This window comes from Sus scrofa, chromosome 8 (assembly GCF_000003025.6).
Source record: "Sus scrofa isolate TJ Tabasco breed Duroc chromosome 8, Sscrofa11.1, whole genome shotgun sequence".
NCBI classification, from domain to species: domain Eukaryota; kingdom Metazoa; phylum Chordata; class Mammalia; order Artiodactyla; family Suidae; genus Sus; species Sus scrofa.
Window position 1 is genome coordinate 101,719,778 of NC_010450.4, and position 288,358 is coordinate 102,008,135.

Below are 288,358 nucleotides of genomic sequence, written 5' to 3' on the forward strand. Positions count from 1 at the left end.
CCATGGGTGCAGCCCTAAAAAGCCAAAAAAATAAAATGAAATTCAGTTCAATTAAAGAAATAGAAAAAATGTATTTTCCTTGTGATGAGAACTCTTAGGATTTACTCTAGGATTTACTCTCTTAACAACTTTGGTAGGCAACGAACAGTAGTTTTAATTGTATTTATCATCTTGTACATTACATTCTTAGTGTTTGTTTTGTAACTGGAGGTTTCTTTTGACTGCCTTCATCCAGTCCCCCCACCCGCCGGCCCACTTTTGGCAACCATGAGTCTGGTCTCTTTTTCTATGAGTTTGTTTTTGAAGTATAATTGACCTCTGTCATTTTGCTTCTGTCTCATAACATAGTGATTTGATACTTCTGCACATTTCAAAATGATTACCGGGATAAATCTAGTTATAGCCTGTCACCATATGAAGACATTGTGTAGTTATTGACTATATTCCCCACACTATATATTCATACCTGTGAATCATTTATTGTGCAGCTGGAAGTTTTTACTTCTTAATCTCCTTCATATTTCTTTCCACTCCCTGGACTCCTTCCCATCTGGTAATTACCTGTTTGTTCTCAAGTATCTATAACTCTTTGTTGGGCTGCATCCCACAGACCTGCAAGCCTTGTAGTTGCCTAGCCTTAAGATTGAAGAAAGAGCCCAGAGACAGTGATAGAGACATCAGTGGTTTATTGGATAGAGGATCTTACATGTGGAAGCAAGGAGGTCCTGGAGTAACATCCCATTGAGTACCGCAGACAGCAGGCAAGTCACAGCAGCAGTCTTCCTTACTGAGGGAAGGGGGAATTGACATCAGGTTGGCTCATTGATTACAAGGGAAACCAGCAGAGGGGCTAGTCCCTCAGAGTCCCTTTGGTAAACTAGCAGGGTGGAACTGTTCTGATCTAAAGATTAGATCAGTCACTAGCTGAAACTAGGGGTAGGGTGGGAAGCATGTAGGCAGTTACTGATTAGAGTCCGATTATGAAAAAAGTCATTTATTTTGAGTAACTAAAGCAGGTACTGATCGGTTGAGCAAAGGATGTACAGAGAGCAAAAGAACTGCCATCTTAAATGGGCTGGATGTACATTCTTTTTTCTGTTTTCTTATGTTTATTTTGTTTTTTAGATTCCATATGAGAAAAATCATGTATTTTCTTTCTCTACCTGACTTATTTCAATTAGCATAATATTCTCTTCATCCATGTTGTCACAAATGATTTTATTTTTTTTTCTGGCCGAGTCGTATTCCATTATGTGTATGTCTGTATGCATGTGTGTGAATACATATTTGGACTATATATATATATATATATATATATGTATATATGTACCGCATCTTTATCTTTTCATCTATTGATGGGCATTTAGGTTTCATCCATATCTTAGCTTTTATAAATGATACTGCTGTGAACATATGTCTTTCTTTGGGCAAATACTCAGGAGTGAAATTACTGGATTCTGTGGAAGTTCCATTTTTAATTTTTCGAGGAATATTCTTACTGTTTTTGTAGTGGCTGCATGAATTTGCATTCCTACCGACAATGTGTGAAGGTTTCCTTTTCCACATCCTTGCCAATATTTGTTACTTGTTTTTTTTTTTTTGATTATAGCCATTCTGATAGGTGTGAGGTGATATTTCATTATGGTTTTGATTTGTATTTATTTGATAATTAATGGTGTTGAGTAGCTTTTCACTTGCTTTTTGGCCATCTGTATGTCTTCTTTGGAAAAATGTCTACTTAGGTCCTTTGTCGGTTTTTGATAGGGTTGTTGGTTTTTTGGTTTTTTTTTTGACATTGACATGAATGAGTTATCTTATATTTTGGAGCTCAACCACCTATCAGATATGTCATTTGCAAATATCTTCTCCCATTCAATATATGGCCTTTCATTTTGTTGATAGTTTTCTTTGCTGTGCAAAAGCTCTTTAGTTTGATGTAGTCCCATTTGTTTATTTTTGCTTTTGAGGCTCTTGCCTGAGGATACATATCCAAAAGAATATTACTAACACTGATGTCAAAGAACTTACTGTGTATGGTTCTAATCTTAGATTTAAGTTTTCAATACATTATATATATATATATATATATATATATATAATTTGTTTGTTTTGTTTTTGCATGTTGAGAGAGTAGTCAAGTTTGATTCTTTGATATGTAGCTGTACAGTTTTCCCAAGACCATTTATTGAAGAAGCTGTCTTTTCTCACTTTTATATTATTACCTCCTTTGTTGTAGATTCATTGCCTATGTAAGTGTATTCGTTTCTGGGTTCTTTAGTCTGTTTCATTAATCCATGTGTCTGTTTATGTTCCAATACCATGCTGTTGACAGCACTTTTATGGTATAGTTGGAAATCAGGGAACATGATACCAGCTTTGTTATTTCTTAAGATTGTTTTGGCTATTCAGGGTTTTTTGTTTCCATATAAATTTTGAAATTATTTAATTCTGTGAAAAATAGCATTGGTATTTTGGTAGGGTTTTCTTTGAATCTGTAGATTCCCTTGGGTAGCATGGTCATTTTAGCAGTATTAATTCTTCCAATCCATGTACATGGTATCTTTGTCCATCTGTTTCTGATTGTTGTCTCTGTTAATTTGTTATACCAGAGTCTTATAATGTTCTGAATACAGGTCTTTTGTTAGATTTATTCCTAGGTATTTTATTCTTTTTGATGTGACTATAAATGATGTGATTGTTAATTTGTCTTTCTGATAGTTCATTATTAGTGTCTATAAAGGCACTGTATTCATGTTAACGTCATATCATGCAATTGTTATTGATATGTTCTAGTTTTTTGATGTTATCTTGAGTATTTTCTATGTATTTCTATGTAGTCTATCATCTGCACACAGTGATAGTTTTATTTCTTCATTTCCAATTTGAAGTGCTTTTATTTCTTTTCCTTTTCTCATTGCTATGGCTAGGATTTCCAAAACTATGTTGAAAAAAGTGGTGAGAGTGGTCATCTTTGTCTTGTTCCTTATCTTAAAGAAAATGCATTGAACTTTTTACCATTGGATATGATGTGAGCTGTGGGCTTGTCATATATGGCCTTTATTATGTTAATGTATGTTTCCTCTATACCCATTTTGTTGGAAGTTATTTTTATTATAAATGAATGTTGAATTTTGAAAAGGGTTTTTTTGCAGCTGTTGACATGATCATATGATTAAAAAGTTTTTTTAATTTACTTTCTTTTTTGTATTTTCTTTTCTTTTTGGGCAGCACCTGTGGGCGTATGGAAGTTCCCAGGCTAGGGTTCCAGTTGGAGCTACAGCTAAGGGCCTATACCACAGCCACAGCAACACCAGATCTGAGCCATGTCTGCAATCTATACCATAGCTCACGGCAACACCGGCTCCTTAACCCACTGAGCAAAGCCAGGGATCGAACCTGCAACCTCATGGTTCCTAGTTGGATTCATTTCTGCTGCACCATGACGGGAACTCTGATCATATGATTTTTATCCCTTAATTTGTCAATGTGGTGTATCACACTGATTTATTTGCAGATATTGAACCATCCCCACTCCCCTGGTAAAATTCCAGTCGATCATGGTGTGATTCTTTTAATGTTTGTTGAATTAGCTTTGTTAATATTCTATTGCGGATTTTTGCTTCTTTGTTCACTAGGCTTGTAGTTTACTTTTTTGGTTATCTCTTTTGGTATCAGATAATATCTCATAGAATGAGTTTGAAAGTGTTCCTTCCTCTGCAATTTTTTGAAATAATTTGAGAAGTATAGATGGTACGTCTTCTCTAAATGTTTAGTAGAATTCACTTCTGAAGCCATCTGGTCCTGTGCTTTTCTTTGGAGTTTTAAAATTACTGATTCAATTTTATTACTGGTAATTGGTCTTTTCATATTTTCTTTTTATTCCTGGCTCATTCATGGGAGATTATAGTAATTTTTCTGTTTCTTCTGGGTTGTCCATTTTATTGGTATAAAATTGTTATAGCAATATCTTATGATCCTTTATATTTCTGTGGTGTCATCTGTAGCTGTATAGTCTCTTTTATTTGTTTCTCTTCTGGTCTTTGTTATTTCCTTCCTTTTGGGCTTCTTGGAGCTGGATGTCCACTTATTTCCCTAAGTTAGAGAAATTTGCAACCATGTTTTTTTCAAATAAGTTTTCTGTCCCTTTCTCTTTCTTTTTTCCTTCTGGGACTCCTATAATGCAGATTGGTCCACTTCTTTCCCTAAGTTAGAGAAATTTGGGCTTCTTGGAGCTGGATGTCCACTTATTTCCCTAAGTTAGAGAAATTTGCAACCATGTTTTTTTCAAATAAGTTTTCTGTCCCTTTCTCTTTCTTTTTTCCTTCTGGGACTCCTATAATGCAGATTGGTCCACTTGATGTTGTCCTGTAAGTCACTTAAGCAATCTTCACCCTTTTCATTCTTTTTTTTTGTTTTGTTTCTGCTGCTCTGACTAGGTGAATCCCACTGCCCTGTCTTCAGGGAGAGGTTGACTGATTTTTTTTGTGCTGATTTCTGTTGTATGATGAACCCTCTATTGTATTTTTCAGTTCACTTTTTGTATTCTTCAGCTCTGATTTCTATTCAGTACTTTATTATGTGTTCTTTGTTAAAATTCTCACATTTTAAATCTATTCTTCTGAGCTTGAAACTGCAGAACGCATTTGAGGACATAGTAGAGTATAGGTTCTTCTGTCTCAATGCAGAAAGTATTCAGCAAGAGGCAGAGTGACAGGCAAGGAAAGAGAGGTGCTTGTGAGGGAGACTAGTGGGCAGGGATAGGAGTGCTGCCCTAAGAACTTAGTGGGCTATGATTTTATAACCAAAGAAAAAGTGGGGAGGGGAAGAAGACCACTTTTCTTTCTCATTCTTGAGTAGACATCAGAATTCTATCATCACCTCCTCCTCCAGGTTGGGCAGAATAATTTTCTTGTCCCTACATGGTCGAGATTGTTATAATGTGGTATCATATACTGAAATATGATAAATCATCTCAGATTTTGTTCCTGCTCAAAGGTTCTTTGTCTCATCACAAAAGGAATTCAGAAATGAGATGGAAATTGAGAAAGTAAAGTGAGGATTTATTTAAGTAAGGATTTATTTAAGTGAGAGATATGCCTCCAGAGGGGAAGGTGGGCAGACAGGTGAGCATCTGGCTTGTGTTTATTTGGCCTGTTATGAAGGGCATACTAATGAATAGACAGAATATTCACTGAGAAGGAGGCGTTGGGTGGGGGGGAGGGTCACATTCCCTGATTTTCATTTTAGTTTCCCTTTCCCGAAGGGAGGAAGGATTTTTCTTCTTATTTGGCCTTGAGTGGAAGTGTCATGTTGTCAGTGCATGATGGGAACTTCTTATCTACAAGACTGGTTTTATTGTGATGAGGGTTTAATGAGTAATAGATTGCTTCAGAAGCTTGAGATTGGTGCCTTTTCCCACCTTTCTTTGTCTGCTTCCAGGACACTTATTACCCCAAAATGGTAGTTTTCCATCAGTCTGGAGGTTCCTAGTTTTCTTTGGCTGCCTATGGACCCCTCATTGTGTACAAAACGCCTGGTTTCTTGCCACCTGGCCTATGCCCGCCTTTCTCTCCTCATACCTAGCCATCTGCCCACTATGACAGTTTCAGTATAATGTTACCTTCCTCTGTATTTTTGTTTTCAGTGCATACAGAGGAGCATGTCCTAGGAATCATTAACTTACTGGCAGGATGCAGGTCTCATTTCACCATTGTTTTGTTGTTTGGGGGCATGTCTTGTGCTTCTGTTGCATGTTTTTGTTGTTAAGCAATCCTGCGTTCTTGAGTTATCATTAACTTACAGACCTCTCCCACGCTTTTTTCTATTTACGACTGTTATTTTGTATTGCATATCAGATAAATCACTTATCTTCATTTTATTAAGAACTTTTTTTAAGGTTTTCTTTTGTTCTTTAAAACATATCCTTTTGTTTCTTCATTTTTCTTGACTCTGATTTCTGTGCATTAGAAAGAACAGCTACATGTCTTGAAGTGTTGGCCTCATGTAGCAGATAAACCTTATTGTTCAACCCTGCCCTACCTCTTGGTTATCTCTCAGACCTTTGTGGTTGTCTAAGTAGTCTGTGCTTTTCTTAGTGCATCCACGTAGTTGAGGGTGTGCCAAGATCTTTCAGTGTCCAAAAAGGGGAAGATTTCAGTCATTACTTACATCCAGACTGATTGGAAGTCAGACCAGGCAGCAGCTTTTAAAGAATGCAGATATACTTCTTTCAGGGGAAGATTCAGCAATGGGCTTTTTTTTGGTCTTTTTGAGTTTTCTTGAGCCACTCCCGAGGCATATGGAGGTTCCCAGGTTAGGGGTCTAGTCGGAGCTGTAGCTGCAACCTACACCACAGCTCACAGCAACGCCAGATCCTTAACAAGGCCAGGGATCGAACTTGCAACCTCATGGTTCCTAGTTGGATTTGTTAACCACTACGCCACAATGGGAACTCCAGCAATGGGCATTTTTATATGTTCCCTCTGCATTGGGTCCTGGGGTGATAGCCATTTAAGAACTCTTTCTTTATTTGTCACCGTCCCATTTACCCCTTGAGCCCAACCCTCACTAGCCACCAGCGTCAGGCTATCAAAAAGATGGGTCCTCTGGGTGGCATCTACAAAAGCTGGAGTGCAAGACATGTATGCAACTCCTTTTTAAAAGAGACACTGGTGGCATGGTGTAGGGTAGAGGCAAGACATGACGATAGCATTACCAGACTGTCTGGTCTCTGGAGAGGTTTGCAGTGGTCCCTTACATGTGTGTTTAGGAAGAAGCCTTCCCCTTGGCCTCAGGTATGAAGATAAACTAATAGGCTTCTTTCTGAGAAAGATTGGGCGTTTCAGTCTGCTGCTTCTCTACCATGCCCCGGGGAATAGCCAATTAAAAATTCTGTTACAAACCTGTAGGACCTGTGAACATAAGTTCTTCTCTCCACCAGAGCCAGGTAATAAAGGAGTGCCCCCTGGGTGGTATGCACAAAAACTGGGGACACCAGACATGTGCACAAATTCTTTTCTGGGAGAAACTCATGACCTAGAGTGAGGGAGGGGGAGAATAGAAAGGTGGTGCCTGAAGGCCTCTGTGATCTTTGGCGAGGAGGTCCCTAGACTGTGTTAAATTAAATACCTGTCCATTAGTCTAAATCTATAAGATAAGAAAGTAGACATCTTTTGCAGAAAGACTGGGTATTTCAGTTGGCCCTCTCAGTGCTGGGCCCTGGATGTCCTCAGAACTGTTAGTTCACTATCGCCTTGTGTGTTTTGTGGATGCAAGCCCTATTGGCGCCCATAGCTGGATTTTGGGGGGCTCATCTTTGAGGTGCAGGTCTTAAAAGTTTCCAGATGTGGAGATCAAACCCTTTGTTCCTCAGTAGAAGCTTGGAGTTGGAAGTTTCCTACAGATTGTAGGTCACCACGCTAGGGGTGGGGTTTACGGCGAGATCATGTCTCAGCCTCCCCTACCTGTTTTGATGTGGGGTTTTTTGGTTGCCTGTTGCGTAGGAGATGCTCAGTTAGTTTTGTGGTTTCTTTCAGAGGAAATTGTTCTGTATGTAGCTGTATATTTGGTATGTCTGTGGGAGGAGGTTGAGTTTGGGATCTTCCTTCTTCACCATCTTGAACCAGAATTTCTACTGTGGTGTTCTACTGGCAATTTGCTATTTTCCTCATTCCTTTTATGTTTATTATTTGGAATTCATTGTAGGAAAAATTTATCCCCCTCCCTGACATGTACTCGATCATTTATACCAATGTGGATTCATTGGTATTTATTTTATTATTTGGGGGTAATCCCATACTGTCATTATTTTGTTGCTCAAATCATTCCAGCATTGGGTGCTGTTTCATTGGTGCCTCCTCTGCCCTTTTGATATCTTCCCATTTTTATAAAAGCATTTCCTTATTTTCTGAGACTATAAGATACTTGTATTTTCCATGCCCTGGATCTAAAACTTACCCTTTCTCCAGGAAGCCCTGGTTATTTTTTCTGGATAATGGTAAGGAGAAACTAAGATCTTGGAGCAAGTTGTACTTGTTGCTGTTGAAGTGTCATTGCTTCTGTGCCTACACAGAGAACAGAGCTAGTAAGAATATTTATGTATACTAATTGATACATACAGACACATTTGTATTTTGGTATCTGCACATAAAGATGAATTTGTATTTATCCCTTTGTCTGTAATGAAATACCACAGCATTCATTCTAGCTTTCCTCTTTGCTTATGTGTGACTTCTTTCTCTGACAGTGAGAAATCTGGCTAAGTGTATAATTTATTTGTTCAGCGTATAAAGTATTTGCACATTTGTTAACTGTATCACTGGGGAAACAACTTACCAGCTAGAGCACAGTGCCTCTTTTTTTTTCCCCCTGTAGTCTTATATTATCTGGTCAAAACAGTTTTCCAAAGTTAAAGTCAGTTGTTTACCACTCCCTTCAGTGAGATCATGTCATAGTTTTATAACACAGTTATATTTATTTGTTACAGTCTGCACTTCATCCTAGGATTCCCTGACATCCCTGTTGGTTTTTTATTTTATTTTATTTTTTTTGTCTTTTGTCTTTTTGTTGTTGTTGTTGTTGCTATTTCTTGGGCCGCTCCCGCGGCATATGGAGGTTCCCAGGCTAGGGGTTGAATCGGAGCTGCAGCTGCCGGCCTACGCCAGAGCCACAGCAACGCGGGATCCGAGCCGCGTCTGCAACCTACACCACAGCTCACGGCAACGCCGGATCGTTAACCCACTGAGCAAGGGCAGGGACCGAACCCGCAACCTCATGGTTCCTAGTCGGATTCGTTAACCACTGCGCCACGACGGGAACTCCCCTGTTGGTTTTTTAAATTAAGTTTACTTTTGGCAAATACAGTTCTATGATTCTTGACAAATACATAGTTGTATATTTACCATCTCAGCTCTACACAGAATGGTTTCATCACCATAAAATGTCCACATGTGGCCCTTTTGTAGTAATTTCCTCTTCTTTCCTTTTACTCCAGGCAATCCGTGGCCTGTTTTCAGTATAGTTTTTTCCTTTTCTGTAGTGCCATACAATACATAACCTTTTGAATCTGGCTTCTCTTACTTAGAAAAGCACATTTAAGATTCACCTATGTGAATATTTAGCTTATTCCTTTTTGTTGCAGAGTAGCATTCCATTGTATGGATATAACACTGTTCACCTATCGAAGGACATTTTGGTTATTTCTAGTTTTGGGTAATTACGAATATAGCTACTAATTCTAAGTAGGATTCTGGGTCATACAGTTAGTGTCTTAGTCTGTTTGGGCTGCTATAACAAAAATGCCATAGGCTAGATGACTTAAACAACAAATATTTATTATAGTTCTGGAGGCTTGTAAGTCCAAGGTCAAGTGCTGGCAGATTCCGTGTCTGGTGTGAGCCTGCTTCTTGATTCATAGGTGGCCATCTTCTTTCTGTGTCTTCACTTGGCAGCAGTAGCAAGAAAGCCATCTGGAGTTTCTTTTATAAGGGCATCATCCCATTTCCAAGGGCTCTTTATCTAATCACCTCCCAGAGGCCCCACCAGTTATCCTCACATTGGGAATTAGATGTCAACATACGAGTTTTAGGGAGACACAAACCTTCAGTCCATAGCAGTCCATACTTAAATTTAGAAAAAACTGCTAGAACTTGCCAGAGTAACTTACATTTTGGCATTCTCAGCAACAATAAATGATACTTTCTGTTGCTTTTCATTCTTACCAGCATTTGGTATTGTTAGTTTTTTAACTTTTATTTTAGCCATTATAGTAGGTATATAGTGGTATCTAATTGTGGTTTTAATATGTATTTCCCTAATGACTAATGACATTGAGTATTTTTTTCATATATCTTTGCCATTCCTTAATTGTCTGTTGAAGTCCTTTGCCTATTTTCTAATTGGAAATTTTCCTCTCTTATTAAGTTTGAAGAGTATTCTTTATATAAATCCTTCATTGGATATGTGGTTTGCAAATACGTTCTCCAAGTCTGTGGCTGAGTATTTATTCTCTTAACAGTGTCTTTGTAGACCAGAAGTTTTTAAGTTTGATAAAGTCTAACTTACAAGCATACCTCAGAGATATTGTAGGTTTGTTTATTAACTGCTGAAATAAAGCAGATATTACAGTAAAGTGAGATACACAATTACTTTGTTTCACAGTGGTTATGAAAGTTACATTTACAGTGTACTAAAGTCTGTTAGGTGTGCAATAGCATTTTGTCTTTAAAAATGTACATATCTCAATTTAAAAATACTTTTTTTGAAAAAAAATACTTTATTGGTGAAGATGTATGAATGGCCAGTAGGCACATGAAAAAATGTTCAACATCACTAATTGTTAGAGAAATGCAAATCAAAACTATGATGAGTTACCACCTCACACCAGTCAGAATGGCCATCATTATTAAATCTTGTTACAAATAACAGATGCTGGAGAGGGTATGGAGAAAAGGGAACCCTCCTATCTTGTTGGAGGGAATGTTAATTGGTAAAATCACTATGGCAAACAGTATGGAGGTTCCTCAGAAAACTAAATATAAAACTACCATATGATCCAGCAGTCCCACACCTGGGCATATATCTGGAAGAAACTGTAATTCAAAAAGGCACCCCAGTGTTCATTGCAGCACTATTCACAACAGCCAAGATGTGGGAATAACCTAAATGTCCATCAACTGATGAATGGATTAAGAAGATGTGGTGCATATATTAAGTAGAATACTAGTCAGCCATAAAAAAGAACAAAATAACGCCATTTGCCACAACATGCTTGCAACTAGAGAGTCTCAATTCAGAAAGAGGCAAATACCATATCATATCACTTATATGTGGAATTTAAAATATGGCACATGGAGTTCCCGTCATGGCGCAGTGATTAACAAATCCGACTAGGAACCATGAGGTTGCGGGTTCGATCCCTGCCCTTGCTCAGTGGGTTGGGGATCCACTGTTGCCATGAGCTGTGGTGTAGGTCGCAGACGCGGCTCGGATTCCGCATTGCTGTGGCTCTGGTATAGGCCGGCAGCTACAGCTCCGATTGGACTCCTAGCCTGGGAACCTCGATATGCTGCAGGAGCGGCCCTAGAAAAGGCAAAAAGACAAAAAATAAATAAATAAAATAGGCACAAATGAACCTATTTACAAAACAGAAACAGACTCACAGATGTAGAGAGCAGACTTGTGGTTGCCAAGGGGATGGGAGGAGAAGTGGGATGGACAGGGAGTTTGGCATTAGTAGATGCAAACTATTACAATTAGAATGTGTAAGTGATGAGGTCCTACTGAATAGCCCAGGGAACTATATCCAGTTTTTTGGGATAGAACATGATGGACGATAATATAAGAAAAGGAATGTATGAAAGTATATGTATGACTGGTCACTTTGCTGTACAGCAGAAATTGGCACAACATTGTCAATCAACTGTACTTGAATTAAAAAATAAAAAAATACTTTTTTGGTGAAAAATTCTGACAATCGTCTGACAATGCAGGGTTGCCATAAATATTTGAATTTGTTACAGGAAAAAAACCCTCAGTATATGTGAAGCACAATAAAGCAAAGTAAAGCAGGGTATTGTTTTTTTTAATGGATCATGCTATTGACATTGTATCTAGAAACTCATCACAAACCCAGCGTCACATATTTACCCATATGTTTTCTTCCAGACCAATTTTATAATTTTAATTTTTACATTAGGTGTATGATGTATTTTTCCACTTTGGGTTAATTTTTTGCATAAGGTGTTAGGATTGTGTTGAAATGACTTTTTTATGGTTTTTTGTTGTTGTTGTTGGCCTGTGAACAGCCATTCCAGCACCATTTGAGAAGGCTATTTTTTCTCTATTGAGTTGCTTTTGCACCTTTGTCAAAAACATAATTTGGCGTATTTATGTGAAGACTCTTTTTCCGTAAAACACAGGTTAGAACTTCCAGTATGGTATGCTCCCTTTGAGCTGTGAAACATTGCCTTGTTCTGGATTTTGAAGAGAAAGACCTCATTGTCTCACCATTAAGTATGCTGTTAGCTCTAGGTTTTTTATAGATAGCCCTTTTTAAGCTTAAGAAATTCTCCTCTGTTTCTAATTTGATGAAGATTTTTTAAAATCATTAATGGTTGTTGAATTTTGTTGTTTTCTTTTTTGTACCTTTTGAGATCTTTTAAAATTTAGTTTGTTAATTCAATTAACTATGTTTATTGATTTTTAATTGCTGAACCATCCTTTTGAATTTCTGGAGGTGAGCTTCACTTGGGTGTTATGTATTAGCCTTTTAATATGTTGCTGAGTTCATACTGTTTTGTTGAGGATTTTTGCATCTGTGCTCCTGAGGAATATTGGACTATAGTGTTCCTTTCTTGTAATGTCTTTGGTTTAGTATTAGGATAATTACTCATACAGTTAGTTGGGAAGTGTTCAGTATTCTGCTTTCAGAGAGATTAGGTAGAATTGATCTTATTTCTTCCTTAAATGTTTTATATTTTCCAGCAAATTTTTCAGGATTTTCTCAGTAAAACTGTCTGGGCCAGGAGGTTTTTTGGTTTGTTTGTTTTGGAAGGTTTAAGTTCAATTTCTTTAATCAATATAGAACTCTATGTTATCTATCTCTAAGATGACTTTTGGTATTTTGTACCTTTTAAGAGTCTGTTTCATCCAAGTTTTGTGTAATTGTGATTGTGTCAAATATATGCCCGTATAAGTTTTTGGGGTTTTTTTGTTTGTTTTTTGTTTGTTTTTTCCTGGGCTGCAGTTGCAGCATATGGAAGTTCCCAGGCTAGGGGTCAAATAGGACCTACAGCTGCTGGCCTATAACCACAGCCACAGCACCCTACACCACAGTTCAGGGTGGCACCAGATCCTTAACCCCCTGAGCGAGGCCAGGGTTCAAACCTGCACCCTCGTGGATACTAGTCGGGTTTGTTTCCACTGAGCCACAACAGCAACTCCTTTTTTAATTAATGTCTGTGGGATAAGTAGTGATACATCCTCTCTTAGTTCTAATATTGGTAATTTGTGTCTTCTTCAGCCAGACTAGAGGTTAGTAAATTTTGTTGATATTTTCAAAGAAGCAGCTTTTGGTTTTATGGATTTTTTTCTGTTATTTTTCTGTTTGAAATTTATTCCTGCTCTAATCTTTATGATGCCTTGCCTTCTTCTTGCTTTGGAGTTAATTTGCTATTCTAACTTCTTTAGTTTCAAGCATAGTTTACTGTTTTCAGATTTCTTCTAATTATTTTCATTAAGTTTCCCTCTAAGTACTGCTTTAGCTGCATCCTACAAATTTTGCTACATTATATTTTCATTTAGTTTAAAATATTTTATAATTTCCCTTGGAACTTTCTCTTTGATTCATGGCTTACTTAGAAGTGTGTTGTTTAACTTTGAAATGTTTCAGAATTTTTCTGATATCTGGTTTAATTCTATTATGGTTGAGACTATATACATAGTATGATTTCAGTTTTTCTAACTTTTAATTCTTTAAACTTTTACTTATTTGGCTGCATCCATGACATGCATAAGTTTCCAGGCCAACAACTTGCACCACAGCAGGAACCTGAGCTACTGCAGTGATGCCAGATCCTTAACCTGCTGTGCCACAAGAGAACACCTTTGATTTCTATTTTAGATTTGTTAAGGTTTGTCTTAGGGCTGAGTATGTCTGTCCTGGTGAACATTCCAGTCGAACTTGGGAAGAATCTATTCTCTGTTGTTTGGAAGACTGTTTTATAAATACCCATTAGGTCAGGTTGGCTTTTAGTGTTATTTAACTCATCCATATTTTTATTGATCTTCCTTCTCCCTCCAATCTGTTTTGTTAATTACCAAGAGAAGCATGTTGATATCTCCAACTATAATTGTGGATATATCTATCTTTTATTTTCGTTTTTGTCTCATGTATTTTTTTTTTGTCTTTTCTAGGGCTGCACCCATTGCATACGGAGGTTCCCAGGCTAGTGGTCTTTTCGGAGCTGTAGCCGCCGGCCTATGCCAGACCCACAGCAACGTGGGATCTGAGCCGCATCTGCGACCTACACCACAGCTCAAGGCAATGCCAGATTCTTAACCCACTCAGCGAGGCCAGGGATGGAACCCCCAACCCCATGGTTCCTAATCGGATTCGTTAACCACTGTACCACAATGGGAACTCCAGCCTAATGTATTTTGAAGTGTAGGTGTAGTGTAACTTTACGGAGTTAATGATCTTTTACAACAATTAGAAACAAAAAAGATATTTGTTACCCTCATTTACATTGTTTATTTAGATCCAGATTTCTGATTGTATCAAATTCATTCATAAGTGTTTCTGCCCCTTTTTCAGATGTAGTGTTTGGGCTGCTTTTCCCAGCAGAACTTTTTCTCATTTTATTCTCTTCCAGCTTCAGTGGGTTTCCACCAGTTTCCTCAGGCTAATAATTTTGTTGCCTTTCGCTCTGCGGATTAGATTTGTATTCCTTAGGAGATACGAAGGACATGGGGCTGGGCAGAGGTTCAGTGGTGGCTGTTCTCAGTCTCTAGCCAGCACTATGGGGGAAGCTTTTCCAGGATTCACCTTGATTTTACCCTGTGAACATCTTGTGGGATTCCTGGAGAGAAAGCTTGCAGGAAGGCACAAAATTCCTCTAAGTCTGCAAAGGCCTCAAAATGTTATTCAAGCCTATGCTCAGCCTGTACAATTATTTACAAATTATTAGCTGAATCTTATTAGCTTATATGGCATTTGTTAGAGCATTTGACCTGAGTAAGCAAATGCTCAGGTCCTGTTTGTCCTTATGCCTGTCTCCTCAAATTTTGTGTTGGTTGTTTACACTGTGACCTCAGTTTTATGATGGGTTCAAGAAAAATCATTCTTTTCTGTTCTAAGGGTGAGCACAATGCCTTTTTCCAGGTCTCTGCTTCTCTAAGGTTGAAATTTTAAGTTCTCTGATTATGTTTTTTTTTTTTTTGTCTTTTTGCCATTTCTTGGGCCGCTCCCACGGCATATGGAGGTTCCCAGGCTAGGGGTCTTATTGGAGCTGTAGCCACCGGCCTACGCCAGAGCCATAGCAACGTGGGATCTGAGCCGCGTCTGTGACCTACACCACAGCTCATGGCAACGCCGGATCGTTAACCCACTGAGCAAGGGCAGGGATCAAACCTGCCACCTCATGGTTCCTAGTCGGATTCGTTAACCACTGCGCCACGATGGGAACTCCAGATTATGTATTTTTAAATGAGTAATTTTGAGCCTTGAACTCCTAGTATATATCTTGGATACATTTTAAAAGAGTGCTGTAACACCCAACTATGCTGATTCTGGCCCTGCTGCAAGTTAGAAAGGGAATGACCATTTTATAATTACCAAAGTTTACTCAGTTTGCCAAATACCTGTTGGCATTTTTTCTTTCAGCCAAAATCAGCATGTTTAGCATTTGACCATATAGAGATACACCGTGGTGTTTTAAGCTCTGTTATATTTTTAAGTGATTAAAATTTTGACACAGCCAGAGGTAAATTAGGTCCTAATTTAGGCTCAGGGGCATATTACACACATAATATGCATAAAATTCCCAAAGAATTATACAGTTAAATATAAAGTTTAAGTAATTTAGTGTTTAAGAAATTTCAGTGTAAATGATGTTATCTTTCAAAACTATATGGGTGTTGCTTATGTATTGATTTTTATTAAACTGCCTCAGAATTTTTTTTTTAGGGCTGTACCTGTGGCATATGGAATTTGCCAGGCTAGGGGTCCAATCAGAGCTGCAGGCACTGGCCTGCGCCACAGCCACAGCAATGCGGGATCCTAGCCGAGTCTGCAACCTACACCACAGCTCACGGCAACACCGGATCCTTAACCCACTGAGTGAGGCCAGGGATCATACCCACATCCTTGTGGATACTAGCGGGATTCCTTACCACTGAGCCACAATGGGAACTCCCCTTCGTCATTTTAATAGCTCTTGCTTAATTGTCCTCCATGGGAATTGTGTCAGTTTACATTCTTACCACCATGGCACAAATGTGGTTTTTTCATTTTCATAGCTTTGTTCAGTAAAGCCACCTAAATTTTGAACATTTAACAGATTTATTTTAAATTGCCCTTTTCTTTTTATAGCATATCACAATGTGTCAGAAGTAGTTAAGTTTATACCTATGTCATTTTTTGGTCATATCTTATATCAGTAATATTTAAAGCCATAGGAAATTTTTAACAATTAGAATGTACTAGCACACTGTTTCTTTGAAGCAGAGAATTAATACCTGAGTTACAACTCAAGGAATTAATTTAAGTTTTTAGTTATTTTGTTTTATGAAGTAACTATCTTAGCTATTTCTCTGGTAAGTGACTAACAGAAATAATGTACATATAGCTCCCAATTGTAGGGATGACTAGGCAGGGGGATACAGAGACCAGGCAGATGATGGATAAGATGGTCTAGCAGAATACAAAATTATGACTAGGGTTTTAGGTTTAGTTTTAATTTGTATAACTGAATTGTTTTGTGACTACATAGCTAGCAATTGTTAATTCTCCTACCCAAATTTACTTTACACACACACCCTTGGCTAAGTATCTTGATCTTGAATTGTTTTTAATCTGTCAGAGATCATAAGTGCAAAAGTTTGCACCAGAGGCTTTCTTGAGGTGTTTTCTAGCTCATGGTTCTTTAGTTCTGTTTCACCCACCTTTAAACTGTTTTGACTTGGCTAGATTTCAGACCTGAGTTGTGATTTAACAGTATTATAGCTACCTTTGAATATTATTTTAGATTTTCTTATTCTTCAAAAAATTTTAATTTATTTACAGTTTGCATATACTCAAAGAATATAGTGTAATAAAACAGAGCTGTGTTCTCACCAGTAGCTTAAGAAATAGAACAGTACCTGGAGTTCCTGTCGTGGCACAGTGGTTAACGAATCCAACTAGGAACCATGAGGTGGTGGGTTCGGTCCCTGGCCTTGCTCAGTGGGTTAAGGATCCGGCGTTGCCGTGAGCTGTGATGTAGGGTGCAGACGCGGCTCGGATCCCGCGTTGCTGTGGCTGTGGCATAGGCTGGTGCCTGCAGCTCTGATTGGACCCCTAGCCTGGGAACCTCCATATGCCGCAGGAAGCAGCCCTGGAAAAGGCAGGAGGACAAATAAATAAATAAATAAATAAATAGAACAGTACCTAATATTTCTGAAACCTCTGCTATGCTTCTGACTATATCCTCCTTGAGCTAATTTTTATAAAAATGATTTTCTATGGAAAGAGTGTGACACTGGATAGGCATTTACTAAGGCATTTAGTAATTATAAAAATAAGCTAGTAAAGGAAGAAAAGTCTCAAATACAGAATGAAACCAATTATTCTTTATTACAATAGTTACAGGTAATACTTTAGTGGTATTTATTCATATCACAGTTACTCAGACTATATACAAATAGGTATTTATACAAGTCTGTGTTTTAAAAAAGCATTTAATGACCAAAGAAAATCACATTATCAACAAGATTTTTTTCTAAAAGTTATGGCCAGTAACAAAGAAAATTCACAGTTATTCTGAAAATATTTTAAAGATGCAGGAATCATATTGCACATAATACAATTATAAACTCTACTGAACAGATCTGTATATTTTAATCTAGTTTTTCACAAAATTTACATCATCATGCAATACTTCACTGTATACAGAATGGTGGAACTAGAATAAACAGGTTAACTTATAAACTTATAATGGCCACAAAATTAGAATTTTTTAAAGTTATATTTAAAATAATTTTACTATACAAAAACCCCAACACTCCAGTGTAATAAAGCTTAACGGACAGAATCAAAATTTGTTCACAGATGAAGTTACTTTTTTTAGTGTTCTTCTTTGTCTTTTCCTTTCTTTTCCTTTTCATCCTGTAGTGCAGTACCAAGTTTTTTGATAAGAACTGACAGAACCTTGTCCAGTGGGTCCATGACTCCTCTTTGAAGCCATTTAGGAATAGTAGTCCTGGCATGATGAAAGCCCAATTTTTGAAGAATATAATCAACACCTACTGGATCAATCTTTCTTCCAGTCCAAGAAATTAATCTAAAATAATTATAAATTATTATTATTAAGGAGTTCAGCGCCCTAGCACAGTCCTGAAGGTGGGTTCAGAACATCACTAAGCCTCCATAATATGCACAAGACAAAATCTTTTCAGTATGTGCAACTGATTAACCCTGCAGTTCCTAGATTCACTGTAGGAGCACTCAAGAGATGTGTAAGCCTACACAGCAATGGGGTTTAATGAATTTTACCAGGATTTATTTATTTTAGGCCTCAAGTTATATGGTCATTTTAAAGTTTTAAAGGACATCTGGTTCATTCTGAAAGATGTTAATTAGCTTGATGGGGGAATCCTTTCAAAATGCAGGCATATATTATTAAATCATGACATTGTACACTTAAAGTATCTGTTTTGTCAGTTACACCTCAATAAAGCTGCAGAAAAAAAGGCTAAAATTTACTAAATGTTTGCTATGTGCTAAACATGTCTGAAGGAAGAGCTACTTTATCTCCCTTCCTTCCATATAGAGGAACAGCATTAGTGAAACACTCCTTGTCTTTCTCTGCACCCTTACTTATAACTTATCTGATTGGCAAATTAACAGAGGGACTGACTAATGTAGTTGGTACTCTCCTCCCTTCCAGCTCTTAGGAGTCACTATTTTGAACTATTCCTCCAAGCCATAGTTTTACAAGGACAGGTCCCTAAATAGGTTAGCCTAGGACTGTTCATGGCTGCCTGTAACTAGGTGAGTACACAGGACTGCTGACTGTGCAACTTCAACACCCCATTGCACCCCAGCCCCTTGAGTTCTGCATCACTGAATCCCTGTAGGTATGTCAAAACCTGGACTTTGTAGTAGAAAGACATTGTTGCCTAACATCAAACCACATTCTCTGTTAACAGCTATCAGTATCGAAGCTGTCATTTTGATTTCCAGCTGCCTCACTTCCTATTTCAATTGATCCTGATCTTATGTAGAGAAAAAAGGAGCATTAAGCACTGGTCTATGAAAACTCTTAATAGTTATAAGCATGTTGCACTAATTAACTCATGTAACCAATATAGCAAACCTAGAAAATACTATTTTCCAAATTTTTCATATGAGGCAGCTGAGGCAGAGAGCAGTTAGGTCCTTTAGCCAAGGTCACTGAGCTACTGAGTAAGAAAGCTGGGCTTAGAGCCAGAGCTCTTAACCATGTTCTTCTCCACTACCATATGTATTACTTTAATCTCTTGGTAGTTTTCTTAAGAAAAAGCAACAGATTTATGGCAAATGTAACTATTTTTACCCCTTTTTTTTTTTTTTTTGTCTTTTTTCTTTTCTAGGGCTGCTTCCACGGCATATAGAGGTTCCCAGGCTAGGGGTCTAATCAGAGCTGTAGCTGCTGGCCTAGGCCACAACCACAGCAACATGGGATCCGAGCCACGTCTGTGACCTATACCACAGCTCTCAGCAACGCCGGATCCTTAACCCACTGAGCAAGGGCAGGGATCGAACCCGCAACCTCATGGTTCCTAGTCGGATTCGTTAACCACTGCGCCACAACGGGAACTCCTATCCTCGTTTTAAATTAAAAGATACTTAGTCAGTTTCATTACATTTATTTAGATTTACAAATACTAAGTTTTCTGCATTAAGACCTTTGCAGGATTTTAATTTTGTTCCTGAGTATTGACACTCAGGATTGTCAATCAGTGACTGAAGTCTTAGTAGTATTAATATACTTGTGTAATGGTACTGTTAATGCCAAAGTGTTTTGCTGATTGGGTTACAACAAATTTTATTAAATACATATTACTAACAAAAAGTTAATACTTTCTGCTTATACAGGAGTCCACTGAATAATGGAAACTTAGTTTGGAATGACTTTCTGGCATAAATATATCTGAATAATAATAATAATAACCTTATCTAAGTGAAGTATGTATCATTCTGCAGAATGTTGTGCTTAACTGTGATGGACTTTTTTTTGACACTGTTGCATGATTTTGGACAGTTATAATTTGACTAACAAAACAGCTGTGAAGAAAGGGGAAAAATAATTGGAAGATTTGTGAGGGTTAAATCATATAGAAGGCCAATACAAAGCAAGTACTACCAGTTATGGGAGAAATGTAATGTAATTAAAACTAAGAAAATACTTCAGAAATTTTGATATGAAAACAAGTTGGGATCATGACTGAAGAACATGACATGGTAAAGGAACCTGACAATTAAGTCTGACATTTCAGGATGGTTTTATATCACTTAGTAAGCAGACAGAAAGCTACTCTGACACTGTAGGTTCTATTACGATATCATGACATACGTGAGAAATTATAACAGTTTCTTAATGATGATGTATGATTTCTGCATCTTCCCAAAGTGACAAAAACAGTTTACTGCAGCTACCTCAAACATCTGAAAATAACATCCTGCTGAGATGATGAAAAAATAACAGCAACTGTGAAAGTGGAGTTATTCTCATGTTTTACTGATTAACTGGCAGAATGTCACACAGTGGACAGCTGATCAGTGGCTGTGCTATTCTTATATTTGTACTTGTTTTGCCTTGCCTAGAAGCACTTATAAAAGCAGAAAGGTGCAACACAAATATCAGTCACAAGCTGTAGAGGTTGTACATGATTAACATAAAAATATTTTTTGGTAAACCATACTTAACCTGCAGCCTTATTTATAACCTTTTTCTCTTAATAATCTCATAGGAAGTAGGTAAATATATACACCCACCACCTACCTAAGTGTGGGTTCTAGATGCCATGTGTTGCACATAAAATCTCTCCAGTCCACAGTCGTGTAAGTGATACTGTCTTCCCTGTCTTTGTCAGAGGAATTTTCATCATGAATTATAACTGGACTCTTTTGTCCTGGTCGAGTAGATAAAATCCGAGGTGGAAAAATGGCTGTAATGAAAATTATAGATTAACACTGCAAATATATATATATATATATATATATATATAATAAATTTATTTTAAATCACCATACAAAGTAATGGGCTCTATTTATTTTATTTATGAACTGGCCAAAGCCTCTATAAATTACATTTCAAGTAATATTTAAACATGAAAGCCATAAACATACATGCCCATTATTGTCTTGGAGAAAGACAGACAGTATCAAAGTTATTTTATTCTTTTACAATTAGAAATAATGTCATCATATATTTTTGAATAATAGCATATGATTTATATATATACGTCTATGCCTAAAACTAATGGTGAAGAATGCTGAGATTTGAGGTTTCCTTGTGATGCAGCAGGTTAAGGATCCAGCTGTTGTCACTACAGGGACTCAGGTTGCCACTGTGGCACATGTTTGATCCCTGGCCTGGAACATGGATGGCCAAAGGGGGAAAAAAAAAAAAAAAAAAGAATGCTGCTGAGATTTATTTGATAGCAGGCATAGAGTGCTGAAATTGATAGATGTGGGGTTTCTAAAAAAAAAAAGTGCTTGTAGGTAGATGACTTTTGAACAGCTTATCGAGATACAATTCATTTAAAGTGTACAACTCAGTGGTTTTAATATGTTATTGGCTATATATATTTGAACAGTGGTACTAAGGAGCTTTTTCACTCTTCATAGTTGAGTAAATGTTTTATGAAAAATGAGGTCTTTTAAATTGGCAATCATAAATGATATATTTAAAATCAAATCTGAGACAAAGGTGGTGTTCATATGATCTTTAATAAATACAGCATTTCTATAAGGTACAGGTTTTCAAGACAAATTGATCATAAAATGATTAGGTAATATGATATGACTTATGTAGCTTTGGTATAACTTTGTTAATGAGCAGTGGGATAATATTTTGATTGGGAATGAACCTAGGAATGATGCTGTACTATCAACCACATCAGCACAGATGTCTTCAGTAACTACCTGCTTTGTTGCTCTGCTTCTGTTTATTATTGATCACCATCAATACAGTGCTGTATCTTTTTATTTTTTTATTTTCCCACTGTACAGCAAGGGGATCAAGTTATCCTTACATGTATACATTACAATTACATTTTTTCCCCCACCCTTTGTTCTGTTGCAACATGAGTATCTAGACAAAGTTCTCAATGCTACTCAGCAGGATCTCCTTGTAAATCTATTCTAAGTTGTGTCTGATAAGCCCAAGCTCCCCATCCCTCCCACTCCCTCCCCCTCCCATCAGGCAGTGCTATATCTTGATGTTCTAGAAATATATTGATTCTGCTCTAGTCTTACATGCTGTTAAGAATTTTGAGGCATGTTTATATTTATTTTGGCTAAAACTACTTTTAGTTTTTGAAAAGAAAATATACTTATAGCTATTAAAATATTTTTATTTATAATTAAAATCCCATAGGAATTCCCATCATGGCTCAGTGGTAATGAACCCTACTAGTATCCATGAGGATGCAGGTTCGATTCCTGCCTCCCTCAGTGGGTTAAAAATGTGGCGTTGCCCTGAGCTGGGGTCTAGGTTGCAGACGCAGCTACGGTTGCTGTGGCATTTGCCGGCAGCTGCAGCTCTGATTTGACCCCAACCTGGGGAACTTCCATATGCCGCAGATGAGGCCCTAAAAAAGCAAATAAAATAAAATCCCTATAGATAATAATTTTATTATTTTAGGTTCAATAATCAAGTCTCTATTTCCTCTTTTCCCATTGAAATAAAGTTTTAAAACAATTTCTATAAAAATATATATATATTTTAAGAAACATAGTTCAAGGAGGACCAACACAGTGTTTCCATAAAATGATAAAGGTTTCACATAATACCTGAGAGAAAGAAATCTGGCAGGCATTCATGTCTAGGTAGATAAGAAAAGAATTCTGAACTTCATAGGTTTATCTAGAATTAAGTTTAAATACTAAGGCAGAGAGAAAGACAAGAGGATTAACAGTAACTAATATATGTTGTTGCTCTATGGGAAGACTAGATCTATGTATATTATACATAATCTTTCCTATTATATGCTTTCAATCATTTTACTTGAATGTCTCATAGATTCTCCCAGCCATCACTGATTTCACTTTCACTGAATTTTTGCCACTTCTACATTGAATAGTAATAGAAGAGCAATTCAATTTATGTAGGCTACTTCTGTACTCTTTCCACTTTATCTTTTGGTAATCTTTTTCTTCACTTAAGCATTCCTCATAAGGGCATTTTGAAATATTTACAAATTGTTTTTCTTCATGAAAAAAAAAAAAGCATGATTATAGTGTGACCTGAACAAATTACCTCTATTCCAAGCATTTTTTTTTTAAAAGCACATCTGTTGTTTTACCATTGTATATTCATATAGGTGTACAATAAGTGAATAAAGGCCATGTATTTGGAGAGCAATCATGAAATTTCAAAATATCTCTCTTTTAAATACAGTGTATTCCATTTCATTATATGACTATACCATAATATATTCAACCAATTCCATATGGATATTAGGATCACTGTATGTTTCTTACTGGGCAAACATTTAAGTTTGCAGTGAGTAAACTAATGTTAGGTACTTCATAAAAACAAAACACCATTACTGGGGTCTAAATATTTATAAAAAAATGTTCTGTGCATTCCAAACAGATTTATCTTCTTATTTAAATTCATTTCCCAATTATGTATATAACTCCTACCAGTAACTTTATTATGTAGTCGTTTTTTAGTCATTTCACTTTGACTAGCAATATTTCTTCAGAGGTTTTCTTTTCCAACTTTCTGAGAGTACCCTACAAGACCTAATGTACATAACATATATGAAAACATTTTGTTAAGTATAAAACACAATTCAGTTTGAAGTACAGTTAGAAAAAAAATGCCGTGTACCTAGCAGATACTCCGAGAATCTATCACATAGTCTTACTGTTATATTATTTATTGATATTTGTAAGTTATACCATTTTATCAATAGACCATAAAACCCTTATAGATGGTAGTGAGAGCTGCCTTTCCTGAAGCTTTAATGAAAAAATAATAATATTTTACCCACCTTTTTCTTTTTCTTTAAGATAAGCTGACACTAAATCATGAAGAAACATGATGAGCTCAGCATCCATTGTCACACAGATGTGGTCAGTGAACTCTGTCACCACACTGCATTCTACCTTTGGCTTCAGGCTGGCATCTGCAATGGCAAAGTTTGTTTGTTTGTTTGTTGTTTTTTTTATAGTAGAAGAGTTACTGAAATAAGTCTCTTCCTCTTCCTGTTAACAATGTATTTACATAGATCCCTGTAAATGAATCTACTTAAATGCAGCTATTGAGAAATGAGTAGTTTTTTGTATGTGATTCACAGAATGATGACGACAGTTTACTAAGCACTTTCCAAACATATGACATTTGTTCCTCATAGAAACCTAATGAAGTCCTATTAGCCCCATTTGAGTAAAAATAGATACAACTGGATTAAATTAGTTGCTAGAGGTCGTATAATTGGTAAGAAAATCAATAAATTTGACCTAGAAAATCAATTTCATCATATTATATTACAAAAATAACCTGGGAGGGGGAGTGTGAAAATCTTTTAGAATTTTATCAGTAACTTTAGAAACTAAAAGTTGTTTTTCCACATACCCTGTAATGAAGGTTCTTGTGGTTCCTGAACATGAATGGATTTAAAGTCAAGCTGCATCCTTGGTAGTGCAAAGATAGTCTCTGTTTCATGATTGTAGCTAGAACCTCCTCTGAAGCCACTCAGCAAACTAGAATTCTTCACTGTAGTGCTATTCTCAGTGTTATTAGCATCAACATTCCGAAGCAGGTTTAGCTCTACATGCATTATAATAAAGACAGTAAGAATCAAATAAACCAACAGGCACTGATAAGCATATAGCATTCATGACACTGATACACGAAACCTTTATTTCAAAAGCTAGAAAATGAAAACATTAAAAAAAAAAATCAAGCCATACTAAAGCTTTGGTTTTGAGATTAGTTATATACCTATTTACCTGTGTAGATATGGACAAAGATATATTTATACATATATATATATATATATATATATATATATATATATAAAATCACTGTTTTCAATACTGAAGATTTATAACATGATTTTGGATAAATCAAATAGTTTGGTTTTTTCTTGAACTTTAAAATGAATACTATTTTCAACTGAATCAATATCTGAATTTAAGAGTTTCATTAAGCTCAAAGTTTTTCATAGACTGAATACTTCACTCTTAATAGAATTTATGATTAAATATGATCCTGACCTTGAAACCTGGTAGAAGTCCTGATTTTCCCCAGCATATGTGCTATGGTTACATGGAAGTTGTTTTATAAAAATTAGCATTTTTCTAGGTACACAGGTAGCAGTTCAGTATCCAGGTCGGAAAGAATTCCCTTCCCCACAGTCTCCAATTGCAAAGTAGAATAATCAATATGTGAAAAATTTTCTAACTTATTTCCTTATCCTCCTCTGTTCTCAAAACATTTTTTTTCTTTTTAAAAAGGCCACACCTGTGGCATATGGAAATTCCCAGGCTAGGGGTCGAATTAGAGCTGCACCTGCCAGCCTATGCCATAGCCACAGCAATGCCAGATCCAAGCCACTTCTGTGGCCTTCGGTGTAGCTTGCAGCAGTACCAGATACTTAACCCACTGAGCGAGGCCAAGGATCCAGCCCTCATCCTCATGGATACTAGTAGGGTTCTTAACCTACTGAGCCATGACAGGAACTCCTCAGAACATTTTTAACTGTCTCTGATCCCTGGGGTTGCCTATGCATAGCAACTATTTTCCATGAGGCCCAAGCCATCTTGGAAAGGAGATCATTTTTAAGTAAAACACTCAAGTCTTAACATATCTCCATTTAGTCAGCTTTCTAATACAAATGAAATGATTGGTAAAAGCAGTAATGTGAACTTTTTCATCTAACACAGAAACAACCACAGAATAAGAATTTTTATGACTGCATTACTACCAGGCTGGTGAATCTAATAATCAAATGAAAAAATTCATCAAAAGCACTCTCTTTAAACTTATGACTTCATAGGAATAATTCTTATTTTCATTTTATTCCAGCCATCTTGAACCTTAAGTTTGTGGCATTATATTACTTAGTTGTGTACTAACTTTCCCAAACCTTCAATGTTAACCAAGTATATTTTTCCAGTTATAACATAAACTTAATTTCATTTATTTAAACCAATTTTATTTTGAATGTTTTCAGTTACGTCTAAAAAAATTTTAGTCCATAAGGTATTGCACTAGTAGGATGGTGAGTCATGTACTGATATTACTACTTATGGCAGCTGGAATAAAATGAAACTTGTTTTTAGACATGGAAATTCTCACTCCACTTAAATTCTAAACACAGTAAACAGAGCCCCAAAGTCAGAAAAACAAAACAAGAAATCTAAGAATCAAACTTTTAACCTTCATTCCTTGTGGCTGTAACATAATTGAACCATTCTTTCACACTTGCTACTCCATGGGGTGGATTTTCATGGCGACGCCTTGTTATCTTGGTTATTGTTGCCATAGGACTTTCCAGAGCACCACATGGTTTTGTAACCATGGTGTTATGGCCTAGATGAAAATCCAGTGTTTGCACAATATATGTAGAATGATCACTAGAGCCTAGAGGGAAAAAAGTTTCTTAATGTAACAAACTGTATTTAGGTGCAACAAGAGTGTGGCCTTGTAGCAATAGATGTGAGAAAAAAAAAAATCACAAATACCTTTTCTTTTAGTTACAACTATATTTATCCCCAGGAAGATGAAGAAAGAACATCAGCCATTTTTTTTTTTTCCCTTCATCATTAAGAAACAACTTAGTAGAAAATTAAAGCTAAAAGAAACTACAAAGCACAACCTTGCCAATAAAAATTTTGTAAAATAGTTCTGACTGCCAAGTTATTTCCTTAACTGCCACTGTGTGTCTTCTCTTCATGTTTTTATTTTTATTTTTTGATTCATTTTTTTATCTTGATTACCTGTTTATTTTTTATTTATTTTTTTGTCTTTTTGCCTTTTCCAGGACTGCTCCCTCGGCATATGGAGGTTCCCAGGCTAGGGGTCTAATCGGAGCTGCAGCTGCCGGCCTACGCCAGAGCCTCAGCAATGTGGGATCTGAGCCGCATCTGTGACCTACACCACAGCTCACGGCAATGCTGGATCCTTAACCCACTGAGTGAGGCCAGGGATCGAACCTGCAACCTCATAGTCCCTAGTCGGATTCGTTAACCACTGCGCCATGACGGGAACTCCTCTTTTCATGTTTTTATAAGAAATACTTGTAACTATGACTATGGTCAGCCACAGCAGCAGAAACTTTAATTGCCTAAGTAAAACAATAAGATGGGAAGTTCAGCAGTAAGTCCTTTAACATGTCCCAGACTTCATAGATATTGACTCATTGGCAGTTAACTCCTTGACATGTCAGGTACTTGGTAATAAATATATATGGACTTCAGAAATGTAAGAAAAACAAAATATGTAAGAAAAGAAAATTACTCTGTCATATATAATCATACAAGAAGATGGGGAAACGTGAAAGCTGAAAACATGTCAGTTTACCATCTTCCCAGATCTTCTGGGCTTCGGTCCAAAAAGCAATATTTGGTTCTTCTAAGTGAAAAAGGGCCCATGATTTTGAACGGAAATTTGGACCATGAAAACAAGCTAGCGTCATGTGATTTCCATGTAAGCTCATTGATCCTCCAAACTGCATTCCATCTTCTGGTAATGGAATCTGAAATAAGGATATGTGGCATCCCGATACCACCTTCAACACTCCGGGCCAATGTCGATGATGAGCTGCATCGAGCACTGCAAGAAAACCAAAAAAGTGTCTCATGAGTGGTACGTGGGAAGACACAGGTGGCTTTCAACTTTCTACAGTTGAAGTGACTTAGCTAAGAGATGAAAACAATAATTTAGCACCTGGTTAACATTAAGCAGAACAGTCTGGGAAAAGATGCTGTGTAAGATGGAGAGAACTAAGGAAAGTAGCAACTTGCTAAAATGACAACTAGCACTTCTATAATGACTGATGATTTACAAAGTGCTTGTATGAAATTTTATGCTATTCTCACAGTAACTTTGTAAACTAGTTATTTCATCGTCAAGTGAAACAGAAGAGGGGTTAAGTGAACCAGTGATAAAAAGACCTAGAAATCAAAGGCAGATCCCAATTTTAAATACTTAAACCCAAAAACTCTTTTAGATGCTTACTACTAAAAAGTGAGGCCTGCGAACCAGCATCACCTGGGAGCTTATTAGAAATTCACTCTTATGTCTACCCCTCCATATCTACTATATCAGAATCTTCATTTTAATAAGATCTCCAGATGTTTGAGATGCACATTAAATTTCAAGAGGAACTAATCAGATATATATCTGACCACTGAACAAAGTGGTGATTAAGGACGCAGACCTTCCACACAGTCAGAAACCCACATATAACTTATAGTTGGCGCTCTGTATCTACCATAGATCCAGGATTCAACCAATCATAGATCGTGTAGTACCATAGTATTTGTTACTGTTGAAAAAAATCTGCATGTGGACCTGCACAGTACAAACTTTTGTTTTTTGAGGGTCAGCTGTACAATTCATATATTTCACTTATTCCAATAATATCCTGTTGGGTGTTTTCCACAATTCTTATTCTGGATCTAACTAGGGATCATGCATTGTATTTAGTTGACATATCTCTCTAGTTTCCTTTAATCTGAAACAATTCCCTAAGCTTGTTTGTTTTCCATGGCAAGGACTTTTTGGAAGAATCCAGGCCAGGCACTTTGGGGAACATCCCTTTAATTATATATGTCTGATACCAATTCTAGTTTAAAGAAAATACAGGGGCTAGGGAAACATGATAAATGAAATCACAAGTAAATAAAAAAGACCCAGAAGGTAGGACATTCTGCAGGTCATCTGGCCAAGTCTCTTACAAATGAGGTCACTAAAAAAAAAGGACTATACTGAGTTGAAAAAGAGTAAAGGAACGTAACCATATTTAACTGGTATAAAGGTAATTTTAAATCAGCTGTGGACTTTGGTGAGAAGGACAGAGGAGATAATCAGCAAAATAGAAAGTTGGAGGTTGTTGACTGGGAAAGGTTCCAAAACAATATGAATAATATTTTGGTAAAAATTACACACATATATATACATAGAAAAGTATCTGAAAGAATTGCTCTAAAGTGTTCAAAATAATTTCTGGGTAGAATGTGATTTTTTTTTTTTTTTTGCTTGTATGTTTTCTAATTTTTTTCCCAATCCACACGTACTGCTTCTGTGATAATAAATTGTTAAAAATAATCTTGATTCTGATTACTTTTCACTTTTACCTCCATTATTCTAGTTAAAGCCAGCAGCCACTGTTACCTGGACTCTTGAAATGTCCTCCTTACAATGGTAATGTAAGTGTGTAACAATGATAAGGGTAATTTTTGCAGTGGTTTTCTTACTTTCATTCCTAAACCACCTTGGTTACTGCTCTCCACACAGTAACCAGGGTGATGCTTTTAAAAGGATTATTATTTTTTTTAAACAGTAAATCAAATAATATCAAATCTGTTCAAAACTCTCCAAAAGCTGCTAATCACATTAAAAATCTTATCTGTGGCCTCTCTGAATTCATGTCCAGTATTTTCCTGCTTGCTCACTCTGTTCCACCACAGTGGGCCACCTTACTGATCCTCAAACAATCAAGTTTACTCCGGACTGTAGGAGCTTTGCACCTTTTAGGAGCCCACTTTGCACAGAAGTCTCTTCCCCCAGATTTTAGCATAGCTCTTTCACTTCAGAAAGGTTTCCCTGACCATTCTTTCTTAAATAGCTATCCTCACACACCATCCTTCACCACATCCTTCCCTCTGCTTTGTTCTTTTTCTCAGCATCTTTCTCTACATGAAATTATCTTACAGATTTACTTAGTGAATTAGTTATGGTCTTGTCTCTCCCATTACAATGTAAGCTTCATGAAAACATCTGACCACTAATACATCTTGTATGTCTAAAACAGTGCTTAAGAACGTGGTTGATATATAATACATATTTGAGTTACTGAATGAAAATAATAATCTACCTAACATGACACAGCTAATAAATCCAAACTCAGACACGTTCATTCTGTAGCTTATGCTTTAAACCAAAACAGGGTATTATCATAATTAGTCTTCAAGAGCACAGAGTAGTGTATGTATTAACAGTCAAATGAATATGAATAATGTAATGGGAAATACAATATAAACAACTCAAAATATATTTAATCACTAGTTGTAATTTGTAACTATAGTAATGTAAGAAAATAATCTGTAATATAGTAATATAATTTGTAATAATGGTATGATTGTAGATGAGTTGTGGCAGGGGTAGAGATAGTAAATGAATACTTCCCAAATGATGGCCTCTAATTCCAGTAGGAAATTGGGTACTCTGCTGAGTAAGTTAACAAGCACATGGACCACTTTCTAAGTATGGTATATAGATATTATTTTAAATTAAGAGTGTAACATATGAGAGTTCCCGTCATGGCTCAGCGGTTAACGAACCTGACTAGTATCCACGAGGATGCAGGTTCGATCCCTGGCCTTGCTCAGTGGGTTAAAGATCCAGCATTTACATCTCTGATTGGACCCCTAGCCTGGAAACCTCCATGTGCTATGGGTGCGGCCATAAAAAAGCCAAAAAAAAGCCAAAAAAAAAAAAAAGTGTAGCACATATTTAGTAAAAGATAAAAGCATATCTAAAGTCTTAGTCTTTTAACTCTTACATTGTTCTTGTGAACTTTTCTCTAGGTTATTAGTCACTGTCTTAGGTGGAAGATAAGGAACTGGTCCCCAGGTAGACAGAGCTCGTTTGCTGGTGTCAAACTGTTGAGTGAAAAATTCCTGCAGCTTCATTCCTATTTTTATCAGGTCTGGCGTGGTTGATCTTGATATCATTACTTGAAAAATATCCCACTTCAGATCTCCATGGACAAATATTTCACTAGAGCATAAAACAGAGTCTTTATCATATATCTTATAGAAGATAGTTTAAAAGCACAAGGAAAATTCTCTTCCCCATCAGCTTTTCATTCATATTAATTTACATGATATAAAATCATTTTGCAGGAAAAATGGTTATGTCTTTGTCAATAGATGATAGAAAGTGTTAAGAGTAGCCATGTAAAGTATTGAGAAAGTAATATTTTACTAAGTACCTTTTATCAGTCATGCTTGAATCCAGTGTATTATACAGATTTACTTTCCATTCATCCTGAAGCTTGAGATCAGCATTACTGAAGATACCCATGAGAATACTTGAGCCCATGTAATCAACACGAGCTTCAGTGGAACCCATAGTAATCTGGATTTTGTGACTGGGTTGCTGATTTGGATGTTCAGAAATATGAGCTAAAACAGAAACAATAAGTACTTTTCACAAAACTGCCTAAAGGGAAAATGCATCAAAATCAGGATTCACATACTTTTTTTCAATATATCTTTCTGTTGTAAAATTTCAACATACCAACCATCTCCAAAGCATTGACATCTATAGTCCCTCCAACCACTCCTCCTTTAGAATCTAACTGTGATCTTCCCAGACCAACAGACATGCTTATCTCTCGATCTCGGTTACTTCCTACTGACAGACGGCCCTGGCTCTTCAAACCACTAGTTGTCCAACTAGAAACGAAAAAAAGAGTTATTAATTAGGCATATGGCTTCCAATGTCATCAATTAAAGCAGGAGTTAGATAATTTCAAAAAAGCTGGGCAAAAATTTGGACATTTTAAAAATGTGATAAACATTTGATTACTAACATTAATGATGAAGTTTTCTTAGCTAGAAAATTATGCTATTTTCCATATTTTATTTTAGAAAACATATTTCATGCTGTTTTATATTACAATATCTTTAAGGTTAAACTCTTCTTAGGATAAAGCAATTTATAATCTTTTATCTACTCGTCTTTACCGTCTCAAACATTTTAACATTAAAAAATGTTTTTTCTTCCTTTACTACAATGTGTGAAAAATTACAACTAATGATTAAATATATTTTCTTTGTATCTGATAGCTTACGTTGTATTTCCCATTACATTACTCATATTCATTTGAACGTTTAATTGCTTCAAGTTGATAGCAAACACGACAAGTGTTTCCCATGGGGTCCCTTGTTGGCTTGCTGCTTTGTTTGATTTGTTAAAAGGAGTTGATGTTTTTGAAAGTGAATCTAAAAATAGAAAAATCAAATGTACATTCACTCACATAGATGCTCAGCCAATTACAAAGCAAAACCTATTATCACTATAATCTAAAAAGTAAAATTATGATATTCTTATGTTAAAACCTAACATTTAATAGCTGTCATATTACATCTAAAGTAAGTTATCATTTACTGAATATTCAGTAAGGGTTCCCAGCCTTCTTGAAAACTCATAAAGTTCTGTATGATCTCCATTTATATGAGGAGACTCTAAGGCACAGGTCATTCGCCACCCTAGGATTTCCCTAACAAACGAGAAAATCATAAGTTGCTGCTGCCAAAAAAAACCTGAAGGCAGTTACTCTTCTGAAATGCAGAGGCTGGCTGGTGTGCCTATTCTCTCTGTTCTTTGGACTCAGTATTTATCAGGAATCCTGCATTTACTCATTGTACCCTAATCTTACCTTGTGATATGAACTACACCATTTTTATATATACTTAAACACAGGCAGAATACTCCGCACATAAGAGTTCAAAAAATACTGGATGAATAAAAGAATGACTGAATGAAAAAACTGATTTTTTTCAACATCAAATATCTTTTACAACACTGTAGATTGTTTTACTTCTTAAAAATAACTGTACCATATGGAACGTGCCAACAGATATGCACATTCCTCTCTCCCTATTCCTTTTCAAAGCTACTACCCATCTCCTTTCTCCTCTGCTGGCAAATACTGTGAGGTATTTGTTGTTTGCTTAGGGTCCCCCCAACCTTCCATTAAAAACCTGCCAAGAGAATATTTTCCTGCACTTTGGACAGAAATATGGGAGTAACTCATTAAGACTTTCATCTTGGGAGCACTGGAGGGTGAATGATAATAAAGAGAGCAGTGTTACCTCTTCGGGGAACTGAAGAATCAGACACACTTCTTGATCTTACGGAAGCTGGGGATTTGAGGCTCTGTGCTGCTGCCCCTGGTGACATAGTACTATTTGTCACATGCTCATTGAACACATTAGGTGACTGAGGCATGTGGGTGAATGAGGCTGACTGACTGGGCTGCTCCCAAGTCCTGCAGTAAGCTTTTCTTGATGACTCAGGGGAAAGATGTTGGCTTACACCTTCGATAGAATCAGGTGTCCCAGGGCCAGATGCTAATAGAAAAGGAGAAAACAAACACGAAATAAAAAGGGTGAAATCACCATGTTGTAAAATAATAAACTGAACCACTTCACCATTTCTAGTCATATCATGTATTCCTTACAGTTCTCTGACAGGTGTACAATGTAAAGTTTCCAAAACACATTCCAGCATGTTATTTTACTGAATTCTCACAGAAACTCTAGAAGGGCAGGACACACCTGTTCCCATTTGAAAAATGAGGGAATATATCCAGACCCAGATTTCTGCTATTTTCTACTGTATCATGCTAACTCTTTTATTTATGATATAATACTACAACAATATCCAAGTCCAAGAGAAAAAATCCAATATGGGAGCACGTCCCCAATATTTTTCTTTTTTTCCATGGGTAATTAACCATGATTAACTTGGCTAAATGTATTTCTGCATTTCCAGGTCACAGAATAAATATCAGCTGAACTTAATCCCTAAGAGGGCAAATATTTTGTGACCTCCAATGCTAGTGAATTCCTAGGGATTATTAGCATATTAAGGGGGCTCAATAGATGTTTGTTGAATGAGTGAAAGAACTGCATGGTACAACATCATGGATCTTGCTACTGTTATAACCAAAATTAAAAGCAACATAAGTATAATTTACAATTACAGAACAAGCTTACTTGGCAAATTTATAGTTTGGTCTCCAAGGAATAGGCGTCTTGCAATACTCCTCCTGTACCAGGCTCTTGGAAATGCCAGAATTTCACTGAGGCGGCGCATATCATATTTAAAGGAAGCAGACCCTATATCACAAACAGCTGATACACAAATGAAATTTGTAAGAACAGATTCCAAGCTTTTAATATTTTCACACTATAGGTGTACTATGACATGATATCACACAAATTATAATTCTGCTACAATTCATGAAATACCAAAATAAGTATGATTAGTAAGTGATAATGTGTTCCTTCCACAAAAGATAAAAATAGCACATTATAGCACTATCAGTTCTACTTCCATTTTTTGAGGTGAGGGCAGACTGGAATTCCATTATAGACAGCACCAGCTTTAACAAAGAGACCTTCTCAAATATAGGAAATGACCCACAGGATGAGTTAGAATACAAACTTCCTCAAGAGCAGCTGCAAACCAAATAACTTCAATGGCAAGAACTAATATTTTACTTTTAGACAAAAAGTGACTTGTCAACCTGAAAGCATTCTGATGACTGTCTTCTGAGGCTCTGCTCTGGGCACTCCACTGCTCCTGCTTTATATGCTCTTCTATTCTTCCACCATACCTTCTGTGACATTCACCTGCCAATGTCTCCCAAACCTAAAGTTTCTGTTTCAGCCCGAGCCCATTTCCACACAGCCCATTAGCCAACTGCCTGCAAGATTCTTTAACCTCATTGTCCTTTAGGCACTTTCTTCTTTATTTTCTAAGTTAGTGACTTCACTGTTCCTTTAATCACTAAAGCTAAAAGTTTGAGGTATCCTCGTCTCCTTTCTCCACATACAACTTGTTCTTAAGCTTGTGGATACTCTTAACATTTCTCTTGAAACCACTCCCCCCCTTAACTGTCACAATTTAGGCCTTCATCCCATATTGCTTAGTCTACTTGAACAGCCTCAAGCATCTTTCCACTCTTTATTTTTCATTCAATCATCAATTCTCTTTCTAAAATACCAATTTGAAGTACCATTACTTTTTTAAAATGTGAACATATTATCATATAATCCATATACAATTTATTTGTTTTTTTGGTAAGAACACAATGTGAAAATTTACTCTCTCAACAATTTTTTTTAAGTGTACAATACAGTATTGCCATCTTTAGGGACAATGTTGTCATACCATTTCTTAAAAATCTCTCATGGCTTCTAACTGCCCAAAGGATCAGAACTCTATTGTTTATCCTGGCATAAGAGTCCTCTGCCTCCCCCCCACTATCATGTCCTGGTCTGTTTTACCAGTTTTACCTCTAGCGAACTCCCCTCCCCCCTTACTTTGTACAACTAACTAAATGTTCAGTTATACCTAGGTTTCAGCCTCAGTGAATCAAAGTATGATCCAAAATCATGTTTTTGATGCTTCTATAGCATTAAATACCATGTTGCTACAGCCAAGAATATTCCTACATAATTTTGAAGATCTGGTCCAAACATCATTTCCTTTGTGAGGCCTTCTCTGATCTCTCATATAAACAATTTAATTGTTTCCTCCTCTTTAAGTAAACCTCCAATATAGGACTTATCACAGTGCAGTATAATTTATTTGTTTACTCATAAGACTGAATTATTCATGCCTGCAGAATATTTGAGTATCTAGAAGAGTACCTGACACAAGTTAATTGTAAAATACAGACTCAATATGTTTGCTGAATGACCAAACATATATTGTGTTGAGTGTGTTAAGTGTGTGTTCAATGAATAATTTTTAAAATGTTTAGTACTGTAAATTCTTCAAAATATTCTATGTGATTTAATTTTAAATACTCAAATCACAATGTAAAAAAATGAGCAAGTGATTTGCCCATACTTATATAACTAGTTATAAAGCTAGTGATGCACATGCACACAACTTAAGATATTAAAATTTTTTTCAATACTTAACCCTTAGTGTTTTAAAAATTTATAATTAAAAATTGTATCAACAAAAAGTCAAACTGCACTGTTTTACTAATTCATGGTATAGAAGTGAAGAAGCACATCTAGTTTGATGGCCACAACTAGAAACAAGAAAATTATGAATGGGAAAGCTCACCAGTAAAGGCAAACACACAGGAAAGGTAGGAAATCATCCACACACAAATGTGACATCAAAACCAGTAATCATGAGAAGAGGAGATTACAAATGCATAATATTGGAAAGGCATTTGAAATTGCAAATGGGAAAATTTAAACAACTTTCTAAGTTTATAAACTGCTATTTCAAAACCTCATTTAACAGCAAACCAAAAATCTACAATAGATAAAGAAAAAGCAAGAAATTAAAACACTGAAGATAGTTACCAAATTACAAAAGAAAAGAAAAAAAGAGGAAGGGAGGGAAAAAACCTATAAAACAAATCCAAAACAGCTAAGAAAATGGTAATAAGAACATGCATATCTACAATTACCTTGAATATAAATAGATGAAATGCTCTAAGTGAAAGACATAGACTAGTGAAGTGGATGCAAAACAAGACCTGTACATATGTTGTCTAAAAGAGATCCACTTCAGATCTAGGAACACATAGACTGAAAGTGAAAGAATGGAAAAGGGTATTACAGACAAATGGAATAAAAATAGCTGGAGTAGCAATACTCACATCAGACAAAATAGACTTTAAAGACTCTTAAAAGAGATAAAGAAGGATACTTACATAATTGACAAAGGATCAATCCAAAAAAGAAGTTATAGCAATTATAAATAAATATGCACCTAACATAGGAACACCTCAATATATAAGGCAAATGCTAATAGCTAAAAAAGGAGAAACCAACAGTACACAATGACAGTGGGGCATTTTAATAACCCATTATCATCAATGAATTTATGTCAGTAAACAGATGATCTAGACAGAAAATCAATTAGGAAATAGGCCTTAAATGACACACTAGACCAGAAGTATGTAATTGATATTTATAGAACATTCTACAAAAGCAGCACAATACACAGCCCAAATGCCCATGGAACATTCTCCAGGATTATTATGTCCTGGGCCACAAAGCAAGCCTCAATAAATGTAAGAAATGTGAAATCATATCAAGCATCTTTTCTTTTTTTTGTCTTTTGTCTTTTTACGGCTGCGCCCACAGCATATGGAGGTTCCCAGGCTAGGAGTCTAATTGGAGCTGTTGCTGCCGGCCTACACGAGAGCCACAGCAATGCCAGATCCGAGCCGTGTCTGCGACCTACCCACAGCTCACAGCAACACCAGATCCTTAACCCACTGAGTCAAGCCAGGGATCGAACCCGCAACCTCATGGTTTCCTGTCAGATTCATTTCCACTGCGCCATGATGGGAACTCCTCAAGCATCTTTTCTGACCTCAACATTGTAAGAGCATAAATCAACTAAAGGAAAAAAAGTTTAAAAAAACACAAACATGTGGAGGCTAAACAGTATGCTACTAAACAACCAATAGTTCACTGAAGAAAGCAGAGGAAATTCCTAGACACAAATGAAAATACAATGATCCAAAACCTATGGAACACAGTAAAAGAAATTCTAAGCAATTGCTGGAAATTCCAGCAATACAACCTTATCTCAGCAAACAAGAAAAATCCCAAATAAAAAACCTAACCTTACACCTAAAGCAACTAGAGAAAGAACAAACAAAAGCCAAAATGAGTAGAAGAAATCATAAAGATCAGAGAATAAATGAAATAGAAAGAAAACTACAAAAAATGAAACTAAATGGTGCTTCTTTGAAAAGATAAACCAAATTGATGAACCTTTAGCCAGACTCATCAAGAAAAAAAGGGAGAGGGCTGAAATCAATAAATTAGAAATGAAAAGAATCACAAGTGACACCATAGAAATACAGGGGGTCTTAAAACACTACTACAGGCAAAACTATATACCAATAAAATGGACAACCTAGAAGAAATGGACAAATTCTTAGAAAGATTCAACCTTGCAAGACTGAATCAGGAAGAAATAGAAAAGATCAATAGGCCAATCACAAGTACTGACATTGAAACTGTGATTAAAAAATTTCTGACAAACAAAAGTCCAGGACCAGATGGCTTCACAGATAATTTAACTCTTTTCTAAATTTCTGACAGAATTTAACACTTATCCTTCTGAAACTTCCAAAAACCTGCAGAGGAAGGAACACTCCCAAACTCATTCTATGAGGTCACTATCACTCTGATACCAAGACTAGACAAAGATACCACACACATATATTATAGGCCACTATCACTAATGAACATAGATGCAACAATACTCAACAAAATCCTAGCAAACTGACCCCAACAATACATTAAAAGGCTCATACACCATGACCCAGTAGTATTTATCTCAGCGATGTAAAGTTTTTCAGTATCCAGAAATCAGTGTGATACCCACATTAACAAAACAGAGAATAAAAACCATATGATCATCTCAAGAGACGCAGAAAAATCTTTTGAAAAAATTCAACACCCATTTATGATAAAAATTTTCCAGAAAGTGAGCAAAGAGGGGACCTAATTCAACATAATAAAGGCTGTATATAGCAAACCTGCAGCTATATTCAATGGTGAAAAGTTGAAAGCACTTTTTCTAAGATAAGGAACAAGAGAAGGATGTCTACTTTTGCTACTTTTATTCAACACAATTTTGCAAGTCCTAGCCATAGCAATCAGAAAATATCAAAGGAATTCAAACTTGAAAAAAAGTGAAACTGTTACTGTTTGCAGATTACATGAGACTATAGATACAAAATCCTAAAGATGCTACCAGTAAACTACCAGAACTCATCAATGAATCCAGTTGCAGGATACAAAATTAATACACAAAAATCTCTTGCATTTCTGTACACTAACAATGAAACATCAGAAATTAGGGAAACAATTTGATTACCATTAGTTCAAAAAATAATATACTTAGTAGTAAACCTCCCTAAGGAGGCAAAAGAGCTTAGAAACTGTAAGATACTGATGAAAGAAACTGATGACACAAACAGATGAAACGATATACCATGCTCTTGGATTTGAAGAATCAGTATTGTCAAAATTACTATATTACCCAAGGCAACCTACAGATTTAATACAATCCCTATCAAATTACCAATGGCATTTTTCACAGAACTAGAACAAAAAAAAAATTTAATTTGTATGGAAGCACGAAAGACCCCAAATAGCCAAATTCCTGAAAAAGAAAAACAGCAGCTAGACGAATCAGACTCCCTGACTTCAGACTATACTACAAAGCTACAGTCATCAAAACAGCATGGTACTGGCCTGAAGACTTATAAAAGCAATGGAATAGGATAGAAAGCCCTGAAATAAACCCATGTACCTATGGTCAATTAATCTTTGAAAAAGGAGGCATGAATATACAGTGGAAAAAAGACAGTCTCTCCATTAAGTGGTGCTAGGAAAGCTGGACAGCTGTGTGTAAAAGAGTAAAATTAGAACACTCCCTAACACCATACACAAAAAATACTCAAAATGGATTAAAGACCTAAATGTAAGGCCGGATACTATAAAAATCTTAGAGGAAAACATAAGCAGAACACTCTTTGACATAATTCACAGCAGTATCTTTTTGATCCACCTCCTAGAGTAATGAAAATAAAAACTAAACAAATGGGAACTAATTAAACATAAAAGATTTTGCAGAGCAGAGGAAACCATAAACGAAAAGCCAACCCACAGGATGGGAGAAAAATCTTTGCAAATCAAGCAACCAAAAGGGATTAATCTCCAAAATATACCAACAATTTATGCAGCTTAATGTAAAAACAAACAACCCAATCAAAAAAATGGCCAGAAGATCTAAATAAACATTTCTCCAAAGAAGACATACGGCTGGCCAAAAAGCATGTCAAAAGATGTTCAATTGCTAATTATTAGAGAAATGCAAATCAAACTAAAATGAAGAATCACCTCACACTGGTCATCTTGGCCATCATCAAAAAATCTACAAACAGTAAATGCTAGAGAGAGTATGGAGAAAAGGGAACCCTCCTAAACTGTTAAGGGGAACATAAATTCATACAACCACTATGGAGAACAGTATGGAGTTTCCTTAAAAGACTAAAAATAAAACTACCATATAATCCAGCAATCTCACTTTTGAGCAACTATCTGGAGAAACCCTAATTTGAAAAGGTACTTGTACCACAATGTTCACTGCAGCACCATTTACAATATCCAAGACATGGAAGCAACCTAAATGGCAGAGGAATGGATAAAGAAGATATGGTACAGATTTTGGAGATTAATCCCTTGTCAGATGCTTCATTTGCAAATATTTTCTCCCATTCTATGGGCTGTCTTTTTGTTTAGGGTTTCCTACTGTGCAGAAACTTTTAGTTTAATTAAGTCCCATTTGTTTATTTTTGTTTTTATTGTCATTACTCTAGGTGGTGGATCTGAGAAGACACTGCTATAGTTTATATTGGAGAGTGTTGAGCCTGTTTTCCTCTAAGAATTTTATAGTATCTGGTCTTATATTTAGGTCTTTAATCCATTTTGATTTTGTCCATTGACAAGGGAGTGGATAAAGATGTGGTACATATACACAATGGAATATTACTCAGCCATTGAAAGGAAAGAAATAACGGCATTTGCAGCAACATGGATGGACCTAGAAATTATCATGTTAAGTGAAGTCAGTCAGGCAATGAGTCACAAACATCATATGCTATCACTTACATGTGGAATCTAAAAAAAGAATGTAATGAATTTCTTTGCAGAACAGATAATGACTCAGACTTTGAAAAACTTATGGTTTCCAAATAAGACAGGTTGTGAGGTGGGGGGATGACCTGGGGGTTTGTGATGATTGTTGTACAACTATAAATGTAATAAAATTCATTGAGTAATAAAAAAATAAACAAAAAAAAAGACATGGTACATATACACAACAGAATATTACTCAGCCATAAAAAATGAAATAATGCCATATGCAACAACATGGATGGACCTGAAGTTTATCATACTAAGCGAGGTAAATTAAAGGCAAATATCATGTGATATCATTAATATATAGAATGTAAAAAATTATATAAATGAAACTATTTACAAAACAGAAATAGATTCACAAATTTAGAAAACAAATTATGGTTCCCAAAGGAGGAAGAGGGGACAGGGAGAAATTAGGAGGTTGGGATTAATATTCACACACTACTGTATATAAAATAATCAACAAGAACCTACTGCATATCACAGGGAACTCTACTCAATATTCTATAATAATCTATATGGAAAAAGAATCTGAAAGGAATGGATATATGCATATGTATAACCGAATTACTTTGCCATACACCTAAAACATTTTGAATCAAATATACTTTGATATAAAATAAAAATTAAGTTCAAAAGAACTAAACCTTAAGAAAAGGTAGTAGTTTTCAGTTATTCAATTAGGCATATTTTGGCCTTTGGGTGATATTTCTACATATTTATCTAGAAATCTTATTTATAAGATTGATTACCTGCACTGAGCTAGTACTTGGTTGAGTTGTTAAATCAATTTGTCACTAAATGCTTAATATTACTAAATATATTTAATATTTAAACACTTAAAAAGGAGGCTCTTATTTAATTCTGGAAAACAGTATTTTAATTTAAAAGCAATAAAGCTGAATACCGGATATATTTATTAGTGTAGTGTCCATTTTGCTTGCAGACTTGCTTACAGACTGACTTTCAAAAAATGAGGCACCTCCTGAACGTCTTATCCGAGACAAACTCACTTTTACAAACTCGAGATTTATACTGAGTGAGTCTTTTCGACCAGTGACTGAAGTGGGTTCTTCATCCACATTCCCTTTAAAAAAACACATACAAATGAACACATTTTATATATATATACACACATCTATTATCTACTAGACTAGAATATGCCATCTATCAAAGTCACTTAAGTGAGGTAAAAATTTAAGCAGAATGACCTAGTGATCACTAGGCATTCCTAATAATGCCTAATGGTCAGGTTGTTAAATAGGTCCAAGTCCATGAACATAATTGATGATTTTTATGTCTCTCAAACAAAAACTAGAACTGGCATGGAGTATGTGTGTCCTCATTATTTGTCTAAATAAGTCAAGAGACATTCACTGATAACAACATCTTAACCATTTTTAGTGGTAAATTTGCACTTCAATGCCAGTGGAATTTAAGTCCACTAGATTAAAACTAATAAAGAGTCTCACTTTAAATGAACAAAAATGATATACACACTTGAAAATTTTACTATTATGGAATATAATTTTTGATACATAGAGATTTGGTTAAACATGTAAGTAATGTAAGTAACCTCATATCCAAAGAGGCTGCACAGTGTATAACTTTTAAAATATTCTGAGTTTTAGAATAATTGTTTTATATGCATTACTTAACTCATATTTCTAATTATAGAGATGGGATAGATATTATCAAGAAGAAAAATAAAGTTTCTGATCTTGTTTTATATCCTTTGTTAAAGATGTCATGATATCCCAAAAGATCCAAGCTCGAAAAGATGTGATAAATTTGAAAAAGACACAAATATGCTAAGTACCTAATCCTCCTGATCCAGGTGTGAGGCCAGAAACAGCAGTTTTTTGTTTTCCTGCTCCGTATGGATGAAATACATAAAGGGAAAAGTCAGACATGCAGGCAGTGAAGCTCAACCCAGATGAGCTGCTGCTGGAACTGGTCAGGTCTGACTGACTACTGCTGTGTCGACTTCTGCCAAGAGGGCTGCCCAATCCCGACGAACCTATAGGGAATGCAAGAAATCTAGCATGTTTATAAGCCACGGAAGATTTTTAAATACCATCACTAATATATTCTCAAGAACTAAACATGACTTGAAAATAAAAATAATCAAACATTAATCAATGGATTTAAATCCTTGAAGTTACTAAAATGAGGAGTTAGATGTACTTTCCAATTAATTTACTCTGTAAACCAGGGCTGTATATTCTGTTCATCTATGAAATAATTACTTATACATAGGACTGGCCAATTCCACGGTTTCTTGTTTTTCTCCTTTGTTCTACTGGAGGCAGGCAGTGGAAGAGGTACAAAATAGCTGGGTTTTAAGCAAAGGGGAAGGAAAACAAACTGTAAAAAGTCCAAATCATACATCTGAAGCCCACATTTTCATAGAAACAGTGGAAATAGAGCAAGGTACACAAAAGCAGAATGTTAAAGATCTCTCTGTCTTAAGCAACCATGTGTCTTCACTGGCAACATTTACCATGGGTGCACAGGCTAATTCCAAATATGCTTCAAACATAAAAAAGATGAGACCATCTGAATAGAGTATTATATGATTTTGCCAATCCAGACTTCCTTTGGATTCATATATTGCATTCATGGATTTGCTATCTCACTAGAATGGATCACAGGAATTTAAAGCTTACCATGTCTGAAAGTGCACTCTTGACCTTCCCTCCCAATCTGCTTTTCTTCCAGTACTTCCCAACTCCAGGAACACTTCCATGCAAATAGCTCACCAGAAACCTGAGAGTTATTTGCCATCCTTCCCACTCTAACTTCCTATCATGCAAAGTATCCCCATGTCATTTCTATGTCTAACAACATATACCAACTCTATCCATTTCCCTCCATCTTGCTATTGCTATTCCAGCCTAAGCAATTATCTGTTCTAGGCTGCAGAAATGGCCAACTGCTCTTCCTGCTTCCTTCCACTCATGTTCTCCAATCAGCTCCCACCCTGCAGGCTGGACTACTGTTCTAGAAGTGTAAACCATAGTCACGTCCACATCCCTGCTTAACCTTTCAGTGGCTTCCCTACATGACCTGGTTCTTTGCTATCTATCTACATCTTGCTCATGCCAGTATGACCTTTATTCACCATGCTACCCTTATACTAATTTTATTCTTTTATTTTTCAAAGTTGTCAAATTCTTTCCTACTTTTGCATTTTGTATTCTGTAACCTAGAGTGTTTATTCCCCAATTCTCTGCTTGGCTAACTCATACTAACCTACTTCATGTTTCCTCTCAAAATATGCCTGTTTGCTTATTATCTGTTTTTCCAAATTCAATTTATGTTCCACATTAGCAGGGACTATGTCTTTTAGCTAAGTTCACAAGAGTATATACAACTCCTAGCACTGACCCAGAAATCCATAAAGTTCAATAAAGATCCTTTAAAAGAATGGATACTGTCATAACCTATACTTCTTATATATTTATTTATTCTCATCAGCATTCCTTCTTGCATGTTTTATGATGATAAAATGTGAGGTCCTATTTCATTTTTTTATTTTCTAAAATAAATGTGGACATAAAATAGCTGTTCATTTTATATTCCTTTATGTATTCCTAGCATAATGCTTATATACTGCTATAATTATGTTAATAATTTGTAACATTTTGTCATCAAGAAAAAAGTGAATATCCCAATGAGAAATGGACATGGGCATATTTATTTCCTTCCTTCAAATAGCCAATAAAGTAACAATATAGATTAAAATAATAAAATACCATTTTAGTCCATCATATTGGTAATGATTGAAAATACATTTAAAGCACAATGGGAAGAATACAGTGAACTTGGTGTCCAAACACATCTGATGAAGACACAGAAAACTTACAGTTTTACTAGAGAGTTAAAGATAACAAACACTTTAAAAATGTTCACTCTCTCTGATGAATTCCTGAATAAACTTTATTTATTTATTTATTTATTTATTTTTTTAGGGCTGCACCCCAGGCTAGGGGTCAAATCAGAGCTATAGCTGCTGGCCTACACCAGAGCCACAGCAATGCAGGATCCAAGCCGTGTATGTGACCTACACCATAGCTCACGGCAACGCCAGATCCTTAACCCACTGAATTAGGTTATGGATTGAACCTACATCCTCATGGATACTCGTTGGATTCGTTTCCTCTGAGCCATGACAGGACCGCCTTAAGTATATTTTTAAATAAATGTAAAGAATTTATCCTAAGAATGTTTAAAAATATTTATATAAAAAGATATTTATCTCAATATTATTTACAAAATAAAAACCAAAAAGCTCAGAGTTTCAAATACATGATTAAAATAATTGAATATCAAGAGTTCCCATCATGGCGCAGCAGAAGTGAATCCAACGAGTATCCATGGGATGCAGGTTCAACCCCTGGCCTCACTCAGTGGGTCAGGGATCTGGTGTTGCTGTGGGCTGTGGTGTTCATCAGAGACATGGCTCATATCCATACTGCTGTGGCTATGGCCTTAAAAAACAAAAACAAACAACAACAAAAAAAGGTAAATACTTAATAATTTGGGAAAACCTGTATTTAAAAATTCTGAAAAGCAGAAGAGACTATTCCAATTATGCTTGAGAAAAAGATTATATATACACAAAAATGCTGGAGAGTAGGCAGAACTGATAACATTCGTTATCTATGATAAAGGGATATTATTTTCATTTTTAGTACTTTTATGTTTTCAATAATGAAAAATGAATTAATTTTATAATCAGAAAAATATAGTTTCAAAAACCAACGCTGCCACTCCATTATGTTGTTGACCACAGCACATTCCTTAGCAATATTTTGTAGCTAAGGACAACAGTGGCTGATGGCATTAGCAAAAACTTTATTTCTGAAATATCAACTTTTTGTTTTCCAATTTTTTTTGTGAAAACGTTTAGAAATTCACACAGCAAAGGAATTGTTTTGCTTTAGCCATTTTTCCACATTACCAAATATTCCCTGGGGGCAGAATCAACCCTGGATAGGAACCACTGTTTTAACATTAGTTCTCTTATAAGTTCTCTCTTCAATTTTCATTCATTTTAGTCTCTCTTTAAAAAAAATGTTCTGACAAAATCTTTATTATTTGCATTTGTGAGCTCTAAATAGGATTTTTAGGACAGAAATGACACTATTAAAATGAGTTTTAATATAGTAAAGAGTGACTATCTCATCAGGAAATTATCACTTCTGTTTTTAAAACTGAACCTTTCGTGCGACAGGGATATAAGTAAGGTAACAAAATTTACCATAAAAAATATTTATAGACACACACACACACAATTTGATATACTTTAAATTCAGTGTGATATGAAATCCTCGATATAATATGACATCTCCTATTTATCATTTGCAACAATGATTACTCATAATGTAAAAACATAGCATAAAAAACTTTAAGAAGTACTTGAACACATTATCATTCATACTGAAGAGTGCTTGCAATATGCACATGCGAGCCAACAACAAAATACACTCAAAACTTTGACCTACTATAGACCTTCCCTATAAATACGCTAATTCTCAAATACTTTCCTTTTGCAAATTTAATATATATAATTACCATAAAGTAGTACTTGGCATTATGCCATTGGAATAAAAGAATGTTCTCACACCTGGTATTCCAGTTTTGCTTGCAGAGGTCTTTGATCCACTCTGAGGAGCATTACCTCCAGGGGATAAAGTCTCTGCAGGATATGTAGTCCCTAAAGTCTCTAGTTCTCCTCGGTTTGAAGAAAACACCAAGTCCAGGGATGGCAGCTTTAGCATGCATTCTACTCTTGATACTGGTAGGCAGCTAAACTTGATCTGTGAGGGCTGAAAAGTGCAGAAAGAAAAAAAAAAGTTTCTAGGAACTAGATGATTCAAAATTCTAAAAATTACATTTATTTTCCATTTCAGTCTACATATACCAAATTTATTATCTGACACTGAAAAAGAATTTTAATAGTCCTATCTTTTTCAAACAGACATATGATACACTAACCAAAATGTATTAACAAAATGGTATCATTTTTAAAACTAATCATGTGAGGAACTCTGTCTAAGCAGTAAATGTGTAGATATTTAGGTAATTCCGAACGTTAAGGATGTTTATGTTCATATTGTCTATAATCAAGTATTTTAAAGGAAGTAATTTCCTTTATACTGAAATTTTAAAAGGCTGTTGCATTAATGACTGAAGTTACATAAACTCTCAAGCCCTCATACATTACATGTTTTCTCAGCCCTTCAAAAAAGCTAGCGCATAACTCCAGAAGATCAGAATAAAGCTCTTGATGCTAATGTAACATACCTTGTTTTATTTTGCTTTGCAGATCTTCAGTTTTTTACAAAGTGGAGGTATATGGCAACTCTACCTTGAACATGTCTAAGGGTGCCATATTTCCAATGACATCATTTTTTTAATTAAGGTAGGTACATTATTTTTTAAGATGTAATGCTACTGCATACTTAATAGACTACAGTATAGTGTAAATATGATTTTTACAGGCATGAGGAAGTAAAAACAGTCATGTGACTTGCTTCATTGCAATATTTGCTTTATTACAGTGGTGGTCTGGAACTGAAAGCACAGTATCTCTTGAGGTATGCTCCTGAAGGCCTATACATAGGACTGAATTTTAGAGTAAAATTCTCAATAGGTATTATATAACTCTTAGGAAAACCTAACAAAGGTACTATTATGGCTTTATATCTCAATTTCTCTTTTTATCTACCCCAAAGTGACCATGATGACAAGAAACAAAGGTGCCATATTACACCATAAAAGGCATAAAATCCTAAAAAAAAGGGTTTTAACTTATATACTTTCACATTTGCCACAAAAGTATGATATCTCAACTTTGACAACTCAAAGATCTATGAACCTTTTCAGTAGAAAAGTAAATATACACATAAAATTGTATATATAATTCCCAAAGGTTCAAGCACCCTCTAAGCCATCATAGACATACTAAAGACAAAGACAACTTTAAAGGGAAATAATATTGTAAATGTTCAAATAAACTTTAGGGGGGAAAAAAAACTTCTTTAAAACAAAAATAAATAAATGAGGTATATCACCTGAACTCGTACATAAACCACAACATCTACAGGGAAGGAAGAGTATGCAGATGTTGAAGATGATACTAGAGATGTTGTTGATTCTTCCATAGGATCTGGTATCTCAAAATGTCCCATATCTTCATCTTGTGAGCTGACAGCTGTTAAAATATTTAAAGTTTTACTATTAGGACAAGGGCAACTATTTACTTGTTTAAAAAATGTTTTTTTTTTGCATTTTAGGGCCGCACCCCCAGCATATGGAAGTTCCCAGGCTAGGGGCTGAACTGGAGCTATAGCTGCCAGCCTACACCACAGCCACAACAATGCAGGATCCAAGCCATGTCTGATGTTTACACCACAGATCATGGGCAACACCAGATCCCTGACTCACTGATGAAGGCCAGGGATGGAACCTGCATCCTCATGGATACTAGTCGGATTCATTTCCACTGTGCCACGATGGGAACTCCAAGGGCAACTATTTATTAAAAGATCCTTTTCTATTATGCTAGTACTGAGGTCAAGGGTATGAACACAGGCAAACACTGGCTTCTGTAGACTATCTATCTAGCTATCTATATATCTTTCCCTATTCAAACCTCTTACTCATTCCTCTAAACTCTGATTCCTTGGTGCTATATTAAACAATGTACAAATTAAACAGCAATCAATGCCTTTGCCCTCAAAGAGTTTCCAGTCCAAGAAACACACTAACACAGGACCTAAGGATGTGTCATTGACTAACCGTGGCCATGGAAGAATCATAAAACCTCACTAGGACATAGTTTCTTTATTTGTAAATGTGGACTGGATGGTCTCTCAAGTTCTTTTATAGTTCTATAATCCTTTCACATTTATCACTGAATATATTCTGTAATAATATATAATAGCATTAAGAAATCCTTCTAGGTAACAAGACCCCAAAACATGTGTGTTGTGCAAGTAAGTGTACAAAGAAGACACTCACTTGTATAATTCCTTTCAACTGGTGTGATTGGAATAGTTTCCAGAGCCTTTTCCAGAAAGTCTAACAGGCAGGGACTAATAACCATTTCTTCTGGCAATGACTGAAGTGCAACCCAGGCATATAACTTGGCTGTTTTTACTCCTCCGCTTCCTTTTCCTTTGGCTAGAACATTTACAAATGTGAGGTGAATTTAATAAATAGTTTCCATAAAACATACAATAATTTTGTGAGAAATCAGAATTATATGAAAGATTTTTAATCAGGTGAAGCACCTTATACTTAAAACCATACAAGAATGCAATAAAAATGGGCTGATAGAAATCATATATTACTGTTAGAATACAAAGATGATCAATAATGTATATTTAACACAACAGTTATTCCTACTTGCTCTAGGTCACAAATTTTGGTTCAACTTTTCAAGTTTATACTTTGCTAACTCTCTCATTAGTGTTACTTCAGAATTTAGTGTCTTATTTAGTATTATTTGATCCACTTAATAAGTAAGATATAGAGAACTCTAAAAATATTTTGTGGCAAGTGAGCAAAAACATTGTTTTTTAGGCCTTCTTATGTTCTTGCTGTTCTTACCTTGTACCTATTTATAATGCCTCCTTGCACAGGCTGCATTTCTCTTTCCTTCTACCTGACTGAATACGTTCTCATCACTAGAATGATTATAACAGCTAACTAAGATTTAGCTAACTTTAGCTTAGGTTTTCAACCCCAAAATGTATTAGAGTTTGTAAACCTAGGAAATAAATTCAACTTTTTGAGCTTTAACTTTCTTCACATATAAAATGGGGATTATATTTGGCCTCCACTTAATGGACACAGATGTGTCTTGTCAATTTTAAAGTAATATAAAAATGTTAGACATTCTTATCATGATTACTGGCTACTTTAAAAGATCTATGTATCAAATTCTATAAAAAAAAAAAACTTTTTCAGATACTTCTTGTCTAGTCCAGTGTTCCCTTTTTTGGAAATTCTATTACACACACACACACACACACACACACGGTATTATTGATGTGGTATAGTAGCCAGATTCCAAAATAACTTTTAATAGCCCTAGCCTCCTGGTCTTCATGCTCTTGGGCAGTTCCCTCCCACACTGAATAAGGCTGGCCAGTATGATCAATAAGATATTGTGGAAGTGATGGTATGTGACCTCTGAGACTAACCCATAAAAGATACTGCAGCTTCAGCCATGTTCTCTTTTGGATCACTCCTTCCCAGGGATCATCAGCTGCCCTGTCATGAGAACACTCAGGCAGCCCACAGAGAGACCCATGAGGGGAGAAACTAAAGCCTCAGCTTGCCAGACATGTGAATGGGATTATGATGGAAGCACATTTTCCAAACCCAGTCAAGCATCTGGATGATGCAGTTCTAGCCAGCATCTTTACTGCAACTTCATAAAAGATTGTAAAGTTAGATGCACCCAGCCAAAACTGCTCCTGAATTTCTGATTTACAGAAATTGTGTTTGAGATAAGCACCAAGTTTTGGATAATGTGTTATGCAATAATAGATAATAAATGTGGTTAAGTCCAATATACTCAGTCTTAATGTCTAAGTTTGATGATTTCTAGATCATAAGTTCCCAAATCTAAACTGTAAGACTTTTCCTAAATGTACACAGATCTAAAAAATTAAGCAAGTTATTCAGTATATTGTTTATTTATTTTAAATTTTTTAAATTTTTTTGTCTTTTGTCACTTTCAGCGCCACACCCACGGCATATGGAGGTTCCCAGGCTAGGGGTCTAATCAGCGCTGTAGTCTCATTGGCCTACGCCAGAGCCACAGCAACACAGGATCTGAGTTGCATCTGCGACCTGTACCACAGCTCACGGCAACACTGGATCCTTAACCCATCGAGCAAGGCCTGGGATCGAACCCGTAACCTCATGGTTCCTGGTAGGATTTGTTAACCACTGAGCCACGATGGGAACTCCTATTAAGTTTATTTTAGCAACTGATATTCTAAGGTAATATCAACTTGAGAACCAGCCCAAACTAGTTAGCCCACACTTTCACATACGAATTTTGTACAGTCATTGTTGACAATTCTAAGTCCTTTTTCCCTAAACATGTGAATTTGAAAGAAAGTCTCAATAGAGCAAGTAGGTAATGACTAAAAATTTATGACAAAAAGTAAAAATACAGTATATTTTCCTTAAATACCTGAGGGAAGAGGTGGGGGTTGGGGAGGAAGTAAGGTGTTAGTCTTGCTCTGGACAGTGCAAGGTAAAGGAGGAGAAGGAGGAGATGTTGCACTATCTTTCATACCATACAGCTTGGACTCTTTAGAAAGTGTTCTTGGCAAGGAGGATCCTCTGGAGGCATTAGGTGATTCAGTCTTTAGAGTCTTGGAGTTGTAATGCAACTGTATCAAAACAAATAAACTTTCAAAATTAAAATTGTGCAGATGAGGAAAACCAAGAAGTGCACACAAATGTGGTAGGAGCCAGAAGACTTTACAAGTTAGCTCTGTGACCCCAGCAAGTTCTGTACTGGTTTTTCATTTTTAAAATTAAAAACGTTATCCAAGATACTTTAAATTCTAAACATTCTAGGATTGTATAATTCCAGAATCTAAAAATGCTGTACTAGCAAAGATTTAGTGAATACGTTATGACTCAATGCACAAAAAAGAAAATTAACTTCTGTCAAAAAAAGGGGGAAACCTGCAGGTTAGAAGGTCTCATGTATAGAATATAGCTCTATTAGAAGTCTCATTTTAATGTAATTGGTGAAGAAAAAATATATATGATAGAAAATAAACATGGCTACTAATAATCTAATCCCTTATCCTATACATTTAGGCTTTTACCTTTACATCAACTCCAGGAATATAAAATACTGTTGTTTCTAAGTCACTAGGCTTTGTTTGTAGAGATGATGGCACTTTCTTGCCAGTCATTAAATGGGTGGTGGAAGCATAATTAGTTTGAAACTTCTTCTTTTTTGAAGGAGACTCTTGATCTAAACTCCTGGAACTTCTATCATAACTCCTATAAATGGAAAAAAAAATGTTTATCTTTTTGTAACACATTTATCTCCTATTTTGTTTAAAATCAAACTTTTATTTATACAGTAAGTGGAATGTAATTCTTCATTAATAAAGTTGAAAAAGTGAAACTCATCAAGGTCTCTAGCTAAACTGGCTTAATCATTCCTGCCATGGATGAGGTTTATGTTGTATGTTCCATAACTACAAGGGCAGTTACCTTTATTTTTTCCTGAGGTTACAGTTGTTTCACATGAACACATTAGGCTGAACCAAATGAAACTGCCTTTTACATAGTTGAAAACAGCTGAGTATTGGTTTATTACAGTTGAACCAAAAATAAATTAACATTCTTGTTTATCATCACTATTACATTTGTAAAAACTTATAAATGTTTAGAGTAACTTTATTTTTTTGTCTTTTTGTCTTTTTTAGGGCCACACCTGCGGCATATGGAGGTTCCCAGGGTAGGAGTCTAACCCGAGCTGTAGTAGCTGGCCTACGCCACAGCCACAGCCACGCCGGATCTGAGCGTCTGTGACCTACACCACAGCTCACAGCAACGCCAGATCCTTAACCCACTGAGCAAGGCCAGGGATCGAAACCACTACCTCATGGTTCCTAGTTGGATTCGTTTCTGCTGTACCATGATGGTAACTCCATATACATAGCATATACACAGTATTTCTAGCAAATTAAGTTACATGTGACCTTTTCTGACCAATGTCTTACCTTCTCAAGCTTATATCATCATGTTCTTGAAGAAGAGTGGTTGGGTGGAGCACACATTTTCCACTATCAATTTCAACTCGTATATCAAGTTCAAAGTCAATATTTCTCTCTGTAGCCGTGCCACTCAGACTTCTATTGACTGGTGCTGTTGGCCAGTGTTCGGTAAATAGCTGGTGAACAGCAGCAAAGCCTGTTGCTTTTTTACGAGATGCATGTCTAAAGAAAGAACAACTGGTCACTACATCGTAGTAAAATGGGAAGAGTTTTCAACGAACTATTTCCAACATGTTATGTGAGCAATAGTCTGTAAATAAATTTTACTATTGGATAAATTCACACAAATTACCCAACCAGCTCCTAACGAGTTCAAGTTTTCCTAAGTTTAATGGAGTCATATTTTATTCACAACTATGTACTGAGTAACTGTTATGTGCCAGGCAGTGTGCTAAGTACTCAGGATACAGGAACAATCACTATTAAGGAGTCTCTAAATTTAAGTGCATAAACTACATTCTATATTTTGAAGGAGGTTTTATTTCTGTAAATTGTAAAATTTAAATGCTACTTTCTAGATTTTATTTAAAGACAGAAAAACAGAGAAAGAAAAAAAAAATAATGCCATATGAAGCTAAATTATATTAGTAAACCATGGATATGTCTCTTAGTCTTACTTTGGCTTCCTAGGCACATTAAGAATTTTTTCTGTAAAAATTAACAGTTATGTATAATGCTTTAAGCTCAGTTCTAGATTCTAAAATACTACTAAAGGATCTTAAAATGAAAAAGGCTACTCACGAGGGTTTCCTGTAAATATAAAATCTTTCCCTTTCATGGTCTTCATCCTTTTCATCCTTTTCAGAATCATCGCTGGTAGAAGACAAACTGTCATCCCGTCGGCCCTCTTCAGGTTGGAAAGAAATGCCTGGTGAAAAGCCTCCTGGAGTTTTGGGAGAACTGAACACGGAATATGATCCTTCACTATTTGATGAGTAATGGGATGAACCCTCAATGGTTACTGACAAAAGGTCTAGTTCTGTCTCCTCTGGAAACTGTCAAGAAAGAAAAATATGAATCAGGTTTGTACTACAATCTTCTTTCCAGTTTTTTTAAAAAATACGTTTAATTATTTAAAATTTCTCTCAAAGTTGAATTTCCTCAGGCTGAACTGAAAGAAAGGTCAGCTTTATGAACATATGAAATGGCACACCAAGGAAGGAAGCAGAAGTTAAAACCACAGAGAGTCACACCACTGACACACTAAAAATTAGAGTGAAATTTGTACTTTACATAAGCATGTATCATCATGTTGATTAGTATATACATTAATTCTTTAAAGCATAGGTTAATCATGCTGTGGAGACAAAAGAAACAATGTGATCACCTTTAAATGAGAAGGGCAAGACAGCATTAGTGACTAAGGAGCATGCAGTGTCAGTACAGAATGTACTTCGTGCTTCTAAATGCTTTTTGTCAGCATATCTTTTAAAAATGGGCCCCTAATGGGCTGAAGAATGATGTGCAAATAGTTATGTAATTAAGAAATCAATTAGTCAAACTTAAGAATTCTACATTGTAAGGTGAATGGCTTGTATAAATACAGTGCTACTAACTGAGAGGATTGTACCAGGAAGCCACTGTATTTAAGGAGGTCAAAAAAAAAAAAAATCAATACAACTTCCTATGACCTAATTTTGATACCCCGTTTTGAGAGTTAATTCCTATCCTTTAAGAATGTGATAAGCCTTTGTAAAGTATAATGTGCAAGGTAAATTTATTGATACTACTATTAATTACATAGAGAAATCCTATAATCAAAACTTTAAACATCTGCAGAATCTAGCTTTTCTTCACGTTTTATAAAATACCTATCATTCAGGAAATAAGTAAATCAGATTTTATCACAAAATCTTCAATTTTTAAAACTGTGCTAAGAGTTTAGATAAATATCCCTTTGTTTTATATTTATTTTCTATCTACCCATGCCTTAATGATCTATTTTGTAATCTATGATTTTAATATGCTATTTTTTATAAACATTATACACTGCTATTTAAAACAGGACTTAATTCAAATATTAATGCTTTTAAGAAAAACTCAATTGTTTCACAATATATACATATATCAAATAACTATGTTGTTTACCTGAGAATTATGTTACATGTCAATTATCTTGATCTTAAAAAAATGTTGGACACAAGAAAATAATCATTTAATTAGTAGAATCCATTCAATTCACTATAAATGATTTACTTCTAAGTCCATTTTTAGAAAAAAGGACATGTCTGTCAAGCTCACTATATTACAATCTAATAGTTCTAAAACAAAATTCAGCTTGACTAAATTCAGTATAACTATGGGATATATACTGAAACCATATACTGAGGGAAGGAAACAAAAATGCGAAGTCCCAGTTTTTAAATATAATTTGACAGAAAATTTCTAGACAAAGATTTATAAACTTACTACACAGATACAATTTTCAAATTAAATCTTTTTTTTTTTTTTTTTTTTTTTTTTACAGCCACACCTACAGCACATGGAAATTTCTAGGCCAGGGGTTGAATCAGGGCTACATCTGTGGCCTATACCACAGCCACGGCAACACTGGATTCGAGCTGCAACCATGATCCATGCAGCAGGCTGCAGTAGGCTGCAGCAGGCTGCAGCAGTGCTAGATCCCTAAACCAATCAACGAAGCCAGGGATCAAACTAGCATCCCCATAAGAGACAATGTCAGGTCCCTAACCTGAGCCACAATGGGATCTTCAATTTTACTTTTATAACTTATATTTAGGGAAAATATGTGGTTAGTAAAGATGTTAATTCAACTTAATAATGACTGTGTAGCACATTTTCCACACTGTTTTGAACTTTGTCTTTTTGTCTTTTGGGGGCCGCACCCATGGCATATGGAAGTTCCCAGACTGGAGTCGAATCAGAGCTACAGCCACTGGCCGAAGCCAGAGCCACAGAAACACAAGATCTGAGCCGCATCTGTGACCTACACCACAGCTCACGGCAATGCCAGATCCTTAACCCACTGAGTGAGGCCAGGGATCGAACCTGTGTCCTCATGGATACTAATCAAATTCATTTCCACTGAGCCTTGACGGGAACTCCTAGTTTGAACATTTTTTAATGGATGGCTTTTATACATGCTTTTTTACACCAGTGACTCAGAATAAATAACATCCAATGATTAATTTCTTTTGAGATGGGTTTGATTCTAGTGTGAATTAGGAAACTAATTTTTTCTTAAAATACTCATTTTGCAGTTGTACTTAGGGGAAAAGTGATTCACTTAGGGATTAGCGACTAACTCTAGCATATTGCAGTTTTGGATTATGAGTTCGTAGAATTAATTTGTTATAATGATTTAGTCTTTTTTTAATTTTGGAGATTAAATAATTACTATTAAATTATAAGAACTAAAATATATTCATACAAGAATTTTTGAAATATACACGATGAAAAAGAATTGAAACAACCTTAAACCTTAATGTAAAATATCTCCAAAGTCTGAGTTTAGTATGAAATGAGAGAAAGACATTTTGAAAGCAGATTTTTCAGAGTGGGTTAATTATAGTTTTAAAGCAAAATTTATGTTGTTCTTAAAAAGTACCTGAAAATACCCTTCCCCAGGACAGCTGGATTGTGGTGTACTTCCCCATACCGTTTTTTTCAACTTAATTAAAATAATAAGAAAATTTATAAAAATTCATGAAAAATAAAAAAACAATGCTTTTAAAAGTAAACAAAAAAACAGAACATTCTAACATAAGTTTTAACATGCTATAAAATTAGAATACAGCTCTGAAGCTGACCTTTTTATTTCTGGTTTCTGCTATTATCTCTACATATTCTGAAGTAAGATATATAAATAATAACTTTTTCATAAATAATAACATTAAGTATAAACATTCCACATTTACATTTGTGTAAAATACCTAGTTTAACATGTAGTCACACTTGTAAGCAAAATCATTCAACAAAACATTTAAGCAGTATGGAGTCTTTATTCTACATGCAAAACACTAACAGCTGCAGTAAGGGTCTCAAATGATGGCACACAGGCAGTGCCTGTAACGTGCAGACACTTCAACTATTACAAGCCACACTTTCATTGTAAGTAGGAACTAGTATTCTAATGTGAGTAACTATTATAATTTTGTAATTGCTAAAAGCTATTTAGCACTGTGCATCTCTAACAAATAATATGTCTCTTACTGTATCCTGGATATTGAAAGTGACTCTAGGTCCAGGAGATGCTGCGTCCACACGGATTTCTGGGAGTTCCTCAGTTTCTCCTACTCGAGAACTGCAGATAAAACATAAAGTTATAAAACATTAACATTCTTGTTAAAAAAAAAAATCTCTGAATTTTATAAAAGTCTGATTAATGGCATTAACATTCTATTTCTAAATATTTACCTTATCCAAGGATTGAACTTTTGGTATTCCATTTCTTTTTTTTTTGCTTTTTTTAGGGCCGCACTCACAGCATATGGAAATTCCCAGGTTAGGGGTGGAACTGGAGCTGTAGCTGCCTGCCTACACTACACATAGCAAAGTGGGATCCTAGCCGCATCTGTGACCTACACCACAGCTCACGGCAACGCTGGATCCTTAACCCGCTAATCGGGGCCAGGTATTGAACCCGCATCCTCATGGATCCTAGTCGGGTTCGTTAACCACCGAGCCATGAAGGCAACTCCCTTGTATTCCATTTCTTAACCTTTAGCATCCCATGAAAAACATTCATTGCTTTGACACAAGATTTTCTAAAACTAAACCCTATAGAAAAGAATTTATACTTAATTTATGGTGTTCATTTACTAGTAAAACTGTATTTTTCTTCAACGGTACGTAAAATTTCCATTTTTTCATATGTTAAATGGTGTATAATCATACACATTTCTTAAATGACAAATTTACAGCTACAGCTATAATACATAAATATTCATTTCTTTGGATAAACTATAAAGTTGTCTAAATAGCAATCTCCTTCATTACTAAAAAGCACACAATGGTTGTGGTACAAATGGGATAGAGGAATTCCTCAAACTCCTTTGGGCCGTACCATAGCATATGGAAGTTCCCAGGCTAGGGGTTGAATTGGAGCTGCAGCTGCTGGCCTACACCACAGCCACAGCAATGCCAGATCTGAGCCACACCTGTGACTTACACCACCGCTCTTGGAAATGCTGGATTCTTAACCCACTAAGTGGGCCAGGGATCAAATCCACATCCTCATGGATACTAGTCAGGTTCATTGCTGCTGAGCCACAATAGGAACTCCTCCTCAAACTTCTTAGCTTGACAGTATCCACTATTACTGGTTTTACTAAGGTCCATTGCTCTCTTAATTTTCTAATTTCCATAATTAGAACCCAATAAATAAGTAATGAACTGGTAAAAGAGTAAGCAATTACTTGTTGCATTGTCCGAAATATATTACCTTGCCCTTTCCATGCGCTTAAGAGGTGGTCTTCCAGAAGCTGAAATGCTTTTAGATCGGCTGTAACTTGGTTTATAACCCAAACTCCACTTATCCTTTAAGGAAGCAGCCTTATGAAAGGGGAGAGAAAAAGGGTGACTTCAGGCATTTCTTTACGCTTGTAATATTTGACTTCAGATGAAATGTTCAAGTATTAAAGAAGTTAGCTCCTCTCCCTCAGGTAAATAACAAACTACCTTAAACTGTGACTTTAAATGTCACTTAATAGCATAGATGGATTAAAGTGCAGCAGGAATCAGCTACTCTTTAGTCCTAACATCAGTTAGAAGGGCTGCATGATGAAAATAGGAGCCACTGGCTGGCCTGAGATAAAAGAGGATTGGGAGAGGGGATGGGGGTACAGAAATGGGGAGAGAGAAGGAAACAATAAAAAAAAGAAAGAAAGAAAGAAAAGAGAAAGAAAATGAGAATTGGAAGATTCTAGGAGAAAGTCAGGTGGAGGATCGGGGGGACCATAAGAGACCAGGAAAGAAGAGGAGGAGGGAGACAGGGACTACCAATCCTCTCGGGGACCACCCTATAGCACCCCTGACAGAACTCTTTATTACAAAAAATGAAAGGAAGTGGTAGCTTGAAACATTCTCCCTGTCTCCAAATTCCTCTCTTCCAGATTTGTACTTGGGTGGCTAGATATTAAAAAGATTTGAATACAATGGAGATTTAGAACATGAAAGGACTAAAAGGGAATTGAAGGGGAAATGCCAAATGAGACAAATGTTAAGAATACAGATGTAATTTCAAGAATTTCCCTAATCTTCTCTACCTAGTGTTATTTTTAACAGTCGACTGCCAGGTATAAACTAGCTTTTAGATAGTACACAAGCAATATTCTCCTTATATTGTATAACTGTGAAGTACATAGTGGCAAAATTTAAACACAGAGTAATTCATTACTGACCATCACCATCCATTTAGTACTATCAAAAGCCAGTGATGAATAACTCAAATTGAATTCTTCATTTAAATAAATAATTTAGAACGGTATTCAAATGAGGTTGTCTGGGGCTTTGGTGGTGACCATGGAAAGAAAGTTTAAGCCAACGAACCCTGGAACCCTGCAATCTTCCTCCTTCCTCTAACCTCAGCAGCTTTGATTTTTATCAGTTTTATGTATTGGGATAACATCCAAAAAACTTTATTCTGGTTTTAAAAAAATGGAGAGTTCTGCTGACTATATTTTTACAAATTAGGTTTTTCACTAACAAGACCACCTTGACTCAAAGCAACCTAGCTCCATTTGAGTAAGTTTCCGAATTATTTTCTACTATATTTTTATAATACATCTATCTATTTATTTCAATTGTTCATCAATTGTACTAAATCTCAGAAAGTTTGATAGGCAGTTGGGTCAAAGATGAATGTCTTATAAGAGACTCAAACTCTGGTAAGAGCAACTAAGCATGCAAATTATAAAGGTAAGAATAAAGTGCTGAGTGTACATAGTGGCTAAAGAGTAAAGTCAGTTGTGGAAAATGGGATAGGGTAGGATGGATATCTCAAAAGACTTCCCATTTGAGTAAGACACAACAAAGAAAGTATGACTTCATGAAAGGTAGACAGAACACACAGGCTAAGGGCACAGACTGTAGAGTTCTACTGTTTGGGTTTAAATCTTGGCTCCACTGGGATTGCTGGTTGTATAATCTCAGTCAAATTACTTGACCTCTCTGTGCCTCATTTTCCTCATCTTTAAAATTTGAAAAAAATAATACAAGCTACTTCATAGAGCTTTTGTAAGGATTTAATAGGTTATTAAATGTTGAATGCTTTAAACAGTGCCTGACACATAGTACACAGGAGATATACAAATCAAGTGTTATCACCAGCAATGGAGGTGGAAAGAAAACAAGGAAAGTATTACTACACAATTTCATACAGTAAACAAATTTTTAAATAGTCTACTTTAATAAAATTCCCCTTAAATATTTACTCACTCGCATACTGGACCTCCGTAATTTTTTACGAACATCTCTTCTAATGTCATTCACAGCAACAGATTCTAACTGTTGATAACGCTGAATTTCCTGGTTTATGGTTCCTTCACTTGCACCTAATTTTCTGGATTCAAAACAAATCGACAATTAGCTTAAAGAGGTAACAAAGTAAGAGTGATTTTTACTTGCACCTTTTTAATTCTTTCACTTATCAGAATATCAAAGATTATATATGGACAGGCAAAAATCCTCCATAGAGTTAATACTCACACCTGACCAGGTATAAAAAAGCTCTGCTGTTTTAGCAAACAGTTCTTATCCATTTCTACATCAAGAATCTCTGATAATTTCATGAAACCTACGGAACCACTCCACAGAATAATATCTGTATGTAAAACTCTGTATAGAATTTAAGCCTCAGGTAAGATTTTAGAGGAGGAAGTATACTTTTCTTCAAGTCATTTTTTTAACCCTGGTAACAAAATTCGAACTATAATATAAGTCAACAGGACACTGAACCACTGTTATCATAACTGATTTTACAGACAAGTTTTTAGGGAATATCTTTCACTGTACATGCATACATTTGTGTAAAGTCCTTGAATACAAAAAACCCCATAGTTACATGTGTATGAAAATGAGAAAAGATGAGGTATAACTTCCACCTATGAGGAAAAAAGGTTTTAAAGTTTGTTTTAAAGCATATTTAGTCTTAGGAAGTATTACCTCGTATTATGTAGCAGGCAACAGATAAAGAAAAAAATTACTACCACCCCCTCCCTACTCTTGACTTGCCCTACCATCACCTCAGTTCCAGTGAGCCACTAACACAGGCAGGCAAAAAAAAAAGCATGTAGTTGGAATTTAGACAAACACAAGTTCAGATTCCACTTTAACCTCTCCAATCCAATTTTTGTGTAGATAATTCCATCTATCCTTGAAGAAATGTTGTAAGGATTAAACTGAGATTACATAGGTACTTAATAAATTCTAAATTTGTTTCCTCTCTTAAAAATTTGCATTTTGGAGTTCCCATCGTGGCTCAGCGGAAACAAATCCAACAAGGAACCATCAGGTTTCTTGTTCAATCCCTGGCCTTGTTCAGTGGGTTAAGGATCTGGCGTTGCTGTGAGCTGTAGTGTAGGTCACAGAGGTGGCTCAGATATGGTGTTGGCGGCAGCTATAGCTCCAATTCGACCCCCAGCCTGGGAATCTCCATATGCCAAGGGTGCAGCCCAAAAAAGCAAAAAAAAAAAAAAAAAATCATTCCAAAAATACCATTGTTAGAAAAAAAGTGATACATATATACAAATGTGAAGATACATATATATATATATATATATACACACATGTAGAGATGCATACATGTGACAGCCAGCCATAAGCTGCTCATAAATGTAAAGTTGTGATGAGCACTAGCGTATGATTTATAATTTTATCACTAATGAATGTATGATCTCAGACAAATTTCCAAACTTCTCTCGACCTTGGTGATCTCATTTATAAACTAAAGATCACTTGTATTGGCCCCAAAACGATTTTCTTCACATTTAGAATCTTATGATTCTATTATTAAAAAGCATTATATTAAACTAAAAATCATTATACATACTTAAGATCATCTATTACTTTGGCCTGTTCATTCAATTCTCTGATATCCACTATACGCTTCATAATTTTTCTTCCTCTAAGTTCTCCTGGCTGACTACAAGATGCTCCTTGTCTTCGATAATCTACAGCTTCCTGAAAAATCAAAAGTAGGTCTGTCAGTAAACCCTCAGGTCACAAAGCAAATCCATACTGTCACAGAAATAACATCTTAAATCAAAGGAAGCATGCAAGAATCAAAGTCATCTATATTAAGATGATTGGACTCTCCAGTGATTCAAACCCCTTCATTTTCATAAGCAATCTAGTTGCTACCTACGTTTCCCCATGAGTGAGCTCTGCATGCTTTCAAATGGGACTGGCTAGACTGAGGGGAGGCCCACATGTCTGAGTCACATAGATACTCTGCAGGAACAGAATAGCGCTGATGTGGGGGCCTCAGGCCTAGGAGGTGATTTACAAGTCGTTGCCCAAAGGTGAGCTTGTGGCCATCTCCACTTACTGAACTTCCATCTGAGTTCTAAATGATAAACAGTAACATTAATTTTTTAAAAGTTTCCTTCCAGGAACAAAACTGTTTCATGATACAACAGTTAAAAGATGTTTCAATTTTTTTAAAAACTAATATTAGAATGAAAGCAGAGAGAAACTTTTTTACCTTCCAAAAAATATGATACTACAGAATACACGGACAGTATAGTATAGAAAGAAATACATACTTTTAAAATTTATACTTCATTTTGAGTGTGAACTTTGCTTTTGACTTTCATTTTTTAACATTCTTATTGATATATAATTCATGTTATAACATTCACCCATTTAAAATATGTAATTCAGTGGTTTTTAGTATATTCACAAAGTTGTGCTATCATCATCAGAATCCATTTAGAATATTTTCACCACCACCCAAACAAAACCTCCTAACATTAGAAATCTCTTCCCCTCCCCCTTCCCAATGCCCCCTGACTCTCCAAGCCCTAGACAACCACAAATCTACTTTCTGTCTCTACGGATTTGCTTGCACTTTCCTTTTGCCGTTTATTCATTACCTGTAGGTTAAAGTACAAGTTGACTGGCAGTTATTATGAATAAGTAACTCAATTAAAAGACAATACTATGAAATTAAAAACCAGTATTTTATAAATATAGATACAGAGAAACACCATTCCCTTCCTTCCTCCACAATTAGTAATTACAACAAATAACACTGACTTCATAATACCCCTTTTTCAGGGTGAAAGCCAGTGGTGAAAAAGTCTTAACAGTGAGTTTACTTACAGTGTGGATGGTGGGAGACATAGTGTCAACTTCGTCCTCATCTGACAGGTCAGCTATGTTCACTGAATTCAGATCAGCAATGTCATCTATGTCCTCCTCTCCTGTCAGTGTCGTAAGGGTATTACCCAGAGCATTAAGTCTTTTGCCAATGTTAGGATCCATGTGGACATCAATCCCACACATTTTCCACAATACATTGAGTGTCCAGGTTCCAGCACTACTACTTTCTGTTTAAAGAAGTGACATTTTTGATAAGTCTTGAGTATAGGAACTTAAATAACTCTACACCCAGTGAATAAAGTGAATGATGGCCCTGCGAAATAACTAATGTCTCTCACAGCTAAATCTGTCAGAAACATTAGACTACGGGATTAATTTCCCTATTGTCTAGTGTGCATCTATGGTTTCCTCGCTGTAGCACCCTTCTTTCTCCAGTGACCTATGGGTTCCTTTCTCCTCTCAGTCCCCGAGCTGATCTACCTTCCCAAGGCTATAGTAGGAGCTGGAATGACCCTCCTTCATTAGCCAGAATTAGTTAGATAATTAGTCTGGGCAAGGGTCAAAGTTAGAAAACTAAGAATACTTCTCTGGTTCCTCTCTAGTGACTGAGGGTGGGGAAATGAAGCTCATGAGCTGCTGGCAGTCATGTTCCTGCCATGTGTAAGGAGGTAAGCAGTAAGGAAAAATGAAGCAGCCAGAAAGAAGAAGAGACAAGAGCTGGAAAGAGCCCCGCTGACAGCTGGAATGTAGTTTCCAGTAGTTTCTGAGGGCCCCTGAATTGGCCTGGTTCCTTCTCTTCACCGAGATAGCCATTCCTAAGTTTAACTGTGATCTGTAAATATTCCAGTAAGTTCCCCATTTTAAGATCGTTTGAGTGGTCTGTTTTCACTTATTAAGAGTCCTGACAAAAACTTTTATATGACCTTTTCCCCAGCATGTATGTTTACCTCTGTCATCACCTTTCTCCTGCTGGAAATTTCCTAACCATTTCAGTTCTCTGTCAGTGGGGACTTGCAGGCCTTGCTACTGTGAGAGTTTACTTAGGATGAGCACTGAGACTAGGTTTGGGAGGATAAGAGGAAACAGTAAGGAGAAAAAGGAAATCTACTAATCTTAATCAGCTTTTACCCCTCTCAACATTTTAAGAGCTTTTAAATAAATATCTCCCTTTAGTTTTTCCTAAGTTTATACCAGGCAAAATAAAAGTTTACACTATGCTATCATCTAAGTCAAGACAGGTTATTACTTCTATAGTTATCTCCAAAGAGTTTCCTGGATTTCTACCTTTTAAACCCCAGAAAGTGGGCTTTGATACTGTCACATCTCTTCCGTGCTCAAAAAAAATTCAAAGGCTTTCTCATTGTCCACTAAAGAAAGTCCACACTCCTTAATTTTGGATTTAAGATTTTTCCCATCTTATTTTCACATAACTCTATTCCAGCCAATTTGGACAATTTTAATTAAACACTGTGTTTTAACATTATTATGGGTATAATTCTAATTTTTTTCTATTCACATTTTCCAGTTTTTGCTTAACAAACAATTTTATCCATCTTTCAAATACCTGTTTAAATGTTTGTTCTGGAGTTCCCTTGTGGTTCAGGAGGTTAAAGATCCAGCACTGTCACTGCAGTAGCTCTGGTTACTGCAGTGGCATGGGTTTGATCCCTGACTCGGGAACTTCTGCATGTCACAGATACAGGAAAAAAAAAATCCTTGTTCTTCCATAAGGCTTTCTCTCATTGCAGTATCCTTTGAAATTCAGAAAATTTTTTTCTTCTTATAAATTTCATTAGCAATTGGAATTTTATATTTTATTGAAATTACACTTATTACAGTTTAGTTATACTGCAGAGGCTTAACTGCATTATGAGAATTTATATTTAAATTTATAGAGTATATAGTATATCTTATTCATCTTTGTCTTCCCCAAAACATTTTGTCATGTATCTTGTACACTGATGGTGTCTAAATAAAAACATGCTAATGTTACTGCATAATAGTTTTCACAAATTAGGGAATATCAGAGTTAGTTTAGTTAAAAGATCCTCTAATATAAAGGAAAAATAGATATAAAAGCAGAATTCTACCTAATATATGTAGCAAAAGTAATACCAAATGTGAATTACCAGCAGCTGCTTGTCCTGTAGTCCTGGAACATACTTCATAGGTACCATCTGGAACTACACCTGCACGAAAATTGCCCCCAAAATAATTTTCAATAAAATTATGCTTGTGACTAGATATTATACTGCAATTTTTCACCCCAACTGATTATCTAAATATTAACAGGATTACTATCCTAAGTTACAATTTCTAATCTGGAGAATGAAAGGGCTACCTTATATGACTTGCAAAGCCTACTTCATATCTCACAATATTTTATTCTTATTAAAAGAACTAAACTGTATACATCTAGTATACATAATAGTATAAGTCAACTATACTTCAATAAAGAAAAAGGTTTTAGCTTTACATTATGCATGTGAATTCCTAATAATTACTAATAAAAACCACAAAGCAGAAAACTTTGGCACATTTGGAATTTGGAATTCTATGTCAACAAAACAACTACTCTACTTCCTTCTTCTGCCACTGTCCCAAGACAAAAGACAATAAGCACGTTTTGAAAACAAATCATTTGATATCCTCCAAAATCCAAAATAAATTATCATTATCACAATTATCAGCATGTTAGTGTTCTACTTTGCTGGTGTAATATCCACCGAGGTGCTGAGTTATTATTTATATATATATATTTTTTTAAATTTAATTTTGTTTTTAATTATTTACCCAACATGATTTTTTTTCTACTGTACAGCATTATATTTTTTAATATGTATTTTTGATTTTGAGTCAGAGGCATATTTCTTATGCATTTTCCCTTTGTTTAAACTGTTAATGAAATGTTATCCTCCCTTTGCTTCCAAATATATTCTGTCCAGTATGATTGTAATGATGGCAAAAGGTCATCTTAATAAAAATCAGTATGTTTAAATTTAAGGAAAAAAGCACACAAACAAAAGATAGTTATTAGCACATTGTAAATCAACTATACTTTAATAAAAAATAAATTTAAAAAATTTTAAAGGGGCAAAAAAGAGACAGTTACGGTGACTTTAAAAACATATATATATAACAGTAAAACAATTATTTGTAAAGATTTCTGATAAAGGCAATTATTGGTCTTCTGAGTATTAGGCATAAGTATTTTGATATCAAGTCTTCTTAGTAACCTGAAGTTTTTAAAGAAATCCTAGTATTTTACCTGTGAATTACCTAAAGGCAAAGTATTCAAAACCAAGAATTTCACCTGAAATATTAGCCAACATTAAATGCCCAAATGTTAATTTTTGATATAAAAAAAGTGGAAAGTTTTCCCAATACTCAAAAAGAACTGAGAACTGGAAAGATTTTCTTCCAGTAGAGAGGAAGAAAAACTGTTAAACAATGGTATACCACCTTTTGAAAAATGAATTAAGGATTAATTTTGGTTTACAGATTGGCTGAGGAATTTTAGTTCATATGTTTAATTCTTCAAATAAAATTTTTCTTCACTATTGAGGTTAATGATGCTTCATCTACTCTGCTGTAATATTTAAAATAAAACAGTTAAAATAAATGTACCCTTTTACCTTCAAAATAACATATATAAAAATTTTTTTAAAAAGAAAAATTAAAAAATAAAAAACCCAGAACTGAAAAAATAGCATATAAACACAGCTTTATTCCTAACCTTGAGTATTATGGAATCAGAAGAATTCACACAAGTTACACTCTGTATGCTACATATTTGGGAGTGTGGATTTATTATTTATGGCTGGAGTTCCTGCTCCTGTTTATCCTGTACTATACAATGAATTGGCTTTTGCACATTTATCACTTTCTTTCAAGATCCCCACTGAACGAATACATCTTACCTAGTCATTCATGAATCAATTATAGGCAAGACCAGGGATTAAGCAAAACTTCAGATGTTGCAACATCAAAAAGAGTATCTAGTCGGTTTACTTACCAGAACTACTGAAAGCTGCAGTTTTTCACAAATATGGTTTGATATCTTTAATTAGAAATAGCCTTTATTTCACAAAGTCCAATAACATTCCTATCTACAAACATCCTTTAGTTTTACTACTAAAGATACTGGAATTATTTTTTAATTTCAAAAATTCTAAACCTCATACAAAAATAAAAGACACTCACAGGCATTCATCACTAGGTCCCCACGAATTTCTGGTTTCCAGTCATCCCAAGATGTTTCAAAGCCATCAGCAAAACGAATACAGAAGTTTTTGAAATGCCCTTTACTAACTAGAGATTCTGAAGAACAAGCAGTGATGAGAGTACTTTCAATGGTCAGTACTAAGGCAGAACCAGTGTCAAGGTCTCCAGTATGATTCGACTGCAAAATATATTATAGAAGAAATGACAAAAGGTGACAACTTTCAAAACTTGGAAATCTCATAGGATTCATAGGACCAAACATCTAGAAAGAGCCAACCCTAGAAAGCTTCATTAAAAAGCAGCTTACAAAGATGATGACTACCTTAAAAAACTAAATTGCTGGAATGAAATGCATTTGCCATGTACATTTTTTAAAAACTGAACTTGCAAAAGGCTAATTATCTATTTTTCTATCTCAAGCCTTTGTTTTAATTGTAGGGAACATTTTCATTTTGACAACCACCTCTGAAGTGTATGGGCTTCCTGGGCTCTTTCCACCATGCCACTGAAATATTATCATTTTTCTCCTGAAGCACAAACATATCAATCCCTGACCCAGAGTTTTTCTTAACACTGTGTTGCCAAACAAAATACTTTTAAAAGATAAATTCATTCAACGACTGGTTACAGGTTATTTTAGGTAAGTGACAACAGTAAAACATAGATCTCTGTATTTGTTATAGTTCTAACTTCTTAGCCAGATAGGGGTTCACAGCCTTTTCTCTCATACACATGTGAATGCAAATACGTATTTCTGAGAACTAGTCCTAAATTACAAAGAGGAAAATTTTGCTTTATCCAGTATACATAACTTATAAGTTTTGTTACCATTCATTATTACAGTATAAAAGAATTTTGAAATTCCTTTCTCTTAGATGAGGTTATTAAACATTATGAAATAGTATTCTTAAGTATTCTTTGTTCCTATTGAATTAACAAGTAAATGGCAAAGATATCTTTGCTAACTACAAAACAAATGTAAAAATTCTGAAAAGCAGACTGCTTATTTTCCAAGGTAAAAAATTAAGATGTATGAGATGGGTGTAACCTCATTACTATTCTGAGGCACATCAGAATGCTTCAGAAAAAAGTCTCATGAGATTCATATTTAATACACTGCGGATGAACAATGGCTGAAGTTCAATCTTATTCACTATTTACTAAACTCGTTATAAATTGTTAACCTGAACATTTTATTGTTATATTCTACATACATAAGAATGGTTAGTAAAAAATGTTTGGTTCTTAATGTTGGTCTATGATTCTATTTTTTATACCTGTGCAGTATTTGTGATAGGCAGACAAATTCCTAGATCATTCACAGTGAGCTGGAGGAAAAGAGTCCCAAACGCCTGGGCTGATGTTTGCTGGATACCAGGCAACATATCTACCACTTCCTTTGTAGCCATGTGAATATCTTTATGCAAAGCCATTCGTTGTTCATTCCAATTGTCATAGGCAGCCTTATAATTCAGCCAAAACAGCACAGCTTTTGATAATTAAGACAGGGCAGAAAGAAAATTAAAATCAAAACTGTAAACAATACAGCAAGTAAACCTCTACAGCTGTAAAATCCTGTTCATTAATAAAAATTACTCTCAGAAAATTGTAGCATTAGAATTAGAAAGGAGCTACGAGGATATAGTCAACTTGACAAATGAAAAAAAGCAGAAAGCAAGTAACTGCAAAATGGCAAAAGAAGAAAATCCAGGTCCATCCACTCATTCAAGGAATTATTTGTAAAATGCCTATTATATGCCAGGCATTGGGACAGATTAACAAACAAACAAAAAAGCATGATTTAGAAAGAGAAGTCAAAAACATTTGAGTCTGTAACAAGAATGAAATCTTAAGGGAAACCATAATTTACTGTGGTATACGGAAGGAGGAGCCTGAAGAGAAGATAAAGATGAAGGGGTCAGAGAAATAGAAGGAAAAGCAACTGTTACGACACGGACACAAAGAGTAGGAAGTACTTTAAGGAGTTGCTGAAAGCTGATCAGAGGCTAGTAAGAAGAGAAATGAAAAAAATGTGCTCTGGATTTAACAAAATAAAATGTTATCCATAATACTGCCAAAAGGCCATTTTCTAAGAAACTGAATTTATCTCCAGCCAATACCCACCACCAACTTCAATCTTTCATGGCTTCATAAATGGTTCTTTCTAAAATACAATTCCTATTTGCTGAAGATACATTAATTAGACCCTATCTATCATTCAGTCTTATTTCCCATTATTTTATCAAAGTTGCAGCTATATTTTCTTAAGACTTCTGTGCTCATATATATTTATGTTCTCTCTCACTTGGAAAATATTTATTTACTTCTTGACTACATGCCTGGGACTGTTCTAGGCCTTTGGATATAGAGGTAAATAAGACGAGCTTTCATTTCCTGTCTCCCTGATGAACTCCTAACTCCAAGTTGAATTTGAAAAATTAGTTTCTACCCTGAGAAGCACAGGGAAAGTTAGAGACTCCCTCAGATATTAGAACATGTGTATATGTGTGTATATACAGAGGATATATTAAACATAGATACATATGTGCGTATGTGTGTTTTGTGTGTATGTGTGTGTGTATACACATATATAAAAACCTCCTCTCTGTAGTCTACTTTGCTCTCTCTCCCACCCGAGATTCCTTGAGGGCAGAGATACTGTTTTCCGTATTTGTATTTCACTTCTAGATACTAAGCAAGAAATGTTTACACATTAAATGAATAAAGACAGTTCCAAGGCAAATGAGTGTGATAGTTATCCAAACCATAAAAACAGCATTACAATTAAAATTCTGAATCAGACAGTCCTATAGATTTATGTAGAAAGCAAATAATTTTGGAAAGTAAAATAACTTTTAAAGTTTACTTACTTCATTTATTTTAAAAGAAATGATGGGAATAAGCAAGAAAGTTTTTTTTGCATGCTCACATTTCAAATTTAAGAGATGTATAGCTGTCAAGCGTTTACACTGGTAAACTATAGATGATTTTTCCTAGTGTTACCAAAACATTTCTAAATCAAACAAGGCAGTATTGGACTTTTATCTTACCTCTATCAAAGGCCACAGGCTGTGCATAAACAATTGGTCTATTCAAGGTAATAAGCACAGCTTCCCTATCTGAAGAACCACTGATTTCTTCTCGCAGGGCATTTCTTAATCCAATTCTAGTTTTAAAATAGGCAACTTGATGAAAATCAGAACCGGCTTCCTCATAAACCTAAAATAAAATCAAAAGCTCAATAAAATCAAGTAATGGAAAATGTTTTAATTTAGAAAATTAAGTTTTAACACCATAATGGTATTGTTCGCCAAAAGAACTATAGTACATTTTAAATTTCATTTGTCAATGACATATATATATTCCTGACACTCTGTACCAGAACACTTGAAGTTAATTTACAAAATGGACGTGTATATAAGAGATAAATACGAAGTCATCATAAAATTCATACAAAAGCTAGGATTAGGTCCATATTCTCAATGGCAATGTATTAAATGTTTCGAGACAGTTAGATCCTCTCTCTTCTCAAATTGTACTTATATTTGAATAAATTAGTGTTTTTCTAGAGATGACATAAAATTTTTGTTCATTTATTTCCCCATATAATCTTTAAGATACCTATTCAGTTTTGAAAGTGTGACTGGTATTCCATTAATCAGTTATTTAAAGAAGGAAAAACAGTTAAAATCTACATAAAAATTTTTGGCCAAATAAAAACAATAAAAAATTCCTTGATGAGCTATGGAAGTTAATTTTTATAAAACAAAATCTGATCTATTGCTATATATACATATATATATAAAATTTTTTTTTAACATTACATGTTTAACATTATGGCATGCAAAGTTTGCCTTATCATAGAGGACAGCTAGGAAACCTAGTAACATTTTAAGGACTGACCAATGCTAATAAATGCTAGTAAACAAATGTTCATGAAGATACTAGATTAAGCGTCATGTGATTGCATTTGCACTGAACAATATACTACCACCAAAATACTCTATGAAATGCCAGGTAAAATTATAAGCGCCTTCTTAAGTGATTTTTCATTAGAAATTCTTAGAAACTTTAAATACTTTTTAAATTGGGGTCCCTGCTATGGCACAGCAGGTTAAGGATCCAGTGTTGTCTTTGCGGTGGGGCGGGTTTGATCTCCAGCCTACCACAGTGGGTTAACGATCCTGGACTGCCACAGCTGCAGCATAGGTCACAGCTGTGGTTTGAATTCGATCCCTGGTCCAGGAACTTCTACATGTTGCCAGCATGGCCAAAAAATAAAAAAATTAAAAGTATAGTAATACTAAAAGTAGTTCAAACTGATATGCAAAGTTCAAAGGCCACAGTTTTAATATTAACATTCTCAGCACTTACCTGATGTTTAACAATTTGTCCTAATGCCAGATTTAAATCCACTTGGCATTTACCAAACAGTTTTAGATAGCTGCTACTTCCTGGTGAAGCTTTGGTTTGAAGTCGGTTTGAAAGTTCCAATTCAATCAATCCAGTTTCAAATCTCACAGCTCTCATTGAAGGAGTTGTGGCCGTTACTTGAATACCCTAGCAGATTATATGTTTGGAGGAAAAAAAAAAAAAAATCAAATCAACAATGTACACCTAATCAAATGAAATCTTTCAATATATGATATATAAAATACCATGTTTTAAAACAGATATAGGATGTCTAATGAACTGATAAAACTAGCAAGATCCTTTAATTTCTCATGTCAGTGGGAACTTTTTCAGCTATTAAATTTCATTTCAGTATTTTGTATATAAAACACAGACTATTCCTGGATTAAATACATTAATTACAATTAACTATTTGGTAAGAATAGTTTTTAAGAACACAAATATAAATATTAGAAATAACAACGTTTATATTAAGGTATTATTTTAATTGGACAAGTGTACAAAATATTTCTTAAAGAGTAATTTATAACAGCAATAATTAGAAAAAATCAAAATGTTCACCAGAAGGAAGCAGTTAAATTGTAACAAAAGTGGACCTAAATGTTCTGACGCGAAAAAGTATTGTTTTTAAATATGCATAAATTACTCACATATAAAAATACAAGTAGGAAAATATCCTAAAGGACATTCAATCATTACAGCTTTTTCTCTGAGTGGGTAGGGCTATACTTCTATTTGGCATATTCATGTTATCATATGAATTTGTATAAGCATACATTAAGTAGAAAAACACTTCTTAAAGAATCATTATTTTATTATTATTTATATTACCTTAAACTGCAAGTTCAATGAATAGAGTAGAATTTTAGGCTTGTCTCCATCTGCTGTTCCATCATGTTCATTCCAAAGAGGAATAGGCTGCTCCCCACCTGAAAGACATTAAATAATTGAAGGCTTGAGGCAATTCTTTAAAAAGAAAATAACTACTTCGCATGTTTAAAAAAAAAAAAACTTTTTCCAATCATTAACTCAATCTTTAATAGGGAACTTCAGCCATATCACATTTCACTGAGACAGATGTATGTGTGTTAAGAACATTTTATAAGGATTAAGACAGAACATTATACATATATTTAAACCAAACATGATTATACATCTCAGAAAATGTATTTGAGGGAAAAAATTACAATGCAATAATCTCTTCAATTAAAAATATGACATTTGTCATTTATATTCGCATGCACTATAAACAAAAAAGAATGAAAAGAAAAAATAAAAGTGGAGAAGTAAAAAATAAGGTTATATGTATTTTAGCAATAAAGAGAGTGACAATAAAGGTTTGGCCTATACATCAAAAAAAAAAAAAAAAAAAAAAAAGGCGGGGCAGAGGGCCCTGGGGATAAAGTTCCTACTAATAAACTATTTGTTGCCCAGGCCATGGAGCATTCAGGAAACAATATTCTATTATTTTAAAATACAACTTCTAGGAGTTCCCATTGTGCCTCAAGTGGTAATGAACCTGACTAGCATCCATAAGGACGCAGGTTTGAACCCTGGCCTCAGTGGGTTAAGGATGGGCATTTCTGTGAGCTGTGGTGTAGGTTGCAGACGCAGCTCGGATCCCATGTTGCTGTGGCTATGGCATACGCCAGCAGCTACAGCTCTGATTCAACCCCTAGCCTGGGAACTTCCATTTGCCCGTAAAAGACTACAGAAAATAAATAAATAAATAAAAAACTTCTAATTTATTGTAAGAACTTTTCTGCATGTTTATCCTTCAAATATTTTATCTTAAAATGATTCATCTTTTCCTATAAATATTGAGCTTGTATAATACCAGAGAGCAAATATAGGGAGGATGGGACTTTCTTCCTAGGAGGTAATCAATTAATATAATCCATCACATCGAAAAGCTAAAGAAGAAAAATGATATGATCATATTAAAAGATGAAGAAAAAGCATCTGACAAAATCCCACACCTCTTGGTAATAAAGACTCCGTAAATTAGGAACACAGAACTTTCTAAATTTGAGAGCAACCATCTATAAAAAACTACAGCCATTATCATGCTTAAGGGTGACAAGCTTGGTTTTCCCACTAAGATAAGGTACAAAGCAAGGATGTCCCCTCTTACTACTTCTTTTCAACATCATACAAAAAGTCCTAGTTAATGCAATAAGGCAAGAAAAGGAAATAAAAGATATATAGATTGGGAAGGAAGAAATAAACTGCTTTTGTTCACAAATGACCTTGATCACCTGTTCCTAGAACTAGTAAGTGCTTATAGCAAGGTTGCATAATACAAAGTTAATAATATACAAAAGTCAATCGCTTTCCTATGTACTGGCAGTAGTGGAATGTGAAATTAAAAATACAACACCATCTACATTAACACCACAAAAAATGAAATATTTAAGTATAAATTACCAATATAGTAACAAGATCTACAGGAGAAAAACCACAAAACTCTGCTAAGATAAATGTCAGTTTTTTCCAACTTAGTCTATAGATTCACTACAATTCCAATCAAAATTCTAGCAAATTATTTTGTGGCTATCAACAAACTCATTCTAAGGTATACATGAAGAGCCAAAATAGCCAATAAAATATTGAGGCAGGAGTTCTTGTCATGGTGCAGTGGAAACGAATCTGATTAGGAACCATGAGGTTGCGGGTTTGATCCCTCGCCTTGCTCAGGGGTTAAGGATTCGGTGTTGCCATAAGCTGTGGTGTAGGTCGCAGACATGGCTCGGATCTGGTGTTGCTGTGGCTCTGGCGAAGGCTGGCAGCTATAGCTCCAATTAGACCCCTAGCCTTGGAACCTCCATATGCATGGGTGCAGCCCTAAAAAGACTAAAGACAAAAAGTAAAAAATAAAATATTGAGGCAGAAGAACAAAACCAGAAGACTGAAACTACCTGAATACAAGTTACAGTAATCAAGACAGTGTGGTATTATACCATAACACAAGAAGATCAACTGAACAGAAGTAAGAGCCCCAAAACAGACTCACATTAGTATAGTCAAGTGGTCTTTGACAAAGGAGCAAAAGGCAATACAACAGAACAAAGATACAGTCTTTTCAACATATGGTGCTGGAATACCTGAACATCCACATGGAAAAAATAAATCTAGATATAGCCCTTAAATTTCTCACAAAAATTAACTCATAACGGATCACAAGGCCAAATTTAAAACACAACACTAAAAGGCATATTTGGGGGTGCTATTCTGTACCCCTTCACAAGCTTCAATGAAGCTCAATGAAGTCAGGCATGTTGCCAAATTATGTGTCCTGGATATGACTCACTAGGTCATCTTTTCCTTTACATAAAAATTACGTCAGAAAAAAAGAAATCAGCTATTCAAAAAAAAATAAATAAAAATAAAAACCAAAAACCCCTAAAACCAGAAAAATCATACAACATAGTAGAAAACCTAAATCATTTTTGGTATAACAATGACTATTTAGATGCAACACCAAAGGCACGATCCATGAAAGAACTGATAAGATAGACTTTATTAAAATAAACTTGTGCTCTGAGAAAGACAGTGTCAAGAGAATAAGAAGACAAGCCATGACTGTGAGAAAATGTTTCCAAAAGATAAATCTGATAAAGGGCTATTACCCAAAAAACACAAAGAGCTCAAACTCAACAATAATATACAACCTGACTAAAAAATGGGCTAGAGATTTTAACCTCACCAAAGAAGATATACAGATCATAAATAAGCACATGAAAAGATGCTTCACATCATGTCATTAGGGAAATGCAAATTAAAGCAACAATAAGATACCACTACACACCCATCAAATGTAAATTTAGCACAGTGACAACACCAAATTATGGGAGGATGTCGAACAACAAGAACTCTCATTGATTTCTAGGTGGAAATGGAAAGTGGTATAGCCACTTTGGAAGACAGTTTGGCAGTTTCCTAAAAACTGTCTAAAACTAAACATACTTTTGCCATACGATCCAGCAATCATGCTTCTTGGTAGTTACCAAAAGGAGATGAAAACTTATGTCTACATAGAAACCTGCATATGGATGTTTATAGCAGCTTAACTCATAATGGCCAAAACTTGGAAGCAACCAAGGGAGGGATGAAGAGGCAGAGCACATAGGACTTTTAGAGCAGTGGACCTACTTTGTAGGATACTGTAATGGTGGATACATGTCATTATACATTTGTCCATAGCCACAGAAGGTATGACACCAAGAGAGAACCCAAATGTAAACTATGGACTCTGGATTATAAAGATGTGTCAATGTAGGTTCATCAGTTGTTAACAAGTGTGCCACTCTGACGGAGGATGTTGATAAGGGGAGGGAGTGCTATACCTGACTGAAGGCGGGGCTATCTGGGGAATCTCTTTACCTCTCAATTTTGCCATGAACCTAAAACTGCTCTAAAAAATAAAGTCTATTTTTTTTAAAAGCCTATTTTGTTTATCTATCACTACCCAGAAAATCATTTATACTCAGAAAAAAAATTAATTTAAAAGAAGAGCTCTTACATGTAAGGATAACCTGACCCCCTTGCTGTACAGTGGGAAAATTAAAAAAAAAAAAAAAAAAAAAAAAAAAGAAGAGCTCTGCCTCTCACAAATGTATTATACAATGCTTTTATAGAAATATCAGAGACATGACTAGTCACATTAACGCCACAGTTTTCACCTTGTTGGGAATTAAAAATATACCTGGTTCAATTGTAAGAAGGTATTCTCATTATATTTATATCTCCCTATATATTCATGGCTGTACATTACTTGAAAATAGATCTCTTCTCTTTACTATGTAAGTGCTTACCTACATCTTTCTGAAACCCAAGAAATCTATGGGCAATAAGATTATAAGAATTGATTCTTCAAAAAAGAATATTCCTAACAAACTTGATGAACATGAGAATACCTATGCAACAGAAAATGTTCTAAAGCTAAATTTAACATAAAGGATAAGCATGAGGGAAAAGATTAAGAAATAAATAAGGAAAATTATCATGAAGTTTATGGGAGAGTAGGGAAATAAGACAGAGATTAGAATACAAAGAAATCTGGCTACAAGGATTCAAAGTATTTCCTCTGCAAAATATGTTCTATTCTCTAGTTTTGAAAATATAAAGAAACCTATGTGGCTCCATGAGGCCCTGGGCCAGCTGGATGATAAAGTGACTTTGACTTGACTTCTGCTATTTCTCCAGGGTTCACGCTGTATTCTTCACGGTGATTAGCTAGTCTTCCTGGTTGGAACATTAACTTCCAGTTTTCTTTTTTCAGTTCATTATTCATAGACCGAGGGATATACTTTACTTCCAACTTCTAACAGAATGTAATTCAAAGGTTAAGAAAAGCCTTTCTCTTTCATCAAACCCACTTTAAGGACAGTTTACAGTACCAGACTATTACTAGGGACTTTATAATCCCCAGTTTTTTACCAAAAGAGATATGAGATTCATTAATGGAAGTCTACTTGTTTTTTAATTAAACATATTCAGCAATAGCAGTCTTAAAAATACACTTTAAAACTCAGAAAAATTTACCAATTTGAAATATTCTTAACTTTCATATTATAGACAATGTTCTAATGCAATTTTAACAAGGTAAATGGACCATTAAAACTTCTGTACGGTCCCCAACTAGAGACAACTTCAGTGGCAGAAAGGGCTCCTGCTATATATTCACCTCTTCCTTAACGGTTTGTATTCAACCATTTCCAGAAAAATTCTAAGACTACCAACTGACCTGATTTTTACACTTAACCTGTATATAATAGCTCTGCCAGGCCTCTTCAATGTGATCATTAGGTAGCTTCCTCAGATATAACCAGAACCAACCCATTAGAACCAGGAAAATCTCTTGCTCACACAGTTGCTACATAATCCAATTCCCTATCCCAATAGTTCTATCCTTTAGGGCCTTATCAAACACTGGTCCATAAGCCCTGTCTCAATCTTCTCTACTTCTCCTTTCTTGCCAAATGAGACTTCACTTAAGAGGTTTTTTTTTTTTTTTTTTTTTTTTTTTTTTTTTTGGTTTTTTTTTGTCTTTTTGCTATTTCTTGGGCCGCTCTCGCGGCATATGGAGGTTCCCAGGCTAGGGGTCCAATCGGAGCTGTAGCCACCGGCCTACGCCAGAGCCACAGCAATGCGGGATCCGAGCCGCATCTGCAACCTACACCACAGCTCACGGCAATGCCGGATCGTTAACCCACTGAGCAAGGGCAGGGATCGAACCCGCAACCTCATGGTTCCTAGTCGGATTTGTTAACCACTGCGCCACGATGGGAACTCCCACTTAAGAGGTTTTGAATATGACTTCCTCTGGGAAGCCTTTTCGAATTCCTTCGATTAGGTTAATTCCTCCTTTGACACAGACACAGCAACCCTCTTCTTGTCATTCAGAGAATTCATCACAATGATAATTGAATACCTACTTACTCAATAAATATGCTACATGAATTAATTTACAAATGAACTAATTTACCCATTAACATGGAGGAATCTCCTCTGATGACAATTTATATATGAAGCTTAAGTATTATTTCAACATGATTATACATATACAGAAATATTCAATCTTAAGAATTGTTACACAGTCAACTTGTTTTCCACTCTACTCTTAATGAATTATATTGTGAATTAAAAATCAATTAAATATTTTTTAAATAAAATGCCTATTTCCTGTTAAAGTGTAAAATGGTGAGTTAAGAATCTCACTTGTAATCTACTCTTGAGGAATAGCAGAAATATAAAAAGGGTTGCTATCAACAATTTACCACGTAGCCAGTACACAGTCACTATCTGGCACATACTGAAATCAAAATCTTAATATTGGTTGAAATTTTGTTGCAAATGAGTAAGATTAGTTTAACAAACAAACACTAAGCTTTTGGGGGAGTAAGGGAAAGCAAATGGAGCTTTGTTTAGTTTATAAATTATAAGTCCATATATTATACATGACAAAAGTAATAAGCAAAAGAATTTGTAGGTGAGACAGCCAGAAAAGGAGTTACTCAAAGTACCTAAATAAAATACTCATACATTGATACATTGTCATATACCAATGAGAATAAAAACCTGCTGTATGTTTTGTAGTATAAGGAACCAGCTCATCTTACCAGAAACTTTTTGTATTACTTCGTTAACTTCCTTCATGAACACTTTCTGTACAAACACCAAATGGTTTAGAAGATCAGTTGTAAGATTATGTTCAAAGGAACCAACCTGCCAAACAAAAACAGAATATAAGATTAACACTACGAATTATATTAATTTTCAATACATCTCACATAAATCATCCCAAATTCTGAAGAAAAACAATTATCTATACACTATTTGAAATTAATATGCTAAATAAGGGTTAAAAAGATTCAGATTCAGGAGTTCCCGTCGTGGCGCAGTGGTTAACGAATCCGACTAGGAACCATGAGGTTGTGGGTTCGATCCCTGCCCTTGCTCAGTGGGTTAACGATCCGGCGTTGCCGTGAGTGGTGTAGGTTGCAGACGTGGCTCGGATCCCGCGTTGCTGTGGCTCTGGCATAGGCCGGTGGCTGCAGCTCCGATTCAGCCCCTAGCCTGGGAACCTCCATATGCCGCAGGAGCGGCCCAAGAAATAGCAAAAAAAGACAAAAAAAAAAAAAAAATTCAGATTCCCCAATTGCCTTGATATTATTATGAGCCATTCCCCCATTTTTTAATAATAGTAGCCAATAAAGTATGAGAAATCTTTGAAAATGAATAAAAATTATACTTTATGTAATCTGTTAATTTTAAAACTGTAATTTATGTAATTATTTTTTTAATGACTACTGTTGGAGTGTTAGATCCATGGACCAGTATAAGTGAAAGTAAATGTATTTACTCATTCAAATATTTATTGACCATGTACTCTGTGTATTGCATTTGGTGCTAAGGATACAACTGTGAATAAAAACAACAAAATTATGCTCCAATGAAGCTTACATTTGAGTGAATTAGCAAATCAGATATATTCACTTAGGTTTACTATAATACATGTCACAGGATTAGCATAAAGTCTAAAATTTCTGGCAAGAATTAGTTAATACTATAAGACACTGATGAAAAAAATCAAAGATGACACAAAGATATGAAAAGATATACCATGATCTTAGACTGAAAGAATCAATATTGTCAAAATGACTATACTACCTAAGGCAAAAATCTACAGATTCAATGCAATCCCTATCATTGCCAATGGCATTTTTCACAGGACTAGAAAAAAATATTTTAAAATTTGTATGGAAACACAAAACACCCTGAATAGGCAAAGCAATATTGAAAAAGAACAGAACTGGAGGAATCAAGCTCCCTGACTTCAGACTATACTACAAAGCTACAGTCATCAAAACAGTGTGGTAGTCACAAAAAAAAACACAAATATACATCTGTGGAAAGGATAGAAAGCAAAGAAATAAACCCAAGCACCTATGGTCAACTAATCTATGACAAAGGAGGCAAGAACATACAGTGGAGTAAAGACAGTGTCTTCAATAGTGGTACTGGGAAAACTTGACAGCTACATGTGAAATAATAAAATTAGAACATTCTCTAACACCATACACAAAAATAAACTCAAAATGGATTAAAGACCTAAACATAAGGACAGATACTATAAAACCTGTAGAGGAAAGCATAGGCAGAACACTCTGTGACATAAATCGCAGCAATATCTTGTTTGATCTACCTCCTAGAATAATGACAATAAAAACAAAAATAATCCAATAGGACCTAATTAAACTCAAAAGCTTTTGCACAGCAAAGAAATGAAAAGACCACCCACCTAATGGGAGAAAATCTTTGCAAAATTATGCAACTGACAAGGGCCTAATCTCCAAAATATATAAACAACTCATACAACTCAACAACAAAAAACAAATGAGCAACTAAAAAATAGGCAGAAGAGCTAAACAGACATTTCTCCAAAGAAGACATACAGAGATCCAATAGGTACATGAAAAGATGCTCAGTGTCACTAATTATTAGAGAAATACAAATCAAAACTACTATGAGGTATCACCTCACACTGGTCAGAATGGCCATTATTAATAAATCTATGAATAACAAATGCTGGAGAGGGTATGGAGAAAAGGGTACTCTCCTTCACAGTTGATGGGAATGTAAACTGGTACAATCACTATAGAAAACAGTATGGAGGTACCTCAGAAAACTAAATATAGAACTACCATATGACCCAGCAATCCCCCTCCTGGGCATATATCCAGACAAAACTATACAAAAAGATAATGCACCGCTATGTTCATAGCAACACTAGTCACAATAGCCAAGACATGGAAACCACCTAAATGTCCATCTATAGATGAATGGATTAAGAAGATGTAATACATATATACAAATGGAATACTACTCAGCCATAAAAAGAACAAAATAATGCCATTTGCAGCAACATGGATGCAACTAGAAATTCTCATACTAAGTCAAGTAAGTCAGAAAGAAAAAGACAAATGCCTTATGATATCACTTATATGTGGAATCTTAAATATAGTACAAATTAACCTATCTACAAAACAGAAACAGACTCAGGGACATAGAGAGCAGACTTGTGACTGCCAAGGGGGAGAAGAGAGGGAGTGGAATGGATGGGAGTTTGGCATTAGTAGATACAAACTATTGCATTTAGAATGGATAAGCAATGGATATCCAGTTTCTTGGGATAGAGCTTGATGGAAGATAGTATGATGAAAAGAATGTATATATGACTGGGTCACTATGCTGTACAGTAGAAATTGGCATAATACCATAAGTCAATTATACTTTAATAAAAAAAGAATTAGTTAATAAACAGAATAAAAAGCAGGCCCTAATTTTACAGTAATGATGAGTAAGGCAAATGCTTCAACATTTGTCACTTTGATAGAATTCATATTTTGATTAAAAAATTAAGAGCAAAACAGATGTGGCAGTCTTAAGTGAGAAGTCACATAAAGTCTAAGTTGCATTGGGAACTTTTATTTTGTATAGAGTAGTACCAAATGGGCAAAGATGATTTTCACATGCATCTATTTCAGACAACAGTAAAATGGGAAACGCTGAAAGAGAAACAACTTTAGATACTTCCTAGTGTTTGTCATTTATTGCATTCTTAGTAAATTTGGCATAGTTCTATCCCAATTACAAACTTTGTACCTTTATAATACCTAATATTAGTAAGGAATGATGCAATATATTGCACTAGATTTATTTTTTGTCAAATGAAACATTAATAATAGTATTGCTAAGGAGTTCCCATCATGGCTCAGCAGAAATGAATCTGACTAGCATTCCATGAAGACGCAGGTTGGAGCCTGGGCCTCGCTCAGTGGCTTACAGATCTGGCATTGCTGCGAGCTGTGGTGTAGGTCACAGACAAAGCTCAGATATGGCATTGCTGTGGCTGTGGTATAGGCCAGTGGCTAATTTGACCACTAGCCTGGGAACCTCCATATGCCATGGGTGCGGCCCTAAAAAGATAAAAAAAAAAAAAAAAAAAAAAAAAAAAAATTGTATTGCTAAACTAGAATCTGGAACACTTGTTTTTCAGAGCAGAAAAGCACAAATGAAATATGCTTTATAATCTATCTTTCAGTAAATAAATATTTGACTGCTAGAATCTTGAACACTATTTTCTTTTTTTTTTCCTTGGCTGTGGCCACAATATGCAGAAATTTCCAGGCCAGGGATCGAACTCAAGTTCCAGCAATAACTATGCTGGATCCTGAATTGCTAGGCCACCAGGAAACTTCATGTACACTATTCTTTTGTACACACCTGTTTTTCACATTCTGAAATCCCAAGTTCTAAGGCAAGCAGAGTCCAAAGAAGGTAAATCAGACTTAAATATGTCCTATGTAGCTATAATATTTCTGGAAAGAAGCCAAAGAGCATTCTTACAGATGCTTCAGATTCTAGGCAATAAAACTTTTAAATCAAATAATTGGCAAAATTATTTTTGGTAAGATTGCTATTGTTCCTGACACAATGACAACTTAAGCTGAGGGACAGCAGAGTGTATGACCCGGGCATCTCTCATTTGATAGTTAAGAGAATTAGAGAAAATTGCTTAATGTCTCCAAATTTGATTTTCTACTATATCAAATTGGATAATAACAAATGACCTGTTTACCACAAATCAAGTGAAAAATACATCCAAATGCTTTTTAAACTTATGATAGTTGTACAGAGATAAAACAAACAAACAAAAAAAAAAAGATGCAATCAGGTATGCTGGCTTTCAATTTCCCTTAGTAAAGAAATTAGTTTGTGAATCTGATTGTAATTATTTTCTCTCTCTGTCTGACCCTTATACTGTTGATATGTAGCCAGAAGAATCCTGTAACCTCTCTAAAGGCTCAGTTTCTTTATTTATAAAATGAGACTATATCTGCCTCAAAGGACTGATTTAAGGGCTGTACAAGTCAATGTATATGAAGCACTTGAAAAATGTCATATAGTATTAGCTTTTTAACAGTCAAATGAATCATGAAAATATTGCAGAGATGGATGGGAACCCAAACCTAATGTAAGCAATACAAATTCAAAGACGACTAAAGGAGAAATAGCAATTGATTACAAAAAAAAAAAAAAAAAAGATGACTAAAGGAAAAAAAGCCTGCTAAAACACAACTATAAGGAGATAAGACACACAAACACACCAGATTCAGTACAAAATTCTGTAGGAATAAATGATTCAATGATTTGTCTTAAAAATTTGGATCACTATATATTTTGATACACTAAAAGCTTGAAGACTCCTAAATTATAAAGACCAAGAAAATTAAAAAGTGAACTTACTTCTGCCACACAACGTAGATAATTTCCCTGTAAATAGTACCCTTGTTTAGAAGGTAGTTCATCTATACTCCATACTTGATCTGAATAACTGTCGTGCTCTTCCATTATGTATTTCCCTGACATAGTCACAGGGGGAAGGTTAAGACTGGCAGAAGGAGGAATGGTTGACATATCTGTGGCAGAAACTTTTGAGGTAAAACGCAATCTGTGATTTGGCAGCTCAAATGTAAACCTGGTCTGTGCACCTGTAAGAAATAAGAAAAATGACTGTTGTTATTCAGGTACTCATTCAACTCATTTCATTCCTTAATTTGTTCAATAAATGGTGTCTATGACAAATGTGTGCATTTTCTAAAACCTATGCTGAAAGATATGAAAAGGATATTTTAAATTGGCTTATAAAATGTTTCCTATCTTTAAATAAATGGTTACCAAAAAGACCCAGTCAGTACTATAAAACCAGCAAATATCATTTATTAAGCCTAGTAGGTGCCCAGCATTGTGTTAGGTGCTAGAGAAATGCCTGCAAAAGCTTTTTTTTTTAAATTTTAGTGAGGTATAGTTGACTTATAATGTTTTATTAGCTTCAGGTTTATAGCAAAGTGAATCAGTTATATATATACATATATCCAACAAATGTTCTCTTTATTTCACAGAATGTAAAGAAAGAAATCACTCTTATTAGAAAAGACTTAAAATAAGAGAAATTAGTTAAGTGCACAAAACAAAACCATACACACACAAAACCTAATCCGCAGAGTGGTTATTTTTCTTTTTTTTTTTTGGCTGCGCCCGTGGCATGCAGAAGTTCCCAGGCCAGGGATCAAACCTGAGCCACAGCAGTGACCATGCTGGATCCATAACTTGCTAAGCCACCAGGGAACTCTCACATAATGTTTTATTCACAGAGAACAGTCAGCAGTTGACAACTTGCCTCCTGGTCCCAATTCAGTATGGAAGGAAGCAGTGAAATTGTCAAATCGAATAAATTATACTCACTGAAAACATTCATCAAGTATAAAATTATATAAACATATGTATCTTTGATCTTAACAATAATTAAGGTGAGTAGGACCATATTTCAAATAAGAATATGGTATGTTTTTTGGTTTACTGATGAGTCTAAACTCTTAAATGGACAATTTGGCATGTAGCAGTTTAAACAATTATAAATGAATAACCTGTACTATTATTCAGGTCACATTTCTCCAACTCCTTATGAGGGCTTTAAGGAGTGGCAGATACCTTGTTAAAATTATGATCTATTACTGACTATTACATATACTCTCTAATATATATGTGCATATTCCTTTCTAACCAACAAAATATACTGACACTGTTCTGTATGTAACTAATTCTCTCCACTCAAACATCATTAAATAGCTTAAATAGCTTATTTTGCCTACACTCATAATTTATTATACATTCCTGGTATTCTCGATTGTATCAGAAATAATTCTTTTTTCAAAATACTAATTAAAAGTTATCTCCTATATGTCACACTCACTATATTCACTCACTACACAATAATATTCATACTGGAATGAGTTATTCATAAACAGAAAAATGCTCTCCAACTTGTGCAATTGTGAAAGGCCAGAAAGGTCACAACTGCTCTGATCTCTTACTCAGCATTCCTGCCAGGCACTCACAGACCATGGCTTACTGGCTGCAAGGAGTGTGGACCATCTACCACAGTAGCTACCACTACTAATATCACCAACATCACCGAATAAAATCACAAGACTAAAGTAGTCCTAGGCTTCAGGTCATCCTTATCACTTGTGCAACCATTATTTTACTACTGTAGTCCCTTTCCTTCATTTCAAGAAGAATTATGGGTTGTTATTTGTCTGAACATTTGACAGTATGTTTTCTTTGCCTCTAAATCTTTATATCCTCCTAGTTCTAAAACTGCCATTTTGACTTTTGCTTTGCTGCTTCTGTTGACTCTTGTACTTCATGGATGCCCTGAATAAATGGCCAAGGTGAGTCTAACTTATTGTTAGTCCAATACTTGAAGGGCCAACACTTCTGACTCTGCTATATATGGAAACTCACTTTAAAGTTCTTTTGTTTCTGTTAACAAAAAGATCTAGATGTCCAAAAAAATCCCTCTCAATTAAAAAAACCTAAAATGTGAGGAAGCAGGAATAATACACATATGTATATAAATACTTACATGTATGTATGTATGTACTCACATATATGTGCACATAAGTGATTTTTAAAATTGTTAATAGAATAAAAGAGAAAAATATTTTAATTTCAACAAATGCAGAAAAAAGTATCCAATAATAAGTATTTAACAATTATTCATAGAAACTCTTAGCACACAAGGAATAAATTTTCTTAAACTGATAAATAACCCAGCATAAATCTACAGCAAACATCATATTCACTGGTGAAATATTAATTCCCTTAAAAAATGTAAATAAGACAAGGGTGCCCACAATACCCCTTTTACTGAACATTGTAGTAGAGGTGCAATAAGATAAGAAAAATAAGTAAAAAGGTATAAGACTCCAAAGGAAGAAACAAAAATCTTCTTTGCACATCTTATTAGCAATAAAAAAATAGTTTAATATGGTTGCTAGTATAAAATTAATATAAAAGGATCAACCACATTTGCTTGCACATACCACCACTAGTTTAAGACGTCATTTTACAAAATACACCATTTGTAAGAACAGAAACAGAAAGTACTTAGGTACCTAAGTAAATAAATATATCCTGCACAGATACACAAAAGCTTTAGGTTGAAGAACTTTAAATTTTGTAGCAAAACACTGAAAATGACCTACAGAAACAGAGAAATAGATATATTCAGGAATAAGAAGGTTAAATTCTGTATCAATTCTCAATATCAATTGATATTTTCAATTCTCTAAGTAAATACACAGATTCAACTAAATTGCTATAAAAATCAAAAAAGGTTTTTTTCAGGGAGCTTGGCAAACTGATTCTAAAATGTGTATGAAGATAGTTCACTTATGGAGCAGAGGGTTAAGGGTTGGTGCTGTCACTGCAACAGCTCAGGCCACTTCTGTGGGTGGGTTCCATTCCTTGCCTGGGAACTTTCACATGCCGTGGGTGCAGTGTAAATAAATAAATAAATAAAATGTATACAAAGGAGCAAAAACCCAAAAGTACCCAGGACAACTTAAAAAAGGAAAATTCAGGCATCAAAACAGGCTACTGAGGCATAACACACATCTCTGAAACAGACTGCCATAAACAGAAACTCTTAACAGATGACAAGTTGGATTATCTATCACCGAAAAAAAGAACAGATTAGTTAGTAAGTAATCGTGAGATAACTGGTTATACATAATCTATACCAAATTAAAGAAAGAAATAATCAATTCCTTACAGATTAGGAATTTAAATATGAAAAGCAAAACTTCAAAATGTTTAACAGAAAATATAGGAAAATATCTTCATGATCCTAAGAGCAGGAGGATTTCTTCAAGACATAAAAATATACAATAAAACAAGAAAATATGGTAAATTCAATTACATTAAAACTAAGAGTATCTGCTGATCAAAAGACCAAAAAGTGAAATAAGCCTCTGACTGGGTGACAATGTATGTTGAACATGTAACTTCAAAAGTATTTATTAATCTACTAAGTATACAGAGAACTCCTATAAACCGAGAAAAATATAAATGACTCAATGGTAAAATGGGCAAAAAACAAACATGAACCATCAACAGCTATTTTACATAAATATATATATCATCATAATCATATTTAAAAATTCAGTTCCATTAAAAATTAGAGAAAGATAAATTAAAACTACAATGAGATATCATCCACCTTTACCAGACAAGCAATAATTTTGAAGTCAGATAATACCAAGTGCTGACAAGGATGTGGAACAGTGGGAGCTCTCATCTAATACTGGTGGAAGAGTAAATGCTGGTGAACTCAACCGAAAAACAGATTTATATTTTCTAGTAAAATTGAAAATGCATTTACTCAACAGTCTAGTTGTATCACTCTAAAGTAAATACCCTTGAGAAACTTTTGCACGTGTGCAAAAAGATGCGTATGAGAACAAATGTAACAGCAAAAAAGTAAAATGAGCCAAAAATCCATCAATAGCAGAATGGATAAATAAATTGTGATATAATCACTTTAAGGACTACTATGTTTCAGTAAAAAATGAATGAATCAAAGAAGTATGAATGAAATTAGATGACTCTCAAAGAAAATGTACAACAAAAAATTTCCAAGCTAAAAAATACACTATGAGACTCCACACGACTAAAGTTTAAAGTAGGCAACAACAAAGTCATTTATGAGTATACACATATGTGGTAAAACTATAAAGAAAAGCAAAGGAATGGGTAACACCAAATTCATGATAATGGTTATTCACCAAGCAGTCACAAAGAATATTATCTGGTAGTGATAAAACTCCTTGAAGAAGCCTTCTAAGTACTGGTAAGGTTTTAAGTTTTTTTGTTTTTGTTTTTTGCTTTTTGGGGCTGCACCTGCGGCATATGGAAGTTCCCAGGCTAGCGGTCTAATCGGAGCTACTGCTGCCAGCCTACACCAGAGCCAGAGCAACGCCAGATCCAAGCTGCATCTGCGACCTACACCACAGCTCACGGCAACGTCAGATCCTTAACCCACTGAGAGAGGCCAGGGATCAAACCGGCAACCTCATGGTTCCTAGTCGGATTTGTTTCCACTGCGCCATAACAAGAAGTCCTTCTTAAGTTTTTTTTTTTTTTTTTTTTTAATAAAAGTATAATTGATTTACAATGTTATGCCAATTTCTGCTATACAGCAAAGTGACCCAGTGTGTGTGTTTTGTGTGTGTATTTTTCTTATATTATCTTTCATCATGGTCTATTCCAAGAGATAGGATATAATTCCTGTGCTACACACACTTCTGTATATTTGCTACATTTCAGATTAAAAATTCAACAGTAAAGTGCTTTTGGAGAGGACATATAAGGATCACAAACTCCTACAAAGGTAGCTAATTTGAAGAAGTCAAATTACCTCTGATTGGAGCTAAATGCACCCAATGGGAAAATAAACCGAGTTACTCAGGCTATCAGAACCTAATAGATGTAGAAATGTATTCAACTTAAGTTTTAAGGTGGTAATGGTCTCAAGAGTAGAATAATTATAAAAAAATCCAGATGAAAGCAGGTCCATGCTGATCATTCAGGGAAGTGTACTGATATTTTCACTTGACTGAAAAATACTATTAATGAAATTTAAAAGTGTTTTGATTAAATTTAAATTTATGTATGAAATCTGTAAAACTGAATCTTTCACTAAAACATTACTAATTTCTCAAACCAGTCATAAATGTTAAGAATGAATTCAAATTCAGTGTTACCTGTCATTCCATGACTTCTCATTCTTCCCATTTTGTATTCTGCTTTCAGAGATGGTAAAAGTGCTGCTCCAATGGCTATGCCATCTAACATGGCACTGAATTTAAGGACAATAGGCTTCTTTTCTAAACCTTCTGGTAGCTGAGGGAATTCATTTGTTTCAATAGGAGTCTGATTAACACTTGTTGGGGTTTTTTCAGAAGGTAGAGGCGTGGCAATATCTTCTTTTACAGGCTGTGGGCTATAAAGCAAGTAAAAAAGTTTAAAAAAGACAATTAGAACAGCTACTAATGAAACAAATTGTATAAAAAATAAAAACTGTATAAAATTGGAATTTTCAGTGAAAAATAGCAAAACTAAAATGAACGGATGTCTTATTCTCAACACGAGACTTTCACAAAATAGCCATTAAAAAATGATGATATAGAAAAATAAAAAAGTAATAACTGTATAATCTGAAATGTTACACTGCCAACACCATTCATATCATTAATATGAAACTGGAATTTAAACTCAGGTTTGTCTGATTCCAAATTCCATGACTTAACCATTATGCACTTTACTATTGGTCATAATACTATTGCCACTACTATTACTACCACTAATAATACCAACACCAAGAAATACAAAAAATTATTTCAGTGCTTACTATGCGCCAGGTATTGTCCTTAGTGTTCTGTGCATTTTATACCATTTATTCATCTCAAAAAACCCTTCGAGTAGTATTATCTCCATTTTACAAATGAGGAAGCATAGCTAGAAAGTGGTGAAATAAGTTTTGAACTCAGTCTGACTCCAGCGTCTGATTTTTTTTTTTTAAAGTACTCCACTCTACTGCCAAAACACTCTAATACAGAAAAATTTCTTAGAGTATTTTGAATTAAGACTCATGTACACATTCTGGATTCCATATTCCATTGACAGGAGAAACATATTTAAATTATTACTACTTAGTCACCCAGACATGAATTGATATTAAATCAGAATTAAAGACCTGGCAGATAGGACACCTGGAAAAATCACTGCTTTAAGACACCATCAAAAGACATATTAATTTCCTATTTCCTTACAGAATAGGAAAAAGGAAACATAGTAAGACAAATTTTTACATTTTACTTATATTTTTATTAGCTATTCATTAGTTATAGCTTTGGAGACCAGGAAGAAAGCCCAGCAAGGCAGACCCAAGAAATAAAGGTTACTATGTAAAGGTACAACTTACTGCCCTTTAAAATATTTATAATATGGGGAGTACCCATTGTGGCTCAGTGGAAATGAATCTGACTAGCAGGTTTAATCTGTGGCCTCGCTCAGTGGGTTAAGGATTGGGTACTGCCATGACCTGTGGGGTTGCATACACGGCTCAGATCTGGCATTGCTGGGGCTGTGGTATACAGTTCCAATTCGACCCCAGCCTGGGAATCTCTATATGCTGCAGTGCAGCCCTAAAAAGACTATGTATACACACACACGTGTGTGTGTGTGTGTGTAAGTATAATACGGCATAATCAAATCCTACTTTGAACCATGTACTAATTTCATATAGAGGACAGCACAAAACCATACATAGGACATAAATGGCCACTACAACTTTTTAAATCTATGCAATCACTAATTTCAATGAGTTCAAAGTAAATAAGTATTGCTAGAGTCCTAGAATCTGTCAGTTTTTTTTTTATTAGTACCTCTTATGATGTCCACTCATCTAATCTAGGATCTCTTTAAGTTCTACTGATGCAATATGAAAGACTGACAATTGTATTTTTAACATAATACTTTTATAATATCCCGTATTATAAATATCCACAATCATGTTTAGTTACCTTTTACTTGCCCCACTATCCATAATGGTCACTTCTTAGAGGTAACCTTTGGTCTTCCTCCAAACTATTGTTAACACAGCAAAGAATGACAGGAAACACTACACAGAATCTAAGTAAACAACTTACGCTGTAGAAGGTTGTCTGATGAGATCTGAGATCTGCTTAGACAGCTGATGAGAACTTCGAACCATCATGCTGTGTAAGGTGGCGGGATGCTGGGGTATGTTGATGCTGATAGCTCCCACTTTGAACACGGCGGCATTGTTAGTCTTCAACCCTCTCTGGGCACTGTAGAGGGCTTGGGACTTGGCAATGCTACATTTCACTACAGTTCTATTAATAGAGAAAGAGGATCATTTAAATACGGCCAAACAAAAAGAGATTTTGAAAAAATATTTTGAGAGCAATACAAATGTCTTTGAATCAATCAATGAAGTGAATGACTTGATTTTTCATGGATTTAAATCATACTAAAGAAACGTTTCCTAAAAATGCTGAAATATATTTTATACTATCTGTACTGAATATTATTCTATTTCTTTAATAAAGAATATACATATACACTTATAGGTAAGAGACACTGACATATTACACATACACAACAGACAAAATTCCATTTTGATTTTTTTTTTCCCATTCAGAGCTCCTCTTTTCTTCAACTTATTTTAGGAATTTGTACAACCACTAAGAAAGTATAGAGAGTGAACATTAAAAGAATAATAAAAAAAAAAACCCACTATACTTCTTAAAATCTAATCAGCCAAAGAAATTAATCTAATAAACATCTAATATGTTAAGAAGTTAGTGTGGAGGAAGAAATTTAACTTGCATTTTTTCATTTTTTATTTTCAGTGAGTGGCAATGAAATGACAGGAATCCAATTATAATGAGTAATTACTACTTAGTTAAAAATTGGTAAGCTTTACTGGCACAGATATAAAGCAGAACTATTGTCTTACTGATTTCTCATTCTTTCTTCCCAATGGCTAGAAGAACAATGCTTTGAACACAGCAGACACACACTGAATTTTGTGAAATGAATGAGCAGAAGAATGACTCAACACTACAACTGTGGAATTCCACTGACAGCACTTGCTAAATCATGTGTGTAAAAGTTGTGATGAAGCAGTCTTGATATACACAGTTTACATCAGTGAACTGCACCACTAAAGGCTTAGACAGTTAAAGGATAGCTTTTAACATAAATGTTATCTTTCGAATGGGCAAAGGATAAGACAATAGATTTAGCAAAGAACACATAATGCAAATTTCAGATTAACTACATGTCAGTTCACATACAATTATCTCTACTTAGGCTATGAAGGATTCAATGAGAATTTATTTACAGTCTCAAGAATCTAAGAAATCATTAATTAGGAGTTCCCATCGTGGCTCAGTGGTTAACAAACCCAACTAGTATTCATGAAGGCACAGGTTCGATCCCTGGCCTTGCTCAGTGGGTTAAGGATCCAGCATTTCTGTGAGCTGTGGTGTGGGTCACAGACGTGGCTCAGATCCCATGTTGCTATGGCTATGGTGTAGGCCAACCCCTAGCCTGGGAACTTCCACATGCCACGGGAAGACAAAAGCCAAAAAAAAAGAAAGAATGAAATAATTAATTATATTTAGCTTCTAGTAAAATAAACCTTGAGAAGTATAACCATGGTTCCATCAGATTATTACCAATTAGAGACAGTGAAATGATTACTCAAGAACTATATTTGCTTTCTTCTACAAAGGGAGCTATTACTCAGAGACTATCATTAATTAGAAAGAGAATAAAGTGATCAATGGAATTGTTCTAGCCAGCAGGTAGATTCTGGATGCTAATTACTGACTTTTGAATCTTAACTATTTAATAAATAAAGCTATCCTTTATCCTCAATGAGATTCCTTTTTAAATTCAATTTCGACACAAGCCAGATCAATCAGATGATGCTAAAATGCAAAGGGCTTTCTACTTGTGAACAGTATCCACCTATTGAATGAAACTAAACATGTGTTTACAAAGAATTTTTGTTATCATGACAGTCAAGAAATGCTACACCAATCACACCATTTTACTTTTATAATCTAGAGAAGTCTACTTAAATGTTCCTTGTGAGGCGTTCCCGTCATGGCTCAGTGGTTAACGAATCCGACTAGGAACCATGAGGTTACGGGTTCGATCCCTGGCCTTGCTCAGTGGCTTAGGGATCCGGAGTTGCTGTGAGCTGAGATGTAGGTTGCAGACACGGCTCGGATCCCCACATTGCTGTGGTTGTGGCGTAGGCCAGTGGCTACAGCTCCGATTGGACCCCTAGCCTGGGAACCTCCATATGCCACAGGAGCAGCCCAAGAAATGGCAAAAAAACCCAAAAAACAAACAAACAAAAATATTCCTTGTGATTATATAAGCACATAAACAACCCTCGATTCCAATAATACACCAAACATCAGAAGAGAAAGCTATGGGGCTAACTGCTCTCCTACTGTGGTATCACAGTGGCAATTTTGATGTTAGGGACTTCAAGGGCTCTCTGCTGCCCAACTCCAGAGGGCATCATTCACACAGCAGGCTATGTAAATGATGCCCATGACTACAGAGTGAGTAATGTCCCTTGAAGCTAGACAACAGGATGGTAGTCCTACCTTGATCAAACTGAGCCAGCCACTGTAGGGTGTTTGATTAACTCTTGTCGAACAGTACGTTAAAAATGTAAGAAGATCTGAACGAGAAACAATTTTCAGGCTGCCAATATGAATTATCTAGTCCTAATTTTATTTTAATTCTTAAAAAGTGGTCATTTAATCTGTATCATAAAGCATGTAGTATATGTAAGACTTTTACGTAAGAAAGAAGTGGCCAAAATCGCTCTAAATAGAAGACTGTAAAAAAACTTGTAGTATGCCAGGCATGCTTCATATATGTAAAAAGTTCTTGGCAAGTGACCAAAAAATCTGGTTCAAGAATTCATTGACAGCGATCCACTTGACAAGGTTCTGCTAGTTCCACTGTTAGCCTAAATTACAATGACCGCAGTGTCTAATAGGCAAAGACTTTTCCCCATCGTTTTGTTCCTGTGTCTGGTCAATAGGGCCTTAAAGGTAGGCCAGGCATCCTTGTTACTTGCACGTTGAGGATCTGAGGATTTACTTTGGGGCCTCATTATCTCTAGTCTATTTTCACCCCTACCCCACTTCCTTGAGCACGCAGGCCCAAACATCTGAAGCAGGGAAAAGAAGTAAACTGATTTATATATGCTGACATACCCTGCTTGCCTCAAATCAGTTTTCCCCGAAAAGCTCTGCAACGGGGAGAGAGTGCTGTGATCACATGTTATTTAGCTAACTATTGAAAATCATTGGAACTTTCTTTCTCATTTGACAATTATATCTTACATGTTAATTCTTTCAGCAGGAAAGCCTAAAAAAAGTGGGAGTGGCCCTGTAAGTGATATCACGACAGGGACCACCTTTAAATTGCTTACTGCTGCATTTCTGAACCTTAATACCGTTTGCAGGCTACAGTATGTAAACAAAAAACCTAATTTGTGATGGATGAAGATGTGATCTTCAGCTATTAAAAAGCATCCCCTCCAAAGTCATAAAGTAATTTTTTTAAATTATTATAAAGCTAGAGAATAAAAGGAAGAGAAACAATGAATTTTCTCTAGCTATGATGATCAATAAAGAAGATTTAGATATTTTTCTATACCTGCTAAGATGATAATAATTTAGATATTTTTCTAAACCTGTTAAGAGTGGTTTCCAAAAAACAATTTTCTAATATAATATTAGTGTATTTAGGCTTTTTTAGTACTTCTATTTGGCTGATGAAGTGATATACATCATAGGTAATCCCAACAAAGGGTTAGTAATTGATGATATTTTGTCTATGGCCTGTTATCAGTACACAAAGAAACAAATCTCACCAGGTATTGATAATCTTATCAGCCTGGAACAAAATATACATATTCATCTACTTACTCAGTATACTCAAATTTTATGGAAAATGTTCAAAGAGATAATCAATGTTAAGTAACATACTCAACTGTCACAGTGGTAATACTGTTGTGACAAATATTTAAATATAGCACTTGGTATAGCTCAGAAAATATCAGATAATAATAAACTACAAAATATCAGATATATATGTCAAATCAAGCCAGTCAAAATATAAAAGTACTTCCAGCAAAAGCCATACATAAAAACTGACAATAAAGCAATAAACTCTCCCCATCTTAAAAACAGAATTGAGACTGAGCTATGTAGACATTTTCATATATTAATGTTTTAATAATTATTTTTGCAATGTGTAAAAACTCTTGCAAAGTTACAAAATTTATCTTCTATTATCACATCAAATATTAACAAGATGTGATAATACAAATTTTAATATTAACAAGTCTTTAAAAAGCACAAAGCGACACACAACTACAGTGTTACAATCTTCCAACAACACGAACTACCAAAAAATTGGTCCTTACCTGTGTGTTCTCCTTGAATATCAGTAAGCTTGAATCTATAAAAGGTCTATATTAAAACTGCAAAATAACTAATTACATACACTCACAGCCATGCAGATAATCTACTTTATCTTTAAAACTACTCAATACTATGTTAATCACAAAGTCCATGAAAAAGAATAATAATGACATACAGAAACTCTTGTTTGGCTGTGCTTGTAGGAGATGTAGGAAAATCCTCCAGTCTATGATGAAGGTTCAAGAGAAAGCAGAGAAACAAAAAGGAAGCAAATAAACATTCATACATAAATTAGTTACACTATGACCAATCTGGTAAGCTTTTATTTCCCACTTTTAAAAATTTCCCTCAAGTAACTTTTTCAACTGTTTTTTTTTTGTTTGTTTTTTTAAGTTCTGTTTCCTTTTAATTTAAACTGGAAATGAAAAGCTAAAGAATAAATTCAGAAAGTCTTAATACTACTGAAGTTTGGCAGTGAGTAATAATAACGTTTATTATTATCATTTTTGGGTGTGCCCATGGCATGTGGAAGTTCCCGGGCCAGGGTTTGAACCTGCACCACAACAGTGACCCCAGGTGCTGCAGTGACAATACCAGATCCTTAACCTGCTGCGCCATAAAGAGAACTCCCTTTTTTTTTTTAATGAAAAAGTTAAGGGATCTTTGCTTTAGGCATCATTTCAAGACAAAAAATATCAACTAATACCTTTTTAAAAATCTGTTTTATAAATATTATGTTTTGCAAATTTAGATACTCTTTAAATTCCATCTCTTAAGAGACAACAGATAATGGAGATAAAAGGTTCAATACGATAGAGTAAATAAAACATTAGATATCTAAAGAAATTTGCTGTACTTGCAAATAGGCTAAAGTAGCCATCATACTTTAAATTTAGAGTCAGCAAAGGAATCATGAAACCCAAGGTGTGTGATGACTTTCTGCAGAAGCATCACGGGGAGGTGGAAGGAACTGAGGTTTAGGCATCTTTTCTTAACAGGTATGAGTTCAAGCATTGTAGGAAAACACTTTGATCTTTCTGAATCTCAATTTATTGTTCTGTAAAAATGGGGGTAAAATCACCCCAGTTAACTGGATTGTGGTGAGGACTGATTAAAATTATACTTATAAGGCTGCTGGTCCACAGTAGATACTCCTTTAGATTGTAACTGTTAATAATAATACCCCTTTCCCACACAGAATGATCAGAAAAGACCTTTTCTCTCTCAACTACTGAGATTTCCTGGTCTTTAGAAAGCCTGCTTAGGAACTATGATCTGGACCATTTAGGCAGCTATAACGAAATACACTCTTTGGTTCCAGACTTACAGATCCAAACTACTCCAGCAAGACTTTGACATCCATTTCAGGGTATCTTCCCCAAGACAGTCAGCTTTATGACCCATGTTGGAAATGTTAAAAAAATAGGCTTGTAATGAGACAATCTATGACTAATATTTATAAGAGTGAACCAAATCCTCTATTTAGTCAGTATTTTAGCATGATAGATGCTTTAACAGGACAAGAGTAGGACATAAACTAGTTATAATATTAAGAATGAGGAGTTCCCATTATGGCTTAGCAGATTACAAATCTGACAAGTATTTGTGAGGACGTGCTTTCAATCCCTGGCTGCACTCAGTGGGTTAAGGATCTGGTGTTGCTGTGAGCTGTGGTGTAGGTCACAGATGCAGCTTGGATCCCATGTTGCTGTGGCTGGCAGCTACAGCTCTGATTTGACCCTTAGCCTGAGAACTTTCATATGCTGCAGGTGTGCCCACCTGTGAAAAAAAAGAGTAAATCCTCAAAATCTGACCTAAATTATGAGAATATATTTTGTAGTTATAGTATAAACCTCCTCCACTGAAAGGAAGTTAGAAATGAAGGTATATAACCCCAAGTATATGAACAAAGTCAATGGTTAAATGTATTGATAAAAGATTAGTAATCTAGAGATCATGTATAAAGGTAATAATTATCAGAGCAATTTTAGACAGATCCACGACTAGAACACATAAAGAAAAGGTGAGCACAAAGAGTGAAAAGAAAAGCAGTATGGCATGCTATACTCACTATTGAAAGCTTACCTATACTATTAGAGGGGTCTCATAGGCTTAATTGCTAAATTCTTTAAATGAAAAGAAGGTAAGATAAAGTTTTTAAAGCCAACATAAATATGGGTAATGATTAGTTAGCATAAAACCAAGAGACAGTCTATGTTCTCTGACTGTAATTTTATTTTACTTTACTATTTGAACTATAGGAGCTTTTGAATCATATGTTTCCCTGAAATTAGCATTGTCATCATTTTTCTTTTTACACAACCTTAAAATGTACTGGGAGTCAATTTTTTAGGGTTGTGATGGAGGTAGTAAACCAATTTTCGAAAGGGAGTAACTTTTCTGAAAACATTTCATTTGGAGATATTCTTAGTGACAGAATCACAGTATCTGGGAATACTACCTATGTAAATCTCAAAACTTGCTAGGTATGGGATTCATCCAACGATTTTTAAGTTTAAATATTAAGAAAATAATAAAAAAAGCACACTTACTGTATATTTGGTGTAATTCCTTCAAGCAGCACAATATTAACTCCACCAATATGAGCAGTGGCACATGTCTCAGTCATCTTCTGATGTAAAACATCTTAAAATGTGAGAAAAATAATTATGTAAATTATGGAAATAATTAGCTGGCACTTCATATTAAAATTTCATTTTACTCATAATATATTCGGTGACAAAGATAATCATAAAGTTACAATAAAATTTAAACTATTTAAGAAATACTTTAAAACAAATTTCCTTGGGAGTTCCCATTGTGGCTCAATGGAAACGAATCCGATTAGTATCCATGATGATGTGGGTTCAATGCCCGGCCTCACCCAGTGGGTTAGGGATCTGGCATTGCCCTGAGCTGTGCTGTAGGTCAGACTCAGCTCAGATCCCCCGTTGCTGTGGCTGTGGCGTAGGCTGGCAGATACAGCTCTGATTCGACCCTTAGCCTGCAAACTTCCATATGCCACACGTTTGGCCCTAAAAAGACAAAAAAAAAAAAAAATTCTTTGAAAATATTTATTCCTATGCACTTACATATACATATGTGTTATATGTCAAAACTGAAATAATGTTGAGTATATAATGTAACATGTCATTCATGCATTAAAGAGACTAATGACATTAAACAGAATGACATTTTAAATCTCAGAAGTATAGAAGACTTAGAATATTTTTAAAAACATTAAGAATATGAAAATTATATAAACTAACACTCTTCATCTGTATAAATAGGAAGCTCTATTTTCTGAAGAAAAATTGCCAAGCAGCAATTTACAAGACATGGCATTGCCTTTCTTCAAAAAAGTGGCACCACAGTATTGGAATATCACCATACCTTTCATTTTTTCCTTAAGTGTAAAGCTGCCATGGATCCTCTTCAGTTCCGATTCCATTGTTAGCCCGCCAATGTCTGCCTCCAGGTGCGTGCGGTTCACCATGCCAATCCCAAACACTATTAGAGTAACATGCTGAGGTTCAGCAGTTACCAAGCTGCGTTTCCTCTGCGTCTTAGTCAAACTGTTACTGTCTTGTTCATTCTCAAACACAACTTTACATGTTGGCTCTGTAGGGCTCCGAACTCCTTTATAAGTAAATGGAAATACATGGGTTAAGATGTGAAAACTGCAAAATAGAAGGATGCTCCAAACATCACCTTATCTTCCCTTCCTTCACATTCCAAACTAGCCCTCTAGGTCCTCTCCACCAAAATGATATTTTTAAAATTTTCAACATTTTCCCATGGTCATATTTGAAAATAAGTAGCAGAGTCAGATATCTGAAAGCAGGTCCATCTGAATGCATTCTTTAAGAGCATACTGTGTGAGGGTTAGGAAGGAAAATTTTTTAAATACAAAAATTTCCATTACCTGCTGGTCCAAATGTTTCTGAAGATTTTTCCAATATTCCTGTTGGGTCAGAGATAAGTGAGTAGAAGTTAAGCAATTTATACATATTCTGCCAGCACTCAGCTGAAGGCTCACTTTGTTCCGACACTGTAATTGAATCAGAGTCATCCATATGTATAGTCATATGATCCACCACATCTTTTGAACCTTTCCTAGACACTTTTGAAGTTCTTCTTTCAGATCTTCCTAATGAATTTTTGTTTCGAGATTCTTTTTTATTATTCTCGTTGTTGGTCCGTTTGTTCTTTGCATTATTTACTCTATTGCCACCATTAAGACTTCCTCTAGAACTGCGGCTGAAGTCAGATGAGCGAAAATCCCGATGTTTTCTGGTTTTGAAGGTAGGCGTTGGGGAAGCTGATCCAGCTGTGTATCTGCTAAGTTTAATGTCAGTCTGAGTTGCTTTGATGTCATCTATCATTGTACTAAATTGATGAATAAGACGAACTAAAGCCATATCTACATGCTGACTTATTGACTGACAGGAAATAGTAAAGTTACAGTGAAAGGTATTGTAATAACGCTTGTTGAGATCATGAAAAGAAAGAGCACTGGTGGAGTTCTGAGGGGTACACACAGACTTTTCCATGACAACAGCGCTGATGCTAAAGGTTTCCAACATTAATGCTGGTTTGAACTCAAGTGGAGGAAGATTCACATGGCCTTGCCTAAAAATGTGAACAAAAAAAGATAAAGTTTTATTTATTTTTGTTCAGAACCACACAATATTTATTAATGTATAGGCAAAATAATCTCCAAACTGAAGTATGTTAAAATCTACTTAAATCATTTTAAGTAAGAAATTAAGTAGAATACGCTTTTTCCTAAGTTGAAACTGGACCTTAAGTCTTCCTTCTGATCTTAATCTATAACTAGTCAAAATCAGACTTGCATTAATGATTTTAGTGAAATGATAAAACAATTTTTCTTGCCATCTGAATACACACCCCAATGGTATCAGAATTTAAAGTCAATAAAAGGTCAACTAGAATACCTCCCTTAACCAGTCTCTCCTCTTCTCTTAAATATATGGGGTTTAATTTAAGGATTCAACGTTGTCACTGCTGTGGCATAGGTTTAATCCTAGGTCCAGGAACTTTCACATGCTGTAAGCGTGGCCAAAAATAAATAAATCATTCAAAAAAAAATAAAAAAAACAAAGAAAAAGTGCTGAGAAAAGCAACTGAAATATGAGAAATGCACACAACAGAACTTAAAACCTATACAGAAATTAATGTGGCAAATCCTCTGCTTATATAAAAATTTTCAGGTAAAAGTATAAAAAAATGTATAAATGTATAAAAAAAGTCAAAATATCTCAGATTTCCATAAACCAACTACTAATTACAATAACCCTCAAGCACCAAAACTATAAAAAGGTATTTTTCCCCCTTTTCTTCCATGTAAAATACGAATGTGTAGGTCAAATTAAACAGGGTATTTTTTTCTATTGAACAACAAAAAACCCCAAAGTAGCTTTGATGTTCTCAATTTAACTTCAAGAATTTATAATTAAGAGACTCATAATTCCTTAATGAATATCAGTATTTAATAAAAATTCCATTTTGTAGTATAATTCAAGAAAAGGTATAAGCTCAGAAAAAGCCTACAATCAATGCTAAGTGTGCAGAGAAGGAAAAACTAGATTATGAGAATTAGAACATATAGGAGAGAGACTCAAAAGAGATTAAAATAATCCACGTCTGCAAAAAGAAGAACTGAAAACATGTAAGAGAGGCAAGAAAGTCTTAAAGAGATCCAAGTTAAAAAAAAAAAAATCTGGGCATTTAATGAAGCAGTCATTTAAGGCAAATCAGCCAGACAGGTTAAAACTAAAAATAAAATTAAATATATATTAAGTCACTAATATTTTCAACTACTTTAATTGGAGACAGCAAAGATATAAGAAAACTAATATTTCTGAGGACTTACTACATGCCAGGACCTATGTTAAATGATTTAATAATTTTTTCTGGCTTCATAGGCTAAGAGAGTTAAACATGTTTACACAAGAAGGCAAAAATCCAACAGTAATGTATAATAATTAGCAGAATGGACAATGTGCTACAAAAAAAAAAAAAAGCCCTGATAGGACTGAAATCAATGACCAGGAAACATATACTGTGACAAAGGAGATCTGAGAAACAAAAGCAAAACCATAGCTACTAATAGAAATGTAGAACACTCAGAGCTGGTGTGAGCATAGAAAAATTAAAAGGAATGTTAGGTTCGGCTAGACCAAAGACAGTAAGTTCAAAGGCACTTGAAGAATTTCTCTGGGAACATAAAAAGCGATGTGTGGTCAGATGAAGGTGTAGCCTGCTGGCAATATAATCTAATGTATTTAATCATATTATATAATTATGCATAACCTAATTATATTTATGATGATACATATACTATATGTATATACACACCATTTTATATATTTTACATTTTAATGTATATTATATACATTATTAAAAATACATGTATATGAAAGTTGGCTACTGCAACTAGAAATACAAATTTAACTAAGAATTTTAAACTCTAATCAAGGAGCATAAGCAGGCATTAATGTTTCAGTGTCTGGATTTGATGATTCCAATGGAATGGACTTCAGTTACCAAAATTTACAGTTAAGTAACACTAGACCCCAAAAACATGGTTCAAATTTTATTTATAATTCACTGTGAGTAACAGCATATAGTATAAACTTGTTGCTAGCTCTTTGGTCCACAAATCACTATATAAATAATAGATATAACTCATAGTCATTGACCAGGCACATCACTTCTGCCAGTCTGTCAGTGATTGCTCAATGCACATTTGTTATTCATTTTACACACAGACAGTAGAGCATGTAGTTGTACTGCCTTCTTGTGATAAATTCATATGACATTTTAGAAAAATGGTTAATCAAGAGAGAACTGGACAGCAAAGATGAAAGTGCAACAAAACAGAAAAATGATAATACTGGTGATGAAATTCAATTAGAAGTAAATGGAAAGTCACAGGGTATAAAATAAACACTTAAAACTTTGTTATCTTCTTTCTATATGCTAACAGTGAGTTAACAGAAAGAGAAATTAAGAAAACGACCCCATTTACAATCAAAACAAAAAGAATAAATTACCTAGGAATATATTAAACCAAGGGCATGAAAGACCTGTACACCAAAAACTATAAGACAGTGTTGAAACTGAAGACACGAATAAAGAGGAAGATATTCTGTACTAATAGACCACAAGAATTAACACTGTTAAAATGTCCATGTTACCTAAAGCAATCTACAGATTCAACACAATCCTTATCAAAATCACAATAACATTTTTCACTGCAACAGGACAAAGAATTCTAAAATTTACACAGAACTACAAAAGATCCCAAATAGCCAAAGCAATCCTGACAAAAAAAAGAACAAAGCTGGAGGCACCATAATCCTATATTACAAAATTAATCAAAACAGAATGGTATTGGCAGAAAAACAGATATACATAGATCAACGGAACAGAACTGAAAGCCAAGAAATAAACCTACACATATGCAGAAAATTAGTTCATGATAAAGAAGCAAAGAACATACAATAGAGAAGGACAGGCTCTTCAATAAATGGTGTGGGGAGAACTGGACAGTCAGATTCAAAAAGAAAAAAAAAGAAAAGAAAGAAACTAGACCACTACCTCACACCACACCCAAAAACCTACTCAAATGACTAAAGACTTCAATGTAAGACATGAAATCAGAAAACTCCTGTAAGAAAACTCTGGCAATATACTCTTTGACATTGGTCTTTGCAAGACCTTTCTGATATACTTCCTGAGGCAAAAGAAACAAAAGTAAAAATAAACTAATGGAACTACATCAAATTAAAAGCTTCTGCACAGCAAAGGAAGCCATCAACAAAATGAAAAGATGACCTACTGAATGGGAAAAGATCTTTGCAAATGATATATCTGATAAGAGGAATATTTAAAGAACAATTAAAAAAAAAGTTTAAAAATGGGCAGAAGATCTAAATAGATATTTTTCCAAATTATATATATAGATGGCCAACAGGCACATGAAAAGATGTTTAACACCACTAATTATTAGAGAAATATAAATAAAAAACAAAATAAGGTATCACCTCACGTCTGTCAGAATACCTATCATCAGAAAGATAAGAAATAACAACTATTGGCAAGGATGTGGAGAAAAGGGAGTCCTCGTACACTGCTGGTGGGAATATAAATTGGTGCACCACTATGGAATACAATACAGATATTCACCCCAAAATTAAGACAAGAACTGCCTTGTGAGCCAGCTATCCTACTTCTGGGTATTTACCCAGAGAATACAAAACACTTATTCAAAAAGATACATGCATCCATATTTTCATCATGGCATTTACAAAAGCCAAGTTATGAAAAGAACCTAAGTGCCCATCAATGAACAAAGATGTGGTGTGTACACACACACACACACACACACACACACACACACACACTCCAATACCACTCAGCATAAAAAAGGTGACCAGTGTTGCTGTGGTGCAGGCCAGCAGCTGCAGCTCTGATCTGATCCCTAGCCTGGGAACTTCCATACGCCACAGGTACGGCCCTAAAAAGCAAAAAAAAAAAAAAAAGAAAAAAAAACAAAAAACAAACAAACAAACAAAAAAAGACAGAGAGAGAAAGAGATGAAGATGAAATCTTGCCGTATGTGACAACACTGATGGACCTTGAGGGCATTATGCTAAGTGAAATAAGTCAGAGAACGACAAATACCATATGATTTCAACCAAACCAAACAAAAACAAACACACAGATAAAGAGAACAAAGTAGTGGCCCCACAGAAGAAGGGGCTGAGAGTAAGGGGGGGAGGGCAAATTGGGGATCACCTGTATGGTGACAAAAGGAAACTAAACCTTTGGTAGTGAGCACACAGTGGTATATACAGAAGTAGAAATATAATGTTGTACACATGAAACCTACATAATGATATAAATCAATGTTACCTCAATAAAAATTAAATTTTAAAAAAGTAAATGGAGTTATAGAAGAAAAAACTTAGTATGAAAATGTTGGGAGTTCCCATCATGGCTCAGTGGTTAACGAATCCAACTAGGAACCATGAGGTTGCGGGTTCGATCCCTGGCCTTGCTCAGTGGGTTAAGGATGCGGCATTGCCGTGAGCTGTGGTGTTGGTTGCAGACGAGGCTCGGAGATCCTGCGTTGCTGTGGCTGTGATGTAGGCTGGTGGCTACAGCTCTGATTAGACCCCTAGCCTGGGAACCTCCATGTGCTGCAGGAACCACCCTAGAAAAGACAGAAAAGGGAAAAAAAAAAGAAAATGTTGACAATTCCTCTGTTGTAGAAATTCTAGTTATGCAGCTAGAGCAACTCGGTAAACTTACTGGCACAGAGAGGAAATGGTTGTGACAAAAAGGACAAAGATATCCCAAGGAAAAGTGATGTGGCCAAAAAACTTCCTCGTAAAAAGATATCTTAAAGATACTTCATGACACTGAAAGTACAAAGGTAAAATACTGGGCACTGATCAATACTGAGAATCAAGTATGACATTTGCCAAGGCACAGAAAAGATGTTCATTCTGTGTTGTAAGTTACACGATGATAAAATGGCAAGAACTATACAAACTACCCTTTGATGAGTTTTTAAGAAAGAAAGAAAATAAGAAAGAAAATACTTTAATTTTCAATGTTTCTAATGTTTTAAATTATATGAACAAACTATTAGTTTGACCATATTCTTTATAATCCTACACAGTTACAATGAACAGTAAGAGAATTTTTAATGTTTGACAAACATTTTTCCAGGTCACAAAACAAAGGTAATTTTTCCCCATTCATCTTAATCATCACCAAGGTCATACCTGTAGTATTTCAGCTTGCATAGTCATTCTTACAGTACCACACTACTGTGAAAAGCAAGGACTATTTTGTGTTTAGTGGAAAAAAAAACAATGCAATTTTTATGTTCCTGTGTCACTGGAAATCCTAAGATATTTACACCTAAAACAAAATTTATGAAAGATATATCTTTCTATACAAAATTGCCATGAAATTTTCTATAACTGATTTTGCTAAAATTATGTTTTAAATAGTCTAATTCCAATGAAAAATAAATTTCACTTAGCTATATGTTGGATATATGTGCATTTTACTCTTAATATACCAGCTTGCTAAAGCAGAAATTGGAAAAAAATCAAGATAGTTGCAAATAACTCTTCCTATAAACTGTACCAAGACCATCCAACTTGGAAAATTCCAAGTTCAAAAAAAATTAGTCAAATCTTTTTAGTGCAGATATTATTTCCTACTAAAGCAGTAAAGAAACTGAAGAGCTACCTGTGATGATAAAGAATGGCAGTAAAGGATGGTTCTTTTTATCATGCTATATTTAGTATTTTTATGTACGTTTTTGATGGCTATACTCACATGACCTCGATTCTATTCCCCAGAAAATACAACCTACTACAAGTCAACTCAGAAAGGAGGTTAGGGATAAATTCTAAGGATAAAATATAAAATTAAAGCCCATAAGATCATAAAAATTAAACTATGCACCAGTAAATAAATTATAAGTGTATATATCAACATAGGTGCTTTGGCTGACCCTCCTGAGTATGCTAAAATCTTATAAAAATATGCCTAAAAATAAGCCTCAGAAACTAGTCATAAACAGGTTATTAAGAAAATGTGGCTACTATTTCTGTTAAGTTAAAATTATCTTCTCATTAAGTCATTAAAATTATTTCCACATCAGCATGAGATGAAAGCAAAGTTAAAAAAACAGGTATTATAACTTTTGTACAAAGTTTTACATAAAAACATCAGCAATTCAAGATACCTTCTTGCTCTTTTGCCTTTTCTCTCCTTGGCTGTGTCTGAATCCACGATATCTGCTCTAAGGCAGTCCAAAGTTCCCGAAAATGAAAGGTGTTCCCCAAAGTACATTCGGTAGCAAAGTGGCATTGCATCCTGTGACTGAATCCCTGTATGACTCAGAAGAGGTTTGAAAACAACCTAAAAGACATGACATTTGTAGTAGTTCAATTTATAATTCATCATTTACTGTGGCTTTTTTCTTACACTTTACCTCAGTACATATTATTACTGTAGTGTCAAAGAAAAAGAAAGGTTTTGTATAGTAGGTATAGCTCTAATTTTACTTAAAAAGTTAACAGTATTTTTGATCACCTACTATGTGTCACTCATCCTCAAATTAATCATAAGGACAAAGATTCTTTGATCTTGCTTGAGTAAAAGTACAAGGCAAATAAAATTATGAATTAGTTTAAATCATTCTACTTCTTACTTTTAAAAAAGGCATGAATACTGTGTTTCTATAAAAATCTGGTATAAAAGCTTCACAAAAGTTGATCAATTTCCTGTGATACATATGCTATAACTATCTGATCTATTTTTAAGTGGTATCCCTTGGCTATAAAAGTCATTTAACATTCATTTTCTGACAAAGAACTTCCTTTACATATCATATATGCTGAGACTATAAGACTAATTTAGCTAGACTAAACATCTAGCTAAATTAATTTTATAGTCACTAAGAGAGCACCCAGAGACAAGCAACTATATGTACTCAACAGCTGATCACTACAATTGTTGACTATTCATTCTTAGCTAAATGGTCCCTTTTCCTCCTTCCACAGGCTAAATTTAGGTGCTATCTATCCAATGCTTTTCCTGACCCCCTTTTAACTCTTCACTGCACATTCTCACTTAGTGATCTTTTCCTAAAGCTTAAAAATTCGATCAAAACGGACAAGTGCCATTTACGCAATGAGACCCAAGTCCACATTTTCACTTGTCTCTCAGTCTTCTCATTTGTTTGTACTCTTGTGAAGGTCTGAAGGCCTGGAATGAGAGATTTCAAACAATTTCACCTACACTGGAAACTCAGAACTTTTCTTTCCCTTATATATTTGCTTGGCTTATTCTTTCTTAGATTTTCTCTTTAGTCCTAATGGAAAAACTGTTCCCTCTTCAAGTTCAAACCACACTCCACACTCTACCTTTCCTAATCTTTGTCATCCATTTATGCCTCCTCCAAACCCACCACGACCTGGGTTCTCTTCTCTTCTATCCCAGTTTCTCATCTTGAATGACTTCCTTGACCATGTAGATAACCAATGCTATGTTTCAAGTGATATCATTTCCTTTCCCCCAACCCCTGCCAATCTTGGCTTGAACTCCATTTTAACAACTTACATCTCATCACCTCATTTTTCTTGCTACATCTGCTTTGGATCAATCCTCTTCTACTCCTATAGATGAGCTGCTAAGGACAATGAGAGGAAATGATATCACTGTGTTCACTACTACTAACCTAAATAACTAGACTCTCAGTACTAGCTGGCAATTGTTCTGGGGGTATGTGGTAAGCTCTCGTTCACATTCACTCCAACCTTTTCATCTATCTAAATCACCTTACACGGTTTATTTGTTGTGTTATTTAATGATAATGTCTCTGGCAGAGTTTAGAATATTACATGTAAAATATTATAGTTATCGCTAAAAAAGCATATTAGATTCTAATAAATACAATGGATATGTATACAGGCCCACACAAACAAAAATATATTTATTCCCTTTCTCTTTAAAAAAAGTGAGTCCCTAAAATCTACTCCAATGTATTAGTGAAGTAAATCTCAAGAAAATTTAAAAGTGCCTGACACATTTTTTAACATAAATCACCTCCTCTTGTGAGAGAAAAGTGAAGCGACAAATTTGCTAACTTATCTGTACAGTTAGGAACTATCCTTATTGCCATCCCAAAATTCTCAGAAGAAAATCTGCTTTTTATGTCTAAAAGCATCCCTCTCTATAAATGACTCTAAATTGCAACACTTCTCATCTTTCTCTATCAGTTTACCCTTTTTTCCTTTTTTTTTTTTTTTTAAATCAGGAGTTTCCTAATTCCCCTCAGGTACATAAATATGCTCAAGTCCTCTTTCAATCTGAAAAAAATAACTCCTCTTAATATTCGTATTTCACTCCCCCACTTGCCTTCTGGTCACTCAAACTAAAATGTACATTTCAAAGGATTTCGTACCCCACTTTCTACATTTAGTCAATTAAGTAACATCTCCACAAATATTTCTCCTTTACTTTATCAAAGCCATAATCATCTAATAAGCTAAAAGTTTCATTACACTTGTGTGAACTATTTCATTAACTCATCTTTTCACCTCTAGTTTCTCCACTTCCATCCATCTAACACACTACTACCCATGTAATATTTCTACACATACAGTTCTAGGCACTTTATTCCTCTGCTCTAAAATCTTCAATGCCTCTCCATTGCTCACTCAAGTCTTAACACAGTACTAAAGACTACAGGAAATAAAAGTGATTAAATTTAATTTTCTAGTCATGTTATTTAGCCAATCTCTGTCTCCCAATAACAAAAACGTTGCTTTATGATAAAACTAACTATATGGCACTCTTTGATTTAATACAGATGCTTAATTTGTACTTATAATTAACCCATGTACTTTTTGTTTGTTTGTTTTTGTCTTTTTAGGGCCGCACCTGCAGCATATGGAAGTTCTCAAGCTAGGGGTTGAATTAGAGCTGTAGCTGCTGGCCTACACACCACAGCCACAGTAACAGAGGATCCAAACAGCATCTTGGACCTATACTACAGCTCACGGCAATGCCAAATCCTTAACTCTCTGAGAGAGCCAGGCATCAAACCTGTGTCCTCATGGATGCTAGTCAGATTCGTTTACCACTGAGCCATGATGGGAACTCTAACCCATGTACTTTTTAAAAGGTTCCTCCTTTTTTCACAAAATTTTTAGGCGGACAGGCAAGGAAAAAAAATTTTCACTAGAATTCCAAGGTGCACATACATGATGGTTCCAGCTGCTAAGTACTGCCTAATAAGGGGTAATTATAATTAGGGGAAAAAGACTGGCTCACCTGAGCATCAGCAAGCTGTACAGCAGGAAATCCTTGATTGGCTTCTTCTACACCTGCCACATCATCCTGACTAGTGCTATGTTGAGAATGTGTCCCATCCAAAGTATTCTGGTCACTAGATAAGACAGTGTTGAAATCCGATGCCGAGGGTATTGTAGGAAGGTTGGGTGCAACACCTAACAGTAAGTGTACAAAAATAAAATCTATATTATTGGGAAATGAAAACAACATAAAAGGGCACAGCAAAGTAAACTTATGAAACCTGTAATATAATCATATTACCAGACCATTTAAATTGAGAACGGAAAAAAAAAAACTTTCAGGTTATTATACAGACATGATTTATTAATAAAAAAATGAAATTAAGCTGAATTTTCAGAATATATTAGACATCCAAGTACATACAAGTATGTACTAGAGCCAGTAAGTCCAAGATATAAAACTTTAGGGCTTAAGATACTTGAAAAGTATTTGATATCCCATTAGCTTTGCAATGAGGAACAGAACTAGAAAACAGCAGAGCTACCAAAGCAGCTGCAGCAGGGCAGGAATCATAGGTGACATAGAATCCCACATATAAATTTTTCCCCAAGTATGCTTTTCTCAGGCAGAACAAAACTGAAATGGCACTATTTCCTTCTTTTGTAGAAACTTTATCCTCTAACTCCATAGGGCAAAGGACCTATGATAGAAAGAAAATGTTCCCTCTGGTTCTCTTGAAATTTAAACTCTGTGTAGTGAGACTAGCTCAGAAAAGTGCTGAAAGCTGGTAGAAGCATCATCCTTCTATCTTCAACCAAGGGCCAATACCAAGAACTCGCATGTATTAAGTGTTCTTATAGTCAGAATTAAGATTGGTTTCAGATTCAAAAGTGGTCCACACACTAGCAAAAAAAAAAAAAAACAACCAAAAAACAAAAAACAGAAAAAGGTGGAGGGGGACTGAGTAGGTAGTCACATGTCAACCACTTTCAATAATTTCATATTTTCGTCCGAATAGAATTTACAAGTGATCCAAACAGCTGTTACCCTGATTAATTTCAGTTGCCCTCAGTAACTAGGATCAAACTAGTTCACACAACGTTTAAAAAATATATATGCCCAAGAGTGGGATTGCTGGGTCATATGGTAGTTCTATGTATAGATGTCTAAGGTACCTCCATACTGTTCTCCATAGTGGTTGTACCAGCTTACATTCCCACCAACAGTGCAAGAGGGAATGTGACAAAAAAGAATGTATATATGTATGTGTAACTGGGTTACCATGCTGTACAGTAGAAAAAAAATTGTATTGGGGAAATGATTTAAAAATATATATGCATTTTACATGAAAAATAGTACAGTCATCAAGTAAATTTGGATAAATAGGAAAAAAATAGAAGAAAGGGTAGCTCCATTTATGTTACTGGAACCAGTCACCAATACTTTCTTGTGAATTTCCTGCCTGTTCTCTTGCTACTTATAATTATTTTTCTTAATTAATAATTTTTCCTCATTTGTCTTTCTCCCTAAGGGCAAGAATCATATTTTACTCCTTTTAGTACACCTGCAGATTTAATTAAATATTTCAGTAACCATAAACAGTATATAAATCCTAGTTTATATACTCTTCCTAGATTCTCTGAGGAATCTGGATAAGCTGAAAATATTTTCTGAATTGTAGGTACATGATATTGTAGTTATATTTTGTATTTTTAAAAAATTTTTCTTTTTTACAGCCGCACCTGCAGCATATGGAAGTTCCAGGGCTAGGGGTCAAATCAGAGCCACAGCTGCAGGCCTACAACACAGCCACAGAAACAAAGGATCCGAGCCGCATGTGCGACCTATGCCACAGCTTGTAGCAACACCAGATACGTAATCCACTAAGCTAGGCCGGGGATCGAACCCACAGCCTCACAGAGACAACATCAGGTTCTTAACCTGAGCCAAAGTGGGAACTCTGACTTAGTGTTTCTTTTTTACCTCCTTTTAGTGTTTTGAAAATTAAACCAGCCACATTAAATGCAAGTTTTAAACTCTTTAAATTATATACAGTCTCACATTTAATATATCTGCCTTTTCATAAGAACACTGAGGGATGGCTTACAACTCTCTCAACTGCAAGATTTCCAAAAAGTATTTCATAAATGGGCCCGTTTCAATTAAACAGCACTTAAAACATTTGAGTTTTTTTTTAAGCATTCTCTGAAAAACAGTATTTCATTATAACTTTACATGTATCTCTTAGACAGGTAGTAAAATAATGTGATTCCAATACCTGTTGGAAGACTATTGTGTCCTGATTTTGTAACTGGAGATTCTTGTACCACACTTCCTCGATTACCCACAGCATTTGACATCCAATTATAGAAACTCACAGATGATGGCTCAGATAATAAAGGGTGTTCAGATAACATATCAGTGGCCATTGCATTTCCTGAAAATAAAGTTTTATTAATTATAGCAATGATTATGTACTAAAGAGTAGAAAATGTAATTTATGTAAATTTTTTTTTGTCTTTTTAGGGCCAGACCTGTGGCATATGTAAGTTCCCAGGCTAGGGGTCGAATTGGAGCTTTAGCTGCCAGCCTGTGCCACAGTCACAGCAATACCAGACCCGATCCAGGTCTGCGACCTATGCCACAGATCACAGCAACACCGGATCCTTAACCCACTGAGCAAAGCCAGGGACTGAACCCGTGTCCTCAAGGATACTAGTCAGGCTCGTTACCACTAAGCCTGATAGGAACTCCTGTAATTATTTTTGAAAAGTCAGATTAAACTATGTCTTCTTTACATGTCTTTAATCTCACTGCATGTTCTTGATACTTAGATATTAAGGCATTAATAAATAATTTATTTTTACTATAATAGGAAGAAATTTTCTGTTGGCTGGTCTAGGCAGCATCCCTTAACACCCTAGGTTGAGAGTAACAGCAAGTGCTGCAACTTAAAAATGCAAACTAAGGGCATGAGACACCAACAAGGTATAAACAGAACAGTTTCCCAAAATACTTTTTCAAAGATAAGGTGTAATACAAAAGACAAGTTATGAAACCAAACTATATATGTAAACAAACTTAAGTCCTGTTTTTATTTTTTTAATTTCCCCATAGAAGTAAACTCCAAATTGTCAAAACTAAGGATATACCTGTTCTCGTTAGGGAGCTACTTTTCACCGCTGCACTACTTCTTTGAGGAGTCCCTTCCAAGAGGTTGTGCAAGCTTGGAAAACTTCCAGTCAGGTAGCTGAGTAGGCTCTCCTTCCTCGGACTCTCCTTAATGGGCACTCCAGGACGTCCGACATGCACTGGAGAATCTGTGGCAGTGTCTCCACTGGTATAGCTCAGAGAATGATATGGGTGAATGCCCTACAAAGACACAACATGGAGCTCACTCTTATGCACATAAAAATGACTGCTGACAATCACAACTACATACTGTTTTTATTACTGCTATTTATTGTTCACATTGAAACAACTGTAGTGTCTACCAGAAATTGTGGTGAATCTCCAGTGTATGTAATAAGATTTTAAACTCTAAAGTACAAAACAAAAGACAACATTTACTATCATCTACCTAATGTTAACAATGATTAACTCCCTTTAAAATCTGAAGAGGAAGTCTGGTGGTAAGACTTCTAGCCCAAAATTCTTAATACTATATATACTCCTCTTAGTACTTTGATAATGCATTTCTATGTTAAGACTTGATTCTCTGTAGAGCTCTAATCTGCCAAAAACAATTTCCAGCAATTCTCTGAGGGAAAAAAACCAAAAAATTACAGAATTTTCCTATCTCTATCAACAGCTAAGATTAAAATTCCAGATCTGTTTCAAACAGTACAAAGAAACACTATGCAGACAGAAAGATCCTGAAAAGCAGATATCTATAACAAAGCACTTATGACTTCAAAATTTTGGAGGACTTTTGTAATCCATAAACAAAGGAATGTTCAAAAACATTTCTGAGAGAGAACAACATTAACAGCAAATGTCTAAATATGATCGGAGGGTTTGAAAAAAATATCAACCAGGAAGAAAAGGTGTGAGATGGATGAAGGAAGTGAGAATTTAAAGTGTCCTCACTTTGTAAATGTACTGCAGAAACAGAATAAGCCTTATAGTCCAAACTGTACACATATATGTATGTGTGTGTGTGTGTGTGTGTGTGTGTGTGTATGTTTCTCTGTGAACTGCCTTTAATTATTTTCTATTTGATTGTGCTCTTTTTTTGATTAGGAGGAAATCTTTACATATTAGAAAAATAGCCCTTTGTTATATGTCTTCCTATTTTGTTTACAATGCATTGTTTTTTCTGTGTAGATATTTTATATTTTAATATAGTCAAAATTACCATTTACGGAAAGAACTCTTGGTATGAATTTAAGATTATATATAGATTTTTTAAAAAAGATTATATATCCGTACTGTCAAAGCAAATTACCTTTTGTTTTCAGTTAAGAAAAAGAAACTACCAAAAAATAATTCCCACAACAAAAACAAATAATTTATTTGTTGTTATTTACTATGTGCCAGGTATTGTTCTAAGTATTTTTCATGTGTTAACTTTATTTCTTACAGCAACCTTCTGAAGGAGATTACTATTATATTCTCCATTTTTAACATGTGAAGAAACTGACAAACAGTGCATTTAATAACTTGTCCAGTCACAAAGCAACAAAGTGACAGAGGCAGGATTAAAACCAAGGCAGTCTAGCTACTAAAGTAGCAGTCAACCACTTTGCTATTTATACATAAGTCTTATCTAGCATTGGTTAATTTCTTAAAATAAAAAAAGTAATTAAAACCATGAAACAGCCTAACTGAAACTGTTGATTGATCATGTACTACCTATAAGGTCTCTCATTAAAACTAATAATTATAAGCTGATAAACATTTTCAATATTATATTTTAGAGATTACAATATTCAATAAATTGAAAAGAGAGCCCTAAGGCTTCGTAGTTAAAGTAGTCCTTGTTCAGTATTAATTACTAACTACTGATATAATTTTCAAAGAACTGTGTACACGAAAAGTTACTAATTACATTAATTTTTTTTTTTTTTTTTTGGTCTTTTGTCTCTTTAGGGCTGCACCCACAGCATATGAAGGTTCTCGGGCTAGGGGTCTAATTGGAGCTGTTGCTGCTGGCCTATACCCAGAGCCACAGCAATGCCAGATCCGAGCAGCCTCTGCCACCTACACCACAGCTCAGGGCAAGGCCAGATCCTTAACCCACTGAGCAAGGCCAGGGATTGAACCTGCAACCTAATAGTTCCTAGTCAGATTAATTTCCGCTGCGCCATGATGGGAACTCCCTAATCACATTAATTTCAAAATAAAAATACTATTTGTACATTTAGGGTAGATTAATGTTTACATCTGAGATAACAAAAGTTTAGGTCTTCTCTGTAAATCAACTCTGTAACAGAAAATATCAGCAAGGTACCTTTATTTTTAATGCAGAGTCACTATGGGTATGAGTCTTAGAAAGTTTCCTCATTATCTCAGCTCCAGTTACAGGTCCAGAACTGCCAGGTGGAGGCCGGTTGGCTGTTCCTTCCAGTAGCATTGTGTGTTCACTGACTGTGGCTGAAAACAGTCCAAAAGAGCAAGTGGACTATGGATTATCATTTTTTTGAAATATCAACTCCAATGTTTCTGGTGGTATAACTGAACTCAATTTTTCATATTTCTTGACAAATTAATGTAGCCTCTTCTGTAATATTCACTCCTCTTTTATTCTACAAATTCCAATCTTCTCACTCAGTCTCAAGAAAAGAACAGATAGCTCCTACTCAATCTTTCAGACATGCCACCCAAATGGTATAGATATCAAAAACCAATTCAGCAGGGTTCCCGTCATGGCTCAGTGGAAACAAATCTGACTAGCATCCATGAGGACGCAGGTTAGGTCCCTGGCCTCATTCAGTGAGTTAAGGATCTGGCTTTGACTTGAGCTGTGGTGTAGGACACAGACACGGCTTGGATCCTGTGTCGCTGTGGCTGTGGTATAGGGCAGGAGCTATAGCTCCAATTTGACTGCTAGCCTGGGAACCTCCATATGCTGCAGGTGTGGCCCTAAAAAGACAAAAAACAAAAAACAGAACAAAACAAAAAATTCAATTAAGCTGAAGAAAGTACAGAATGTTCACAGATTAATCTAGGCATCTGCAGATAGTTAGAAGGGATGTTTACTACATTGTTCTTTCAATTTTTATGTACACTGGTAATCTTTCAAAATAAATAATAAAACAGCCTATTTCTCATAACATATCCATTTGTTAAATACAAAGGTCTTTTTTTAACTTTAAAAAAAGCTTGGTAAAGTATTATGTGTCAACATTCTAAAAGCTCTAATTTTAAGACTACTGTCCCATTTCCATGGTCCTTTTTACTATTTTTTTTGAAATATCACAAATTTTAATTGAATACTACATACCATCATAATAAAAAATAACTTTTGAAAAAGCATTAAAGTATGCATGTATATTTCTGAAGTGCATATCTATAACCTGTTTTCTGAAAGAGCCGCTATGGTGACAGACTTGTAGGCTGAATGCATACCTCTAAAGCATTATACACATTCAGAATTAAACAGGCATGGAGTTCCCGTCGTGGTGCAGTGGTTAACGAATCCGACTAGGAACCATGAGGTTGCAGGTTCGGTCCCTGCGTTTGCTCAGTGGGTTAATGATCCGGCGTTGCCGTGAGCTGTGGTGTAGGTTGCAGACGCAGCTCGGATCCCACGTTGCTGTAGCTCTGGCGTAGGCCAGTAGCTACAGCTCCAATTAGACCCCTAGCCGGGGAACCTCCATATGCCGTGGGAGCGGCCCAAAGAAATAGCAAAAAAAAAAAAAGAATTAAACAGGCAAAATTCAAAGGCTCCTTTAAACGACTGTAGCTAGAGAGAATGATAAATAGACAAATACAAATATAAGTTTCAAAAAGAAATTCATGAGTTTCACTCAAAGCATTCTAATTATACAAATATGTCTGCTAATTGTACTGGACAGATTAGGAGAAAAAAAATCTACTCTACTTCTCAAAACTAAATTTAAAAGTCAAGTCTCCGTAAAGATTCCAACATTACTATTTACTTGGACTAATACAAATCATACTGGTATAACTAAACCACGACATTTTCAAATTTGGGGCAGAAGTTATTAAAATTATCACATGTATTATGTTACTAAATACATAATATCTAGCTAATATATTAGAAAAATACCTGCATCAAATTCAAATTCTGCTCCATCAGCACTAGTATCACTTTGAAGACCACCTCCATTGTCCAGTCCAAGGCCATCTTCATGTTCATGGTCCACAGCTGATTGAGGTTTCAGGGGCTGAGCTGGTCGATGTAAACTAACTCCTTTAAAGGCTGGTGTCACCACAATAAACTTCATCCACTGCCTTGCCAGTGCAACTAAACCTTTCTTCAGAGTTACCAAAGCAGGAAGGCCATCACTCTGCGAAAAGAATGACATGGTTAGGAGTAATCTTACTGTGACAAAAAGTTACTATTTAAGAGTTTTACATATACTTATTCATTTAAATATCACAACTACCATTTAGAGATGAGAAAACTAGAAGTTACATGTTAAGTAATTTATCTAAGGTTACACAAGTGAGTCAGTATTTCGAGCTGACTACAGAACTGAATCTTTAAACACAATGTTTCATCTTTCTGTCATAAACCACACAGCAGTACCAGGTGAAAAACAAGCTAAACATGGAAAATAAAACTGGGATTCCCCCTAAGAAACATTTAATCCACTCTACCTGTTTTGCTCAAGTGAGGAATTAAATGTATTTTGTGCTACCCAAGATATTCCTTAAGCAAAGAGCAAATGAAATTATTTTGATCAAAGATTAGGTAACCACCTCTACTTAACATAAAAAATAAATTACTATAGCTAAGTGCTAGGCATAGATGGATTTGTAACTGCTCTGAAACTAAAATGTATTATAACCGTAGTAACAATTACATAATTTAGAATATATTTTATCCCACTGTGACTGGTGATGACTGTAAGAAAGAAAATTTGCCTACTACAGCCTTAGCATGGGAAGAAAATATCCAAGTCCTCTCTCTCCCCTTTCCTATAATTTCTTGTGTTAGGAGTGATGGTTTTGACTGAAGAGAGCCATTTACTAGATGGCAGGAATGAACTCCTTTACCTTCTCAAGAACATCAGGTCCCTTAGCCTGTACTTTCATTCCCAGACTCAAATAACGAGGGTCACCTTGTGTTTCTTCCTCTTACACGGCAACAATATCCAGGCAGAGCATCCATCCATTCTCCCTGTTCTAGTTTCTCCACCTATGACTAGATAGGCAAGTTGACCATGCACTGTGGACCTCGCAGTATTTAATTCATAGGATGGGAGTAGAAACTAACAAACCAGCCTAAGGTCTAAGTACCTTTATCAAGTCCATAATTTACTATAGATTCTTTCATTAGAGGTTATCAGGAATGGGACTGCCCATTAATATTACTGAGACATTGATTACTAGTTCAGCTAAAGGTTTCTGGGTATCCTCTACTGACCAAAAGCTTAAAAGACATCCTCAAGCTCTAAACCCCTAACCAGGATGTGTCACATTCTGTAGTAGATATCTTAATACTGCAGAGATATGTTGTATTTATTTTGCATAATTATATATTCTCCCCTCAATTATTAATTAGTCCTTATTTTATTAAACATTTCTGTGAAATCTGACTCTAATGATTATTCTCTTGCTTAAAATTTTTCATAGCTTTAGCTCTCAAGACCTTCTTACCTGGTTCTTCTATCTCTTCCCTTACCTTCTCAGCACTCTGTACACTTCTATGTAATCTCTCTGTGCCCCTTTAATTTTGGTATTTCTCAGGTATCCCACTCTTCACTAGTTTCTCATTCAATAAATCATCCTTAAAAGGCTCACCCATATCCACAGCTTCTAACACCTTCATTCTCGCAACTCCCAAACCATAAATCTGAGCTCAGTCTTGTCCATAAGTCTGTATTTCTAACCACATTTCTCTTTTGGACTTCCCACACACATCTCAAACCTTGTGGGTCAACAGCTAGAGGCTTTTTAAAAAAGCTTTCTGGTTCCAGTAACTCACCATTGTAGCATCTTCAATTATGGAGTAATTTGCCTGGTGCAGGTAGTGATGAAGTATATTACACAGTAAACATGAAGGGTTTTCTTGGAGAAAGCGGGCAACTTTTGTAAGTCGGTTGTATTTACTTCTTAAGGGAAAATGTACACTTTTATTCTAAAAAAGAGAAAAAAACAACAGATTTAGAGTGACACAGGTATTCTAAAGGTATTCAGTAATTAAGAACTTGCATATTTGATGTTGTTCAACAATGATGAACAACAAGGGATCATCGTCAATGAAAAACTCTGTTAAGCTTCAATGATACTCTGTGATGTTGAAAGACATACCTCTAACGCTTCTGTCATTATGCATCCCATAACAGCACAAATTCTTAAGGTTCCCTCAGTTTCTAATTTGTTTAAGGATGACTTGAGTTGATCAATGGGAACAAGCCATGCGCCAACAGCTGGAGTTGCAGTACTTAAAAGGTTCAGTTGCCTTTTAAAATCAAAAATATATATATAATAACAAGTATCAAGATTTATATTTCAAATAATCTTCCATCCTACAGTACTTAGTGACTATTTTATTTATATAAAACTACTTTTCCTTTGACCAGCAGATAAATTGTGAACATATAAGTAAAAAATGCAAAGAACAGCTTATAGGAAAGTAAGAAAAATATAAAAGCCTATAAAAGGTGAAAAGAGTAAAAGGTTCATGGCAGGGTGACATGTAAAAATAAAACTAAAGCCCTAGAAAAGAAAAAGGATAAAACAACTGGGAAGATGTGTAAAGAAAATATGAAGTAGGAAAGATGGAAAAAAGGTGGGAACCCTAATACTAGACATATCAGAAAAATAATTCAAAGAAATAATTTTATGTTATTTAAAATAAAGAAAAATCAAGGGATATGATTATATTTAACTTTTTACCTAGAAAATGCATGTGTAGGAGATCTCACATTGGTGGGAGCAGCAAAACTAAACCAAATTTCCTTGATGGTTAATTTCATACTACATGAATCCGGAGGTGGAGGCATTAGAGGTAGATCTTTTTTCAAATCATCAGATTCCACTCCTTCATCCTATATAAGAAAGGATATCAAAAACTTATAAAAAATATAGCCCCTTAAAACCACCAGCATGGAAGTTAACTAGTGTTTTAAGCACAACACCTTTCCATCAAATCTAGTTCTATAGATAATACCTTGATATTAAAAAGATAACATTAGCCTTGCCCAGCCTAAACTTTATTCTGAGAAATACCTATGAATCCTTGAAGCTCCAAGTAGCACAATCTGAAAAATCTCTGCATTGTAACAAACGATAAATTGGAGATCTTAGAACTAAAGGGTTTCTCTTAATCACTTCATTCAGTAACATACGTTTAAGAGTATTTTTTTTCCCTAGACGAAGAAAGTGAGAGAAGTTTTGTGACTTGCCAGAAGTCATACAACTATTAAGTAAAAGAATAAGTGATAGCATTAAAGTCTTCTGCTTCCTAATGCAATATACTTTCCATTCTAACAAAATATTTCAAACTTCCAAATAAAGTGCCATAAGAAATACTATTATAGCCGATATTCAAATAAAAAACACTCTACAACAAAATACTCTTAATTATCATACATGCTAGTAATCTAGCTCTGAATTGAGAAACTGGGATAATATTTTTAAATGTGTAATCACCACTTTTCAGACTGCAGGGAAGTATGAAGCATAATATTAAACAAACAAACAAAAGAGTCTATTGCCTGTCACAACTGTTTATAGGCCTCTAATTCACTTTTAGATAGTCTTTGTTGAAATAAAGTCAAGAGTGGGATTTTCTTGTAGAATAATTAAGTAACGATTAAGTATCCAGAAAACAGCTTTAAATCCTGTTACAAGACAATGTGAACAATAGGCCCTGGTGATTTTAGAGTTAGCACGCACTAAATGTAAGTCTATATTCCTGGTATCTGCATTTCTAAAACAAACAATATTCTGAAAATCCAAATCAGTTTTTGTAAATGTGGCCTCAAAATCTGATATGAACTGATCAGAGACCATTTATCCCACCTGGTATGTTTATTAATGCTATGCTGCAAAAATATTCAAGTATGTCAAAATGTAGTGCTATCTCAGATTCCACTAAGAGTTAACATAACATATAGTTCACACATATTACCTTTTACTTTTTAGTATTTATTGAAGTATAGCTGATGTACAATATTATATAAGTCACAGGTGTACAAAATAGTGATTCACAATTTTTAAAGGTTATATACTCCATTTATAATTATTATAAAAAACTAGCTATATTCTCTGTGTTGTACAATATATTCTTGTAGCTTATTTTATACCTAAGTTTGTACCTCTTAATCACCAATACACAGATTCTGATAAAATACAACAAAACTAGTGAATATAACAGAAAAGAAGTAGGAGAGAGCAGTCAAGATGATGGAGTAGAAGGTCCCTAAGCTCACTTCCTCTCATGGGCACAATAAAAGCACAAAAATATGCTAAAAAACTATCAATGAAGAAAACTGAAACCTACCAAAAAAGATCCTCTACAGCTGAAGACATAAAAAAGGAACCACAATGAAACTGGTAGGAGGGGCAAGCTTATGATATAATCAAATTCCATATCCACAAGCTGGGCAAGTCACAAACTGGAGAATAATGACCAATTACCAGTAGTGAAATTGAATCTGTAATTTTAAAACTCCTAACAAGCAAAAATCTAGGACCAGATAGCTTCATAGGTGAATTCTACCAAACATTTAGAGAAGAGTTAACACTTACCCTTCTGAAACTCTTACAAAAAACTGCAGAGGAAGGAATACTTCTGACCTCCTTCTATGAGGACATCACCCTTATACCAAAACCAGAAAACAATAGCACAACACACACACAAATCACAGGCCAATATCACTGATGAACACAGACCCAAAAATCCTCAACAAAATACTAGCAAACTTACTCCAACAAAATATAAAAAAGATAATACACCATGATCAAGTTGGATTTATCCTAGGAATGCAAGGACTATTCAATATATGCAAATCAATGTGATACATCACATTAACACACTGATGAATAAGAAATACAATTATCTCAATAGATGTAAAAGACCATTTTGACAAAATTCAACATCCATTTATGATAAAAACTTCTCCACAAAATGGGTATAGAAGAAGCATACCTCAATATAATAAAGGCTGACAAACCCACAGCCAACACCACAATCAATGGTGAAACACTGAAATTTCCTCTAAGATCAGGAACGAGACAAGAATGCACTCTCTCGCCACTTTTATTCAACATAGTTTTAAAGTTCTAACCACAGCAATCAAGGAAAAAAAAGAAATAAAATGAATCCAAATAAGAAAAGAAGAAGTAAAGCTATCACTGCCTGCAGATGACATGATGAAAATAAAGAAAATTCTAAAGACATGATAAGAAAACTATCAAAGCTCATCAATGAATTCGGTAAAGCTGCAGGATACAAAATTAACACAGAGAAATCTAATGAATTTCTATACACTAAATGAAAAATCAGAATGAGAAATTAAGAAAACAATCCACTTACCATAACAATGAAAATAATAGAATACTTTGGAATAAATCTACCTAAGGAGGCAAAAGATCTGTATTCTGAAAAATAAAAGATGGTGATGAGAGAAACTGAAGACGACACAAACAGACGGAAAAACAAACCATGCTCTTTGATTGGAAGAATCAATACTGTTACAATGATCATACTAACCAAGGGAATCTACAAATTCAATGCAATCTCTTATCAATGGAATTTTTCAGAGAACTACAACAAAAAATTTCTAAATTTGTATAGAAATGCAGAAGACTCTGAAGCAATCTTGAAAAAGAAAAACAAAGCTGGGGGAATCAGCTTCCCTGACCTCAGACTATACCACAAAGCTATAGTCATAAAAACAGTATGATACTGACACAAAAACAGAAACATACATCAATGGAACAGAATAGAGAGCCCAGAAAAAAGCCCATGCACTTATGGTCAGCTAATCTATGATAAAACAAACAAGAATACACAATGGAGAAAAGACCATCTCTTTATTAAGTGGTGCTGGGGAAACTGGACAGTTACATGCGAAAGAATGAAATTAGAACATTCTCTTATACCACACACAAAAATAAACTCAAAATGGATTAAAGATGTAAATGTAAGGTCGGATACCATAAAATCATTAGAGAAAAACAAAGGCAGAATGCTCTTTGAAATAAATCACAGCAATGTTTTTTTAGATCTATCTCCTGGAATAATGGAAATAAAAACAAAAATAAATAAGGAGTTCCTGCTGTGGCACAGTGGGTTAAGAATCTGACTTCTACAGCTTGGGTCACTGCAAATGTGCAGGCTCGATCCCTGGCACAGCGTAGTGGGTTAAAGGATTCAGTATTGCTCCAGCTGCAGCTCGGATTCAATCCTGGGCCAGGAACTTCCATATGTATGCCAAGGGAATGGCCATTAAAAAAATATATATATATATTAGGAGTTCCTGCTGTGGTGCAATGGTGGTATTTCTGCAGCCTTGGGACACAGGTTTAATTCCCAAACCAACACTGTGGGTTAAGGATTCGGTGTTTCCACAGCTGTGGTTTAGATCTGACTCCAGCCTGATAACTCCACATGCCACTGGGCAACCAAAAAGTGAAAAATAAAAAATAAATAAAACCTAATTAAATTGAAAAGCTTTTGCACAGCAAAGAAAACCATAAACAAAATGAAAACTTGCAGACTAGGAGAAAATATTTGCAAATGATACTACCAACAAGGGATTAATTTCCAAAATATACAAATACCTCATATAGCTTACTATCAAAAAAAATCCCAATCAAAAAATGAGAAACTCTAAATAGACATTTCTCCAAAGAAGACAATACAGATGACCAAAAAGCACATGAAAAAATGCTCAACATTGCTAATTATTAGAGATATGTAAATCAAAACTACAACAAGGTACCACCTCACATCAGTCAGAATGGCCACAACTAAAAAGTCTACAAATAATAAATGCTGGACAAGGTGTAGAGAAAAAGGAACCTTCCTACACTGTTAGTAGGAATGTAAATTGGTGCAGCCACTATGGAGAACAGTATGGAGTTTCCTTAGAAAACTAAAAACAGAGTTACCATCCTTGTCCACTGACAGAGGAATGGATAAAGAAGATGTGGTATGTGTATAATGGAATATAACTCAGCCATAAAAAAGAATGAAATATTGCCATTTGCAGCAACATGGATGGACCTAGAGAATATTATACTAAATGAAGTCAGACAAAGAAAGACAAATATCATTTATCAGTGTTTGTGGAATCTAAAAAATGATACAAATGAACTTATTTGCAAAAGAGAAATAGACTCTCAGATACAGAAAACAAAGGGCATAGCAGGGGCAGGGAGGAGATAAATTAGGAGTCTAGCATTAATATATACATACCACTACACATAAAATAAACAAGGACCTACTGTATAGCACAGGAAACTATACTCAATATCTTATAATAACCTAATGGAAAAGACGCTATAAACAAATACATATATATTTATATATATGTATGTACAACTGAATCACTGTGCTGTACACTTGAAACTAACGTAACATTGTAAATTAACTATACTTCAATTTAAAAAAAAAGAAGCAGACTCAAAGATATTTAGAACAAACTAGTAGTTACCACTAAGGAAAGACAATAGCAATATAGGGGTAGAACATATAAAAGAATGATATTTCTCCTTTTAAAAGAAAAAAAATTGAATTCTCAAGTACATTTGGCCCATAGGTTTCAGTCCAGAGTTGTAAGCCAAACACTAAGTACACAAATATATAGAATACAGTTTCGGTGAACTTGAACTTTAAAAAAGGGAGGGGGGAGCTTTTGGATAATAAGCAAGTATTTATTTATTTGTTTATTTTTGTCTTTTTTTTTTTTTGTCTTTTCTAGGGGCATACCAACAGCATATGTAGGTTTCCAGGCTAGGGGTCTAATTGGAACTGCAGCCGCTGGCCTACTCCAGAGCTACAGCAACGCAGATCCAAGCCACATCTGCGACCCATACTAGAGCTCACGGCAATGCTGGATCCTTAACCCACTGAGTGAGACCAGGGATCAAACCCACAGCCTCATGGTTCCTAGTCAGATTCATTAACCACTGAGCCACGATGGGAACTCCTAAGCAAGTATTTATAGGGTATGTGAAGCAAAGTAATAATAAAATTGTTTTTAGATTGAATTTTTGGTGACTGTAGCACATCTAAGTGATGGTATCTAAATGGCCATTGGATACAATTCTGAAGCTCAGGTGAAGGGTTGGTTGGTGATGAAGGCATAACCTATAGGAAAGAGAAGCATCATCAAATTATGGAGCTGGAGTAGGAAATGAAATAAATGAGGGAATGGACAAACAGCAAGAAGAGAAAGGTAGCCAAGAAGAGAACATGGCACATCCACGAGAGAACATCCACGTTTGAGGACAACGAACTACATAAGGAAATGGACCAAGAAAAATCAGAGAACCCACAGAAAGCAATATTACCAAATTTGGGGATTTTCAGCAAGCAGAATAGGATCAAAGAGATCAAGGAGGACACTTAGGCTTCTGTCAAATATTTTAGCATTGCCATGAGTGGTGGTGTAGGTTGCCGATGCGGCTCGGATCTGGTGTTGCTGTGGCTGTGGCATAGGCCAGCAGCTGTAGCTTCAACTAGACCCCTAGCCCGGGAAACTCCATAAGCTGCAGGCATAGCACTAAAAAGCAAAACAAACAAACAAACAAAAACAAAAAAAAACAAAACCCACAAAAACTAAAAAATGCATTCTGCTGAAATTCTTCAGATAGTATAAAAACAAAGCCTGCTTTTCTGAAATTCTATTAATTCAACAATTACAATTGTCTAACATAATCAAGGTATTTCACTAGGTACTAGAATGGATATAAATAATAAACATATGTATGATGTGAACCTACATTTCAGCAACTATACTCTAGTAGAATATAATCACCAAAACGCTTTTACTATCATTTAAGCAAAATCTATAACATGAAACAAGTAAATATACTCTAGAAACTAAATGTGAATTGGGTATGTAGTTTTCTATTTTATTTTCCCAAACATTATTGTTGTTATTATTATTATTAGAAATTCACCAACTTGTTCATCAGAAACAGAATTCCCATTTAAGTCTGATGAAGGGCTTGTTCGGTCACAAGGAAGATTATCATCAGAGACATCAGTATTATAGCCGCTGCCAGTTGGAGAATCAGAAGAATTATTTGATGTCAGCACTCCACCCCTTTCTGTGACATTAGCTTTACCCATAATTCCAAAAGTATTATATAAAACAGCACCAGACTGTCTTCCTCCTATAAAAATAAAATGACGTATTAATTAAAAACACAAGGTGTCTCAATGCTGTACTCTATAATATCCATAAAGATAAAAATAAAAATCACATAAAGATTTTTTTTCCCTCACCAAAACTTTGCTCTTATCTATTAAAGTGATGGAATATTAAATTATCAGGTAAGGAATTTTAGGCAAATACATTCCATTATATACAACTAAACCTACAAGTCTAACACAATTCAGCCTTCCTATTTTAATGTATGAGTTGTGTAAAAGAAAATAAATATAAGTCGGTATCACTGAATAAAGGATTTATAATATTTTCATCCTATACAGCAAAGCTCTACTAATCAAAGATCCACTTTCCAAAGAGGCAAGCTTCCAAAATTTAGGAGGCTTTATATTTTATTAAGGAATTTTTTCTGAACCATGCACTACTTTGCTCAGGCATTGAGGTTTTCTATGTTTAAATGCTCTGCTAATTTCGAATCGCATAATTATTCCATAAAGTTCCACTATGCAATTGATGGGACACCCATTCCTAGTAAGTAATCACAGGTACCACACTTTCTGCTTGAAAATGCTAATTCAGATTACTCAAAGTCATGATTATTCAAAATATTTCAGCAATGTGGGGCCAATGTGTTCCTTACTTAAGCAGAATTCAAAAGAAAAATGCTTACCTTTTATAGTTAAATTCTCAAGTCCACATTCAAACATTATCCAACCCCATTTTTCTTGGCTTGGACCTATACGAGTCACATCTGGAACAGCTTGCTGATCAGTTTCATCCACAAAAGCAAACTCATCCAACTCCTCAAGAGTAAATAAAACTTTGGACTTCTCAAAGGGAATAGCAGTGATGGCACAGGTACCAATATCTATCATCAAAAAAGAACAAAATGATCATTTTTAAAAACTGAGGTTTATATATTTTTTAAAAAAACAAATAACGTAAACATTTGGCACAGTGGCTGTCTTAAAAGATATGTTAGTATTCTATCAAAAAGAAAAACAAACCAACTAATTTTAAAAATAATACTGCCTTGGAGTTCCTGTCGTGGCACAGTGGAAACAAATCCGACTAGGAACCGTGAGGGGTGGGTTCAATCCCTGGCCTTGCTCAGTGGGTTGAGGATCTGGCACTGCCATGAGCTGTGGTGTAGGTCGCAGATGCAGCAAGGATCTAGCCTTGCTGTGGTTGTGGCATAGGCCAGCAGCTGCATCTCTGATTAGACCCCTAGCCTGGAAACCTCCATATGCCCATGGGTGCGGCCCTAAAAAGACAGAAAGACAAAAAAAAAATAAAAAAATAAATAAAAAAAAATAAAAATAATACTGCCTAATATATTACTTAAAAAATGCCAGAATCACAGTGAAGATGGAGAAAAGAATTAACAAATAATTTCTCAGAGACAGCATAAATTAATTTATGAAAGACACAGGTACTCTAAAGACCTACACTTAAAAAGCTCCTAAGTAATTTAGATTCATAGCAAACTATTTTTAAGTACTTTCTCATCATTTTATAAGATAAAGTACTTTAATTAATTTCCTGACCTTAGGAAAAACATTACTTTTCAGGAAAACTACACTGCTTTATGCTAATATAATTTATATAACCACAGAAATTGCCATTATTGCATCACTTTCAATATGGAATATGGAAACTACCATTCCAAGTACCTGGCAGAAGTTTCTATTTTACTCTTTTTCATTTCTTTCTCTAATTACAGCTAATGAATACAGAAAAGCAAGAAGATTAAAAAAAAAAAAAGGAAAAAAAACCCATGTATAGTTACCACCAAGAGATACAAGTAAGTTTCCTTCTAGCTCTTTAGAGATCATTTTACAAACCCAGCTTTGGTTCCCACTTTTCATGTAACAGTCAACAATCATAATTTCCTCAGTTTATTAAAAATTCTTCAAAGATATTACTTTAATAACTATATAATATTACACCATAGAAAAATACTACCTGTTGAATTCATGATTAAAAACTCACCTATTTTTTTGTGTGTGTGCACCCATGGCATTGGGAGGTTACCAGGCTAGGGGTCGAATCAGAGCTACAGCTGCCGGCCTACACAACAGCCACAGCAACGCCAGATCTGGGCTACTTCTGCGACCTACACCACAGCTCACGGCAACACTAGATCCTTAACCCACTGAGCAAGGTCAGGGATCGAACCCGCAACCTCATGGTTCCTAGTTGGATTCATTTCCACTGTGCATGATGGAAACTCCAAAATATTCATCTATTTTTTAAATAATTTTCTCATTTTTAAATGTCTGGCTTTAATTCAGAACTTACTGTGATGTATGGTATAAGGTTAGGATTTATCACCAATTTTTCTTTTCTTTGCCTTTTTTTTTTTTTTTTTTTGCTTTTTAGGGCCACACCCGCAGCACATGGAGGTTCCCAGGCTAGGGGACCAATCAGAGCTACAGCTGCTGGCCTGTACCACAGCCAAAGCAACGTGGGATCCAAGCTGCCGTCTGTGCAGGTCACTGCAACGCCGGATCCCCCACCCACTAAGCGAGGCCAGGGATTGAGCTGCAAACTCACGGATACTAAGCAGATTCGTTTCTGCTGAGCCATGACGGAAATTCCCTAATCTCAATTTTATTTAAAATTTTTATTAGGTAATATACTCACATAGATTAAAGTTCCAAAAGTATGAAAGAATACACAATGAAAAGCCTCTAATACCATGCACATCCAGACGTCTACTTCCCTTCCCCACAGGTAACAAATATCATTAGATTATTGAGTGTCCTTTCACAGATACCTTGTGTACATAAAAGCAAAGATACTGACAACTTTTACTGCAGTTTTATACAATGTCCACCTTGGAACTTCATTGGGAGTTTTGTTTTTGATGAGTGTTTTCTAGACAAATATGACAAAATCATATTTAGTTATGGCATAATGGTCTGTACAACACCCATGTGCAAACTGGTTATCACTGCAAACTACAGAGCTGAGAAAAATCTTTTATATTCAAGCCACTGAGTCTGAAAGACTTTTCTATAGTATACTTTGCACCAGCTTTACATCTATATATTTCAGGTAGTCACAAAAGATCTCTCCATTTGACATCTTCAGGCCAAATGCTTTTGCCTCAAACACGAAGATGGTGATATAAACCCTGAGAAAGGCATAGCAGTAACACAGACTCAGAATACAGACTAGAATCATGGAACCTTCAGCATCTACAAAGTAACAGTTAGCAAATTCAAAGAAATCATTTGCTCATTCAGGACTTGGACAACTGTCCAACATAGAGATTTTATCATGACAATCATCTCAAACAAGATTAGCAAATTCAATTTTTTCTGGATTGAATTTCTGACAATCAGAGATCATTTAAGCCTCTAAACTGAGTCAAACTATTGAAATGATATGTGCTATTACTAGTTTTCTCTTTTACCTCACCAGGGACTTTAAGAAGCACAGCCTTTTCTATTATTCTTATTGCCGCTGTATATTACAAATTTGACTATCTGCTTTTGAGATCATAATTCTTCATTGTGAAAGAAAACTGTCCCAATAGAATGATCTTAAAAAAGAAAGACTATAAAGATTAAACTCTCTCTGTTCTACAATGAGCAAATAGATAATACCATGAAGAAAAATGATGGGAGATAGAAGTACTGGGCAATTTAGGGCCATACCACTTAACTTCCTACCATCCTGAGTAGAATGTGAGTAATAAATACCCCGTGGTCAGAAATACCTTTCTTATAAAACACTCAAATTATAGCAATATTCAAAAGAAAAAAATTATGTTTCCTTTTGCAAAATCCTCTTATACACATCAAAGCAAAAGCATGTTGTAGAATCCTACCTGTTGTATCAAGACCTCTCAGTTGCCCATGAACTCGATGAATGTTTAACTTGGCTGCAATCTCTTTGCCTTTTTCTGCTCCAGCATTTGATCTGAGAGATCCAGATGACTGAGGCTGCATCTTGGTGGCATGGACATACCTATCAAAATTTGTTGTTCTACCAGGCTCTGCACTGTTTGAAGTCTCTTCAACCACACCTCTTAATGAAAAAAAAAAAAAAAAAAAAAAAAAAAAGAGTTATGATAGTTAACATTTAAATATACAGTTTAGTAAAAACATTTAACTAGTTTTTAAAAACCATTCTATTGTTCTATTTAAACTGATATTAGTAACAAATTCTTCAGTGTTTACTGAAAGACAGTATGAATAAAAACAGTAGAAACTTTTTAAAACCTACTTTGCTAATCTACAGTCAGATTTGAAATTCCAGTATTAGTTTTGAATTTCAACATCACAATTTTTCAAAAACATATTAAAAAGATGATTATGGTTTGCTTTTACATTCAGCAAGATAATCATGATTCCAATCAAAAAAACCTTTTTTACCTGTTCATACGAACTTGAGTGGTAATTCTGTCGAAACACAGTGCTACCAGGGAAACATGTGTCACACTTCTACTAGGAGCTGTACTTGGAGATTCTTCCACTGAGGCTTGTAACAAACATAAGTTCACCTAACACACAAAATGTCAAAAATTTCAGAGTTGAAAAGTAAAAATTTATCACTTAAATGTAAGATATACAGGAGTATGAGAAACAACTATAAGGAATGGCATATATATGTGTTTGAGAGTCATGAAAGCAAAGCTTGTAAATATAGACTCCCATAAAATAATATTTAAATTCTTAGAGGATGGATGTGAAATATTTTAGTAACTATTCCCCAACATTCTGCTTAAGCAAACTATTACATTTACTTCTTTAACTAGATCATCAAGGAAACAAAATGCATATTTTTGATATTACAATCTATTCTACCACCATTCAGTTCAATGACTATAAATGATAAAAACCACCAAAACATTCCCTATCAGGAAAATTTTTAATGTATTAAACTATTACCTTTGGTATGCTAACATTAGCCTGAAGACCTTTAATTGTTACATTATCTTGCTTCATTATATTTGTCTGTGCTTGTCCTTGGTTAGTCATTCCTATGGTAGTGTGCTCAGTTTTTGTTCCTCTAATATCTTGTTTGGAAGATAGCTAAAAAGATTGAAAGTACAATTATTATTTCACAGACCTTTCACAATTCCCATATCATCTACAATAGCAATATGGTATTCACTGTGTTCCTTTATACCCATCCATGTGTCAGTTCCATCTAGTTTAGCACCGCTACATTTTAATAAATATTTTAGAAGCCTATTTAATACATACTATAGTTATATAGCCTATCTCTTACAGAGCCAATGTCATATAAAGACTATTTAGAGACATCCATCTATTCCAATTTAAATGGCAAATAAAGTTTTAACATTCGTTTTTTTCAAGTTTGGATATTATGTAAATGTGAAGAACACTCAATTTGTCACACTCACTGAGTAAAAAGTTCTTACATTTTCTGAGAAGGTAGTCTTGCTATTTTGGACAGCTTCCCTGAGGACTTTGACATGGAGATCATCTACGATTGCAGCTGGATGTCGAGTACTAGCATAATGAACCATTGCTTCAATGTATCTGAGGGAAGAAAAACAGTTAATGAAAAATTTTACTAGCACTTAATACTATGATCTAGTTTATCTTAACTATTCCAATATGTTCCACTCTAGATTTTATTTAAGTTTGTTTTATCTCGCTAGATAGAATATAACCTCCTTGCAGGACAGAGAATATGTTATTTCCCCTTAGTCCCTTCATTAACTAGATAGTAGTATGACTATCAAACTTAGTAATTAGTTTCTGGGTATTTGATCATTTTATGCCTATCAGCCCAAGAAAAGGTAGAAAATATAATGCAATATAATTATTACAATATTGCAATATTTAATTATTTAGGCTAAAAAAGTAACAAGTAACACAGACCTTTTTAAACTTATTTTCATTTTTGTTGAATCAAAATAGCCATCAACATTCGTTCTTTTTTCTTTTTTTTTTTTTTTTTTCTTTTTTAGGGCTGCAACTGCGGCATATGGAAGTTCCCAGACTAGGGGGTTGAACTGGAACTGCAGCTGCTGCCCTACACTATAGCCACAGCAATGCAGGAGCCGAAACATATCTGCAACTTAAGCCACAGCTTTCAGCAATACCAGATCCTTACCCCACTGAGAAAGGCCAGGGATTGAACCCACATCCTCATGGATACTAGCTGGGCTTTTAACCCACTGAACCACAATGGGAACTCCAGCATTCTTTTTTATGAAAATACTATATCACATATACTAACCATATTACATACATTTATTATTTTATAAAAATACCTGTCTAAAGCTTCAGCCACTAGGGGAGTCAGAACAATATCAACAGTTCCTTTTACTTCAACTATGGCTGTTGTCCTGGTCTGAGAGACTGGCTGATCCAAGGTCCACTCTTCTGTTAACGTTTCATCATCGGTGTTATCAACAGCTTTCTTTTCCAGAGGAGTATATGGCGTACTATACAGTTTAACAAGTATATATTAAAAAGAGCATGATAAAAATAAAAGTTGGAGCTTCCTTAAGATGACTGACTCTTACACTTATTTCAACTAAAAATTTCACAAAAGTGGACTAGATATAATAGCCCCAAATATTTTTTTAAGGACAAGATAAATGTAGCACTAAAATGCAAACTAATCAAAGATGATTAATATGTGAAATGATAAAAAAAAACTTTTTGAGATATTTACCTCATTGGTTTTTCCAAAAATATAAAAATTACTGAATTCTTATTAGTTTCCAATTTTCATATGCCAAGTTATGGTTTGCAAAGTATGTCTCAAAGAAATGCTATGGACTGCTTGTATATGTAAAGTCACGAAAGACAAGAAAGTTGAATTATTTGGGAAAATTTCTTCATAAAATAAAAACTACAGTCAAATAGAGTGGTTATTCCTCAGAATAAAAATTCTGTATGTCTCATAATCAGGACTGACTTTAAACTTCAAAAGGATATAATTTTTACTTACTTTGAAGTTGATCCTGAAAGTTGCATTCCTCTATCTAGTAAAGAGTTAGCTGTGAGTCCCTGTTTGATAACCTAGAATATAAAACATTACTTACAGCCTAGAAATTTAATAATTATTCTCTAATTTTACGCTATGAAGTGATATTTGCAAATATCCAAATTACTTGTTTATGTGATTCTGATATATATAAATATTTAACAGACAAGTTGAAAAAAATCATAGAAAACACTCAATTAGCAATTTCATTTTCTGATCATTCAGACAAATGACAGAGCAGGTTATGAGGATTGAGTAATGAGAGTAAAAGACTATTCAACTAAAGCTTAAAAAGCAAGTGTTTCAAATGTCTTTGCTTCATAGTTCCTTTTTCATTAGGCTTTTCCTAAGCTAATTTTAGAGGCATGTAGCACAATCAACTTTTAAGTAGGAAAGAATCCCGGAGTAACCTTAAATTATAGGAAAAATTAAATTGTACTTTATATCCATAAAAGATAATAAATAATGCACTTCAATACTCAAACTGAACCCCTTTAAATGCTAGATTTAATGAAGCATTAAGTAATGAAGCATTATTTAGATTTAATGAAGAAAAGTAACTTTGTATTCTGTTTTTGCAGTTATCTAAAGATATGAACTCCTTGATTATTTTCTCCAGAGATTTGACTGTCTAATCAAACTGAATTTACTGAAAATACTAAAGTAATTCTAACCTCTCACAGCAGTTCTAACCTCCATTCTACATAGCAAGTAACACTCGGTTTTATCCTGGAACATTCATTTACCAACATATTTTCACATGGAATAAAGATATCATTTAAAAATTTGGGGGGAGTTCCCATTGTGGCTCAGCAGGTTAAGAACCCGACTACTATCCATGAGGATGTAGGTTTGACCCCTGGCCTTGCTCAGTGGTTAGGGATCCAGCATTGCCACAAGCTGCGGCATAGGTCACAGATGTGGCTTGGATCTGGCCTTGTTATGGCTGTGGCACAGGCTGGCAGCTGTAGCTCTGATTCGACCCCTAATCTGGGAACTTCCGTATGCCACAGGTGCAGCCCTAAAAAGAAAAATAAAAAATTAAAAAATTAAAAATTAAAAAAAAAAATTAAAATTAAAAATTAAAAACAAGAAATGGATACAATCTTAAAACATTTGTAACTGTCACTAACGTTTCTTTCTTCCTCAATACATATTACTCAAAATGCATATATCTGTAAGAATAGCCCATTCATCACATTCCCATCATTACCTAAATCCAAGCCCATTATCTATTGCACAGGTTTCTGCAACAGCCTTCAAGGTGATCAACCCACTTCCTCCTTGCTTAATAACAATTAAATTCTACTTAGTAGCCAAAGTACATGAGATCACATTGTATTTCCTTAGAACTCTCATGAATTTCCTAATGAAATTAAAGTAAAATTCTAACTACTGATAGTCTGGTCTATAAGTCCTTAATGACCTGGCCCTTGTTTAGGTCTTTAGCTTCATCATGTGCAAGGCCCCCTGCTAACTCACTATGTCTCATGCACAGTGACTTCTTTTCCACTTTCGAATTTTAGCTAAAGTCTGATGCCTGTGTCCTGAATGCAGTATCCCCAAGTCTTCCCATTCTCAATTCCTCTTCATTCCTTTAAGTTTCAGTTTAAATATTACCTCCTGATAGACCTTTCATGTCAGTACAATCTAGGTAGTTCCACCCACCATTATTGTCTATCCCGACATCCTCTGATTATAGGACGTCTCAATCTGTAATCAGACACTGTACTTATCCATTTATCCATTTATGCCTGTATTCCACCCTTCAACTATAAGCTCTGTCCATTTCCCTTATTACTGAATATGAAATGCTTGGCATACAGTAGTATATAATAAATATCTGAATTTAAAATGAGTATAAGACACAGACACACACACACAAAGTATATACCACATAAGATTCCTGAATTATCAGTCAGTTCCATGAAATTTTATATGCTCAATTTTGGCCGTTAAAACCTAAAAAGTTATCTTATAAATTCATATTTTTATTTATTTATTTTTTGCTTTTTAGTGCCATAGCTGCGGCATATGGACATTCCCAGGCTAGGCGTTGAATGGGAGCTAGAGCTGCCGGCCTACACCACAGCCACAGCAATGCCAGATCCCAGTTGCATCTGTGACCTAAACCACAGCTCAGGACAACACCATATCCTTAACTCACTGAGCAAGGCTAGGGATCAAACCCATATCCTCATGGATACTAGTCAGATTTGTTTCCGTTGCACCACAATGGGCACTTTCTAAATTTATAATTTTATAAAAATGTTTTTATGTTGGCTAGTGTCATTAAATTTGACATATTTTTAGTTTTCCTTAAAAAAAGCTTTTTATAGAATACATTACAGAAACGGATAATAACCAAGTCATATTGAATTATAAGATCTCATATATCAGGTATGCAGAAATGGATTTCCATAAACACATTTATGGTTTAACATAAAGAACACCAACTATTAAAAACAATTTCAAAATTTTACTTTTAAGACACAGAAAACATGAATTTACAGAGACTTGATCCTTATCTTAAAAAGTATAAATAATGAAGACAGACTATACATTGTTAATATTGTGACAATCAAGTCTGAAACTTTTTTTTTTTTTTTTTTTTTTGGTCTTTTTGCTATTTCGTGGGCCGCTCTCGCGGCATATGGAGGTTCCCAGGCTAGGGGTCGAATCGGAGCTATAGCTGCCAGCCTATGCCAGAGCCACAGCAATGCAGGATCCGAGCTGCGTCTGTGACCTACACCACAGCTCACGGCAGCGCCGGATCCTTAACCCACTGAGCAAGGGCAGGGATCGAACCCGCAACCTCATGGTTCGTAGTCGGATTCGTTAACCACTGCGCCATGATGGGAACTCCTGAAACTATTTCTCAATTTTATTTTATTACTACTTTTTCTTTTTTGGCTGCACTCTCGGCATATGGAAGTTTCTGGGCCAGGGAATGAATCTGAGCCACAACTGCAACCTACGTCACAGCTGCAGCAACCCTGGATCCTTAACCCACTGTGCTGGGAGGAAATCAAACACCAGATCATTAACTCAGCATACCACAGTGGGAACTCTAAAACTATTCCTCAATTTTATATGCTTAGATTTATAATACTCATCAATAACCCTGAGGTCTACTGTCATACATGAAACCATGACTTTAGGAATTCTAGTTTTCAGAAAGGTAGCAAAATGACAGAGAGTATTTTTTTAAACTTCTTAAAAATCAATTTTCTTAAATACACTTATCAGTGGAAACTAATGGTTTGGCTTATACCTTAAAAGTTGGAACAGAAAGTTGTTCAAATGATGACGAACTTTCTTCACTGGTTGGTGTATCCAGATCGAGGGGACGATGCAATGAGGATTTAGAGGTTCTTTTGTTGGTTGGATGCTTCACTGACCAGTTAATTACTTGGAATTGTGTAAGATAAGTCTGATAGCAATTCATCACAGGTTGTTGAGAAGTAATCTGTTCGCTCTCCACTGTTTTCTCATTTTCTACAACATACAGATGCTCTATAACATCATCTTCTCCACCTAATGCAGAAACAAAGGAAGCCTGGGAAGGATGAGTTTTGAACGGCAGCGTGCGGGGATCTTGAATGCTTTCTCCGTGGCCAGTAAGTGGTCCCTCTACGCTGTGATATATGGAACCCCTACTGTAATCAATCTGCTGGGCTTGCTTTTTCTTCTTTTTTCTACCTGGATAAGTTCCAGGGCCTTCATCACTGCTAATGGGCTCAAATTCTTCAGCTGCGGAAAAGTAGGCTTCACTGTCAGCCATTGACATGCTGGAATCCATTGATCGATACTGATGAAATGAATTTGAGTCTGCTGACGGTGTGTATGGAAATGAACCAAAACTTCTTCTCTGTTTTGGCGAGTCTAGTACATTCTCATCACTTCGAGAGACATCGCTACTAAACTGGACTCCAACTGTAACAGGCTGCTTGTCCCCATAAAAAGCAGCAGTAAGGCTCTTGGTACTTCCAAGTCGGGTAGAACATACAGAGGCTTGTCGTTTCAAGGGAGATCTCAGAGGAGATTGACCTACTGACTTATCCTGAGTATTAGGAGACACAGGGCTGTTTCCTGAAATTTCTGTAGGAATACTAAAACAGAAAGCAAAACTATTACTATTAATTGCACATCATATAATTCTCTCTATACATAGAAGTATTAAAATAAATAAATAGAAGTAATTACAAAATCTTTTCTGTAATCTCAACCATTTGTTATAAAGAAAATGTAAAATTTTACATTAAAATATCCACACAAAGTAGCGAAATAGTACAGAGAACAAAAACCTGAGGGTCAGCAACATTTAACAAATGGCAGACCATCAGAGGAAGAGAAAGAAGGGGTGGGGGTAAGGAAAACAGAGGATATGGAAATAGCAACTGAGAAGGAATAGACAAGAAGATGGGAGGACTCTGAAATGTGCTATCCAGTCTAGAGGAAAGTGTGTTTCTCTAGTAGTCAACTATTAAGGTGCCAAGAGAAGGACCAAAAAATATTCGCTACACTGGAAAAATAACATGCAAATGTTAGTAATGGTTCACAGTGAGTAGTGGGATGACAAGTCATTTTTTATTATACTCTTCTGTGTTTTCCTAACATCTGGAATGAATACATATGTATTATTTTAATAATCAGAAAAACAGCAAATGGATTTTAAAAATAAATTCAGGACAAGAAAAAATTTTCAACAATAGGTGAATTGAGAGAAGTTTTTCTTGTTACAATTTTAAACACATATAATCCTATTATGATCAGGTCTCTAAGTCTAACTGAATACTGACCTTACTTGGCCATCATCTCTTTTCGCACCATGCAAGAATTCTTTTTGAACCAAATGGTCATCAGCAACTGAAGAGGGACTCTCCTTTTCACCAGCCAATAAAGGCTGTGCAGCACTAGAACTACTTGTCTCTTCTGAGGAAGAGGATGAGCTATGAGATCGTAATGGTACTTGAAGACTAAGGTGCTGAGTTTTTCTCTCTACTTCTATTCCTACTGATTTGTTTTCCCATTCTTTCCTCTTCAAGCCATTCACATTTCCTAAACAAATAAACAGTACGTTACATAAACATGATAATTTCAGCAATTATAAAAGCAATTTATAAAAATATGAGAACTCAACCTAACTTTTATCTTTTAAGTATATAATCACTTTTTTTTTCTTTTTTTAGGACCGCACCTGCGCCATATGGAAGTTCCAAGCCTAGAGGTTGACAGATATAATTATTTGCATAAGCATAATTAACTTCAAATAAAAATATGCTAAACCCTATGGAAAGTATGAATCCAGAGTCCACAGTGAATTGTTTCTTCTTCTTAACTATTTATATGAAAAATTTCAAACTTAGAAAACTTTAAAGAGTGGTATAAAGCCACTAAAAATGTTTTACTTGAAATTACCTGTTTCAAACATTTTGCCCTATGTATGCTATTTATTATAAAAGACATAATACTTTTTGAACCATATGAGCATAATCTTAGTCTTTTACCCTAAATACTTAAACATTTATATTTCCTAAGAATAATACAAAACCACAATATAATTATTAACTTGTAATATTTGGTGTTTATTACCATGCTATTGTTTTATCTACCATGTGCTTTCCAATTTTCTCAACTGACCCCATAAGGTCCTTGAAAATACCTCTGATGTCTCCAGGACAAGATCCAATCTAGGATGGTTTATTATTCAGCATTCAGCTGTCAATCTAGAACATTTCCTCAGCCTTTTATCATAGCCCTGTGATGGTGTCATGAAAATTGGAAGGTGGAGGGATAAAATGAGAGTTCTAAGGCTGCTTAGATACAAAAAAATAGCTACTGCCCTACTTCCCTCTCTTCCAGCCATCCTTGTGCTACCCAATAAAGAAGAACCTGCTAGTAGGAGAAAACATCTTCCCAAGCATAAGACAGTTCTGGATGGAACTTAAGGGGCAAGAAGACTTAAGAACTTACAATATAAGTAATATTATTTGCTTCCACTACCACAAAGGTAAAAGTTGGAACAATAGTCAGAAGAAAAATGTGTTTGATTCACTTCTAAGTGATAGGAAACTACCATTCACTGACGTTCCAAGGAAATTCTTAGTTCTACCAATATGCCCCCCTTGACTCTATCCTGACACTGTACATCTATAACTGGTTCTGGAAAACTCAACAATCTGAAAGTAAGGTACCTATGTAGGGATTAATTCCAATCTTCACTTCACAAGAAACTTACTCCCAAGAGAATCACTAGGAGACACAAACACTCCATATTATTCATTATAAGAATTATAATGGGGTTTCTTTTGTTCACTGTAAGAGAATTTGCTATTTTCCACCTTTTATACCATGTATAAATTCTCTGTAGACTGTCTTGACTTTTTGATGGCTAAATTTTTATCTGCAATTTAGAAAATCAAGCAAAGTCTTTATAAGTAGGGGCAGCTATAGTATTGTGCAGAGAACTAAAGTGGCTTTGATGACCCTGATTCTAGTTTCTGTTCAGCCATATAAGTGACTGTGTGCATTTGTGCAACTCGGTCTCTGTGATGAACCTTAGTTACTATAAATAGGGCAAATAAAGAACTCACATGGTAGCTTGGGGATGAAATAAGAAATGCCTATGAAAACCTTTAAAAACAAACATTCAAATGTGAAAAGTAATACCATAAAAAAACAGCTAAGTTAAATTTTATTTAACATGTTTCTTGTCCTTTAAATGTAAAGAAGTTTTGGTATTTGCTGATTTTATAAGAAAATCTGCTCTTATTCTGATAAAACTGTTGAAGTCAAGCAACCTTAAAATAACATAGATTCAATGAGAAACCATTTAAACACATATTTGGCATATGTAATAGTCCAGCTCTTTTCTATAAGAGCTCCTGATACATGGGAAATCAACCCAATAAATTCTTAAAGTTAAAACTACTGCTTTCCTATCTGTCTTTCTACTGACAAAAGGCAGAGCTAAGTCAACGTTTTTTGTTTTTAAATGGATCAAGGGGAAAAGGCTAAATATTGGCGAAATATTAAGACTTTTCTACTGTATTTCACTTAATGAAAGCATGGCAACTTAATTGTAGGAAAACACAACTAAGACCCAAAAGAAAATGGATTTCTGAAGTCTTTGGAGAAAAGACACTAGATAAATATAAATCTAATATACCTAAAGCCACCATTCACTGCTCATACCAAATTCATGTGTTGGCAAAGTTATCCTACAGGCTCTAAGAAAGACATTTCTCTTCTTGACATGTACAGTTTTAATGATAAGAAGAATATTTTGCAGAAGTAGTTGATAGCATGAGGGCCAAGAGTATAAATATTTCTCTTGATAAATTTGTCCTATAAAAGTAAACCAGTAAAACAACTGTTACCTCAAAGCACAGCTATTCCTAAGTATATCTCTGGAATCTGGGTTCTAGGGAAATGATAGATAAGAAACTATTTAGAATAAGTTGGGCCAAGAAAAATCACCCATGTTTACAACAGGAGATGTGAAAAGTACATCTACTTTTGCCTTGTGCTAGTTTTGTCTGGCTTTAGTTAAATCACCTGCAAAACAAGGAAAGATTATACTAAACCATACCTATACGACTGCTCAAAAAACTGAGTTGAACAAACAAGCTTAAACACTGAACTTCTCTCAGAGGAGCAAAAGGACAAAGATAGTAAAAGTTTAGCATAACTGACAACACATTACCATCCACAATTTTGGGAACTTCTTTAGTAATAATCCATTCTCCAGGCTGTAGCAGAGACTGTCCGTAATACATATCAGACTCCGCACTTGTACTTGAAAATGCAGAGCTACTGGAAGGTGTCAACTCTTCAAGTTTGAAGAAATCTAGGCCAGTTACTGTGCCACCAAAGAATCTACAGCCACCAAGACAACCACACTTGTTCCGACACCTCTTATTCTTCAGGGTATCATCTGGCCACAAAAACCACAACCTAAACAGAAGCCCAAAATGAAACAAACAAAAGAACAACATAGCAAAACCTCATGAGAAACTTTTGAGAGGATAATCAGTTAAATATAAAGTTAATGGATAATATTTTTAAAAGACAAATTAAACACAAAAGTTTTATTTTTACTGTAGAATGTCTTTTTTATTATTTTACCTTTCTAAGAGGAAAAAACAACAGTCTCACCATGGTGAGATGAAAAATGAAAACAAGTAGGAAAAAAAATGAGATATACAACATACATCTAAAAACAAAAAAGAGCTAAAAAAGAAGCATATATAAAATTAAGACATTTAAATCCAGTTTAAAAACAGCAGTAAACATTCAAAAGAACTAAAAATTAAACACTAATCTAAAAGATACATAAAATTATTAGTACATATTATGCTTAATAGATAATTTATTCCCTTTAGCATTTCAGAGCCTATTTCACATGGTAAATTTAGTATACCAAAATATCATAAATATGGGGCAAGAAATTATTTCTCAACAAAATCAAAATAATGCATTTTAGAAAATAATAATTTTAGAAAAAATTTCTAAAATAATTTTAGAAAATAATAATTTTGTAATAAGAACTCTGAATTAAGTATTCAGAATTAAGACAATAAGAGTAAATATCTGTAAAATTCATCAGGCCCAGTGATTAATCTACATATGAAACTATCAGCATTTATTATCTCTTCTTTCTTAAAAAAATATTATATAAATCTGGGAAATTTATCTTTTCCCCCCTTTTTTTTTTTTACTTCTTTGGTGCTTTTTTTTTTTTAAGGGCCACAATTGCGGCACAAGGAAGTTCCCAAGCTAAGGGTTGAATCATATTTGCAGCTGTTGGCCTATGCCACAGTCACAGCCATGCCAGATCTGAGCCTTGTCTACAACCTACACTTGCAACTTACACTGCAAGGTTGTGACAACGTTGCATCATTTAACTCACTGAGCTAGGCCAGGGACTAAACTGTCATACTCATGGATATTAGTTGGATACTTAACCTGCTGGGCCACAAAAGGAACTTCCCCCTTTTTTTTTTTTAAACTTTAAATAATAAAACCTCATTTTTGCACTTCATTTTTCTATGCATTTTTCACACACCTTATCTCACTGGACCCTTGAGACTCTCACAAGAAGACAGACAGGTATTACCATTTTCATTTTACATTCATTCATTTATATTTCTTGAACCTACCTATTATGTGTCTGTATCATGTTAGGCAAAGCTGATACAGTCTTATCCATATAAAACTTACAGAGGCAAAGACAATGCCATAAACAAGAATACCTAATCATAAATTACAGTAAGTGCTCTGAGATAAAGAAGAGGGTGTTGTGACAAGAAAACAGGGGCAAGCTTTTAAAAAATAGTATTCAAGATGTGAAATATGAGATGGAATGAATATATCAAGTTAGAAGAGCAACATCGGTCTAGAGAAGACAGAAGGGAAAATATACATGTATAACATATAAAAAGCACCCGATGCAAACTGTGGGAAAGATTTTATGTGCAAAAATGGTTCTCTTGCTATGATTTATGAGAAATTTAGAAACAACCTACATATTTAATATAAGGGCAAATGCTAAAAAAGCATAATATACTTTGTGGGTGTACTACCATTTGTTCAAAAGGAACTTTTCACTCCAACAGCTGCATCCAGTGAAGGACTGTCATAGCCCCTCCAAACTCCCTTCTTCTGTAAAAGCAAGCCCCTCTTCTCTGTTCTCCAGGCTTTCCTATGGTTCATCACAGTTTGCTTGTCCCAAATTGCCATTCTCTGGTATTCCCAAATAAACCCCTTGTGCTGGCTTAAATAGATAAATAAATGAATGAATAAATAAATAAATAAACAAAAAACTGGCTCTCTTGGTTTTTGGGGGGATTTTTTTTTTGGCCAGGATCACAGCATACGGAAGTTTGCAGGCCAATGACTGAATCCAAGCCACAGCTACAACATACACCACAGCTGTGGCAACGTCTGAAGCTTAATCCACTGTTCCAGGCAAGGGATCAAACCTGGGCCAATGCAGAGACAACGCTGGATCCTTAATCTGTTGGGGTTCAGCAGGAATTCCTCTCTTGTTTTTTTGTTTTTTTTTTTTAAAGGGCAACATTATATACATGCAGAATTTTAAACTGTAAATACAGGATGATTTTAAGTATAAGAAAAATACACTAAAAATACTGGAAAAATGTAACAAATTCAGTGTGGTAGGATTACGATAATTATTTTCCTTTATTTAATAGTTTTATCTTTTTAAAATAAGCTTCATAAACTTATAATGGAGGAGACGGGGATGGAAAAAGTCATACCGTCATTTTTAAACAGATGTGATTCAGTAAGAGGCTTTGGTAAGTTTTTGAAAAGCAGACATAGGAGTTCCCTCATGGCTCTGCAGGTTAAGGATCCAGTGTTGTCACTACTGTGGTTCCATTTACAGCTGTGGCACAGATTCAATCCCTAGCCCAGGAACTTATACATGCCCAAGGTGTGGCCAAAAAAATAAATAAATAAAAGAGAGCACCAATTCATTTAAAAACAAATTATTAAAAAAAGCAGTATAATTTCTTAAGGACCATTTCTTAAGGTTTAGGTACATTCAATCTTCCCTGCAGTTGTGAAAGTGTACAAAAGATGGAGTTTTGTAGAATAAATGCTGATTAGCAATGGTGTTTACTAGAAATGATGAAAGTAGAGAGCTGTGGTGAGAGAGAAAGGGGTGTAGTGCTTTACAAAATGTTATTTGGGGATCAGTAATTTAAATCTGTTTCACTGTTTTTTTGTTTTGTTTTTGGTTTTTGGTTTTTTTAGGGCCACACCTACAGCAGATGGAAGTTCCCAGCCTAGGGGTCAAATGAGAGCTGTAGCTGTCAGTCTACACCACAGCAGCACCAGATCTGAGCCATGTCTGCGACCTACACAGCAGCTCACGGAAATACCAGATTTTTAACCCACTGAGAGAGGCCAGAGATTGAACCCTATCCTCCTGGATACTGGTCAGGTTGGTTACCACTGAGCCACAATGGGAACTCCTTGTTTCACTGCCGACATACACAGCATGGACTTAGAAAGAAATCAGAAAATAATGTTTTTTCCAGCAACCACACCATTATCAGAGATGATGTATATACAATGTAATTATTTAGGTATCAGGTCCTTATATATCGGTTGAGGTATACACCAGCCTTTCTTTAAGATGTTATTATTCCACTCCTACCAGTGGAATTTCCTTTATAATTATCTAGTAACTTTTATCTGAATTTAAGACTACTATCATTCTTAAATTTCACTCACCTTTTAGTTCTGGTATCATGAGTCACTAAGAAATGTCTTTGTGCTTCATGTTTAGAATGATGATCAGCAGCTAATGCAATATCAACAGTAATAAGTCCTAAGTTGGCTGACCCAGCTTCAAGCCAATAGGCCCTCCGTAGTACTGCAGGCTGAAGTCCAACTCTGGAATTATTCAATTGTTCAATGTACTGTCTCACTTGAAAATCCTGAATTGCAGCACTTATTCCTTCCCCGACGGACTGATTGTGGAGATTACAGTTTGCAACCCGAATTGCACCCATCTAAAGTTGAATGAAGGAAATGGAACAAAACTATAGTTCCTGTATTTTTAAGCAACATACAATAAACTAGAAAGTAGCTAATTATTTCAAATTGCATGAAAAATAGAAGGGGAAAAGGGAAATAGAAAATATAAATGCAAAGAATAAAAATAAACATTTAATTAAAGAAAGAGGATTAAAAATAAAAGAACAAAAGTTTAAAGGAAAATTAGAGGAGGAGCAAAGAAAAGTTAGAAGAGTAGGAAGTAATGAAATCACAGAATCTTAACTAGGCTTAATTTTATTTTATTTTTATTTATTTTTTGTCTTTTTAGGGCTGCACTTGCGTCATATGGAGGTTCCCAGGCTAGGAGTCGAATCAGAACTGGAGCTGCTGGCCTACGCCAAAGCCACAGCAACACAGGATCTGAGCCGTGTCTGTGACCTACACCACAGCTCATAGCAATGCCGGATCCTTAGTCCACTGAGCAAGGCCAGGGATTGAACCCATGTCGTCATGGATGCTAGTCAGGTTCGTTGACTGCTGAGCCATGACGAGAACTCCACAAGGCTTAGTTTTAAACAATAACCCTTAAAGCAGAGGTGGCAAACAAATGTTTTCAGGAACCAGGCATTTATTATAAATGAATAAAGCCTAAAGGCATTATTACCAAAATCAAATCTTTTGAAAAACTTGTGTTCCTGCCATAAAAGAAACCTACTAGTTCATATCCTTGCCATAAGCAAAGTTATAACAATTAAGTTAGAGCAAAAAAAGTCAAGAAAGAATGCCTTAAAAAGAAAATACTAGAAGATAAATGGATGAGTAAAAACATAGAAAGCTAGCTCCTAGAATTTTATTCTTGTCATTCTCTGAGATGACAAGCTATAAACATGTGTTTTCTTTCAAGAAATGGAGGCTTGGTTTGGTAAAAGGAAAAAAGAATTACACTGGTCAAGAAATAAATGTGTACCTTTATATTTGTAGCACAGCCATGCTCCACAATATAAATATCAGCTCCATCTACTGCTAAACGAGTCATAGTATATTTCAAATCATCTGAAGTTGGACAAGGCCCAGGAATACAACTCAACTAAAATGAAAAGGGATTGAACATTTAATTCTTTATCATCAATTCATTATTGTAATACTTAAATCTGCTTATTTAAATAAATAAAATTCTGGTTATGTGTATATTTTAAGAAATCGAATTTTATAATTATGTATATTTATGATTAGATATATTTATAATGATACATGAAATAATCAGCAATTAAAGTCTTACCAATTAGAAAACCAGTAAGTAACCATGTGCCATTTTTATTCAAAAGTGGCAAGTGGCAATACCAAACTGACAGAGTATATATATAACTTGTTATTGGGACACAAAAAGAACAGCCAAAAATCAACTGATATACAATGTCACAGGCTTGTAAGAACTGTATAGGAGTTTAAAGTTGTAAGATTTTCATAAGAGTATTCCATATTCCTTACACACACATGTGCACACACAGGCACCTTTTTACACACATCCACAAATACACGACCTGTAAGTTTTATGATGCTATATAGGAAAATCCATTTATTTTTGTTTTACTCCCAAAACATATATTTGGTTGTGATTAGGTTCAAAGAAAACATACACATCACCAACTTCAATGTGGGAAATGACAGCCCTGAACAAATCACCAGCCCAATAGCATGTACCCTGTTCATCAATGGCAGAGTCAGGAGTAGAAGGCAGATGTCTTTGCGTGATTCTCAGTACTCTATGCTAATATATTTCCTCTACACAAAATAGACCTAAAGAAAACCCTCTTGGAGTTTCCACTGTGCCACAACGGAAATGAATCCAACTAGTATCATGAGCAGGCAGGTTTGATCCCTGGCCTTGATCAGTGGGTGGGGGATCTGGCATAGCTGTGGCTGCGGAGTAGGACGGTAGCTGTAGCTCCGATTCAGCCCCTAGCCTGGGAACTTCCATATGCCGCGACTGTGGCCCTAAAAAGCAAAAAACAAAAAGCAAAAAACAAACAAACAAAAAAAAACCCTGATCTAAAATGACAGAAAGCATATCAGCTGTTGCCTGGAATAGTGGCTGACAGCAAAGCGTAACTAGAGAATTTTCTAAGGTGACAGAAATGTTTTAGATCTTGACTGGTGGTAATGGTTATAACAGTATATGTAACATTTGTCAAAACTCAAAGTGTGCAATTTTAAAAGGGTGTATTTATTGTATGCAAATTATGCTTTAATAAAGTTGATTTTTTAACATTACAATGCAACTTACAATCTTTGAGTATTAGAGAGAGAGAGACATGACTACAAGCATGTACCAATTATCCACAAGAAACTAATAACTAAGGAACTTGGTCTCTAGAGCCCGGCTATGTGTTTATAACAAGAAAAAAATAATTTTATCACCAATTACAGTTGTTTCCTTTATTATTGGTAAATAAGCATGGGTTACAGATTTTTTTAGACAAATTAAAAGCACTATGAATTACTTTCAATTCACATTAACAGCAAAGAAATATAGCTTGTATAACACAAGAGAAAGAAAAGACATGGAAAAAAACTAGAAAGAAAAACCAAATTTTAGTGATGGCTATCTCTGTGCTATAGAATTAGGGTAAGTTATTTTTCTTTTTTGAACCTGTCATGTTTTTCAGGTTATTTGAAGTGAGTATAACCGGGAAAAAAAAAAAAAAAAAAGCACTCCACCACAAATTCATAAGGAATAGTATAGTATTTACCGCAAAATAACATTCTGCATCTCATTTACCACTATACCTGCATTTAGGAATTACCATCTACTTTTTACAACCTTTTGAAGGTACTGTAATGACCCTTAGTCACGGCAGTACCATGCTGTGGAAAGCGTTTGGAATCAGGAAACTTAGCAAATGCCCAACATTAATCACATTATAGGAGAACAGGTTTCAGAAGGGTCTGCAAAGAATGTCACATAATTAATTTAACCTTATTCTTTCTTCAATTTCTAAATCTTTTACATAAATACACAGCCATATCCATATCCCAAAGAGTTAGTGTAATAATGCAACAAGACATGAATGTTAACAGTAAAAATGTAAGAGATATGTTTTAATATCTCCATTTACTTGTGAATGTGTATCTCAATAATTACTTTGTATTTTAGATATTTACAACAAATAGTTATGAATTTGCAAAGTAAAGTAATTACTTGAAAAAAATGTACTTTGTTATTTACTAAATGTAATGTGTGTATGATTTAAAGCCAGCATCTCAATCTTTCGTTTTGAAAAAAATATTTCTAATACTACTAACATATTTGTTAACATACCTTGGATTCACAGAACCGACGATCAATTCCATGCTGACATACTATTACTGATTTTGGTCTTTCCAATTCATATTCCCGACATACCACATGAAAAACAAACGTCTGTCCCCACTCCAAGAGACAAGCCAGCTACAAATAAGCCAGGACAGGTTGACAACACTGTTAGCATTCTAAAGAAGTGTTCAGTGTTCAAAAACTTATCACGAATATTAATACAGCTTTAAAGAACCCCAAGAGTGCCTTATACCTGCTACATAATTTCCTTGCTAGCCAATATCGTAATTTTTATACCATGATATCATTTATAAGCCTGTGCTACTTTTAATTTGTGAATGACAAAATGCACTGCCAAAATGAAAACTCATTTCAACTGAAAAATTCAACTTTGGCATCTTCTTAAGCAAGTACTTTTCTTCACGGTTACTTCTTGCTTTCTACACGACTAACTGGAATCCTTTGCACAGAAAAGCACCTAAAATTTTCTACCTAATAATAAACCAAGCTTTGAAGTAAATTCGTATCTATAAAGCTACAATTTTGAAAAAACAAGTATTTTGAAGAGTAAAGCACTTCTATGTAATTGAAGCTTAAGTATATACTAGATCTACATCAAATCTCAAGTTAAAAAAATTAATCTTAGAATTGATTAGAATTGTTTACAATACAGACATGAGTAAATACTTCAAAATGTATATAATTTAATCTCTCAGAGAACATGAATTTTACTTTTAAAACATGCAGAGATAGAATAAATATGAAAAGTGCCTATAGATTCATGAATCTTGCAGGAAACAATGATGCCAAGATTCTACTGAAGAAGAAAGAAAAATGTTTCATCTTCTGATAAGGGCAGCTTATATGAGATTATGGAAATCCTTAAATTAGAAGAATTCTGTCCAGTCTTGGGGGGGTCAGTATGGCTTCATTGCATGCTTGTTAGGGAACAAGCTGTTTTGTTATGCATTCAGTTTTTACTTGTATATTTAAAGACAGAAAATGACAGATAAGAAGACAGTTGTGAAGCCAGTGAGCACTGACTATTTGCACACATCCATTATTATCTATTTCTTTTCATTCATTTTTATATAAAATATCCCTTTTCAATTCCATTCATTTTCCTATTTCTAAAATCTTAATTTTTGCTTCCCTCCAACAATTTCTTTCAGGTATATAAGCTATCTAGAGTCTTTTTTCAGCTGTTTGTAGCCACTACCTACCTCCAAATTATATGTTTCACACACAACCTGTAATGTTTTGTTAAAAAATGAGTATATATATTTCTACCACGTTCCAGTCTTTGAAATGCCAATTACGAAATACACATTACAAATACAGGCATACCTCATGGTTACAGTGTGTCTGATTCCAGACCATGCTAACAAAATCTGTAATGCAAATATCACTATAAAGCAAATCACGCATTTTCAGTTTTTCAGTGCATGTAAAAATTATGTTTATACTATTCTGTAGCCTATCAAGTGTGCAACAGCATTATGTATAAAAAACCAAAACTTTAGAAGTTCCCGTAGTGGCTCAGTGGTTAACGAACCCAACTAGCATCCATGAGGATGAGGGTTTGATTCCTGGCCTGTTCAGTGGGTTGAAGATCTGGCCTTGCCATGAGCTGTGATGTAGGTTGCAGACCTTGGATCCTGCATTGCTGTAGCTGTGATGTAGGCTGCCAGCTACAGTTCTGATTCGACCCCTAGCCTGGGAACCTCCATATGCCGCAGGTGCAGCCTTAAAAAGCAAACAAAAACAAAAACAAAAAAACTTTATTGCTAAAAAAAAATGCTAATCTGAGCCTTCAGTGAGTCATAATCTTTTAACAACGGTAGCATTAAAGATTACTAATCAAAGATCACCATAAAAAATAACTTGAGGAGTTCCCATCGCGGTGCAGTGGTTAACAAATCCGACTAAGAACCATGAGGTTGCGGGTTCGATCCCTGCCCTTGCTCAGTGGGTTAACGATCCGGCATTGCCATGAGCTGTGGTGTGGGTCACAGACATGGCTTGGATCCCCCGTTGCTGTGGTTCTGGCGTAGGCTGGCAGCTACAGCTCCGATTGGACCCCTAGCCTGGGAACCTCCATATGCTGCGGGAATGACCCTAGAAATGGCAAAAAGACAAAAAACAAACAAACAAACAAACAAACAAAAAAATTGAAAAAGTTTGAAATATTGTAAGAATTACCAAAATGTGACAAAGGCACACAAATTGAGCAAATGCTGTCAGAAAAATGATGCCAACAGACGTATTTGCTGGAGGGTTGTCACAAACCTTCAGTTTGTTAAGGAAAAAAAAAAAACCCACAAAATCTGTGAAGCACAATAAAATGAGGTATGCCTGCATGTGGCTCAACAGGTAAAATATTGCAGTAATGCAGCTTTTCAAATTTCAATGGTTTCTAGAACTAAATACAGTCAGCCCTCTGATATCATAGGCTTCACATCTACAGTTGATTAAATCCTTGGTTGGTTGAATCCATGTATGTAGAACCTGTGGATAGGGAGAGCTGACTGTAACCCTTATGGCCTCCAAGTCTTTTAAAGACTAAGTCAGACAGTGAGGGGGAAGGGGGGCTTATCCAAAAGGATCACAACTTGCACTACAGACCAGATTCACTTACCAATAAATTCATTTTTACTTTTCTAAATTACTATTCACATCACTAAGTGAAGGTACGAATGATAGTCCCTTGCTCTGGGACATGACAAGTAAAAAATCATGCCATCTTAATATCATAAATGCTATTTTCAAATTATACTTAAGAAATACACAAGAAGGTAAAGTTCTTAGAAAATTATTCTATGTACTGGGAAAACAAGATTGTTTCAACAATGGAGAGACAAGTAATACAATTTTAATAATATATAACTTGATTTCCAGAAATTTCTTCCTGAGTTTTTCTCAAAGTCTTCAATTCTTAAAAGTATTATGTAGAATTATAAAACATTACACTTGTCAATTTTATGTAGCCCAGAAAAGTGAACTTGTCTCTGACTCATCTACTGCTATGAAAATTCTGAATGGCAAGTGCAAAGGCAATGAACATTCAAATGGTCATACAACTTATTCCTGGGGAGGTGGGTGAGTAAAAGAAAGTAAATCAGGAGCTAGCACTCGGAGAACATACCTGTGGTGCTGTGACCTTAGCTGTAAGGCTTCCAGCCTGCACATCAATTAGCCATGCATATTCTAAGGAATCACTTCCCAAGGGAAGACCTTCTGCTGAGAACATAGCATGTGCTCGCAGCTGGAGACCTGACAAATTGATGTGACCTTCCCTGAGCACTTCATCCACAGGGGGTCGCTGCTAAAAACAATAATAAGACCGTAAGAAGTATAAGAAAAATCAGCATTATAATTTCTGGTTGCTCTTTTTCCCCAGAGACAAATGGTAAAAACATGCTATCTGGAAAATAAGTCTTTGGAATCCACAAGCTTCTAACACAACCTTGTACCTACAAAAGTGTCAGAGTTAAGCTATTTTAGTGACAATATCCATAAGCGCCCAAATGCAAAGCAAGACAGCAAAGTCCTAAAAATAATGCAGATTTCTAATTGGTAACTGCCTCGATGAATAAAATGAAACAAGTATTCTGACTGACAGGGAATTTAAGAGGCCTGTCTTTCATGGAAAGGTAGGAATCATGGTGTTAAAATATTACAAAGAAGAAATAACATGGAAAACAAAGACCATTAAGACCATAAAACAAAGCACTAGCTTTGTCATCTTTTAATAAGGATTTTGAGAATTCCATATATATATTAAAAAGATAATTCATTTTACAGAAAATAATTATAAATTCACAACTAAAAAGGAACACTTCAGAGAGAAAATTTTTAAGACTTACAGAAAGCTAAAGGGTATGCCCTAAAATAGGGCTCAGTGGAACAGCAGTTCCACAGATTGTTATCAGGAACACAAAATCAAGTTTGGTAATGTTCTACCTATCAGTCATTAATTTCTATAGAATCTACTGCCCAATCTCTCACAAATGCACTGAGTTTCTTACAGCTTTACTGCTATTATCCAGGTCCAAAGAATATGACCTCTTGCTGGGACCTCTGCAAAGACTCGCAGCACTCACTTTTACATCTATCTGTTTCATACTCTACAAAACCACCACAGAGATAACTTCTATAAGCTGCAGGCACAGCCAATAAATAAATAAATGAATAAATAAATAGGCAAGTTTTATCATGCTCTTATCTCAAAACAATTACATGTTACTGAAGCATCTCATACCTCTCTTTGCAGCATTTTTTAAGACTTGGTATTATTTATCTAATTTTACTATGATAGTCTTTTTGGTGTGTGCATGAAGGCCATCTTACAGGGTTAGTATTTCTTGCTACAAAACAAATTTTGGGCCAGGGGCTGAATCTGAGGGATAGCTACTACCTACATCACAGCTGCAGCAATTCCAGATCCTTAAACCACTGCGCCAAATGGGGGATCAAGCCATACCTCAGCAACCACCTAAGTCACTGCAGAGACAACACTGGATCCTTAACCTACCAAACAACAGGAGGAACTCTCCATAAAGAAGTATTTTTAAGGATAGGGCTAAATCTAATTCATAAGAATTTTTGAAGTCACTTCAAATTGTGACCATAATAACAGTCCTAGAAACTCTCTGATACATTTTTTATTTTCATCTAAGGGCTGTGATAGTATATAAAATCACCTAACTTCTCCAGTATCGGTTATATTTTATCTGATGCAGCCAGGAGGATGGTCAATAAAATCACTTTTGGCACTGAGATTCAATAATTCTCCATACAATGTTTTTGATAGGTTCTTTTGAGCTCAAAAATACATGTGGATCTCGGCCTGGAAAAATCAGTACTGTTTAAATGTCCATACTACCCAAAACAATCTATAGTTTCAATTGGTGATTATTATTTTTTAATCTAATACCAAAAACAAAGCAATAAGAGCAAAAATAAACAAGTGGAACTACAACAAACTGAAACCTTCTTCATAACAAAGGAAACTATCAACAAAATGAAAAATCAATCTCCAGAATTACTGCATGTAGTAAAGTCTTTTGAGAAAACAGTGATTAGAACAGAAGTTGAAGTATCACCAGGTACTCATAAGAAGCCAGAGGTACTCATAAGAAACCAGAAATACTCACTCAAGATTCTCAGAACTTAGCCATAAGTAGATATTTCCCTTTTACCTCTATTAATTTCCTCAACAAACTGAAAAAGGAAATAGGCTTCCTTTCTACACACTCACCTCCCAAAATAAAAAAACAACCAATCTAATGACCCATTAACTAGAAAGCACAGGACAAGAGTTATTTTTAAAATTTCACATGACAAATTAAGTGTTGTGCAAGTTAAGATCTTTGTTATGACAGAACAGTTCTGGTACAACCACTATGGAGAACAGTATGGAGGTACCCTAGAAAACTATACATAGACCTACCATATTACCCAGCAATTCCACTCTTGGGCATATATCCGGACAAAAGTTTCCTTGAAAAAGACACATGCACCTGCATGTTCCCTACAACACTATTCACAATAGCCAAGACATGGAAACAACCTAAAGGTCCATCGACAGGTGACTGGATTAGTTAGATGTGGTATAGATACACAATGGAATACTACTCAGCCATAAAAAAGAACAAAATAATGCCATCTGCGGCAACATGGATAGAACTAGAGACTCTCATACTGAGTGAATTAAGTCAGAAAGAGAAAGACAAATACTACATGATATCACTTATATCTGGAATCTAATATATGGCATAAATGAACCTTTCCATGGAAAAGAAAATCATGGACTTGGGGAATAGACTTGTGGTGGCCAAGGGGGATGGGGAGGGAGTGGGATGGATTGGGAGCTTGGGGTTAAGAGATGCAGACTATTGCCTTTGGAATGGATTAGCAATGAGATCCTGCCATGCACTGGGAACTATATCTAGTCACTCATGATGGAGGATGATAATGTGAGAAAAAAGAATGTATGCATGTATGTGTAACTGGGTCACCATGCTGTACAGTAGAAAAAAAAAATAATGTATTGGGGAAATAAAAAAATAAATAAATACAACACATAATCAGAAAAAAAAAAAAGAACAGTTCTGTATTTTGATTTTGGTGGCAATTACACAAAAATCTACACATGTGATAAAATGGCACAAAACTATGCACACATATTTTACTAAGATCAATCTGGTTTTGATAATATATCATAATTATGTAAAATATCAACATGGGGAAAACACAGAAACTCTCTTGTACTACCTTTATAACCTCCTGTAAATCTATAATTCCTCTGAAATATAAGTTTTTAAAAAAGAAACATTCTGAACAAAAATAAGCATACATTAAGCATTAAGTTTTAGCAACTAGATCTCAGCTATATCAAACATATTTATGCATTTATATATAAATACATAATAATTAAACTTTCATGAAGAAAAAATGTAGTTAGTATGGCAAAAGAATGAAAAGAGGAAATATAAGAGGGTAAATAAGATGATCAGTTACTACACAGAATCCACAGTGAGTTCACTGATGATTTGGGGGGTGTCAGATAAATCCTCCTGTTTATAATTTTTAAAATCCATCATATTTCTAAAGCATACAACTTGACTAAAATTAGGGAAGACCCCTAAAGTAATCATAGATGCCAGGAGAAGCCACTAGCATTAAAAAAAAAATAGTAACGATAATGTAATAATCTACACAGGAATGTAAAATATTCTCATTTGATAAATGTCATTGGTTCTCTTCCAAAAGATCCCCTGGAATATCTTGAAGGAATTAACCAAATACTTTATAGGTTTGTTAGCTGAAAAGAATAAATCATTGACCATGCAGTTAATGCATGTTTTCAAGATTTATGGTACTGTTTAAAATTAACACTTAGGTTGTGATTTTCAACAGAATCTACCAATGTTTTCTACAATTATTTTTTCCCGTCCATAAATATATGAGAAAGTTAAAAGGTACTTTCCACTTCTAAAAATAATAGACATAAAATATAATTGTTAGGGATCACATTAAGGAACAGAAGGGAAAAAAAGAGAAATTAAGATTTTTGAAACAATTCTCATACCTATATACACACATACAAAACTTCTTAGTACAATTAAATTAAAGGCTTCTAGTTTAAAGAGCTATATATTCCATGCACAGAAGTTAACACGTTGTTTTGACCCCATAAATAGCGATAATAAATCAGTGTTTAATAAAACTATCATAATTCACTTTCACATTACCTGATAGTTATCACTGACAAACACATTCAGAGGTGACAAGACAAGTTGCAGCATGGTCTCCCTAAATCCTTTTTTCATTTCAAAACATAGTCTTTCCAAGAAAGCTGTAGGGCACTCAGGACCATCAGTGGTACCATGCTAAAGTCAAACAAAATACCATCATCAAGATACAAAAAAAAAAAAAAAAAAAAAAAAAAAAAGACCAAGCAAACACAGGAAAATAAAAATTACATTTATATAATTAAAAGACTTTGATTTTTAAAAAGGAGAAACAGAGCTTACTCACAAAAATAGCTATTCTATACCCCAGTAAAGACATCAGGTTCACTAAGCACCAGAGGTGATTTCTCTGATGTGCAAACTTAGGTACATGACATGGACCCAGGATGCAGCACAAGCTCTAGAACCACCCCTCCATACACTGTCTGGCTCCATGGGCCATGAGTTCTTCAGGCAATATAATCTCATTATAAGTCAGCCCCTATAGGCCCAAGGGTCATCCTTACTTTGACCCTGGGGCAACCCTGGATCTTGATTTTGTAATAGGTCCACCATACAGTCCCAAATTCAACTTCCTGGGGCAACCCTGGATCTTGATTTTGTAATAGGTCCACCATACAGTCCCAAATTCAACTTCCTGGGGCAACCCTGGATCTTGATTTTGTAACAGGTCCACCATACAGTCCCAAACTGATCTGGAGTTAGAGTAAGAAAATGTAACGTCCTGGACTATCCATCAGGCTAGCTATAAACTTAGCAACTCAGTGCCATGCCAAGTTCTAAAGTTACACAGAACAGCAAAGAAGAAAACTAAAGTAAAGAAGAAAACCAGAAAGTACAATTATCAGTGATCAAGTAACTATATTATGAAGAAAATAATAAACTAGCTTTATAAAGATAAAAGGATAAATTTGGAAGTTTTTGAATCTGAATTTTTAAATATAAGTGTGTGCACACACATAGATAGATTCTCCTATGCTGGGTAGGAGATAAATTCCAGGTTATTTTGATATGTAAACACTTACAACAGGAAGACGCCCATGAACTTTGTACAAATTAACAAGTACAGTAATATCCCAAGGGCGCAAGGTAAGTGGATGAATTGACTTGGCTGAATTTTCATTTTCCTTTTTGTCATTTTCCATTCCAACAGCAGTCCACCCAGAGCTGGATGATGTTGACAGTGACAGAACAGGACTTGAAATAACCTCTTCAAAATCCATATACATATCATCTTCCCCAAAGTAGTTTTCCTATAAATATTAAGAATAAACTGCTAGCAAAAGAGATATGTAATAATAATTTTTCACCTCAGAGCCCAAAATTTCTAAACTAAATATTTTCTTAACCTATTTCATGTAATTAAAAGCATCAGTCTATGGCCTTAAAATGTAAACAAGATACATGTATTTAAGACATACACTTGGCTGATTAGCAAATATTATGTAGCAAAACCCACAAAAAGGCAAAGAAATCTGAAGTAAAATTTAGTAACATCAAAACCTCCGAATACAACAAAAACTTTCAATTTAGGTTCTAAAAGAAACCTATGAAGATTTGTAATGTTCAATGGTTTTCAATCTGTGCTTCTCAGAATTCTGAGGCAAAATAGCCAGTGATAACCTTTGAGGGAAGCAGATCAATTCACTAAATATCAATTTGGCTAAATCCATTTAGGTAAATCTATAATTAATATATTCTGGCTGAGATATTTATCAGGAATGTTTTAACAGACTTAATAAGGATGTTCAGTTTTGGTTACTGATGACAAAAACATGTTATAAACAGTTACCAAAACTTATTTTCACATAGTTCATACTGGTTTCTTAAGCATTATAATTTCAGAAGTGTTTGAAATATTAATATTCTGGTTTCTTTTGTATCAGAATTTGAATTTCTTTTTAATTGAAATTTTTTCCCATTGATTCTGAATTTAAATTTTGCCTATTTGATCTGTCATTAGTAATCAAAAGTTGTTAAAATATTCTAGTTAATGCTGTTAACTAAAATTGCTCAATATTAAAACCAAGTCAATCATTTTGATAAATTCTGCACTTTGGTTACTGACACATTTATTTTCTGGCAAAGGTTTTGAACATCAGGCCAATTAATATTTCTTCATAGGAAAGGATATTGAGGGGCTTAAGGTCATTCAGTTAACTGGTAGGACAAATATTAAAATCCCAAATCTACTAACTTGCAGAACCGAAGCTTCTTCATCAATTCTCTATTGTTATTATCTGACTCTAAATAATATACATGCTATTTAGAATCTACTTGACTTAATTGTGCTAACTCTGAAGTAGGGACAAATTCAAGCACAAAAGAAAGGCAAATAAATATCACTTTTTATATAAATTCCAACATTAAATATTTAAAACTATTTTAAGCAGAGTTTTGTCCGGATATAGTGGGACTGCTGTGTCATATGGTAGTTCTATGTATAGTTTTCTAAGATACCTCCATACTGTTCTCCATAGTGGTTGTACCAGCTTCTGTTCCCACCAACAGTGCACGAGGGTTCCCTTTTGTCCACACCCCCTCCAGCAATTGTTGTTTGTGGACTTATTAATGATGGCCATTCTGACTGGTGTGAGGTGGTATCTCATGGGGTAAATAGATGCAGAATGTAGCCTTCGGGATGGATTAGCAGTGGGATCCTGCTGTGTAGCACTGGGAACTCTCTCTAGTCACTTATGAAGGAACATTTAATGTGAGAAAAAAGAATGTATACATGTATATGTAACTGGGTCACCATGCTGTACAGTAGAAAAAAATTTTTTTTAAACTAAAAATATCTGATTTCAATCAACATTAAAAAGAGAGATATTCAAGATTAGAAACATTTGAGCAGAGGTTCTCCTTAGATCATCTGAGAAGCCTTTTCAAAATACAGATGCCACCTCAGTCTTGGAGATGTGTTCAGTAGGTTTACAATGGTCATGGAGTCTAGAGATAGGTGGAAAATGGAAAAATCCATCTGGTGATTTTATCTGCAAATGGCCTCCAGACCCCATCATCTCTGCCTCAACTTCCCTCCATACAACTGATCTAAGGAGTCAATGTACACTATTCATGTCTATTAGATTTCAACATACTAAGAGTTACTAACAGATCATTAGAAATAAATTATTTTAGCTAATTTTCAATAATCCTAGACTAATAATCTCTAATTCTTAAAAGACCCCTTGTGGTCTCTTATAATTTTTTATCTTAAAAAAAACAACAACAAGATTCTTGTAGATTACTACAATTAAAAAAAAAAAGATTCCACAGGTGGGGGGAAGGGAGTGGTGGACTGGGAGTTTGGGATGGAAATGTTCTAAAATTATGTTGTCATCAAAAACCAAGCAGGAGGCATAACTCTCCCAGACTTCAAGAAATACTACAAAGCCACAGTCATCAAAACAGTGTGGTACTGGTATCAAAACAGACAGACAGACCAATGGAACAGAATAGAGAATCCGGAAATTAACCCTGACACCTATGGTCAATTAATCTTTGACAAGGGAGGCAAGAACATAAAATGGGAAAAGGAAAGTCTATTCAGCAAGCATTGCTGGGAAACCTGGACAGCTGCATGCAAAGCAATGAAGCTAGAACACACCCTCACACCATGCACAAAAATAAACTCCAAATGGCTGAAAGACTTAAATATACGACAGGACACCATCAAACTCCTAGAAGAAAACATAGGCAAAACACTCTCTGACATCAACATCATGAATATTTTCTCAGGTCAGTCTCCCAAAGCAATAGAAATTAGAGCAAAAATAAACCCATGGGACCTCATCAAACTGAAAAGCTTTTGCACAGCAAAGGAAACCAAAAAGAAAACAAAAAGACAACTTACAGAATGGGAGAAAATAGTTTCAAATGATGCAACCGACAAGGGCTTAATCTCTAGAATATATAAGCAACTTCTACAACTCAACAGCAAAAAAACCAATCAATCAATGGAAAAATTGGCAAAAGACCTGAATAGACATTTCTCCAAAGAAGATACACAGATGGCCAGCAAACACATGAAAAAATGCTCAACATCGCTGATTATAAGAGAAATGCAAATCAAAACTACCATGAGATACCACCTCACACCAGTCAGAATGGCCATCATTAATAAATCCACAAATAACAAGTGCTGGAGGGGCTGTGGAGAAAAGGGAACCCTCCTGCACTGCTGGTGGGAATGTAAACTGGTACAGCCACTATGGAGAACAGTTTGGAGATACCTTAGAAATCTATACATAGAACTTCCATATGACCCTGCAATCCCACTCTTGGGCATCTATCCGGACAAAGCTCTACTTAAAAGAGACACATGCACCCGCATGTTCATTGCAGCACTATTCACAATAGCCAGGACATGGAAACAATCCAAATGTCCATCGACAGATGATTGGATTCGGAAGAGGTGGTATATATACACAATGGAATACTACTCAGCCATAAAAAAGGATGACATCATGCCATTTGCAGCAACATGGATGGAACTAGAGACTCTCATCCTGAGTGAAATGAGCCAGAAAGACAAAAACAAATACCATATGATATCACTTATAACTGGAATCTAATATCCAGCACAAATGAACATCTCCTCAGAAGAGAAAATCATGGACTTGGAGAAGAGACTTGTGGCTGCCTGATGGGAGGGGGAGGGAGTGGGAGGGATTGGGAGCTTGGGCTTATCAGACACAACCTAGAATAGATTTACAAGGAGATCCCGCTGAATACCATTGAGAACTATGTCTAGATACTCATGTTGCAACAGAAGAAATGGTGGGGGAAAAACTGTAAATGTAATGTATACATGTAAGGATAACCTGACCCCCTTGCTGTACAGTGGGAAAATAAAATAAAAAAAAATAATAAAAAAAAAAATAAATAAATAAATAAAATTATGTTGTCATGAAAGTTGTATAACTATAATGAAATTTTAAAAAAGAAAAAAAGAAAAAGATTCTCTTGGGCATAATGTTCAATTTGCTACTAAACCAATCTCCACTTAAATATCTGAAACAGAAATATATCAGATGCTACAGGAAACAATGAATTCCTAACATGGTGGAAGTGACTGTTTTTAAGGAGTTATAAAACCCTAGGAGCCTTCTATGAGTTAATTCATTTGTACATTATCAACAAAATTTACTTATTAAAAATGGTAACTTTTGGGGTTTTTTTCTTTTGTATTGTTTTGCTTTAGGGACGCCTCCACGGCATATGGAGGTTCCCAGGCTAGGGGTCCAATAGGAGCTGTAGGTGCCAGCCTACACCACAGACACACCAACACGGGATCCAAGGCACACCTGTGACCTACATCATAGCTCACAGCTAGGCTGGATCCTTAACCCACTGAGTGAGGCCAGGGATCAAACCCACATCCTCACAGATGCTAGAGGCGGGTTCGTTAACCTCCAAGCCACGACGGGAACTCCTAAAAACGATAACTCTTAAAAGTTAGTCAAATGTTAAATGTTTAATGGTGGGTGTCTGACTTAAGTTTCCTGGGGTTTTTAATATGAGAATTCCGTCTGTAATGGTTAATTTCTTAAGAATTCACTTAAAAAAAAAAAATACCAAAAGGTTGACTCAAGTATCTAGCAAGTAGTAATATATTGTGGCAAACAGTTATGATATTTGAACATTAGTAAATGTACACAAATATTTACAAATACAAATAAAAATTCTATTTCAATTTTAAACAATCCTGGGGGGGGGGAAACACTGGCTTACAGAATTGGGAAAATGTGTTCTTTTGTCAAGTTTGTACAATGTATAACTTTAAGAATGATAGAATAAGCAACATTCTCAATTTATTTAAGAGTCTTCTGAGATTTTCCTAGAGATATTTAATTATTTGAGTGTCAAGTAACCTACTTCAAGTAAAGGAGACTGCCATTTTCCCCCAGCTAAAAATTCACACTCCTCCAATAATACTCACTTCTCAAAAATAGGGTGGGGGAGAATTATCAACAATAGTTAAAAGACGACAGCTAATAAATTGGAAATGCAGGAAAAAACCCTACAAGCACTCTATTTTCACTATTAAAGTTTTTTTTAATGAAAACTTGATAGCCAACTTCTGTTCAAGAACACTATTTTTTTTAACATTTTTACACAATTTGTAAAGGTTACATTTCATTTATAGATATTATAAAATACTGGCTATATTCCCTGTGAAAACGATTTTTAAATAAAGAAAACATATACGCCATATATACCTTAATCCTCAGTTCTATTAGCTACCAATGATATACTATTTAGAGTCAGGATTCCTTCTCCCATTAAGAAAAACTTAGTAAGACTAAGAGAAGTCAATTCATAAAACTAATACAAGTGGCACTGTTATCCAACCTTATGTCCCCAACGTATGAAATGATACAGAGTTTGGACTGGGAGTTTGGGATGGAAACGTTCTAAAATTATGTTGTCATGAAAGTTGTATAACTATAATGAAATTTTAAAAAAGAAAAAAAGAAAAAGATTCTCTTGGGCATAATGTTCAATTTGCTACTAAACCAATCTGAAATGACTTTGGGCCAACAGAGTTGCAATGTTTTCTGCATCTTCAGAAGACCTCCCAGTTCCACAGAAACGTCCTCATAAACTGCAATGCATGTTCACTATATACTCTTCCTAGAATTCTTTGTAATAGTGATGCCAAGTCTGGTTTGTTTTATAGATTTTGGAAGTCAGTTTTACAGTTAAATCAATATAGAGTAATTTTTCCCCCTCTAGTGCATCCTTTAGAATTTCTTGATGTTTAATTTTGGTAACAAAAAAAAAAAAAAAAAAAAAAACATAAAATCTCAGTTACATAAATCTTCATATTCTCTTTGTTTTCTTTTATGTATACACACATTATACATATCTCAAACTCAACTTCCAAAAAGTTTTAAAGTTCTAACACTGATACTAAGTGGAAGATAAGTTATACATTAAAACTGATGAGAAAATAAATATTAGAGATAGCTATTTCATATAGGATAATAGTCCCATGTCAGCATGACACTAAGTCAAAAAAAAGAAAAAGAGAAAAACTTAAAGAGTTACATATATTCCGAATAAAAGGAAGCAGAACCCTCCCGCATTGGGGTTAGAAAATATTTTATAAAACGTCAAAACTTAAAAAGTTTAAATTTGGGAGTTTCCATTGTGGTGCAGCGGAAAGGAATCCCACTGGGAACCATGAGGTTGTGGGTTCGATCCCTGGTCTCACTCAGTGGGTTAAAAATCTGGCATTGCCATGGGCTGTGGTATAGGTCACAGACATGGCTCAGATCCTGCATTGCTGCGGCTATGGCTGTGGCTGTGGCCAGCAGCTGTAGCTCTGAATGCACCCCTAGCCTGGGAACCTCTATATGCTAAGAGTGCGGCCCTAAAAAGCGGGGGGGGGGGGGTGGGAGGTTAAATTTGGGAGTTTCTGTGGCGGTTCAGTGGTTAACGAACCCGACTAAGATCCATGAGGACGTGGGTTCGATCCCTGGCCTTGCTGAGTGGGTTAAGGATCCTGCATTGCCACGAGCTGTGGTGTAGGTCACAGACACAGCTTAGATCTGGCGTTGCTGTGGCAGTGGCGTAGGCCAGCAGCTGTAGCTCTGATTCGACCCTTAGCCTGGGAACTTCCATATGCTGAGGGTACGGCCCTAAAAAGACAAAAAAAAAAGTTTCAATTTATTTCAGTAGATGCTTCATATTAAGTCCTAAATTCACTTGAATACAAATACCAATATAATATTCAGTGCAACAAACTTCTGACACTAAAAAGCTGTTATAATGTCTGTAATGCACAGTCTGCATCAAAACATAATAAACTGCCAACATATGTAATAGGAGTTTCCGTTGTGGCTCAGCAGGTTAAGAACCTGACATAATGTCCATGAGAATGCAGGTTCAATCCCTCTCCTTGCTCAGTGGGTTAAGGAATCAGTGTTGCCACAAGCTGCAATGTAGGTGTTGTCGTGGCTATGGCATAGGCCTGCAGCTACAGCTCTGATGTGACCCTTAGCCTTGGAACTTCCATATGCTGCAGGCGCACCCATAAAAAGAAAAAAAAAAAAAAAAAAACTACCAAATATGTAACATACATGGAGTAGAATTTATAAGGAAGTCTAAAATAAAGATAGATGTTTTTCTCTGTGTTCTTTGTTACAGTCATTTTTGTTTATATATTACTATGGAATTATTTAAATTAAAAAAATGGAGTTCCCTCGTGGTGCAGCAGGTTAAGGATCTTGCATCGTCACTGCACCAACTTGGGTTACTGCTATGGCACAGGTTCGGATCCTTGACCTGGGAACTTCCACATGCTGCAGGCACAGTCAAAAAATAAATAAATGAATAAATAATTGAGGTTCAATATACATGTGTTGATACAAAAACCATAGTTAATACCTCTCTAATAGTATTCAAAACTGACCAGAAAATCGGTCACAAAGAGAGAAAAAAACATTTGTGTGTATGTTTGTGTGCATGTCTCCCCAGTTGGAATCAGAATTACACCTTCCAGAATCTCTAAAACTCTGGGGAAACAAACAGAAACTACAGGTTTCTACAAATGTTAAATGCATTTTCAGAGTTCCCGTCATGGCACAGTGGAAATAAATCCGACTAGGAACAATGAGGTTGCTGGCTCGATCCCTGGCCTTGCTCAGTGGGTTAAGGATCCAGTGTTACCATGAGCTGTGGTGTAGGTCGCAGATATGGCTCAGATCTGGTATTGCTGTGGCTGTGGCGTAGGCCAGCAGCTGTAGCTTCAATTAGACCCCTAGCCTGGGAACCTCCATATGCCGTGAGTGCAGCCCTAAAAAGCAATCAATCAATCAATCAATCAATGCATTTCCCCTTGTATCTTCTACTTTAAATTATATTATCTGATGCTCTATAATAGTTTTTAGTAAATCTAATACAGTAACTCACAAAAACTTCAAAACTTATTCAGCTAGCACTTTTTCCAAACAGCCTTTTTTTTTGCTAACAAACTTTGATTGTCCTTTCTTGGCCAACTTTGATCATCCTAGACCCTCACCAGAATTATCCCTATTACTGAACATTACAGGATTCCTTGTTAGCCAAGCATTCAATATTCAAACCTCTGCAACTGTGAAATTACAAAAGGAAACAAACAGGTATGCATTGATAAAATTAGACTCACACAAACATCCATGTCACAAGTAACTCTAAATGTTCATGACTGGTAATGTTAGAACAATTAGTCTCCTTTTATCAGATGTAGTAAACACCCAAAGGTACAATGAAAAAGTAAAGTAAAGTGAATTTGCAAGATCCTAGAAATATGCAAATTTCATGAAGTTGCTGAAAGTGATACTGGATGATGGTTCAAATCACAGGTAATACAAGCAGTATAAATGACAATCTGGAAGGCTTAGAGAAATTACCTATAAAGGGTAGTAATCAGCAAGAATTAGTGGTCGTTTTGCTGGGGACTTCTTAAAAGTATGGTTTGAGTATCAAAAGAATAAAAATGACGTATAGAAAATTCACAAGTGCTCAGATGTTTTTCTCAAAATAGCCTCTCTTTGTAATCATGCTAGAGACAGCAACCTTCAAGTGCTATCATACTATACAATCATGCAATTTGTGTGGAAAAATTATACCAAAATGAATCACCATTTGATTCAGTCATTGCTCAAAGAAGTAGTGCATACTTCTTAAGAGCCTAAATTTGTCATACTTTGAAATGAATTCATCTCCATATATTTGCTTCAATTTTCAAGACAGAGCTCCAAACAAATCTTTGCTTTTTATTTACTATGAAATAAAGTTGTCTGTTTTTAAGTGAATCACTTGAAATAGCCTTTTCCAGGTACAATTATCCTCAGATAAAAAGGTTTTCTTATACTTCCACTACTGAATTAATTATGATGCAGTAAAACTGTACATACACATGTCTATCATGCTATACCCCTCTAGCTTAAGAACAGATGCTATATTATCTCTACAGCAACTAGCACAATTCCTAGAATATACTAATTGCTCCCCAAAAAATGCTAAAATGAGGAGTATACTATTTTTATAATTGTGTAATTGTAATTGCGTCTAACACCATAAGTGTAATCAACAAATATATACTCAATACTTTAAATCATCCAACTGGCTATTTCAAATAGTCTCAATTTCCATCAGATGTGTTTTGCCTTGTTTAAAAATATCTAAGTTCTTTTAAAAACCATACCTTTATACACAGAAAGGCATTTAATAGAGGTCCATAGAGAGTTATCTGAGAATCTGGAGAAAGTTCCATTTCTACATGAAGTTTATCAGGTGGAAGTTCTGAGGGATCAACAGGTGGACGAGAAGTAGTAGAGGGAGAAGAAACCACTCTGTCTGTTTTCTGAGATGGCCTTAATACAGAGAGCATTGTTTCCTCCATCTCTGACACTGGAATAAATTGAGGGGGAAAAAAAAAGAATAATGTCTGAATGAGGGGGAAAAGCACCTCTACCTCTTAAAAAGTTTTTCAAGCAACTATTCACTAAGAAACTCTACATTGCAAATATGAAAACTAATACTGATAAAATATCTGTAGCATACAATGAAAACAAACCTGAAATACTAATAATTGAGAATACAATAAAGAACAGACTTCATTGAAATACGTATAAAAATATATAAATCAGACTACGAAGAATGAATGAAAAGTTCGCATTAACAAAGACAACATTCTCATCAAGTTTTGCCAATATGCTGTAAATCTAGGTCACAATTAGGCTTTAACTACACTTGGACATTAAGCTATCAAGTTATTTTCACACAAATAGGTATCTAGCTATTCAAATGCAGTGTGACCATTATCAAGCCCCATATGTAAAAAAGCTTTGAAAACTATTCTTTAAAGCTTAATTCACTGGAAAAATACCTAAAAGAAATTTCACTTGACTAATTCCTTTTGGTTCCCAGTAAGGCAGCACTTAAGTCTCAGAGAAGCTATAAATGATTTGATAGTTGTCCAAATGCATTAAGGAAACTAGCATTTCACAAAATCAAGCACCTATACAGATTCACATACACCTAGTTTCATATTCCAGCTCTGATATTTCTAGCTCAGCAGACCCTGATAAAATTACTTTTTCTGAGCATATCTCCTCCACTCTACAATGACAATAACAGTAATAATATTTATCTCACAGGATTGCTTTAAGGACTAAATAAGATAAATTATCCAGGAAACAGCTTGGTCTAGTATTTGATATATAGTAAATGCTCAATGAAAGTTAGGAGAATTATACCAAAATCTTTAAAAGATTTTAAATGTATACAATTGCATCAGAAGAAAAGACGCATTTCCAAATGTTTCTTTTTTTTTTTTTTATCTTTAGTGCTTATTAATTGTAACACCAAATGTTTCAAAGTTTGAATTATATAAAAACACTTACATGATTGTTTTAGCTGTTCATCTGCTTTTTGTGGATAAATTGGATGCCATGTATAATCAATTGTAAGCATGACACTTGGGACAGTCCAGCATTCAACCCAACCAGCCCTTTGAAAAGTAGAAAATAAAGCTTCTAGTCAGGTACGTATTCCTTTCACTGCATTACAGACATGAGTTACAGATAATCAAATTTTACTGTTAATCTCTAAAAGAATTACAAGAGTAATTTCTTCACATAAACACAATATACTTAAGTCACTAAATTATACACTTACTTTTCTTGAGTGATGTTCCTCCACTTTGGTTTAACTGTTTTCTGGCCACTTTGACACTCAGCAGGAATACCAGTATCATGAGCCATTTTATTTGGATGGCAATTCTTTACTAGCATAAATAATGAATATTTACTAGGATGGCAATCTGGTAAAAACAAGTGAAGATCAACATCTTCTCCCTAAAAAATAATTTATAATAACCCAAAATAATAAAATACATAAATTTGTTAGGTTACTAGTTAACAAGCAAGCTTAACTACAATAATTTTGGAACTAATCAACAGAAAATAAAAATAAATTTGAAATGGCAGATTTTACATTGAATAGTTAGTTAAATGGAATAATGTTTTACATTAACTAAAACTAAATTCTACTTATAAAGTCAAGAAAAAAAATGAAGGAAATAAAGAGCATAGTTTCTAGAAAACAGTAAAAAGGTTATCTTCCATCCCATCCTTGAATATTTCACATGTAACTCGGTTAAAAAAAATTAAAAACCTGAGTTTCCGTCATGGTGCAGTGGAAACGAATCCGACTAGGAACCATGAGGTTGCGGGTTTGATCCCTGGCCTCGATCAGTGGGTTAAGGATCTGGCGTTGCCGTGAGCTGTGATGTAGGTCGCAGATGTGGTTCGGATCTGGCGTTGCTGTGGCTCTGGTGTAGGCCAGTAGCAATAGCTCTGATTAGACCTCTAGCCTGGGAACCTCCATATGCCATGGGTGTGGCCCTAAAAAGGACAAAAAGACACACACACAAAAAGAAATTAAAAACCATCTCACCAATACAAGCTCAGGTAGAATATGCTTTGTATTTTTATTAATTTTTACAATATAATTGTCTCTTTTGATTGTAGTAAGTCTTGGTTCCTCAATTTGCTTTTAAGAATTACATCAAAGGATCGTCACTGAGTTTAACTTTTTCTTTAGGTCCCCTAATCTTTGTTCATCTTGCTGCCTGGTTTCTTAACAGGTAGCACAAGAGTAGTTAAAAGATTGGAGCCTGGAGTTCCCATTGTGGTGCAGCGAAAGCAGGTTCGATCCCTGGCCTCCCTCAGTGGGTAAAGGATCTGGCCTTGAGCTGTAATATAGGTTGCAGACACAGCTCAGATTTGGCATCGCTGTGGCTGTGGCCTAGGCCAGCAGCTGTAGCTGGATCCCTAGCCTAGGAACTTCTATATGCCACAGGTGCAAGTCTAAAGAAAAAAAATGGAGCCTGAAGTTGTATCTTCTGGTTCAAATCCCAACTTGGCCCTCACTAACTACATGACAAGTTCCATAAACCTGCCTCCTGAGTTTCCTATGCCATAAATGCAGATAACAACAACTAATTCAAGATTGTTCTGAGAATTAAATGAGTTACTACGCATAAAGCACTTGGAATAGCGTCTAGAACAAAGAAAATGTTAATAGGTGTTAGCTTTTCTTACTGTTGCTACTTTTTACCACCATAACCATCATCAATACTGCAACTACTACTGATTACATATTAGGTGTTCCACAACATTTTGAACTCCTAAGAACTGGATTTTGGATAAAAGAACTGGATATTGGATAAAAGAAAGGTATTTGTCATATATTCCTTGAATTCACGTTTACAATTAGGAATAAAATACAGCTAACCCTTGAACAACACAGAATTGAACTGTGCAACTCCACTTGCACATGGATTTTTTCAATAGGATATACTACATATAGATTAATCACAGAGGTAAATGAGCTCTAATAATTGACTCAAGGAATATTTTTTTATTGTTCAATTTTTTAAAGTTGAAGTATAGTTGACATGATATTCATTTCGGTTGTACAACAGAGTGATTCAATGTTTTTATAGATTAAACATTATACAAAGTTATCAAAAATACTGACTATATTCCCTGTGCTTGTACATTGTACCCCTGCAATTAACATATTTTGTGACCGGTAGTCTGTACCCTTTAATCTCTTTTTTTTTTGCACCCCTATCCCTACCACCTAATGGTAACCAGTAGTTATTTTCTATATCTGGGAGTCTGTTTCTATTTTATTTGTTCATTTGTTCTGTTTTCTAGATTCCAAATATAAGCGGACACATACAGTATTTGCCTTTCTCTGACTAATTTCACTAGGTATAAGACCTCCCTAGGTCCATCCATGTCACAAACAGAAAGATCTCATTCTTTTTTTATGGGTGAGTAATAATACTCCAATACCACATCTTTATTATGTATTCATCTGTCAGTGGGCTCTTAGGTTGCTTTCATACCCTGGCTATTGTAAATAATGCTGCTACGAACACTGTGGTACACCTATATTTCCATATTATTGTCCAACTCCTTAGGGGAGCTTGGGGGAACTTAGGGGAATGGTGGAACATTAGAGTTAACGGTAAAAAAGAAACAGGTACAATTCCTTGACACTGAAGTTAGTGAACAATAGAGGAAAGCTAAAATATTTCAGGATGGCAACAGGTTGGGCAGGAAAGAGTAAAGATAAGCATTGGGGGAGTTCCCATTGTGGTTCAGCATGTTAAGAACCCGATATAGTGTCCGTGAGAAGGCAGGTTTAATCCCTGGACTCACTCAGTGGGTTAAGGATCCAGTGTTGCTACAAGCTGAGACAAAGGCCACAGACACAGCTCAGATCCAGAGTTGCTATGGCTGTGGAGTAGGCCTGCAGCTGCAGCTCCAATCCGACACCTAGCCTGGGAACTTCCATGTGCCACAGGTGAGGCCTTAAAAAGGAGAAAAAAAAAAAAAAAAAAAAAAAAGATAAGCATTGGGAAATCAAACTTACTAATAAACCTTGTGTAATAAACAATGTATCCAATTATACATACTCTTAAAGAGAACTTGGTATTACAAGTAGCTGGAACAAAGTCCGTAAAAGGCAAAGAGAAATCAATGTTTAGTGTTTCCCCACAGGCTGCCAAGTACACTGCAAAAAAAGAAAAAAATTTAATTTCAAAAAATTTTTAAATAAAAACCTCCTTAAATATATACCTAAACAAAATTAAATTTAATATGCTTAGTACAATACAAATTCTAAAACAGTTCTTTGAGAATCTCACAACACAATGGAAAAAAGATCAATTCTAGTATCTATTAAAACTGTAAAATCAATACAAAGTTTCTTTGTTTGGTATTTGTCTTAATGAACAGGATTCTTAATGATTTCTAAGTACTTACCATTTTCCTGTTGTTTAGTGGAACAGTCAATCCAATTGTGCTGATTAGCTGCCCAAATCATTTCAAATTGATGAAACATTATTTTAAAATTCCATGTATATGGAACAAATGAAAATATGTCAGGAGCACTATCACTTGACCAGTCTTGAATTAAATCTAAAATTGTTGGGGTGGGAGACAGAATGTAAAATTAACTGAAATTTAGAAGATGAAATACAAATATTCTAACACCAAAAGTGAAGTTTTCTATTGTAACTAAAAGGAACTTTTATACTGAAATATAAAAAGTAATTAAGACGTAGCTAAATGATCTGAGAGTAAATATGTTTACTAATCAAGAGTTCCAAAGAAGAAAATTTCAATGCATTTCACAGACCTATTATGTTTTTAAAGAAACTTTAGAAGAGAAAAAAAAAAATCACCTGATATTCTGCTACCCAAATATCTAATATTGTGGATATATCTCATTCCAGTTTTTTTTATATATATATTTATACTGTTCCAGATACACATACTTTACATATATACATATATTTTTTCATTGAACTCAATTTTTCATGCTATTTCATACACATTAACAAAAATTTTAATAATAGGTCACTAAAGAGATTTGCTAAGATATACTTAACCATTTACTGTACTAGGATATTTAGACTCTTTCAAATTTTGTTATATATAATGTTACCATGTATATTTTCATTGCATATTCAGGATTATTTTGTCAGGATAGATTCCAAAAGTAAATCTGCCAGGTACAAGTTTATGAATTTTATCAAGGCTATTATAAATTAAATATCTGCTTTCTAAGAGTTGTGAATCCATTTATGCTCCTACTAGAAATGTATGGTCAATTATCTACTTCACTGCACCTACTCCTGAATTCTATTCCTTTCTACCTCTCTCCTTTTCCCTTTTTTTTTTTTTTTTTTTTTTTTTTTGGTGGGGGTATTGATAAAAAATGATATCTCACTTTAACTGAATTTCTTAATTACAAGTAGGGTTGAACATTTTTTCATTTGTTCATTTTTTATGTTTTTTAAATTTTTTCATGTTGTTTTATTCACAAACAAATACATACAAAATGCCTGTGTGCCAGACTTTGTTTTAGATTCTGGGGATACAATGTGAACAAAACAAAAACTTGGCCTTCTGAGAATAAGAGTCAATCATCTTTGCTGATTGCTGATTTACTGTACTGCTGATCTATATGGTTTAAGTGTTGCCTTTTAAAATTGTGTTCACATACTTAGTCTGCTTATCTTTTTGTACCTTAATTTTTTTAACCTCACCAGGCAAAAGCTCTTTATATAAAGATTTTAGTGTGAATTAACAATACTTCAATAAAACAAAAAAAATTTTTTTTAAATAAAGATGTTAGCTATGTTCTACCATAGTGCTTTCCTTTACTTTTCCTTCTGACATTCAAATCATTTGCATGCACTGTATACTCCCAGCAATAGCATATAAGAAATGGTCTCCTCAGAGAGATGTCAAGCTCATCTTTGTATATTCACAGCATATAACACAATCCTATGTACAGGAAATCAGCACTTTTGTTTTTGAGAAACAGAAACAACTGAAAGTACTATTACTACAGCACAGACTGACACCAGATAGTCCTGGGTTTAAATTCTGGCTTTATCATTTTATAAGTTATGTAATCTTGAACAAATGACTTAAATGCTATAAGTTTTCTCTTTTACAAAATAGGGACAATTTCACAGACTTATTGTGAAAATTCAGATGACACTCGTGAAGTTTTAGCACAGAAACTGCCACAAGGTGCACAAGTGCTCAAGAAATAATAGCACTTACTATTGAAGATATTCTAAGGAAAATAATAGGCAAAAATAATTAAATATTTAAAGTAGTTGTCTTTGAATTTTAAAAGATATCTTTAAGCTGAAAAATATTAGATTCAGTGATGAAATCAGAAGTCAAATATCACATGAACTCATTTAAAATACAGCTGCAATGTACAGAAACTTGTGCACATAGAGAGAAATTCCTCTCCTGATAAAATGGCAAAATAATACATTTAATATCAAATTTCAATAATAAATTAGTAAGATGTAGGTTTTACTATACCAAAAATAAAAGGCATATGGCTATTAACCTGTTCTAAGACAAGACAAAGGGAAATTCCACTTCTCAATGTTACTTTAAATGTATTATTTCATTTAATAAGTAATCACAGTAGTTCATCATACCTTATAGTATCTACGCTTACTTCTAAACTTTTACTTCTACATGTCATCCTACCTAACTGACCTGACTACATGCTTACTATCTAACTTTATTCTTTAACAGTGTTCAGCACCTGGGAGATGCCCAAAAGTTATCTGTGGAATTACCCAACTGCACAATACAAATTCATCACTCATCAAACATGTTCTCACTTTTCTCCTCATAAACATTTTTGGTTCTCAACTTTTATCTAAAATAAACACACTCTCTGGTAACCTCTTTGCTGAAGGAAAACTCTAATCGTCTTTAACAACAGCATGATGCTTTAGAGAAACCACAGGCTCTACAGTCAATACACACTGTAATATACTATTTCATTTATCTAAATCTAGTGCACATGCCAATATAGTGGAGACTGATAAAGAAATGACCATAAGCAATAGCCCCCTAAGTTTTCTGAGGGTTGAGATCATGGTTTATATTTGTTTTGAATCACTATCATAAGAGACTCAACTTATATTGGTTGTGTTTATCTACTTTACACTTCTACTATGTAAAAAACTACTAGTAAAATAAACACAAGTTCAAATAATCTACTAAGCATCTAAAGAAAACAATGTAATTTTGAAGTTATTAGCTAATTTCTATTTTAACAAGGCTTATTAGTTTTTTAATAACTTATCTAAAATTTGAACATATACTGCAACAGTTTTCCTATCAGCTTATATAACATCTTTATTGATAAATATTAAAAATTACTGTAACAAAACATTTTTACTAAGAACCTCAAAAACTATTTCCAATATGTATTTCTCTTTAAACCAAAAGCTGCTCTCATTACCAGATGGTCTCACCAAAAAAATTTATTAGAAAAAGAAAACACTTTCTTGATGACTGCCTTACTCATTTCAAGAACAGTTTTAAAAGTTGTGGAGCTGGTAATCTAAATGTTTATTCTGGTAAAAACAAAAAACAAAAAACTCACCTACAACTCACTTTATAATTAAGTTAACAGGGAAGGAGAGTTCCCGTTGTGGCGCAGTAGAAACCAATCCGACTAGGAACCATGAGGTTGCAGGTTCAATCCCTGGCCTCTCTCAGTGGGTTAAGGATCTGGTGTTACCATGAGCTGTGGCATAGGGTCGGAGCTGGTGTTGCTGTGGCTGTGGTATAGGCCAGCGGCTTCAGCTCCGATTTGACCCCTAGTCTGGGTACTTCCAAATGCTGCAGGCATAGCCCCAAAAAGGCAAAAAACAAACTGAGAAAAGAAATTCAAACACTATCACCAAGTACATTCTCTCCGAGGCTAAACCAGTATCATTTTCTGATTGTAACTTTTTTAGAAATAAGTTTTTAAAGGACTCCAGAAAGATTCTGGAAGCAGTTTTTCTAAATGTTAACAACTATTAAATCTAGGAGATGAGGGGAATTCCCGTTAGGGCTCAGCAGACTGCAAACCTAACTAGTATCCATGAAGATGTGGGTTTGATCCCTGGCTTCGCTCAGTGGGTTAAGGATCTGGCGTTGCCATAAGCTGTGGTGTAGGTCACAGATGTAGCTCAGATGTAAAGCTGCTGTGGGTAGGCTGGCAGCTGCAGCTCCTATTCAACCCCTAGCCTGGGAACTTCCATGTGCCACAGGTGCAGCCCTAAAAAAAAGGGAAAAAAAAATCTAGGAGATGAGAACTTAAAAGTTTTTTACCTTTCTATATTCTTAAAATTTCTCCAAGTAAATTTTAGGGAAAAAAACAACTAAAAACAGTGAATTTCAATAGCATAAAGATTACCATTAGAGAAAGAAAATAATTTAGGAAAACGATTGTAATTTAGGAAATGAGTACTTGTTATTACAATATTAAATCTAAACAAAAAGTTTAAAGTTTAAAAGTTTAAATCTTGAGAAATTTATACTTCTACTCCAACTATTCTTAGCACTAATAAAGTCAGACTGGGAAATTCTGGAGGATTGAATGCTTAAAAATGCTGGGTTAAGTTTAAATAAATAATTTTAAATATCTGGACAAAAAAAGAAAAACTGAAATATATTTTAAAAAATTAGCAAAGTTAGAAACAACAAAATCTTAAGTGAGAAAGAAAAGGCTATGCAAAGAAGTTATCTATACAAAAGCAGATTCTTGAGCCAGACTCCTTGGGTTGGAATCCTAACTTGACCAATTTATTAGCCATGTAACCCTGGAAAACTTGCTTGACCATCCCGTAACTCACTTGCCTCACCTCTAAAATAAGCATAATGATAATAAATTTACCCCTGCGAGTTATCATGAGTATTCAATGACTTAATATGTGAACCTTCTTAGCAAAGAGACAGACACTAATACACACTATAAATTTTAGCTATTTTTTCATAAATCTGAATTATGTACTACTCATTAAATGTTCAGCTTCACTGACAAAAGCTTAACTTCTCAGGGACTCTGTCAAAGTTTTTACTACTGGGCCCCTGACTTGAGCTTTGGAAAGAAATATAAACTCCAAAAATATAGGAATCATTCCATCTAATCCCCAAGATAAGGCTCCTGATCAAAGCAAAAAAACAAATATAAAAGAGTAATGATTAAACGTATTATAGTAATGGCATTATTACAAAAGGCCAAAACTCTAACAATAGCAAAATTAGGTTAGAAATTGTTAACCCTCCTTTCATAAATAAAGAATCTGAAATTCAAACTATTAGGCAATTTGGCCAACATCATACTGCTAATTAAGTAGGACATGACAACCTATAAATATCTTAATCACTGCTATCCCCACAAATATCTAATAGTACTCATCACAGAATGCTTGTAAACAATGGGTGGGTGGATGGATGAATGGATAAATGTAGCAATCAATCAAGCAATATTAGGATCTCTGGCATAGCACTGATCCTGGAAAAGCAGACCAACTCTGTAGGGCTAAACTTTTTATAGGAAGGCTCAATAATGCTACTTATATTTATGTTATTCAGAGACTAAAACTCCATGTTTCGATAATCATAAAATGAGTAGCTATCACAATAAGCTGCAAAAAATAAAAAGATTTTCCAATTAGTGATAGCATCAACTCAATGACACATGCTAATGGAAGGGAATGAAGGAGGGGCTCCAAATACAGAAGTAACATATTTGCTATCTGAATATACTGTCTGGATTATAATAATTAAAAGTAAATAATGAAGCCATGATGATGCTTAATTCAAGAAGAGAAGAGGATTCATCTTCCCCATCTTATTCCCCACTACACTGACACAAGATGAGTTCTTTCACTTACTTCTGAACTCAATTTGGGGTTCATATTTTCCTTGTTCATTAGAAGAGAGCAAAAAATATCTATATTTAAAATTTTCCTTTGATATTCTTGGCCCCAAAAGAAGTATAAGTAAGAAAGTACGAAATACGTCATCAAATCCCTAGGTTGTGTCTGAAAGAAAAACTCACTGAAGATAAACTAGTTCACTGTGATAAATCTCATGGTATTTATACCTATTAGCAAATTACCTGTAAAGAAGTTCTTCTGTGCAAAGATGAAGTGGTAGGTGGCTTTATAAACCTCTAATTCACATTGCCATGTCTGTGGCATGTTCCATATTCGGGGGTAGCTGGCATTGATGTGGAACTGCAAACCACATGTTAAGTAAAAAGGTTAGAGCTTAAAATGTGACATTGTGTGAACAGCGTTAGAAATGAATTCACACAAACTGGTAATTAAAACTTATTTTCCTACTAAGCTGAACAGAAGGCCCCTTAGAGATTTTAATATTACATCCAAATCATTGAAATACTAACCCATGATGTAGCCAAAAAACTTTAAGAACAAATCAGGCTACAGTTTTGATGCTATAGCAAAACAGAGCAACAGCCAACTACCTTAATTCTTCCTTTTACATAATCTGTTAAGTGACAGGCTCAGGGTAAGGGAAGGCAGAATGCAATGCGCACTGTCACACAGAGAGCTGTCCACCAGTGCCTCCTGAGCTCTCATTTAACAGCACAGTAGTTATAAATCTGACATGGTGCTTTGTGCTGTACTCCACCTGCCAAAGCTTGGCAATTCTGCAAAGCCAAGAGCTACCCCTGACCAGGAATAGCATTGCTGCACAGTGCTATTTACCAGCAATAGCTTATGAATTCATTAAAATGCTAAATATGTCAATTTAATATATATTTATAATATTTCATATATTATTGGTAATTGCACATTTTTCCTCTTAATTTACATATATCATGTGTAAATATGCTTTTTTAGACAATTGAGGACCTAATGGTACCATCTAATATAAAAGAATCCTCCTTAAATTACAGCCACTCTACACAGTAATTTTGTTATTATTGTTGTTGTCCTTGAGACAAAAAAATAATCTGCTTGATTCATGATTTCCTGATCTGCAATTTTAATCATGAGCCTTTTCATATTCATTTTGTTTCTAATGTGGAGTAATTCACGGTATCAATAAGATTTTCTTCCTTTTACCTTATTCATCAAGTATAGGGGCAATGAATTATTAAGCCCTGAGAAAGAACCCAGTGTGGACAGAAAATATATAGTAAGAAATTATTTATAGCATAAGAGAGAGTTAATCGAGCCACACGATGGACTTTAAAATAATATTCTAATGACTTTCACATTTTTAAAAACCAAAAACCCATGTATCATTCCCTTATGTTCATTTCCTACAAAAGAAGAGCAACAGAGAGATGCTCAAGGGAGCCCACAGCACTGGCAATCTACTCCTCTTCCCCCAAGATGGTCAAGAGCATCTGCTGGTTCTTGAATGAGAAGACAGACCATCTAATGACTTTAGACCATTAAAATTTTATATTAAAAAATTAAAACCAAATTTGTGTTTTATGTATATACATATGCATATCATATACTTACTGCTAGCATTTCTGCTTCTAAAAGAGTCCTGTATTGCATGCTGGTGGTGGCATCAACATGTAAGAGTTGTCCTTTAATTGCAGGAGTATAACCTAAAAGAAGTGAAAACATAAAAATTAAGAACCTAAAAAAATATTTATATAATTAAAAATCTGGACTAGAAACAACTCCCTCCACCACTCAAAGAAGGAATCCATTAAAAATGGTGATCAGTCATTGTTTAAATACACCCCAATAATCTACAATATATTATCTAATAGGTAACCTTTCTCATTTGGGACAGCTCTGATGGAAAAAAGATACATTATCATACAGTGTCTATTCTGATTTTGCTTTCCAATACAAAACTACAAGTCTATTTTCTAATGATAGTGTGTAGCTATTTAAGACAGCTTCCATGTCTTGTCTTTCACTGACTCACGGGTACATACTTTCATCATTTTCAACTACTCCTTATACAATGACAGTTTCTAAACAACACAGCCCCATTCTGAATAAAAGCACAAACGTTCTGAGTACATCACTTCTTGATGGATTGCACTCTTATGAACACCAATGCTATGGGCCTTGTTATATGGAGCAACATGGATGGAACTGGAGACTCTCATACTGAGCGAAGTCAGTCAGAAAGAGAAAGACACACCCCATGTGATATCACTTATATGTGGAGTCTAAAATATGGTAAAATGATCTATCTACAAAACAGAAAAGATCATGGACATGTAGAATAGACTCATGTTCGCCAGGGGGGAAGGAGTGGGATGGATTAGGAGTCTGGAGTTAGTAGATGAAAACTGTTGCTTTTGGAGCGGATGGGCAATGGGATCCTGCTGTATAGCACAGGGAACTATATATCTAATCACTTGTGATGAAACATGATGGATGATAATGTGAGAAAAAGAATGTATATACATGTACGACTGGGTCACTTTGCTGTACAGCAGAAATTGACAAAACACTAAATCAACTGTAATAAAAAATTTCTTTTTAAACTTTGGGATAAAAATAAAATAAAAAAGTGTGCATATATATGTATATATATGTGTATATGTATATGTGTATATATATGTATATATATATAACTGATTAGCTTTACTGTATAGCAGAAATTAACACAACAGTGTAAATCAACTATACTTCAATAAAAAAAGCTTGTGAGACTGTTAAAAAAAAAAATGCTGATGCCTCAGTCCTCAGATGGACCCTTCACCCTGGTGCACCAGTAACTGCACTACAAAAAAAAAAAAAAAAAAAAAAAAAAAAAAAAAAATTTGTGCAAATATTATTTCCTATGTGCATCATCCGTTTCAAAATTGTAGCTGCATTCCCTTAATTGAACCATTCTCAATTTTGTGCAACCTCCAACTGCCTTCTCCACTATAGAATTATAGATCCTATATATCAGAAACTGAATTACCTAAAAAATGCTTCTTTCCAACTGACTGCTCTGAATTCTAGAAAATCTGAAGCACCTGCCTCAAGACTCAGTATGGTTATTAGTTTAAAAGTAGTTAAAATAAGGTTTAGTTCTTTAATGAAATAGCCCCAAAGTTACAGCAAAAAGACATACTATGCCATTCTCAGTCACTTTTTCAATTAATTATCTAAGCAAGCAGACTCAACTGCTAACTTTTTATAAAAATTAATGAATCTAGTCAACCCCTTTGCCTGCTTTTTTCTTAACATTGCAACAAGATGAAAGACAGAAATAAGGAAAGAAAGCCAAGAATTACATAAAAATTACTCTATACATAGCAATAGTAACATTGCTGGTTAGTGATTTAAAATTATGAGTTAAGTTACTATTCTCTGTACTCTCAAGGAAGTGAATAAACAAGGCAGAATTTTATTTCAACTGCTCTCAATTACAAAAGTAATAAGAGGATAGGAAGAAGGAGAAATGAGGAAGACTATATAATATTTTAATAAATTTAACAAAAAATATTTAATCATGTTATTGATTAACCCATAGCAGAGCCCCAAATTCAAATGTATAATGATCTTAGATCATCTTAGCTCATATGAAATGACAGTTATCAGGGCATTATTTAATATTTTAAATATGAAATGTTCTGCTTTCTTAATAGTTTTTCTATTCAAAATACCCAGCTTAATCCCTAACAAAAATCTACTAACAATATAACCTAAAATAAAGCACAGGAGTTCCCACTGGCACAATGGGTTAAGAATCTGGCTGCAGCTACTCTGGATTGCTGCAGGGACACAGGTTCAATCCTTGGACTGGAACAGTGGGTTAAAGGATCCAGCCTTGTCACAGTTGGAGCTCAGGTGGCATCTGAGGCTTAGATTCAATCCCTGGCCTAGGAACTTCTATATGCTGTGGGTACAGCCATAAAGAAAAAATAAAACAAAGCCTATTAGTCATTCAGTTGATTTCTGCCCATGGACCATGTGCAGGTATGGGTTTGGCACCAGGTATACACCAATGAAAAGAAATACACAGTACTTGCTTTCACAGAGCAACAGACTAACAGGAAAAGCATATGCTCAGCAAATTATGTGCAATCTTACAAAAGAGAAGGTATAATGAAAGTACAGAATAATAAGACCTAGCTTAAAATATTTTTCCTTTCTCTCTAGGTAAATGAATAATTACATAGTATAATAGAAAGCTGAAAAAGAAAATTCCATTAATTTTAGTCTAAAAGGATTAACAATTATTTATATATTAATTATTCCCCTACTAAGCATTTAAAACATAAAAATACTCATTGTAGCTTACCATTTTCCTCAACTGTCATTGGAATATTAATTTCTAAATATGAGCCAGCTCCTACATTCACATGTACAGCATTTGTTTCCTACCAAAAGAAAAAATTAATTTATAGGAGACAGTTATCTTTACTTTTCAGTTATTTTCACAGATAAAACTTAATCATCACTAATATTAAATAGGTATTAAAAGTTCCTAAGAGCAAAACTTCAAATTTATACCAAAAATATACTAAAACAATTTAGCCAGATAAAGAAGAAAATGAATCAGACCACAGTATGAAGCTTTATTAATATCAATGAACTTCCTTCTACTATTTAGCTCTTAATGAAAGTAACATACATACAGTTATGAGGAGTGGGGGTCAGGGGAAGCTCATAAAAATGAATCAACATAGGATTAGTTACTAGAAAAATATTCAGAAAATAATGTTCAAATTTTAAACACTAGGAGTTCCCACTGTGGCACAATGGGTTAAGGATCCAACATTGTCTCTGAGGCAGCACAGGTTCGAGCCTCAGCCTGGTACAGTGGTTTAAGGATCTGGCATTGCTGTGGCTGTGCCTGGGAACTTCCATGTGCTGTGGGTGCAGCCAAAAAAGAAAAAAAAATTCTTTAAACACTGTTTTCTACCATGTTATTTCAATAATTACCCTATTTTTGGTAAACAGCAAGTCAATTGTAGCATCTGCAATAATATTCATTCGTAGTTCAAAAGCAAGGATTTGTCTTGGTCTTCCAGGCTGTGCAATTTCAGAAACTTTCAGAACTTGATAATCAGGTGGGAAGAAAAACTTCCATAAACAATCTCTATACAAGGAAAAAGAAAGAATAATGATGACATGTTATTCAAATAAAATTACCTCTGATAAGCGACTAAAATCAGTGTTATAACCTTGTATTATTGGAGTTCCCATTGTGGCTCAGTGGGTTAACACCTGACTAGTATCCATGAGAAGACGGGTTGGACACCTGGACCAGCTCAGTGGGTTAAGGATCTGGGTTCAATCTCTGTACTTGCTCAGTGAGTTGAGGATCCAGAATTGCCATGAGCTGTGGCAAAAGTTGCAGATGTGGCTCAGATTCAGTGTTGCTATGGCCGTGATGTAGACCAGCAGCTGCAGTTCCAATTCGACCCCAGCCTGGGAACTTCCATATGCCATGGGTGTGGCGCTAAAAAAAAAAATACTACTATCCAATAGGCTATAGGTAAAACCAAATTTGCACTATTCAAGTATACTGTGAGAAAATACAAGTATATAAATGATCCAAATGGCAAACAAAGAGCTGAAGAAGGGTGGTTTAATAAGAATCATTATTTCACACTGGACAAGTTACTTAACCTTTCTGAGGTCACTTGCCTGCTTCTTCATCTGTAAAATAGGGTTATCATAACCAGTCTCACAGAATAGATCCAAAGATTAAATGACAACATATATCAAAAAAGACTTAGCAGTACAAGGCACAGGGGAAAAAATGGCAATTATTTTTACTATTTTCATAATCAATTTTAATATTATAATGATAAGAGTCTAAAGAACAACAGATTTCTAAAAAGTAGACATGTATTTGGAAGCTAGGGCTCTAATGTATTTGTCTACCCTTATCATTTGACAAAGATTTAACAAACCCAAACATTTTCAATTCAGAGTCTTCTACGTAATTATAAAAAATTAGCATGTTACACATACATTCAGAAAAGGTACTAGTTTGTGACTTTTAAACAGAAGAGTTGAGGAAGGAATCCTCCATTAACAGGAAATGCTGCTTGAGATAAACTGACTAGGAAAAAATGCGATGAACAGAACAAAATCTGCAAATTGATCCATCACAGATTTTCACTGGACATCATTAAATTAATGCACATGAAAAGAAAATTAGGTCTGTAAATGTTTTGGCTAAGACACATAAATATGTAAAACTAACACTATTAAAGACAAGGAATCCATCTGAGCATCAAATGATCATAGCCTATAAATAGATAGCAGGATAAAATGAAAAGAGCAGTAGACTTGAAGGGCTGGTTCGAACACTGGCTCTAGACGCTAGAGCTTCACTACCTTGCCCAAATAACTGAACCTCTCTGCATCTTCATTTTCTCACAGGTATAATGAAATCACATATCTGTCTCTGTGTCTCTCACTGAGTTATAGAGCTCAAATGTGAAAATACAAATGAAAACAACTGAAGTGAAAGCAATAAAAGGCCAAATAAGGTCAGGAATATTTGCATTATTAATCATTTAAGGATTAACTACAAGATGTATAAAGATTGCATTTCGACTCTGTCATGAAAACTCTTAAAAAATATCATAAAAGAAAAGCTGAATACCTTAAAGATTCAGAAAATTAGGTAAAGGTGATATTAAAATCTGCAAGCTAAATAAGGTCATGCTACATCAGAGATTAAAAACTTCTCACAATGCTAAGTGAACTATCCAATAATTAAACGGTTGAGATTTCTTTCTATATTTCTTATAACAGGTAGATGCTAAGAAAACTGACCTGTCATTTCTGATCACAGTTCATATTTGTGTAAAAACTCAAAACAGGGAAGGACAAAAGGAAATCACTCCAAAAGAGGAAATACATAATTTGTACATGGAAGGGAGGAGATGAGTACTATTATCACTCATGTAAGGAAATTAAACCCATATGTTAAGTTTCTTTCTTTCTTCTTTTTTTTTTTAAATAAATCTGAATGGTTTTGTTAAGTCCAGGTTAAGAAATACATTGCTATTCTCTCCTAGCAGTGACAGGATCCACTGAAGAGAGGAGGTAAAGCACAATTTTTTCACATTGTTTTCAGTATCATTTCTCTATGTTACAGATATATTACCCCAGAAATTATATGGCTATGTATTAAAATAATTTTAGCTTGGATTTTCATGTAAATATAGCCTAATAGTTTTTCTAAATACAATAAAATTAAATACAGTTTAAGAAGAATTACACTTTATTCAAATGCTAAAATGCAAAAATATTTTATGTGTTAAAGCACTACTTTAATTTTTTTCTCTCAAATACAATAAATGTAATTGTTACTTAATGGAATGTAAAAGCCCTCATTTTTCAACTATTCCATAGTAAATATAGATTTGTTTTCTAACCTGAAATTTTAAGCTCAGTTTACTTTCATAGTCTAATAATCTATCTCAGAACAATTATTATATTAGCAAAATGCAAATTTTCAAATAATACACATTCATTTACCATACAACTGTTAAATATTTAAATAGCTACTTAATGGAGCCAAGTATTCCTGAATACTAGAGATGCCAGGATTAATACCACGTAGTACTTGACAAAGTATGTAATTTCTCTAACAATGCTAGATAGGAAGCACTTTTTAAACAATTAAGTATAAAGAGAGTCAGTACATCAAGTTAGGATCCACACTCTTATTAGTCCATTAATGGCCCAGTAATATCTGCCTCAAGTGACTGATTTGGCTTTTATTTCTCCATTCAAACTAGTTTATGAAAAACTAAACTAGCTTTCAACAATGTCCATTTACATGAAAATTTATATGTTCCCTCTTAGTGGTAAATGTCAAATTCTTCAGTAAGTAGATAGATGTTCGTAATATATTAAAAATAAGAAAATTACTTCAAAATTAATAGAATAAGACATAAAAACCTTTTTTTTTTTAACCTTTCAGGCACTCCCCATTACCTCCAGTGTAAAATCTCTATATTTATTAACTACCTACAAATCTCTTAACAACCTATAGAACTTACTGAGATAATTCTTCACTTGCCATCATGTATTTGCAGAATTCTTTCCTTGCTTTGATTATTTAGCCTTCCTGGCTAATTCCTATTTATGTTCAAAACTCAACTCACATGTTACTGCTACCAAAAAACATTCCCCAATTCTTCTCTCATCTTCAATGAGTTGTGCAACTGTCATGGACGCATCCCCCCTAAAATTCATATAGGACATATCATACGTCCTAATCTGTAGTACCTCAGAATTTAGCCATAATTAGAGACAGGGTCTTTAGAGAGGTAATTAAATTAAAATGAGGTCACTAGGGTAGGCCCCAATCCAACACGACTGATGTTTCTCCAAGAAGAGGAAATGCAAACATAGAGACCTATAAGACTCACAGAAGGGAAGACCATGTGAAGACTCAGGGAGAAGACCATCTACAGGCCAAGGAAAGAGGCTTCAAACACACCCTTACCTCACAGCCCTCAGAAGGAACCAATCCTACCAACACCTTGATCTCAGAACTCCTACCTCCAGAACTGTGAGAAATTTCTGTTGTTTAAGCTACACAATCTGTGGTAATTTGTTACGGGAGCTTTAGAAAACTAATACAGAGCCTTTCTAAGTTCTTCATCAAGACTTTATACTTACCTCTATTACAGCACTTAATAAATTTGTTTCCTTTTTCCTAAAACTGAACTATTTATGTCTTTTGGCTTTGAATCTCCATAGTCCCAACAATCCCCGGCATATTCATGGATTAAAAACAAAAGAGAAAACAAAGGAAGCAATAAATACACTGCTCATTCACCATTTTTCTAATGAGTTAGCTCGTCATTTAGAGCAAACATGCTTATGCCAATTTCTCTACAAGTTATTTGAATTTAAATGCTTAATGATATCTTACCCTGCCAGAATAAAACAGCTTATAAAAATACTAAGCCAGTTTTTAATAAAAAAATTAGAGTATTATCCCAATATATTTGACTTAGAAATATAATTTAATCAAATACCTTTGCCTATCAGCCCATGGCCCATAGTTGAAATCTGTTCCTTTACCACAAACTATATCCAGTCCCCAACATGGAGGTAAATCTTGTAATTTGCAATCTTCACTGCTCATTTCTCCTTCAATATTTTCTTCTGCTTCTTCTGGAACAAGTCCTATGTTGCAGAATATAAAGTATGAAGATAATGACTTAAACAATCATTAAAAATATTCCTTAGATCAACAGTTCTAAAATTTTCTAATTTCAGGAACAGTTTACACTCTAAAATATTATTGCAGACTCCCACATGAGAAATTTTTTTGCATTATATCAAAATTTACTGTATTTAAAATTAGAACTGAAATATTTTTATATTAAAAAAACTCACTACATAATGAAATGTTTAATAAAATTTTATGAAAATATGTAAAAATAAATGTATTTTAATAAAAAACAAAAATTTTTTTTTTCATTGTATGACCTCACCCATGGCATATGGAAATCCCCAGGCCAGGGTTTGAATCCAAGCCACAGCTGCGGCAACGCCAGATCCTTCAACCCACTGTGTCAGGATGAGAATCAAACCCACACCTCTGCAGCAACCTGAGCCACTGCAGTCAGTCTTAACTCACTGCTCCACAGAAGGAACTCCTAATTTCATTTTTAATGAAAATATTTAATCAAAATAACATTTTCTGTAAAAATTAATTTAGTGAGAAATGTTGGCTTTTTTTTTTTTTTTTTTTTGGTCTTTTGTCTTTTTAGGGCTGCACTTGCGGCATATGGAGGTTCCCAGGCTAGGGGTCTAATCAGAGCTGTAGCTGCCAGCCACAGCCACAGCCACAGCATTGCCAGATCTGAACCGCGTCTGCGACCTACACCACAGCTCACAGCAACACCAGATCCTTAAACCACTGAGCAAGGCCAGGGATCAAACTCATAACCTCATGGTTCCTAGTCGGATTTATTTCTGCTGCGCCGTGACGGAACTCTGGCATTTTTTATTTTGGCAAATCTCTTTAATATCCAGCCTATCAGAAAACAAGTGAATTCTCATAGCTATTTCTTCATTTAATATGTTACTCAATGATCTGAAGAAAACCTAACCTCATACAAATAGAGAGAAAAGCGAGCAATATGTTAATAGCTTTTTCAAGTAATTTTGGACATTCTTTGATCCTACACCAAAATTCAAGTGATTTCTTTTTTATTTTATTGTAGTATAGTTGATTTGCAATGTTGTATTAGTTTCTCCTATACAGCAAAGTGATTCAACTATATATATATACACACACATATATATTCTTTTTCATATTATTTTCCATTATGTTTTGTTACAGGATATTGAATACAGATCTGTGTGCTATACAGCAGCATCCTTCTGTTCATCCATTCTATATATGGTAGTTTGCATCTGCTAATCCCAAACTCTCAATCCATCCCTACTCAACATATTACTTGCAATATGGAATCTGAAACTGTATTGCTAAACTTTTCACACTCTGATACAATGTACTGACCTCTCTTGCACTCTAAATATATCTTTTACTGATCATGAATTGGTCATTTGGAAAATACTGGTGCCCTGAAACACGCATTTTCCCCTACATAGATAAATCTCATTATTAAACACTTACAAAACCATATTCTTTTTTTTTATTTTTATTTTTATTTATTTTTTTTTATTTTCCCACTGTACAGCAAGGGGGTCAGGTTATCCTTACATGTATACATTACAATTACATTTTTTCCCCCACCCTTTCTTCTGTTGCAACAGGAGTATCTAGACATAGTTCTCAATGCTATTCAGCAGGATCTCCTTGTAAATCTATTCTAAGTTGTGTCTGATAAGCCCAAGCTCCCGATCCCTCCTACTCCCTCCCCTCCCATCAGGCAGCCACAAGTCTCTTCACAAAACCATATTCTTAACATCACTGGTAATCTCATCAGAAAAGTTACAAAACTCACAATGGAAGACTCCTATTTCCGAAATTCTAATTTTCACATGAAAGCTCAAAACCACTGTTTGTCTCTATTTGCTCTTGGAAGCAAACCTAGTGTTTCATGAAAAGAGCAAACAGTTTAGCTTGGAACTCATCACACAGTGCTCTTCCTCAAAACACCAGTGTATTTTGGTATGCAGCACTAGCACATTATGTATTCTTACTATTTTATCATACTGAATATTGAGAAGTTCACTCAAGAGTCAAGATTTGATAAAAGTAGGAGTTCCCATTGTGGCTTGGCAGATTAAGAACCCGAGTAGTATCCATGAGGATAAGGGTTCGATTCTTGGCCTAGAGAGTGGGTTAATGATCCAGCACTGCCACGAGCTATGGTATACGTCATAGACGCAGCTCTGATCCTGGGCTGCGGTGGCTGTGGCGTAGGCTGGCAACTGCAGCTCCAATTCATCCCCTAGCCTGGGAACTTCCATGTGCCACGGGTGCAGCCCTAAAAAAAAGATCTGATAAAAGTAAATTTTACTGCTTAATCGAAGACACTAAAAAGTAACACTGGCATTTGTCTTATTGTGAATATGTAGCAGTGGAAAAGAGAGTGATTACTAGTGTAGTTTGGAACCACTGTTTTAAATCATACTAAAGCACCAGTAGTTTTATCCACCACAGCTTTTGGTTAAAAAAAAGGCAAATAACATCCTAATTTTGAAACTACTTTGACCTCATAAGCCTTCTAAAATGTATAAAAAACTGAGAATTTGGAAAAAACCAACTAAAAATCCCATTGTGGCACAGTGGAAATAAATCTCACTAGTAGCCATTAGGATGTGAGTTTGACCCCTGGCCTTGCTCAGTGGGTCAGGGATCAGGCGTTGCCGTGAGCTGTGGTGTAGGTCGCAGATGCAGCTCTCATCCTACACTGCTGTAGCTGTGGTGTTGGCCAGCAGCTGTAGCTCCAATTTGATCCCTAGCCTAGGAACTTCCATATGCTGCAGGTATGGCCGGAAAAGGCAAATAAATAAATAAATAAATCCAATACTTAGCTACATTTATAAAACTGAGGCCACCTGTGACGCATTTTAACTAGATGGATTGCAATCCTTAAACTTTAAAGCTCAAATCTAACTTACTGTGATTTTTTTCCTAAGCCAGAATGAACTACTATAACTATCCCCACATTCTCTAAAGGTTTTCACTCATGGTTATTATTTGCATTCATAATTTTGAGGTATATTTACAAAAACAGAATTGAAGCAAATATTACCATATTATTCTCTTTTGGTCTAAAATACTAAGGTAATATTCAACTTTTGACAAGACACAAATATTTTTAGGTAGGTATTCTTATATCCACATTTACCACTATTTAATCACAAATACCATTACTGATATTATATCCTAAGTAAGAAAGAGAATTGCATCTATGAAGCATATTATCAAAAGTAATACCTGGCTCATCCATGTAATAGTAGATGTCAACATCATTTGACTGCATCACCACAAATCCTTCTCCCATCAATCTTGGTGGTCTATACAAAAGAGGGTGAAGGTTAAGTACATTTCCAGAGTATAAAATGTTCAGTATTCTAATTAATGATGGTAATAGGTTAATACAAACAAAAAAACAAAAAGTAATCGAGTGCAGCATCTCGAAAAGGGAAAACATCTTTCAACATACAGTAAGTTGTTCTATAATTGTTTTCTATATATTAAAGTATATAATGAAATAGCACTGAAAAATTTTTGATCAGTAAATTGGTTCAAGAAGGAAAAAAATCAAAATAAGAAAATAAAAAAAAAATAAAGGGAGTTCCCGTCGTGGCGCAGTGGTTAACGAATCCGACTAGGAACCATGAGGTTGTGGGTTCGGTCCCTGCCCTTGCTCAGTGGGTTAACGATCCGGCGTTGCCGTGAGCTGTGGTGTAGGTTGCAGACGCGGCTCGGATCCTGCGTTGCAGTGGCTCTGGTGTAGGCCAGTGGCTACAGCTCCGATTGGACCCCTAGCCTGGGAACCTCCATATGCTGCGGGAGCGGCCCAAGAAATAGCAAAAAGACAAAAAAATTTAAAAAAATTAAAAAAAAGAAGGAAAAAAATCTGTTTTACATTTTCCATTTTAAGTTTTGAATGAGAAATCAATTTAAAACAAAGTTTAATTAAATACAATGGGAAAAAATTCTATTCATTGGAATAATCATATATTTGAAACAATAAATTGAAAATTAGACCTAAAATTCAACCATTTTATATTAATAAGGCCATAAAACTGAATAAGAAATACCTTAAATATCCATTAAATAAAGTAGAACCTTTCAGAAACATTAAATAAGAAAAAATGTTATGTCATTTGTATCAACTTTATATTACCTAGTTCTAAGAATATTAAATTGATCAACTTGAAATAAACTGAAACAAACTTAAAGCAAACATCATGAACTCTGGAATGAATGTTTGTATATCACCAATTAATTTCCCTCCCAACTATAAATTTTCAGTTGCTTTAACAACTTTTCTCTTTGTGATACACCACAATATTTTCCTTCTATATCAAAATTAACCTTTCAATCATTAGATAATGTATATAAATTCAATAATCTTCTTCTAAATATGTATTAAATCACAAAGCTTAGTGTTTAATATCATCAATCTCCATGCTGACTTTTAGAGAGTGAAAAAAACAATTTTAAATATTTTTACACAAATACTAGAACGTTTGTTCATTTTACTCTGTAGTAGTTTTCCAAAAAGCCAGATTTATTTTTTCAGTATTACAACTTATACCTATAAATATGTAATTGTGTGCATGATTCACATTCCAGAAGATGCTTAACAAACTCAGTGATCCTGAAGAGTGAAACCCACAGCCTCCCTGGTACTCAAGTAGAGAATATTTATCATTCTAGCCAACCTCTAAAAAATCTAATAGCAAGCTAGCAAAAAGGTGGAACTAAAAATCATGTTTCTCATAACATCAAACTAAGTATTGCTGACACACAAAGACAGAAGCTGAAGCACAGTGGACGTTCATCATATGAATACTTAAATTACACAGATTCAATCACAGAGGCTCTTGCATAAAAAAGAGATTGAGAATAACAAAGATGAACACTCGTGAGCATGTGGCCTGGAATCAGACCAAAGTGACATGTCTGCTATTACCTGAGGGTCCTAGTCCACTGGAATGGAAGCATCCCACCACAATTGAGAGTGACTCTAATATGCATCATTATTATAATGTGTCTCCAAAATGCAAGCAACTACTTCACTGAAGGAAAGCAATCTGGTTGGAAAACTGAGACTTACATGTCAAGCAAGTTCCAAAACTGTCCTAACTTTATCAGTTTCCTAAGAGTAATTTTGATTTAATTTTCAACTTTCGACTAACTCAAATACTACTTCACTATAATGACTTCATTCAATTTATTACTTTGCAGCCCTTCTGAAAATAAAAACCAACCTGCGGTATGATATTTTCTAACATACAAACATCAAGGCTTAATTGTCCAAAATAAGTTTCCCAAATACAATGAAGAGAAAAGGATAGAAAAGTTAGAGTTATAAGCTTATAGAAAAATATATAAAATCAGAGTTTACCAATGGACAGCATATCTGTTTATCTTATAAAAATGGAATACTATCAATTGATTTAATAGAGAAATATATCTAATCATTGCCCAGCTTATAGCAAGGAAATTAAAAGGATACCAAAGATTCTAAATGATAGCCTATATTAGACATAAAGCAGTTATTTGTTATTTTTATGACTTTCTTACTCATCATTTTGAAGACCAACATATCTTGGACTGGGAACAAGCATGACCCGAACATTTTCAAGCTTTCCTTTCACAATATGCATGAATTGGTCAAGATGACTAGAAGGTGGTTTCGTAGTATAAGTTAAGAAAGCATCATCAAAGTTGATGCACAGAGTTTGAGGTTGATAATGATTTCCAAAGGCCAAACGTCCCTTAAAAAAAAAAAAAAAGATAAATGATATTATGCCACACTATCTAGGCCATATTTTTTTCTTAGCTTACCTTCTAACAAGCATTTTCAATAACTACTAAATGATTCCACTTTAGCACTATGTACTATTTGAATTACCCCACTGATCAATTTAGAAAGTTAAGCATTTCTGAATAAATAAATAATAGCCTTTAAGGTCTATATATTGGTGCTAAAGTGGTATTAGTGTTGAAATAATTCTTTCACTTTATGAAAAATGGAACCCCAAAAAATTCTACAAAATTGCTTTCTTAAGTGAAAATTTTATCTGCAAAAGTAAAACATTCTGTTATTAACCCATCAAACACTAACTATAGTGGAATTTACTTACAGTGCTCACATTGACCTTTATGACTGGAATAAGTGATCTCCATGAAGATGTGGGGTCTTGAGATTCTGTTTTTACTTTAACCCTGAGAAAATAAAACAAAAATGGACATATATGAGAACAACTTATGTACTTGAGAACACAGCTGACTTCCTTACAACACACATTATTAATACAGCTGTACATTTTCAAATACATCTAATGACTACTCAGTAAATAAAACAATGCCTATCTATTGGAACACTAATACCCCTAAAATGTCTCTTAGAATGTACTCTATCATGCATCAATTTTTATGTAAGCAAGCTGTAACAAAAGCATAGTTTTAGAATAAGAAGCTTTAATGACAAACATATAAATTATGATGTCTTGTCATTACATCCACCATTATGCCCACTATACTACAATATGTCATTTTACAAGAGAATCAAAAACATGATTAAAACAAAAATGGCCAAGGTACAAGTCATTTTGACATTTTAAGTCTTGGAAGCACTTCTGATCCTTTTCCCTCCCTACCTCTACCAATTTGTGCCAATAAAATGAAAAGGATAAACCAAGAGTTAGAAAAAAGAAATTAGCCATATACCAAGTATACAAAATTTAAGAAGTGAAATATTCACAGTAATTCACTAAAGACTTCCTATGAAAATTCAAGGCCTATCTCTTCAATAATCCATTAACTCCTAAATCACGATTCTGAAACAATATTCAGCAAGGTGGCCCTCTGTGCTTAAAACTAAATTCAAAGCTGGAGTTCTCACCATGGCTCGTTAAGGACCAAACATAGTCTCTGTGAGGATGCAGGTTCGTTCCCTCACCTCACTTAGTGGGTTAAAGATCCAGCATTTCCACAAGCTCTGGCTTAGGCTACAGATGCGGCACAAATCTAGTATTGCTGTTGCTGTGGCTGTGGTACAGGCCTCAGCTGCAGCTCTGATTCGACCCCTTGCCCAGGAACTTCCATATGCTGTGAGTATGGTTGTAAAAAGAAAAAAATAAAAAAAATTCAAAACTAACTCACTATCCACCTCCCCTAACTACCCCTTCCTCTAAAGTTCCCTGACTAACCACTGCTTAAATTAAAATTTTTGATTCACAGTTGACTCATCATTCTTATTTGTTCTCCACAATTAATCTATCACTCTCAAGTATTCATGTGCCTAAGTGTATCTGGAATCCATTCATTTCTCCCTTCTTGCCAACAACCCAGTTGATGATCATTTCTTCCCTGAATTATTACAACATCCTTCTATCTAGTCTCACTGCCTTGAGTCATATCTCCTTCCAATCACAATACAGCACTGCTGACCTATGGTAAAGCCAGATTTCTGACACCTGGACCCTGGCAATTTCCTTAGTCTAATTTATCCCCCATCAAGTAATCTACTCCAGCCTCAGAAGACAACTTCTCTATTGCATATGATGTTTCTTCTCTACAGAAGACCCTTCATCTCTTCCTTTGCTTAATTTATTCACCCTTTTCCAACCTCCACTAATCCTTCTACGTGTGCCCAGAGAATTCTATTCTTGGCCATATATTATATCTCTTGCACTAAAATTGACTATTAATTGTTCTAACCCCTGAGTAGGCTATAAATTTTAAGATAGAACAGTTTTCATATTCTTGGTGGCCCCAGTACCTCAGCTCAGTGCCTAGGACCTAATACCTTTAAATATTTAGTTGTGATAAGTGTCCTATCATCTACTTTAACAAAAAAAAAAAAAAAAACTATTAGGTATACAAGGCTGGCTCAACATTCAAAAATCGAGTAAGAGGCTAAAAGTGAAAAATGAAAGGATCATACCAACAAATGCAGAAAAAGCATTTGACAAAATCCAATAATGATTCATGATTAAAACCTCTCAGTAAACAAGGAACAGAGTGGAACTTCCTCAACTTGATAAAGAATATCTACCAAAAAAACAACAGTTAACATCGTAATAGTGAGGAAACTAGAAGCTTTCCCACTAAGACCAGGTACAAAGCAAGGATGTCCCCTCTCACCACTCTTTTCCAACTTTGTAGTAGAAGTTCTAGCTATTGCAATAAGACAAAAAAAAAAAAAAGAAAGAAAGAAAACGTATACATATTGGAAAGGAAGAAGTAAGACTTTCTCTGCAGGTGAAACAATCATCTATCAAGAAAATTTGAAAGAACTGATCACAAAAACCCTTAAATTAAGTGATTATAGAAAATGGCAGGATACAAAGTTAATAATATACAAGAATTAGTCATTTTCCTATGTACCAGTAATGAACAAGTAGAATGTAAAATCAGAAACATAATACCATTCACTAGCACCACGGGAAATGAAATACTTAGGTATAAATTTAGTAATTTTCATACAAGATTTACATGAAGAAAACTATAAAATATGAGGAAAGCTACCAAAGAGAACTAAATAACCAAAGAGTAATCCATCTCCATGGATAGGAAGACAACACTGTCAGTTCTTCCCAACATGATTTATAGATTCAATGCAATCTCTGTCAAAATATCCCAGTAAATTATTTTGGCAGAAGGTTTATAAAGTTTACAAGGCACAAAATTTATAAAGGCAAAAGACCCAGAATAGCCAACACAATATTGAGGGAGAAAAATAAGGTTGGAGGACTGACACTACCCAACTTCAAGACTTCCTGTAAAGCTACAGAAATCAACACACTGTAGTACTGGTGAAAGAACAGACAAATAGGTCAATGAAACAGAACGGACAGCTCAAAAACAGATAAAACAAAATCATATAATCATATATGCATCTTAAATACGTTTGTTTGTATAGATTTATGTATGTTCACTCAAAAGGATAAAAATTAAGAGCAACAGTTATCGACATGGAGGGAAGTAGAACCAGTGAGCAGAAGTAGTCCAGGACTGTTTTTTATAAACTACATAATTCTGTATTGTTTGAATTTCCTAAAGAATTATATAATTATTTATGAGAATAAAAGTTGTAGATAATCTGCAAAGATTAGGCTGTTTAGGTGGATAATGTCAATAACACTCTAATAAAAGCAAATATTTAAATGCTGAAGATTAATAAATTCGCATGTGACAATCAACCTTTCAATTTTGGACTGGGTTCTTGTTCTTCCATTTTCTCGTGTTTTATCATCTTCTTTCTTGGGTGGAATTATTGTTTGCTCCAAACCAAACAATTCTTGAAGACGTCCATAAAGACCCGAACGATTATAGACATGAAATTCAAAGTCATTGACTGTGATGTATAATCTGGTTTCTGCTTTTGGATCTAAAGATGCCAATTACAGAGAACAACATTTACTCAACATTTTTAAAACTTTAGTCAAAATTAATCTACTTGATAGTCAAAATTAATCTACTTTAGTCAAAATTAATTACTTGATAGTTAATTGAACAATTTATTTTAGAACAAAATCCTATGATAATAGAATCATATTTTAAAAATAATCAAACACTGGCAAAAGAAAGAAAAAAGCTGATTTACTACAGTATTTCAATCTAGCATTCTAAAAACAATCTGAATTTCTACATTCTGGTTATATAACAACAAAATTTAAACATTTTATGATAAGAACAGTATGGTGCACTTTCAGAGTAAAACTTTATCCCAATGTAGCCATCAGTGTATATTAAAATATACTACTAAAATGTTCAAAGTATGATGCATTTACACATCACATTAGTATTTGAACTTCTGCATTACAGACACACTAGTTTATTTTTTAAAACTACACAATGCTAAAAGATTCAAACAATAATCTCAAATAAAAGACATAATTACATTAAATATAAGTAACAACAGTAATTAACAAATCCACCTATAAAGTGATAGGAGAGGCTACTTTCTACTAAGGAAATAATCTAAGACAATGCATCTCATAGCAACCAAAAAGGGGCAGAAGACAGGTACCACAGTCAGTGCTCTCTTTTGTTACAAGTGATACATGTTTTGTTCTGTTTTGTTTTCAGCCTCCCCCACAGCATAGGGAAGTTCCCAGGCCAGGGATCCAGCCAGGGAATGAAGCCAAAGCTGTAGCTGTGACCTATGCCACAGCTACGGCAATGCTGGATCCTTAATCCATTGCTCCAGGCCAGGGATCAAACCATGTCTCAGCAGCAATCCAAGGTGCTACAGAGACAGCACTCATTGTTCATGTGCTTGTTGGCCATCTGTATATCTTCTTCGGAGAAATGTCTACTCAGGTCTTTAGCCCATTTTTCAACTGGGTTGTTGGTTTTGTTGCAGTTGAGTTGTGTAAATTGTTTGTGTATTTTAGAGATTAAGCCCTTGTCAGTTGCATCACCTGAAATTATTTTCTCCCATTCAAGAGGTTGTCTTTTTTTTTTTTTTTTAAATCGTTTCCTTTGCTTGTCAATGCAAAGGCTTGTCAGTTTGATTAAGTCCCATTGGTTTCTTTTTGCTTTTATTTCTGTTGCCTTGAGTGAATGACCTAAGAAAACATTTGTACAGTTGATGTCAGAGAATGTTCTGCATATGTTCTCTTCTAGGTGTTTTATGGGGTCTTGTCTTATGTTTAAGTCTTTAAGCCATTTTGACAGATGAATGGATGAAGATGTGGTATATACACACAATGGAATACCACTCAGCCATAAAAAAGAACCAAATAATGCCATTTGCAGCAACATGGATGGCACTAGACACTCATATTAAGTGAAGTAAGTCAGAAAGACAAATACCATATGATATCACTTACATCTGGAATCTAATATAGATTACATATGAACCTTTCTGCAGAAAAGAAACTCATGGACTTGGAGAACAGACTTGTGGTTGCCAGAGGGTAGGGGAAGGGAGTGGGATGGACTGGGGTCTGAGGTTAATAGATGCAAACTATAGCATTTGTAGTGGACAAGCAAGGGGATCCTGCTGTACAGCACAGGGAACTATATCTAGTCACTTATGATGGAATATGATGGAGGATAATGTGAGAAAAAGAATGTATGTGTGAGTGTGTGTGTGTGTGACTGGGTCACTTTGTTGTACAGCAGAACTTGATAGAACACTATAAACCAACTATAATGGATAAAAGAAAAATCATTAAAAAATTCTTAAAACAACAGTATCAATGCAGGAAAAAAAGAAAGTGTAGGAAGGCCACTTTAATCACAGTATGAGGTTGAGGTAAGGCTAGAAATGTGGGTAAGAGTCATGAAGAGGAAAAATTCTAAATAAATAATAGGCTAAAGTAACAAAATTTAACCATACAAGAGGAAAGCTGCTGAAGGATTTTTCAACAAAGGGGTGTTAAAATCAGAATTTTATAAACTCCAAAGCTTTTAAAAATATTTTTATCTATTATAAAATGTGAAACATTTCAATATCTACAAATGAAAATTAGGATTGTATGATAGAAGATCTCAAACACATGAAAAAATGCAAACTCACCATGTTGCTTCTGCTTTGGGTTATACATTTTCCACCACCGAAAAATTATAAATCCATCTTGAATTCTAAGCAAGATAAATTATAAAAACGAAAACTTAAATAACAATTTACTTAACTCATTTCCTAGTTAGTTATTATAAAAGGCAGGCAAATGATAATAAGGAAATACGGAAAAATTTCAACAGGACACTAGCATACCTACCTGTTTCATAATCTTCAAATTAAGCAAGGAAAAGATTTGCATAGCTCTAAGTTAGATTCTTCTATTTAGGCAAACTGTAATACCAGACTACACTTAACAAAAAAATTAAGTGTTAACAGAAAAAAAGTTCTCCTTTTAAGTGATATTTTTAAGTGGTATGAAAAGTATACAAACAGAAAGCCAAATCTGGAAAGGGAGATATTAGCAACATTAAAGGGAAACTTTTAAAGATTTTCCTTCATTCATATCCCAAAAGGATGGAATTACAGCCTAACTTTTACTTTTTACTTTTACTTTTTTTTTTTTTTTTTTTTTTGTCTTTTATCTTTTTAGGGCCGCACCTGCGGCATATGGAGGTTCCCAGGCTAGGGGTCTAATCGGAGCTATTATTGCCGACCTATGCCAGAGAAACAGCAATGGCAGATCTGAGCTGTGTCTGTGACCTACACCACAGCTCATGGCAACGCCGGATCCTTAACCCACTGAGCAAGTCAGGGATTGAACCCTCAACCTTATTGTTTCTAGTCGGATTCGTTTCTGCTGCACCACAATAGGAACTCCACTTTTTACTTTTAATTTGGAAATAATGTTAGACTCATGAAGAATTTGTCTCTATTGTTTTAAGTGAGATATGAGTGCTGCCAAACCCTAGCAGTTTTCAACTAACTGAAAATTTGCAAGTTTCAGCTAAGTAACAAATTTTAATAAAATCACAAAAATAGACTAAGCTTTTCTTTCAAAGCTTATAGAAGAGAGAACTACCATTTCTTACTATATTCAGATTTTCATTTCCTTAAGGCAAAATCAGAAATGTTAAAAAAGGCTAAACAATTCTGAAAACATATAATATGGAGCTAATAAATGGGCATTATCAATATTCCCAACCTATGCTTATATAACGAATGACCACAATGAATTCTACAACAAAAATGGTTAGGTAATCTAATGGTTCAATTTTTAAACTAGTGATGATAAAAAATTATTCATTTCTATAAGCTGTTACCCAATTTTTTGTCAGTCTAACTTGAAATTAATCCAATGAGAGAAACATTAGAAAAAATTAATTCACCAGGTATGAGTCACTGGAAATAATAATTTCTTATGTTTACGATTTTTTATTTGAAAAATGCAACATTTTAATATGTAAAAGCAAATGATATTCAATAGTTTAATAATCAAAAAAATTATAATATCTCAAATTTGTTGAAGATGGATTCTTTATTTTTTTTTACCTAATAGACAAGTCTTCTGTAATGTAATAGATTTCACGAACCATGACTTTTCCAGAAAGAACAGAGAAAGAAAATGAGCCTGTTGTAGGGGGAAAAGAAGAGCAATTAATATAATCATATTGAAAAATAGTAGAGCCCTTAAAGCTTTAAATAATCTTAGCATTCAATTCATTCAATAATTAAATGTTCTCTCCCTGCCCGCTTCCTAACATCCTTACTAATACTCTCTCATTTTTTCCTCAAATATAAAAAAGGGCCATACATATTGACACTATGAACTGAGCTACTAAATAACTATCTGAGGATATCAGTTAAATAGCTGCTTCCTATCGATAATTCCCCTAATAAGGCACAGCCATTAAATAAACTTAAAGCTGTGACTAATTCACCTTTTTTCTCCATTAGTCTGGGTGATTCCAGGAACCAGTCATTACCTCTAATTAATGAAAGACTATTTATGTTTGAGAGAAGCTTTATTTATAACCATGAAGAGGTATTCAACTCTAATGAAGATTAGAAACATTCTAACAGGTGACCCCTCAGCCCTTTCTCCCACTGGTTTAGGGCTTTCCAAAGCGTGTAACTTCCTATTACATCCTCCCATCTCTTTGCGAACTTTCCATTTGTAAGTAGTCAAACTAAATTAATAAAGCAGCCTGCAAAATGAAATACACAAAATGATTCCGCTTACAGTTATATTAAGTATCAGTTTAAAAAAAAAAAAAACGCAAAACTTTATCGGGCATTAGAAATTTTCTTTGGCTGGTGGAATTTTAAGAAATTTGTATTTCCATATTTTATATGTGCCTAGATTTTTCAAATTATTTTAATGAGTATCTCTTATAAACAAAAAAAAGTCAAAGCTTACTAAGAAACATTTTAAGAAATAAGAATGAGCTATAGGATGTAACCAAATGGTAGTTCTTCTAGTCAGAGTGCTATGTGAGAGAAATTTCAGTTACATTAATTTAACTTTCATGAAACACAGGTAAGTTTCTAAAGCTACTATCTGTTTATAAAATATTAATTTACAATATACATCTCCAAACTACAAAGAAGATAAAATCAAACTTACCAATATGAATATAGCCACGCTTATACAATCTGTTAAGAACTAGTGTTAAAATAAGACCGACATTGCGAGAATTATAATATGTGAGATAAATAATCCATCCACAGGACAAGATGGTAGCTGTTGGGAGAAAAAAAATGCAAAAAAAAAAAAAATTTCACTATGTTTCCTTTCAATCGCCTTAATATCTTAATAAAAATTTGTTAGTAAAAGATCATTTATCATGTTCAGAAATGATAGGATTTACTTTCATATGGTAATTTGTCTGCTTATAATTTAATAGTTGATTATTTAAAACTAGAGTTTGATTCTGCTTTATTCAACTTTCTTCATTCTCCTTAGTTATTAGCCATAAAAACATAGATTCCAATCATATCAATTAAATCATTGTTTCGGAGTTCCCGTCGTGGCGCAGTGGTTAATGAATCCGACTAGGAACCATGAGGTTGCGGGTTCGGTCCCTGCCCTTGCTCAGTGGGTTAACGATCCGGCATTGCCGTGAGCTGTGGTGTAGATTGCAGACGCGGCTCGGATCCTGCGTTGCTGTGGCTCTGGCATAGGCCGGTGGCTACAGCTCCGATTCAACCCCTAGCCTGGGAACCTCCATATGCCGCGGGAGCGGCCCAAGAAATAGCAACAACAACAACAACAACAACAAAAAGACAAAAGACAAAAAAAATAAATAAATAAATAAATAAATCATTGTTTCAAGTAAAACTGCTTTCCTTGTTCTGTTTCCTTTTTCACTAATTTGTACTATCTTAGTTATTAGACATATACAAAGATATTCTGGGAAGGGAAAGCCAGTATTTCTAAATATTCTGGAAAAAAAAATCTACTTTTATTAGGCTAAAAGCTCATTCCCAAGCTATTTCCTAAAAGTTGCACTCACCTAAAAAGAAAGCTAATGATTTTTCTTACATCAGAGAAATGTCACTTTTTAAAAAAATCAACTGTCTCTGCTTGTAAAAAAAACTACTGGAAAGAAGTGAGAATTTTAACCTACTTAAAGATATATCTATATTATATAGGTAACCTTACACTATTTTGCTGAAATTGATGACAATAACCCACTTTTAAAGAATGCCATTAAGGGAGTTCCCGTCATGGCTCAGTGGTCAACGAATCCAACTAGGAACCATGAGGTTTGGGGTTTGATCCCTGGCCTTGCTCAGTGGGTTAGGGATCTGGCGTTGCCGTGAGCTCTGGTACAGGTCACAGACGCAGCTCGGATCCCGAATTGCTGTGGCTCTGGTATAGACTGGGGGCCACAGCTCCGATTAGACCCCTAGCCTGGGAACCTCCATATGCCACAGGAGCAGCCCTAGAAAAGCCAAAAACAAACAAAAAAAAGAATGCCATTAAGTACGCTATAGTAAATGATAGTCTACATTTGACTATTTTTTTATGAAAATTTATAGTCACTTATAAAATGTAATATTCCCCCCCAAAAACAAGTTTATGAATATACAAAAGGCAAAACACAAGAAAGCTTTTTTTTTTTTTTTTTTTTGTCTTTCTCTCTTTTTAGGGCCGCACCTGTAGCCTATGGAGGTTCCCTGGCCAGGGGTCCAGTCGCTGCTGTAGCTGCCGGCCTATGCCAGAGCCACAGCAACATGGGATCCAAGCCACATCTGTAACCTACACCACAGCTCATGGCAACACCAGATCCTTAATCCACTGAGAGAGACCAGGGATTGAACCTGTGTCCTCATGGATGCCAGTCAGGTTCATTAACCGCTGAGCCACAACGGGAACTCCAAGAAAGCATTTTTTGATAAATTTTCTTTTACTTTTCTATTTTAAAAGTATAACCATTTTCAAGATTCAAAAGCAATTTAATATGTGTAACCTTCTAGCAACATCATATTCAGTTCATAATTTAAAAAAATTATTTAACTTAGATAAAACAAAGCGGTCACAGCATTCCTCAAGGTAGCTTAAACTGACAGTAATAGCTTTGAGGTAGCAAGTGTTTTAACTTGTCCATAAAAATTATTTCTAGAATAATTCTTTTGAACAGCTATTTTGATGACAGGACATTATGTTTTAAGCTTTAAGTCATTTTGTATTAATTTTTATTGTAAATCACTGTGTGCATGGCAGGTTGTTATGGGCCCTTTAAAAAGGCAAGAGGTATTTGCTGAGAACATATGCCTCTTATACTAAACCACCTGGAAATTGTGGTCTTTTCAATGTATCGTCTCCCACCCCCCACTTCAGTAGCTAAAGCCACTGGTAAAACAGAGGCATTAAACAACCCCTCAATGTTTTTCTTGTTGTTGCTAGTATTTTCACCTTAAAGAAAGAAGCCACGTACAATGTGAAAAAGAGACATTCTCGGTGAAAAAGAGGGGACACATAGGAAATAAGAAAGAAGGCTGCCTTTACTTAAACTAAAAGGTAATTTTCTAATGCTACTTTTATGAAATTACATTTCATGCTAATGTTTTGCATTTTATTTTACTTTTTTAAAGTTTTCATTAATGATAATTTACAACAGTTCCTGTTCATCAATTAGAAAAAAAAAAGCTTGAATTTTAAACAGTAATCCAATCCTACCTACAAATCATGAATCATTATAATTCCCTTTATATAAACTTCACCTCCACCTGTAATCTTACCACACATCCTATGGTGTCATGAAAGAAGCATAAGCCTATCTGAACTCAGAAAAAAACAGCTATGTAACTTATGTAAATTATTTAATCTTTATGAGCCTCGATTCCCTCAAGAGGAAAATAACACCTACCTTTAAGTGAGACGATATATGCAAAATGCCTGTGGTATATGGCACAGAAGACATTCAATAAATACCACCAATGATTACCTCAATAAATATTACCATTATTCCCCCTTTCTTCTCTCACCCATCTTACCCTTCCTATTTTCTTCTCTGTTCCTTTCTAATCCCTATGCTAAAATTCAAATCAAACACCAATCCTCCAGAAAAACTTCCCAGGTAGTAACAGCCTATATAGTAAGCAATCTCTCCCTTGGCATTATGTTTGTATTTCTCCTTCTCATGTATTCATATTAATTCATTCACTCACATTCCTTCCCTCTCCCTGCAATTTAATTATACACTGTTTTGTATTGTTTGTATACACCTAGAAAAGTTCTGGAATATAAGGCAAAAAAATTGTAATTGGAAATGCCCACTGCCAAGTGCCTAAGAAGTGAGCAAAGAGATAAGGATAATAAGGCAAAAACATATTTACCATGAGGACTTATCACTTTTATAATACAACAGATAAAAGTCTGCATGTAAGTTGATACAGGGAATGGAGGAGCAAACCTGAAACAGCAAAGATAAGCTAATAAGCTCAATGTCTTTCTTCTCATTCCACTTCCCCTAGGTCAGACAAGGAGGCAGTCTAAAGAAAAGAGCCTTCCAGAGCAGATTCCAGAGCAAATGTTCATAGAAACATAGAATAAAATCTTCTTTCCAAAAAATAAACAAATGATATTATAAACATTCTAACTTCAGTTGACCACTGCTTAAAATCTGGCAGTTGTTAATTCATACATGAAAAACTATCACTAAAGTATAAGAAAATATATTCTACTTACCAACAAGGAGCCAAACAACATTGGAATTGTGTTCTGTAAGAAAATCTTCTAATTGAGTGATACTAGGTACAATACTCTCATTCTTCCTTTGATCCATCACTGAAGTTTTTCTAGAAGAGCATCTAAAGACAAGAAAGGGAGGAAAAAGTTTTTTTGTTTGTTTGTTTGTTTGCTTTTTAGGGCTGTATTAGCAGCATGTGGAGGTTCCCAAGCTAGGGGTCAAATCAGAGCTACAGCTGCTGGCCTACGCCACAACCACAGCCACAAAGGAACCAAGCTACAGCTGCTGGCCTACACCACAGCCACAGCCACAAAGGATCCAAGCTACATCAGTGACCTACACCACAGCTCACAACAACCCCAGATCCTTAACCCACTGAGTGAGGCCAGGGATCAAACCCACAACCTCATGGTTCCTAGTCAGACTCATTTCCGCTGCGCCACGATGGGAACTCCGAAAAAGGTAAATTTAATAAATGTGAAAGTTACTAAATCACATTCTGGCTCCTTCAATGACAAGAATGCAAAAATATAACAATAAAAAACATGTCCACTTTACTACATAAAATGAAAAACAACTGTGTTTTTGTTTGTTTTTTAATTTAGGGCTGTGCCCATGGCATAGGGAAGTTCCCAGGCTAGGAGTCAAAGCAGAACTACAGCTGCCACCCTAGGCCACAGCCACAGCAAGGGGGGATCCCAGCTGCTTTTGCAACCTACACCACAGCTCAAGGCAACGCTGGATCCTCGACTCACTGAGCGAGGCCAGGGATCGAACCCACATCCTCATGGATACTAGTCAAATTTGTTTCTGCTGCGCCACAATGGGAACTCCCAGTGTCATATTTTTAATGTTCTGATTTCACCATTCTAAGTATGAATAGAGACTCAGGTTCAGTTACTATACTCTAGCTTAAAATAGGAGGGATATTATTATTCTTAAATTTAATCAAAGATATTTATCTCAACAATGAGAGAGTAAGTTATTAATCATCTACATTAGCCAAATTCATCTAGACTTGTCCCAAAAGCTGCCACTTGATATTTATACATTAAATAATATTAATTCTTCTTAACCACCATCAAATGGGTATTCCCCAATATTCCAGGGGGAACAATCCTCTTACTCTGGATTCACTCTGGATAGAGTCTAGACAGTAAGCATATCTCCTGCTATCAGATGCTCAGGTATTTGACTGTATTACAATATAACATCAAATTGTGAGCAGACATGAAAAATGTATGTACATTTTGTAAAGGTATATGTGTGTATTTGATATGTGTATATATGTACTAAGAATGAGCAAAAAGTGAAGAATGAAAGTTCTTATTTTATGATCTAAGAAATAAGAAAATTACTGCTCTGATGATACAACATGACTAATCCAACCCACCTATAAAAAAATTATTTTGTGATAAATCAGAAGGAAAAAAATCTAGACAACCACAAAAAAAGATTTTAAAGCAGGAAGAATATGTGAGGACAACTTTTTAATTGAAGTTCAGTACAGCTGGCTTGTGAACTTCTTTAAAATGTTTTCTGCTTACTCACCATAAATCCTATCTTCACAGACCACAAAACATGTTTAAAAACTGGGTGAGACAGCAGATATTATCTATAAGAGATTACTATATTTCATATTTCCATGCTGTTGAAATCTCGGTATAATGTAGACTCAAATTAAAGATCTATTCTTTTTAAATGAGCTCAATAACTAAATGTTTATTATTAAAATTGAGGGAGTTCCCGTTTTGACTCATTGGTAATGAATCCAACTAGTATCCATGAGGACACAGGTTAAATCCCTGGACCTGCTCAGTGGGTTAAGTATCCGGCACATCCAAGAGCTGTGGTGTAGGTCGCAGACACAGTGTAGGTCACAAATGCGGCTTGTGATGTAAGTTGTAAATGCGGCATGGATCTGGTATTGCTGTGGCTGTGGCACAGGCAGCAGCTGTAGCTCTGATTCAACCTCTAGCCTAGAAACTTCCATATGCCATCGGTGTAGCCCTAAATTTAAAAAAAAAGTGATATATGAAAACCTTAAGGACAAAGTAGCTAGAGAAATTTTTTAACATTTACCTTTTTCAATAACCATTTTTTTCCTAAAGTTTATAAGGTGAGTTTTAAAATGTTCACATATTGAAAAGACTGTTGGTGGCCAGAGGCCTGAGGTAGGGGAAATAAGAAAGAGAGTCAAAAGGTACAAACTTCCAGTTATAAGATAAATACGTTCTGGAATGTAATGAACAGCATAGTGACTATAGTTAACAATACTGTATTGCATATTTGAAAGTTGTTAAGAGAATATATCTTAAAAGTTCATATCATAAGAACAAAGAATTTGTAATTATGAGAGGTGATGGATGCTATCTAAACTTACTGTGACAATCATTTTGCAATATATACATATGTCAAATTATTATGCTATATATTAAAGTAATACATGCTATATGTCAATTATATTTCAATAAAATGGTAAAATGTCATATTTTTCAAGGCTTTGAAAACTGTGTCACTGGCAACTTAAAATCTGGAGACTAACTTTCACAACATGAACTTTCCCTTCCTTTAGTTCTATAGATTAAAAAACAGAAATAATTTTAAAAGGAGAAAATATTTTGACAAGACCTATAATCTAAAACCAAACATTAACATACTACATAATGGTTTACATACTATAAAATAACATCTGCACCTATTTCACACTTATTTTTACCATTTTAAAGATGTATCACCAGCACACTACTAAAGAGGAAAAGAGCAGCTTGTGATTCCTAAGAGATGCTTCATGAGGGATGTGCTCCGGCATTCAGATCTACACATAAAAGGGAACCTGTTTTAAATCAAATCCAAGGGAAAGTGATGTACCCAGCAAAAGGATCTATAGTCCTCATGCAAAATCACCTGGACCACCCATCACATAATAATCCATAGCCAAAAAGAATGTAGAAAGAGGGTATTCAAGTTGCAAAGTCAGAAAACTGCAGTATCACACAGTTTAACCAACATTTGTCTAATTATTAAATAAAAAATCTTTAACAGAAAACAACAGATAAAGCCTTGATAGTTAAAAAGAACATTTTCTATTGAAAAGGCTCCTTGAAGATATATATGGCTGATTCCACAAGGGCAAGGAAAAGTCAAGATGAGCCTTGTTTCCAGAAAGGACAGTGTTCAAAGAATGATGGAAACATGTCGGAAGGACACAGAAACCAGATTAAAGAGACTGTCACTGGCAAAATCTGGGACAATTTAAGCATTAAAACCAATAATAATAATAAATTACAACCCATTTAATAAATACAAATTTGTGAGTCATACCAATACAATCAACTAAACTTTGATGAGCAACAGAATACTCATACTGTCTCAAAATAACTGCCTCCCAAAATAATTATTAATGACAAAGGGGAGAACAGAAACTTTTGAGAAAGTTGGCAATTAATTAAGTGATCAAAGTATCTAATTTGGGGATAAATCAAAATAGTGCACTTTTTTTTTTTTTTTTTAGGGCCACACCCGAGGCATATGGAGGTTCCCAGGCTAAGCCTCTAATTGGAGCTGTTACTGTCAGCCTATGCCACAGCCACAGCAACGCCAGATCTGAGCCACGTCTGCAACCTACACCACAGCTCACGGCAACGCTGGATCCTTAACCCACCAAGCAAGGCCAGGGATCAAACGCGCAACATCATGGTTCCTAGTCGGATTTGTTTCCTCTGCACCACAACGGGAACTCCAAAATAGTGCATTTTTAATAGAACAGCTTCATTTCCTTGATATTCCTGCCAAAGATGCACAACCTGAATCTAATCTATCTTGCCTCTTTCTTCTGATACAACCAAGAGAAACTGTTTTATTCATCTTCATATCCATAAAATCAGTGATAATGCTTTGAACACAGCCACCTGTTTTCAATTATCACATCATTTTATATTGCCTTTTTTATCTACTACATAAGTAACACTGATCTACATTTTTAAGACATGTTCTCTTAATAGTTTCATGATGCACATATATTCTCTTCATCCTTCTTAAAATCCATGGCATTCATTTCAAAACTGCTGTCCACATCAGAAAATTGTGGCAATTATTACTTTGGTGATGTACAAAGAAAAGCAAATGAAAAGTGAAAGTTTAACCAAACACAGCCCCAACCAGAGACTTATCAAAGCTCCTTATTTAATACTATCACTATTACCACCATTCTTAGAAATAACTTTCTAAGAAAGACTATTTTTTTTTTCTTTCGTCTTTTTAGGGCTGCATCCTCGGCATATGGAAGTTGCCGGGCTAAGGGTCGAATCTGAGCTGTAGTTGCCAGCCTACGTTACAGCCACAGCAAAACGGGATATGAGCTGGATATGAGCTTCGTCTGTGACCTACACCACAGCTCACAGTAATGCTGGATCCTCAACCCACTGAGCAAGGCCAGGGATCGAACCCTTGTCCTCATGGATCCTAGTCGGGTTCATTAACCACTAAGCCATGACAGGAACTCCAAGACTACTTTCCAAAATGAATTACTTTTAAAATCTTTTCAAATACTACATTTAACCTATTTTCTCTCCCCTTAACAGAAAGGAATAAAACATTTAGTCCTTGCATCATCAGAGTCTTAGAGATAGAAGACCAAAGCTTGATTTGGTCCTACAAGAATAGAGGTCATCCTACAAATCAATACCAAAAATACAAATAATCTAATAGAAATATGAGGAAATATATAAACATGCAATTAACAAATATAATCAATGTCATTAGCAACTGTGGACAATCACAATTTATCAGCCACTAGTCATAAATGCAAAAATTAGAAAGATTACAAACAACTATATTGACAAAAGTATGGGGAAATGGGTAGTCATACATAGTCAAGGGGAGTAAACTGCCTTAAGAAGAACAATTTATCAGATACTATAAAAATGAGCATGCTTTGACTTTGACTTAATATTTCAGTTCTAGGGCTATATTTATTTCTGAGAAACACTTAGACATGATGTTTTTTCAAGGATAATCACTGCAGCATTATATATCAGACTGAGAAAATAGGGGAAAATGTCAAATAATAGGGAAACAACAGTTAAGTAAATTATGGTACACTCTTGCCATAGAAAATAATATGCAGCATTTTTTAAAAGAACAAAATAGTTCTACAGGGGATAATACAGAGAAATGTCTAGGATATACATAATGTCAGCAGAAGAAAAACAAGTTGAGCAACAAACTGAATAGTAGTTCACTTATGTTTAAAAAGAAAAGACTATCTTATTGTATGTAGTACATATGTACTACCATATAGATATATATGGCATATGTAAGGTGTGTGTATATATACCTACTTTTACCAATCTGCAGAAACATTAGCAAAGCCATGAGTGGTCACCTCAAAGGAGAACACTGGGAGGCGGTTTAAGGGAAGGAAAAGGATGAGTAAAGCAGGACTTTTTTTCACTCTTCATACCTATTATTTAAATGTTTTACAACTGTCATGTAATACTTCCCACAATTTAAAAAGAAAAACAGAGGGTAGTGGTTGGAAGACAGGACACAACAGGTGAGAAAGGGGCTTTTCCTGCCCAAGCACACATCTCTTGGCCTCTCCTTATAACTACGGCCTACGAATAGGTATCTCCCAACCCAAAAGAATCAACTTGGTCATCTGTCATTCTACCACCAAGTTTTTCTTTCTATAGTTTTTAAATCCCTGTCCTTTTATAAAGTTAAAATGCAAATACCTAATGATATCAAACTCAAAGCCTTCATCAAAACATCAGAAAGATCAGTTAATGCCTTAGCAAGAATTATTTGATAGCCCTGAGTATAAAAATGGAAGGAAGAACAGCTGCACTGCTCTAGAAACAGGAGATGAGCAAGCTATAAACAGGAAGGAAGTAAAGAACACTAGCAGGAAAGAAATTAGAGGAAGGGAGAAAGAGGAAGCAGTTACCAGGGAAAAACAGAAGAGTCAAAAGGTCCTGCTTTTGTATTGCTCCAAAAGCAGACCATTATATGCATTAAGAGTGTGGACTATGTACTAGACCAGGAGGGTTCAAATACCAGTTCTGACGTTATAGTTGTATGACCAGGGGTAAGTTATTTAACCTCTCTGTGCTCTAATTCTTCATCTGTAAAATGAGGACACTGACAGTATTTGCCTCACAGAGAACTGTGAGAACTGATGAGTTTGGATATGTAAAGCATTTAGAGCAATGAACACCTGGCACACAACAGATAATATACTGTATAAATGCCTGATACTGGTAACCAATCCCATTGGTGTCCTGCCCATATACAGTGGACACTCACCTTTATGCAGGAAGACGCTTCATTCTGAAACCTATAATACCCTGCTGTGGACTGCTTTCTGACTGTAGGAACATGCTCAAGTTTGTACTTGGGGCAAGCCAGAAATGCCAGAGTTAATGTCAATGATGGCTAGGAAGTTGGTGGGTAAACACCTGCAGCTCCCCTGCTCTTGGCTTGGGAGAACTCTGAGGTATATTCTATTTGGTCTCTGAGAGTTCCCCAGTGGTAGTAAACTCCAGATGCCCACAGTGGTAACTGTACCTAGCATTTATGACACTGTATTATAATTATCAGTTTAGAAGTCTGTCTCCTCCCACCCCAAACATCTCTTTAAGGATGTGTCTGCCCTATTCATTTGAGTATGCAATATTCAACAAAGTTCCTGGTATGCAGTAGCCTCTCAACAAATACTTGTTTCATAAATGACTGAAATAAATGCATCACTATAGAAAGTACATAATTATAAACTACTCACGAAGTTAAGCAAGTATTTCCACTGTATTCAAGGCCAAAGAACTCCTAACTGATCTTTTTCACACTCAAGAAAATTTGGGTTTCATTTGCTTGAGTTTAAAAAGAGGACATCCAACATTTTGATAACTCAATTCAAAATATAATAAAAATAAAGGAAAAAAATTAATCATACTCAAATCCCTCCTGCAACAATAAAGTCACAATTATTTGTATAAGTCACAATTATTTGTATCTTCAGACCATTATACTAAAATTCTCTTCATTTAATCACAGTTCGTTTTCCATAAAGGAAACTACATGCGTTTCAAGAGCTGGAAAGTAAATCAACTTTATAGCTCTTTTTTGAACTTAATCAGCATTCACATTCTCATCATCATGAAGCATGAATACCTATTAGCACACAGCAGCATTCTTTGCACTAGAAATTCTGTAAAGTATGCACTTTGTACATATTTCTGCATTGTTTATCCACAGACAAACTTGACTGATTTTACATTAACTGTTATAGAATACATACTTAACTTGAAAACTTTCAAGCTACCGTTTGGTTTTTGTAAAATTATCTTGAGATACTTTTGCTGGGGTCCCAATTTCAGTCGTTTATGTCCTCCTTACTTAGAAGCCAGGTAATTGACCCAATGATCTCAGTAAATACCAACACAAAGAAACTGCCCACACAGACTGCTTACCTTTCCTATGGCATGATGATATCTCAAAACAAAACACAAATCAGATCACAACATTTTTATCCAAAATGAAATTTTAAGAGTGTTAAATTTATTGACTGTTTCTACAACAGCCCAAGTTGTCTGAGCACTCACCAAAAAAAGGCAGAGGGCCTGAAATAAGTAATTTTGAGATGCTCCTTCCAATTCTATGATGCTGTACAAATAAATATACAAAACAGAATACAGAAAGGACCTGTAATTGAACATCTCATGGAAAAGAAATATGTAAACGTTTACATTTAAGACACTACTGGAACTTAACATATAGTGATTTTAAGAGCCCTCTATGCCTAAAAAGTTTTGCCCATCAGGATACAAGCATAAAAATCCCACCATCCATTTCTTCAAACAGAGTACCAACCAATATTCTCTCTTAAAATGCTAAGATACCCTTAGAGTGTATCAATAATAGCTACCATTAATTATTAACCCATGTTATTAATATAAATCAATTCCTTAGATTAGTTTTCTCATTAATAAGCTGGACTCAAGAATATCCTAAAAGGCTTGAGATTCCTGAAGATGGGAAAACTTGAAAAAAGAGATGGAAAGAGATGGTGGGAAAAAAATGTAGTTTCCTTAACAAATTTGGCCAGGGTCAACAGCTTTGTGTACATAAAGCAACATATAATATACTATTCTGTTAATTTAAACAAAATAGGCAATTATCCTCTTAGGTAAATAGATAAGGTATAATCTTCTCTACCTAGAAAGAGTCATTCCAGGTCCCTTTCAGCACCAGTATTCTACATGCATCAAGCACAGTCTGACATATTAACTATTAACTAACTCTAAGACCAACAGATTTAAGTGGTAAAATAACAATCAGAAAAAAAAAAAAATGGTATCCTGGAATGAGAGTAGGCTTTAAAGCAGATTTGAAATGGAAAGCTCCTTCAATTCCCTCTATCTTTTCCTTAGCTGTGAAATAACTTGAGCAAGTTACTGAATATCTGAGCCCCTTTCCAAGTTGTAAAATGGCCATCTCTTCCTTGAAGAGCAAACATAAAACTCATAGCTTGACAAGAAACACATTTTAACAGTGGTAGCTAAGCTACCATTAATTTTTTTTTTAAACCACTTCAACACAAGGTGAAAGCTAAGAAAAAATAAAATGCATACCAGTAAACAATGACTAAAATGAATCTCATTCCTTATAAGAGAAAAATATATATTTACTAAAGAACGGAAATCTATAACCTAAAGAAATTAGTTGACATAAATGACATTCAAGAACACATTAATACAAATAATATAATTCTACAAACACCGTTGAGATTCTTAAAAGCAGATCAAATACCAAAGTACACTGGTCACCAGGCAACTACTGCTGAAGTAGTATTCAGATATGGTGACCAGTAATTCAAACAGTATAAATCAGCAAACTAAACAAATGTAAAGCACTTTTTAATATCACAATCTATGCTACAAAAATAGTTTATCTTACATATGGAAGAATTTTTAACATTTAATAAGTCATATCATCCAATAAAAATATTGCACTTTAGCAAGCCTTTCTTCTATAGCCAGAAATTTATGTTGGTTCACCTAAATACTCATAGAAAGCGCAAAAACAAACAAAACTCTTAGAAACCTGTAGAGAGCACATCTACTAACAATGGGATAAAAAGAGCCAACTTCAGCTTCTTCGAATTTAGAAGAAACCATGATTTCTAAATTTTACTCATCTCCAAAGAGTCCATCACAAGTATTTACTACCTTCAATGTATTCTTCAAGTCATCAACAAGAGTTCCAGCAATGGCTCAGCGGTAATGAACTGACTAGTATCCATGCAGACAGGGTTCCACTCTTGGCCTTGCTAAGTAGTTTAAAGATCTAACGTTGCTGTGAGCTGTGGTGTAGGTGGGAGACGTGGCTCGGAACCCATGTTGCTGTGGCTGTGGTGTAGGCCATTGGCTACAGCTCCAATTTGACTCCAAGCCTGGAAACTTCCACATGCCACAAGTGTGGCCCTGAAAAAAAAAAAAAGAATGCTATATATTCCTTCCATCTTGATACACAGGAAGGCAAAAAACTTTTTAAAAAACTAGCATCGGCAAAGCAAAATCCTAAAGGTTTCTTGTAATAAAACTAGTATTTCCATTTTCTTATCTGACCTTTAATCTTCTATTATTTTCTGCCTTAAATCACTTATATCAGAAAACCCTTCTTCTTTTTTTTTTTTTTTTTTTTTTTTTTGGCTTTTTAGTGCCACACCCACCACATATGGAGGTTCCCAGGCTGGGATTGAATTGGAGTTGTAGCCACTGGCCTACACCACAGCCACAACAATGCCAGATCCAAGCCGCGTCTTCAACCTACACCACAGCTTACAGCAACACCGGATCCTTAACCCAATGAGCGAGGCCAGGGATCAAACCTCCGTCCTCATGGATGCTTGTCAGATTCGTTTCCACTAAGCCACAATGGGAACTCCCAGAAAATCCCACTTAATACCTATTCAAACTTCTCACCCAATAAAATAGGGTCTTTGGATATGGGGGAGAGGGAGGAAGAAATTGGCCATGTGTGTTTACCAACACTCTCATCAGGTTCAAAGAAAATATTTTTTATTAGCATGCTGCTGTGCAAAGAGCCCAAAAGGTCCATTTAATAGCCAATTCTTATGAGCTGAGAACACTGCTACAATTGAAAATGAGCTTTTGAGTACATACTGTAAAAAGAGGCTGCTTCAGGAAGTTTAATGCATGTATGATCTTACACAATACTACTGCTGATATCCAACAGAGTATTTTAAAAGGATACGGAGCTGAACAGAAACATACTGTACATATACATAAAAAATGACAAAGTTCAATAAGGTCAGTTGTCTAAAGTCTAGAATGTAAACATTTTGAACAATGTTATCTTACTCTTTGAAATGTTCATTCCATGGTATCAACTTACCATTATAAAATATAGCTACCATAAACTAACATTTATTCACTGCTTGCTATGTGCCAGGCACTGTTCTATACACTTATTTATTGATCTAATAATTAGAAATGACTACCTATTTACAATTCACCATTTTATAGATGAGCAAATTGTTGCTGTGAGAAGCTAGACACAAATATAGCTAAGACAGAGCTGACCTGGGATTTAAACCCTAGACAGTCTCGGAGTTCCGGTCACGGCGCAGTGGTTAACGAATCCGACTAGGAACCATGAGGTTGCGGGTTCGGTCCCTGCCCTTGCTCAGTGGGTTAACGATCCGGCGTTGCCGTGAGCTGTGGTGTAGGTTGCAGAGGCGGCTCGGATCCCGCATTGCTGTGGCTCTGGCATAGGCTGGTGGCTACAGCTCCAATTGGACCCCTAGCCTGGGGACCTCCATATGCCGCGGGAGCAGCCCAAGAAATAGCAAAAAGACAAAAAAAAAAAAAACCTAGACAGTCTCGCTGTAGAATCTGTGTTATACTGCCTCTCATATTGTATATGAGGCAGTATATACAATATAGGTAAACAGATAAGGCAATATATGAGGCAGTATAACACAGAAATCAGCCTGTAATTATCTTTTAGTCCTCAATTTCTTTACTATGAAAAATGAGTTCCTTCCTTCTAGCTCTAAATTCTAGTTTAGGAGCTACTATTGAATGTTACCAAAATCCGTATTTTGGTGTAAAAAATTCATATTTTACCCACTATGGCACCTTAGAATCCTCCACCAAAGAATCCTCCATTAAATCAAAGGTCAGCAACCATTTTTTTAAACTACAGGAAGCAACACATCATCAAGTTACTGAGCCTAATTAGTGGCAAAGGAGGCCAAATTGTAAAGTGAGTCAAATCTCACTGAACCACCTCCCCACTTTTCTGCACGTCTCTCTCACTTGGACATAAAGGCTATGTCTACATATTTTTAAAGAGCTTATTTGCCCCTTAAAGAAACTGACAATTGGGAGGTCACCTCAAGGTTCAGCGGTAACTAACCTGCCTAGTATCCATGAGGACACGGGTTCCATCCCTGAACTCAGTGGGTTAAGGATCCAACATTGCCATAAGCTGTGGTGTTGGTCTCAGACCCAGCTCAGATACTGCTTTGCTGTGGCTGTGGTGTAGGCCAGCAGCCACAGCTACGATTCGACACCTAGCCTGGGAACTTCCATATGCTGCAGGTATGGCCCTAAAAAGACAAAAACAAAAAAAACTAAAAAACTGACAACTGAAAGAAGCTGTGTGGTAGTTTTTATATATGTCCAAAAATTATTTTATATTCTCCCTCCAAGAGGTGGAGCTTAGCTTAATTCATTCCCCTCCCAAGTGTGGGCTGTACTCAGTGATGCAGTTCTAAAAGAATATGGCAAAGCAGTGGTGTGTGTGACTAAGTCAAAAATGGCATCATAGCTTCCTCCTTGCTCTCTCGGATTATGTGCTCCAAGAAGCCTGCTGCCTTATTAGGACACTTAACGAGTGCTAGAGAGGTCCATGTGGTAAGGATTTGAGGCCTCCAGCCAACAGCCAGGTGAATGAACCATCATGGAAGCAAATCCTCCAGCCCCAGTTGAGTACAAGATCTTGGCTACAATTTCATGAAAGACCTGAAGCCAGAGCAACCAGTTCAGTCACTCCCAAATTCCTGACTCACAGAAACTCTGAGATAACAAATATTTTAAGCCACAAAGTTTGGGGATAATTTCTTACTCTGTAATAGATAACTAATAAAAAGTATGAGAATGGTAATTTTGTGAGATCTTACATCTATCTAACCCATCTCCAAGCCTTAATTCCCATTTGCACTACTTTGCTTCTAATTCTCATTTGCCACCTGGATTACAAGGCCTCCAATTGACTGCCATGCTTCTGACCTCATCTCTCTCCAAATCATCCTCCAGATTGTTGCCTATCTGACCATGTTAATTTATTTTCTGAGGTCACACTGACTGAAGTTTCATGTGTACATTATATTTGTACTTCTGTATACACTATAGTGCACTCACCATCAAAAATTTAGTTTCTATGCATTACCACACAGTTGATCCCCTTTTCCCATTTTGCCCTAATCCTTTCCCCTGTAGTAACCACTCTTCAGTTCTCTGTATCTATGTTTCTGTTTGGTTTATTCGTTTGTTCTTTATAGTCCACATATGAATGAAATCATATGTTATTCGTCTGTCTCCATCTTTGTGTGTGTGTGTGTGTGTGTGTGTGTGTGTGTGTGTGTGTGTGTTTGCCATTTCTTGAGCCACTCCTTCGGCATATGGAGGTTTCCAGGCTAGGGGTCAAGTCGGAGCTGTAGCTGCTAGCCTATGCCAGAGCCACAGCAACGCAGGATCTGAGCTGCATCTGCGACCCACACCACAACTCATGGCAATGCTGGATCCTTAACCCACTGAGCAAGGCCAGGGATCAAACCCACAACATCATGGTTCCTAGTCGGATTCCTTAACCACTGAGCCACAACGGGAACTCCTGTTTTTCTCCATCTTATTTCAGTTAGCATAATATCCTCAAGGTGCATCCAGGTTGTCACAAATGACAAAGTTTCATTGTTTTTATAAACAGTTCATACTGTTTTTATGAAACAGCAGTTACATATATATGTATATACACATATATATCAGCATTACTTATAATAGCCAAGATATGGAAACAACTTAAGTACCCATCAACAGATGAATGGATAAGAAGATATCTTTAACCTGAAAAAGAGTATGCTAAAATGAAGTTTGTAAGAATCCTTGTCTCCCACTGTACCTTAAAGTAGCTCTAGTAGAGCATCTTCCTTTATTAACTAAAATGACTTATTATATATATATACAAACATTTATCATGTGAGTAGTGTTGTTTTCCTAGTCTTTTACATAAACCAAAAACATCCTTGTATATGAAACTTCAAAAAAAGGTATGGGTTCACAAAAATGTTATCTGCTAGAAAAAAATTCACTACCTTAGTACTCTCCAGGACCATGATGACCACTACTCTTAACTGAATCCTGAAAAAAAATCCTGGTATATGGTACTCAGTATTTATGAAATGAATTAAGCTTTTCTTTTTTTTTTTTTTTTTTGTCTTTTTGCTATTTCTTGGGCCGCTCCGGCGGCATATGGAGGTTCCCAGGCTAGGGGTCCAATCGGAGCTGTAGCCACTGGCCTACGCCAGAGCCACAGCAACATGGGATCCGAGCCGCCTCTGCAACCTACACCACAGCTCGTGGCAACGACGGATCGTTAACCCACTGAGCAAGGGCAGGGACCGAACCCGCAACCTCATGGTTCCTAGTCGGATTCGTTAACCTCTGCGCCACGACGGGAACTCCAAGCTTTTCTTAATCATGTTTTAACCATGTCTTCTACTAGAACTCATAGTAAAAAATATACCTGAGTTCAACCATGTACAGTATTCTATGAAGAACCCAAAACTCAATTAATTTTCTTCATTTCTTTTTAAAACTCTTTATAACATGGGCAGATTAATGAGCAAGAAAAGAATGAGAGAGAAAAGAAAGTTGACACTTGATAAAATCGAGCCCTTGGCTTTCTCCTGCCAATACACAAGCTAAACACATGACTCAACTGTCGGTCACAGAGCAATAGTTCAAAAAGTAAAGTGATTGGCAGGTCACATTATACACTATCCCCACCCCACCCCCATTCCTAGGCCATTTAAGCAGGTTTAATTACAGCTGAAGCACAAAGTCAGACGATTTCCTCTGAACTTGAATTGAAACCCCAAATATTTACCTGTTTGTTTTTTTCAGTCTGCAATGTTCTGTTTTTCCTTTTCTTGATCTTCAGAAGGCCTTCCTGCAGTGCTTCATCTTCACAAACCTGAAAAGAACACCACTTTAACCAATTATACAAGATATTCTGCTTTATCAGCAGTTTCACCATTTCAGATTAAATGCACTTGTGTGTACACTCGCACATGCAAGGAAAGCTTTAATATTAGTCCAATATTACACCTCCTTCTTTAAAGTTTCCGAGCAAGAAAAACTCCTAAAACTAGAATACGACCACAATCTCCAAACTACAGTCTTCTATAGGTTTCAAAACCATTGTACTTATGGAAAGAGTATGATTTTGATAGTCAGAGGTTCTATAAGTCAAATTCTACCTTTAAAACACACTCCAGGTGTCACCATGAAAAACTTGTTCTCTCAAACTTGCTGACAAGAATGATGCCTCAGTTTCCCTCCTATTCGCAGCACCTGCACACTTGTTATCAAATAAAAATCACCTTGCAAATACCCAAGATGCCTGAGAATGGTAAAGCATACTGATTAAGGAACTGTAAACTGGAGTCTGATTATCTGATCTAAATCACAGCTCTGACTTTGGACAAGTTGTTTTCTAGGGTTATGGGATTTACTTCTCTCATCAGTAAAATGATAGTAATCATGGACTTTACATGATAGAATTGTTATGATGATTAAATAACATGCACATAAAGCATGTATTACTCAATAGTTATATAACAAATATTCTGGTTAATTCGTCTATTTTTATACTTCATGTATCTAGTTAACTTAAATCAGCTTTATCGCTATGCACGGAGTGGAAAGCAGCAACATGAAACCAGCTGAAACAGACGCTTGGACAGTCACGGAAAACAATGATTTCCTTACAGAGGAAATTTACAAGAACTCTTTCCCTTTAACAAGCGGCCCTATCTTGCTACAGTCAAAACTAATGCCAAGAGGGACAGAAGGGGGACAATTCCACAGAAGGAAAATTAACTTTCCTTCACCTTCCTTTGGTCAAAGATGTTTCCACTGAAATGTACTCTTCCATAGTGTAGACTCAGCAAGCACCAATTCAGAATACAAAACAAACCACTGCTCGGGAGTAAAGGGAGTTTCTACAGATCCACAGCCCTTGGTCCAAAATTGACCCTGTATTAAGCAGTATGGGGTCTCCTGTAGCCCGGTGCTAATAGGCTGTAGCCTGAACTTGCAGGTGCACGGTCCTGCCCACGCATCAGCAAGTGGGCGTCGCCCACCCGCCTTATTACCATCTGCAGGGCCAGCTCTTGCATTTGAGCCCCCAGTCATCTGACTGTCATGGCCCTTCCAGGCCTTCTCACTGACCTCCGACACACAATGTACAAGTCCCCCTGCTGCAGGTAAGGATGGCAAAAGAGTAAGAGATGAGTCAACGCCGCAGCAGGCAGCCGCGACAAAGCCAAAATACCCAGTTTCCGACCAGGCTGAGGTACAGAAACGCTGAAGAGTGCTGCCCACCTAACCCTCCCCGGACCGACCCGTCCCCTCACCTGAACGAGCGCCCGGGCGGCCCGGAACGGCTCTAATCTCTCTCCTGGGGACGCCGAGGGCCTTGGGCGGCAGCTGCAGCACTGAGCCGGACCAGGCCTGCAGAGCTCCGTCCGCGCCCAGACCCTCTAACCCCACCACACGCGCCCACTGCCCCAAGTCCAGCCCGGGACCCCAGCCACTGACCCAGAGAGGGGCGGAGGAGGATGGGAGGGGTCCGAATTAGGGCCGGGCGGCACTGCGGCTGCGTCAACTGGTAGCGTCAGACGTCACGGCGCCGGCGCCTCGAGGCACGCCACCTGAGCCCCGCCCTTTCCCCGGGCTGGGGGCGGAGCCTGGGCCTAGAGGCGGAGGTTAGGAGCGAATTTGAAGTCCTTTTGCTCCCTGGTCTAAGAAAATGTTAATGAATAACCTTCCAGAGGTCAGAAGACAGATGAGCACAGTTTGGGACAGATGGCTAACAAAAAGAAAAATCATGTGCTGTGATTTGAACTGAATCCACTCAGAATAGAGAGCAATAATACTCTTATGACTCTAGCAGTAAAGGGAGCTTGATTGTGTGAAACGCTGCCACAGTGAATCCTTCAAGTAAGTCTGTTGTTGTTATAGTAATGAAAAGTGGCTCACCATTTTTAAGGAGAAAGTCTCTTCATGTTATTAGAGAATGAACCCAAGCAAACGACTTCCTGGAGTTAGAGGCTTATTACAGATATTGTGCATAATGTAATAAGAAAAGTGTAAAAGTCTTAGGTCTGTAGAAGTTTTCTGATTGCTTGGAGCAGATGTGAAATACGCACATAAGACAACTAGAAATGTAAACCGTAATATACCAGCAATAGTTAACACTGTCAAGCACGAGCCAGGCACTTTATATTTACTGACTCATTTAATGCTCCCCAAATCCTGTGAGATAAATACTCTTATTATGCCCACTTATTTCCACTTAACAAATTAAAAACTAGGGTACAGAGAGGTTACATAACTTGCCAAACTGGAGAGCTAGGGTTCCCAATCAGTATGACTCCAAAGTTCACTCCCAGGCACTACCATATACTGACTCAAATTCTAAATGTCTACAATCTCTAGTTCTGACTTCCCTCTTGAGCTGAAGTGCTACTCTCCTAACATTTTTAAATGAGAGTTTCACTTTTACCTCAAAAGTGACAGCTATGAAGCCAAATTTAAGATAAAGCCAGAAAAGGCTGAACACATGAGGTACAGGTGTTAACCTTTATTGCCTATAAGGAAATAGAAGGCCTATGAAAGGATTGGATGAAAGCCAAGAATGAAAAAGCATATAACTATCTTACTACTTCCACCTGCCACCAGGGCACCCCCTACGTCCCTTATTCGAAATAACGTTTTAGAATTTATTTCTGTACTTACACAGAGAAATTAATTGCAATAGTCTTTTTCAAAGTCTGAAAAAATCTCAGTCATTCTTAATCTTTACTTCCTAGTAAGGCTCCAAAACCCCCACAAGAATCCAAGTTTGCTAAATCAAACATCTAATTTTGCCCCAGGGGAAAATTGCCCCATCACAAATTCTCTGAACTAGAAATTGCCGAGATGTGATCCAGGTTCCTCAAATGAAAAACTAAACTGAAACTAAATTACTCTGGAGTGAAGATGAAAGAGTTAAGAGGAAAGAGGAGAGAGGGAGGTGATATTCACTGTGCTCTTCATTTAACCACTGAGTGAAGAGTTGGAATCTGAAAGCTTCTATTTCCTTTCATCCTTAGCACCAAGAGCCACCCTGTAATTACAGATATGTGTTAGACAGCATCATAAAAATGAATTATTTATTTTAAAAGCCTTTTATTCTAAAGGTGTTTGATGTTGTGGAGATCATTAAGCTATCTGACATTTCATTTGACTCACTAATTTTCATGACAAGGTTTACTCCCTTCAGTTGTCTACCACCTACTTTCACCGTTCACCATCGTGCCACTAAATAGGGTACAAAAGCAACTCAAAAGCAACTATCGCCATCCAGAGACTTCCATGAGAATTGCTGTAATGATGGAAGCTCTCTAGTGATCTTTCTGGGTTTTTTTTTAAATTTTTACTTTGTAATAATAGATACATGGGAAATTGCAAAGGTAGTACAGAGTGGTTTTGTGTGCCCTTCACGCAATTTCCCCCAATGGTTTTATCTTAATTATAGTACAACATGAAAATCAGGAATTTGACATGGGTAATGTGTATATATACTTTTATATCATTTTATCACATGTAAAGTCATATAATCATCACTGCAAACAAGGTAAGAGCTATTCTGTCACCACAAAGACATCCCCTCATGCTACCTCACCACTTTGTAGTCACACATACTCTCTTCCCTGTACTATCACCAGCCTCTGGAAACCACATATATCTTCCATCTCTGTAATTTCATCATTTAAAAAATATGCATGAGGATACAGTATGTGACTTTAGAGGTGGGCTTTTTTCATTCAGCACAATGCACTTGAGACCTATCCAGCTTGTTCCATGTAGTGAGTGAGTGTTTTTTTTTTTATTGCTAAGTAGTATTCTGTGTAGGGATGTTCCACTGTTTGATCAACCATTCACCTGCTAAGGAACATTTCTGTTGTTTCCCATTTGGGCTATTACAAATAAAATTGCTATGAATAATTGTATATAGGTTTTCATTGTGGTCCATTGTTTATTAAAAAAAGATATGACATTTTCTTGTTCTTCATTTCTTTTGGCCCACTGAAGAAAGAGGACTATTTTTTTAAAGCTGGGATCAAGGTAATAGTCACCTCTTTCAACTTTAACTTTCCCCTTTGTTACTCTCATTTGCACCTCACAGGTTCACATACAAAGGCCAGCCTCAAGTTGAATTAAATCAGGATCTCATGGTCCCCCTGAAATTATCCTTCTCCTCTTCTGGGGGATATTTCACTTTTACATAAAAACCTTAAAGACAATAAAAATCTTCAAGTTTAAAGAGACTTAATGGAACAAATCTCTAACAGTATAATTTCATACACCATCAAAAGATTACTTAAGGATCGAAGGGATACTTTCAAAATACTCCACAAAGGTAGCCACCGAATTAACCAAATTTAGACGCTTTCTATTTACACTGATATTTTCATCATGAAAATGTTTTACCCTGGAGTACAATAAAATGTGCTTCAAAAACTAAATGAATTATATACTAATAATTTTTTAAATTAAATATATACTAATTGCCAGGTGCTTGGCTACTACCTGATATAAACTATTTCATTTGATTCACACAAACCATAGTGTAAATTCCACTGTGAATAGGAAATTTAGAAAAGTTAAATAACACAAACTAGAAAGTGGAACCAGAAGTTGAACTCAAGAGAGTCCAACTCCAAGACTTGTTGTATTTCACTACTCCATACTAGTTCCAAGTTTAAAATAAAATAAAAAGTTTCTTAAAATGTAGTACTGCAACAGATAATAATGTAAAACCACAACTGTAACTGAGCAGGACTCTATGGGGCCTTCCTGGGACATAATCAGCACTCCCCATGTCCTCTGCCTGTGTCTTTTTTGTAGAAAAACTTTAGCCTCCTAAGCCTGCTGGAGTTTTGAAGAATAAATTTAATCAGAGAAGTGAAAAAAGGCAAAAACAAAGGAAAGTAGTCAAGCAAGACAAAATAATAATAATTTAGCCATTAAACAAATCAAGGACATTTAGTTCCTCCTCAAAGGCTATATAGAGAGTATTCTGAGCCATATCCTTTGAACTGTTTTGTAGATACTGAAACCCTCACCAGGTGGAAGAAGTTAACTGTATGCTGCCCACAAGCATGTAGTCCCTGGACCAGTGGAACCAGGTTGATGATGTTGAGTCTCAATTACCACACTACCAACAAATCATAAGAATGTGAGCTGATCACACACCCCACAACCCTCTCCCTCAACCTGTCTCTAAAAACCTTTCCCAAAAAGCCACTGGGGAGTTTGGGCCTTTTGAGCACTAGCTGCCTGGACTCACTGCCTGGCGCCCTGCAATAAACGCAGCACATTCCTTCACTACAACCTGTTGTCAGTAGATTGACTTTTCTGTACACCAGCAAGTGGACCCAAGTTTGGTTCAGTAATACAACTATTTTACAGATAATTTAAAAACAAGGATGTTAAAACAGCATATTGTCTATATTTTAATGTATAAAAGAATTTAATGCCACCAAGTTTAATATGTTAAAGTTGATGTGAATGCTTAATTCAGATTTTTATTTCACTACCATTTAATAGTTTCTTATAACCACAATTTCTATAGGTACAACCTTGACTGTTCCTTAAGTTATTATACACTGTTTATAACACCATACCAAATCTGAAGGTAATTCTCACATTAAAAAAAAAAAAAAAAAGGAGGGAGTTTCCTTTGTGGCTCAGCAATAATGAACCCAACTAGTATCCATGAAGATGTCGGTCTGATGCCTGATCTTGCTCAGTGGGTTAAGGATCTGGCATTGCCATGAGCTGTGGTGTAGGTCACAGACATGGCTTGGATCTGTCATTGCTGTGGCTGTGATGGAGGCTGCCAGTTGCAGCTCTGTTATGACCCCTAGCCCAGGAACTTCCATATGCTGCAGGTGCACCCCCCCAAAGTAACATCAATAAGTCCATTGAAAACACAAAAAACTGTTAATGTTTTCCTGTATTATTTCCCCCAAACCATTAATGTTTTCCTGTATTATTTACCAATATTTGCCAACTGAAATTATTTCTTTCATTTCACTTATCCCCAGCCAATGCGGGCCACAAGTCAAGCTTCTGTGACGCCAGTGTCCCAGGATCCACCAATGCTAAAACAAACAAACTAATATTTAAGTCAAATATATGTCTCTTCATTCTCATAAAAATATAAAGGCCAATTAAAGCTAAAGTTGAAGTGTCATTTCTTTTCTTTTCAATTGACAAAGCTCAAAACATTTTTTAGGACCAGCCCACAGCATATAGAAATTCTCAGGCCAGGGGTCTAATCAGAGGTGCAGCTGCTAGCCTATGCAACAGCCACGGCAACCCAGAATCCTAGTCTCATCTGTAACCTATGCTAAAGCTTGAAGCAACTCCAGATCCTTAACCCACTGAGCAAGGCCAGGGATCCACATGGTTGCTTGTTGGATTCTAACCAGCTGAGCCACAAGAGGAACTCCTAAAAACATTTTTTTTAGATCAATATTAGAAAGGGTTTGAAGAAATAGATACCCTCTTACTTTGCAGGTGACTTAGCCTCAATGGAGAGCAATACAGAAATAACTCTTTAAAGATTTAAGTGCTCATATCTATTGACCTAGCAATTTCAGTTCTAGAAAGGAATCATATAGAAATCTTCACACTGACAAAAATGACAATAGAGCCAATGCTAACTAGTGTTTATAAAGGTAAAAGATTATTAATGACCTAAACATGTTCAGTTCTAGAAGATTGTTTAAAAATATAGTTTAAAAATCTGTAGAGCATTTTATAAGAGAAATGCAAATCAAAACTACCATGAGATACCACCTCACACCAGTCAGAATGGCCATCATTAATAAATCCACAAATAACAAGTGCTGGAGGGGCTGTGGAGAAAAGGGAACCCTCCTGCACTGCTGGTGGGAATGTAAACTGGTACAGCCACTATGGAGGACAGTTTGGAGATGCCTTAGAAATCTATACATAGAACTTCCATATGACCCTGCAATCCCACTCTTGGGCATCTATCCGGACAAAGCTCTACTTAAAAGAGACACATGCACCCGCATGTTCATTGCAGCCCTATTCACAATAGCCAGGACATGGAAACAATCCAAATGTCCATCGACAGATGATTGGATTCGGAAGAGGTGGTATATATACACAATGGAATACTACTCAGCCATAAAAAAGAATGACATAATGCCATTTGCAGCAACATGGATGGAACTAGAGAATCTCATACTGAGTGAAATGAGCCAGAAAGACAAAGACAAATACCATATGATATCACTTATAACTGGAATCTAATATCCAGCACAAATGAACATCTCCTCAGAAAAGAAAATCATGGACTTGGAGAAGAGACTTGTGATTGCCTGATGGGAGGGGGAGGGAGTGGGAGGGATCGGGAGTTTGGGCTTATCAGACACAATCTAGAATAGATTTACAAGGAGATCCCGCTGAATAGCATTGAGAACTATGTCTAGATACTCATGTTGCAACAGAAGAGAGGGTGGGGGAAAAAACTGTAACTGCAATGTATACATCTAAGGATGACCTGACCCCCTTGCTGTACAGTGGGAAAATAATAAAAAAAAAAAAAATCTGTAGAGCAGTGAAAAACTGTGATAGCTATAAATGCACTGATAGGACATTATCTACAGTGTATGTTATAAAGAAGATGAAGAGCAAAAATATATGTGTGTGTGAAAAATAATAAGTAAATAGGCCAAAGCCAACAAATTGACTTTAAAAATGTATTGGTCAAAAGACTAAATTGGACAAAAGTTTAAATTTCCAGTTGATGGCACATAAGGTAGAATAACATTTATATACATGTATGAGATGGCCACCTTCTAACTGTGTCCTCACGTGGTCCTTTTCTTTGCACAAGTGTGACCCTGTTATCTCCTTTTTTGTCTTAATTCCTCTTCTTGCAAAGACGCCAGTCAAATTAAATACTCTTATGGCTTCATTTTAACTTAATTACCTCTTTAAAAGCCCTTTCTCCAAATATAGTCATATTCCGAGGTTCTGGGAGGTAAGACCTCAAATAGGAATTTTGAGTGGACACATTTCAGCCCATAATGCTTGACAAATATGATCTTTTCCTAGAACTAGTCTCATTTTCTCTCTTGTATAAGTCTTTGAAATATATACTCCACATACCGTATTCTAAAATTTATTATTTCTTAATTTGTATTACTTTACCTGTTTATCATCCATCTCTTTATACTAGTATGAGTATCCCCAAAGGTAGGGACCAAGCCCTTCTTGTTCAATGTGATGTATCCAGTGCCTAGTTGAGCACAGCTCACAGTAGGTGCCCAGTAAACCTTTGTTAATCAGAAACAAAACAACTCTTGCTACCCCTATTTTGTATTTTGTTATTTTGTTCACTTATCATTCTTTTTAGAAATGTGTAAAGTTTACAATTTTGTAAGTTATCATTTGGTCTTGTATGTATTCTAGAAAAGGCTGATGGTTGTTTTTTTTTCCCCTTCTCCCTTAGTATTGATCAAGCTTGCTCTTGGCCTGTGCACTAGCCTGACAGCATCTTATCTCTCTAATAAACTCTTTCTATTGCCTTTGCAGCTACAGTCTTCTACAATCCATTAATCATCTTATCACTGTATCTCCATTGCTCAGGTCAAATGTGAAAAAAAAACTATTTCAAAGTCTTCTTTATTTATTTTGACATTTTATGTCTCTATTTTTCTTTTTCACATCAGTCATAAATATTTAAAATTATGTGTATGAGACACTGGATTAGGTCCTAAGTATGCAGAAAAAGTCAAGGTAGACATGGCTTCAGCCCCTTGAAGAGCTTTTATAGTCAGTGGTAAAGACAGAGAACAAACCAAAAGTTAAATTCTAATCCTTTTACTGCAGTCTAATAATTCCTGTTAATGGCATTTTTCCCCCAATTCACATTAAGTTCAAATTCTTTTGATTTTATCTGGTAGAAAACTAACATAAGTTTGGCCTAAGTAAATGTCATGTACTGGTCCTCATAAGCTTTAAACCCCAGGAGTAGATTGGGTCCAGGCCAGGCTGAGGCTCCATGCCATATATGTCTTTAGGACCAGGCTTGGCTATAATCTATGTGCAAAACCATTCACTATGTGGACTTCAAAATCATGTTTCCTATTGTAGCAAGATGGTAGCAGAACTCTTACACCCTCCCTATATATATATATATATATATATATATATATATATATATATATATATATACACATCCTTTTTTTTTTTTGGCTGGGGCTTTGGCATGTTGAAAATCCCAGGCCAGGGACCGAACCTGTGCCGCAGCATCACAATGACAACACCAGATCCTTAACCCACTGCACCACAAGAGAACTCCTCCTCATTTTTTGATCAGCAAGAAAGAGCAAGAATCTCTTCTCCAGAAATTTCAGCCAAGGTCTTCTTGTGTCTCATTGACTATTCCTATGTCCCATGCTTCTCTCTAATGGCAATGGAAACTGCAGCAGTGTTGATTGGTATGGACCTTGGTCATGCACTCCAGTTCCAGAATCAGAGCTCATACCAACTTTGTGCTGCCATTACATAATCAATAAAGATGTATTACAATGTTTTCCAGTATTTCTGTTTCTAAATACCTTTTTGCCCTGATAGATTGTGAATTCTCTAAGGAGGGAAGTGTCTTACAGAGTTTTGTATTCAGGTCTAGCATTGTGTCTGCCATAAGGTAAACACTCAATAAAGGGTTACTAAAATAAATGAAAGCAGGAAAAATTAGGTTCAGACACAGAAATCTACATTAAAAACAAATGTGTCAGAGTGTTTAAAATCAATGTCACCCCTTTCGTTTGAATGTAAAATATGGCACACTTTACATTGGAATTCCAGTTATTGAGCAATACTTTTTTTTTTCTTCTTATGGCCACACCTGCAGCAGATGGAAGTTCCGAGGCTAAAGATCAAATTGGAGCTTTAGTTGTGGTCTAAGCCACAGCCAGGGAGACACCAGATCCAAGCTGCATCTGTGACTTAACACTTCGGCTTGAGGTAATGCTGGATCCTTAACCCACTGAGCACGGACAGGGATTGAATCCACATCCTCATAGAGACAACATGGGGTCCTTAACCCTCCGAGCCACAACAGGTACTCCCTATTGAGCAATACTTTTAAAGTTACCATTATATAACACTTTTGGTACTTGACTATACATAATAATCCAACATCTATTATGTTTGAAGGAGCTTACATTTTCTATGAAAACCACATATTCAAATTTGTTGAGTGATATCATCATAATTACTATAGTTAAAACTGTTAACCAAAAACAATAAAACAGGTAGTTATTTTAGCAGCAAAATGGATTTATTCAGGAACAAAGAATTGCAATTTAAGACATGCAACTATGTTGAACAACATGCAAGTCTGGGAAAGCAAAGGAGAGGAAACTCTTATTGAGGATAAAGTTGTGAGGGTCTGCTATAAACAAAAAAGTCCATTGGAGAAAACTGGGAGTTTGAAGTATAGTGGCTTTTCATTGGCTGAGTTGTGACAGTCTCTCATTGGCTGAGCTGTTGCCATGCAAGGAGAAAATATTTTTTCTCCTCCTGCTGGTGGGAATAAGGTAATTTCCTGCTGGACATGCAAGGTAGTCTCTTCCTGTTGCAAACTGTATTAATGTCAAGTGCATGAGAACTCCCTCTTCTGGTCTTCTGACTCCATTTTAGTCCTTTGTCTTTATTATTTTTCATATTTCCCCAGTTTGATCAAGATCATGCTCTGAAAGCATTACTGATCAAGAGTTAGATTTTATTTTATTTATTTACTTGTTTGTTTTTATGAGCCTTCAGTGGCCTTTTGTCTCTCAATGCCGAGAAGAACCTTTCCTGGGTGTCATGTCCCAGGTCAGAGGGAAAGTGAACAGATTGGAAACCTATTGTGATCACATTTGAATAAGAAGGAGCAGTTGGAGGGAGATGTCTCAGGCATTTCCCAACTAAAATTTGTATCTTGGAATAGTGCAAGGGCACACTCAAAATTGAAGGAATTATACAAGCACTTTGGGAGGACACAAATAAGACCAAATAATAATTAAACAAAGACAAGAACTTTAGTTTCTCCTTAAGAGCTGTAGGTAATATTCTGACCCATATTCTTTGAGCTGTTTTGCAAATACTGAAACCCCCATCTGGTAGAAGAAGTTAGCTACATGATGACCAGATTGTAGCCATGACATGAGCTGCTTACCTTACACAGTTGAAAGAATTAATCTCAAGGAAATGAGAACAAACCAACCCTGGAACTGAAGATTCACTGTGCTTAAAACAGTCAAGATGACACTGATCAGACCACTGCATGACCAATTGCAAGATGATTATCAGAGCTAGCTGTGGTGTTCTGCACATAGCACTCTCCCTCCACCAACATACCACTGAAATTCCTTTAAAAGTTCTTACCCCTGATCAGCAGAGGGGAGTTGGCTTTTGAACACAAGTCCGTCTTTTCCCTAGGTTGCCGGCCTCCTGAATAAAGCAACCTTTCTTTTCTACTAACATTTGCCTCAAGTATTGGCTTTCAAGTGTCCAGCAGCTGAACTCTAGATCAGTAATCTTCCTCCCTGTCTGAATAAAGAACTTTTTTTATACAATTTCAAAAAGCAGCTATCTGTGTCCAACTAAAAAGAAGCAGAAATGAAAATCATCTGCCTGAAAAAAATTATCTTACAGAAATATGATATATGCTATCCTCATTCTAAACAATTTTTGCACATATTTAACCAAATGGGTCAACAAAGGATAATGTTTGAGACTTGAGAAGAGTTTTCAAAGTCTGAATTACCATATTTTCCTGTCTTGTAGAGGAGGAGACTGAAGTTATATATTTCCTTCCTACCACTTAACATATGACAACAATAAAATGTGTTCATGAGAAGTATTGAATTCTACAATTACTTTTTTTGGGGGGGGGATCTTCAGTTGACATGTAACATTCTGTAAGTTTAAGGTATACAGCTTGTTGATTTGATACATTAACATAAAGCAGCATGGTTACCACTATAGCTTTAGCTAACGCCTCTATCACGTCATGTAAGTATCATTTCTTTCTTATGTTTAGAACATTCAAGATATAATCTCTGCAATTTGGAAATAAATAATATAGTATTTGACTATAATCACCATTATGTGCACTAGATCTCCAGAACGTATTTATCTACTAGTTGAATACAATTAATTTTGTAATATGTTTGTTTCCTCAACTACTAATATACAAATCAATCATGATATCTGGAACTGGATCTCAGCCTCCATCCATTCACATATCAAATCAATATATATCGAGTAATTTCGGTGTTTCTGCTTAACGATTATAATACTGCTGTATGTGCTGGTTATACAATACTGCACAAATTGTTTGCCTTCAGGGAACTTACGTCCTAAGAGTGGGGACAGAAAACATCCAAGGAAAAAAAATACATTAGGTAGTTCTAGATAATGAGTAGAATATATGAGTCCAAAGAAGGAAATCAAACAAGGAAATGTTATATGGAATGACTGGGTTTAACTTAATAGGGTGACAAAGAGAAGAGATAGGCAAACAAAAACTTACAGTTTTAATGTTTGCTGTCTCAATGTCAATTTCCTAGTTTAAATTTGTAATATGGTTATATAAGATGTCAATGGGGAAAGCTCGGTAAGCAATGCACAGAACTCCCTATAATGTTTTTGCAACCTCTTGTGAGTCCAATTATTTCAGTATAAAAAGTTAAAAATTAATAAATAACTTACACTTTGTGCTAAAGCCTATGTAGGAGAGGAAGAGGGGACAGTGAGGGAACTGGAGACTTTCAGGAGGGTGATCAAGAAAGGTAGCTTTGAGGGGGTGTCTTTTGAGCAGAGATCAGAAAGATGAGAGTAAGACTGTGTGTGAAGGAAAGGAATAGTATTCCAGGCAGAATTCCTACAGCATGTGTAGAAGTCACTAGGGGCAAGAAAAAATTAGAGTGCAAAAGGAATCGATAGAGGATCCTTTTGATCAGAGGCACAGTAAATAAGGGAGAGAGTGGGACAGAAGGATAGCATTGATGATGAAGAAAAATCTTTTGGGTGTTTTTGAAAGATTGTGCCATCTGCTTTTTTTTTTTTTTTTTTTTTTTTTGCCCCCCGCCCCCAGCATATGGAGTAGCTGGCCAGGGATCAGATCCAAGCTGTAGTTGCAGCCTAAGCTGCAGCTGTGGCAATGCTGGATCTTTATCCTACTATGCCAGGCCAGGCACCAAACCTGTTGTCCCAGTGCTCCCAAGACCCTGCCAATTCCATTGTGCCACAGTGGGAACTCCAGATTTTGCTCTTTCATTTCTAGTATACATCAGCTTTTTCTAAGCTAAATACCTAAATACCTTGACTATTTCTACATTATCTAAATTATTTACGATCATGTATACCTTACAGTTTAATAGACATACAAATTACCTGTGATCTTTTTAGAATACAGATTCTGCCTCAAGGTGTGGGGTGGGAATCTGAGATTCTGCATTTTCAACAAGCTCTTAAGTGATATTGCTGCTGCTGTTCCATGCAACAAATTTGAGTATCAAGCCTACATAGGCTGTGATTAGGTGTTTGGAATTTCTGCTAAATCAATGGGAAGCCATGAAAGACTTTAAAAAGATTTGTCATCCAATTTGTATTACACTATACTTCAATCTCCATGAGACTCACTATGTTCTCTGTTCAGGCTATTTTCTGTCTCCTCCAGCAGAAGGCCATTTCAAGGTTCTAGGTCAACTTGCAGGTTTGGGGGTTTTCTCTATGCATTATTTCAGGGGCTGAACTCCAGGTGGTGAACTAGGTCAGGTCAGCTAGGTCCAGGTCAGTGGTCTTCAAATGCTTTTGCTTGTGTATTCCTGAAAGATTTCATAAGCAATATACCCCTTCACATTTAATATTTTTAATTTGTTTTATTATAAGATTAGATGTTTGCAAATGATGCAATTTTCCAGGCTGGGCTGACATTTTAAAATAAAGCAATATCAGGAATTTGTGTTGTGGCTCAGTGGGCTAAGGACCTAACATTGTCTCTGTGAGGATGGGGGTTCAATCCCTGGCCTTGCTCAGTGGGTTAAGGATCCCACACTGCCAAAAGCTGGAGTGTAGATTGCAGATACACTGAGATCCAGTGTTGTCATGGCTGTGGTGTAGCCTCAGCTGCATCTCTGATTCAACTCCTAGCCAGATAAATTCCATATATGCTGCAGATGTGGACATAAAAATAAAAGTAAAATAAAATAAAACAAAACAATACATGGAGTTCTCTGGTGGTCTAGTGGTTAGGACTTTGTGCTTTCATTGCTGCAACCTGGGTTCAGTTCCTGGTCTAGGAATTGAGATCCCACATCAAGCTGCTACATGGCCAGAACAAAAACAAAAAACAGCAAACAAATTTAAAAAACAGCCAATATCAGTCTTTTAAATATACTCAGATCTAAATACCATAGTCATTTACACCCACTATGATTCACTTAAAAATAATAATGGACAATCTCTTCTTTAACAGTTAAAAATTTCGTATCATTTCTTTTTCCTTTTGAACTTATAATTTCACCATATTTCCCTTGCAAAATGTTACCTGATTTAACATATATTTAAAATGCTTATAAGTATTTTATTGACTCTTTCTTTTTTGCAACAAATTATAAACATGAACTTAATTTCTAAAATTCCATGTGACCAGAAAATTCTAAGAGTTAATTTTTCCCCTCTGAATTGAGTTATAATTAAGGCAACTAACCAAAATAACTATTTTATAAACTTTGGCAAAATTTATTACATAAGAAGTAAATTGTACTGAAAATGTTTCTGTAATTCTGAAACGTATGTTTTTTCCCCCGTATTAGTATATCTGTGGATGAATCTTACTGATTGCTTGAAGACCAGTTTATTCTTATTTTTTCATGTGCACTGATGTAGACTCTGAGAAACCTTAATCATATAAAGAAGGAAATAGCGGTGAAAGAAGTTTTATTACATGAATATCACTTAATTCTTTGAACTCCTTCAGAGTTGCATGTGAAAAAACACATAATCTATCATCAAAAATTATTTATTTGATTAGGTCTTTCTAATACTAAGAATTAGAAACCAATAAGAAACCTCTAGAGTTGCAAAATGATTTGTTACCTAGCCATTAGTCATTTATTCTAAGAGGAATTTACCAAAACTTCTCAAATATTAACTATATATTTGTTTCACTTAGAGCCACCTTGTTTAACCCATTACACTCAGAAACTTTTGAGAAAATTGAAATGTTGTTAACTTCAGAATATTTCCCATACAGTATGTTTGATAAAATGCTTTATCATGCCATGTGCTTTAAATGCATTTTGCCAAAATCTTAGAGCTTCAGATTAAGCTTGTTTATAGAAAATGTCTACTTTGAATCTAATTAGCAAAGTTAGACTTCATTATTATTCCAGTTAGCCAAATCAGATAGACTTTCTGTTAAAAAATAAGTCTTAATTTTTAATTCAAATGCATGTGTTTGTATGCATTTTGATGAATAATAACATCGAAAAGTAAACCATAATGTAGAGAACTAGAGGTAAAGACTTTAAGATTAAAATCATATAGTTTAATATAATTTTTTCATTCTCATAATAATCTATAAGCCAGAGAATACATTTTTTGCTAGTTTTCATAATTTAACTTAGCACATTGCAGTGGTTAGCTGAAACTCTAAGTTATTTATAAAGCAAAAAGTATGATACAAAGCATGGCATGTATTTTAGCAGAATCAAAGGCAGAGGCTTGAGAAAAATTGCTGGATCAGGAAGTGAAGAAAAGCAAGGATAGAAATGGAACAGATACAAAAGTTGGCTATCCTTGACAGTTCTATAAGAAATGTGCCTTGGGACCATCCATCTGGGGAAGAAGATGGGGAAGCAGTTTTCTTTGGCTTCTGCCTAGTAGTGAGGACTAATCCTTTATTGTGGCTCCTCCAGATTCCAATTTGCCACACTGGATGCTTGCAGTAGTTAAAAAGGAGAGGTGGACATGTTTAAGGCAGGACTTTCAGAATGATGAAGTAAGGAGTTCAGCAGAGCCTCTTCCCAGTCTAACACTGATTTAACTGGTGAACATTATAAAAATCAATCATTCTAAGACTCTGGAAATTATGCCAAGAACATACAGCAAGTAAATAAACATTACTAAAGAAATATAATCTTAGGTAAGAACAGTGAGAACCTGGGACATATGTACCATGATCTGTTCCATTACACAACCGCCCTCAGCTCCACATTATAAAGTTTCTACCACAGGTATTTACAACAAAGAATAAGATTCCTCTCCCCCTCATTTCCACTTTGGGATTATGGTGACCACAAGGTCAGGTACTCTGGTATTTCCCTCCTCACCAGGCTCACGTTACAGTAGCTCTATTCCAGACAGGACTAGCAGTAGTCAACACACAGCTTCCCCTCAAGGATGGAAGCCCTACTTCAGGTATGGCAGTCTGAAAATACTAAGGTTCTAATCTATCCCAGCCCTAGCAGGCTGTAGGGAGGTGGTTCCATCTTGGAGGAGTAGGTTGAGAAAACTAGGGCTTGCTTCTGCCCTTGTGGGTGAGGGGGAGCAGTTTCTTTCCTTTAATGTTAATGCCAGGGTTCTGCCCAGGGGGAAAGGTAGGCACAAGGACAAAGAGCTCTGCCTGAAGGAACTTTTATCTGGAACAGAGGGGAGAACTCCGTGCCTAATGAAAACAACTGAGATTTTGGTGGAGGACAATCAAGAAAAGGCTGTTAGTTTTCATATAAGCAAAATAGCATAGCAGCCAGAACTTTAATGGAAAGAGACAGGGAAAGAGGCAGAAAAAGAACTTTCTTAAGATCATAGACAACTCTGGGTGAGAAAGGTGTGTACATATGCTAGGCTATACCTACTCAGGAGCAATCAGAACAAGACAAATAGGTAGTCTTGAAATAATTCTCCAAGATGCACACAGGCCCATCAACACAGCACTGACACAGGTGCTGGAATTATCAGATATGAATTTTAAATAACTATGATTAATATATCAAGGGTTCTAAAGGAAAAAGTAGGCAACATGGAAGAACATATTATACTACAATATGGGAAGTATAAGAAAAATAAGCACTCTAAGTTCTAGAAACTAAGAAGACTAACAGAAATGAAGAATGCCATTGCTGGACTCATTGATAAAATGGAGGTAGTCAAGGAAAAAATCAGTGAAGATATGTAAATAAAAATTGCCCAAGATGAAATGCAAAGAGAAATCGGAATGACAACAAATAGGATAAAACATCAAAGAGCTAAAATACAATTTTAAAAGGTATAAAATAGATGCATTTGGAATATAAGAAGAAAAAGGAAGAGAAGAAATATTTGAAGTAATGATGACTGAGCATTTCCCCCAGTTACTAATAGACTCCAATACATTATCTGGGGAGTTTAGACAACACCAACAAGCAGAATGAATACCAAAAAAAGCAAAAACAGAAACAAAAATAACAACAACAACAAAAACACATAGGGATATCATATTCAAACCACAGAAAACTTAAAGAAGAAATCTTGAAAGTCAGATTAAAAAAAACACTTTTTCTTTAAAGGAAAAAAGGGTAAGAATTACAAAAGACTTCTTAGCAGAAATCATGTAAATTAGGGTAAAATAAATCATTATATTTTTCTTATTCTTAATTGATTTAAAAGATGCCTTTGCTTAGAATGTATGTATGTGTGTATGTATGTATATATATATATATATATATATATATATATATATGACCGTGTCACTTTGCTGTACAGCAGAAATTGGCACATTATAAATCAACTATATTGCTTTTCCATTAATTGATACGTCAGAAAGTCAGTAAGAAAATAATTGATCAAACAGCATGGCCGGTAAAGTTGATCTTGCTGACATTTGTGGAATATTCTATTCAATAGCAGGAGAATACACATTCTTTTCAAGCTCACATATAATATTCACCAACACAGACACCATCCTGGATGTGGGGAATAGGAATTATACAATGTATGCTCTCAAACTACAGTGGAATTAAACTTCTAGTTTAATTGATTTATAATCAACAAGACAGCTGGAAATTTTTCCAAATATTTGAAAATTAACACATTCCTAAGTAACATAGCAGTCAAAAAAAAAAGAATATTTAAGAATAACTTTACAATATTTTTGACTTGATAAAAATGAAAATACAATTATCAAATTTGTGAGATGTATTGAAAGCAGTGATTAAACGATTATGGAATTAAAACAGTATTATAAAAAAAGGAATATCTAGAATCAACAACCTAAGCTTCTACCTTATAACACAGGAAAAAGAAGGGCAATTTTATTTAGAAGAAAGCAGAAAGAAGTAAATATTAAAATTAGACCAGAAATCAATAAAATTGCAAACAAACAAACATTAGAGAAAATTAACAAAACCAACAACTGACTCTTTGGCAAAAAAAATCAATAAATTTTATAAACCTATAGCCAGGCTAACTAGGAAAAAAAGAGATAAGATAGGAGCTCCCATTGTAGCTCAGTGGGTTAAGAGCACAACATAGTGTCCATGAAGATTTAGGTTTGATCCCTGGCCTTACTCAGTGGATTAAGGATCCAGCATTGCCACAAGCTGCAGTGTAGGTTGCATATGCGGCTTAGATCTAGTGCTGCTGTGGCTGTGGTGTAGGCCAGTAGTTCTGATTGCACTCCTAGCCCAGGAACTTACATATGCTGCAGGTGTGGTCCTAAAAAGAAAAAAGAAGGAGTTCCCGTCGTGGCTCAGTGGTTAACAAATCCAACTAGGAACCATGAGGTTGTGGGTTCCATCCTTGGCCTTGCTCAGTGGGTTAAGAATCTGGCATTGCTGTGAGCTGTGGTGTAGGTTGCAGGTGCAGCTCATATCCCCCGTTGCTGTGGCTCTGGTGTAGGCCGGTGGCTACAGCTCCAATTCGACCACTAGCCTGGGAACCTCCATATGCCGTGGGAGTGGCCCAAGAAAAGGCAAAAAGACAAAAAAAATAAATTAAATAAATAAATAAATAAATAAATAAAGGAAAAAGGAAAGAAAAAAAAAGACAAGATATATTTACAAATCTCAGAAATGAATGAGGGTGGAATACACCTGACCAAAGAGGTAAAGGACCTATATGCTGAGAACTATAAAACTTTAATCAAAGAAATCAAAGAAGATGTAAAGAAATGGAAAGATATTCCATGTTCCTGGATTGGAAAAATCAATATTGTAAAAATGGCCATACTACCCAAAGCAATCTACAGATTCAATGCAATCCCTATCAAATTACCCAGGACATTGTTCACAGAACTAGAACAAACAATCCAAACATTTATATGGAACCACAAAAGACCCAGAATCGCCAAAGCAATCCTGAGAAACAAAAACCAAGCAGGAGGCATAACTCTCCCAGACTTCAAGAAATACTACAAAGCCACAGTCATCAAAACAGTGTGGTACTGGTATCAAAACAGACAGACAGACCAATGGAACAGAATAGAGAATCCAGAAATAAACCCTGACACCTATGGTCAATTAATCTTTGACAAGGGAGGCAAGAACATAAAATGGGAAAAAGAAAGTCTATTCAGCAAGCATTGCTGGGAAACATGGACAGCTGCATGCAAAGCAATGAAACTAGAACACACCCTCATACCATGCACAAAAATAAACTCCAAATGGCTGAAAGACTTAAATATATGACAGGACACCATCAAACTCCTAGAAGAAAACATAGGCAAAACACTCTCTGACATCAACATTATGAATATTTCCTCAGGTCAGTCACCCAAAGCAACAGAAATTAGAGCAAAAATAAACCTATGGGACCTAATCAAACTGAAAAGCTTTTGCACAGCAAAGGAAACCAAAAAGAAAACAAAAAGACAACTTACAGAATGGGAGAAAATAGTTTCAAATGATGCAACTGACAAGGGCTTAATCTCTAGAATATATAAACAACTTATACAACCCAACAGCAAAAAAGCCACTCAATCAATGGAAAAATGGGCAAAAGACCTGAATAGACATTTCTCCAAAGAAGATATACAGATGGCCAGCAAACACATGAAAAAATGCTCAACATCGCTGATTATAAGAGAAATGCAAATCAAAACTACCATGAGATACCACCTCACACCAGTCAGAATGGCCATCATTAATAAATCGACAAATAACAAGTGCTGGAGGGGCTGTGGAGAAAAGGGAACCCTCCTGCACTGCTGGTGGGAATGTAAACTGGTACAGCCACTATGGAGAACAGTTTGGAGATGCCTTAGAAATCTATACATAGAACTTCCATATGACCCCGCAATCCCACTCTTGGGCATCTATCCGGACAAAACTCTACTTAAAAGAGACACGTGCACCCGCATATTCATTGCAGCACTATTCACAATAGCCAGGACATGGAAACAACCCAAATGTCCATCGACAGATGATTGGATTCGGAAGAGGTGGTATATATACACAATGGAATACTACTCAGCCATAAAAAAGAATGACATAATGCCATTTGCAGCAACATGGATGGAACTAGAGAATCTCATACTGAGTGAAATGAGCCAGAAAGACAAATACCATATGATATCACTTATAACTGGAATCTAATATCCAGCACAAATGAATATCTCCTCAGAAAAGAAAATCATGGACTTGGAGAAGAGACTTGTGGCTGCCTGATGGGAGGGGGAGGGAGTGGGAGGGATCGGGAGCTTGAGGTTATCAGATACAACTTAGAATAGATTTACAAGGAGATCCTGCTGAGTAGCATTGAGAACTTTGTCTAGATACTCATGTTGCAACAGAACAAAGGGTGGGGGAAAAATGTAATTGTAGTGTATACATGTAAGGATAACCTGACCCCCTTGCTGTACAGTGGGAAAATAAAAAAAAAATAGTAAATTAACAAATCTCCAAAAAAAAAATAAGTGAAATAAAATTAAAAAAAAAAAAGAAATGAATGAGGGGTCATCACTACTGAACCCATGAACATTAACTGGATTAAAAAAAAAACTGTTACACACAATTCTGTGCCCATAGATTTGATAATTTATATGAATCTGACGAAACTACACAAACTGACATAAAGAAAGATAGAAATGTAAAGAGTCCTGTATCTGTTAAACAAACTGAATTCAATAACTAGTACCCTTCAAAAAAATAAAGTATGATGTTCATGTAGTTTCACTAGTGAATTCTTCTAAACTTTTAAGGATGGAATGATACACATTATCCCCAATAGATTTCAGAAAATAGGAGCAGAGGGAATCTTTCCTAACTCATTTTATGAGGCCAGCATTACCCTAATATTAAAACCAGATAAAAACATTACAAGAAAGGAAAACTATAAACCAATATCTCTCATGAACATAGATGTAAATTCCTCAATAAATATCAGCAATTTTAATCAAATGATGTATGAAAAGGATTATACACTTTGACCAAGTGAGGTTTATTCCAGGTATTCAAGGATGGTTCAACATTCAAAAACTAAGCAATGTAACTCATATATCAATAAGCTAAAGAAGAAAAATCACATCATTATGTCACCTGATGCAGGAAAATCACTGACAAAATCCAACATCCATTCATGATAAAAGTTGTCAGCAAACTAGGACGCTTCCACAAATTGATAAAGAATACCTACAAAAACCCTACAGTTAACATCATTATTAATGGTGATAAACTATGTATGTTTCCTTAAGATGGAGAACAAGGAAAGAATGCCTACTCCTATTCAGCATTTTACTAGAAATCCTAACTAGTGCAATAAGACAAGAAAGGAAAGTGAAAGCTATACATATTTAGAAGGAAGAAATAAAATTTAAAGATGACATGATAATATATGTCAAATATCCCCTACAACCAATAGGAAAACTGTTGTGACTAATAGGTGAATAGAGCAGGGTAACAGAATATAAGATTAATATAAAAAAGTCAGTTGATAATTGAATTTTGAAATTTAAAAAATATCATTTGCAATAGCACCAAAAAATGAAATACTTAGGTACAAATTTAACAAAAAATGTACAGGATATATATTCAGTAAACTCTAAATCTTTTGATGAAAGAAATCAAAGATTATCTAAATAGAGAAATATTCTCTATTTATGAATTGGAAAACTTCGTAGAGTTGAGATGTCAGTTTATCACACCTTCATCTATAAATTCTCAATGCAATACCAGAAAGCTATTTTGTGGATATAAAAAAAATTATTCTAAAGTTTATATGAAAAGGCAAAGGACCTCAAAGAGTCAACATAAGCTGAAGAAGAAGAACAAAGTTGTAGGACCCACATTAGCCAATTTTAGGACTTATTATAAAGCTACGGTAATCAAGACAGTGTGATATTAGTGAAGGAATAGACACATAGATCATAGAACAGAAAAGAGAGCCCCCAAATAGGCCCATACAAATATAGTCAACTGATCTTTGACAAAGGAGCAACGGCAATTCAATGAAGAATGCAAATTTATATAGAATGTAAAATACAAACTCATAAAATTTCTAAGACAGTACAGGAGTAAGTCTTCATAAACTTGAGCTAGGCAATGGTTTCTTAAATATGACACCAAAAGCACAGGAAACAAACAAAAAGATAAATTTGTACTATATTAAAATTAAAAACCTTTAAAGTGATATCATCAATAAAAGACAACACATAGAATGGGAGAAGAATTTTGGCATCATATACATGATAAGGAATTTGTATATATAAAGGACTACTATGACTCAACAACAAAAATATATATTACCCAAATTTTAAATGGACAAATTATTTGCATATATATTCCTCCAAAAAGATACAAAAATGGCTGATAAGAACACAAGATTCTCAACATCATTAGTCATTAGGAAAGTGGAAATCAAATGCCTTTTCACACTAACTAGAATGGCTATAATCAAAACAACAGATGTGTAGAAGGAGATGTGGAAAAACTAGAACACTTGTACTTTGCTGATGGAATGTAAAAAGACACAGCCACTTTGGAAAACAGCTTGGTAGTTCCTCAAAATGTTAAGCATTGTGTTACCATATGACCCAGCAATTCCACTCATAGGCATATATTTAAGAAAGTTGCAAACACATGTTCACAGATAATTTATATATAGATGTTCACAGCAGCATCACTTATAAAACCCAAAATGGGAAACAAATGTTATCAACTGACAGATGGATAAACAAAATGTGCTATATTGATAAAGTGAAATTTTATTCAGCAATAAAAATAAAGAGGTACTGATACTTGCTCTAGCATGGATTAACCTCAAAAACATCAAGAAGCCAGTAACAAAAGATCATATATTATATAATTTCATTTATATGAAGTATCCAGAATACATAAATTCATAGTTATAGAAAGTAGATTCGTGGTTGCTTAGGCTGGAGGAGGAGGATGGAGATTCACTGCTGATGTGTATGAGGTTTCTTTTAGGGGTACAAATATGTTTTAAAATTAGAATGTGATGATTATTGCACAGCCCTGTGAGTATATTAAAAAACATTGAATTGTACATTTTGAATGGGCAAATGGTATAGATTTCATCTTAAATAAAACAGTTTAAAAAATAAATTTAAAAAATTGACTTGTTACTCCTTGTCCAGGAGAGTTCTGGCTATGGCCTCTACCCTCCTGTCCCTCAAAACTCAGCAAACATCTCCCTGGACAAAGGAGCCCTAGGTTTCTATTCATTCATGAGGGCTTGTCCATTTCTGAATTTAGTTCATTCATATTTCTTTGTGTCTTTAAATAAAAATATGACTTTTTAGTTTATTCAATGTGTTTTCATTTCTTAAGGTGACCCTCTACACCTAACCAGAGATAGTAGTCATTTGCATACATCTGGTAACTACAGCTAAGAAAATGCGTTGGATCACTCAGGAAGCAAGTAGGGCATGAAATTTAAGGGTAGCTCGGACCGAGCTGTGCCAGTCTCTAGCATTTATCAGGGGAATAGAGAAAGAAGACTAAGCCAAAATGGGACAAAATGGCCAATAAAGTGGGCAGGAATCCATAAAAAGACAATGGCAAGGAAGCCTAGGGAGGATGTTTCAAAATGAAGATATGTCCCATAGACTAAAAAAAACACAATTGCAATTGAAAGATGAACTTTTTCATCTGTCACAAAATGAGGTAAGGGAAAATACAAGTATGGCATTGGTGGGAAAGCATAAGTTATTTGGAAGATAGGTATTTTATTTTCTTTTTTCTTTTTGGGACCACACCTGAAGCATACGGAAGTTCCCAGCCTACGGGTCAAATCGGAGCTGCAGGTGCCAGCCTATGCCACAGCCACCACAATGCAAGGATCCTAGCTGCATATGCAACCTACACCACAGCTGCAGTAACACCGGATCCTTAACTCACTGAGGGAGGCCAGGGATTGAAACCGAATCCTCATGGACACTATGTCGGGTTCTTAACCCACTGAGCCACAACAGGAACTCCTGGAAGATAGATATTTTAGAAGCAGAGAATTTAGGAGTGAGCTTGTCTAGACAGAAAATCTATATAGCACTGATTCTATTTTTCATGAGTTAATATGCAAAATAAAATTATACATCTACTAAATTTGATGTAAGTTTTCTATCATTTCTCCTTAGCAGAATCAGTTCTGAGTAACAGCAAAAGTGAATAACAACAAAAGGTCCCCACTTCACTGTAATGCACAGGAAACAGTGTGCATTACCCAATATTATTACTTTGGAATAATTTTTTTCTATCTCAATCAAGTTTAAATGTTGGACATATTACCATTGAATTATTATTCTAAAATAACTGAAACTTTTCAGCAATAGCTGTAATTCTCAATAGCAATTTTTATGGGACATACTAAATAATGAAAGAGATCACAAATTGGTGTCAGCATTTTCATTAGAAGAAAATATTGTAGTTTGTTTACTTGTTACTATACATCAAGGATGTAATTCTCTAATATACACTTTTATTGCACTCTCATCATATTTTCTCTTCCAGAAACTCCTACTTTAGTAATATGTAATTGAATTATTGTTCCATTCATCCAGTCATCAAAGGCAGTCCATTGCCACTTTTTCCCTAAACTATAATGGCAATTCATACAAAGCTCAACGATTTATAACATGATTCATCTCAGTTTACACAAACCAATTGTTTCCCTGGCACCTGACACAAATGTTAGTAGATAGTAAAATCAGGTTTTATGCTTTTGGGTCCAAAAACACCTTGAAAGTCCCTCTCTTTTGAGTTAAGAAATGAGTCAGACTTGAGAAGAATCTGAATGAAAGACAAACTTGAAAGGTATGTAAATATGGAGGTTATACAGGACTTCCTATCACTTTAGTTTCTTTAAATGACGTGTTTTTTCAATAATGGGGGAAAGAAACCTAATATGGGAATCGTGAGCAGAAAGAAATGAAGATTAGAAATGGGTGTGGGATTTCCCATGGAAAGAGACAGATTGCACACACACACGCTGTTTAACAGTATCTTCCCTGTAAAATTGGATTGTGATGATCATTGTACAACTATAAATGTAGCAAATACATTGAGTAATAAAAAAAATTAAAAAAAGTATCTTCATTTTATAAGCATGAACCTACTACAAAAATTAGTTTCCTTTCACAAGCAGTGGTACCAGTTTTTTACAGTATATAAATATTATAATATACCTTCATTACACAATTTCAGGGAGTTCCCTTGTGGCTCAATAGGTTAAGGACCTGGAGTTGTCACTGCTATGGTTCTGGTTACAGTTGTGGCATGGGTTTGATCCCTCGACTGGGAACTTCTGCATGCCATGGGAGCACCCCCCCCCCAAAAAAAACCCACACCATTTCAACAAAAAATACAGAAAACAGGACAATATTAACAAAAACGTTAACAGAACTAAGCATTAATGAAAGAATGTAGGAGTTCCCCTTGTGGCTCAGCAGGTTAGAATCTGACTAGTATCCATGAGGATGTGGGTTTTATCCCTGGCCTCACTCAGTGGGTTAAGTATTAGGCATTGCTATGAGCTGTGGGGTAGGTTGCAGAAGCGACTTGGAGCTGGAGTTGCTGTGGCTGTGGCATAAGCCAGCAGCTACAGCACCGATTTGACCTCTAACCTGGGAACTTCCATATGCCTCAGGTGCAGCCCTAAAAAGCTTAAAAAAAAAAAAGAGTATGTAAACTTCTGTGAACAAAATTTTAAAGGATATAAAAGACCTGAGTAAGTGAAGAGATAGCTATGCTCATAATGTTTTACTTTAGCACAGTATGAATTATGTTTACTATGTAAATTCAATGCCATTATCCCCTTCCCCCAATAAATGCAGCTGATGGTATGAGGAACTCAAAAAACTCACAAATTTTATAGTGATGAATAGAGCCCACAAATACCTAAATCAATTTTAATAAACAAGAGGAATGAACAGGGGCATGTCTTACTAGGTATTGACTAAATCAAAACTTTATTCATAAAAATAATATGATACTGGAACAAATAGGGCAGTGAAACAGATTTTGTGTATGTATGGCAATTGATATATAAAATTCATACTGCAAAACAATGGAGAAATGAAGGTGCCTATTTCCAAGATGCTGGGAATAACATCATTATATTAAGAAGTATAAAACTATACTCCTACTTTTCTTGTATAGATAGTCAATACAGCTAGTGGAAGAAAACATAGGAAGATATATTTGTGCTATGTGGTTGGGGATAGGCTTCCCACACAGGACCCTGAAGGCAAACAATAAGATGGAAAATGGATGTTGACTACAGCAAAATTGAAAGAAACAATTTCATTCAGGCTAAGATACCACCTGTAACTTTCTTTAGTAGACAGGTGACGAAGAAAAAATATGTGCAATATTTTAAAATCACTGAATCATTAAGTTAAAAAACAAAGCAATGGAATGTAAGAACAAAGTGAAGGTATAATTTGAAGTTCATGTATAATGGCAAATGGGCATAGGACATTCATAGAAGAAGAAGCCCATGTCCAATAAGCATACCGAAAGGGTCCCAAATTCACTAGTAACCAGAGAAATGGAAATTTTTAATAATTGCTACGCTAAACTATCATGTTCTTTGAATTATGAAGATGAATGATACTGAGGTTTGATGAGTAATGGTGCATTGCTGGTGTCAGATCATCCTGGAAATGATCTGATCTTATCATGGTCAAAGAATTAGGTATGTGCACATCCTGTGACCCAGTGATCCCTTTCTGGCGTATCCTGGAAAAATCTTTTTATAAGTTCTTGATGGGCTATTTTTTAAGATATTCATTGTGGCATTGCTGGTGATTGTGGGGAACAGGAAGCTGGAAGAATGGATATGTAGAATATGATAGATGCATACCATGGACTAATATGCATCAGAGAGAAGCAAGCCTTATAGGCATCAAAAATAGTAAAAGTGTTACGAATGAGATTTATAGCACAATGCTACACACATCAAAGCACTGCATCCAGTAACATATTTTACAAGGATAAATGTATAGTTAAGAACTAATTTATCCTTGTAATTGTCTTTAATTAGAATGGAGGCCTAAGATGAGCGAAAAATATGGGGATATAAACAGATATTGATAATGTGCTAAGAGTAAGGAGAAAGTTTATTTCAATTCTCTGCCCCCTCGGCACCTGAAAAACAAATATTACAAGTACACAAGTAGACACAGAAATATTTCTTTCTTACATATAGTATTTCATCCTTACATTGCATTTCTCATCTAATAAAAACAATTTCTGGCTGTTTTTGTGAGGTTGAGCAGGTCTATTGCACTAACCAAACAAGAAAATTATTTTTTAAAAAGAATTTGGCTTCTTAGCTGTTTTTGTTATTACTATCCCAGATGACTTTTTCCAGACTCATATTCTTTTCTTTTCTTTTCTTTTCTTTTCTTTTCTTTTCTAAAATTCTTTCTAGGGCCACACCCGCAGCATATGGAAGTTCCCAGGCTAGGGGTCTACATCACACCCACAGCAACACCAGATCTGAGCTGCACCTGCCACCTACACCACAGCTTGTGGCAACACCAGATCCTTAACCTGCTCAGCAAGGCCAGGGATAGGAAGCCGCATCCTCATGGATACTAGCCAGGTTCTTAACCTGCTGAGTCACAACATAAGCTCCTTTCGGACTCATTTTCAAAAGAGAATTGCAAGTTTCTTGTTCAATATCCCTCAAAAACAAGTAGTTCTAGTACGATCTTTATGGATGGATCTTTCAATTCAGTTCTTGACCTCACTGAGGATACTGTGTATAGGTTTCATGAGCCAGATAAAGATTGTGTTGAGTGATCTGCCTTGTAACTAACTTCTATGATCTTGCTATTGCTCCCCTGAATTTCAGCCTCCACAGTGCCCTGTTCCAATGAGAAAAATCAATTTATTTATTTATTTTGTCTTTTTGCTATTTCTTGGGCCACTCCCGCGGCGTATGGAGGTTCCCAGGCTAGGGGTCCAATCAGAGCTGCAGCCACTGGCCTACGCCAGAGCCACAGCAACGCGGGATCCAAGCCGCGTCTGCAACCTACACCACAGCTCACGGCAACGTCGGGTCGTTAATCCACTGAGCAAGGGCAGGGACCGAACCGCCACCTCATGGTTCCTAGTCGGATTCGTTAACCACTGCGCCACGACGGGAACTCCAGAAAAATCAATTTAAAATGAATAACTCGGATGTTTTTCGAATGGAATCAAAACATATTTTTAAAGTCATTCTCTAGATGGCAATAAAACATTTTGCTAAAACAATAATTAATATATGTAAATGTGAGATAAGTGGTGAATTTTTTTCAATCCTGAGAACAACTGTTGGAAACCTTAATTACAAAATCTTTTCCTGCCTAATTGTGGCTCATTATTGTTGAGGAAAAAATAAACTTTATCACTGGTCTTATTTTTAATGTCTTCACTAGCATTTCAAGCTATGATTCCATTTAGAACCAACCATTTCAAGAATGATTACACCTAGAACATAGTGTGGAGTTTGGAAAAGCTTGCCTTACAAAGCTCTGACTCATCTCTCCTAAGATGTGAGGTGATGGAAAGGTGAAGAGAGGGAGTAAAAAGAAACATAAAAGCAGAAGATAAATAGGAGGAGCATGTGATGTTACGACCCTTCAAAGGAGCATGTGATGTTACAACCCTTCAAAAGCACATTAAAGACTTGTGGGTCTATTTTCTCATTTCAGTGAGAAGTTTATCATCCCAAGTATGAAGAGAAATGTATGGGGAAGTATCTCAAGACATGGGCCCAGCTAAAACTTCAAATGAAACTCATTAAGGACAAAGAGTGGTGAGCTATTGGTATTTTCTGTCTGTATCCCAAAGATCTGACCAATGATACTCTTTTTCTTTGTAGTGGTAGAAAAATGCTATGTACAACCCAGAGCCTGTGTGTAATTATGTACAAAATATTCATAAGGAAAAGCACAGAAAACAGAAATGCTTGGATTGTAAATTTTTTTTTCATTTTCTTAAACAAAGGTAGTCAGCTTAGTATGGAAGGCCAATAGTGGAGAACATGACTGCCCCCAGAGCGGGTAAACACAGCTATTTTATATTGTTGACTCCATCTTGATTTGTTGAATAAGAAATGTTAACAACAAGGAAATGTTTATGCAACAGACAGTTATATAGATGCTAACTATGCCATTTTTTCTTTCCTGTCTTGAGAAAGTTCTATGTGTTTCCAAAACTTAATTCCATAGTTATAACAGTTTAGGAAATGCTGGATTTTCAATATTTTATCTCTAATATCCAGTTCATGCATGGTTCAGATCTCAGAGCTTATCTTCAGGGCTCATGGAAGAAGGACTTTGCTACAACTTTAAGTAAAAGAGTGTTCCCATCCAGAGTAGAGGGATGATGGATAGATGTGTGATAAAGCAAGCATAGTAAAATGGTAATGGTACAGCCTAGATGGTGGATATATAAATGCTAAGTTTTTGTCAAACTTACCATACATATAAACATTTTTCATAATGAAATGTTGAAAAAGAAAAAAAAAAAAGAAAAAAGGGAAAAAAGGATACTCCTAGATCTTCTGGTGGCAATATGGTTGGAAAGATGAATTACTTAGAAAAAACTCTGGCCATAATGGAAAATAATATTTTTAAAAAGAATGTATGACCATAATGGAAAATAATAAAAAAGAATGTGTAACTGAGTCACTTTGCTGTACAGCAGAAATTGGCTGTACAACATTGTAAATCAACTATAATTTAAAAAGAAAAAAAGAAAGAAAGAAAGAAAGAAAGAAAGAAAGAAAGAAAGAAAGAAAGAAAGAAAGAAAGAAAGAAAGCTGAGACAACTGAAGACCCAAGGTGACCTCAGGATCTGGCTTCTTTCCCAGAGATGTACACAAAAGAATCTGTGGCAGCTCAGGTTGCTGTGGAGGCCTGGGTTCAGTTCCTGGTCCAGTGCAGTAGGTTAAAGAATCTGGTGGTGCTACGGCTGTGGCATAGGTTGTGGCTGTGGCTCAGATTTAGGCTCTGCCCTGGGAACTTACATATGCCATGGGTGCAGCCATTAAAAAATAAAGGGAGGAAAAAAAAAAAAAAAAGGAATGAACAAATAGTAAAGCTAACAATCATTTATCTTTCAACCTAATTTACTGTAGTTAACAAATATTTTGCCACAGTCCCTTTATCTCTCAGGACACGTTATCCCTACATACTTTAGTAAATCTCTCCTATGAATAAGTGCATTCTGCTACATAATCACAACAGCAGCATTATACTCAAGAAATTAAAAAATAACACAGCATTTTAACCTAATATACTATCTGATACTCAGTTTTCTCCAGTTGTCCACCAAATGTGCTTCTAGTTGTTTTTCATTTTGTTTTTGTTTTGGATCCAGTATCCAAGCAAATGTTATATAATGTATTTCTTTAATATACAAGAGTTTAATGTTCTTTAATGTAGAAAAGATCCCCACGTTTTATTTTGCTTTTAATGACTGACATTTTGGAAAGCTAGTTTTAGTGTAAGTTGTCTCATAATCTGGATTTACCTGACTGTTTGCTTGTGGTTATATTAAGGTTAAACATTCTAGCAAGAGCATAGCTTAGGTGATGTTCTGTTTTTCTCAGCACCTCTCAAGAGGTAAAAATATCATTTATTCTGTTATTGATAAGGCAAAGTTTCATCACTTGGTTACACTGGTGTCCATCAAATCTCTCCACTGTCATTTAAAATTTCATTTTTTTTCCCTTCTTTGTAATGAGTAAGTAATTTGTGGCATGATATTTGAAAACTGTCTGAATATCCTGTTCCCCAATATCTTTTCACCTAGGGGTTTTAGCATCCATTAATGATTACTACTCATATCAATCAGTGGTTGCAAAATGGTGCTTTTTCTATTTATCATTTCACTACATCTATCAGCTTGTACTCTTTTGCAGATAAGGTCTCTCCCCTTCCTTCCATTTTTAGTAAAGAACACTATGAACTTACGATTGTCTTTTATTCAATGTGTTATAATTCATTAGCATCATTCAATTTGATGTTCAAATTGTCCCAAGTTTAGTCAGTGGGAACTCCTTCAAGCTGGCTTTTGTGGCCTTTTGAGAACTTTCTTGCCCTTTGGCTATGAAAAAATATTCCAGGCTCACCTTGTACATTTTCTGTCCCAGATTTGGAGTCAACCATTTCTCCAAGGGTTCCTGCATCCTTTTTAATGGATATTGGTATTTTAAAAACCAAGATCTGAGAGCTAGATGTACTCATTGTTACCAGAATATTATGGCTATTAGGTCATTTCAGTGGTTAGTGATAGGAAATAAACATATCACACTGTTACTTGTGCCTCTCATACCAGTACTTGGGTGGGCATCAACTGGCCAAATCATTTTGTCTACTTGGTGGCTCTCATAGTGAAACTTTCTGATGGACATCAAGTGTGATATAAAAACTTCACATCTTGTGTATGCTTCCAAATGTCCATCCACATGCCTCTACCCCAGTCCTCCTCGTCACTGATCATCTTGGCCAAGCCATTGCTGGTGAGGCCTCTGTCCACTGAGATAATTGTCCCTCATCACTGCCAAGGCCTCCTCTGAATGAGGCATAGTGTAGCTGTTTTCCAGCGCAACTTGTGCCCACATGTAGAGCTGACCCGCCCATAAACCAAGATCAGACATTTTTTTCCCCCTCCATTTCCACCTGAGTGACAGGCACTGGTGTAACAGCAGTGGGCATCGTGGAAGTCTGGGTTACTTGCACATGTAGCTTGCTTTGTGCCCTCTGGCCCTGACAGTGCTCAGTCGTGGTGAATGCACCACTTCCATCGTTTGAGAGATTATTGCTGGCCTGCTCAATTTTAGGAATTTGTGAGTTCTCATGAGAGGCAATTCATGATGTATGATTATTTGGTTTCCCATAGTCAGGCATTCCACCTCCATAAGGCCCAAGTAGCATGCCAGGTACTAATTTTCTGGCATGGTCTTGCTCTCAAACCCCAGGGTCCCTGCTTTGTTATTTCCTTGCTGGGGCTTGCTAGAAACGCCACACAGCATCTTTTCCTACCATTGATATCTTCACACCATAGGTTCTGCAGATCATATGGCTCGTGGCTGCATGGCTTGCATAGCAATCTGGATATACTGCAGAGCGCTTTCTTGCTCTGGGCTTCATTAAAAGCTGGCAGCCATCCATCACTCAGTACACATGCCAGAGAAGTGCTGCCTCTAGAACCCAAAGCCTGTCTCTTATTTTTTTATGGGAGGAGGTACAAAAGGAAATACTTTAGACTTCTATTTGAGAAGAGATATCTCAACACAAGCCTGACCACTGAAACTTTAAATGTTTTCCCATTGTAGCGTGCTCTTGAAACTCCGCATGGTTTACTGTCCACCCTCTGGAACACATGGATCTTACAAGGCCTCCAGCATACAAGCCCCTTCTTGTTTATGTAGCTTTATCAACATAATACCATCAATGTAATGGATTAATGTGATGTTCCGTGGATGGTCCAGATCTCTTCAGGCTACATTATGGCAGAGCATAACAGAGCTAATAGAGTTCTGGAGTAAAACTGTTCCATTCAATCCTCTTTCCTGATTGGGATAGAAAATAATATGTTCACAAAATCAACAGCTGCATACTATATATATGAGGCCAGATTAATCTCATCTAGCAAAGATGCCACATGCAGCATGGTGGCTCTAATCAGGGGTACTAGTTAGTTGAGCTTGTGGTACTCTATAATTATCCTCCAGCATTAATCTAGTTCCTGAAGGAGCCAGACTGGTGAATTAAATGGATGGGGACCACTGCTGCTGCATCATTTAGAGTCTTAAAGGCAGCACTAATTTCTGATCTCTTGGGAAGCAATACTGTGTGTTATATCCATTATCTTGGTCGGAGTTGGGGTGGGGGTGGTTTAGAGGCTTCCACTAGGTCTTCTCTACTCTTACTCCACAGTGCAAGAAACCACTGTGAGGGTTATGTACCAAGTACATCGACTTCAATTCAGGGATTGGGAAAATGACCAATGGGTGTGAACTAGTGGAACCAATGGGACTCAGAGAATGCAGTGTAAGCCTGACCTTGACCAGGACTCTGTTAATTGGCCTCTAATATATTTATACACTAACAGGGGACCATGATGACACTTCACCACTCCAGATTACAATGTCACTTAGACACTGGGTCCATCAGTCCTTGAATGTGTGATATTGCCTTTTCCTCAGTGCATGGTTACTCATACAAAAGGCTCTAAGTCTCTTCAGGGAGGCACTGGGGAAACCATCACCATGTTTTTCGCTGTGATGTCATGGGGTCCTTCCCCCCTGGGACCCTGCCACCTCTGAGTCAATGAGTTTTTCATCTGAAACTTAGCTCAGGTGCAGAATTGGGCAAGGAATCATATTGCTCACCCCTTGGTCATCTACTCTTCATTGCTTCTGCTGGTATAAGCTAAATAGTTCCTCTGTTGGCTGCCCATTTAATTCACCCCTGGGGATGCTGTATACTGTTAATAATCTGTAATTTTTTGTGGGCTCCAATCTGACCTTTCTCATCATTATAATAATTGCCATCCTCTGGTTCTTAAATGCATCTGATCTTCTGTTATTCTGGGAGTCTGTCATCCTCATTTCTTTCTTTTTCATTTGTCTTTTTTATGGCTGCACCTGAGGCATATCAAAGTTGCCAGGCTAGGGGTCTAATCAGAGCTGCAGCTGCCAGTCTATGCCTTAGCCACAGCCATGCCAGACCGAGTGACATCTGTGACCCAGGCCACAGCTTATGGCAATGCCAGATCCTTAACCCACTGAGCAGAACCAGGGATCAAAACTACATCCTCACAAACACTATGTTGTGTTTTTAACCCACTGAGCCACAACCAGAACTTGCTGCTATCCTCATTTCTATCAGTGAGCCAAGTTCTGTAACATTCTTGTCCTCCCAGCAGCCCTGACCTGTAGAAGAGGATCCCCCATAAAAATTTGTGTTCACACTGGTGCCCCTTTCGCCAGTTCATTCTCACAGACTTAGTAAATGGTACATCCTCTGGGCCTCCCTGCCAAGTCTTCTCATCACCATACTATATCCATCCAAGCATGCTCACTTCCCTGATCTTCTTAATCCCTCCCTTATACTGTCTACCACAGAAACTCTGGCATTTCAGCTCTGCTCATTGTGGGCCATGATGTGGGCACCATGTAGGCAGGCTTTTTCCATGCCTCTAGGAGTCATTTTAGGAGAGAATTCACACCATCTCCTGTATCTGAGCGGACTAACTGTATCCTAGTTAATAAACTCTTCCTTTGATCAGCACCCTCAGAATCCAATCAATACATATTCTCCCAGCTCCCATTACCTGCTACTATGGTCTTGCAGCTCCTTTAGGGTATAATTTCTGTCCCTCCTTATGATGCCTGGTTCTTTCCCATCTGTGTTATTTTGTGATTTAACCCTAATTATAGGCCTAAAGGCCCAAAGGGGAAATGGGAAGATCCTGAGGGTTGGCATTTACTGTGGGAAAGAGGCCTCTGCAATTTCTTCCCATGTGTTTGTAGTGCTATCTTTCAACAGGGAGGAGTGGGACATTGCTATAGGATCAGAAGGTTCAGGGGAACTAAGGGGTCAAAATCTTCAGAAGCATTGGCTCAGATGTCTCCATCCCAGAGTCAGTTGCCCAAGTTTTCTCCATCAGAGCCCTGACCTAAGTGTAACAGACCTGAGATTGTTGGATATAAACTTTCTCTGAAACTCAGCCACTCAGCACTTGATCCTCAACTTTCTCGGCTCTCTCGCTATAGGAGTTGAGTTTATTTGTTTGTAAACAAAGAGGACTTTAGGCTTCCAGAGGCCTTTTTAATTGTTAACTGGCCCTTAGCTCTTCACTATCTTTCTGTAGGGGCTCAGAGGAGCTTGGCAATACCATCCAATGCTGCAATCCTCAGAGCCATTTTTTCCTCTGTGCTTCTCAGTGAGAAGTGCATTTCAACAGTGCATTTCCTTTCACAAGTACACCCTTCCAACTCATCACCAGTGAACAATTGGAACACCACCTTGTGCCAGGGGCTGCTGTGCTCCACCTGCCACCAGTGAAGGGGTCTTCATTACCAGCCAGGTGGTGATAATCCAGCTTTTGGCTGCAACTATTACAGGCCGGGTTCTTGGGAAACAGACGCTGAGATGGAATTTGGGGTACAAGGTGTTTATTAGAGATTAATACCTGTGAAGAGAAGGGAGAAGAAACAGGATTTAGGAAAAGGGAGAAGACAAACTCTGATGCCAAACAAAGTCTCAGCCAAGCTGGGGAGGGGGAGCTCTGGGCCTTTAAGCCCTGTCCCCCCAGCCTTCCTCCTCCACCCTGGCTCAGTCACAGGATGTGGTCGCCCCAGGAAGGGTGTGACATTGCAGGAGGCCTTTCATCAGCAGAGGAGGCAAACTCTGACAGAGCTGACAGCTGGAGGCTGTCTGCTGTCTGCATTCCCCACAGCTGGGCAGCCTGCTTTCTTGAAAGAGGATCTGGGTGGCACATTTCACATTGTTTTAATTTTATGTTTTGGATTATATAAAATATTTACATAATTTAAAAGTCAAAACTATGTAAAAATTTATATTCAAGGAAGTCTCCTTCCCATCTTCATCCCTTAGACTCCATAAAAAACATTTTCTTAGTGCCTGCTTTTTTTTTTTTGCAAAAGTAAGCAAACACATGCACACGCATACACACACTCTCTTATTTCCCCTTCCTGCTTATTTAAAAGTTAGATTTCTAACTATATTCATTTGCCTCTTGCTTTTCATTTACCAAAATAACCTAAAAATCATTCCATATCAATATATAGAAATTTTCTTTAAAACAAAACAAAAAAACAGCTGCATAGGACTCTACTACATGCAGAGCAGGCACTAGTTTATTAACTGATCTCCTATGGATAGACATTTAGGTTGATTCCACTATTTTGCTATTACAAATTATGCTGCAAATAATTGATGTTTTTCATACTTATGGATGTACATCCTCAGAGTAAAGTCTGATGGCTTGATGAAGTGATAAATGCATACATGATTTTGTTAGATATTCTCACATTCCCCTCCGGAGAGGTTATGTCATTTTAACCTCCCACCTGACATATTTGAAAGTGCTCTTTTTCACACAGCCTCAACAACAACGTGGGTTGTCAGTCTTTGGAATATTTGCCGATTGGATAAGCAAGAAACCTAATTTAATTTTCAGACCTGTAAAAGTTTGACTTCTTTCCTCACTTTACCTGGTGCTCATCATCTCGTCCATGGATTCCTGTTTTGTGGAATCTAAGAGGCTCAAAATAACCCAGTTACTGCCTACCTCTCTGTCCTTTCACCTATCACTTTCCCACCAAGCCATCTTCCACTCCACATTCATTGTGCCCTGATAACATGGCCTTCTTTCGATTCCTCAAACCCTCTGTATCAGTCACTGTTTTCCAGGAAAGCTAGAATGAGTATGATATACTCTATCGTGGCAGAAATCCTTGCAGGCTGGGTTCTTCAGGGCAGATGATGAGATGGATTGTGTGTATGTGTGGGTATATACACACAGAATATACGTACTATACACATACATACATTTCTCTCTCTCTCGGAGTCTCTCAGTCCACATGTATTTTAAGGAATTGGTTCATACAGCTGTGGAGCTGACAGGTCTGAAATCCATAGGGAAGGCTGGAAACTTAAGTAGAAGTTAATGCTTTAGTCTTGAGGCAAAATTTAATCTTTCCTGGGAAACCTGTTTTTGTTCTTAAGGCCTTAAAGCTAATTGGCTGAGACTAACCAACATTCTTCCAGGATAATCTCTTTACTTGAAGTTAATTGATGGAAGGTGTTAATCAAAGCTACCAAATACCTTCACAGCAACAACTATACTAGTGTTTGATTAAATAATCAGGCACTGCAGCCTAGCCAAACTGAGACAGAAAACTAACCATTATATGCTCCAAATTTGTTTTTGTGCTCCTTGTTCCCTTAGCCTAAAATCTCTGCCCTCTGATTCTTAGAATGAATGGCTTCTAGGGGAGTTCCCGTCGTGGCACAGTGGTTAATGAATCCGACTAGGAACCATGAGGTTGCAGGTTCGATCCCTGCCCTTGCTCAGTGGGTTAACGATCCGGTGTTGCCGTGAGCTGTGGTGTAGGTTGCAGACGCGGCTCGGATCCCACATTGCTGTGGCTCTGGCGTAGGCTGGCAGCTACAGCTCCAATTGGACCCCTACCCTGGGAACCTCCATATGCCACGAGAGTGGCCCAAGAAATGGCAAAAAGACAAAAAAAAAAAAAAAAAGAATGAATGGCTTCTTATCAGTTAGGTCTGTGTTTTAAAAATATTCGTCAAATGGACGAAGCAGAAAAAACCCCAACTCAAGCATTTTTAGTACCCTGGAAAGTGACAAACCCTAGTGCCAGTTCTGACCCCTGTAGAGGTGCTATGGTGGCACATAGGGGCTAAACTTATGAAGTCTTTTCTAGGACTTACTAGACCTGCCTGCCTAACCTTGTCACCTTGTAAGGAGAAATCCCTTCCTCTGAACTGAGGACTACTCCTGGGAGGCAGGAACAAGGTTTGAAGTCTGATCATGTCTCCTTATGAAACTGACAGCCTAAACCCATATTGGGACTTGAATGGCCTGAACCCAGCCTAAACCCATATTGGGACTTGAACCCACATTTTAAATTCGAATCAGTCACCCAGTGTCTGGACTTACTGAGATTCAATTTCTTTATGCCTCCTGGCAGAAGGAATTCAGCAAGAGCCAAAGATATAGGCAAGAAATAGATTTGTTAAGACAGGTCACTTGTGAGAGATGAAAGCAGCAGGCAAGGAGACTGACCTGAGGATTAGGTGTCTACAGTTTTATCAGCCAAGGGGAGTGGGGGTCGGAAAAGACTGTCTCTTCCTTTCTGGGAGTAGTAACTCCTCCTTGATATCAGGTAAGGTGTATATTCATATTAGCAGAAGGGCGGTCCTCAAACTCCTGGCCCTTGGTCTGAATCTGAATGCAGGCCTCATCGCATCCCTCACCCAACAACCTGAGGCAAGTCTCACACCTCCACTACTCAAGCAAGCCTGCCTTGTTCTGATGGCTTTCTTGAGTAACTTATGGTGATCTCCCAAAGTTCCCTAAGTTTTCTTCTTTATCAATGGTCCCTTATTCAGACTTCTACAACTACCTGTGCCTACTCCACCCCTATCACTTATATCTGGATCTTCTTTCCTGGAAAGATAGTTTGTTCCATAAGGCTCTTTCCATGTTTGCTTGCTGCTGGTGGAATTTGGAGCTGGTGTGAACTGAGAGCAGAGCAGGGACTTTGCTTCATTGCCATAGTCCCAGAACCTAGAAGAGTATCTGCTGCATCACAGGAGATGAATATTTGCTGCCTCTTAGACTAATTTTTTTATTCATTTCATTAATTATTAGAGGAAGGAGATCCTATGATCTTGCTTTGTTCTACCACTTTATCCCTATATTACTTTTGTAATCAGGAAATATAATTTTTAAGTCTCAGAAATAACTAGAATCATTTTTGATACTAAAGTTAATATTTTTACATTTCACATTAGAAATGTTAAATACTCATTTCACACCAGAAATTAACCTCATTTTAATTCATAAAATAATTTTTTGCACACAAGTCTCATGATACCCAGAAGATGGGCTGTGGTGTGGTGATTAAGGCAGGGGCTTTGGAGTCAGATTGACTGATTCTGACTTTGCTGCATTTTTGCCTGTGTGTTTTGACTTTGGGCATATTACCAATCTCTCTAAGGGTTGGTGTCATGATCTATACTGTGGGGAATGATAATATCTAACTCTCAGGGCTATGATAATGATTGAATAGCTATGTCAAGTGCTTTCACAGAGCAAGGAATCTTCCCTTTCAGTGTGTGTGTGCCAGGACTCTTGAACAGTCCAAGCTTATAAACTGCTTCTCAAAGTGTGTTTTGAAAAACATAAAATCGAATACATAGGATTTCAAAGGAAATAAATGATATTAAGCATAGTCAGCAAAATATTTTCGAAAGACAAACTTATATATTACATATACTTCTCTATTAATGCACCAAAGAGCAAGATTTAGTGGCAGGTCTAATAACCACTGAATTTTTTTATTATGGCAAAATATACATTCTACTGGAATTTTGAAGTAGTGATGAGCATAAACATTATTTTGAGCTCTCTACAGTAAGTGTAATGTGAAAAGGGAGTATGTGATTTCTATTGGAAACAAAGTCACATGCATAACTGATACTTCTGTGGCTTGTTGCCTGCATTAATAATTGCAGACAGCATAAATTTCAGTTAGAGATAGTAAAAAATAAATATATATAGTTTTTTCCACCCAAGTTTATGAATCCCTGATTAAGAATCCCAGTTTGCAGAAGTGGCTATTATTATCACCTATACTTCAGATCTCAGTGTCCCTTACCATCATATTTAGAAACCTGTGGAGTACACAATTATACCTAGCGTTTGCTTGACTGTTTAATACGACAGACAGGTTCATTCCCTGTTTTCCTGGAATTTAGAATCTAAGACAGTTGAATGTGGACATAGAGCAGAATAAAAGCATTAAAGCAACACTTGACTCAGTTGTCAAACTGAGTTGTCAAACCAAGGACAAATGTACCTGAAGAGGGTGGAGTAAGAGACGCACATGTTGGGGTTGTAGGGGAAAGGGTCTTGTTCAGACTGAGATCAGGAAGTAATTGGGGCTAAGAATAAGGCAGTTAGGCTTACCTAAGAGCAGAGCAATTTGCTTTGTCAAAAAAACCCTGACTGCTATTGGCAGATAAGACTGAGGAGAACGCAAAAGCACTAAGCACCCACTGCCCTATTCTTAACACACCTGGCTATCAAAAGTCTCTTTGACTTGCACAGTCTTGTCATTTGAGATGAGAATGGGACCCCCAGGGTGCTGTCCTTTAGACATGATTTCCATACATGTAATGCCCTCCTTCAAGATCGTATCAGATTTCTAGGGATCTCCCTCCAGATTTCCCCTCACCTCACTCAGCATAAAATACTTTTCCTCTTTCCTAGATGACACAGTGACTATTCACTGGAGCACCTCCTACAAGCCTGGCACCATTCTAGGCAATGCGGATTCAGCAGTGAACAACGAAAGACATCTGGTAATAGTGGAAGATAGGCATTAAGGAGATAGTAGAGTGGAGAAAAATGGCAAACTGGTGAAAACCAAAAATGCATTGGGCCATTCAACAGACTAGTGAACGTGAGGAATAATAGTTACGCGCATAATAAGTAAAGCATTATCCCTCTCTCCAAAGGCTAAATTGTGGTAAAAGTGCTAAAATCCCATGGTGCTGGTCCCAAGCAGATCCAAACTTGAGGTGATTCTGACCTGCATGAAATATGGCCTTCCCATCTGGGCCAGCTGCCAAGTGTTAAGATTCTTAAGACAGGCCTGATACTTGGCTGACCCTCAGGATGTCCACACAGTCCAACAACCAAATGATTAATGCCTGGTTTGCATTATGGCTGGAGTCCCCTCTAACTGATCATGACCTATCCCATATCAATTATTAAATATATTTAATATCACTGCAAACTAAAATTATCTGCCAGTGGAGGCTACGAGGAAAAGAACAGCCTCAAGTCCAAAGATGTGTTGAAAGAATGGAGCTTCACTGGGACCTTTCTTCTAGTCAGGAGAAGCAGCATCCAGAAAGCCCCAGGAATATTTAGTGGCTCTTACCTTTGCAAAGTTAGAAATTTAGCTTATAAGATGCTGGCCAGTATTGCGATATTAGATATTTGGGTATATTTGTAATGACCGAATTGTTTTTCTTGTTAATGTTAATGGACATCTTGGGTAGTGGAGGAAGCTCACCTGTGGGCCGAGTCTAGCTCCTGGCCTGATTTCATCCTTGTCCTTGACTCCTTCCGGGAATCTGCTCATTCAACCCACAGAAGATTCTCCAATGGTTCACAGCAAGGTCTAACTCTTTCACGCTAGTTCCTCTGCTTTCTTTTTTTCTTTTAAAGTTATCTTATATGAACCTTAAAAAGTTTTTTTTTTTCCCTGAAGTAGAGTTAACTTACAATGTTGTGTTAGTTTCAAGTGCACGGCAAGGTGATTCAGTTATTCTTTTTCAGATACTTTTCCATGAGTTATTCTAAAATATTAAGTATAGTTCCCTGTGCTATATAGTAGGGCCCTTGTCATTTACCTATTTTAATTATATGTAGTAGAGTATATACATTAACCTCAAACTCCTAATTTATCTCTTATTCTATTTTATGTGAATTTTAATAATTTAACTTTTGGGAGTTCCTGCTGTGGCACAGTGGATTAAGAATCTGATTTTCATGGCTGAGGTCTCTGTGGAGGCATGGGTTTGATCCCCCAGCACAGAGGGTTAAAGGATTCAGTATTGCTGCAACTGCAGCATAGGTCGCAGCTTTGGCTCCAATTCTCTGGGCTGGAAACTTCCATATACTGCAGGTGTGGCAATAATAATAATAATAATACTATTTTAATTTTGGAGTTCCTGTTGCGGCTCAGTGGGTTAAGAACCCGACACAGTGTCCATGAGGATGCAGATTCAATCCCTGGCCTCACTCAGTGGGTTAAGGATCGAACATTGCCACTGGCTACACTGTACGTCGCAGATGCAGCTTGGATCTCATGTTGCTGTAGCTGTGCTGTAGGCTGGCAGCTATAGCTTCACTTCAACCCCTAGCCTTGGGAACTTCCATATGTTGCAGTGAGGCCCTAAAAATAAAATAATAATAATAATTATTATTTAATTTTTATTTTAAAAAATGTACTCACACATGGCTTTAAAAGTCAAGTTGTGTTACAAGTCCTCGTCCTTGATCCCATCTCCTTAGGGCACCTGATTTTATCTCTTAGCTATACCATCTGATGTTTACATCCATATTTCTCTTTTTTTTTCTCCCCTTTCTATTGGCCACCCTGCAGCATATGTAGTTCCTGGGCCAGAGATCAGATCCCAGCCAAAGCTGCAACCTAAGCTGCAGCTGCGGTAATGCCGGATCCTTAACCAACCGTGCTGGACCAGGGATGGAACCTACACCCAGCACTGAAGAGACACCACTGATCCCATTGCACTACAGCAGGAACTCCTATGTCCATATTTCTGAGTAACATAGATATTCAAACACTTTCTGAGGTTTTAGTTTTAAACACTGTCTATGGACTTCCTACTATGGAAGATGGGGATTAGCGCTTTTATAATCCTGTCCAACACCTCCTTCTCCCCATATCCTTCCAATGTAGTTATAGCATCATTTAAAAAAGCTCTTTATTATGGAGAATTTTGAACATACTCACAAAAAAGATATTGTACAATGAACCCTCATGTACCCATTTCCCAACCCCAGCAACCATTAACCTATGTCTAGTACCGCCCCATCCTCACTCCACCCCATTTTCCTCATCATCTCACACTATTTTAAAGCAAATCCCAGAATCTAGTTTTGTCATAATTTCTTTTTTTTTTCCTTTCCTTTTTTTTTTTTTTTTTTTTTTTTTGTCTTTTTGCTATTTCTTTGGGCCGCTCCCGCGGCATATGGAGGTTCCCAGGCTAGGGGTCCAATCGGAGCTGTAGCCGCCCACCTACACCACAGCTCACGGCAACGCCGGATCCTTAACCCACTGAGCGAGGGCAGGGATCAAATCTGCAACCTCATGGTTCCTAGTCAGATTCATTAACCACTGCACCATGATGGGAACTCCTGTCATAATTTATTAGATCAATATTCAGTGTTTGCATTTTGCATTACTATAACTGTATTACTTATGATTGAATCATTTAGACTGTGATTATATTTCATCCCTCATATAATTTTACATCTTATCTAGAGTTAATAACTCATTTTTCACTTGCTTAGGTTTTTTAATGCATCTGTCACTAGTGTATTCTCAAAGATCTCCACACATATACCCACACGTCACCTCCCATTCTTTGGAGTCCTTGATCCTGGAGTCCTCCATCCTTCCACTCCTGCTCCACTGTGAACTGGTGGATGTCTAGGTCTGTTGCTCAACTCTGACCTAGGATCTTCTTTTACTGTCATCCTAGGCATTCTTCACAGCGCTTTCCTACCTTGGATACAATGTTTCCTCGTCCCTATCCCTTTCTCTTTCTTGGTTTACTTCCTTGTTTGGTGTAGTACATGTCCTAGAAGCTTCCTGAAAAGTGTATGAAAAGTGAATTTTTTTGAGATCTTGCATGTCTAAAAATTTCCATTTTAATTTCATACTTAATTTCTTTTTATTGGTGAGTGTTGCTTTCTTACATCCATGCTGGTTCACTGCTTCTATACTCCCTCATCGCAACATCCTGTATAACTGAGTGAAGTGACCCTATTCCTCTGTAGCACCCAGCTGTGGCCTCTGTAATGGGTATTTGTTGTTTGGGCTGACCAGCTTCCCAACATTCTTATTTTGTAGGAATCCAAAAGCAGGTAGGACTCAGCCTGATTTCTTTTTATAGCAACATAGGGGGAAGTTCCCACTGTGGCTCAGTATTCATGAGGTTGAGGGTCCGATCACTGGCCTCACTCAGTGGGTTAAGAATCTGGCATTGCTGTGGCTGTGCTGTAGTCTGGCAGCTGTAGCTCTGATTCAACCCCTAGCCAGGAACTTCCATATGCTGCACCACCTATGGCCCTAAAAAGCAAAAACCAAAAAAAAAAAAAAAAAAAAAAAAAAAAAAAGAAAAAAGAATAAAAAGACCCTGAGGTAAGGGCAGGTATTTTTCCCTCCATTGTCCTGGACATCTGACCTAAAGATAGTCAATCAGATGCTTCTCTCTGGAAGTTTGGCTCTTCAAGAACTGGCCTGAAGGCACAGGGTCAGTAAGAGAGTTTCAGGTGGTAGCTGTGGAGTTTAGAGGCCAATGACATGGATAGAACTTGTCCAGAGGCACCAGTGCCAGGGGTGGAAGTCTCAAGCAAGCCACCATGACAGGGGTTAATTCTGGCTTTGCTTTATCACCTTTGGGAACTGCCCGGTTCTTGTTTTCTAGATTTCTCATTAATTCTACGACCACCTCTTACCCTTTTTGATAATTCCCTTTTACTGTTTAAATTAATTGAATTTTAAAAGTTGGAGTTGATTTCTGATGCAATGAAAAATCATGACAAGTGCATCCCCTAATTTTAGAACTCCTCTCAATCCCCAAAAGACATATTATAGTGCAATCTTATAGGACAAATATGTGAATAAAAGAAGACATTCTGACAATATAATTCTTTTTTTTTTTTTTTTTGGCCATGCCCATGGCATGTGGAAATTCCTGGGCCAGGGATCAAAGCCTTGCCACAACAGTGACCTGAGCCCAGCAGTGACAACACTGGATCCTTAATCCAGTGCACCGCACAAGAATTCTGACACTATGATTCTTGGCAAGAGTTTTTCTCACACTGTTTCAGAAATAGGGTAACAAAACTCTTCTCTAAGATAGGCTACAAATGATTCTGGGACATTCTGCAACCCATCTAGGTACGAGCTGAACTAAGAACAGATTAGAAAGGATAATTTATTGTTCTTAGTTTAATGCAAAGCAAACCTCACCTCTGGAGAAAAAGGAAAATGGAAGTCATAAAATTAATGTGGATTTTTTTTTTTCTAATTTCAGTGACAGTTAAAAAAAACAACAACACGTATTCAAGGGATTTTTAAAAGTTGAAAACATTTGCATCCCAGGGATGCAAGGATTTTTCAAAATCTGCAAATCAATCGGTGTGATACACCACATTAACAAACTGAAAAATAAAAACCATATGATCCTCTCAATAGATGCAGAAAAAGCTTTTGGCAAAATCCAACACCCATTTCTGATAAAACCCTCCAGAAAGTGGGCAGCGAGGGAATCTTTCTCAATATAATAAAGGCCATATACGACAAACCCACAGCTAGCATCATTCTCAATGGTGAAAAACTGACAGAATTCCTGCTAAGATCAGAAACAAGACAAGGATGTTCGCTCTCACCACTACTATTCAACGTTTTTGGAAGTCCAAGCCATGGCAGAGAAGAAAAAAATAAAAGGAATCCAAATTGGAAAGGAAGCAATAAAACTATCACTGTTTTCAGATGACATGATACTATACCTATAAAATCCTAATGATGCTACTAGAAAACTGTTAGAGCTCCTCAATGAATTTGGTAAAGTTGAAGAATACAAAATTAATACACAGAAATCAACTGAATTTCTATATACCAACAATGAAAGATCAGAAAGAGAAATTAGGGTAACAATCCCATTTACTATCACATCCAAAAAAAAAAAAAAAAACAAACCCTAGGAATAAACCTACCTAAAGAGACAAAATACCTCTACTATGAAAACTCTAAGACACTAATGAAAGAAATCAAAGATGACAAAAACAGATGGAAATATATACTATACTCTTGGATTAGAAGAATCAATATTGTCAAAATGAAAATACTTCCCAAGATAATCTACACATTCAAAGTAATCCCTATCAAATCACCAATGGCATTTTTCACAGAACTAGAACAAAATATTTTAAAGTTTGTTTGGAAGCACAAAAGATCCACAATTGCCAATGCTATCCTGAAAAAGAAAAATGGAGCTGGAGGAATCCAGCGTCCTAACTTATGACTATACTACAAAGTTACAGTCATCAAAGCTGTATGGTACTGGCACAAAAATAGAAATATAAGTCAGTGGAACAGGATAGAAAGCCCAGAATTAAACCCACATACCTATGGCCAACTATCTATGGCAAAGGAGAAAAGAATATATAACAAGGAAAAGACAGGCCCTTCAATAAGTGGTGCTGGGAAAACTGGACGTCTTTTTTTAAAATAATGAAATTAGAACACTCCCTAACACCATACACAAAAATAAACTCAAAATGGATTAAATACCTAAATACAAGACTGGATACTATAAAACTCTTAGAGGAAAACATGGGCCAAACAGTCTCTGACATAAATCACAGCAATATCTCCTCAGATGCACCTCCTAGAGTAATGAGAATAAAAACAAAAATAAATAAATGGGACCTAATTAAACTTAAAAGTTTTTGCACAGCAAAGGAAATCCTAAACAAAATGAAAAGACAAACCACAGAATGGGAGAAAATATTTGCAAATGAAGCAACTGACAAGGATTAATCTCCAAAACACCCCCTGAAGCTCAATACATAAAAAACAAACAATATTCCCCCAAAATGGGCAGAAGATCTAAACAGACAATTCTCCAAAGAACACACATAGATGCCCAAAAAACACATAAAAATGTTCAACATCATGAATTATTGGGGAAATGCAAATCAAAACTACTATGAGGTACCACCTTACACCAGCCAGAACCACCATCATCAAAAAGTCCATGAACAGTAAGTGCTGGAGAGGGTGTGGAGAAAAGGGAACTCTATTACACTGTTGGTGGGAATATATATTGGTACAACCACTATGGAAAACAGCATGGAGATTCCTCAAAAAACTATAAATAGAATTACCATTTGATCCAGCAATCCCACTCCTGGGCATCTATCTGAAGAAAACCATCACTCTAAAAGATACATGTATCCCAATGTTCATTGCAGCAGTATATACAATAGCTAAGACATGGAAGCAAGATAAAGTCCATCGATAGAGGAGTAGATGAAGAAGGTATGGTACATATACATAATGGAATATTACACAGCCATAAAAAGGAATGAAATAATGGCATTTGCAGCAACATGAATAGACCTAGAAATTATCATGCTAAGTTAGTCAGACAGTGAGACACAATATCATACGCCATCACTTATATGTGGAATCTAAGAAAAAGGATACAATGAACTTCTTTGCAGAACAGAAACAGACTTATAGACTTTGAAAAACTTATCGTTACCAAAGGGAATGGGTTGTGGGGGGAGGTATAGAGTGGGGATTTGGGATGGAAATGTTCTAAATCAGGTTGTGATGATGGTTGTACAACAATAAATATAAAAAATTCATTAAAATGGGGGTTCTGGGTCACTATAAGATTTATATGTCAAATATGATGTTTTAAAAAACCTTTTCCCCAGAAGAATGTGATCCTTAATTAAAATAATTTCTTCTTGTCATACATAATATTAAATGATGATTATAGGCTTATATTTTTACTTTCATTCTTTATTCAATTCAGAGTCACCTTGTCTTGAGACACCAGGATATTTTGACATGTGAAAAATAATATGGTGATGATGTAGTCCCTATGCATAACATCTCACAAGTTTGACCTTTGTTAAAATACTAGTCTATACTTATATGTGGAATCTAGAATATGGCACAAATGAACATATCTACAAAGCAGAAACAGACTCATAGACATAGAGAACAGACTTGTGGTTGCTAAGGGGGAGAAGGGAGGGAGTGGGATGGACTGGAGCTGGGTTTGGTGGATGCAAACTATTAAATTTAGAATGGATAAGCAATGAGATCCTAATATATAGCACTGGGAACTATATGCAGCCTCTTGGGATAGACCATGATGGAAGATAATATGAGAAAAAGAATGTGTATATAGTGTGACTGGGTCATTATGCTGTACAGAAGAAATTGACACAATACTGTAAATCAATTATAGTTTAATAAAAAATTTTAAAAAACACTAATCTAGAAATAAATGCCTTTTGACTGAGGTTTGAACCTGGATTTCTCATCTTCCTCATTCAGTGTGATTAATTAAATGATGTTAAAATGGACAAGGTAACACTGACCATGTGATTCTTGGGCTGATAGAAGCAGAAAGACCTTTGGTTTCACGAAGAGGGATTTGTGGGCACCCTGAGTTAGACAAAGCCTGGCAAAACTTACTTTGGGTTTAAATTTGAAATGTATGCCATAGATTTCCTCTCTTGACCCCAGTGATTTTGTGGTAGTTACCCTCTGTACAAGAGGCATTTGAGCTCTGTGGGTTTTTTAAAAGTTGTTTTTCATAGATACACTTTTTCCTTCAGTGTTTTTTATAGCTGCTCACATGCTGTGCCCATTGTGTACATCCCAACAGGAACTGTTGCTTCAATTCCTCGCAGATTGAAGTATTTTTCTGTTGTTAGTTCCCTGCAGCGATTTGTTTCTAATTCTCACGAATATCCATTTAGGCTCATCTTTTGAAGCACTTCTTGTATTCCACAAAATATAGAGTGAGATACGAGGGCAAGTAAGGACTCAGACCCAGCACATCACCCAGGTGCAGCGCTGCCGACCAAGGCGGGCAGCTTTCGCCAAGCACCCAAATTCATAGACTCAAGGAATGTCAATGCTAGAGGAGGGTCTTTCAAGCCAAGTTTGATTCTGAGCATGTCAGAGACTAATGGGACCTAACATCCAATGAGATCACAAAAAGATCGCTAGTACATCGCTATGACAACTTAATGCAGAACATGTACTTAATGTGGGGCATGCGCTAAACCCTGCCAGGTTTGACCCTGACAATGTGGGAGGACAGGATTTTCTTTCCCCTCCTCTTTGAGTCCTCATTCCCTAGTAGCCTTTCCTATATATGGGGAGTGCTTTGGGTAAGGCAGGATAGAGGAAGACATCCTTTTGAAAAATAATGCATCAGTTATGTTAGGAGAAGATAGCAATACCAGCAAGAGAAAGGTTTGTTTGCTTTGATGTTGCTTCACTCTGAAGAATTTGAAGGCTCTAAATATCTCTGCTGTGACTCAGAGCTGGAATTTCCTTGGCCTCACTAGGCTGGATTCACAAATGACTCCAAAATGAAGCTAAATTCCCAGGGCGACCATCAAAACAATACATGCTCCTACTGTTTCATGTGGTTATAAAATGGACTAGTGGCCTCAAAAATATTCCTGCAAAGAAGCCTCAGATCAAAGATAGAGACCATATAATAAGCACAAGTAAATGAAAACAAATGTCAGAGATAAATCTTCTAATGGTAGCGCAGGTTTTACTGGGACACTTTAAGAGGTTAAAATAATTACATCTAATCATACTTGACTGTAGAATTTACTTAAACATTTTTTAAATCCATCTGCACCAAAGAAAAGGTGATATTCGGAAAAAATGAATCAGAAAAGAACTTTTCAAAAGAGGTTCCATTTTGAAAACAGATATGAAGAAATGTTGCCATTGTTATATCATCTTTACAACCAAAAATAAATAATACAACTGTGTCTCATTTTTTAAAAAATTTATAACTGCCTATTTAATCTTGAAAACATAATTTTCCAAGTGAAGATCAAATGTTTTCCACAAGAAGAGTTTCAAATGAATTTTGAACTCACTTATTAAAAATAAAGGTCCAACACCTGGGAAGTAATCAGAGGCAGGACTATTAGGACTGTGCTTCTTTGAACATAACCTCATACAGAATGTGAACAAGGCCATAGGGTAGCAGTTCTGTAGTCCCCACTTTTTTACCACTCAAAAGTTATTGAACACAAAAATTGTACAATAGAATAACTGAGTTCAGAGCAATAAATGTAAAAGTCCAAAGTTGAGTTAGAAAAATAATGTAAATTATTTTAAAATGACATAACCCATTAGCTGAAAATGGAAATCTCTTGCCTCTGCCCCCTCGCTCATACCTTGAAGGATGATGACCCATAATCAGAACTGAGATGGTTCTTTTGGCCCAGGGGGGCAATGAACTCTATGTCTTTTACATACATTATGGATGCTTAGTATTAAAATGGGAAGTGCTCTCTCTTTTTTAAATTACAATTTTGCCTTTATAAATGGTCTCATTTAGGCAAACTTATAATTTTGAAAACTTGGTAATCTTCCAAGTCTAATTTTTATTTCCATTTGAGTTAAAGCCACCTAGAGGAAGTTATCTTCATAAGAATATTCTAAGGAAGTGGCACTTAAATATTTTATTCGCAGAACTTTGATAATTAAAAAGTTTGCCAATAACAAATGTTCCAGTGGGGTGTGGAGAAAGGGAACCCTCCTACAGTGTTGGTGGGAATGTAAATTGGTGTAGCCACTACGGAGGTTCCTCAGAAAACTAAAAATAGAATTACCATATGATCCAGCAATCCCACTCCTGGGCATATATCCAGACAAAACTTTCATTCAAAAAGATATGTGCTCCCCTATGTTTATAGCAGCACTATTTACAGTAGTCAAGACATGGAAAAAAAAACCTAAATGTCTTGTCAATGGATGAATGGATTAAGAAAATGTGGTACATATATACAATGGAATACTACTCAGCCATAAAAAGAACAAAATAATGCCATTCGAAGCAACATGGGTGCAACCAGAGATCCTCACACTAAGTGAAGTTAGAATGAGAAAGACAAATGTCATATGATATCACTTGCTCGTGGAATCTAAAATATGGCACAAATGAACCTATCTACAAAACAGAAACAGACTCACAGAAACGGAGAACAGAATTGTGGTTTCCAAGAGGGAAGGGTGAGGTAGTGGGATGGATTGGGAGTTTGGGATCAGTAGATGCAAACTATTACATTTAGAATGGATAAGCAATGAGGCCCTACTGTATAGCCCAGGGGACTATATTCAGTACCCTGGGATAAACCATAATGGAAAAGAAAATAAAAAAGACTTTATAAGAGTTCCCATTGTGGCTCAGTGGTAACAAACTTACTAGTATCCATGAGGTTGCAGGTTCGATCCCCAGACCTACTCAGTGGGTTAAGGATCCAGCGTTGCTGTGAGCTATGGTGTAGGTCTCAGATGCTGCTCAGATCTGACACTGCTGTGGCTGCAGCACAGGCTGGCAATTCAACTCCTAGCCTGTGAACTTCCATATGCCACAGGTGGGACAAAAAAAGAAAAAAAAAAAAGACTGTATATATGTGTATGACTGAGTCACTTTGCTGTACAGCAGAAATTAACACAACATTGTATATCAACTATACTTCAATTAAAAATCTAAAAAGAACTTTGTTCTTAGATGTTCAATTGACAACAATGAAGGTTAATTTCTGTGTCAACTTGAATGGGATGTGGAGTGGCCAGATACTTTGTTACACATTATTTCTGCTTGTGTCTGTGAGGGTGTTTCTGGTGAGGTTAACTTTTGAATTGATAGATTGAATAAAGTGGATTGCCTTCCCCAATGTGGATAGGCTTCATTTAATCCTTTGAAGGCCTGAATTGAGGAAAAGACTAAGTGAGAAAGAATTCTTTCTCTTTGCCTGTCTTTGAGCTGTGACCTGAGTCTTTCCCTGCATTGGACAGAGACTAGAGTTTATACCACTGGCTCTTCTGGGTCTCCAGTTTGCTGATTATAGTTCTTGGATTCATCACTCTTCATAATCATACGAGCTAATTTCTTATAGTAAATTCCTCTATCTACCCACCTATCTATCTATTTATCTATCTACCTCTGCTATTGGTTCTGTTTCTCTGGAGAACTCAGACTAATATAGCAACTTTCAAAGTAGAGAATCTTTAAGTACTATCTATAATAAAAGCAACAGGACACTTAAAACATACTGGAGGCGACAAATTAGTGAAGATGACCTGATGACTTCATTTAGTTGGGATAAGCAGGAGAAAAAAAAAATTACTTCTCAGCTTTCTTGTTTGTCCTCCAAAGTGATCTTGATGTCTCTTAAAAATCCCAATGAATTCTGCCTTCATTCATTCAACAAATACTTATAGAGTGCTTACTATTCTCCAGGCAATGTTCTAGGTACTGACACATAGTTTGGATAGAATTTTTAGAAGCACGTAAGAAAAATTTTTTGAGGTTAACTCTAAATTAAGGATGAACAAAGGCTACACTGAAGAATAAAAGGAGGGTGTGGGGTGATGGAGGTAATGACCAATATCCTGGATTACCTCCCCCCAGTTCTTTTGCATAGCCCTTGCTAGTCCTTAACTTTTGGCAAGATCCCCATAATATCTAGAGCCATTAAAAATTCAATGTATCCAACTTCAGCTGAGTCCTGAATGTTTTAGCCAATCTTTTTATTCACCCATCAGGAAACAACTTCTCTATTAATGCAGGGCACAAAGCCATCCAATATCTGATCAGGGAAGCACCAAAAGTGAGATCCTTGTTCTTCCCCAAAGTTTTACATCCTCAGTGTGTTTCCATTTAATGCCTGTTGCCATGACATGAGACAGCCCAGCATCAAAAAATAGAAAAGATTACAAAATTGAAACAGGGTTGAGGCAAGTGAGGCACTCCCCTCAGTATTTAAGAAGGTGCCAAAACCTCAGCAATCAAGATAAATAAAGAAATTAAAAAAAAAATCCATGATGAACACAAGTATCAAAATGTTAAATAAAGAAAGGGTCCAATCCTACACTTACACAATCCTTTCTCACTCACCTCACCCTAATCTCAGCCCTGTTGGAAAACCTAGAAATAACTTCATAGAGGATAGGCTCTTAAACTTTCCAGGGAAGCAGTAAAAACCTTCATTGAACCCCCAATTCTCTCATTCTAATGTAACACCACTTTTACTCATATTAAGTTTGCACAACTGTTCAGGCACATTTGCATGGCTTCCTTCCTTCCTGCCTATTCAAATTTAGTGCTGAAAGTTCCTCAGAGTTGCCCTAAGGTGATGTTGCTTCTACTTCTCTCTCTCTGACCCAGCAGTTCAAAACTAAAGGCCCATCCACTCAGGTTCAATTTCCAACCCTCCATCACAACAGATTAGAGATTGACAAATTCTCCCAGTCTATGTTTTTCAGCTCACCCCATCTTTGGAGCTTTTGCTGGGAATTCTTTCAGGTGATTTTCCCCCAAGGAATTAGTCTTGCAAAATATGTATATTCACCACATGCTCACTTAGAAGTCATGGAAATCACTCAAATCCCCTTCTGCAGAGCCCAACTGAGGTGCCTTCTCTCTGGGTTAATCCACAGGCCCATTCCATGCTTCCTGCAGGCTGTTTTCAACTAAAGACTGACCATGGAAAGAATACCAAAGCCAGCCCATTCTTGCAACATGGGAAATTCCCTTAACAGAGACTTTGGCTGGAGGATTTGTCAATGGCTTGGCCAAACTTAGAACTGCATTTAAGTCTGAGACTCTTCCTACCTCATCTTCCCTTTCTTCCCCTTCTCCTTCACAGGGGTCAAACTGCCTCTTCTTACAGGGGTCAAACTGCCTCTTCGCACCTTCTCTAACTCTCTCCTTTCTATGCTTCATAGGAATTTCCTAATAAATCTCTTGCACATTTAATCTTGACTTGATACATGCTTTTTTTTTTTTTTTTTTTTAGGGCTGCAAGCCTGGCATATGGAAGTTCCTGGGCTAGGGGTCAAATCAGAGCTGTAGCTGCCACCCAACTCCACAGTCACAGCAACATGGGATCTGAACTGCATCTGTGACCACACTAGATCCTTAACCCACTGAGCAAGGCCAAAGATCAAACCTGCAACATCATGGATACTAGTCAGGGTTTGTTACCTCTGAGCCACAACAGGAATCTGACACTTGCTTTCTTTTCTTTTTTTTTGGCTTTTTGCCATTTCTTGGGCCACTCCCACGGCATATGGAGGTTCCCAGGCTAGGGGTCGAATCAGAGCTGTAGCTGCCAGCCTACGCCAGAGCCACAGCAACACGGGATCCAAGCTGCCTCTGCAACCTACACCACAGCTCACGGCAACGTCGGATCCTTAACCCACTGAGCAAGGGCAGGGATCGAACTTGCAACCTCATGGTTTCTAGTCAGATTCGTTAACCACTGCGCCACGACAGGAACTCCCTGACACTTGCTTTCTTAAGGAGACTGACGCAATCACAATTTACTCATTCACTTATATTTCCCTATTCTGTCTATAAAGAATCTGAAGTGTTAAAGTACTCAATTATCATTAACATGGTCAATACACGATCAGATTTTCACATATACAAAAATGCTGCCACATTATTATGAAGCATATTTTCTTCTTTATGTCCATTTTTCAGAATCATTTCCAAGCTTCAAAAATTGCTGAATCCATTGTCTCTCCTTCACTTGATTACACTAAGAAAATCAGGTTATTTCACTTGAAAAATCAGCCTTGCTAAACAGCCTTTTTTTCCATGTCAAGACCTCTCTATAATTTCATCCATTATTTTCTCCTATAATCCAGGTAGAATCAACTTTCTGCTTTCCAAAGATAAACCTGTGCATTAGACTAAAGCAATGGTTGTCTTCCAACCTAAGAAAAATCCTCTCGTTCCTGCTTCATCCTAGGCACTTTCTATCTTCCTTTCACTGCCCAACATTCTAAAATTGAAGGTTATGTTTACTGTTTTAGTTCCTCACCTCACCTTACAGGTAAATTGGCTTCTATCCACACTGATTTAATGAGAATGTTCTCTTAAAGATGACCCTGATTTTCTAACTGCCAAGTTTAGGGCTTTTTCTCATACTTCACTCTGTTAAACCTCAGAACTTGGCTTCATTTACTGCTCCTTCACTTGCAAAGGTGTCTTTTACCCAGGTTTTGCTGACACATCACAAAATTCTCTAATAGTTTTATTTTGTGTCATGTCTTTGCCTTACTCCACCACTGACATTTTAATTATAGGCATCCCTGAAATTGGCCCTCTTCTCTTCCATTTTGGCTTTATCCTCCTGCAAAATGAATTCATTTACCTCCAAAGCCTCAGTCCCTCACGATTCCCAAGTCTACTCCTCTGCTGTTATTTCCCATCTGAGCCCTAGGTCTCTACTTTCAAGTGCTGGGCATAACCTCGGAGACTGAGTTTGACAGTCTAAAATGAAACTTGTCTTCATTTGCATCCCCTCTGTTTCTGCCTGTGACACCACTGCCTTCCCAGTTATCCAGACCTAAACCTCCTTTTCCTTTACATCTATACCCAGTTTCCAAATCCTATTGATTTGCCTCCCCAGAGACGACACTAAAAATCCCTTCTGTCCTTTTCAGACCTAATGCTCTCCTCATCTCTCATGGTTTCCTCCAACTCCTGTCTTGTATGCCTGAAGCACCCTTTACAATGCTGCTAAAATTACCATCAACAGTCAGATGACCTTACTGCTCATCTCAAAAATTCTCAGTTAAGGCTCCCACCAGGCTGTCTCACTTGCCTTAGCCCTATTTAAATTTTGTAATTGTTTCTGTTTTTGTTTTGTTTTGTTTTGTTTTTTGTCTTTTTGCCATTTCTTGGGCCACTCCTGCGGCATATGGAGATTCCTTGGCTAGGGGTTGAATCAGAGCTGTAGCCGCCAGCCTATGCCAGAGCCACAGCAATGCGGGATCTGAGCCGCGTCTGCAACCTACACCACAGCTCACGGCAACGGCAGGGATCGAACCCGCAACCTCATGGTTCCTAGTCGGATTTGTTAACCACTGTGCCACGACAGGAACTCCTGTTTCTGTTTTTGATGCTGGGCCATCTCATGTCATGGCAATAGGCTCTAAAGGAAAACACACTGAGGAGGATGCTCAAAATTGGGAGAAGGAACAAAGATCGAAATTTTGGTGACTCCTTAATCAAAATAAACAATGATAATGGTTTATAATTCACTGAATAAAATAAATCCATATTTATTCTAATATAAATACATAAATAAGTGTACAAGAAGGGAAAACCTCTTCCATATAGTCATATATGTAAAAGGAATGATAAAATTTGAAAAATCACCATTTGTCAATTTCCATAGTAATAACTGTTTCAGGCAAGAAATTACTGGTTAAAAGTTTGATTAGAAAAAGGATATGATACAGTCTAAATGTAACTCCACAGAAGACAAAGAAAATATAGACAATTTAGTGGGGAAAAACCCTAGTGGGTATGAATTTACCAAGAGCTCGAGGTTAATACTATCTATAATTGGACAAATAGATCTCACACATCTCCTGATACAATGCAGTGAGAAAGGGCCAAATGTAACTCTGTGGTATTCCTGCCCCCACCCTAAGCTGTGTGAATCTTATCATGACAAAATATCAGAATCTACAAATGGATGTTCCCCAAAATAAATGCCCTGGATTCTCCAAGTGTCAAGGGCATTAGATTGGAGATTTCAGGTTAAAGGAGACTAAAAAGAGAAAACCAAAACAATTTGTGATTCTAGATTGAATCATAAGCCAGATTTTTTTCTTATCCTGTAAAACGATATTTGTGAGACAACTGGTAAAATTTGAATGAGATCTGTAATTCAAAGTTAATTTCCCAATTTAACTGTATCAAAGTTAATTTCCCAGTTTTGATAACTATACTGTGGTTATGCAGAGAATGTCCTTGGTTTTAGGAAAAGACACACTGAAGCATTTGATGATAAAGGAGCATCATGTCTATAACTTACTCTCAAGTGGTACAAAAACATAATTATACTCATCTACCTCTATCTATATAAAATGATAAAGCAAATGTAAAATGTTAACTTTTGAGGAATCTAGGTGAAGGTTATACATAAATTTTGTCTTTGCAGTATTTTTGCAGCCTTTCTGTAAATCTTAAATCATGTCGAAATAACAACTTAAAGACAAAACCTGCAGTGGTTGATATGTCACAAAATGCTTTGCATATATTAAGAAGGCTTCATGACTTTGCCACACCAAGGCAGGTAAACAATCTCTGCCATATTCATTGTATTATTGATTAATTATTATCTTGACAGAAGTTTTCCTGGCTGATAGCTTAGTAGAAAATCAAGTCCACAGTGGAATAATATGATACAAAGTATTAGGCACAAAATAAGCTACAGGAATTCCTGTTGTGGTTCAGTGGAAATGAACCCGACTAGTATTGATGAAGATGAGGGTTTGATCCCTGGCCCCACTCAACACTGGGTTAAGGATCCAGTGTTTCCATTAGCTGTGGTGTAGGTCACAGACTCTATTTGGATCTGGTGTTGCTGTGGTATAGGCCGGTAGCTGCAGCTCTGATTGGACCCCTAGCCTGGGGAACTTCCATATCTATACTTGCAAACCTAAAAAGGAAAAATAAAATAAGCTACAAAGATGTACTGTACAATACAGGAAATATAACCAATATTTTTAACTATAAATGGAATATAACCTTTAAAAATCACTACAGTGTACACCTATAACATCTATTGTATAGCAACTATACTTCATTTAAAAAAATCAAACCCAATGTCTTTCCCATAGGCTTTTATTAGCGGTGATGATGATGATACAATAAACTGCCTTCTAGCTGTATCTCCCAGAAATTTTCTTACTGTAGTATATGTGTTTTGCCTTTTCTCCTGACAAATTCATTAATAACTGTAATATATAGGAGGAATTATAGAACATAAGCACCTGATAGATAATTAATCCTAGTATTCCATGTAATATTTGGAAAAGACATTACATACCATGTTTTCTAACACTAAAGTAGATCAATTCTTGGCTATGAGCACTAACACAACGAAGGAAGAATGGGCCTTCTTTCAAAATTTAGGGTGTTTCAAAAATTCACTGGGTTTTTAATATGCTTATGTATTCATATTTGGATAAGGATGTCATCAATTTTCTGACAATTCATACAGAAAAAGAAAAAAATGGATACCATGGCCTAATGATAACTTTGAAAAGTGCCCAAATTAGCCATCTTACTCCTATTTAAATCCTTTTGACAACTTCCTATTGAAAACACCTGGCTGTCTTCCAGGTTATTGTAAGCTTACTATTAAAACCTTTTATGAAGCAGAAAAGGTAAGCAGTTGGTTTCTAAACCATTTTCTGTATATACAGTAAAAACAAATACTGACAACAGACACTTAAATTTTTTTTTTTAAGGAGAAGCCACTATTAAAGTATGATATGATGGTGGTATTTCTTTCTCCATCTGACATTATTTTGATTTTCCTTAGTCACAAAAACAGCAAGGGGTGTAATATTTAAGTAAGTATCATGGCTGGGTTCAGGCTAAGAATAAGTCTCATCCTGTTTTGGAAGAGATAAGCATCCTGCAGGTGATACACTTTAGCTTTGAGGATGGCTTGGGGCAGAGGAGTGGAGCTGTCTGATTAGTGGGGAGAAGGAAGTACTCAGTTCAGCTGCACTCAGAGGCTGCATCTTCAGATCTTGCACTTACCATGGAAGCATTTTACAACTGAAATTAAAGCAAAGAAGCCTGACTTTTTTTCATCAAAAAAAGCAAAGAGACATCTAGCCAGTGAGCCTGTTCTCTGAGATAGCCAAAGGAGCTGGATTCAAGTTGTAAAGCCTCACCCTACAAGCTGTGTAACTTGGGGCAAATCATTTAACCTCCTAGAGCTGGGGTCAGCCAGCTTTTTCTGTTAAGGGCCAATTGGTAAATATTTTCATCTTTGAGAACAGAGAGTCTCTGGTTCCAAGTACTCAACTGTGCTGCTGCAGTGTAAAGTATCCATGGACAATATTTAAACAAGCAGAGTTGTCTTCCAGTAAAACTTTATGAATGAACACCAAAACTTGAATCTCATGTAATTCACATGTCATGAAATATTATTTTTTTAAAAAATTTTCTCCCACCCATTTAAAAAATGTGAAAACCTTTCTTAGCCACAGGCTGCACAAAAGCAAAAAGTGGGCTGAAGTTGCTGACTACTATCTTAGAACTTTGATGTCCTCATCTGTGAATTAAAATTATAGCATATTTCCCTTTTAGTGGATTTAAAGATCAAATAAGAAAGAGTATGCAAGAGTTCATTTAAAACACATAAGCACTATTTACAGTGCTTAAATACAGGATGCTGTATTTCCATCAAGGATATTTTTATTTCCCTCAAGTCACATTTTTATTTTTGTTTTTGGCTCCAGGAAATTTATGGCTCTAGGTAGCACACAAAAACATTTATAGAGCTGAGGTCAAAGATTCAATAACATTGCTTTCAGAGGTTGTGTCATATATAGCAGAAGCTGGGGGGAAATATTTTTAATGTATAAAAGAATTAAAGATTGGTTAGTTAAAGTGAAATAAAAGTTGTACTGTGAGAAAAGATGTTGACACTTATGCCTTTAGAGTTAATATTTCTTGGATGAAAGATCAGATAACGATTAAAATAAATCAAGACTATCTCCCTGGAAGATAATATATAAAAACCTTACCCCCAAGTAAACTTTCATATATTAACTTGAATCACCTGTTAGATGATGCACCCACAATAAACATATGCACACGGGTATACACATTTATGTATGTGTACTTCAAGAAACAAATCCAGTAAGTGGTAAAAACCACGTATAAATATCTATAATGTAAGGCGGTATGAATTTGGAAGAATAAAAATGAAATTAACCTATGTTTATTTACCAGCTACTACAAGCTAAGTGTTTTTTAAGTAAGCTATTACTTCATTTAATCCTTACAACAACCTTATTATGTAGGCATTACCCCCTTTAGATATATTGGAAAGCTGAGACTGAGAGGACAGCTAGGATTTTCAAGCCCACCTAGTTAATAAATAATGGATCAGAAGTTCAAATCCTTGTCTATCAATGTTCAAACACAATGTAGTTTCTACATGAACTTTTAGGAAAGGTTTGACAGTGAAGATAGCACTTTGGCTGATTTTGAAATGAGGGTTTTATAAGGAACAGAAGGAAAAACAGGAGAGAGAAGAGATGGGCAATTCCAGAATAAAGAATAGAGTTAAGAAATCAAATGGTGTGATTATAGCAAATAGCCGGCAGATTAGTTTAGTGGACATGTTGGACACCCCACCCACCCCACTCTAATGACAAGGGAAAGTTAAGAAGAAAAATTAGCCTCTTGCTTTCAAACTTGGGAGCCTGCAAATTAACCGACGAACGATAGATTAGTGACCTGCTTTACTCAGTATCAGAATCTCTAAGTGAAGTAAGTCACTTATCTGCTTTTTGTCAATTTGCAGGACCCCAAATTATGGCACAAAGGAACCTATCTATAAAACAGAAAAGGACTCACAGACATAGAGAACAGACTTGCGGTTGCCAAGGGTGTGGGGAGGGGAAGGAATGGGATGGACTGGCAGTTTGAGTTTAGTAGATACAATTACATGTAGAATGGATAAGCAATGAGGCCCTACTGTACAGCACAGGGAACTATATCCACTCTCTTGAGATAGACCATGATGGAGGATAATATGAGAAAAAGAATGTATGAATATGTATGACTGGGTCAGTTTGCTGTACAGCAGAAATTGGCACAACACTGTAAATCAACTATACTTTAATAAAAAAAATTAAAAGTGTGAGAAAAAACAAAATTTAATCACGTAAATATAAGAGTTCATAAAAAAATATGAATCAAGGAGGTGGGAAGAATTTGAGACTTACATATCATTTTAACAGAGGAAAGGGAGGAAAGAACACAGATGACTTTTAGGAAATAATTGGGCTTTTAGGAGAATAGATGGGAAACAGTGACAGTTTTAAGATAACTGTTTAGGTGTGGTATGTGGTATGTGACTTTTCTCCAGTGCTAAGTGTCCTGATTGGAAAACTCCCGGGGAGAGGATTTAAGACAATGAAGTCCCTTTGTGAGGTTCTACTTTTTAGGGAGTTAAGGGAAGAAAAAAAAAAACAAAAAGCCCTTACCACAAAATAATTTGTATGCCACAGTGGATTATTCTGGACCACTTCACCTGCATCTTATTATAATAAAAATATTTTTTAAAACTCTAGACAATGATGTAACAGGGAGAGAAGATGGAGGGGCTTCAGCATTTTCAACAGTTACTGGGAATGAAGCAGTTGCTAGATGATCCCTCGATTGTGTTCTAGGGCTACTGTAACATTGCAAGTGGCTAAGTGACAGTGACTTGCCATGATTCTACCTTTACTCTATGAAAATTTCTACAGATGAAAAAGCCAGCAACAGGCAGAGAACATCTGGTCAAGACAACAGGGAGATGTGAGATATTATATATCCGAGAGAAAGGGACATGGGCCCCAGAGAGCTAAAGTGGTCTCAGCCACATCTGGAAATCACCTCACAAGGAAAGCCACACTCCTAAAGCAGTGTGTCACAAGAAGCAAGGAAATTGCAAGGAAGGAGCTAGCACAGCTTTCTCAAGAGAAGGAAAATGATTTGAGTTTCTTTTCAAGGCAACATTTAAAATATTCTTGTTAACCGTTCTTTATTGCCACTACTTTTTTTAAATTTCAAGGCCTGTAGCATCTATACTGAAATATAACGAAGAGGTCTCATTTGAGCTGTTACTATGCTCCACAGGTCCTGCCTTCTCAGCCAGCTAACATCTCACCCAGTTTCCTGACCTTTTGGGCAAGAGAGGAATGTTTCTAAAGCAATCCAGCTAGATACCCTGCCTCTCCTGCTGTGCCTTGCAAGAGTGTTACATCCTGTTTTGTTGTTGAATTCCTTTACCCATCTCAAGCTTTCCATGTCCCTGTGCTCTCCCTGGACACTTCTCAGACACTGAGCTCTCCTATTTCCTTTCTCCTCCCCCACCTCCTCCGTTATTTTCCTGTCCTGCCTACTACACAGCAGAGCTGCTTATGCCTCTCTTACTCTTTGGCAACTCCCTATCCTTGCGATGGCAGTTGTCCCAAAACTCCTTTACAACCTGCCACTTTACTTATACATTTAACTGCAAGCAAGCTAAACAAAGAATTAACTCCACAAGAGCTGCAGCCACAGCTGTAAACAAAGGCAGCTTGGGGAATAGAAGAAATTAATTCAAGTTAATTCAAATTAATTCAAGATGGTTTAAAGCCATCTAGGAAATTATACTTCAAATGTCACAATTCCTGCTCTGTAAAGCAGGCAGAGGTGGAAGGTTGAGTGCACTATTTCTGCCACAGTCAACATCTTTGGACACAAAAGAGGATCTATAAAGCTCAGTCCTTTTCCCCACTCTGTTGACCTTGGACAGCTGTTTCACCAAGGGCTGCAGGCTTCCGAATCCAGTGATGAGAAGTGGGCTCTTGAGAAAAGTAACCAAACACGTTCACAACGTCAGTGATCTCGGCATGAGTCTTTTCCCTTGGGTGTAACTTTCCAAGCAGTTCACATTTTTCTCATGGTTTTAGGAAATAAACAGACTCAATCGTGTTTATTTCCTGGGTAATATTCCAGCATCATGGGAAATGGAAAGTAGGAAATGTATAATTTTGCTCAATTTGGCTATAACATTCAGGATGGGGAAAAAAAGAAGAATGAGCTCTTCTTAAGATTATATTCTACTTTGGTAAGAAGGTCAAGTGATCTTAAACTGACCTAGGAGGTATTATTTTTATACCATATACTGTTAGGCTATTCTGTGAGTAATTTACATTCTATTTAAGAAATGTTTTACATGAAAATTTAAAATTCTCAGTCCTTTGGGAAAAGAATGACTCCTCTAATAGTTGCTATCTGAAAACCTGTTGCCTGTTTTCTTCTCTTATTTCTAATTACCCATCAAGGTCAACCTCTGATGTCATATTAGTTGCACATGGTGGAGGGAATAAAGTAAGGAGATTAATTCATTCATGCTTTATGGTATTAGCCAATGCATTTTTACACAGCTGATCTCAAATCATTCAAACAAAAGATCACTTTGAAAAACTCAAGACACAAGAGTCAATATCAGAACGTAGATAATCATAAAAATAGAAGAAAATGAGTTGGCAAGAGAAGAGACAGAATATGCAAATTTGAGGCATGCAGAGCATTTGAGCCAGTTCTTCACGCTGTTACAACTTAGTCCAAGGCAGACTTTTTTTCCCCATCATTTTTCCTTAGAAATGTTAATTTGTTTTAAATGAGACTCAATATATATTCTTTCTAATTCATTTCATTTGTATGAGAATGATACTTTTCAAAGTAGTATTTAATTTTTTTTTAAAGGAAAACCTCCTCTATTTGATAGAAAATGCATGGATGGGGAAATGCAAATCAGGTGTGTTGTGGGCCAAAGGCAGCCATTGTTTTTTCACATTTCCCATCTGGGTTGTGTAGAGAGTGGGGTAAATGAAGCACATAGCATATATATTTTCATTCACCCATCCATCCATTCTTCAATAAGCACTGTGGCTGGGACATTGGAAAATTATCAGTTGCAGAATCACTTGAGTGGCAGACAGAACCCCATCTGCATGAAGATATCCCACCCCTGCATATGATTGCCAGTCACAAAATCCTATCCTGCTGAGCTTCACTTTGGTCATAGTTTAATCCCAATGGAGAAATTATAAATCAAGCTCAGAAGCCATTTTTCTAGTATAGAAAATAGAGGCCTTTCAAACATAGTCAAATGGAGCAGAATATCCACAGTCCTCACTCTTTAGAACCAAGCAACATACAGATTTAATTTTTGAGGCTTTTTAATACTTGAAGTGATAACTATATAGCCAAATCTCCTCATTGAGGGGATTAGGGCATTTCAGAGATTGACTTGGTTTTCTCTTGAAATGATCTAATCTAATCTCCTCATTTACAAATTAAGAGGCCAGGGTTCAGGAGTTCCTGCTGTGGCCCAGTGGGATTGGTGGAATCTCTGCAGCACCAGGATGAATGTTTTATCCCTAACCTGGCAGAGTGGGTTAAAGGATCGGGCATTGCCATAGCTGTGTCATAGGTCACAACTGTGGCTCGGATCTGACCTTTGCTCGGGAATTCTAGGTGCTGTGGGGCAGCCAAAAAAGAAAAAAATAAAAACAAAAAGAAGCCAGGGTTTAGACTTCAAGTTAGTACCTGGCTTCAAGGCTAACTTTGGAGCTAACTTTAGTCAACCCTAACCCAGCTCTACTGTCCCCAAGAATTCTCTCTAGAAGAAGATTCACAATGAAAGAGACTGAGAGGAGAACCTGGCCAGTGTAACCTCAGAAAGCCTACCATTCCCACTCTCCCCACCCCCCGCCCCCGCCTTTAGCAGTGTGCAAGATAGGGGAGTTTTCAAAGTAAGTCTTAGATAATGGAGATTCTGACTTTTCCACCCAGTCTCCCAGAAACCAACTCTATTAGCTTCCTATTGTTGCTATAGCTAACTACCACAAACTTACTGGTTTAGAACAACACAAACTTACTATTATCTTACATTTCTGGAGATTGGAAGTCTGAAATTCATCTCACTGGGCTAAAACTGAAGTATTCGCAAGGCGACCTTCTTTTTGGAGGCTCAAAGGGAGAATCCACTTCCTTGCTTTTTGCAGCCTCTAGAGGCTTCCTGCCTTAGCTTGTGGCCCCTTTCCATCTCTGAAACTAGCAACATCACAGCTGTGTCCTCATTCTGCCATTTTACTTGTTTTCACCCTTCTCCCTTTTTCCACCCCCACCCACCTTTCCCTATTTAAGGACCTTGTGATCATATTGAGCCCACCTGGATAAGTTAGGCTCCTTTCCCCCTTTTAAAACCACTTATTAGCAACCTTCAATCTCCTTTCTCTGGAACCTAGCATATTCACAGATTGTGGGGGTTCAGATGTGGACAAATTTGCAGTGGCATTATTCTGCCTACAAACCTACTAACAGTAAAGTTATGTTCAGAATAATTTTCACTATTATAAAATTATAATTTTCATTTGGGAAAGTTTTCCCTTGTTCTGGATCCTCTAACTTTACACGACATGCTTTCCGGGATTTTTTCTACTATGGTATGAAAGGGAAGATAATGAAAAGAATATCAATTCTTAACTATAATTCAAATACAGTATAATGAGAGTTATTTGCCTTTTAGTAGATCTCAGAGATTTTAGAAATCCTTGTGAGGAAATACGATGTTATTCTTATACTTTTGTAAATGACAAAAGTGCAACAAAAACATTTCCGGGTGTGCTAAATAAATCTCTGTGAAAGAATAAAACACTTGATTCGACGAGGTTCTATAAACTTAACCATGTGGTGTATAGGTGTTTGATGAAATAGTGACGTGTCTTTGATGTGCCATGTGTGATTAATTCAAAAGCAATGTTAAAAAGTTAGAACCTAAAATATAAAACCAATGGGTGAATATATCGAAAAAGAAACAGACTCAGAGAATATACTAGTGGTTACCAGTGGGGAGAGGGAAGGGGGATAAACACAGGAGTAGGGGATTAAGAGGTACAAACTACTATAAATAAGGTACAAAAATATGTACTACAACACAGGGAATATTTATAGCCAATATTTTATAATAATTATAAATGGAATACAACCTTCACTATGTTGTATACCTAGAGCTTACATATACTATACATTAACTATACCCAATTAAAAAATAATTAAAATAATACAATTAATTTCATTGTTTTGTATTATCACTAAGGATCTGTGAATGGCTTCCATTTTCCTGTTGTACCTATTTCTTTTTATGGGGAAATTACATGCTTTATTTCTACAATGCAAGAACTTTGTAATGTGTGCTGTAAATGTTATGGGCATATTGTATATGAACCCCAAAAGGCACATACTCAGTTGGGTCATGGAAAAATTAATATAATTTTTTTTTGTTTTGCTTTTTAGGGCCACACCTGCGGCATATGGAAGTTCCCAGGCTAGGAGTTGAATCAGAGCTGCAGCTGCCGGCCACAATCTCAGCAACATGACCTACACCACAGCTCACAGCAACACTGGATCCATAATCCACTGAATGAGGCCAGGGATCAAACCCAAGTCTTCCTGGATACTAGTTGGGTTGTTACCGCTGAGCCATGATGGGAATTCCAAGAACAACTATTAATATTTGTTTTTATCTTATCTAAAATAAGAAAAAATAGTTTTGATTAATCTTATCTACACAGATTTAATACTTGGATGTCCAACTATCAAGTATGCTGTATGTTCCTGGGGTGCCTTTTTAGGATGTTTATGGAACTGAGAAATAAAAAATGTTAATGTTTGGGAGGAGCTCCCTGGGGGTCTAGTAGTGCTTTCACTACTCCGGCCTGGGTTTGATCCCTGGTCTGGGAACTGAGATCCCACATCAAGTCACTGGACACTGTGGCTAAAACAAAACAAAACCAACAACAACAACAACAAAATAATTGTTTAGTAAGACACCTACTGATGTACATTCCTCATTCTGATTTGCCCATCCTTGTGTGATATCTTTTCCAAATGTGACAGCTCTTAAAACCAGGTATCTAAATAAATTGGATTTAAAGTTTACCAAAAAAAAAAAAAAAAAAGTTAGAATTCAAGCCCCCTGCATCTTTGTTTCCTTCTCAGCATCCACCATCTGAGGCAAAACAATAAGGGATTCTTCACCAAGGTAAATGTGACTCAAGTAGCGAGAACTGGTGTCTTAATACAGCAACCTCTTCAGACCGGGCCATTAGTACTAATGTCTTGGCAGGGAGTGTTAGGTCAGCACATTAAACTCCAGGAGCCTTAAGAACTTTCTGGGGTGAAAGAGGGAGTACGCAGGGGAGGAACAGCTCAGAGAAACTCAAAGGATGAGGAAAACATCTGGGTTAATTCAAGACAAATCTGAAGACTTGGAGGCTTTGCGAAATTTTAATTCATGATCTTGACTGTTGGAAAACTTTGATTTTCTGCATCAAAACATATTGTACACAGTTTAAATTATGTTACTTTTTTTTTTTTTAAATTTATCTTTGCTTTTTTTGCCCAGGTCTGGAATAGGCAAGGAGAGAGGGGAGTTTTGTTACAGGGAAAAGTTTTGTATAAAGGCCTGGATCAGGAGTTCCCGTCGTGGCGCAGTGGTTAACGAATCCAACTAGGAACCATGAGGTTGCGGGTTCGATCCCTGCCCTTGCTCAGTGGGTTAAGGATCCGGCGTTGCCGTGAGCTGTGGTGTAGGTTGCAGACGCGGCTCGGATCCTGAGTTGCTGTGGCTCTGGCATAGGCTGGCAGCTACAGCTCCGATTTGACCCCTAGCCTGGGAAACTCCATATGCCACGGGAGCGGCCCAAGAAATGGCAAAAAGACAAAAAATAAATAAATAAATAAATAAAGGTCTGGATCTGCCTCACTCTTTGCCATCCTAGCCCCGCAACTCAGCTGCTACAAAACCCCTTGGCCCCCACCTACAGGTTTTGGTCTGGCCTAGGTGGGGAATGAAGCAGGAAGAAAAGGAGGGGAGGGGAAAAGGGGAGTTCAGTAGCCCAGGCATTTAAGCACCAAGTCAGCTTTGCTGCAGCTAAGCAGTCAGGTGTTGAAGCGGCCCTGCTTGCCAGCTCCAGGCCCCTCTATGGTCTTAGTCTAAGTCTCCACCCAACAAACAAGGTCCTTGCCTTATCCTGTACCTAAAAATCTTGCTTAACCTGCTCAGCACCATTCCTTGGTTGTTTTTCTCTTTTTTTAAGAAAAGCATTCCTTGTAAATGACAGTCTTGCCTTTCACTTTTGTTCTAAACCAGGCCTTACCCACCCCATCTTCATTCTGCAGGCACCAGGGTCGTATTCCTGCAACTTTGCCCTATGACGCAAGACCAGTTTGACCTCTCCCTACAGCCGCCGTCCACCAACATCCCTGTCAGGACTCTCCTATCATCACAGCGACATATTTATTTATTTATTTTTCTCCTCCCCACCCATGGCATAGTGAAGTTTCCATGGCCAGGAATGAACCTATGCCACAGGAGTGACAAGAGCTGCAGCAGTGACAATGCTGGGTCCTTAAACTGCTGAACCACAGAGGAACTCCAGCATTTTAGTAGGTCGGGGGTAGAGGCTGAGATTTGGCATTTCTTTTTTTTTTCTTTCTTTTTTTTTTGTCTTTTTGCCATTTCTTGGGCCACTCCCGTGGCATATGGAGGTTCCCAGGCTAGGGGTCAAATCGGAGCTGTAGCCGCCAGCCTACACCATAGCCACAGCCACGTGGGATCCGAGCCACGTCTGTGACCTACACCACAGCTCATGGCAACGCCGGATCCTTAACCCACTGAGCAAGGGCAGGGATCGAACCTGCAACCTCATGGTTCCTAGTTGGATTTGTTAACCACTGAGCTACGACGGGAACTCCTGAGATTTGGCATTTCTAAGTGATGTCGATGTTGCTAATCTGGGGGCCATTTATCTTAGAACCATTGGTTTATTATGTACACATGCCTCCACAGCCCAGATTTAACAAATATTCACATTTTGCTGTATTTGCATTATATTTTTTTCTTTTATGAGTAATGAAATGTTCCAGATATGCTGATGGCCTCCTTCTCCCTCCCTTCCCTGTGTCTTCCTTTTCTGGATGATAACCAGCTCCTGCCAGGACTGTACTCTCTGGATACAGTGTACTGGCGCTTGGTGGGATTTTCTGCCATTTGAAGTTGGATCTGCTTCCCTCCTTGCAGCTTGACTCCTTAATTTCCATCTCGGTATCCTGCTACTCTTAATTTTTCTGTCCCTGCTGTGTCACAGGATGTAACAGAATATACATTAAACTTTCATTAGAAGGAACTGAATTAGGTTTTTACTGTGAGGAAGACTGATCTTACCAGGCAGGTGTTCGCTCCATTAATTAAGTTTTAGGTGTTGAGAACAAAGATCAGTACGACTAAGTAGACTAAGTAGATAGAGCATGGGTATAGTAAATTTGGAGACTGAAACCCTTAATACTTAATTAAAGGCAGACTCACCCCAGGTTCTGGTATCCTAGCATCTAAGTGAGGATCAAGAGATAAAAATGATACAGTGCACTGAGGAAACCAAATATCAAGCTAACCAATTAAGGGCTCTCCACTGGGCTAAGCCAGCACCATACATATCTGGCTCTAAATGGGTTGAACACAAGAGTTTTCTAATTTGGTTCTTCCAACACTACAAATGTGTAAGTGGCAATTTAAAATCATATGAAATTAAAATTATCTAAATGGCAAACGGTACTCATAATTGCCTGGGAATTTTTTCTTTCATTCTTTGTTCACTTTCACCTTATTTATAGAACATGAATTAATAGATACATAGTTTGACTTAAAATGAGTGGTAAGAATGCCCTTCTCTAGTTCCTCATTATCTGTCCACCTCATTCTCTCTTAACACCTTTGCTTAGCTTTCCAAAAAGCACTGCCCTTCCTCCTGGTCTTACCCCTTTTTTAGGCAATTTGACCAGCTCCACTTCTGGCATGGTCACTGTCAGTGCTGTGACTGGGGGAGAATTTCTATTCACCATTTCTTCTTCTCTTTTTCTTCGTTAGGAAGAAAAAGTCTTAGCTTAGTTATCATCACCGCCCTCTCCCTGACCCAGGTTAGGTCCCTCTGGGCTAAGCGGCTTACCAGTGGGTTCCCCATGCCTCTCCACATTGCTAGTATATGAGAGAGTCTGCAATACATAATGGATTGGCAACGAGATGCTATGGAATTTAACTGAGGGAAATTAATTCTGATCTGACACAATTATTTTAATTGGGGCAAAATCTAATAAAAAGCACTGTGTTTACTTAGTCATTTGTGTTATTTACATGTAACTACTTTTGCGAGATTAGCAAAATGTTTATGGTCCAGTATTTACACTGTTGTCATCGCATCAGATAACAAAGATAATCATCTAGGCTGAAGATTAAACAACCTCGAAAACTCAAAAATTAATCAAAACACACACAGATACACATACACCCTCTGTTTTTTTTAGGGCCACACCCTCGGCATATGGAAGTTCCCAGGCTAGGGCTTGAATCATACCTGCAGCTGCCTGCCTATACCACAGTTGCAAAGCCAGACCTGAGCTGCATTTGCAACTTAACACTGCAGCTTTCATCAACACTGGATCCTTAACCCACTGAGCAAGGTCGGGGATGGAACCCACATCCTCACATATACTGGTTGCATTCTAATCCCCTGAACCACAATGGGTACTCCCCTCCCCTTCTTTCTTAGGAATAAAAGAAATTCTCATGGGAATAACAACCATAGGGAAGGTAGATCTATTGTATGAAATGGAACGTTTTAGGTTCTTTCTTTAATCCATTACTGATGCAATCATTCTCCATAATAAAACACTATATTTTGTCAATTAGTTATTTTAAAGGGTTGAAACTCTGGGATGAAAAAGAAGTAAAGAATAAAATATTTTACCAAATAGGGATTTAGAGCTTCTTAAAAATGATGAGAATATTGTAGACTAGTTTCAGGAGAGAAGTGCTGGAAATTAACAGCATTAAAAAAACAAAAAAAACAAAAAACTGTTCACTCTTTTTTCCTCCTTTGAAGATCTAGGTCTAAGCCATAAAGAGTTAAGAATTCAAAAACTGATGAGAAGAAAGGAATGCCAATATATGTTTATAATGGCATCGTTTTCCTCTGCATCAGGTTATTAATATCAGTGTTTTTTCCAGCAAGATGATCTTACCAAGTGACAATTCATCCTGAGTGAATTATCATAAATAAAGCATAAAGCAAATGACCATAGCGAACACAGACTGGATATAAAACATCCAATGCTGAGGAAATGCAAAATACTTAAGTGGTTTGACTAGAAATCATTTTGTATAAAGATCTCAAATAATAAGCCAATGGGATTTAATTTAATATACTTTTGGCCATGCAGAGTTAGGCATATATTGCTACCATCAATAAACCAAATTATTTTGCTCACTGGACAGATCTGAGATCCTGGGTTTTCATATATTGTTACTCTTCACTAATGACATACAGCTTCGTTGCCATCACTAACAAGATCAGCTCTCTCTTTTTCACTTCTCAGAGTGAAATAAGAGCACTGCCTCAAAATTAATTCAAACATTTCTTAAAGTTTGAGGAATACATTCATGTTTTAAATTGTGGTTTGTAAAATAGGAGATCTTTAATTCAGGCTCTCATTGGGCACTAAATCGTCTTTCTTATGTGTTCCCGAAAACTTCACATTGCTCTTCCCTCCTCTTCACCCCTTCCTACTTTCCCCTTCTTTCCTCCATTCCTAATTTCAGCTGATTTATTAATACATATAATTGCCACTTGTTTGGTATATTGTAAAGGCACTATTTGGTGACTAGAATTCACAGATAATCTGAAAGAACATATATTTGTGCTTCTGATTTTTTTTTTTTCATTTTCGTTGGTTTTCCTGTAAACAAAAATACGCTCTATCAAAGTTGGTATCCGGAGTTAACCAGCACACACACATCACATCATAAAATCTGTCCTTGGGTACTCACCAAGAAGGCTGAACATGCATATCAAATTGGAACCCGGTGAACATTAACTGGGCATCAGATTTTTCATCTTTTCCTTGCCTCTTAAACAGGACTTCACATTATTCCCAGCCAATATGAAGCCATTCTGCCATATTTTCTAAAAGTACCAGGAGAATACCCACCTATTTGTTTATGGCTACTTTGCTGCTTTAAGATACAGCGAGGGGCATGTTAAGTGCACCAGAGATGATCGATGAATGAATGAATATGTAAGGTAATGAAGCCAGGAGGCAGGATGGCCATGCTATTTGTAACACACACACACACACACACACACACACACACACACACACACACATTTCAGCCTAGGAAGACTTTACTAGGTCTTGAAGGAGTTGGGAGAAGGAGAAGCTGGGATGAGAGTCAGTCCAGAGAGAAAGTACTACCGTGAGCAAAGGCACCCCAACTGCCATACGCTGAAAGACTGATGGGCAGCCAGACTGACCACACCCTTAAGCATGTGGGAAGGAGGGGTGGACAGTGGGTCTGCCCAGACACTTTGGGGCCAAACAGCAGAGGTCTTAGCATGTGAGACTTGAATTGGTAGCAATAAGAAACCATGGGAGTTTGGCAAAGGCCAGTGGCACAAAAGAGAGCTGAAGAAGATTAATCTGGTGGCAGATTGTTCTCAGGACCTCATTCTGAGATTTAATAAAAGGCAATATTCTTATCCTTCTTTTTCTTCACATCCGGTCCTTATTGAAGGTGGTGAACAGTTGGTTCATACCTTCTGAATAATAACCCCTTCCCAGGCTTTAAGAGGAAGTCTCATTTAGAATTATAGAATTTTAATCGAGGCATAAAGGTGCCTTTGACACAATTTAGTCAGCCTCTCTGGAGAGGAAGTGGGCACTTGCCAAACAGGTCAGTGGTGGCCCCAGAAATTCTGATGCCCAACTACTTGTTCTTTTTCTTACTTGTGACTCCTCAGTTCAACCCATCTCCTTCTCTCAGAGCCTCCACGGATCCATTTTCTCTCTCATCTCCCTGAATTAATGGGCTTGGTTTTTAGCTGGAGGCTGCTTGAGTTCTCTAAGCTGCAACATCCTTTTCTAAGATTCCTCCGCCTTCCATTCTTTTGGGAAATCTTTCTTCTGGGTTAAATCATTCCTACTTCAAAAGATTTTCCCTGAATTAGCCCAATTAAATATAACTATT

At 35.9% G+C, this 288,358-nt stretch overlaps 1 protein-coding gene across 19 annotated transcripts; it reads right to left on the reverse strand.

Moving 5' to 3' along the window:
- On the reverse strand, positions 17,307-217,435 carry KIAA1109 (KIAA1109 ortholog). 19 transcript variants are annotated; one of them, XM_021101618.1, is made up of 88 exons: positions 217,124-217,375; positions 215,593-215,679; positions 201,396-201,517; positions 197,826-197,942; positions 196,751-196,829; positions 195,317-195,381; positions 192,991-193,177; positions 189,927-190,008; positions 189,364-189,557; positions 187,042-187,121; positions 183,656-183,806; positions 179,583-179,739; positions 178,939-179,017; positions 176,196-176,287; positions 174,815-174,932; positions 169,132-169,287; positions 168,783-168,880; positions 165,968-166,146; positions 165,694-165,800; positions 164,493-164,698; positions 155,323-155,550; positions 154,298-154,435; positions 150,187-150,366; positions 147,048-147,176; positions 144,696-144,815; positions 143,462-143,742; positions 139,905-140,155; positions 136,999-137,257; positions 135,471-136,308; positions 132,161-132,231; positions 131,475-131,648; positions 130,614-130,734; positions 130,117-130,260; positions 129,601-129,728; positions 129,054-129,253; positions 125,886-126,083; positions 125,008-125,219; positions 118,764-118,915; positions 118,176-118,326; positions 117,850-118,002; positions 115,966-116,206; positions 114,184-114,326; positions 111,884-112,103; positions 111,010-111,168; positions 108,750-108,925; positions 105,655-105,830; positions 98,782-99,488; positions 98,250-98,495; positions 97,409-97,502; positions 95,032-95,082; positions 90,516-90,722; positions 88,569-88,807; positions 83,206-83,450; positions 78,516-78,621; positions 72,226-72,323; positions 71,356-71,541; positions 70,032-70,200; positions 68,259-68,470; positions 66,961-67,159; positions 64,887-64,946; positions 62,758-62,984; positions 61,799-61,999; positions 61,484-61,614; positions 59,872-59,995; positions 57,878-57,987; positions 56,647-56,737; positions 56,042-56,104; positions 53,215-53,468; positions 52,420-52,635; positions 51,511-51,691; positions 50,862-51,063; positions 48,671-48,832; positions 47,722-47,861; positions 46,272-46,473; positions 42,459-42,659; positions 41,547-41,726; positions 33,932-34,069; positions 33,026-33,283; positions 32,002-32,152; positions 31,446-31,603; positions 31,138-31,330; positions 30,706-30,923; positions 27,501-27,752; positions 26,358-26,561; positions 24,549-24,743; positions 23,965-24,099; positions 20,742-20,907; positions 17,307-18,038 (listed from the first exon to the last, which is right to left on the reverse strand). In XM_021101618.1, the coding sequence occupies exons 3-88, from the start codon at positions 201,490-201,492 to the stop codon at positions 17,822-17,824; spliced, it is 15,276 nt and encodes a 5,091-aa protein (XP_020957277.1). In that variant the 5' UTR covers positions 201,493-201,517; positions 215,593-215,679; positions 217,124-217,375; the 3' UTR covers positions 17,307-17,821. The 19 variants fall into 19 exon arrangements, 17 of the variants coding, with proteins under 17 accessions (XP_020957277.1, XP_020957289.1, XP_020957278.1 ...); XM_021101619.1 differs by having other exon boundaries at positions 17,314-18,038; positions 217,308-217,435; XM_021101620.1 differs by having other exon boundaries at positions 17,314-18,038; positions 150,187-150,363; positions 217,124-217,376.

Coding starts and splice junctions, on each gene's coding strand:
- KIAA1109 (XM_021101618.1), bottom strand. CDS start 201,492: ATGGATCAAAGGAAGAATGAGAGTATTGTACCTAGTATCACTCAATTA. Junction 195,382..196,750: donor ACAGAAGACTTGTCTATTAG/GTAAAAAAAAAT, acceptor TATCTTGCTTAG/AATTCAAGATGGATTTATAA. Junction 67,160..68,258: donor CTATCACAAATACTGCACAG/GTATAAAAAATA, acceptor TATATTTTGCAG/TCGAATCATACTGGAGACCT.